Source organism: Culex quinquefasciatus, chromosome 1 (assembly GCF_015732765.1).
Source record: "Culex quinquefasciatus strain JHB chromosome 1, VPISU_Cqui_1.0_pri_paternal, whole genome shotgun sequence".
Classification (NCBI taxonomy): domain Eukaryota; kingdom Metazoa; phylum Arthropoda; class Insecta; order Diptera; family Culicidae; genus Culex; species Culex quinquefasciatus.
The window spans coordinates 25,823,457-26,080,778 of record NC_051861.1 but is presented as its reverse complement, the minus strand read 5'-3'; the positions used below and the strand labels follow the sequence as shown (position 1 = coordinate 26,080,778).

General features: G+C 37.5%; 4 protein-coding genes across 4 annotated transcripts; 3 read left to right on the top strand and 1 right to left on the bottom strand.

Moving 5' to 3' along the window:
• The first annotated feature begins 18,878 nt into the window (after positions 1–18,878).
• On the top strand, positions 18,879–53,123 carry LOC6047623 (synaptic vesicle glycoprotein 2B). The gene is made up of 11 exons (XM_001864623.2): positions 18,879–19,324; positions 24,173–24,370; positions 25,371–25,533; positions 31,200–31,384; positions 41,997–42,181; positions 42,254–42,447; positions 45,605–45,815; positions 46,070–46,181; positions 46,412–46,571; positions 50,332–50,459; positions 53,000–53,123. The coding sequence occupies exons 1-11, from the start codon at positions 19,228–19,230 to the stop codon at positions 53,053–53,055; spliced, it is 1,689 nt and encodes a 562-aa protein (XP_001864658.2). The 5' UTR covers positions 18,879–19,227; the 3' UTR covers positions 53,056–53,123.
• A 6,170-nt stretch (positions 53,124–59,293) lies between these two features.
• LOC6047624 (tachykinin-like peptides receptor 86C) lies at positions 59,294–254,692 on the bottom strand. The gene is made up of 10 exons (XM_038248917.1): positions 253,599–254,692; positions 225,225–225,988; positions 209,123–209,268; positions 193,813–194,026; positions 170,567–170,701; positions 160,908–160,988; positions 139,722–139,872; positions 76,893–77,089; positions 76,595–76,728; positions 59,294–60,620 (listed from the first exon to the last, which is right to left on the bottom strand). The coding sequence occupies exons 2-10, from the start codon at positions 225,416–225,418 to the stop codon at positions 60,154–60,156; spliced, it is 1,719 nt and encodes a 572-aa protein (XP_038104845.1). The 5' UTR covers positions 225,419–225,988; positions 253,599–254,692; the 3' UTR covers positions 59,294–60,153.
• On the top strand, positions 173,122–185,149 carry LOC6039374 (phenoloxidase 2). Its single transcript, XM_038248916.1, is given in 5 exon segments — positions 173,122–173,455; positions 181,008–181,984; positions 182,045–182,190; positions 184,563–184,786; positions 184,789–185,149. Coding segments are annotated over 5 exon segments (1,893 nt in total). The 5' UTR covers positions 173,122–173,160; the 3' UTR covers positions 185,040–185,149.
• On the top strand, positions 190,844–193,157 carry LOC6039348 (protein scarlet). The gene is made up of 4 exons (XM_001848914.2): positions 190,844–191,300; positions 191,357–192,231; positions 192,287–192,857; positions 192,917–193,157. The coding sequence occupies exons 1-4, from the start codon at positions 190,850–190,852 to the stop codon at positions 193,087–193,089; spliced, it is 2,070 nt and encodes a 689-aa protein (XP_001848966.2). The 5' UTR covers positions 190,844–190,849; the 3' UTR covers positions 193,090–193,157.
• Positions 254,693–257,322: the final 2,630 nt, after the last annotated feature.

The following is a 257,322-nucleotide window of genomic DNA, read 5'->3' as shown; positions in this document are numbered from 1 at the left end:
GAGTGAGTCATTTTTAAGGCTGCATAGGAAAAAGTTCAGGTAAATAAACTGCTATTGTATTATAGTGGCGTAAATTTAACAGTATAATTTATGTACTATTTTCAAGAAATACCTTCTTTAAATACTGAAATTTCCATAATTTGAAATAAAGGTGTCAAACGAAACGATTTTTCTTAAGACTTTCATAGCAATTAATTATCTAAGAATACACATAGATTTTTTACTAAACATTTAGACAGAGTCTACTCCTACTTTGATTCCAGGTCCTGTACCCGGCCCACCGACTCAAATTCACCAGCTTTGCTTTTCAGTTGTAATTCCTAATTTCTCCAAATTTGGTGTCCCATATTGATTCGACCCCGAAGAAATTTCCAGCTCTGCTTTTCAGTTAAAACTCTTGTTTTCCCCAAATTTAATCCCATATTGATTCGAACCCGAAGAAATTTTCCACCGATCCAATTTTCATTGCAAGGATTTCAAAAGAGCTATCCGAAAAACAACTGACTGCATCCGACAGATGCCGAAACATCAATTCTCCTCAACCTTCTCGCTTCAATCAATCCTCCTTCATCTTCTTCTGCAAAACGAAATCGAAGTGGTAATTGCAGCCAAGTTCGATCCGGATTATGGAGCCGTGCTGTACATTTGAAATTTTGCGATTCAGATAACCACGCCCACAATAGAGCACATCGGCGCTGTCGTGCTCTCTTGTCGCACTTCCGAGAAAAACGCGTTGTAATGTTTGACCTTGAATAACCAAGATTAGAGCACGCAATGTAAACAACAACCAACACGTTTTGGTAGATGGACCATACTGTGCATTGTCCCGAAGTTGAGTTGAATTTGGTTGCCGAAGTCCTAAGTTTTAAGTACAAATCTGGAGTTTTATTTTGAAAAGGTCCTATAAACCAAATTTTATTTTTTTTGCTTTTTGGGTGTTTTTAAATACCCAAAAAGCAAAAATTGAAAATTTGGTTTATAGGACCTTTTCAAAACAAAACTCCAGAAATGCTTACGGCAGTCGAGCTCGCACTTGTGTCAAACGCGTTCTGACCTGAAATCCCTATGGTAAGTTGTTGCACTTGAGCAATTCTCTACCAAAACCGGAAATGGATTTTATTAGTATTTTTTTATTTGGCTCAAACTTTGTGGGGGTCTTCCCTATGACCAAAGAAGCTATTTTGTGTCATTGGTTCACCCATACAAGTCTCCATACAATTTTGGCTGCTGTCCATACAAAAATGGTATGTAAATATTCAAACAGCTGTATCTTTTGAGTGAATTTTCTGCTCAATTTGGTGTCTTCGGCAAAGTTGTAGGTATTGTTGAGGACTATTGAGAAAAAAAAGGTACACGGAAAAAAAAAATTGCAAATTTTTTGATCAACTTTTTTGAGCATGAGCATGAGCATGGTTGACTGACAATGAGCTGCTACTACGTTATTGACAGATCAGCTGAAGTTAAACAATGAATCAAAAATGATCTGAAGATCCCTACTTTATTAGTCAATACCGGCGCCCTCCCAAGAAGCCTGCAGTTCAACGAAAGGGAGGAAACTTATTTTTTAATCAACTTTTTTTTCACAAAAACTCAATTTCCCAAAATACGTATTTTTTGATTTTCGAGATTTTTTCAATATGTTTTAGGGAATCAAAATCCGCAACTTTTGAGCCATAAAGAAGCATGGTCAAAAAATCTGTCGCCGAGTTATGATTTTTTGAAAAAATAGTGATTGTTGGAAAAAATTGAAATTTCAAGCAAATACAAATTTGACGTTATTTTTTAATGCAAAATTGAATTTGCAATTCAAAACTACTTAACTACTTCGATTTTTAAAAATAGTGACCATGAGTGACCATTTCTGAAAATATTTTTTCTGAAAAGTTCAGAAAGTTTGCTATAAAATTGTCTACGAGACATTGTAGATTGGACCTCGGGTTGCTGAGATAGAACTGCTTTAAGAAAAAGAAACAAGAAAATTGAAGTTTTCTAAGTCTCACCAAAACAACCCACTCAGCAAGTAATGGTCCGATTTTCAATGTTAAAACATGAAACATTCGTGATATCTTCCGATCGATTCGAAAAAAATATTTTGAAAAAAATAAATCAAGACCAACATTTTAAAAAAGCCAAACATTGAATATTACGCCCCTATAAAATGCTAGTCTTAATTTAAAAAAAATCAAAATATTTATTTCGAAAAGATCGGAAATTGCATAACTGTTTCATGTTTTAACATTGAAAATTGGAACATTACTTGTTGAGATATCAACATTAGAAAATGGTGGGTTGTTTTGGTGAGATTTAGAAAACTTCAATTTTCGTGTTTCTTTTTCTTAAAGCGGTTCTATCTCAGCAACCCGAGGTCCAATCTTCAATGTTTCTAAGACAATTTTATAGCAAATTTTCTGAACTTTAAAAAAAATCAGAAATAGTCACTAATGATCACTATTTAAAAAAATCTTAAGCTGCAAATATTTCGCTAAAATCAAACTTTCGGTGGCTATATCTTGAAAACGTCAAATTTGTATTTGCATAAGATTTCGATTTTTTCCAAAAATCACTATTTTTTCAAAAATTCATATCTCAGCGACAAATTTTTTGACCATGTTTCTCTATAGCTCAAAAGTTGCGGAATTTGATCACCTAAAACATATCAGAAAATCTCGAAAATAAAAAAATACATATTTTAGGAAATTGAGTTTTATTGAAAAAAAAAGTTGATTAAAAAATCTGCAATCTTTTTTCCGTGTACCTATTTTTTTCTCAATAGTCCTCAACAATACCTACAACTTTGATCAGAAAATTCACTCAAAAGTTACAGCTGTTTGAATATTTACATACCATTTTTGTATGGACAGCAGCCAACATTGTATGGAGACTTGTATGGGTGAACCAATGACACAAAATAGTTTCTTTGGTCATAGGGAAGGCCCCCACAAAGTTTGAGCCAAATAAAAAAAAACAAAAAATAAAAATGGTTGAAATCGGCCGATTTCGTAGAGAGTTGCTCACTTACATAAATTTTCAGGATTTGTCTTCTTTTGTAGTAAGAGTGACAACAATGCACGATTTTTCTTGTCTTTGTTCAATATCTCAGGAATTGAATCGAATTTTGAGGATCTGTTAAGATTAAATGGCGAGGCATTGATAGCTGCACAAAATGGCGTTCTTAAATCAATTTGGCCCAAAATGCACGTGCGACAAGTTAGCACGACAGCGACGACATCTGCAGCGTGCAGCTGCAAATTGCATTGGCACGATGATGACGACGGCGATAAGCAGCTTTCTTACTGATTTTGCTCTTCCGAATGACGAAACGACACCGTCTTGATTGCATCTCGGAGTTAATTATAATCATTTCACCTGCATGCAAAATCGGATGGTTGTTTGAATCGAAGGAAGGCTGTTTCGGGAGATCATGTTGAAGTAGACCTTTTCAAAAATAATTTAATTTTACTCTTGAGCAATTCCATACTAAATAGTATAGCCTTAATCATCACCTTTGTTTAACCCTTACAGTCCGAACGTCTGATGCGAGATACCGAAAAAACATTAAAAATGCTGTATCTTTGGCATCTTTTGACCAAATAAGTTCGTTCACCCCTCAAAAGAACCGGACAAATCTCTATTTTCAGAATCTACAAAGAAATCCGGAATCGGTCACTTGGCCACGGAGATATTCCGGAACCTAGTGGGGTAGGTTTTTGTCCGGGTATGCAACCCAATCTACAAATCATGATTATTATCATAAATTCTTCAAAAAAACCATCCCAATTTGCTCCAAGACCTGTTCTGGACATATAAGGCATATTCCTTTGATCCCGAACCATCGGATATGAATTGGCCACCCTTCCGGAACCGACTACACAGGAACGGATGTCGAATTCTACATCAAGTCTAATATGGCTTCCGACATGTCAAACGGCACTAAATTTGGCTCAGGAAATCAAATTAGACATCCTCAGTACGTTCTGGTGCCATTTGGCCACCCTTCCACCAACCCGGAATATCCGTAACATGGTTCCGGTGGACCAATTTCGGTAATTTCACGAGCACACTTTCCGACATGTCAAACAACACTGATTTTGGCTCAGGAACTCAAATTTGACATCCTCATTACGAGCTGGTGCCATTTGGCCACCCTGCCACCAATCCGGAATATCCGTAACATGATTCCGGTGGACCAATTTCGGTAATTTCACGAGCACACTTTCCGACATGTCAAACAACACTGATTTTGGCTCAGGAACTCAAATTTGACATCCTCATTACGATCTGGTGCCATTTGGCCAGCCTGCCATCAACCCGGAATATCCGTAACATGGTTCCGGTGGATCAATTTCGGTAATTTCACAAGTACACTTTCCGACATGTCAAACAACACTGATTTTTGCTCAGGAACTCAAATTTGACATCCTCATTACGATTTGGTGCCATTTGGCCACTCTGCCACCAAACCGGAATACGTAACGGTGGACCAATTTCGTAATTTCACGAGCACACGACATGTCAAACAACACTGATTTTGCTCAGAAACTCAAATTTGACATCCTCATTACGATCTGGTGCCATTTGCACCCTGCCACCAATCCGGAATATCCGTAACATGATTCCGGTGGACCAATTTCGGTAATTTCACGAGCACACTTTCCGACATGTCAAACAACACTGATTTTGCTCAGGAACTCAAATTTGACATCCTCATTACGATCTGGTGCCATTTGCCACCCTGCCACCAACCCGGAATATCCGTAACATGATTCCGGTGGACCATTTCAGTAATTTCACGAGCACACTTTCCGACATGTCAAACAACACTGATATTTACTCAGGAACTCAAATTTGACATCCTCATTACGATCTGGTGCCATTTGCCACCCTGTCACCAACCGGAATATCCGTAACATGGTTCCGATGGACCAATTTCGGTAATTTCACAAGGGTACTTTCCGATATGTCAAACAACACTGTTTTTGCTCAGGAACTCAAATTTGACATCCTCATTACGATCTGGTGCCATTTGGCCACCCTGCCATCAACCCGGAATATCCGGAAAAAATGGTTCCGGTGGACCAATTTCGGTGATTGACAAATCGGAAAGTATCCGTAAGTTGGTCCATTAGAACCTTGTTACGGACAATCCGGGTTGGTGGCAGGGTGGCCAAATGGCACCAAATGTAATGAGGATGTCAAATTTGAGTTCCTGAGCAAATATCAGTGTTGTTTGACGTACTGAGGATGTCAAATTTGAGTTTCTGGGCAAAATTCAGTGTTGTTTGACATATCGGAAGATACACTTGTGAAATTACCGCAATTGGTCCATCGGAACCATGTTACGGATATTCCGGTTGGTGGCAGGTGGCCAAATGGCACCAGATCGTAATGAGGATGTCAAATTTGAGTTCCTGAGCAAATATCAGTGTTGTTTGACAAGTCGGAAAATGTACTTGTAAAATTACCAAAATTGGTCCATCGGAACCATGTTACGGATATTCCGGGTTGATGGCAGGGTGGCCAAATGGCACCAGATCGTAATGAGGATGTCAAATTTGAGTTCCTGAGCAAAAATCAGTGTTGTTTGACATGTCGGAAAGTGTGCTCGTGAAATTACCGAAATTGGTCCATCAGAACCATGTTACGGATATTCGGGTTGGTGGCAGGTGGCCAAATGGCACCAGATTGTAATGAGGATGTCAAATTTGAGTTCCTGAGTAAAAATCAGTGTTGTTTGACATGTCGGGAAGTGTGCTCGTGAAATTACCGAAATTGGTCCATCGGAACCATGTTACGGATATTCGGGTTGGTGGCAGGGTGGCCAAATGGCACCAGATCGTTATGTGGATGTCAAATTTGAGTTCCTGAGCAAAAATCAGTGTTGTTTGGTTTGTCGGAAAGTGTACTTGTAAAATTACCGAAATTGGTCCATCGGAACCATGTTACGGATATTCCGGGTTGATGGCAGGGTGGCCAAATGGCATCAGAACGTACTGAGGATGTTAAATTTGAGTTTCTGGGCAAAAATCAGTGTTGTTTGACATATCGGAAGGTACACTTGTGAAATTACCGCAAATGGTCCATCGGAACCATGTTACGGATATTCCGGGTTGGTGGCAGGGTGGCCAAAATGGCACCAGATCGTAATGAGGATATCAAATTTGAGTTCCTGAGCCAAAATCAGTGTTGTTTGACAAGTCGGAAAGTGTGCTCGTGAAATTACCGAAATTGGTCCACCGGAACCATGTTACGGATATTCCGGGTTGGTGGCAGGGTGGCCAAATGGCACCAGATCGTAATGAGGATGTCAAATTTGAGTTCCTGAGCAAATATCAGTGTTGTTTGACATGTCGGAAAGTGTACTTGTAAAATTACCGAAATTGGTCCATCGGAACCATGTTACGGATATTCCGGGTTGATGGCAGGGTGGCCAAATGGCATCAGAACGTACTGAGGATGTCAAATTTGAGTTTCTGGGCAAAAATCAATGTTGTTTGACATATCGGAAGGTACACTTGTGAAATTACCGCAAATGGTCCATCGGAACCATGTTACGGATATTCCGGTTGGTGGCAGGGTGGCCAAAATGGCACCAGATCGTAATGAGGATGTCAAATTTGAGTTCCTGAGCCAAAATCAGTGTTGTTTGACATGTCGGAAAGTGTGCTCGTGAAATTACCGAAATTGGTCCACCGGAATCATGTTACGGATATTCCGGGTTGGTGGCAGGGTGGCCAAATGGCACCAGATCGTAATGAGGATGTCAAATTTGAGTTCCTGAGCAAAAATCAGTGTTGTTTGACATGTCGGAAAGTATGCTCGTAAAATTACCGAAATTGGTCCACCGGAACCATGTTACGGATATTCCGGGTTGATGGCAGGCTGGCCAAATGGCACCAGATCGTAATGAGGATGTCAAATTTGAGTTCCTGAGCCAAAATCAGTGTTGTTTGACATGTCGGAAAGTGTGCTCGTGAAATTACCGAAATTGGTCCACCGGAACCATGTTACGGATATTCCGGGTTGGTGAAAGGGTGGCCAAATGGCACCAGATCGTAATGAGGATGTCAAATTTGAGTTCCTGAGTAAAAATCAGTGTTGTTTGACATGTCGGAAAGTGTGCTCGTGAAATTACTGAAATTGGTCCACCGGAATCATGTTACGGATATTCCGGGTTGGTGGCAGGGTAGCCAAATGGCACCAGAACGTACTGAGGATGTCTAATTTGATTTCCTGAGCCAAATTTAGTGCCGTTTGACATGTCGGAAGCTATATTAGACTTGATGTAGAATTCGACATCCGTTCCTGTGTAGTCGGTTCCGGAAGGGTGGCCAATTCATATCCGATGGTCCGGGATCAAAGGAATATGCCTTATATGTCCAGAACAGGTCTTGGAGCAAATTGGGATGGTTTTTTGAAGAATTTATGATAATAATCATGATTTGTAGATTGGGTTGCATACCCGGACAAAACCTACCCCACTAGGTTCCGGAATATCTCCGTGGCCAAGTGACCGATTCCGGATTTCTTTGTAGATTCTGAAAATAGAGATTTGTCCGGTTCTTTTGAGGGGTGAACGAACTTATTTGGTCAAAAGAGGCCAAAGATACAGCATTTTTAAGGTTTTTTCGGTATCTCGCATCAGACGTTCGGACTGTAAGGGTTAACAAATACATCAGTTTGACAACTGATTTTTCTGTTTGAGCGAGTATTCGAATAAATTGACATTCCAAGTATAGCGAAGTTTGAATCGGCGAAACCCATCCGAAATGTTCAAAATATATGTTTTTAAGCTGAGTTTCATAAGTTTTCTCCTTTTTTTTAGATTTTCAAAATCATACCTCGCCAGAAATAATGAGCACGAGCACTTAATCAAACTTCTTATGATTGCATGAAGCTGAATTTCGCAAATTTGAATAAAAATAACATCCAGAAACGTGTTGATACCTTAAATTGAAAAAAAAATGACACATAACAGCAAATAACAAAAATATTTTGTCACCAAACAACTTATGTGTAACTTGGACGTGCGAAAAAAAGCAACATCCACATAAAACACGACGACTGTCGACATATTTTGTGGATGCTCCTCTTGCGGCAGTGACTGATCCTTCATTCATAAACATTTGCTCGTTCACTACCATCGTGGTATCGCACCATCACCAGGATCCAACGACGACAATGACGGGGCCTCTGTTGTGGTAGTGACGTTCCCCCAACTAAGTCCCAGTTTTATTGCGGTTGTTACTTTTTCCCGCGAGGCGACCGTGCTGACACATTCGTAGCTTGGGCCGGGATGAAATGTTGACTGTGCCTGGTCTGTAGCAGAAAAGCAAGATTTTCAACAGCAAAAACGTGGCTCTTTGTTGACCATGTGGCCCGGATGTGGCTTATTCAGCACGTCAACACGTGGCGATGCCCTTTTTCTGGGGGTTTTTGTTTTTCGCGCTGCTGGGCAATTCTGGAGCAACATTTGAAAGCGGCGTCCCAATTAAACGCGTGTAATGAAAGACCGCAAGAGCAATGTCGTACCGTCCCTTTCAAATGTTGCTCCAGAATTCTAGCTTATGCAAATCAAGGTTTCCGGTTTTTCTGACCTCTTGTGAATAATCTGAAGATTTTTTACTGGCCCTTGTTTAATCTTGATGGGAGGGAAACGTCGAGAGTAGTAGGATTCACTTTGATTAAAATTTTAACTCTCAATTTAAATTCCTATAGGTTCAAATTAGAGAACCTGGAGCTTATTAGAGAACGGTCATCTCAAACCAAAAGTACCAATCGAAGCACCAGCCACGGCGTGTTTTCTAGAACAAACTTATCAGGAAAAAAATGTTCAAATGTGTCTTATAGGAAATTTTCTCAGCTTTCCAATGCTTCTAAGAGCGAAATGTTTCATCGGGAAATTTCTGAGATATCTCTATTTTAAGTTTTTTGGTTTTAAATTCCTTTATTATTTATTTGAAATTCTATACTACCAGTTCAAAAAACTTATCAAATGATGTGTTTCATGTGTCATTTACTCATCAAAATGTGCAAAATAAGACAAGAAACAACTTTGTAGAAGGTTGTAAACCGCTATACATTTTGAAAATTATGTTTTAACCGAATTTTTGAATATGTGGGATTTATTCAGAAATTAAAATCATAAAACAGTGTAAAAATATTTTTTTTTACAAGAATCATTAGATAATTACATATTTTTTTGTGTACAAATATAACGTGTCTGCTCTGATTTAGCATGTTCAACCGAAACTTTGGCAGGTTTGTGATTGTTAATGGTATTATTGAATTTTAATGAATAAATTTGACATTTTCTTAAGCAAACATTAACCAGGAACATAAATACAAATATGATTTAAAATCGAAAATGTACTACATATTACTGTTGCATGCTTCAAAAGTCATATTTTCATGAGTATAAAATAAAGATAAAATTTTATAAAATGTTTTCTGTTGAACATGCACTTAAAAGTAGTAATAATACTCGAGTCTTTCAATTCAGAATGATGAAAACACCGCCACAAACTATTTTTTTAAATGTTATTTTAACAAAAAAAAACCAACAGAAACTTTCTTTCGAAACTATTTAAACAAAAATCACGAAATATTTTTTTTTAAATATGAGATTGAAGATGACAGTCTTATGAACTTATAAAATATCGGTAAATCTTTGATCATTAAATACAAAAAAACTAAAACAATCATTTCATACTAATGAAAAGTATTTCTCCTAAAGCTTGCAACGGTAGTTTGCAGTTAAATTTCGAGTATTAAACATGTTTTGTATCTATGCAGCTGGTTAATGTTTGATTAAGGAAACATGATATTTATCCATAAAAATCTTTTAATATCCTATCAATCTCAAACCTGTAAAAAATTCGGTTGCAGCAGCTAATTCCAAGCTGTATCAGAGCAGACCGGTGTTATTTGTACACAGCAATTATGTAACAATCTATTTGTTCTTGTGAAAATAATATTTTATGCAGTGTAATGATTTTAATTCCTGAATAAATCCCACATATTCAAAAATTCGGTTAAAACTTTATTTTCGATATGTTTAGCGGTTTGCAACCTTCTACAAAGTTGTTTCTTGTCTTATTTTGCACATTTTGATGAGTAAATGACACATGAAACACATCATTTGACAAGTTTCCTGAACTGTTATTTCAAAGTTTCCAATAAATGATTAAGGATGTTAAAACAAATAACTTAAAATAGAGATATCTCAGAAATTTCCCGATGAAACATTTCGCTCTTAGAAGCATTGGAAAGCTGAGAAAATTTCCTATAAGACACATTTGAAAGTAGCGATGACTATTTTTTCTCCTTAAGGTTGCCCAGAAAACACGCCGTGCCAGAACTGTCAAAAGGTGGTACCAATCGATCAAAATCACCAAAAACCTAATTTTTCAACATTTTTTTATTTTAAAACCGCTGTATCTTTACAAGGTTTGGACATAGAGCAATCCCAAGTAACATTTTTTCAGAAGTTCTACAAAAGCTCTTCAAGATAGCTACAGCATAGCAGTTTGGACCGCGATAGGATAAAACTCTCTTCAAGTACTCTTCCAAACTCCTGAGATGTTTTGTAGAGAATTTTATCCTACCGCGGTCCAAACTGCTATGTTGTAGCTATCTTGAAGAGCTCTTGTAGAACTCCTGGAAAAAAATGTTACTTGAGTATTGTAACATTTTAGGCTATTTCCTCAAAAAAATTTAACGAAAAAAAAATCGTAACATCACCATTAAATATAACTTTCAAACTTAAACATTGAAATTCTCATAGAAGTGGCGTGTATTTTTATTGCAGTGTATTTTTTTTCAGAAAGCCCGTCCAATTTCCTACATGTTTGTCTTTGACCACTTTTTGATACGATGCAACGGCTTCGAGATACAGTACAATTGGCCCCATCTACACAAAAATGGCTTATATAGGTCTAGAAAGTTTCATTGAAATCAACGAGGGTAGGGTACAAAAATACCAGAAAAATTACCGATTTGAGGTGGAATTGCTCTACATTAGTTTTGGTGTTAATGGCAGCCTTCCCAGTCAACTCAATAGAAATTCTGGAACGGAACCCAATTCGAATCGTTTACGTATTCCGTTTCAAACGTTACAACCGGTACATACACGGAATCGGTTGTTGCGTTTGAAACGGAATACCTAATGCATTCCGTTTCAGAATTCCGATTGAGTTAACTGGGTTGGAGAGAAAATGTGTTTTTTCGTTAATTTACTGTGACACCCTAAAATCGAACTTTTATACATACACTCAACCCCCGGTGGTTGGTCACTTTTTCGTTGGACACTTTTTTAGTTTGTACCCCGTTGGTTGGTCAAAGTCAAACTAAAAAGTGACGAACTGTCACTTTTTACACGGCGCTCACGTACACTTTCAAAACAAACGTTTAATAGTGTGTGTGAGCTCCGTGTAAAGAGGGTGTCAAACTAAAAACTGACCCCGTTCGTTTGACAACAATTGTTGTCAAACCATCGAGGTTTCAGTGTAAATCGTTAAGAGCGAGTTTTTCACCAATGTGTAACAGGTCGTATCGAGGTGCTCCGATTTGGATGAAACTTTCAGCGTTTGTTTGTCTCTACATGAGATGAAGGCAGAGCAATCCACTTTAACGACCCTCGGGTCTTTTGTGGGCTCTGTTGCAAGTTTCTGCTCATTTCTAGGCATCCGAGGGTTATGTGTGGTGAGTCACCCAAAACCTCTTTTACGCAAATGAACCGACGTTTTATTTCCCCATCCGATAGAAGGCCAGGAGGATAAGGCGGGAATCGAACCCGCGCCCTATCGCATCTTAGGGATCGGCCGCCGAAGCCGCTAACGAGGCCTAAATTTGATGTAAAAAATAATTATAAAACATTTTTGAAAAAAGAAATTAATTTTATTTACCCTGCGATCAATGCGTCAAATTCTGTATCAGGTAGGCGAAAACCTGTTTTACCCCTAATCCAACAAATTGTTAAAAAATATTTCAATTCATTCTAAATGGCATTTTTTCCAATCAAATTTACAACTCCAATACTTTTAACTAACGTGAAATTTTCCGAGGATTCCGAATATGACAAAATTGAGACAAAAGTGCCGCTATGGAGGCCTACAGGGCAAAAACTAACGTTGTAAAAAGGTTGTTATAGAAAAATCGAAAAACTATGAGAAAAACCGCGATTGGCCAAAAAGTTATTACCGTAGGCTTATAGTCCATGAAAATCCCTAACTTTTGACCCATGGGAGTATGGGTGTTGGATGCTGTTGCAAACAGATATTAAGGTTTTAAAAGAAACAATGTTTAACAGTAATTTGCAAAAGCTATGAAAAAAGTTAAACCAATCCTAAATGTCTATAGCTCATTTTGAAGTGCTTCAAAAGACCTTTCGTATGCATCTAAGAGAGTTGAAAATGATGAAGTTTTACTGAAATGCGAGCAATTTTAAGATTTTTTCTGTTTTTTTGACCTCAAATTTCAATGCCCGTTTTACCCCATTTCCCTTTGTCGTAGAGTGCTCATATTTGGCATGAGTTCATCTCATGTATAGTTTAACAAACGCTGAAAGTTTCATCCAAATCGGAGCACCTCGATACGACCTCTAGAACAAACCTAGCAATATTTACAAATACTGCCTCTTAAGGGAGGTCCGTTATCAAATCCACTCTTATGGCTCGAAGAATGAGCCTGATTGGTTGAAACTACGATTTATGAGAGCCAGTTTATCACGGTATAGGAAATAGACAAAAAAAAGTTCAAATTCGAACGCATTAACCGGATTTTTATGTGTTTTGGCCATTGAAACTGGCTTTTAAATTTGAGCTCATTTGGTTAAGAGTCAAAGGGTCCGGTTGTGAACTCAAACTAGAGAAGAAATTTTAGTTTTTATTATTTTTGATTATTTTTTAATTCAAATTTTGAAATTTTCTAAACTTCTAGAAAAAAATATATTTTTTAAATGAGGGAACCATGAGCACTATGGAAAAAAACTGAAAAATTGCTAAATTAACACAAAAATAGTGTATAGTGCAGATTATTTAAAGTTTGGTAGAGTACTTTTTAAACCCCCTCTAAGGGGTGAGATTGGGTCAAATTTCAAACGATTGTCATCTAAGGTAGTGTTCATCAAAATCCACCATATTTTGGGAAAATGTTAGTAATCTATTTAAGAACAAATCTACGTTGAAAGATTCTAGATGTTATTTAAATTGTTTTTGTTATTAAGACATTACGAGATGTATATCGTTGTTTGACCCATAGTCACCCCCACTGACGGTACCTTTGGTCCAAATGGATGATGTTCGAATCAAAAAGTGTTTTCAGCTGACATGGAATGGCCCATAAGGTATTTATTGTGGAACATAGGATAGTATCCTATTAGAATACATGCAGTTATGTTGGATCTACCTTGATGAAAGTCATGTTAACGATTCTTTCGCGGATCAAATGAAACAAGTACCATCAAAAAGGACATTTTTATTCTATCCAGCTGTTAGAAATTGGAATCCTGAACTATACCTCTTAATGCTATTGGTGTTACTTACCAGAATTCAACTCTCAAGTTTCGAGAAATTTTGAGAACGTCTGACCGATTTTCGGTTCACAAAATTCTGATATTTTCTCTCATTATGGCTGCGTTTAAGATTGCTTGTCATTTTTGCCAATTTATGAAAATTTATGAATAATTTCCGCCACACTAGGTTAACTGATGAACCGTGAACCAATTTGCATACCACTAATTACTAGATGAACTGTTGCTAAATGCAAATGAATTCGATTGTCCGCTGGCCAGTCATAACCTCTTCACATCAAAAGCGACAATCGGAAGCCAATTATGGGATCGATTATTCATAAATGGCTTTACATCAAGCAGGAAACCAATCAACAATTTCCATTTCAAACCCATTAGCCAGCAATTATACGGCCAAAGCGCCCGGTTCTATGCAACCCAACTCTCACACAAAACCACCAACCCAACCGGCAGCAGTTGACAGTTGTTCTTAGTTGCCCTAGAGGGAAACTTTGGAACCGCACATCGAGCACGGTGGTGTTGACAATTAGTGATGCTGGCCACGGCCACGTTCTTCCACTCCACGTTGGCGCACATCATCAGCCATTTGGGGCTGTTGTCTGTCAACAAAGACGACGTCGACGACTGCGAAGATGTGAGGTTGATGGTGATTGTTATGGCTCAAATATCCACATCCCAAGTTTGGGCAAGGTTACCAATGTTGATCCAGTTCTTGTTTCGAAGCAAGTATCCCTACTTGAACGGTTCAAACAAGCTCCGCTCACCAAACGTTGTACTGGATTCTGCTTAAATGTGCACCCGTTAGCGTTGTTGACGTCGTTATCAGCAGCAGCATCAGGGGTGGTGACATTACCCACACACCATATAACGATTAATGGTGGAAAGTGCTCTAGTCAGTAAAGAAAGTTTAAAATAATGGAAAAAAAATTAAAAACGGAAAATTCACAAATTTTTGTGTAAACATTCACCAAATGTGTCTGTCTAAAGACCATTGTAATATTCTGAAAAATAACCCTGTAAAGTTACTAAACAGATGTATTTATAATCATGATTGAACAGATAAGTTGATTAAAATTAGCTTTTACCGAATGTTAAAAAAATATATTGCTCAAATGTACAGTTTTCTTAATTTTTACTAGTAAAATTAACAGAGCCTACTATTGGAAAACGTAGTTTTTTCGTCGGCCTACACCCAAAGACAAAATCCATGCGGATAGTAAAGTAACGAGAGGAAAGTACTATTTGGCGAGAGTAAAGACCTCTCGCGCTACAACAACAACAAATCGTGTTCAATCGGTATCGACACTTTTTTTAAGGGTGTTTTTAATTTTGGAAAATGAACCCACGAGTAATGTACTCTCGGTAATTTCGGGATTTATCCTCTCTGTCCGTTCACAGTACCATTTTACTACACAGAAAAAAATAATGTAAATTTGGAAGCTGTAATTTTGGAAGGTTGAATATTACCTCTTTTATGATGTAATTTTACCTCAATTTAGACTGAAAAAATTACATTACACCAGAAAAGTGGTAAAATTACACATTTCCAGAGGTAAAATTACACTTTTTTTCTGACATAAAAGATGTACCCCTTCCCAGATGTAATATTACCATGATTTTTTTTCTGTGTACCGAACCATGCTCTTAATCCTCTCGTATACCGGTGCCCAATTCTGGGTGTATATTTGAAAAAATATATAACCTATTCGCTCTACACCATTCCCTTAGCCTTGGCGTTCTCGTTTGCGAGATTCCTACTCGAAACTAAGTGTCCGAAAGCTTGATTGTTGAGGCAATTGCAAACCTCTTTTTACTCCTAAGCTTCCATTTACCCCGGTATTCAAACTGACGACCTTTGGATTGTAAGTCCAACTGCCGAGACAGGACCCAGGAAGACGACTCCTAAGCCTGGACTGAGCTAACGACCCTAACCTTTAGAAAAATCCCATCGGGACCTTCTGGGATCGAACCCAGGCTGACTGGGTAAGAGGCAACCACGCTTACCCCTACACCACGGGTCCCGGTGGCCCATATTTTAATTTTGCTCGAGATTGGAGAGTTTTGGGTTGCACTCAAAAAATCCACACGTTGATGTTACGTGAAAAACTATGTGTTTTTTTTCCACTATACTTTTCACGTAACTTCTACGAGGTGGTCCTAGTAGAAACGGAATTTGCTTGGCCAGAGCATTTCACATTGATTCTACGTGTTTCACACGTAAATGCTAAATGTATAAGCTGGTGAACTCTTAATGAACGTTTTAGTAATCGTTTTGAGAATCTTCTAGTACTAATGAGGTTAAGAGCTTTTTTCTAATGTTAAAAATGAAAAATAATGTAATGCAGTTTTTATTTTCAAATCAATGTTTTATTGAATTGAGTGCATAATTGGCAAAGGGAGCGCGTAATCGTACAAAATATTCGGAGTGAAAAGTGATTTTTTGTGATTTTTAAAACCCTTCCTATATCATTGTTTATCGGAAGGCACGGCGTCGGGTGGATTGTGTTTAAATTTATCGATTAAGGTTTTATTTTTTTGCGGTGAAAAGGCCATTTCTATGTAAGGATCGAAAGACGCACTGACAATTTGGATCGTAGAGTTAATAGTGGAGCAAAATAACTGTGTGATTTTGTGTGTTAATGAACATGAGCATGAGCATGAGCATAGTTGACTGCCAATGAGCTGCTACTCCGTTATTGACAGATCAGCTGAAGTTAAACAATGAATCAAAAATGATCAGTGGGAGCCAACCATCCGTTCACTGTTTAACCTCTGAAGATCCCTACTTTATTAGTCAATACCGGCGCCCTCCCAAGAAGCCTGCAGTTCAACGAAAGGGAGGAATGTTAGTCCGATAGTTGAAGTTGCAGACTCATCAAGCACATAGTTTTTTGCTATATACTTGTTGATACCGCTTGAGACCGTTGAATCCACAGCATCTCCTTCAAGCATCACGTGATTAAATTTTTTTTTGGGTTAGTAGGATAAGGTATTGGCTTTTCGATGCCTCCCGAGCTACGACGCTATGGGGAGGACTTTCATAACAGACCTGTCGGCGAGCCTTCCGAGCAACGATGCTATGGGAAGGTCTTTCTGGTTAACACACAAAATCACTCACACACAGTTATTTCGCTCCACTTTTAACTCGACTATCCAAATTGTCAGTGCGTCTTTCAATCATTATATAGAAATGGCTTTTTCACAGCAAAAAAAAATAAAACCTTATTCGAAAAATTTAAGCACAATCCACCCGACGCCGTGCCTTCCGATCAACGATGATATAGGAAGGGCTTTGAAAATCACAAAACAATTAATTAAGTTTACAAAAGCACAAAAAACACCAATTACTCGACGAAAAAGACAAAAATAATTCAGTAAGGCAAGCGCGTGGCCTCACCGCCCGCAATCGACTGAAGTACTAAACACAATTAACACCCAGTTACTTTGGAACACAATTAATACGACAAACTCAACCGGCGGCGTGCCCTCCGATCAGCGATGATAAAGGAAGGACTGATATTATTATTACTAGCAAGAAACACACACAATTCACGACAAAAGGCACACAAAAAAAATCACTTTTCACTCCGAATATTTTTTACGACCACGCGCTTCCTTTACAAATTATGCACTAACCCCATACGAACAGCGACACAGAAACACACCAAAAAATTAACCTGAATAATCACGACTTCGCGTCCCCACTTCCAGCGCACCACTGTGTGATTTTGTGTGTTAACCAGAAAAACCTTCCCATAGCATCGTTGCTCGGAAGGCTCGCCGACGGGTCTGTTATGAAAGTCCTCCCCATAGCGTCGTAGCTTGCGAGGCATCGAAAAGCCAATACCTTATCCTACTAACCCAAAAAAAAATTTAATCACGTGATGCTTGAAGGAGATGCTGTGGATTCAACGGTCTCAAGCGGTATCAACAAGTAAATAGCAAAAAACTATGTGCTTGATGAGTCTGCAACTTCAACTATCGGACTAACATTCCTCCCTTTCGTTGAACTGCAGGCTTCTTGGGAGGGCGCCGGTATTGACTAATAAAGTAGGGATCTTCAGAGGTTAAACAGTGAACGGATGGTTGACTCCAACTGATAATTTTTGATTCATTGTTTAACTTCAGCTGATCTGTCAATAACGGAGTAGCAGCTCATTGGCAGTCAACCATGCTCATGCTCAAATCAATGTTTTATTGAATTCTTCTTTTATTAATATTTAATACTTCAAATTCACGATCTCACGATACTCCGTGTCGAAGTTGAGCCACCAGTTTGAACCGAAGTTGACCGTAACGTGATTGGTCCGGTGGGGTCAGCGGCTGAACTGACCGCTGGTCCGACTGGTCATGGTGCTCATTCTGGCCGAAATTTCATGCCTCTCGCCGGTAAACCGGTAACACGCAGAAGACTATTTGTTTACCAGCCCCAATTTTTGGTGGGTTTAAGCACCACGGTAACATCGGACACTAAGATTAGAACTGGCCAGAAATCCGGTGGCCGCCGGAAAAGAAAATGCTTGTTTCCAGGAGTAACATTCTGCAAAAAAAATATAAACTAGAACTTAAATAAATCAAACTAAACTTACCGTCTGTTTCATTTTAAATTAAATTTGGCGAGCATAACTTCAGCAGCAAATTTCGCCGTTCGCCATCAATTTTCATACTAAAATAATCACGTAGAAATTCGACAGAATGGCGCACTCGAGTCTCGTTGAAGTTACATTTCAACACACATTAAAGCTACATGAAAGAACCTAGTGGAAAAATACCACAAGGGCTTTCACGTAACTTCAACGTGAAGTTTTGTTTTTGCCAGAACGCTTTCACATTATTTTTACGTGTGTCACGTAAAACCAGCCTAGCGAGGGGAAAATCGGGGTTACTTGATTTTTTACGTAGCATCAACGTGTAGATTTTTTTGAGTGTGCGAAATGTACTAGTACAAGTTTTGGATGAAATAATTACTTGAAACTGTGATTTTACAGTAGAGGGTCCAACATAGGAAAGGGGTACACTAATCTATAATATACAATATGCAATTTTTGAAATTTAATTTTGGATTCATATATGAAACGTCCCAATTAAAAAAGACAAAGAGTACTATTTTCGTTTGATAAAATTTCATTTCGCGCCACGGAAACCTAACGTTGCTTTAAATCTCTGTAATCTGGCATGACACTGCTAAAGCGAATATTCCACCGTCTCTATTAGTATTTACCGTTCCCCTCCACCTTAATCCAACCACTAAGCTTCTTCTCGCCATCAACATCAGCTGTTTTTTTGGTGTAAACAAGCCATAAAACATCCGGCACTCAGCGCAAAACGGGCAGCTTCCAATCTCCACGGGGTGTAAGCTCGCACAAATTTTCCACTCACTAGACTGCTTCCCAACGTGATACGAAGAGTACTTCCCAGTCATCAATTTGGCAGCTGTACAGCTTCCCTCGGTTCAGGAAGTCGCAGGTCCAGCAACAGTGAACGAGTTCGCGCGCCGCGATGCATCGACAGCCATCCCGTCAAGTGCACTTTCATCAAGGGTTATTTTTCAGTTGAGGGAGAGAGAGCGTCAAATGAGGTGAAATTTCGCAGTGTTGGGCGGAATATTAATTACTGGGAAAAAGGAAAATTCAACCCCTCGTTTGGGTGAAAACGGTGCAATTTTAGGAAAGTGCTGCAGAATTACACAGTGTTGAACGATGAAAATGAAGGGTATTCAAAAGCAGCAGAAGCAGCAACAGCATCAGGAACATGGAATAGGTCAGGTTAAACAGCAGGAGCACGTGGTAGATACCGGTAAGAGGTCCAGTGTCATTGAAGCATTGAATTTGGAAAATTGAATTTTGAATCCACGCTTTGATGGTAGGAAATTTAAATCCATTGGTCGGTAATGGGCTGATGATTAACAACTTAAGCTTGGCTATGACCTTTCACCTTATTGTACTGAAAACATGATTAATTTGATTCCTGACCATCATTTAATCCAATTGCACAAATAATTGAGAGCATGCCTAGTTACCACAATGGAAACATCATCCCACGTACTTAAAATCTGGGAAAGGAAAACGATACACTTGTGGTTGTTTATAATTTAGACCATTTTTAAATAAATTCGTATGAGAGCCCTCATTTAGAAAATTTAATGTGAATTGTAACTTGTTATCTCTCACTTCTGGTCGTCATTGTGCTTTATTAAAAAGCACAACCGAATTAATTCTAAGTTATCAGTGTTTGTAAACCATTTATTTGTTTTTTTATTTGTTAAATAAAATTCAAGCTCGTTTTTTCCCCGAAACGACAAAAAAAAATGTGTTCAGTTTTAAGGCACATAATAACTGGTTAGGTGGCCTATGTCATGTTGCACTGGAACGCCCAACGCATGCCCAACTCACACGGACGCCTAAGCCTTCCGAAAAAAAATGAGAACGGTAAATTCAACACGCTGGTTCTCGGGCATAACTCAACCAATCGGGACGAATCTTTCTTCCAGTCATTTGTAAGAATGTCTAACCTAATTTAAACCTAATTTCAACAAATTTGTTTTTTTTTTGTTACCGAAAACATCGTTCCATTTTTTTTCAAATCAATTTTTTACTGTAGCAAAAAAGAGTTGGAACAATATTTTTGATCAAAAAAAAATCAGATTCAATCAAATTGACGAATACCGTAAACCGGGTAAAATTGATAACTGGAGTGACACTGGACACTGGAGTGAGATTTTTTGTTTTGCTAGATGAGCAATATGAATTTAATACAACCAGAATGGTATGAAATAGTCAAGAAGTAGTTTTAACAATATTTTAAATGTTCCAAAAGTTTAGAATTATAAATACACTGAAACCCCGATGGTTAGAAACAAACTGTTTTCAAACAAACGGGGTTACTTTTTAGTTTGACACCCCTTTTACACGGAGTTCACACATAGTATTAAACATTTGTTATGATAATTTGTTTGAGCTCCGTGTAAAAAGTGACAGTCTGTCACTTTTTAGTTTGCCTTGGCTTGGACCTACCAACGGGGTACAAAGGGACCATCCATAAACCTCGTGGACAATTTTAGGGGGAGGGGTGATTCGGTGAATATAAATAATATAAAAAATGAGTATTAGTCTCGATTGTAAGAAAATACTTTTCATAATTTCATATTGTTTTGTTGAATTTAAGATAACTGTGACTCCGAGTTTATCAGAAATTTTGTCCGGTTTTCGTCATTTTTCCATTTTTGCGCGTGGTGCGACGAAAAATCCAGTTTTTATTTTTTTTTTTGTTAAATCGTATCTAAGAAAATTGAAAACATAACTTCACCATTTTTTATATGTTATGCAAAATTTTCCGAGGAATCAGGTAAAAATATTTTCAGACTCTTTGGTCCCGAGACCTTCAAACCAGCATTTTTTTCATACGACCTTTTCAAATGTTAAGCTAAATTTTTGAAACTCTTAAATAGCCAAACTTATTGAAGAATTCGACGACGTTTTTTCCGCTCGGTTCACTGTTGTCCCAGCGGTGTTCGGAATGTTTGAGCAGTTTTTTGGGAAAAATTGCGTTTATAATGAAAAATCAAGTATTTTCATCAAAGTGTGGTATTGCAAAGTGTGGCAATTTCGCTAACGATCATAATGCGTGGTGATTTGTAGCGATTAATTGTGACTGGTATTTTATTTAAACGATTTTTCTAAAAAGATGATCGATATTTTGAATAACTTGAGTTAAATTTTGCAAAAGTTAAAAGTAATGATGAAATGTTATGTAAAAGTGTTTAAACTTTACTTTTCTTTCCGTTTGACCAAAATATTGACCAATGCATTTTGGTGATTTTTTGGAATTTTTTGGAAAATTCGAATAACTGGCAATGTTTTGAAAAAATTATTGTAATTATGCTGTAATATGACTCTAATAGTTAGTTCTATCAATAAAACTCACATAAGGAGCATTATCAATCAAATAAATCTTATTTAAATCAATTTTTCAAAAGATCTTTTTGGTTAATTTGAGGAAAAAACATGAAAAATTAACTCAGTCCCTATGATTTATACATCATTCGATTCGTTTATGCGATTGCCACACTTTACAATAACTTTCATCGACGTTAAAAAATATTTGAAGGAAATAAAAATCAAAAACTGCAAAAAAATAATATTTCCAAGCACGCTGTCATTCCGAACATCCTTGCGAAGTGCTTCTACTCGCCACCAGGATGCGTGCACGTTTCTGTCGAATCTCTCAATAGGCAATCAAACGTCAAAATTACCCCCCACTAGATGGCGCTCAAACTTGGGGTGGTGTTTTCATTATAACCTACAGTGAGTAAATTGGTTTGAAATTTGAAATTGTTTTATTTCATCATAAAATCGACATTAATAGCAAATTATACCATTTTCAGGTAAGAAATAAATAGCTTAGTTGATATAAACGAAAATATTTTTGTGATGGTCGATTTTACCTGTTCATTATCTGATTCAAAATAAGGGAATGTTTTAATCAACCAAAACCTAACTAATCAATTGAGAATGTAGATTATTCAAGTGGACAAATATTTTTAAAGTCACTTCTACCATAAAAGCAAAGATCTGCTTGAAAATTGATAATTGGATTGATTTTCAAAATTAGCAATCTAACCTCATTCTCGCGTTTTCAATCCGGATCTCAGAATTTTCAATGAAAAAGGCAACTTAGCAAAAAAATCAAAAAGTCAATCGATAGAACGTTTTATTTCTTACCTCCTGTTAACTTTATTTTATTCCAAAAGATCAATTTTCTTTTAAAAAATCTTAGAATAGTTTTCACTCCCCTTTGCACTTATCGCGCAAAACCGTGAACGTAACCTTGCACCAAAGTTAGGCTGTAATTATAGGCAATAAAACGTCAAAATTACCCCCCACTAGAGGGCGCTGAAACTTGGGGTGATGTTTTCATTATATCCTACTGCGAGTAAATTGGTTTGAAATTTGAAATTGTTTTATTTCATCATAAAATTGAGATTAATAGCAAATTATACAATATCCAGGTAAGAAATAAATAGCTTAATTGATATAAACGAAAATATTTTTGTGATGGCCGATTTTACCTGTTCATTATCTGATTCAAAATAAGGGAATGTTGTAATCAACCAAAACCTAACTAATCAATTGAGAATGTAGATTATTCAAGTAGACACATATTAACTTTATTTTATTCCAAAAGATCAATGTTCTTTTAAAATACCTTCAAATAGTTTTCACTCCCCTTTGCACTTATCGCGCAAAAACGTAAACGTAACCTTGCACCAAAGTTCTTCTACTCGAATGTAGGTGGCGAATAGAGTTTTGAGCTTTGGTTTTGGGGGCCTATAGGCAAGGTTACGTTCAAATTTCAAACCAATTTACTCGCTGTAGAATATAATGAAAACATCATCCCAAATTTCAGCGCCCTCTAGTGGGGGGTAATTTTGACGATTGATTGCCTATCACCTTTCTTTTGGGTCTAAGACAACTAAAATCGAATTGAATGGCGCGAGGTATGATTTTTTTGAAAAAAGTGGTTTTTGCGAAAAATGACGAAAATGGCATTTTTTGGAGCACCCTAACACGGCGTAGGTCACCGTAATGGCCAAACAAAAAAAATATAGCTTTAATTATTTTGGCCAAGAAATCCCCAGACTTTTTTTTTCTAATTTTGAGTCCGATCGGAGAACTTTTTTTTTTCGAATCATGCTGTTTTCGTGGGGAATTGCTGTATTATTAAGTCTACAGAAACGTATTTAATGCATGAGTGCGACAGAATTCTGCCGAAAACAGAACAACTCTTTTTCTCTGCTGAATTAACCGTCATTTTTGGCCGAGGATTTGGTAAAATAACTCAAGTAATACAATTTCGTATTTTTTTTTGCCGAGCGATACTTTTTTTTAACGTATACAGAGTGAAAACAATGCTGTAATTAATTATTTCAATAAGCATCCACGCTTGAACCTTTTTTTCATTTTTTCCTGAAAACGTTATCATGCGATACGGCGAAACAATGCAACGGCCGTTTCATTGCGCGTTGATCCGCCGAGATGGAAGCCGTGATAAATCCAGTGTGCAAATTAATGACGGCATGAGCTTTAGCTTCGCTATGGTGGCAACGGAAGCTGCTCATGAAAGTGGATGCCACAGAAAAAAAGAAAAAATTGGCTTGCGTTGCGAAAAACCGGATGTCGGCACCGTTTGACGAAACTCAATACTTTCGCACGGAAAGTCGGATGTGACAATTTTTTAATAAGCAAGAAGAAACTGTTAGGAAATTAAGAATTTTCATTTTAATTCTACTTTAAAATTGAATTTCCGTGCAGAACGCGAAACAACTCATTTGCATCGTTGGTGCTCAAGCTTGGTAGCAAACTTTGGTTAAGCTTTTGAACTAGTTTCATTAGCAACTTATTATGCTTTTTGTCGGTTCGGAATCGCAGGTCTCTTTCAAGTGGTTCTGCGTCGGAGAAAGAATGCATAACGTTATAGCGAAACTTTCAAAACTAATTATGAAAATATGGTTTTATCTTGATGATTCGTGGCATTAGCACCAACTTAAACCGATTGTAGATTAAGGATGGTGCACTCGAATAGATACAAAGTTGTGCATTCTTATCATGTAGATCTTAATTCTCCTTAATTTTCATCTACACCCAGGCCCCGCTGACTTTGAAACCGCGATTGCGGCCACCGGTTATGGAAGGTTCAACTACCTGCTTCTGCTGGTAGCCATGCCCTGCTGTATCGGAACGGTCTTTGAGACGACCACGATGTCGTACGTGCTGCCCAGTGCCGAGTGTGACCTCCGGCTGTCTCTGGTAGACAAGGGCACCCTGAATGCGGTCACCTACGGGGGTAAGTTTGGATGATTGCATCAATCTGGTGGGAACGAAGTGTAAAGGGATTCGATTTAGTTTTCTTTCGGAAATCATTTTTGATTGAAATCTGTACAGTGGCATCTCATTTTAGTGTGTATTTTTTTGCAAGTTTTTTTTTGTTATAAGTTATAAGCACTTAAGTGTTATTTACGCAATTTTGCATTTTGGATAGCACCCGTTAAATGTGAGGAAGGCGCCAACCACCTAAGGGTGGATTAAGTAAAGTTTTTTTTATTAAAACTTTGTGCATCAAGATAAATTTGTTTGAAATTTATCCAGATCTTGAAGCTATGAAAAATGCACAGTGCAACTAGAGTTATACCTTTCATTTAAAGACGCATCACTCCCGTTTCTCTCGTGGGTCAACGCATTCCCAGGGCCATCAACGCCAAGTCGCTAGCTCAACTAGCGCTAGGTTGCGCTAGTTGAGCTAGCGAGCAAAGAAATAACAAACTCACAGCAGTGCATGCTGTTATCTCGCCGCCAGCATGGCAAAGCATTAGCTACATTTCTTTTCCTCTCCGTTCACTTCTTTCGCTATCAGCAGCATATCAGAAGAGGACGGCACGCCATCACACCCCACGCCAGGGCAGATGGTTTTGACGACCTAGATTGCTCGAACCCATGAATAGCTCTGGCGGCCATCATCATCCTCCTTAGCACATATCTTCCACCCATCGTCGAGGTCAGTTTTTCGCTCTAATAATGGTGCACAACTGCAGGCCATAAACCACAGCAAATAGCTGCAGTTGAATTTATGAATTGCTCAGCTTGGAGAATGACGTTTAATTAAATAGTGGTTTCAACTTTAATCTGCTGAATTTCTCAAAGGAAACTTTCCATTCGCTCTTAATCCGATTGCACAAGTTCCAAGAACCGACCTCTTAAATTTATGCAACCGCTGAACAAACAGAGCGTTCCTCAGAAACGTTCTTCAGTTTTCACCATTTCCTCTTCTGTCTCTTTCCCTCCCGCAGGAATGATCACTTCGGCCTTCCTATGGGGCTTCCTGTCGGACACGTACGGCCGGAAGCGGCTGCTGGTGTACGGTTTCCTGCTGGATGCCACCTTCAACGTGCTGTGCGCCACCAGCCAGTCCGTGGTGGCCATCATGATTTTCAAATTTATGGGCGGATTTATGTGAGTATTTTCCCCTAGTGGGGATGAGGAACCGAATGAGCTTCAATATGCTTCCGCGTCAGTTTGAGGCTTGGCTTTGGTGAGGCTGTGACAAATTGAGGTGCCAATTTGGAACAAAATCGATCATTTTTTTGCGAAATGCTGTGCCGTTTTATTGGTAAGGACCATATTGATTTTGATCCCGAATTGGGCTCAATAGGAGCTGGCCATTGAATTTCGAATCCTGTAAATCTGGAGTTTTTTTTGAAAAGGTCCTATAAACCAAATTTTCATTTTTTGCTTTTTGGGTGTTTTTGAATACCCCTGACTCAAGGCGGTTCTAAAAACACCCAAAAAGCAAAAATTTAAAATTTGGTTTATAGGTCCTTTTCAAAAAAAACTCCAGAAATGTTGTTTGATAATTGCGATTGTGAGGGCATTTAAGCCTTTAATACGAATATTTCTTAAAGTGAGTGGCTTGTGGGCCATACAAACTTTGAAGATAAAAATCAGGCCTGTTTCTGGAATTTGAGCCTGTGTGTTCATTTTTTTATACCTACAGCGTTGTTGATTTGATTTATTGTTTTCAAACATTGACAAATTAACAAAACTGGTTTACAACTCATACGCTGAGCTCAAAAAGTTCCTTTAAGGTTTTCCGAAAATGCATTTCTGGAGTTTTTTTTTGAAAAGGACCAATAAACCAAATTTCCAGTTTTTGCTTTTTGGGTGTTTTTCAATACCCTTGACTCAAGGCGTTTTCAAAAACACCCAAAAAGCAAAAACTGGAAATTTGGTTTATTGGTCCTTTTCAAAAAAACTCCAGATTTTGGTGATTTCGCGCCAAGAGGCACATCACTCGAAATTGACTTTCTCTGATCAAATTAAAATTTGGTGGAGCATGTTTCCATGAATTCTAATGCAATGGCGCATTACAAATGTTAATAAATGGTAAGAAGAGTGCTAGGCGTCATCTAACCACGGTTACGACACGACTGTCATCCAAATACAAAGCGAGTGAAGTCAAAATCGAACCAATATCGAACCAAGTTTTTAGCACGTGGCATTTGAAAAGGTCGTATGCGCATCGGACATAAGTTACATAAATAATAACTTTTTTCAGTTTTTTTTCTTTAGAAAGATTTATGTTTAATCTCAAATTTTATCAAGGGGAACAGCATATAATTTCATCGAGAAACTAATGCTGGCATATCAGCACTTTGGTGTTCAGTTACAGCTAGTTTAAAGCATTTTAGGCAGAAATTTAGTTAGTATTCTGAAAGCGTAATTCATTTTAATACAACGGACAGGAAATATCAAACAAATTTTATTTTGTTTCAAGGAAACTGCAGCTATTCAGTTTTTAGTTCAGTTCAGTGTGTTGTGTTGTCTTTATTGGATGGCCAAGTAGAATTTTTTTTATTGATCTAATAAATGTTAAATGTAAAAAAATAACGTTATGCTTGTAACTATCTCGCATATATATGCAAAAAATTAAATACCGAGGTAGAAACTAACAAAATACATAATAATTTGAAAAAAAATAAGGTATTTATTTCATACGACCTTTTCAAAAACCATACGTAAACAATATTGACAGCGCCTCTGGTGGGGACTTCAGGAAACTGCATGCCAGTCAGATCCCTGCATATAACCTAAGGCACTCTCCAGGATCCCTTATAAAATAAAATTTGGTGGTGCTATTGATACTATCAAAACATGTAAGAATCTTGAATTTCAGCAAATTGGACCATCTCATCTTTTTGGCACCAAATTTTTGCAATTTACGTCATGGACATTTTCAAAAAAACCTCTATTTTCAGTTTGTTGCATTTTTTAAGTTCAAAGGTTATGTCGCCCCTCCCATCAAATATAGTCCAAAAATCAGGGGCATAAAAATATTTTTTCAAAAAAATTCGAAATTTTAATGAAAATAGAAGTCAAATCATCTGAAAACAATCTTAAATGCCTTTTTCTGAATTAATAATCATAATTAACATGTTTGGGCTGGAATAAAAATATTTTGATTTTTTATGGAATTCCTAAGCACAGCATCGAAAAAACAGGCAAAAAGGTGTTCTTCACTCTTGGTTCTAATTTATGGTTCTGAAGTCAGAGTCCATAAATAGTAAAATTAAAATTAAAACATTATCACGATAATACATATATGCATCTACAAACAACACAATGAAAACCATTTTTTGATTGATACATTCTGGATCAAGATTTGATCGTTTTTCAAAAACAAACATGGCCACCAAATGGCCGACCGGTCATGGTGCCTTTTAAAGCCATAGCATAATGAATGAATGAAGTAATAAACAAACAAGTTGCTTCGTTAACAAGTCAGTGCTCGAAAAGGATTTCTGAGAAGAATCAAATTGTCAAGTCTGTTATTGTTGTGATCCACTGTTCGCCATTCAATTTAATTCGGAGAAAACAAGCAATTTGTGCGAATCATAAACAAAGTGTGCAAAACAGAACCCCGAAATTCACCTGGAATCGATCCCAGCGATTAATAAAGAAAGACATCTCCTCCAAAAGTCGTACTTTGTGTAAACTACAGTTGAGAAGTTATCACCAAGAATGGGCTTTTCCGATTTGAGATTAGCTAATCCGACCGAAAGAACACTTCAATAGCAAAAAGTGACAGCCCACATACGAAGTAGAATCCTCCTCAGATTGTCCAAGCGTCCAAGTCAGATGTGTGTTGAATTATTGCCAGTTTATTCGAAACTGAAACTGGAAAATCGCTGCCCTTTGGCATATTCAGTGACGTACTGAATCAATGGTCGTTGAATCAATATTGACAAGCTTTACCTAAATAGTGAGGAAGAATTTCACTGATCTCTTCAATGGGTTTGGTGACTCACCCACCGCTAGTTGTTGTAGTGGGAGGAGCGTCATGTGTGTGTGGTAATTAATTACCGAGTATCTGTTGCTCCCAGAGGGAGCAGGGGGTTCTGGGTGTCACCGAAAAATCGGTGACTAGGTGACCGAGCGGGATTCGATCCCTGATCGTCTGCTTGAAAGGCAGATCGCTCAATCATTTGACTAAGTACCCGGGGTTTTGGTGATTTGGGGAAGGCAAAATAAAAGCGAAAGCGTTATAGGAAAATGTCTAAAAGTATGAAACTAGTTAATTATAACTTTACACAGAAAAAAAATGATGGTAATATTCATCAGGAAATGGTGACAGATTTTGTGGCTTAAAAAAAATATGAATTTTACCCCAGAAAATGATGAATTTTTATCAGTTTTTGATGAATATTCATCAGGTTCACATTTTTACACATTTTTTTATGGAATATTAGTCAAAAAAAGAGGTATCGAATATCCCTTTTAAACCATTTTTAAAATCTATAAATTGCAAAGGAAAGCAAAAAGCTCATATTTTAAGAGATTTAGAGATTTTTTAAAAATATTTATTGTATCAATGTGTAGGACAAAATACATTTTCAGCCATTTTTCTAACTAAAATTTTCTTCTTTTGATGTCAATTTAAAAATGTTATATATTTTGTTTTGTCCAAAATTATGCTTTGATTTACTTTGTTGCGAAAAATGAATGAGAAAATTACTCAGAAATCAAAACAGTGAATCAATTTTAAATTAGGGGAAGAGGGGGTAGAATGCGCCCCCTAAGGGAAAACTGTAACTACGATGCTAAATTTTTTCCAACATGGTTTTGCAATGTTAAGCTTCTAATTTCTATGTTTTTGTCCCCTGAAAATTCTTCACAATTGCGAGAAAAGCTGGAGGTGCATTTTGCCCCGGGGGTGCATATTACCCCCTCTTCCCCTACTTCTTTATGTATATAGGTAGTTCAATAGTGTGTAATTCTTCTTATAATTGATTAATGCAAATTGAAGCACTAGACTAAAGAAACTAGAAAAATATAGTAACAGTTAGGGGAGAGTGGGGAGACTTGATCCCCTTTTTTTGTATCGCACATAACTCTGTCAATTTCTCACAAAACTATGATCTTTTTGCATGAATTGAAAGCTTAAACATTCGACTATGTTTGGCTGCTAAGAGTATTTCATCAGAAAAACTCTTTGAATCATGCCAAGCGTTTCAAACAAAAATTTTAAACCGGCATTTTCAAAATGTTGGGGGTAATTTGATCCCCCTTGCAACATTTTGAAGAAATCTTAAGCAAAATTTTTCTTATTCATCCAAACTTTTAATTTTCTATACGTTACAGCAATGTCACATTAAACATGTACGTTTGTGTTCAAAATATAACAAGTTTAGCATGCAAAATATTTAAAAACTTAAAATTTTCTTTTTGAGACAAAAATTAGGCATGTTTACAAAAGCTGGTAATTTTTGTTTACAAAACTTTTGAAAAATGGCACAAACTGCAGTAAGTTATGTACAACTATACTAAAGGAAACTATGTACGAAAACCCAGCCCAATTATTTAATCTTGAGGCTGATTCCAGTGACTGTAAAATGCAGGGATCAAGTCTCCCTAAACGCACTTTTTTAAATAATTGATTGTAAAAATAGTATGACTATAAATTTAACATCAAATGCAAAAGGGTTTTGGAGTTGATATGTTTATCAAACAATTCTTGCATAAAAAATATTTTTTTGGATAATGTTTGAGTGTTTTCTATACTTATCAAAACAAAGAAAAAAGATCTCTTGGAAGTTTTTTGCAGCACTTTTTAGAAAAATGTGTGTTACTCAATCTTAACATTTTTTCATTTTTCTTTGTTTTCTACAATGAGTTTTACTCAATTTCGCACAACTTTCTAGAACAAAGCTAATTGTTTTACCCACATGCTGACGAGATACAGGCTTGGGATCAAGTCTCTCCACTCTCCCTCCCGTAAACCCTATTTTGAAGGAAAAGGGTTAAACCCTAATTGATCTACAGTATAACTTCAGGAATCGGTCATCAAAAAATCAAATATAATAATCTAAATTTCTTTTGATTTACACTTTCAAACCTCATTAGGCTGGTACAAATTTTATTTAAAGTTTTTTTTCGCTAAAATTTTTGTTTTCGTCAAATTTTACATTTTTTGAAAACTTTTATTGCAAAACAACTGAACTAGTGTAAAATACATTTTAAAACACTTTTTCCATGCAAATGTTGAAACTATGGCATGTTATTTTAATATTTATATTTTTTTATTTTTTTGCCCCCCCCCCCCCTCGACTCCGCCCAGAGCCGAGGGACAAAAACTTTTAAAAATATTTGCATCGGCCTTACTAAAAAAACAATTGACTATTTTACTCGACGCACTTGTTCGCCACTGCCTCAACCCGGAAACGTCCCTTAGCCTTCTGTTTTGCATTCTAATTGAAGAAACCAGCTCGCGACGGTTGAAGTGGTGATATGCACATCCGTCATTCACACAGAGCTATTTTCCGCGGTCTGCTGATGGAAATGAACTGCCCAAGAGCGGTGGACGAACCTGAGTCGTTCCACAAGTGCAGGGTATTAGAGCCAAATTTGGACTATAGCAACGAAATGTTAAAAGTTCAATTGATTATACCTCGCTTAATTTTTTAAAAGGTCCTACGAACATAGGAATGCCATGGCGCAATAATTGTTTAAGAAAAGTAATCTAGATAATATATAATGTGCCCAATTGCCCTGTCCCAAAACTCTTTCCCAAATGCATCGCATTTTCACTGCTCACACACGCTACAACTTTTCCATTTTCACAGCATTTGCGGCCCGTTCGCGGTTCTGATGGCGTATCTGTCCGAGTTCCACAGCCTGCAGCACCGGTCCCGGGTCATGATGACGGTCGGGATTTTCTACAGCATCGCGAACGTGCTGCTGCCCTCGCTGGCCTGGGCCATCATTCCGCAGGCCGGCTGGGACTTTACGCTGCTCGACGGCAAGCTGGGTGAGTCGCCAAGAGAATTTTAGTGCTTTCATGTTGAATTAGTCTCCGGACGAGCCCCGGAATTGTGGTGCCAACTCTGTCGGAATGCCAGATAGCGTGACTTCCGGGGGAAGCTACTCTCAAACAAGTACTTTACTTACTGCCCGTAATTGAAAATTCGGCTATTATGCCAAATCAAGTATTCCGAGAAAAACGCGTTTTAGTGTTTGACACAAAATCTCCGTCAAGGTAATTTTCCATAAGAGTGGCATATTAGCCGTTTGGTTTTTCGCATCGGCAGCCAAGTCTAGACACTATTTCAGTAAAATTCAAGTTCCAGAAGATGCGTTGGAACGTCCTCTACTACCTGGTGCTAATATCTCGTTTTTGCCGAAAGTGGATATTAGCCGTTTTTTCAATGGTGGGCAGCTTACAGTTACTTGACTCCCAAAGGACCATTGTGTTTTTGCCTACTAGATTCATCTAGCAGACTTTATGTAGGTATCGTTGTGAACGGAGTTAAACAATGCAATTTTTTTTTTTGAATTAAATATACTTTATTGAATCTTTCTTATAATAATTACATTTGGTTTACATAATAAGTGGTCAGCTGCGGCTCTTCAGCTTTAGTTTGCTTTTCGTGATTTAAACACTGTTCATTTTTATAACTTTAAAAGTATATGATTTATCATTTTTGTAACACTAGGTACAATGAGGAAAAAAATGTTAAGAAAACATAACCTAACCTAAAACTAACTTAAACTTACAATAAACTAAACCAATCCTTGAATCAAGGGGTATTCAGAAATAGCACATTTTTCCCTGAATTTCAAACATTTTTCTTGAATCTTCTGATCCAACACTTTAACTTCTGCTAATTCATGAACCTCACTTGATCTTGTCCAGCCAGGAACATTCAAAACCATTTTGAGTACCTTGTTTTGGACACGCTGGAGCTTCAATTTATGAGTTCTAGCGCAACACTCCCAAACAGGTACTGCATACTCAATAACGGGGTAAATTATTTGTTTGTAAACTGCTAACTTATTTTTCAAAGATAGCTTTGATTTTCTGTTAATTAAAGGATACAAACACCTGATGAGAATGCTGCACTTGTTCAATATTTTGTCTACATGCTGCCGAAACAATAGTTTCGAGTCAAGTATGAGACCTAAATAGACAACTTCCTTTGACCAGGGTATTGAAACATCATTCATTTTAATCAAAACATCATCCTTTGGGACAAATCGGGCCGATTTGGAAAGTGGAAAATGATGGTTTGAGTTTTGGCTGCATTTATGCGAATTTTCCAGTCGCCAAAGTATTCGGAAAGAACGTCAAGACCCTTCTGAAGGCCAACTAAATATCTGGTTATTTTACCCTTATAAATAACGGCAGTGTCATCAGCAAAAAGTGACAACACACCATTACCAGGAAGAGTAGGCAAATCAGATGTAAAAATATTGTACAGAAGTGGGCCAAGAATACTTCCTTGGGGAACCCCAGCATCAATGTTGAATAATCCAGAAGCAATCCCATTCAGAAAAACCTTGAACGATCTCTCCGAAAGATAGTGCTGGATAATTTTGATAAGATACATTGGAAAACCGTATAAATACAGTTTATGTATCAAACCATCATGCCAAACATTGTCAAAAGCCTTCTCAACATCCAACAAAGCCATAGCAGTTGATTTAGACTCAAGCTTGTTCTGCTTGATGATTTTACTCTCGTAAGCTGATGAGCAGTATTATGTCCCTTTCGGAAGCCAAACTGCTCGTTCAAAATTATATTATTATCGTTGGTAAAATCCAAAAGCCTTGAATAGATGACCTTCTCAAAGAGTTTGGACAGACTACTCAAAAGACTAATGGGACGATAACTTGTTGGCGATGTTGGATCTTTTGAGGCTTCAAAATTGGTATGACTTTGCCCAGCTTCCAATTGGTGGGGAAGTAACCAAGTTGCAAACATTTATTGAAAATATTGGCTAGATGTTGAAAGAACTGATCACTCTGTTTTTTCAACACCAGATTAAAAATGTTATCAAAGCCAGGAGCTTTCATATTTTTCATTTGTTTTACTGCAACTTTGACTTCCTCACCAGAAACATGGGAATCTGCAGGAAATTCAAAGGTAGAGTCATTGATTGTTGAAATACTATTGGCAACTGATGTTTCTTTACGGCTGGTCATGGAAGCGCCAAGATTATGTGAACTAACAAAATGAAGCCCAAGTGCATTTGCCTTTTCCTCGGATGTAATCAAAGGAGAATCCTCAACAATAAGAGGAGGAATAGGCTTTGGTTTGTTTTTAAGAACTTTTGAAAGTTTCCAAAATGGTTTTGAATAATTCCCAAGCTGGCTTACATGTTTTGAAAATTCTTGATTTCTGATATTGTCAAGTCGGTCTTGTATGATTTTGTTCAAATTGTTCACTGAAATCTTTTGTCATAGTCCCCAGTCCGTTGATATTGTCTCCTATAAACATTCCTAAGTCTAATCAAGTGTTTAGTATCTACGTCAATATCAGTTACCTTAAAATTAACAGGAACCTCCCGAACGTTGGCAGCCTCTGCTTGGTTGATAGCCTGCTGGATCACCTCCAGCGAACGATCAATATCGGCAGAAGTTTCGGGTGTTGATCATAGTCGATGTTGCTGTCTACCACTTGCTGAAACTGCTGCCAGTCAACGTTGTGGTAATCTTTCCGGGTTGGTTGCCGCTGCGGAGTAACGGAAGCTCCAACCTCCACAACCACCGGATAGTGATCAGAACTCAACTCTTCAAACACCTCAGGATGAGCCACGTTCTCAGCCATATTGGTAATGAAGAAGTCGATGATTGAGTGATTCCCAGACCGAGCCACCCTCGTTGGACGATCCGGACTCACAACGTTGTAGTATCCGTTTTGCAGATCGTTGTGCAGAATCACCCGTTCCGATTCCTCCTGCTGTTGCCCCAAACTTCATGCTTCGCGTTGAGGTCACCAGCGATGATGTACTTTGCGCTCCGCCGTGTCAGCTTCTGGATATCGCTCTTCAGTTTTGCTGCTGAACCATCTCTGGAATTCACCTGACGTGGGCAGTATGCAGCAATGAAGAGTACTGGGCCAACCGAAGTGGGAATTTCCACCCCAACGGCCTCGATGATGTCCAGCTTGAAGTGTGGCAGCCGGCGTGGCTTGAGATCACGATGAACAGCGACAAGCACACCTCCTCCTCCAGAGGTGGTCCTGTCGAGCTGCGTCGCGATCTTGTAGTTTTGCAGATAAACTTTTTCACCGGGCTTCAGATGAGTTTCCGTGATGGCAGCTACGTCGATCTCCTTCTCGCGAAGAAAATCCACCAGCTCTAAATTCTTCCTCCTAATGGAGCAAGCGTTCCAATTCAGCAGCTTGAGGGACCTACGATCCATACTGGATGACGAACGAGGTCAGCACTTCAATCTGCTGGGTCTTGGTTTTGCATCCACGCAGTGCAGCGGACATCTGTTTGAAAATATTGAGGAGTTCGGTTGAGGTGTAAAGATCATTACCATTTTCCTCAACTGCTGGTTCTGGGTTGGTCTTGGCTCCTGGCTGAAGCCCGGTGGTGGCGGTCTCGGCTCCTGGCTGGAACCCGGCCGTGGATGATTCATCTCAGCTCTCTTCCTGGGATCCAACGGCAACGGTGCCAAGTTCGGGACCTGGCGTCGCGGTTGAAGAGGTGGAAAATTTTGCTCCACCAGGGCTGGAGGAGTTCTACGACGCTGAGGCTGATTCTTCGTCGATGCTTGCTGCCGAATTTTCACGAACTCAGCTCTCTTGGGGCACTTTCGGTCGGTTGACGAGTGCTCACCGTTGCAGTTGAGGCACTTCACCAGCGAATCTTGGATGCACTGGGATGTGATGTGCGCATCGGTACCACATTTGGCGCAACGACGCTTCAGGTGGCAGTTCTTACCTCCGTGCCCGAAACCCAGGCAGTTGAAGCATTGTGTGACGTCACGATGCACTGGTCGGTATCGCTCCCACGACACGATAATGTTGAAAACCGCTCGAATTGCCTTCAGCTCAGGAAGCGTCGTCGATCCCTTAGCCAAATGCAGCAGGTAGAGCTGGTCACGGTACTTGATGTCTTTGTTGCGTCTCATTTTGTGCACGGCCAACACATCCAGTTTCAAAACTTTTAGCTCGGCAGCTAATTCCTCCACTGGCATGTCGTACAGACCTCTGACGACGATTTTGTACGGCTTATCCATGACGACATCATGGGTAAAGTACTGCCTCGTTTTCGGTCAAGTAATCCTTGACCAGTTGATAGTGCTGCCTGGATTGCACCAGCACCTTAAATCCGTCCTGACACAGACGAATGTTGCCTTGGACTTTCCCAGACTTGATGAGTTCAACCAGCCCCGCTCGAAAGTCGATCGTTGCTGCTGATTGCCGCACATAAAAAGGAGGCAGTTTCTCCTTTCGCTGTTTCACTTCATTCTCCTTGCTTCCGCTACCTGGTCCTCGTCAGGCAGTCCAGCAAACTTGTTGTTCTTCAATAGCTGCTCCTCGTGCGACGAAGAGTTCTCCTCCTCCTCATCCATCGGTACAGTACCGTCGCTCTTTTTCGTCTTTTTGCTGTTCGATGTCACTTCCAAAAGCACCTTCCTTTTGGAAATCCCCGTTTTTGGCCATCAGTTGAGGCCTCAACCTTCCTTTTGGAAATTCCCACTTTTTTGCCTGCTTGAGCTGCAGGTAGGGCAATATTGCCGGCGTTTTGCGCCGGGACGCGACGAGTCATGTTGATTCAGACAACCTTCACCAACGAATGCTCGGATAACAATGAGTTAAACAATGCATTTTAAATTACGAGTTAGATTTACACGTAAGCAAATCATCCAGCCATCAACTTAATTTCATCATTAATCCTGCCACTGCTAGTTGGGATAAATTTAGACGCAGAGCCAATGACTCTATTTATTATGGAAAGCCATTTCGGTCAAGTGCATGTTACACCGAATTTGGTAAGAGAGCTAAGCGAATTTCAAATGGAAAATACCTACCAATTTCGGCTATGCACCCTACTTCAGTAATAAATCACCCAACTTTTTTTTATGAGCTGAGTGGAAGGTAAATCTTTCTCAGTTTTCCTAAGGGGAACACCCTTGAAGAGTATTGAGGCAACCAATTTCTAAACGGATAAAGTGGCAATTTTTACCCAACATATGTTAATATTTTTAACCGTTGTCGTGATAAGGTCCAGCTTGTGATGATACAGTACCTTTTCTTTACTAAGTATTCGAATCCAGAAGGGAAAGGATCACCAATTGTGTTGGTCCGAGCTGGGATTTGAACCCCGATCTACTGCTTACGAGGCGGGAGCATTACCAATAGGCTAAGTGACTCGGTCATCAAATTTTTACCGAACGGAAAAGGAAACTAGGTACAAAATTGTTTTTTTTTTATAATAAAAAAAATTAATTTTCAATTATTCAAAAACTGAAATATCAATCTTCAATCTTATGAAACAAAATATTGCCACGCGTGGCTTTGTTAAGTTTCGAGGAAAACACCCTTCAGTGTTAGACTTAACCAAGCAAAAACAATAGAGCCTTTAATAAGAGTTCTCATCCTCAAAAAACAAAGTGCTACTAAGAACGGATAATAAAAGCTCTGGCTGGACCACCCTTAATGATCGTCATCTCCGCCAGAAAGGACCAATAAATTTCATTTATGGCACCTGCATATCATCCCACACAATCCATTCTCTGGGTCGTCAACGGTACCAGATTTCCGCGCCGAAAATTGGAGGAAGTACCAAGCTCGCAATAAAACCATTGAAACAGGCCCCCGGTAGAACCCTTGGTGCCAGCCACACAAAAGAAGAGAGGGCATAAAATTGCATCCACTCGATTTCCTTCACTTGGTTTCACTCGGCAACCTCGACGATTTGATTGCTGTCATGACAACCGCCCATGCTATTCATTGCAGGAAATTAGTGAGGGAAACAAAATTTAAATTGCAACTCATAGTTGAAAACTGGATGCCTCAAACATTAAAATTATCTCTTTTATGTAAACAAATCAGGACTTTTTTAAAAGTTCAAAAAAACAAATTTTGATTCTTTTGTTGTTTTTTAAAGTGCTTTTGATACTGCGTTATGTTTATTTTTAATTTTATTGAATGTTTTTACTTTTTTGTCAAATATATAATTTAGTCGTTTATTCAACAATGTAAAGTGACCTTGTCGTGCTAATTTCTCGCACGTCGTTTTTTGACGTTGCGAGAAAAACGCGTTTTTATGTTTAACCTCGAATAAACAATAAAATAAAGCACGCAATGCAAACAATAACAAACACACGTTTTGCTTGGTTGACCATTAGGGTGATAATAACAAAAATCGACCTCAGTGATACCTCCTGATATGATTCCTCAGACAAAAATAAGTAACTGTAAGTAACTTTTCACACAAAACATTGCTTAATCCACCTTTAGGTGGTTGGTGCCTTCCTCACCAGGGATGCCACTTGGTTTTTTAAAATGTCTGTAAAAAAGTCTGTGTATGTCTGTGCATTTGTCTAAAATTCAAATATATCAATTCACAGTCATTGAAATCCATCAGAAATTGCGTTTTTAAGCATTTGAAGACTAACGAAATAAGTTTCGACAAAAAAGATTACTAAATATTAATTTAATGAAGTTTTTTAAAAGTCTGTTCACCTCAAATAATGTCTGACACAAGCACAAAAGTCTGTGAAACACAGACAAATCTGTGTATCTGGCATCCCTATTCCTCACATTCATTTAGTGAATATCTTCATTCAGAATTGCATCATTCCCCCTTAACATGTTTAACAAATTAAGCTCCATTACTCATTTCTTTTGATAGGGTTTTCAGATCTTCAATCTTTTTGGCTCATCGGTAAGGTTTTTTGATAACCCATCCAACAATAGTTCGTATGATAAATCCGAACAACGTTTTCATCAAAGTATCTGAGATCCAGCCTCTGATAAGTGTTATATTTACACTTAAGTGCTCATAACTTTTGATAGGGTTGTCATATCTTCAATGTTTTGGACGCATTGGAAAGGTATTTTGATTACCCATCTATCGATGGGTCGCATGACAGAGCCGGACATCATTTTAATCGGAATATCGACGAAGCTAAGCTCACCAGCAACATCAACGAGTTCAAGAGGCACTGCAAGACTTTCGTTTTACGAAGACCACTGGAGTAGGTACCCACGATTGTACTGTGAGGAAGAGCATGTTATGACGGCCGGCCATCTTCATTACCGGTACAAATCGCATGGGATTTACCTTGGGCCGCATATGAAAAAGTTTGATCAAAAGTAACGCGAATCTGGGCGCGGTTTTAACCCTATGTGCTCATATGTATGTGAGTTAACAAATGATCTCAAATCCCTAAATAGGAGAAAAGGAAGCAGCAGCAAGTGACATAAAAGACTCAACATAGGAATTGCATGAGTGCCTTGAGGTGATGTAATGAGAGAAACGGATGGGCATACACGGAAGTCGAGTAAGATTTAAGGATACTCTCAAGCACTGGAATAGAATTATCGAAAGATATCTGCTCGTAAACCTTCCATACTACAAATAATGTGTATGGGCAAGAGGTGGGCCATCCAAGGAAAAAAAAAATAAAAATAAATAAATATATATCTGTGAAATGTGTATAAATATCACATAAGTGCTAATAACTTCTGATGATTTTAAATACCTTTCTAAAAATGTATAACATGACGAATTTTCTTACAAAAACCACCCTTTTTACAATCTTCCGGACTTTTGTTAAAATCGTTTTTTTAGTATAACTTTTGAAGTACTTTACAAAACTTCATAATATTAACTCTTATAAGATCCCAAGACGGATCGAATGAGGCCAAAACGGTCCAAATCGGTTCAGCCAGTCCAGAGTTAATCGAGTGCATATTTTTCGGTGCACGGACTCACATCCAGACACACGCACAGACATTTGCTCAGAATTTGATTCTGTGTCGATAGGTATACGTGAAGGTGGGTCTACTTGGTCGAATATAGAAGTTCATTTTTCGAGTAATGTTATAGCCTTTTCTCAGTAAGGTGAGGAAGGCAAAACGTGTTCTTTAAATCGCTAATAACTCGCTTAAATCACTGATCCGACACATTTAACGTCACCTTTTGGTGGAATTGTGAAATGCTTGCTCTTCCTCATACATTTTTTCAAATTTCCTCATACAAACTCCTACGAGAAAATGCGACCCTTCCCGAGCATGGGTAAATAACAAGGGAAATGCGTAATAATACCTTTCTCTGGTATCAATACCAAATTTTGGTATTCCTGGACCCTATAAAATTTGTCTTAAGGATTATGCAAGAGCAAAATGTGGTATCATACCAATTTAAGGTATTGTTTTGATATTGCAAAATTGCAGAATTTGTCAATGATCGAACACCACATTTTGGTATTCTTTTGGTATTACAGTATTTTATCAAATTCCTCTGAAACTATGGAAAATTTGACCAATTTTGACAAAATAATTAATTTTGCGCCAAAATCATGTCTCAAAGCGAATGCTTTCATTCAAAACCGGAAATTTCAAACTTTATTTTAAACATTTTTGATTTACCCCCTACAGAAATGACTTGAAATTGTGGAAATTTTTCTAAGTCAGGATGGCACATTTTGGTATTATTTTGGTATTTAAGTGTTTTATCACATTCCTCTGAAACTATGGGAAAATTTTGACCAATTTTGACAAAATCATTAATTTTGCGCCAAAATCATGTCTCAAAGCGAATGCTTTCATTCAAAACCGGAAATTTCAAACTTGATTTTAAACATTTTTGATATACACCCTACAGAAATGACTTGAAATTGTGGAAAATTTTCTAAGTCAGGATGGCACATTTTGGTATTATTTGAATATTGAAAGGTTTCATCAATTTTCTCTGAAACTATGGAAAATTTGTTGAAAAAATTTACGAGTTAATTAATTTTGCGCTAAAATGACTTGAAACCCAAAATGTTAAAGATGATTTTAAAATTACTGTGATATACCCACTAATATTTTTCAAAAACGTTGAAATATCTCTAAGTCGGGATAACCAAAAACTTTAAAACTAGTCAATCGACAGATTAATGAATTTTGTGAATTTCAATTCAGTTTCATTTAATAATACTTATTTTTCAATCTTGTTATTTTTCAGAAGCTTCAAGAACTTCAAGCACAGGCCGTTCATCAATGACAAATGCATTCGGTGGTGAAGAATATCACTAATAACAACATGGAATCATCTGGTGAGTAGATTTGGCTGTTGCATATGAATAATTTCCGTTTTTCACTAACTGCAACTGCTGCACTAAAAATGGTATGAAATAATAAATTTTGGTATTACTTGTTCAAATACCAGCGACCATAATGTGCTCTTGGTTGCCCAGTAATAGATGGTAAATGCCATGAAATCATACCAAAATCATGTATGTGAAAGACCACAGAAATACCAAAATATGATTTTCCCAGGGCGGAATACTAAAAATAAACCATGGCAATACCAAGTTTTGGTATTCAAGCAATGTTCAAAATCCAGAAGACCTCAACTTGGTATTGAAATGGTATTATTTTGAGGTATTATTTTACCCTTGGAATAACATTTTGTATTATTGTTCCACACATACAAGATTTTGTATGATTTCATGGTATTTTACCATCTATTACTGGGCAACCAAGGGCACATTTTGGTCGCTGTTATTTGCCCAAGTAATACCAAAATTTGGTATTCCCGTGTTATTTACCCCTGCTCGGGTTATACCTTAGTCGATTTGGCTCAAAATTTGCACAGTTACTTATTTTTACCTAAAGAATCGAATCGGGAGGTATCTTATAAGATTTTCCCAATTATTCAGTTTTCCTTGTCACCCTTTTGGTAGTTTTGTGCATTGTGCCGAAGCTTAGTTGATTTTTTGCCGGAGTTCCGAGTTATAATTACAAATGTTTACGGTAGTCGACCATGTACCGGTATTTTAAATTTCTTTCGTATGCAGAGTGACAACAATCTTCAGAGTTTTCCGGTTTGCGGCTTGCGGTCCGGTGCGTCAAGATAGCTCGACAACGACGAAAAAAAAAACTTGAAAATAATGAAATTATCATATAAAATTTAAACCAACGAAACAACCAGTTTCCTCTCAATACGGAAATCTACAAGCAATTCAGACATTGCTCCTAACTCTCTCAAAAAAAAAAAAAACAAAATAAATAAAAATAAAAATAAAATAAAATAAAGGTTGCATGACCCAAAGGAGAAGTGGCTGCCCATTTTATTGAAACATTTTGGTGCATTTCTGTTGGGCCTCCCTTCTGGGGGAAAGGGCCGGGTTGAGTCGGAAAAAGGTCCCGAACAAAAAAGAAAGCTGCAATGCATCAGCTCAGTTTGAGGAGAACAAAAAATAGGGATATGAAATTGAAGCAGAGGCCATTTTATTGGATGCAATTTGAGAATTTTCCGGCTGAAGAAGTTGGGAGAAAATCGTTTAATTAAGGTTTTATTTCAACAGGGTATTAGTTTGAGGCTTCCACATAACGATGGGGTGCTTGAATACATTATTTCTAAACGAGATTCATTTTTTTTTTTTCAAAATGCTCTTTTTTATTTTTCCAGCAATCCACTCGTGGCAAATCTTTTTGGCCGTTTGCTGTCTGCCCAGTCTGCTCAGTGGAGCCTGCTGCATGTTCTTTCCGGAGAGTCCCAAGTTCCTGATGGCCAAGGGTCGCAACGACCAGGCCATGGCCGTCTTCCGGACGCTGTATGCACTCAACACAGGGCGCTCCCGTGGGGATTATCCGGTAAGGTGGATTCGTTTTTTTTTTTTTTTCGTTCAATATTTGTATTGACCCCGATGTACTGGCCATCAACAGATCAAAGAGCTAGTGGACGAAACCGCGATCAGTAGTGATGAAACTATTCAAAAGGATCGAAAGGAGGTGCCCCAAAAAGCACCAACAATTTCCGGATTGCGCAGCTTCCAGGAACAGATGAAGTCCATGTTTGGCAAAACTCATTTGAAGAATTCTTTGATGGCGTACAGCATTCAGTTTGGAATTTTGTTTGGGTAAGCATCTGGTAGTCGTTTTTCAGTGAAGGTCGCATGATTTTTTTACAGTGAAGAAACGAAAAATCGTAGAGGCAGACATTGTTTGTAATTTTGCTTAAGGGGTTACATACATGTTAATCGGCAAAAATGTCATAGGTCGGTGTGAGCACACAATTTAACATTTTTTCAAAATCTGTTTTCAGGGCATTAAAATATACATTTTCATCTACTAACAAAAAAAAATTTAAGACATTTGGTTGTATCATTGCTGAGATATAGCTATTTGAAGTTAGCAGTTTCAGAAAACGGGTGCCACGATATCTCAACATTGCTTCGACCAAATCGGCTCAAAATTTTGGTGAAGACTCGTTAAACCGGTCCCGTGTGCATGATGAAGGCCGATTTTCAAAAAGCTTATTTAAAAAAAAAGATAAAAATAGTTTTCTGTTTTTCATATAAAAAATTGTCAGTTTTTGATTTTTGTATTTTTTGAAAATTCAAAATTTTAAAATCGAGCTTCGTCATGCACACGGGATATGTCTTGGGAGTCTTCACCCAAAATTTCAGCCAAGTCCATCCCATCTCGAGATATCGTGGCACCCGTAAATCAACTTGGAGTTCAAAAAAACGATCAGAAAGTTAGACAGTTGAGCAATTCTCTACGAAATCGGTCTTTTTTCTTCAATTTTAATTTTGGTATTTTTTAATCCGACTGAAACTTTTTTGATGCCTTCGGTATTCCCAAAGAAGCCATTTTGCATCATTAGTTTGTCCATATAATTTTCCATACAAATTTCGAAGATGTCCATACAAAAATGATGTATGAAAATTCAAAAATCTGTACCTTTTGAAGGATTTTTTTGATCGATTTGGTGTCTTCGGCAAAGTTGTAGGTATGGATATGGACTACACTGGAAAAAAATAATACACGGTAAAAAAAATTTGGTGATTTTTTATTTAACTTTTTATCACTAAAATTTGTTTTACAAAAAAACACTATTTTTATTTTTTTTATTTTTTGATATATTTTAGAGGACATAAAATGCCAACTTTTCAGAAATCTCCAGGTTGTGCATAAAATCATTGACCGAGTTATAAATTTTTTTATCAATACTGATTTTTTCAAAAAATCGAAATTTTGGTCGTAAAAATTTTTCAACTTCATTTTTCGATGTAAAATCAAATTTGCAATCTAAAAGTACATTAGTGAAATTTTGATAAAGTGCACCGTTTTCAAGTTATAGCCATATTTAAAATGACTTTTTGAACATAGTCGCAGTTTTTATTTTTTAAATTAGTGCACATGTTTGCCCAGTTTTGAAAAAAAATATTTTTGAAAAGCTGAGAAAATTCTCTATATTTTGCTTCTTGGGACTTTGTTGATACGACCTTTAGTTGCTGAGATATTGCAATGCATAGGTTTAAAAACAGGAAAATTGAAAAGACTTAGAAAACATCAATTTTCCTGTTTTTAAACCTTTGCATGGCAATTTCTCAGCAACTAAGGGTCGTATCAACAAAGTCCGAAGAAGCAAAATATAGAGAATTTTCTCAGCTTTTCAAAAATATTTTTTTCATCACTGGGTTAACATGTGCACTAGTTTTATGTAAAATTAGACGCCCGATTTGATGGCGTAATCAGAATTCCGAAAAAACGTATTTTTCATCGAAAAAAACACTAAAAAAGTTTTAAAAATTCTCCCATTTTCCGTTACTCGACTGTAAAAAATTTTGGAACATGTCATTTTATGGGAAATTTAATGTACTTTTCGAATCTACATTGTCCCAGAAGGGTAATTTTTCAAGAAAAATTTTTCATTTTAAAATTTCGTGTTTTTTAACTTGCAGGGTTATTTTTAGAGTGTAACAATGTTCTGCAAAGTTGTAGAGCAGAATTACAAAAATTTTGATATATAGACATAAGGTTTTTATAAACATCACAAGTTATCGCGATTTTACGAAAAAAGTTTTGAAAAAGTTACTTTTTGCGTTTCTCTTTGTTTCGTCGTCCGTGTCTGTCGCGGGTGACCATGAACGGCCATGATCGATGACGACCAACTTTTTTAAAACTTTTTTTCGTAAAATCGTGATAACTCGTGATGTTTATAAGTAAACCCCTTATGTATATATATCAAAATTTTTGTAATTGTCTGCTCTACAACTTTGTAGAACATTGTTACACTCTAAAAAATAACCCTGCAAAGTTAGAAAAAACACGAAATTTTAAAATGAAAAATTTTGTTCTAAATGAAAAAATGACCCTTCTGGGACAATGTAGATTCGAAAAGTACATTAAATTTCCCATAAAATGACATGTTCAAAAATTTTTACAGTCGAGTAACGGAAAATGGGAGAATTTTTAAAACTTTTTTAGTGTTTTTTTCGATGAAAAATACGTTTTTTCGGAATTCTGATTACGCCATCAAATCGGGCGTCTAATTTTACATAAAAGTCCCTTTGACACCAAATTTCTATCTCATCACCGTTTCAGGCTGCAAATTATTGAAAAACACCTCTTTTTTCGCATGTGCAAAAATGGAAGGGGTCGTACCGCCCCTCCGTCACGAGATATCAAAAAACGGACCTCGGATTCGTGATCAGGGACAAAAGTTACCCCTTAGGACAAAGTTTCACGCAAATCGAAGAGGGGTCGGGGCAACTGCTGTGTGAGTTGGCGGAGAATTACCCTGATACATTTGACGTTTTAGAATTTGCGATTGAAAATAATTTCCAGAGTGTTTTTTTAAAGGTCCTATAAGCATATGAAACACAATAGCTTATAGAACCTTTTCAAAAAATCTCTAGATGTGTACAGTAGTCTAACCAAACCTATCGATTAAATATATTTTAACAGCTGTGTAAAATCTAATTGATGATGATTATGATGAAGCTCAGTCTTACAGGTCATGGAAACTGCTTGTACTCCATAGCCAATTCATCAAACCACAACTTAAATCAACAGCTGCCATGGCATCCTTTGATTCCTTTACAATACTCTAAACAGCTCTACATTCAATTAAGAGTTCATTTGCTAGCACACGTGAGCCGGTGTCCGTTCCAAACCGTACATGAATGCAACCCAGCCTATTTGTACCTTGATGCTCTGCTGCCGATAGTCCTGGATTAAATGCGACCAACTTGCTCTTCTCTTCCCTTCTCCCACTCCCTCCGTCAGCTTAAACACCTTCCGGTTGTGGGTTCCCCAGCTGTTCACCATCATCCAGGAGTACGAACTGGATCCGAAGACCTTCACCACCGACGGCTCCCTGTGCGACATGCTGGCCTACAAGGTGAACAAGTCGGCCGTCCTGCAGGAGCTGGAGCGCCCGTACGTTGCCGTGGCCCCTTCCAGCCCGCTGGATACGGAGGAACTGGTCTGCCAACCGGTAAGGGACATCGGATGGGTCATGTTGTGCATAAGGTTGGGATGAAAGTAATAAGAAGGGAAACCAAGTTACCTAGGATTCTAGTTAACCATAAGTACTTAATCGTAGAACAAAGCTAGCTTTATTAATACTCTGGAAATATTATATTATATGTTGCCAAAAGGAACCAACCATACTAGTGCTTCTAGTTGGCCTTTGACCACACTACGTTCAGTTCGCATGACCTCATCCCATCTCTCTATTTTAACACACAGACAACACAGGGGGACATCTATCTGAATCCATTAATCATTGGATGCGTCGGAGTTGCAGCCTACCTAGTCACAACGGTCCTGATTAACGCCATTGGCAATCGGAATTTGTTGGGTAAGTGACCACAGGAGTAGTTACCGTAGGACCTCGATGGTTTACATCACCTGGAATAATATAAACCTGACAAACAGGGTGACAAGTAAAGGTTACGCAACCAGTCTTAAAATTTCACTCTAGATGAGCTCTTGACGTTGACAGAGCAGTTTAAATATTGTCCATTTCCCCTCTCTTTCTCTCTTCGTACTCCAAACAATGACCATAATCAACCGCCGGGGCCATCCCAGTGTACGGTCTGTTCACGTCCGGCTGTTGCGGTTTGCTGCTGTACTGGAGCAAGAGTTCGACCGTCGTGCTGGTGCTGTCGGCGACGTACATCACCATCGCAAGCATCTCGTCAACGGGGCTGGTCGGTTCTGTTGTGGCCATGTTTCCCACGTCAATGCGGTATGTTGGCACTCTCGAACACCCACACGATCACACACATTCACAGATAAACAAAATTAATTTTGTATTTCTAGATTAAATTTTCTACATTGAAGACCCATTACACTTATGGTACGTTCGTTTGAGGGCTAGTTCCGCACTGAGTGTCGCACTCAGAGCTGTCAAAGTGATTTTTTAAGAAACTCGCGCTGGTTTCGCACGAGTTTTTGCCACCATCTTGGAACTGAAATTTTAGTGCCACACTCGATTTTTTTTTTCAATTTCATACGAGTTCCACGCACACTAACAAATGACGGCTCTTCCAACGAACGTACCAATAGATTATTTTGAAAATTTACCCTAAATTTCATAAACAAGAGCGACATTGATAAAATAACATGCTTAACAAACGTAAAAACCACTGAAATAGTTTTCAAAAAAAACTCGTTTTTGAACATGTTGTATAAATGAACGACTCATGCTGAAGTAATCCTATGTTTGCAACTTTGCAACAACTTACTTTTCCTGTCCTTCTGGCATGGCCTACTTTTTATCGTCCAAAAAAAGTGCTCATTGTGCAACGCATTTCAGTTGCGAGCGTCGTCAAGCGCAAAAAAAAAACAATGCTGAAAGTTCAACTTTTCAAAACGTTCATCAAGGGCCTTGAAAACTTGTGGCAAGCAAACATTTTTATAATTATAGACTACTGGGTCAAAACAGCGGGTGAGATGTAGGGACGCCAAAATAATTCATGATGAACATTTATACAGGCTTTATTTTATTTTTGCTTTTAGGGGGTTTTTGAAACCGCCTTTAGTCAGGGGAACGTTTTTAAAACCACCCAAAACAAAAACTGAAAATTTTGTTTATTGGACCTTTTAATAAAACTCAAGATTTGAAAAAAAAACTCCTATTTGAATACGATTTAATTGGCAAAAAAAAAATTATTGAAAATACACTCAACCCCCGGTGGTTGATCATTTTTTCGTTTGACACTTTTTTAGTTTGTACGCTGTTGGTTGGTCAAAGTCAAACTAAAAAGCGACGAACTGTCACTTTTTACACGGTGCTTACGCACACTATCAAAACAACCGTTTGGTAGTAAGTGTAAGCTCTGTGTTAAGAGGGTGTCAAACTAAAAAGTGACCCCGTTCGTTTGACAACAGTTGGTGTCAAACCATCGGGGTTTGAGTGGTTCACTATTAAGTCAAATAAGAGCAATAAAAGAAGACCACAAGTGCTTTTTCATTAAATAATGTTATAATTTCTGTGTGTAGATAGGGTAAATCTACCCTTTCTCAACCTATTTCTATTATCGGCCTATCAGCACTTTGATCTTGAATTACAGCTTTTATAATGTGTTTTTGACTGTACCAAATTAATAAATAGCTCAAATAAAAGTGAGCAAGCAACTCTCCATTGTTGATGTATCGGAAAATGTTGTTTTAATAACGGAAAACTGCAAAAGTGATGAGAATTTGTCAAACGGCTTAGACTGATTTAAATTTTTCATTCAGATTTTGTCAACATTGCTTGGAAAAGGGTATTTTAAGAATCGCACTGTGTTATTGTTTGATTCAAAATTAAACTTCAAAAACTTTAATTAACCCACCTGGTTAATTGGTGGTTGGTGCCTTCCTTTCATTTATAGAGTGATTCCAATTCCTCTAAAGTGTCCACATTGTTTATGGATCTCCGCTAACGTGATCGCAGCACCTAAGAGGTCCTAATAAAAATAAGTGATGAGTAAAAAACAGACTACCTACGGACTTTTTGTCAAGACTATACAGACTCCGCCTTTGAGGAAAATGGCATCCCTCTACACGGCTTTTTCGTGGCGATCAGACCCGACCATTTGAGGTTATGTAAATTCAGACCATTTTTTAAACTGCTTGTAATTTTTGATAGATAAGTCAGATCTTGAAAATTCTTAATCCACAAGAAAGGTCATTCCAGAACCTTTCTAAAAATATATAATATGGCAGATTTTCATGCAAAACCACCCTTTTTGCAAATTGTGTAATTTATATGCAGCAGTTTTTTAAGCATGACTGAATAATTTTTGATGAAAAGTTGTGAAGTTACGTGTTTCAAACGAATAGTTTTTGGCAGAAATTTAAAAATCTTGATAGAACGCGGTGCTGATGGTGCTGGAGAAGGGCGGTTGAATCAAGGACATGGCTCGTTCCGGGTCGGTTGGGGAACTGGTATGGAACGCGGTAGCTGTCGAGAATTCCTCAAAGACCAGGATGGTGGGTTCGACCGGGAAGTGCAAAATTATCGGTCCTCGATCACCGGTCCCTGTCAAGGTAAACATCCAACGAACAAAAGGGAATCGGAGCCGAGGGCCATGGATTAGTTTACTGGCACCGATAATGTGGAACGCAGTTGTAGCAAGGAGGTTCAGTTGCCGCAGCGACAGAAGCTTGGAAAAATCCTACAAAAGAAGGACGACGGAGCGGATAACGAGTGGAGCGGTGACAAGCGGAAGCAGCTCAAGCGGGAACCGGCCTTTTTGAGCGGGTACCAGCCCCCGTTTGACGGAGACGATTGAAGATAAGCTGGTTTTGAAGAATTTGTTGACTGGTGAGCTCGTTCTTTTTATAAGACCACAATTCTTTCATTTATTCTGACATACATACACATCATTCAAGACAAAACCGGTAAGGTGTTTACAAGGAGCAGCCATGGCTGACTGGTTACGGTGTTCGCTTTGCGAATGATCCTGGGTTCGATGCCCATCTGCTCCCAACGAGAAAGTTTAAGACTTAGAAATACTTGAAATTCTTTAATATGAACGAAAAAATCAAAGTCGCTCGGGTGGGGTTCGATCCCCCGTCCTTTGTATTGGTAAGCAAAACTGCTAATCACTACGCCATCACGGCTGCTTGGTGAGCTATGACTGGAATAAGGAATACTGTTACTACTAGCTATATACGCGCTGGGCCTTTGTCCACTTGGCAAGGGTTCGGAAGTTCTAAATAACGTTTGAATCCGATTGATGCAAACGTTCTTCAGGGCGGGGCTTGTCGATTCAAGCTGAGGTACCTCGCGCACGGCTAGCCTGCGTAGAAATGGGTCACCGAAGCTCGGCAGAGCTAACACCATCAAAATGCCTATGCGAGTTATTTGCATGTGTAGAATGTAAAACATTCTAAAATACATGGAAACAACTCAATTTGTAAGAAGCGACCGCGTGGTTCCGTTTGATTGGTTGCACACACACACACACATACACACAGCAGTTTTTTAAGCATGACTATTGATGTACTTTACTAAATCGAAAAAAATCAATAGTGACTTATGGGCATTTTGTAACCTTTTCCAAATATCGTGCTTGCCATTTCATTAGGGCACATAACTTTTTTGACCAAGATTGTGTCCCTTTCATACCTTACGTAAACTGTCATTTGAGTGAAAGGAATACACTAATGTTTACAAAAGTTATGTGCCCTTTTGAAATGTTAGGCTTCATATGTGGAATGACTGTACCAAATGTTGTGTTTCCACTGAATAAATTAGATACCGTAAACTGGGGTCAATCGGGACACATGGGGCGAATTGGGACAGCAGTTTTAACCATGTTGGAGCATAATATTTTGATTTTTCTGGTTGTTTGGATAGAGCAGACTCAGACCAACAAAATGTGTAAATCCATTTCCAAATTTAAAAGCTTTAAGTGCTCTAAAAACGGCTGTCCCTATTCAGACTGTAGTCCCGATTCACCCCAGATTACGGTATTAATTGATATTAAAGCATATTCTATCCCAATCTAACGCAGAACGATGGTCGTTTCACTCACGATGATGTTTGGCCGGACGGGATCCATCATCGGCAACGTGCTGTTCCCGCACCTGATGGCGCTGGGATGCTGGCCGCCGTTCCTCATGATCGGAAGCATCCACATAGGTGGGTTTTGTTTGTATGAAGTGCACAATCATGAATAACACTACTCGACAAAACAAAACTTGTGTCAAGGGATTGACGATATCTCATCGGTTCCTCAGAGAAAAGGCATCCCCGAATCCGATGCAATCGACAGAATTTGATTTTATGTCCACGCGGACTGACGAGAAGCTGGTAAATTTTTTAACATAAAAAAATCGAACAATTTAAAAAAAACTTGCGTCTCCTCCCAACTATATGAGCCATCTACAAAAATATGGAGGCGCCTGGTGCATAGCCATTTCCTTTAAGCACAACGGAAACAACCAATACAAATGTATAAAAAGTTGTCAAGTTCGGGGGTCCACAGCTAGCATTTTTGTACGATTATAAAAATAAATATTAAAAGTTTAAAATTAAAATATTTGAAAACCTTTTTTAAATATATTTGTTTACTAAAATTTTATGTTTCTCAAAGGTCTATGGGTACTTCGGGATGTCCATGGTCATCCAAGGACTCCCTGGAGTTAAGATCTACGAGTCTACCGCCGTAACAAGCAAGAGGTCGTCGGATTTTGACCCCGGATCATGTGCGTATAGCACCAGTGGATATGGTAGACTACTATATGAATGTAATGGGATGTACATGGTCATTCAAGGACTCCCTGGAGTTAAGATCTATGAGTCTACCGCCGTAACAAGCAAGAGGTCGTCGGATTTTGACCCCGGATTATGTGCGTATAGCATCAGTGGATATGGTAGACTACTATATGAATGTAATGGGATGTACATGGTCATTCAAGGACTCCCTGGAGTTAAGATCTATGAGTCTACCGCCGTAACAAGCAAGAGGTCGTCGGATTTGGATATGGTAGACTACTATATGAATGTAATGGGATGTACATGGTCATCCAAGGACTCCCTGGAGTTAAGATCTATGAGTCTACCGCCGTAACAAGCAAGAGGTCGTCGGATTTGGATATGGTAGACTACTATATGAATGTAATGGGATGTACATGGTCATCCAAGGACTCCCTGGATTTAAGATCTATGAGTCTACCGCCGTAACAAGCAAGAGGTCGTCGGATTTTGACCCCGGATTATGTGCGTATAGCATCAGTGGATATGGTAGACTACTATATGAATGTAATGGGATGTACATGGTCATCCAAGGACTCCCTGGAGTTAAGATCTATGAGTCTACCGCCGTAACAAGCAAGAGGTCGTCGGATTTGGATATGGTAGACTACTATATGAATGTAATGGGATGTACATGGTCATCCAAGGACTCCCTGGAGTTAAGATCTATGAGTCTACCGCCGTAACAAGCAAGAGGTCGTCGGATTTTGACCCCGAATCATGTGCGTATAGCATCAGTGGATATGGTAGACTACTATATGAATGTAATGGGATGTACATGGTCATCCAAGGACTCCCTGGAGTTAAGATCTACGAGTCTACCGCCGTAACAAGCAAGAGGTCGTCGGATTTTGACCCCGGATTATGTGCGTATAGCATCAGTGGATATGGTAGACTACTATATGAATGTAATGGGATGTACATGGTCATCCAAGGACTCCCTGGAGTTAAGATCTACAATCGATGTAAAGTTATCGAAATATTTAAGTTTGAACGATGAACAAAAGTCCTTGCTTACCACTTTAGCTAAACGGCGACCTTTTTTTTGTTACGGCGGTAGACTCGTAGATCTTAACTCCAGGGAGCCCAACACATTTATATAGTAGTCTACCATATCCACTGATGCTATACGCACATGATCCGGGGTCAAAAGCCGATGACCTCTTGTTTGTTACGGCGGTAGACTCGTAGATCTTAACTCCAGGGAGTCCTTGAATGACCATGTACATCCCATTACATTCATATAGTAGTCTACCATATCCACTGGTGCTATACGCACATGATCCGGGGTCAAAATCCGACGACCTCTTGCTTGTTACGGCGGTAGACTCGTAGATCTTAACTCCAGGGAGTCCTTGGATGTCCATGGACATCCCGAAGTACCCATAGACCTTTGAGAAACATAAAATTTTAGTAAACAAATATATTTAAAAAAAAGGTTTTTCAAATATTTTAATTTTAAACTTTTAATATTTATTTTTATAATCGTACAAAAATGCTAGCTGTGGACCCCTGAACTTGACAACTTTTTTATACATTTGTATTGGTTGTTTCGTTGTGCTTAAAGGAAATGGCTACGCACCAGGCGCCTCCATATTTTTGTAGATGGCTCATATAGTTGGGAGGAGACGCAAGTTTTTTAATTGTTCGATTTTTTTATGTTAAAAATTTACCAGCTTCTCGTCAGTCCGCGTGGACATAAAATCAAATTCTGACGATTGCATCGGATTCGGGGATGCCTTTTCTCTGAGGAACCGATGAGATATCGTCAATCCCTTGACACAAGTTTTGTTTTGTCGAGTAGTGTAATGATCTGAAATTAATTTCAATTGAATACCAGTGTATTCAACTCTATGTTGGCATGTCTTCCAGGCTGGATCTACAATAATAATATTTTTCAATTTCAACATTTTTTTTTCTTTCAGTGGTAGCACTTATATCAACAACTCTGCCACGGACAGTGAAAAAGCCTCTGCAGTAGTTTTTACTTAATTTTTATGACTGAGTGAGTTTCTATTTAAAATTTCTAATAAAATTCTAAATATTCATTACTAAACAACTACTGTATTTATCTAGTTGAATCAGTGTAGGTACGTCTTACAGCTGTAGTCTGAAATACGTAATACAATCTAATCCAACCCAGCTGCTGCTTCCCTATCATTAAAGAGCATAACAGCTCCTGTTTCGTCTTCAATTTAGATCTTCTTCCCACATCCAATTTTGGAGGCCCTTCCGGGTGAGCAAGTGAAAAGTATCAAGGCGATGAACGCTGACATGTTTGTATCACATTTCCAGGGAGGGGAATCTCGAAGCCTGTTCGAACCTGGCTATTTACTGGGTACATTTCATAGGGAGTGCCGAAATTAAGACACACGGGACGGCCATTCAGTTCTGAGTGAACTTGAAACAAAATGAGCATGAAATATGCTAATTAACAGGCTACCTTTGCACGTGGGGTGCCCTGCCTTTACGGGTTTTCAAGTCCGCTCGCAGAAGGATATTTGCAAAATAAGGGACCAGCACCGTTCGGTTCCTGTGTGCGCCTCACTGGAGAGGTTATTAAGCTTAATTGAGTTCTTACAAAGGAACGAACGGTTGCGAAACACTTGGCTCTCGAAAGGAGACATCTTGGTATACTGCTACTGGACTTGATGGATGCAATGTTTCGAGCTTGTTTAGAACTATAATGCTTAGAAATTTTATTGATAGTACAAGAATTAAATCTGAGTAGTAATTAATTTTATGATGCTACTTTAATTCTCTTACTTTTAAATACTTTGTTTTATTTCACAGACCAGTTCATCACTGTTAACGTTTGAAAAAAATCGTGTTTGCTATATATATAGCGGAATTAAAAGGAACAACTCGTCTCTTTATATTCACAGTAATGCATTCTGCTAAAACACTCAACCAAACCACAATTATCAAGAATAATTTGTATGACATTTATTTTTATGTTTTCAATCAAATAAATCTTATCACAAATATTCAATTTTAGGAATCACAGACCAGGAAAAGTCGTAAATCTTTAAGATAAAGGACTGATCTTATTGAAGATTGATATTTTAAAGTTTCTTTGAACGGTGCAAAACTGTAAAAATGTATCAAGCAAATTAGAAATTAAGTATAGCATGCTGTGCCAGATTTCAGGCAATTGGATACACTTAATGCCACCAATCCCTATGTAATTCGGTCTTGTTTATTTAAACCAAATTAAGCTTTCTGCATCATTTGAGACCGTGTTTAATCCACGTGGAAAATTTTGGTTGGTTGAATATTACCTCTTTTTTGAGTAATTATACCTAAAAACTGTATAAAAAGGTGAATTTGATGAAAATTGACGAGTTCCGGATGTAATATTGCACATTTTTTAAACACAAAATCTGCCATATTAATTTCTGTGGTTTACCTGTTGGAAGCGGAAGATCATGGGTTCGATTCCCATCTGCTCCAACCTTCCATCGGATGGGGAAGTAAAACGTCGGTCCCGGCTTTGGTTGCCATTCCAAGTGTGGGAGTCGTCTCCCTGCTTAAAGACAAACAACACACCAAACCAAGCCTGCTCTGGTGGAATCGCTGTCGGCGGTTGGACTCGCAATCCAAAAGTCGTCTGTTCGAACCCTGGAGTGGAAGGTTCCTTGGAATAGAAAGTGGTTTGGGTGCTCTCGCTAAACCTTGTAATAGAGACCACAAAAGACCTGGGAGTCGTTAAAGTGGATGATTTGTTTTATGAGTTTTAGATTAACCTGAGGTGAAATATTGGAAACATTGCCAAAAAAAACTTTGAACTCCAGTTAAGCTTCGTGGCACCAAAATCACTGTGCAATGCCGACAAACATTTATGCACCATTATTAGCTCGCATTCTGGTGCTAAAATTGCTCTGAGCAGCAGCACCATAATATTCAGTTAAACTTCAGCTGGGAAGTTTTCCCAGCACGAACCTTGTTATTTTAACCGCTGGATAGAGCAAGAATCAGTGTATCAGCAGTTTAGTTTTACGAGTTTGAAATACGAGCCTGTTGATGTTGGCAAGCACAAACTTTGGTGGGGATCGTAGAGGTAATGACAGACAATTTTGGGTCATATTATTGCTATTGCTTTACCTTAAGCAAGCTGAGACTGAAGATCCAAAACATTCTTTAGTCCATCGCAATTTCACATTTTTATTAAATCAAAATCCAAACTGAGGGTTGATTAGTTCTAAAAAGGCAGTTTTATTTGGATTTCTTTCATGAGAAAATCGTATACAAACTTGATTTTCAGTTTTGTTCAGCAAACTTTTATTCCAAAATATCTCTCTCTTTTTTATTTGGAAGAATTGGCATGATGTGTTGATTCCACTTGTTTTTCACATTTTTTTTATCATTTTCCACAAAATAACTCTATTTTTCACTACAACTACGTCTACGTTAAAATATTTTTCCGTTTTTTTCAGTTGCTGCACGCGCTCATAGAATTCTGACACATAATAACGTTGCTGTCGTCTACTATCACCTTAGCACGGTGCTCAAAATACCGTTATTATGAAAAAAAATATGCACTCCGAGATTTTGGGGTCTATCGATTCCTTACACCATAGCGCACCTCTGTGCAAAAAATAAAAACATTCGCTTCATATGACTGTCAAGTATCTCTGGGCCAAGTTTCAGAAGGTTTGCTGATGTAGTTCTCGAGATACAGCCATTTTAAAATGTTATTTCCGATTTTTTCAAAGAAAATCCATGAGGTCAATTTAATTTCAGCATTTTAAAGAATATGCATTTCGAGATAATGATGTTTTTTGACTTAAATTTTAAAATGTTAAATAACATTTTAAAATGGCTGTATCTAGAGAACTACATCAGCAAACCTTCTGAAACTTGGCCCAGAGTTACTTGACAGTCATATGAAGCAAAAAAACTAACTTAATCCACCTATGTGGTTGATGCCTTCCTCACTTTTTACCAACAATGGGTAATATGAGTGGTTTGGACACATATTTCAGCTATTTTTTTTAGGTCCAGAAAAATAAGTACACAGATATAACTTAAGTTGTCATAACTTGAGACAGGGTTGCCAGATTTTCAATTATGTGGACTCGTTGGAAAGGTCTCTTGATTATCTAACCAACGATGGGTCGGATGATGGTTCCGGACATCGTTTACATGCATATAATTGAGATCCGGATATATGTGAAAACACATTTTTATACATAACTTTTGAACTACTTATCGAAACTTCAAACAATTCAATAGCGATGTATGGGACCCTAAACCAAGTCGAATGCAACTGGTTCGATCAAAATCGGTTCAGCCAGTGCTGAGAAAACTTGGGAAGATTTTTGAACACATACATACATACACACACACACACACACATACACACACACACACACAGACATTTGTTCAGTTTTCGATTCTGAGTCGATATGTATATATGAAGGTGGGTCTTCGAGCTTTTAATAAAAAGTTCATTTCTAGAGCAGGATTATAGCCTTACCTCAGTGAGGAAGGCAACATCATTATCTCGAAATGCATATTCTTTAAAATGCTGAAATTAAATTGATTTCATGGATTTTCTTTGAAAAAATCGGAAATAACATTTTAAAATGGCTGTATCTCGAGAACTACATCAGCAAACCTTCTGAAACTTGGCCCAGAGATACTTGACAGTCATATGAAGCAAAAAACATCATTATCTCGAAATGCATATTCGTTAAAATGCTGAAATTGTATTGATTTTATGGATTTTCTTTGAAAAAATCGGAAATAACATTTTAAAATGGCTGTATCTTGAGAACTACATCAGCAAACCTTCTGAAACTTGGCCCAGAGATACTTGACAGTCATATGAAGCAAAAAACACCTTTTTCTCGAAATGCATATTCTTTAAAGTGCTGAAATTGTATTGATTGTTTTGGTTTTCTTATTAAAATCGAATGTAACATCTTAAAAGGGCTGTATCTCGAAAACTACATCAGCGAATGTTTTTATTTTTTGCACAGAGATGCGCTATGGTGTAAGGAATCGATAGACCCCAAAATCTCGGAGTGCATATTTTTTTATAATAACGGTATTTTGAGCACCGTGCTTAGCGTAACATATAAAAAACTCTTGTGTTTTAATCGCCTGTTGCAAACATGCTATAAATATTTCACAATATTCAACACAGTCACCAGAAACCCCATGCTTCCGTGGGGTCGATTTATATGTATATGCACACTTTGTTTGAACATGCAATCAGGAGTTTTTGCCGGTTCGGCTTGATTCAAAATAAAATAAAAATACATTGCGCCTTTATTCGTTATTTTTAACGGCAGTCAAACTTAATCCATGTTTGTGTTTGGCTTGCTCGTTTTCCATTGACGATTTTGTTCAATGCTAACAATCAACAACCTTGGTAAACCTTTAGTTATCGGGAATTGGTTTGTTTTGATTAAGCTGCACTGTTTATTCGTTTTAATAAGATCAAATTGAACTTCAACTTATCACATGATTTTCTGAATACATTACATATTGATATTATTTCGAACAGCATTTCAGGCTTATTTTAAAACCTAACTAACAATGATTTTAATTTTCAAACGTATTTTCAAAGAAGCCATCATACGTAATGTTGAGAGCTGAAAAGAATTATATTTGTAAAACATGTAACGTCGCAAGTTTTTGTCAATAGTGCTTTTAGCTAAGAACAAGATTGTCCGTTCGACGCAGTGGTGAACGCAGAACGCTGTGCCAGTTCGATGTAAGTCGAACAATCTACAGGAGTTGCTTTGTTCAATGGTCAAAGACTGGCAGGCTATGATGACAGGCGCAAAATTTTGCGTTTGCGTCCAGGCCTGACGGACAATCTTGTTATTACCTTTAAAGAATAGTTTCGATTAGAGAGCCTGGAGCTTATTAGAGAACGGTCATCTCAAACCAAAAGTACCAATCGAAGCACGAGAACTGTCAAACGTAGGTACCAAGCGAGCATAAAACAAAGGATTTTGCTCAATTGGTACCTCCGTTTGACAGTTCTCGTGCTTTGATTGGTACTTTTGGTTTGAGATGACCGTTCTCTAATAAGCTCCAGGCTCTCTAGTTTCGATGACAATAATTGATTTTTTAGGAAACTGCGTGACTCTGATAGTCAAGCCTGATCTACAACGGAAATCGCAGAATGTTGCGTCTATCACTCTTTCCTCCTATTTGCTTTGTTACTTCGGTGTCAGGCAGGAATCGCATCAAAAGATGGTCGATGGTGGACTGACATCTGGATCAGCTGATGATTGTTTTCGCAAAAGTTTGCGTAAGTTTGATCGTAGATCAGATTTTTTTTTCAAATTTAAACAGCAATCAAACTTTTATATTTTTCTATTCAACTAAACCCTTTTTTTCATTTATGGCCATGGCATACATTTTTTGAAGTTTATTTCCCTCGACACTGACCAAAGTCGAGAGGGGGAAAAACATAAAAAGTATAAAATATTAAATTCCGAAAAAAAGTTCTGCACAAAATTCCTAAAATCAGTTGATATTTTTCATTCGAATTCTAGACCATGCATTTCAGCAACTAATTTTAACTGTTCTTAGTGTAAAATTGTCCAACGAAACAATTTTTTTTTTAATAATCCTGTTTAAATATTTTTTTCGTAATAAAAGTAAGCTAACTTTTAAAACTTTTTGGAAACTACTTCTTGAGGTTCTTCAAGATATATGAAATGATTCCATATCATTTTGTTTGTTTTGAAAAATCATCCTATTTAGGCCGATGCAAATATTTAAAAAAGTTTTTGTCCCTCGGCCCTGGCCGAGGTCAAGGGGGCAAAAAATTAAATAACAAGCCATAATCTTCACATTTAAATGAAAAAGTGTTTTAAAATGCATTTTACACTAGTTCAGTTGTTTTAATCATTAGTTTTCAAAAAATCTAAGATTTCATGAAAACAAAAATTGTATCGAAAAAAAAAATTTGCATCGAAAATTTTCAAAAAATCTTAAGATTTTTTAATAAACCCAAACATGCTAAAAATGATTTTAAACGCAGAAGAATGTATTTTAATTTGATTTCAGCTGGTTGCACTTGAATTTTCATTGAAATTTTGAAGTTTATTGTAAAAATTTTTTTTTGCCCCCTGATTTTTCGGGCCAATTTTGAAGGAGGGGGTGACAAAAACTTTTAAAAATATTTGTACCAGCCTTATTAGGTTTTGCTAAAAAAAAGGCTTGAAAAAGTTACTTTTCGCTTTTCTCATTGATTCGTCGTTCCCGTTTGTCGCGGGTGATGATGAACGACCATGATCGACACAACCAACTTTTTTCCGTAAAATCGCGATAACTCGTGATGATTACAACCAAACCTCTTATCTTTATTCAACATTTTTTGTAATTGTATGCTCTACAACTTCGTAGAACATTGTTACACTCTAAAAACACAAAATTTGAAAATTAAAAAAATGTTCTAAATAAAAAAGTGATCTAAACGTATAATTCCCATTAAAAATGACAGATTCCAAAAATTGTTACAGACGCCATAAAGTCGGGGTCCAATCTAACATAAAAGTCCCTTTGACCTTTTTTGGCTGCAAATTATTGGAAAACATGTCTTTTTTTGAATGTTCAAAAATTAAAGGGGTCGTTCCGCCCTCCATCACGAGATGTCAAAAAACGTATCTCGGATTTGTGATCAGGGACAAAAGTTACCCCTTTAGACAAAGTTTCAGGCAAATCGAAGAGGGTCGGGGCAATTTTTTTTCCGATTTTGTGTGAGATGATGGTAGAGAATAACTATATATATTTGTTGTTAATTGTAATTTTGCTAAAACAAAATAAAAACATTATATCACGGTGTCTTTTCATTACAGCTTTCATTTCACAAACCTTAAAGACAGCATCAGAAACTAACTTTACCATTAACTAAGGATGGATAAATATTCACAGTTTGCGTTTGTACAACCTTATCCTGCACCAAATACTTTCTAGTTAATCCTAAATCTCTACCTTCCTACAACTTACGGACTAAAAGCACCCTCTTTGTCAAGCTCTTTCTCGAGCTTTCCTCCTGCAAGCACCCTCAAACCGCCGAGGACTCAAGCTTTGCTTAGTCGTACTGCGGGTGTCAAGAGTACTCCTGGCTGTGGCTGCTAGACGAGCCGTCCTTGGCCACCTGGCCACTGCTGCCAAATTTCCCTCCAACCCCCCCTCCACCCCCGCCACTGCTCACGTGCGAGTCCTGCGAGTGTGACGAGTGATGTGACGTGGCGTGCGAGTGGTAGAACTGATTGCTGTGATTGTGACTCCTCGGCAGGAAGTTCAGCGCCTGCAGTTCGCTGCCAATATCGGTGGCCGCCGTCGATTTGGGATCGATTCCACCGCCACCACCTGCACCGGCCACCGCACTCAAGTGGTCCAGCCCGGCCGCTTTGCCGTTGTTTTCCAGCACGTTGACCACGCTGACAGTGCGGTGGCACGGCCCGTGGCTGTTGGACAGGTGGTGGTTCCGCTGGGGTGCGGCCAACCGCATCCGGTACTCCTCAGTGCTGTGGAACTGTGGCCGCCACCGGACCGACAGCGAACGTTGACGGTCTGTTTGGTGAGAGGGAGAGGGAATAATGTGAACATTAAATTAATTTTCATTTGTGCGTGTGTTATGTGGGCTTTGCCACCTAAGTGGGACTCTACAGGTCGTTCAACAAAAAATGACAAACTGAATACTAATCATAAATGGGACATAGGTCCACCACGCCAGTTGAATAAAGATCCGAAACCGGAACTATCCCAAGGAGGTGGAAATAACTTGAAAAGTTCAAGTTTACAAGTTGGTATTAAAACACCCAGATTAGCTGTTATAATAACACAAAATAATAACAGAGATTCGTTCGAAAAAAAAACCCATTCTGATATCAAACATTATTACAAGAATATTCGAAAATAGAAAAAAGAAATAAACCCGATAACTCAGTTTGGTATTGGTGAGATATGTCTTTTTGCGCTAGTAGATAACTGATTTTGTTATTGAAATCTTAGTATTAACCTGGGTGCTGTAGAGTGGTTCGAAAAACGGCCTCAATTTTTAACTGAGAAAGTGGAACCAATTTACTGTGCGCCAAATATAGAAAATATGGAGTCGATGCTGTTATATCCATCCAGGAGCTGTCTTTATTGTTTGATTCCGTTTGAAAACTTACTGGTTTAGTGAAAATCTTTTCTGTTTACTGGATCAACTTTGCTAGAATTAGCGTTTTTTTTTTTCGCTGGATTAGGAAGAGCTGCAGTATTCCAAAATTATATATTATTTCATTTCAATTAAATCAAGGGTCCTGATTTTCGGTTCATTGAATGGAAACCACTCACTCATCGCCTATCCATTCGTCGCCTATTCCAACCCGCTAGCATTCATGAGCGAATGATACTCGCAAGCAGCTAGCGAGTAGCCCGAACTGTTCACTCCGCGAACAAATACATCGTGAAAATATTTGTCTACTCCGTCACTCGACGACACTCACACACTACCATGCTCAGCGAGGAGCCATTCTCACAAAATGCCAGCGCGGCAGTCTTTTTGTCTCCATGCCCTCAGTTTGCCATCAATTTGATTTTTTCTTGGTGGAAATTTCTTTTAATGGTGTCTATAATGTTATGAAATCAAAATAAATGCACAATTTAACTGATAAAGTTGATTTTAGGCAGCCCAAATCAATGATTATAACGCAGCGCATCAGAGAAAAATGTGTTCAGTTCAGAGTGATCGGCGACGTTCGGCCTGTCTGAGCCGTTCGAAGACTGAGCCGATCAGAGAGAGAAGGAGAGTAGAAAAGAGAGTGTTCGAGAGCGAATGGTTTCAAAGTGACAAACAGTAGGAATTCATCAGGGCGTATCGCGTCGCCTGCTATTTGTGCTCGCGAATGTAGTGGTTGATTTTGAGCAATCAGGACCCTTGAATTAAATATAAAATATTTTCAAATGCTGCATAAAATCAGTAAACATTGGCTGGTAGTTTTCATATTTTGTTCAACATTTGAAAAAAAAAATAATTGTATGTTTTACATACATCAGAAATCAAACAAAATATTAACCTTTAGATATTTACCTCATAAAAAAAAGTTTCGGTACAAAGACCCCATTTCAGGTCACCTCTGGGGTTCCGCAAGGATCCCATCTAGGACCTCTTCTTTTCATCTTGTATGTAAACGACATTTCCTTCATTCTTAAAAAAATTAACGTACTAGTATATGCAGACGACATGAAATTGTATATGGAAATAGGAAATGCCAATGACAGTCATGTATTCCAAAACGAAATTAATCTTTTCTACACATGGTGTAGTAAAAGCCTACTCCAATTGAATGTAAAGAAATGTAATTCCATTGCCTTCAGCAGAAAACATGAAACACCAAACATAACAGTATTATTAGGAAACCAACCAGTAGAAAAATGCAAAGTAGTACGTGATCTAGGTGTCATCCTAGACTCACAACTAACTTTGTAGAACACTATAACACAATAATAAACAAGGCAAAAAGTACATTAGGCTTTATAAAGCGCTTTGCATTCAACTTCCAGGACCCGTATACTATTAAATTACTCTATATAACGTATGTCAGGCCACTCTTGGAATACTGTAGTATCGTCTGGAATCCATACTATGCCGTACACCAAGCACGTATTGAATCTGTCCAAAAACAATTCTTACTGTACGCACTACGTAAACTTAACTGGACTGCATTTCCTCTCCCATCGTATGAAGCACGCTGCATGCTCATAAACATACAATCATTACAAGAACGTCGTAAATTTGCCATGCTTTCTTTCATCAACGACATTATTTCTCAACGCATACAGTCAGCAGCATTATTTTCAGTAATACTCAATAGTATTCATGAACCAAGCCGTACTCTTAGAAATTCACCACTTTTTAGAATAACTGCATACACGACAAATTATTTAAAAAATTCGCCATTAAACCAAATGATGCGCTTTTATAATGAAAATTCACAGTACATACATTTCGACATGTCTAAACCGGAACTACGAAAAAATCTGTACAATAGAAATAATATCTAGTATGTAAGAAAATTGTAAGTAGTCTACATAAGCTTGACGAATAAACAATAAATCTTCATTGCAAAAATAATGTCCTTAACAAAATTTAACAATAATTTTCAATAGTTCTAGGGTTCTAGCCATATTTTGCAAAATACAAAAAAATAAAAATTGGGTTATGGGCACTTAGAAAATTTCAGAACAAGTACAGCAATAATATTAAAAATCAACATTAAAATTTTTCACTTTCTTTCATGGCCAATTTATTTTTTTGTATTTTCGTTCCTCGGTCCTAACCTGGTAGCAGCACCTAAAAGGCCCTAATAAAAATAAATTATGAAAAAATGCATGGCCAAAATAATGTCTACGACAAAATTGCTCAAATTTTTTTCATAGTTTGGCCATATTTAGCAAAATAAAACGTAATAACCAGGGGGATGCTAAAGGCCGCCATCTTGGGTGATTGAGATTGATAACGCGCGCAAACTGTGCACAGTGAAAACTAAAATATTTTTTAATAATAATTCAATTTTTGTTATAAAAATTACTGTAGTATAAGTCAAATGACACAGTAGTTAAGTTAAACGTTTCATGTAATAAAATTACAACTTTAAATGAGATAATCGGCCCGATGTGTGCTTAATATCCCAACTTTAGTAGTTTATTTTGCAAATAAATTAATAAAAATCACCTCAAAAACATAAACTAACTTTGAAACGTACATTGCGGTAAAATTTTACAAAAAAAACAATAATTACTTTATTTTCATTTTATGCCTGCAGTAGCTTTGTTTTGGTTCCATAACGAACAGCTGTTCTTTTGTGTTGGTGCCGTAATTATCAGCTCCCTTTTGTTCTGGTGCCGAAGTTGACTTAAACTGTTATTATGTTGTTATTGCAATAACAAACCAATAACACAGAAGAAATCATGAAGGAATAACAAGATTTGTTATTTTGTGCGGAGAGGTGGAGCAGCATAATAACAAAAAATGTTATTGAACTGGTATGTCTCCATAACAAAAAAAGTCATTGTTTTGGTTTATTTGTAATTTGCAAATAAACCTGCAGTTGCTATAACTCCTCTGTACTAGTCAGGGCTGCAGAGTCGGGTACCTCCAAGCGACTTAGAATCCATACTTTGAAGAAAACTCAGACTCTGGATGCAGGATATGACGTCAACGACGACTTCAGCTCTCCAAAAATACCCGACTTCACAGATTCCGACTCCAAATAAAAGTTGCTGAAAATTTGCTGAGTCCGGTGCAGTCTCCGAGGTCTCACTCCAGCTCGAACTTCAACGTCAGCTCCGACTTCCTGGCTCTGTGAAAATAATAACAGTTTTTGTTATTCACACTTCAAAAATTCTCAATAAATAAATCAATTCCGTTAGGGAACATAACAAAATTAAAAAAATGAACTCTCAAAAATTTTAGCTTGAAACCATGTCATGGCCAAATTAATGACCCCGACGAAATTGGTCAAAATTATCCCATAGTTCTAGCCAATTTTAGCAAAGTCCCTTGGGACCATCCACAAACCACGTGGACACTTTTTTGGAAATCCCAAACTCCTCCCCCTCCCCTCGTGGACAATTGTCCATACAAAAAAACTTTTTTGTATGGAGCGTGGACAATCGGCATACTCCTCCCCCCCCTAAAGTGTCCACGTGGTTTATGGATGGTCCCCTTAGGGGGTATATCAAATAATTAAAAAAATCAGCTTTCAAAATTTCAACTTTTTAGAATAATTTTAGCTTAAGGACCCCATTTCATGGCCAAAATAATGTCCCCGACGAAATTAGACAAAATTATCCCAAAGATCTACCCGAGCAGACGGAAATAACTTGGGAAGGTCAGTTTTTGATATTGTGAGAAGATCGAAATATGTTATTGGGATGATCGGATTAGTTGTTAAAATAACAAAAATCAATAACAAAGATTTGTTCGAAGAATAACTTAAACTGTTATTATGTTGTTATTGCAATAACAAACCAATAACACAGAAGGAATCATGAAGGAATAACAATATTTGTTATTTTGTGCGGAGAGGTGGAGCAGCATAATAACAAAAGATGTTATTGAACTGGTATGTCTCCATAACAAAAAAAGTTATTGTTTTGGTTTATTTGTAATTTGCAGTTGCCATAACTCCTCTGTACTAGTCAGGGCTGCAGAGTCGAGTACCTCCAAACGACTTTGAATCCATACTTTGAAGACAACTCCGACTCTGGATGCAGGATATGACGTCAACGTCAGCTCTCCAAAAATACCCGACTTCACAGATTCCGACTCCAAGTAAAAGTTGCTGAAAATTTGCTGAATCCGATGCCGTCTCCGAGGTCTCACTCCAGCTCGAACTTCAACGTCAGCTCCGACTTCCTGGCTCTGTGAAAATAATAACAGTTTTTGTTATTCACACTTCAAAAAATTTTAATAAATAAATCGATTCCGTTAGGGAATATAACAAAATTAAAAAAAATGAACTCTCAAAAGTTAATTTCATCGGATTAATTTTAGCTTAAAACCCCATTTCATGGTGAAATCAATGACCCCGATGAAATTGGTCAAAATTATTTCATAGTTCTAGCCAATTTTAGTAAAATCCCTTAGGGGGTATATCAAATAATTAAAAAAATCAACTTTCGAAATTTCAACTTTTTAGAATAATTTTAGCTTAAGGACCCCATTTCATGGCCGAAATAATGACCCTGACGAAATTGGTCAAAATTATCCCATAGTTCTAGCCAATTTTAGATTGTGTTATGGACACTTAGAAACTTTTCCATTTGTGCGATTTATGGTAATTTTATTTCTAAGTATACCGAACGAATAACAAATTTTGTTATTAGGAGAGTTTTTGAAATGTATAACATTTCCTCTTATTATCGTTTTCAACATTTTCAATATAATATCACTTCAATACCAAATTTTGTTATTTTATCAGAAACTGTTATTATTTTTTCTTCTTGAAGTTGAACTTCAGGATAAAATAATAACACTTTTTGTTATTTTAACAGGATTTGTTATTGAAATATTATCAATTTTGTTATTACCGTCTGCCCGGGTAAACATATTTAACAAAAGAAAAAATAATAACAGATTGTGTTATGGACACTTAGAAACTTTTCCATTTGTGCGATTTATGGTAATTTTATTTCTAAGTCAGTATATCGAACGAATAACAAATTTTGTTATTAGGAGAGTTTTTGAAATGTTTAACATTTCCTCTTATTAGCGTGTTATTAAACATTTTCAATATAATATCACTTCAATAACAAATTTTGTGTTCTTCTTCTTGAAGTTGAACTTCAGGATAAAATAATAACACTTTTTGTTATTTTAACAGGATTTGTTATTAAAATATTATTAATTTTGTTATTACCGTTTGCCCGGGAAGTACCACTTCGATTAGAGACCAGAAAATAATCGTTGGATAATGTTTTTTTGATGGCAATATAATCTTCAATGTAACAGAGCAAATCCGATTCAAGTATCACTAAATTGCTCAAAGGTGCGTTTAATGGCACCGGGCAGATGGTAATAACAAAATTCAGGCCATTTGAATAACAAATACTGTTAATAACAAAAAGTGTTATGGAATATTCTTGCAATATCCATTTTTGCACAAGAGTTTAATAACAGTTTATGTTATCATAACAAAATTTGTTATTGGTCTGATATTGGTTGAAAGCCAAAACAACTTTGAAATAACATTTTTTGTCATGGAAAAGTAACTCCAACTGTTATTGATCCTTGCACTGTAACTTGGATTTTGCCCGCACTTTTCTCTCGCATTTTTGACAACAGTAATTTGAAAAACTAGGCAACCAGTCAACAACTAGTAAATGTAACATTTTCAGTCGCAGTTTCCACCAAATTTGACTTTCACACTTCGAAATGGAGCATTTCCATTCGAGCAGTTATTGCTTTTTCTACAATGTATTCCTTATGGGAGAACTGTCGAATTCGGGTGCTCCATTGCGATTGACAGCTACAAAACAAGCAAACAACAGTTTGACAAGTCGCAATAGTGCGATCGATAGTAATAATTTAGTGTGGAATCCAAGTTAGTGGGAATTGCGCAATATTGGGATGATCGGATTAGTTGTTAAAATAACAAAAAAGAATAACAAAAATTTGTTCGCAGATTAACTCAAAATGGTATGAGTCTGTTATTACAATAACAATCCAATAACAAAAAAATCATAACGGCGCATAACAAGTCTTGCTATAAATAACATAAAATGTTATTGGCTTAGTATTTTCAATTATCAAAAAATGTTATTCCCAGGTTTTTTCCGTCTGCTCGGGCAGTTGGTAATGAACAAGATTCGGCTTATTGCGTACAGATACGAATACGGACAGTCGCTGCTACACTAGGGTGTAATATGGTTGTATGGAAAAAAGTAAAGTTGATCAAATTCAATGAGCACAGTACTTTTCGATTTCTTTTGGGGTCCTAAACAACTCCCCAAAGTTTGAGAACGATTGGATAAGTCCCCATTTTGCACAAAGCGATTCAATTTCCCATATAAATTTGTATGCGGAAAACCATTTTTTTTATTTTTATATTTAAGAAATCCACGTTTCACGCTATATTAAAACCGGATTAATATTCGGTTGCTCTGGAATGTGCTCTACAACATTCCCCAAGAGAGTATGGTGCTAACTTGCTCCTATAAAAAGATACAGCGTGTTCAAAATTCGTCTAAAACGTGATTTTCGAGCAAAAAACACGTTTGAGACGAGTTTTGAACACGCTGTATCTTTTTATAGGAGCAAGTTAGCACCATACTCTCTTCGGGAAAGTTGTAGAGCACCTTCTAGGGCATCCGAATATGAATATGCCGAATATGTCGCGTAAAACGTAGATTTTTAAAATTACAATATTCAAAAAAATGGTTTTTCCCATACAAATTTATATGGAAAATTGAATCGCTTTGCGCAATGTGAGGACTTAACCAATCTTTCTCAAACTTTAAGGAGTTGTTTAGGACCCCAAAAGGAACTGAAAAATTGCTGTGCTGGAAAATCAATTTTGTTATTACACCCTACTGCTACACACTTAATGAAGCATCTCATAACAAATCGAATCGGGTTCACCGAATGTTATTGATGGCTCCCGTGCGGCAGATGGTTGGGGTGCAATCAACTAAGACACCATTATTTATCTCATCGACGGAATTGATTGGACTTTTTCGGGGTTCGGTTGGTACTCTAAATGAGATAAAGTTTTGTGATGATGATTCATGGGGGTAAAATGTAAGGGAAGCAATTTTCGACGCACACATTTTAATTACCCTGGAAATGTTCTATTTTACATAAATATCAGTCCCAAAGTCGGCTTTATTTTATGGGACAACACCGGAGGAAAATGTTTCCCGTTTAGGGCAAGATAATAAAACACCACAAGCCAGCAAAAGCTATTCAGTGTGTGGTGAATATATTCGACCCCAAATACAGTATTTTACGACGCCTGTTTCCGATTGTTATGCCCTAAATCTTGGGGGAGGCCCGGTCGATTCAGCATACCCTTTTTTTGTCCGATAGATATCTATCGGTCCCGGGAGGCAGAAATTGAGTGGGAAACCCAATTCGACTATTCGGGGGAAAGTTGGTAATTATTGACAGGAAATTCAGCCTGCCGATGAATTATTTTTTTTTTTAATTCAATTTTAATCTCTGTTTTCCATAAAGAGAATATTCATGACACTTACATGGAACAAATTCCGTTACTGGTCATCCAACAATTGACAAACAACCCTTCTCAAAGCTTCTCAGTTATGCTCCGGACACATATGTGAGATGAGAGCCCCCAAGTAAAGCCTTTTATAAAGTGCTAACCAACCGTCAACGGCGGAGTAAACACTTGGGCTAAATTTACGAAATCCGGCCGAGTTCAAAGGGATCTTTTATTCATTTCCGCACACACAAGTGTCTAATCTTCCCGGAAAGCTCGGCAGGGTCGTCGTGGGCTGCCTTCATTTTCAAGTAGGGTTCACTGCTGGGAGCAGGCTAGAACATACGCGCAACGCACAGTACCGACGGGAAAGGTGTTGAAACCCGGCGGGACCACAAGCCGGCCATTAATTAGAAAGCTGACCCCCTCGTCATGAAGTCAAAACGGTCCGGTTTTTCGGGAAGGATGAAATCCCCATGAGGGCAAGGAGGACGTTTACACGCAGCTCTATTGGACTATGAATAAGGAATATATTTTGAGGTTCGTGTTTGCGGATGAATTTCAATGTCCGTGTCCTTATCTGAGTGTCTTTGAACTTTCTAATTGAATTTGGTAGACATCACTCGTTGAATAGTGTGTACGTAAAAATTGCCTAATTATGCCTTTTAGTATTCATAACGATTCAAAAACATTTGTTTCCATCCACTTTAAATGTGATAACTAAAGTCAATAACAGAGTATTATACTATTTACAATTTACAGAAATTTCTCATCTAATTGGAATGCAGCACACCATTCATAGAGAACATTACCTTCCGTCCTGAACAATCGATACATAACAAAACGACGTACGCAACGCAACCATAGGAAAATTTAAACTGCATTTTGAGTGCGTCGTTTACGTTGCTCAGTATAAATACCTCAGTACGACGCTCTTGCTCTGGCAAATAAAACGAAAAAGCCTGGTGATTATTCAAACGAAACCATGGCTTTTGTCTAGTAACAGAATTCATGCCAACGAATGATCTGGTTACATCGACGAGCAGTAATTAGTGTATGATTCTGTTTGTTATAGCAGCTTATGTAAAGAGAATACTTAATCTCCGTATCAGCAATTAAGCTTAATTTATCAACACAGGTTTGTAAAGTATGCCACATTTAGTCGGTTACGATCAAGCCGTCAATCATTTTCAAATGCCTGAAGGAATTTTTGATTTGACGACACCTCTTCGATTTGCGTGAAACTTTGTCCAAAGGGGTAACTTTTGTCCCTGATCACAAATCCAAGGTCCATTTTTTAATATCTCGTGACGGAGGGGCAGTACGACCCCTTCCATTTTTGCACATGCGAAAAAATACACGTTTTTCAATAATTTGCATCCTGAAAAGGTGATGAAATGAACTTTTATGTATAATTGGACACCCGATTTGATGACGTACTCTAAATTCCAAAAAAAAAACGTATTTTTTATCGAAAAATAATAAAACAGAGTTTTTAAAACGCAGAGAGCAGACAATTTCGATTTTTTTTTAAATATAAACATAAGGGGTTTGCTTGTAATCACCATGAATCATCGTGATTATACGATTTTTTTTGAAAAGTTGGTTGTGTCCTGGGTGATGAATAGAGAGAATGCGTAACGTGATTTTCGAATGATCCCACTTTGTTTACATCTACAAAATAGGAGGCTGTTCAAGCACAAGCATGACTTTTTTCTTACTGGCAAATGAGCTGTTTTATAATCAGTAGTATGTGTTTTATTTTTTCTACTTTTTGACATTTATTGCTGGAAAATGGTCGCTTTTCGATCGGCTAGAAGAGATTTTTTTTAACGGGTGACGAAGAACTGCGCGAGAGTTTCATTCTGCGATGTCGCAGATAAATTCTCTGGCTGATTCCTGGAGCTCTTCCTGGTCCAGGGAAAAATATCGCTTATTCTAGCGAAGCTGATCCAACAAACAGAGAATATTTTTTACTTAACCAGGTATTCAAACGGAATCAAATAATAAAGACAGCTTCTGGATGGATCAACCGCATCGACTCCATAAACAACTTCCAATTATAATTTTAAAAAATTACGATCTCGCCTTCAACTTTCAACCATCAACTTGGTTCCACTTTGACAGCTCCAAATTGAGGCCGTTTTGCGAACCACTATTCAGCACCCAGGTTGTGTCGATCATGACAGTTCATCGTTACCCGCGACAGACACGAATGACGAAACAAAGAAAAACGCAAAAGTTTTTGCAATTCCGTCGTGAAACTACTTACTTTTCCTGTCATTCTTGAACGACGAAATAACCTTATTTTCTGAACCAAAAAAAACAGAATCGAACAGCAACACTTTTTAAAATAAATGCTGAAAAGTTCTACTTTCCAGCACTCAAATGGGTGCTGAAAAGTTGAACTTTTCAGCACTTCTTTTGAAAAGTAACACTTTTCAACATTTTTTTGATTTAAACGATTTATTGACAAAAAAAATTAAAATTTGACAAAAAATTTCACTCACTGTGTGTTTTTTGGGATTGCAAAAAATTTTGTATGGAACTCGTTCCAAAACTTGATTTTTTCAGCACTCTTCGTATTTATCCAATTCGGTGAACCTCGTTGGAAAAATGTACGACTCGTGCTGAAAAAATCCTCTTTTTGCAACTTGTTGCATAAACTACTATTTCAAAACTTTTGTTTTGTAAAATCACGATAACTCTGGATGTAGCAAACCCCTTTTGTTTACATATCAACATTTTTGTCATTGTCTGCTCTTCATCTTTCTAGAACATTGTTACACATTAAAAAATAACGCTGCAAAGTTAGCAAAAACACGAAATTTTAAAATGATAGATTTTATTCTAGATGAAAAAATTACCCTTCTGAGTTAATGTAGATTCAAAACGAATATTACACTTCCCATAAAATGACATGTTCAAAACAAATTACAGGTAAGTAACAACAAACTGCAGCTTTTTAAAACTTTTTTGTGTTTTTTTTTTCTCGATGAAGTATAGGTTTTCTGAATTTTGAATCAGCCATCACATTAGGCGTCCAATTTTACATTAAACTTCTTTTTACACCAAATTTTCATCTAATCACCTTTTCAGACTGAAAATTATTGAAAAACATGTCTTTTTTCGCATGTTCAAAAATTTAAGAAGTCGTTCCGCTCCTCCTTCTCCGGATATAAAAAAAAAACTGACCTCAGATTCGTGATCAGGGACAAAAGCTACTCCTTAAGACCAATTTTCACGCAAATCGAAGAGGGGTCAGGGAAACTGCTGAGTGAGTTTGCGGAGAATGACTCATCAATTAACTTACTGTTCAATATTGCTTAAAATGCACGTTTGAAAAGATTGCATAATACCCTCTGGCTCGATTCTTTTGGCGATAATAAGTAACTGTGCCAATTTTGAGCCAAATTGGTAGATGTTTTGGGGTCGCTTTTTACCGTTGAAGTTTATATGGGGAAAATCGCGAAAATGTATAGGGAAAAACATCGTTTCAGTATTTTTGCTGCAAGGTGGCGCAAAATTGTTCAACCCATGTAATATTTTTTCCCAGGAGTTCTACAAGAGCTCTTCAAGATAGCTACAGCATAGCAGTTTGGACCGCGGTAGGATAAAAGTCTCTTCAAGTATTCTTCCAAACTCCTGAAGAAGTTTTGAAGAGAATTTTATCCTACCGCGGTCCAAACTGATATGCTGTAGCTATCTTGAAGAGCTCTTGTAGAACTCATAGAAAAAAATATTACTTGGGAAGTGTAAGATCAAACCTCTGGCATTTTTTTGTTACGCAGCTGTATAAAATTGTTGGAAAATGTCATTAATACAACTTTCGCGTTTGCAATAACCTCGATATTTAATTTTTCATTAAGACCAAAAAAATCATGTTATGTATTAAACTTGCTGCTCATTCAAAAGTCCATCCTTTCTAGAACACCAAACAGAGAACTTGAACAATGGAGCATTTCCATTCGAGCAGTTTTTGCTTTTTTCTACAATGTATTTCTTATGGAGCGAACTGTCAAAAACTGCTCGACTGCGGGTGCTCCATTATCAGTAGGGTAGAGTAGTCATCAATGAGACACGGGGAACAATGATAAAATGGCTCTCACAAGTCGTAGTTTCAACCAATCAGGCTTATATTTGGGGGAAAGGTGTGTCTACTGGATACACGACTGCCATTATAGTGGCTTTGGTTATGGACGCTCCCTTGAAAAGTTATTCATAAATGTTTGATTCTGGGGTGTAAAAGTAAATTATGGACAAAAAATCCTTTTTCGCTCGTAGGCTGCCATTTACACCAAAACTAATATTTCTTCAAATTTCTTTCGACGTTCCATAGGGATTAAGTTGGGCTACAATGTCCTTTCATAAGATTTGGCCAAAATTTAGAATATACCCAGAATCCAGGGCTGTCTCATTGTTCCCCACTCATTTCAGTCCATGGGTAACAATGAGACACTTTGATTTTTCTTCAATAAACTTTTCAAAATCGATGGAAATCTTTCAAAACATGAATTAAAAGTGATTTTTGGCATATTTATAGAGTTTAAACTTCTTTTAACCAAAAATACCAAGTTATTTGGTATTAATATATGGATTTTACAAAATTTCAATACTTTTTAGTGTAACTTTTGTTATTAAAAGTTTCATGTTGGCAAAATTGCTCTAAAATGTTCAAGGCAAGTCACCTGCAATGGAACAATACAAAAACATGATGTTTTGCTAGAAAAATGTTGATTTTCGTAAAGTGTCTCATTGTTCCCCAGCTGTATCATTGTTCCTGCCAAGTGCGTCTACAATGAGACAGTTGAATAACTCTGGCTGTAGATGTCGGATCGATCTCATATTTTGGTCAATGTTAGAACACATTAAAAGAAAGATAATGCAACTAAAAGCTCATTAAAACATGCTAATGAAAAAATTAGAAAAATCGTTGAAAGTTGAAAACAAAAAGTGTCTCATTGATGACTACCCTACCCTATTTACCATGGCATTGTGTACTGCTTCCGATCTGTTCAGGCGTCAAATTTGATAAAGGCCAAAAATCATTTCCACCTGCTGTGAATAAGTAATGAGTCAACAATGGCTGCTTAACACCACGGGATATTTTTGTTTGATCAGAATGGGGTTGTCACACAAGTGTATATCGTAGTCAGTGTCCTAATTGTTCACGTTTAAAGCTTTTTAAATGGTTATGGCATTATTGAAATCATGATTTCAATTTCGCCCAAAATTGCCCTAATATGAGATTCTCCTAGGAAATTTAATTTCCAAAGACCACCCTTCGGCAAAGTTGTAGGGAATTGAATTTCCTACAAGGATATCACACTTGGTCAATTTTGGGCGCGACACGCACCTACTGGCAGAAAAATACTGAAGCGATGTTTTTCTGCATACATTTTTGCGATTTTCACCATATAAACATCAACGATAAAAAGCGACCCTTAAACCTCAACTGATTTAGCTCAAAATAGGCACATATACTATTTTTGCCTAAGGATTTGTTTACATCTGAGCAGTTCTCTAGGATTTCGGTCATTCGATTTTTTTTGTATTTTTTAATCCGACTGAAACTTTTTTGGTGCCTTCGGTATGCCCAAAGAAGCCATTTTGCATCATTAGTTTGTCCATATAATTTTCCATACAAATTCGGCAGCTGTCCATACAAAAATGATGTATGAAAATTCAAAATCTGTATCTTTTGAAGGAATTTTTGATCGATTTGGTGTCTTCGGCAAAGTTGTAGGTATGGATACGGACTACACTGGAAAAAATAATACACGGTAAAAAAATTTGGTGATTTTATTTAACTTTATCACTAAAACTTGATTTACAAAAAACACTATTTTTAATTTTTTTATTTTTGATATGTTTTAGAAGGCATAAAATGCCAACTTTTCAGAAATTTCAGGTTGTGCAAAAATCACTGACCGAGTTATGAATTTTTAATCAATACTGATTTTTCAAAAATCGAAATTTTGTCGTAAAAATTTTCAACTTCATTTTCGATGTAAAATCAAATTTGCAATCAAAAAGTACTTTACTGAAATTTTGATAAAGTGCACCGTTTTCAAGTTATAGCCATATTTAAGTGATTTTTTTGAAAATAGTCGCAGTTTTTCATTTTTTTAAATTAGTGCACATGTTTGCCCAGTTTTGAAAAAAATATTTTTGAAAAGCTGAGAAAATTCTCTATATTTTGCTTATTCGGACTATGTTGATACGACCTTTAGTTGCTGAGATATTGCAATGCAAAGGTTTAAAAACAGGAAAATTGATGTTTTCTAAGTTTCACCCAAACAACCCACCATTTTCTATCGTCAATATCTCAGCAACTAATGGTCCGATTTTCAATGTTAATATATGAAACATTTGTGAAATTTTCCGATCTCTTCGAAAAATATTTTGGAATTTTCAAATCAAGACTAACATTTCAAAAAGGCCAAACATTCAATATTACGCCCTTTTAAAATGTTTGTCTTGATTTGAAAATTCCAAAAATATTTTTTCGAAAAGATCGGAAAATTTCACAATTGTTTCATATATTAACATTGAAAATCGGACCATTAGTTGCTGAGATATTGACGATAGAAAATGGTGGGTTGTTTGGGTGAAACTTAGAAAACATCAATTTTCCTGTTTTTAAACCTTTGCATTGCAATATCTCAGCAACTAAAGGTCGTATCAACATAGTCCGAATAAGCAAAATATAGAGAATTTTCTCAGCTTTTCAAAAATATTTTTTTCAAAACTGGGCAAACATGTGCACTAATTTAAAAAAATGAAAAACTGCGACTATTTTCAAAAAAGTCACTTAAATATGGCTATAACTTGAAAACGGTGCACTTTATCAAAATTTTAGTAAAGTACTTTTTGATTGCAAATTTGATTTTACATCGAAAAATGAAGTTGAAAAATTTTTACGACCAAAATTTCGATTTTTTGAAAAAATCAGTATTGATTAAAAAATTCATAACTCGGTCAGTGATTTTTTGCACAACCTGGAAATTTCTGAAAAGTTGGCATTTTATGTCTTCTAAAACATATCAAAAAATAAAAAAAATTAATAATAGTGTTTTTTTGTAAATCAAGTTTTAGTGATAAAAAGTTAAATAAAAAAATCACCAAATTTTTTTTTACCGTGTATTATTTTTTCCAGTGTAGTCCGTATCCATACCTACAACTTTGCCCAAGACACCAAATCGATCAAAAAATTCCTTCAAAAGATTCAGATTTTTGAATTTTCATACATCATTTTTGTATGGACAGCTGCCGAATTTGTATGGAAAATTATATGGACAAACTAATGATGCAAAATGGCTTCTTTGGGCATACCGAAGGCACCAAAAAAGTTTCAGCCGGATTAAAAAATACAAAAATTAAAATTGAAGAAAAAAGACCGATTTCGTAGAGAATTGCTCATCTTCGATTGATTTTGGCTGCAATACCATGCGTCCGCATCAAAATTTATGAGTATTTTTGAATTTATGGAGACGCACGGTGTTTCACGAACAGAGTTTACCTATGACACCAATCGTTCACTAAAATCAATAGCTACGAATCTTTCTCAGAAATATCAGAACTCTTCCAAAAGCAAAAGAAAAAATATATGTTTTCGACGTCTAATTTCTGTGACGGAGCTGTGGTTTTCCCCAGATTGTCAGGCAAAACTTTTTCCATCACGTATTTAGTATTCGTACCCAGCAAATGGAAGCCAACGACAGTGATCAGTTTTCCCAAAAGTTGGACGCCGACAAATAACAACCACCACGTGAGAGCGTCCACTTCAGCGAAAGCCACGTAGAAAAACAGAAGAGTTTTTTTTTATTGGATACTCACAGGACCGATACCGGCCAAGCTCGGAGTTGGAGTTTTTGTTGAGCAGCACTCCTGGGGGCATTCCGTCCTTCATGCGGGAGTTGAGGAACTGCAGACAGCAGAAGCAGATAATTTCCTGGAAGTACACCCGGAACCTGCAACCGGAAATAGATACGTGGAACCGCTGTTAGTGGGATTTTGGCACGTACTTTGGTGGTTTCAACTAGTTGTACTTGGCGTGTAATTCCACGAGAATGCAAACTGACGTGGTTTTGGATTGGAAAAGTTTTCGAAATTAACACTACCAGCATACACTGACCTGCTGTTCATCCAGTAGTAGATGATTGGGTTGACCATCGCGTTTGACATGGCCAGCCAGTAGAAGCCCAGGTATAGCTGCTGCACGTAGCTGGACGACGTCATCTGGTTGTTGTGGTACGCGTACACGAAGAACAGGTGATAGGGCAGCCAGCAGATGGCGAAGATGGTCACCACGATGATGAACATGCGCACAACCTGGGGAAGAGGAGAAGGGATATATCAATGAGTATTAAACATAAATTATCTCATTTAAATCAAAAATCAAGAAGTCAGCTATTTTAAAGCTAAAAAATATCGAATTTCAATTTAAACTCAATGAAACCTGATTGATGTTTCTGTGAGAGCAGTTCATTATTTATTTTGTTACTCTTTGGTGTTTTATTCCTTATTTTTTCAAGCATTTATTATTTCGTTCTTCTTTATGGTTTCATTCAGAGCAAACCCTAAAAAATATATATATTTTGGAAGTAGAAATTCAGAGTTATGTTTGAGAGAAAAGTGATGTTCAGAGTACTTTTAGAGCTGAGCAATTCTCTAAGAAATCAGTTTTTTTTTTAGAATTTTAATTAGTGTATTTTTTAATCCAACTGAAACTTTTTTGGTGCTTTCCATATGCCCAAAGAAGCCATTTTGCATCATTAGTTTGTCCATATAATATTCCTTACAAATGTGGCAGCTGTCCATACAAAAATGATGTATGAAAATTAAAAAATCTGTATCTTTTGAAGGATTTTTATTATCCATTTGGTGCCTTCGGCAAAAAAATAATACACGGTAAAATTTTTTTTGCTGATTTTGTATTTAACTTTTTGTCACTAAAACTTGATTTGCATAAAAACACTATTTTTTATATGTTTTAAAGGACATCAAATGCCAACTTTTCAGAAATTTCCAGGTTGTGCAAAAAATCTTTGACCGAGTTATGAAATTTTCAATCAATACTGATTTTTTCAAAAAAATTAAATAAATATTCCAATCTTTTCGAAAACAATATTCAAAATTTTTAAATCAGGACTAACATTTCGAAAGGGCCAAAAATTCAATATTACGCCCTTTTAAAACATTTGTCTTGGTTTAAAAAATTTCACGGCGGTTTCATATTTTAACATTGTAAATCGGACCATTAGTTGCTGAGATATCGACTTTTGAAAATGGTGGTTTGTTTAGGTGAGACTTAGAATGCATAAATTTTCCTGTTTTTAATCACTTGCATGGAAATATCTCAGCAACGTATCATCAAAGTTCAAAAAAGCTAAATATAGAGAATTTTCTCAGCTTTTCCAATAGTTTGTTTCAAGAGTGGGCACTAATTTAAAAAAAAAAAAAAAAAACAAAAAACTGCGACTATTTTCAAAAAAACTACCCAAAAATGGCTACAACTTGAAAACTGTGCACTTTATCAAAATTTCACTGAAGTACTCTTTGATTGCAAATTTGATTTTACATAAAAAATGAAAAAAATGTGTTTTTTGCAAATCCAGTTTCAGTGGCAAATAATAATAAATAAAAATTTTACCGTGTATACCTACAACTTTGCCGAAGACACCAAATCGATCAAAGATTTCCTTCAAAGGATACAGATTTTTGAATTTTCTTACATCATTTTTGTATGGAAAGCTGCCAAATTTGTATAGAAAATTATATGGACCAACTAATTATGCAAAATGGCTTCTTTGGGCATACCAAAGGTACCAAAAAAGTTTCAGTCGGATAGAAAAATACAAAAAAAAATCGAATGACCGAAATCTGAGAGAACTGCTCAGCTCTAAAAAACCAAGGGGTTTCTAGCATCGTGTCAGACTGGTCACTAATCCGGAATTACTTGGAATTTGAGCAAGTAATTCTGTAATTCCGGATTTACTGAGTAATTCCAGAGTAATCCTGGTAATTCCTGATAATCCCAGTAATCCTGGTAATTCCATAATTCTTTTTTGTGAAAACATACTTCAGAAAATAATAAAATATTGAAAAATAACTGTTAAAAAGATAATTTCGATAAACCTTTTATGATTCTATTTATTGCCTATTAATTTTCATGTAAGAATCCAAAGTTATAGCTAGTACGGAATCATTCGGATTTTCAGTAAGTAATTCAGTAATTCCAGAATTACTCCGCAATTCTGCAGTAATTCCTGTAATTCTGGAATTACCTAGTAATTCCGTAGTAATTCGAGTAATTCCATAGTTTGGTAATTTGGTTTTTCCCATCAATTCAAGTAAATCGGCAGAATGAATTTTGCTTTTCCTTGATGCCTTTTATGGTTGTAAGAAGTACAGAGCGGATTCGGAATGTCCGCAAATTTGGATGCTCTCTAATTCAAATGTCAAAATCAGTTGTCAAACTGATGTTGATATTTACCCCATTATTCGACGATTTCCAAGTAGGGCGTCCAATTTTCCCAGGTTTTGAGTTTGAGCATGAGCATGAGCATGAGCATGGTTGACTGCCAATGAGCTGCTACTCCGTTATTGACAGATCAGCTGAAGTTAAACAATGAATCAAAAATGATCAGTGGGAGCCAACCATCCGTTCACTGTTTAACCTCTGAAGATCTCTAGTTTATAAGTCAATACCGGCGCTCTCCCAAGAAGCCTGCAGTTCAACGAAAGGGAGGAATGTTAGTCCGATAGTTGAAGTTGCAGACTCATCAAGCACATAGTTTTTCGATATATACTTGTTGATACCGCTTGAGACCGTTGAATCCACAGCATCTCCTTCAAGCATCACGTGATTATTTTTTTTTTTTGGGTTAGTAGGATAAGGTATTGGCTTTTCGATGCCTCCCGAGCTACGATGCTATGGGGAGGACTTTCATATCAAACCCGTCGGCGAGCCTTCCGAGCAACGATGCTATGGGAAGGTCTTTCTGGTTAACACACAAAGTCACTCACACACGGTTATTTTGCTCCACTATTATCTCAACGATCCAAATTGTCAGTGCGTCTTTCATTCATTATATAGAAATGGCTTTTTCACCGCGAAAAAATAAAACCTTATTCGAAAAATTTAAACACAATCCACCCGACGCCGTGCCTTCCGATCAACGATGATATAGGAAGGGCTTTGAAAATCACAAATGAAATCACTTTTCACTCCGAATATTTTTTACGACCACGCGCTCCCTTTGTCAATTATGCACTCCAATTTTCCCAGGTTTTGAGTTTCCCGGAAAACTGGAATAATATTTATTTATTCCCGGGAAATTTTTGAAAACGTCATAAAATCTAAGTTTTCTTTATATTTGTTATGTTTTTAAAATCATACTTTAAGCTAAATACTATTAATAATAGGAGAGCACTTTCAGATAGTTTTAAAGATTTTTTTTGTTCTTTGTTGTGCTTTGAATTTCAAATGCACTCAAATGTCAAAATCAGTTGTAAAACAGATGTTGATATTTACTCAATTATTCGATGATTTTCAATCAGGACGTCCAATTTTCCCAGGTTTTGAGTTTCCCGGGAAACGGGAAAAATATTTATTTATTCCCGGGAAATTTTTGAAAACGTCATAAAATCTAAGTTTTCTTTATATTTGTTATGTTTTTAAAATCATACTTTAAGCTAAATACTATTAATAATAGTCCTAAGTTTTCTTTATATTTGTTATGTTTTTAAAATCATACTTTAAGCTAAATACTATTAATAATAGGAGAGCACTTTCAGATAGTTTTAAAGATTTTTTTTGTTCTTTGTTGTGCTTTGAATTTCAAATGCACTCAAATGTCAAAATCAGTTGTAAAACAGATGTTGATATTTACCCAATTATTCGATGATTTTCAATCAGGACGTCCAATTTTCCCAGGTTTTGAGTTTCCCGGGAAACGGGAAAAATATTTATTTATTCCCGGGAAGATTTTGAAAAAGTCATAAAATCTATGTTTTCTTTATATTTGTTATGTTTTCAAGCTTTAAATTTATAGAATTAGCTCAATACTAATAATATCAATCTAAACAAGAATAGCAGTTTTAAGATAGCTTAAACAAATTTTTGCTGTTCTCTGTTGTGCTTTGAATTTTATATGCACCACATTTCTAATTCAAATTACACGGAACAAAATCCGGTTTGCGGAATCGCAAACTTTGCTTCCGATTTGCTCTAAAAATCGCAAATCTCGGTTTCCACCCGTCAGCAGGAAACATTGCTTCCAGTATCGCAAACGGCGATTTTCGATATCGCAAACGTAACGCAGTAACGCCTACCCGCCAAAAGCACGCAGCACGCAGCCACTTCAGTATTTACCTTTTTGAATTGACCGTTAAATCTCAAATTTTCTAACCCTAATAATAAGAAGAAGACTTTAAGAACAAAAACATTCCTTTTTATTTCATGATTTTGAAAACAAATCTCATCCGTTTCGTACTTCGAATTCGTTAATTATTGCCATTGATCTGCACGATGTGGCCTCCTGGTTGCTGGACAGAGAAGAAAAACACCCAACGTTTTGAGTTCTCTTTCGAATATGACCGACATTGACCGTAAAGTGGTCGCCGGTCTTGTCCGGTTCCAGCCAATTACGATTGTCCTATCTGAAGATAGTTCGAAAAGAGTCAAAGCTGGCGCCGGGAGTTTCTATTCTGGAGCTGACCTGTTACGGTGACGAGGTCGGTTCTCGGTTGATATGGACTGTAGCTTTACGCCCCGGCGATGTGGCGTGTATTGAATCCGAGTTTGACGAGAGCGCCACCGTGATCGTAATAAGGAATCCTGACGAACTCGAACACGAATGTACCGCTGCAGATCAATCTGATAAAAGTGTCGGAGGGTGTTCAAGGGTATATCCGTACTGAAGCGAGCCGTAAAGCCTATCTCAAGGCTGTTTTGAAAAAGGAGATGACGTGCATTTTAAAGGTGAACAAGTTTAGGAACAAAGTAGCTGCTCCGAATCTAATTCCGGTCCGAATCCAGCGTCATTTGACCAAGTACCACACTGGTAGTGACCCAAGACCCGAGTAATGACGTCCACTGCTTTGGTTAAAAATCGATGATCTTCTCTTTGACCACCTCCAGAATATCCGCCGACCAGAATATTCCACCGACTTGATCTGCAGCGGTTCATCCGTGCTCGAGACTGTCAGGAACTTCCCCACAAACAGCGTCACGTGCAGTTGTCGCTGCTGGTCAATCGTCGATTTTTTCTTCTGCGGCTTCTCATCCTTTTTGTTGCCTTCTCGAGTTTGCGCACCTGGAAGTAGAAGTTCATGTTAATCCTGAAGTATTTTTAGCAAACACAGATAATACTCACTCGTTGTGTCACATCTGTCCTGTAAGCCCAGTACATGCAATATTGTCATCTGAAAGAAGCAAAATAAAATTTAGTTGTATTAAATACAAATAATTGTTTAATCTTGTTTAGATAAAGAGGGACCAACCACAAATAACGTGGGAATAAGAATCAGGTTTTTTTTTCTAATTCTCAAATTCTTTAAATCCGATCTTTAGTTCTAAAATTCTTTAAAAAATGTTGAATTATTCATTCTAAAATTCTAAAATTCTAAAATTCTAAAATTCTAAAATTCTAAAATTCTAAAATTCTAAAATTCTAAAATTCTAAAATTCTAAAATTCTAAAATTCTAAAATTCTAAAATTCTAAAATTCTAAAATTCTAAAATTTAAAATTTAAAATTCTAAAATTTAAAATTCTAAAATTTAAAATTTAAAATTCTAAAATTCTAAAATTCTAAAATTCTAAAATTTAAAATTCTAAAATTCTAAAATTCTAAGATTCTAAAACTCTAAAATTTAAAACTCTAAAACTCTAAAATTCTAAAATTCTAAAATTCTAAAATTTAAAATTCTAAAATCCTAAAATTCTAAAATTTAAAATTCTAAGATTCTAAAATTTAAAATTCTAAAATTTAAAATTCTAAACTTCTAAAATTCTAAAATTTAAAATTTAAAATTCTAAAATTTAAAATTTAAAATTCTAAAATTCTAAAATTCTAAAATTTAAAATTTAAAATTCTAAAATTCTAAAATTTAAAATTTAAAATTTAAAATTTAAAATTTAAAATTCTAAAATTCTAAAATTCTAAAATTCTAAAATTCTAAAATTCTAAAATTCTAAAATTCTAAAATTCTAAAATTCTAAAATTCTAAAATTCTAAAATTCTAAAATTCTAAAATTCTAAGATTCTAAAACTCTAAAATTCTAAAACTCTAAAACTCTAAAATTCTAAAATTCTAAAATTCTAAAATCCTAAAATTCTAAAATTCTAAGATTCTAAAATTCTAAAATTCTAAAATTCTAAAATTCTAAAATTCTAAAATTCTAAAATTCTAAAATTCTAAAATTCTAAAATTCTAAAATTTAAAATTCTAAAATTCTAAAATTCTAAAATTTTAAAATTTAAAATTCTAAAATTTAAAATTCTAAAATTCTAAAATTCTAAAATTTAAAATTCTAAAATTTAAAATTTTAAAATTTAAAATTTAAAATTCTAAAATTTAAAATTTAAAATTCTAAAATTTAAAATTTAAAATTTAAAATTCTAAAATTTAAAATTTAAAATTCTAAAATTTAAAATTTAAAATTTAAAATTTAAAATTCTAAAATTCTAAAATTCTAAAATTCTAAAATTTAAAATTCTAAAATTTAAAATTCTAAAATTTAAAATTTAAAATTTAAAATTTAAAATTTAAAATTCTAAAATTCTAAAATTTAAAATTTAAAATTCTAAAATTTAAAATTCTAAAATTTAAAATTTAAAATTTAAATTTTAAAATTTAAAATTCTAAAATTCTAAAATTCTAAAATTTAAAATTTAAAATTCTAAAATTCTAAAATTCTAAAATTTAAAATTTAAAATTTAAAATTCTAAAATTCTAAAATTTAAAAAATTTAAAATTCTAAAATTTAAAATTTAAAATTTAAAATTTAAAATTTAAAATTCTAAAATTCTAAAATTTTAAAATTCTAAAATTTAAAATTTAAAATTTAAAATTCTAAAATTCTAAAATTTAAAATTTAAAATTCTAAAATTCTAAAATTTAAAATTCTAAAATTTAAAATTCTAAAATTCTAAAATTTAAAATTCTAAAATTCTAAAATTCTAAAATTCTAAAATTCTAAAATTTAAAATTCTAAAATTCTAAAATTCTAAAATTCTAAAATTCTAAAATTCTAAAATTCTAAAATTTAAAATTCTAAAATTTAAAATTTAAAATTTAAAATTTAAAATTCTAAAATTCTAAAATTCTAAAATTTAAAATTCTAAAATTTAAAAATTTAAAATTCTAAAATTTAAAATTTAAAATTTAAAATTCTAAAATTCAAAATTCTAAAATTCTAAAATTTAAAATTCTAAAATTCTAAAATTCTAAAATTTAAAATTTAAAATTCTAAAATTTAAAATTCTAAAATTCTAAAATTTAAAATTTAAAATTCTAAAATTCTAAAATTCTAAAATTCTAAAATTCTAAAATTCTAAAATTTAAAATTCTAAAATTTAAAATTCTAAAATTTAAAATTTAAAATTTAAAATTCTAAAATTTAAAATTCTAAAATTCTAAAATTCTAAAATTTAAAATTTAAAATTCTAAAATTCTAAAATTCTAAAATTTAAAATTTAAAATTCTAAAATTTAAAATCTAAAATTCTAAAATTCTAAAATTCTAAAATTCTAAAATTCTAAAATTTAAAATTCTAAAATTCTAAAATTCTAAAATTTAAAATTTAAAATTTAAAATTCTAAAATTCTAAAATTTAAAATTTAAAATTTAAAATTTAAAATTCTAAAATTCTAAAATTTAAAATTTAAAATTCTAAAATTCTAAAATTCTAAAATTCTAAAATTCTAAAATTCTAAAATTCTAAAATTTAAAATTCTAAAATTCTAAAATTCTAAAATTCTAAAATTTTTAAATTTTAAATTTAAAATTCTCAAATTTAAAATCCTATAATTTAAAATTTAAAATTTAAAATTCTAAAATTCTAAAATTCTAAAATTTAAAATTCTAAAATTTAAAATTTAAAATTTAAAATTTAAAATTTAAAATTTAAAATTTAAAATTCTAAAATTCTAAAATTCTAAAATTTAAAATTTAAAATTTAAAATTTAAAATTCTAAAATTCTAAAATTTAAAATTTAAAATTCTAAAATTTAAAATTCTAAAATTTAAAATTCTAAAATTTAAAATTTAAAATTCTAAAATTCTAAAATTCTAAAATTCTAAAATTCTAAAATTCTAAAATTTAAAATTTAAAATTTAAAATTCTAAAATTTAAAATTTAAAATTTAAAATTTAAAATTTAAAATTTAAAATTCTAAAATTCTAAAATTTAAAATTCTAAAATTTAAAATTTAAAATTCTAAAATTCTAAAATTCTAAAATTCTAATTTAAAATTCTAAAATTTAAAATTCTAAAATTCTAAAATTCTAAAATTTAAAATTCTAAAATTCTAAAATTCTAAAATTTAAAATTCTAAAATTTAAAATTTAAAATTCTAAAATTTAAAATTCTAAAATTTAAAATTCTAAAATTTAAAATTCTAAAATTCTAAAATTCTAAAATTTAAAATTTAAAATTCTAAAATTCTAAAATTTAAAATTTAAAATTTAAAATTTAAAATTCTAAAATTTAAAATTTAAAAATTTAAAATTCTAAAATTCTAAAATTCTAAAATTTAAAATTCTAAAATTTAAAATTCTAAAATTTAAAATTTAAAATTTAAAATTTAAAATTTAAAATTCTAAAATTCTAAAATTTAAAATTTAAAATTCTAAAATTTAAAATTCTAAAATTCTAAAATTTAAAATTCTAAAATTTAAAATTCTAAAATTCTAAAATTCTAAAATTCTAAAATTTAAAATTTGAAATTTAAAATTTAAAATTCTAAAATTTAAAATTCTAAAATTTAAAATTTAAAATTCTAAAATTCTAAAATTCTAAAATTCTAAAATTCTAAAATTCTAAAATTCTAAAATTCTAAAATTCTAAAATTCTAAAATTCTAAAATTCTAAAATTCTAAAATTCTAAAATTCTAAAATTCTAAAATTCTAAAATTCTTAAACTCTAAAATTCAAAATTCTAAAATTCGATTTTTTGCTTTATTACTTTTGTACTTTTGTACTTTTGTACTTTTGTACTTTTGTACTTTTGTACTTTTGTAATTTTGTACTTTTGTACTTTTTTACTTTTGTACTTTTGTACTTTTGTACTTTTGTACTTTTGTACTTTTGTACTTTTGTACTTTGTACTTTGTACTTTGTACTTTGTACTTTTGTTCTTTGTACTTTGTACTTTTGTACTTTTGTACTTTTTACTTTTTTGTACTTTGTACTTTGTACTCTTTGTACTTTTGTACTTTTGTACTTTGTACTTTGTACTTTGTACTTTGTACTTTTGTACTTTGTACTTTTGTACTTTTTGTACTTTGTACTTCTTTGTACTTTGTACTTTTGTACTTTTGTACTTTTGTACTTTTGTACTTTGTACTTTTGTACTTTGTACTTTCTTTGTACTTTTGTACTTTTTGTACTTTTGTACTTTGTACTTTGTACTTTGTACTTTGTACTTTGTACTCTTTGTACTTTTGTACTTTGTACTTTGTACTTTGTACTTTGTACTTTGTACTTTGTACTTTGTACTTTTGTACTTTTGTACTTTTGTACTTTTGTACTTTTGTACTTTTGTACTTTTGTACTTTTGTACTTTTGTACTTTTGTACTTTTGTACTTTTGTACTTTTGTACTTTTGTACTTTTGTACTTTTGTACTTTGTACTTTGTACTTTTGTACTTTGTACTTTGTACTTTTGTACTTTGTACTTTTGTACTTTTGTACTTTTGTACTTTTGTACTTTTGTACTTTTGTACTTTTGTACTTTTGTACTTTTGTACTTTTGTACTTTTGTACTTTTGTACTTTTGTACTTTTGTACTTTTGTACTTTTTTACTTTTTTTAATTTTTGTTTTTGAAATATTTTTGTAAATATTTTGTTGATATTTGAATTTCTTTCTCATACATACTTTTGTATTCACGAGCCACGTTTACGTATCCGTGCTCTGAACAAAATTGATTTCTGGAGTTTTAATTAAAGCAGAGCATGAGCATGAGAGATCACCCATGGTTGCCCCTCCGTTGCTGAACAGAACCGTAATATCCTTTCAGCACTACTGATCATAGGCTTTGATTTCTGGAGTTTTAATTAAAAGGTCCAAAGTCTTTTTTTTTCTTTGGGTGTTTTCGAATACCCCTGTCTCAAAACGGTTTCAAAAACATCCAGAAAACAAAAACAAAAGTTCATTGAACCTTTTGAAAAACACAAAAATTATCTCCAGATCTGATCTCGTAATTGCATTCAATGGAAATATCTTGAAAGCTTCTTAAATTATAATCATTATTCATGGTTTGTATTAGAATTTTTAAAATGGCTTTTAATTCACTTTTAGATACTTGCGGTACCAAATTCTGACAGAAGGTTAAGTTAAGTTAGGTTCTGTTAAGAAAATATGGGATTACGGAATATGAGAATGATCACCAGACAAACCTAGAACAAATTTGCGACGAAGGAATGGTTTCGCCTTGCCATTCATAGTGTTTAAGTACGGGTCTCACAAATGATACGGAATGGGCATTTCATTGCGGGTACTTTTTCGCTGATCCGGTCCTCCAGCCTAGTCAACTTCAGAAGGGTTGTTTTCATGTCCAACTCGCCGTCATTCTTCACGAAAGTATCCCTCACTGCTCGGGCAACTTCCGTGAAGCGGATACTGTCACCGCAAATTGAACCAAATGCTTCCGGGTGATCGCACTCATCTTGTTTCGATCCTCAACCTCGGTCACCTTCTTTAGCTGATCTCCCATCTTGTTCACAACATTACCTGATTGAAACCTTGGAACGTACCTGCTGGACGTTGTTGTAACTCCACGGAACCGACAATCTTGACATCCTCCAAACGACCAACAGGCAGTCCGTGCATCGATTCTGACGATGAAATTGAAGCGAACTGGACCAGAAAAACTTTAGATTCCGTTAGCACTTTAGTAAGGTTATGTCGGCACTCCCATACTTACCATTGTCGTTTCTTAGTTGCTGTTGATTTACTTGATCCGTTTTATTTCGCCGGAGCATCAAGGTCCGTGAATCAACGGCGGCCTCGGTCGGTGGTGACGGTGCTTTACGGCCCAGTTGGCAAAATGGTCCGGGTCCGGTCTTGCTGGCAAAAACTCGTGACTGATCCGCGAGGTGACTTTGTTTTTGTTTGTTTTTTTTTTTTAACTTTTCCCGAGAATCACAGCAACAGCTGTTTCTGACAGCTAGCGTAACGCACTGGCTGCGGCGGGCAGGACAGAGAATCGCGCCGGCAACATGATGTTTTCGATATCGCAATCATTCTGTTTCAGATGCGAAAGCATTTTTTTCAATATCGAAAACATTTTCGATGATTTCGAAAACAATCAATGTTTCCGATTTCATCGCAAAGTTTTTTCGGATGCGCTGACCGGATTTTGTTCCGTGTAAATAAGTATTTTATAAATATTTATTTTTAAATTATTTCTATATGACATGACAAAAACAGCTTAAAAATTGGTTTAATGTATAAAAAAAATGACAACAAATAAAATGGTACCAATTTATGTAAAATTTTAGAAAAGTTTAAACATATTAATTGTAATACTAATGTTATTTCCAGGCCAAATTAAGATTTTTGTTGAATTCCGGGAATTCCCCGTACAAAATATAAAAATCCCGGGAATTTTGTGCACTACTGCCAAGCACGTGGTTTTGTGCGTTTGACAACTGTCATTCGATCCAATCACAGCGCCATTTTTCTTCTATTTAGTATTGTATTGTAAAATTGTCATATGTTTCCTTTATTTTTGCCTGCTGAATCTGAATCTGCCCGCAGAGTTAGTTAAACAAAAATGTCAAAAACAGATTTTGATTTTTCAAAGGGTTGGTCCGTACATCAATCAGCTTTAAAAAGCTGTCAAAATGACGTGACTTTTTCAGCAACGTTTCTGTTAGAATTAATAGTAAGAATCCGAGAATTTGCAAAAAAACCCTTATATTAACATTCTTACAGTTTTTCCTTCAAAAACTTTTTTGTGTGTAGTGGGACAATCGCCAGCGCCCACCCCAGAAAGTTTCCAAGTGGTCCTTACATGCAAAAATAAAAAATGAATCAAAAGCTTAAAGAAATTCAAATTTGATTTGTTATATTAATGACAAAGCTAATATTCTTGCGTTCAATGCTTTGCCCACATAAATGCATCCTACCTGGTCATCCATTTTCAATTATGCAAATCAAATAATGATCTGCTGTTCAAATGCTTTATGACCGACTAAGTAAACTCAACTCGAATCAAATTGTTGACGGTTTCAATATTCATGTTTTTGCTGATAAATATTTGCTCATTAAGCAATAAGCATTCCCCCGAGCAAAGGTCAACACACCATATTGGACAGTATCGTGGCTACTGCTGTGTCGACGGTATTGTGGTTGTTAGTGCGTCCATCCCGGGAATTCCCGGGACAAAAATCCCGGGATTTTTCCAAAACCGGGAATTCCCGAATCCCGGGATTTTCTATAATTTGTCCCGGGAATTCCCGAAATTGAAAAAATATCATATTTTGGTCTGGAAATTCAGATTTGGTGGTGAAAATAGTAGAACAGTTGAATACTCAGTAATCAATAAAATTAATTAAAATTTGTATTCAGCAAATCTCAGCATTAAATTGGCTTTTTTAGGAAAAAATATTATAATTTTAATTGACAGGTCCGCAAAATGCCTGGTGCTTTAAAAAAATTTCTCTTTTATTTTATTTTTTTTAAGGCTGGATATATTTACGTACCTATATTTTCGATTTTAAATTTGAAAGAAAAACAATCTCATATCAAATTATTTACAATCAAATACCGGCATCTAGGGCAAATAAGTACAAATGTAACAAATAAAGACAGCTATTAAAGCAAAAAATAATTGCATGACGTTTTAGATGACTTCGGTTAAAACAGGAACAGAACAAAACAATTTGTACTTCCTAATGTATTGCTCTAAAATCTCATGTACCTATTTAGACTGTAATTCTGATTTTCCCTCGGTTGGCGGTAGTAACTTGAAGATAATTTGTAAAATATGTTTTATATAAAACAATGAATTCAATATTTATCTGAAATTATACATTGACTAATATCATTTTATTTATTTTCGTTTTTTGTTTTTTAGACTTATAAATTTTTTTAGCCGGGACCGTGGTGTAGGGGTAAGCGTGATTGCCTCTCACCCAGTCGGCCTGGGTTCGATCCCAGACGGTCCCGCACGGAAAAGAGTTCTATCCATAATTTAACAATTCAAATTAGCTGGCTTCAAATTGATGAAACAGTGATTTTTTTGGTTGAATCAGCTAAAATTACAGCTAAATTTACCAACCTGGGATTGGTGAAATAGCTAACCCTGATTGCTGATTTGCTTTCCTAAACTGACAGCCCAAATCAAAATGACAGGAGAGATTTTACCAAAAATAATGGTGTTTCAGCACAATTTTGCGTAATTTTACCGAAAAATTTGCTGGAACCGGCAGCATGGATTTTTTGACAGGTCACCAGTTCGAGACCAAAACAAAGCCTCGTCTTGTATCGTGTTCGATCCTGTTTGAGCCGCTCAGTTCGCGAAGTTTTTTGATGGTTATGTGTGCTGTTTGAGTGCAAGTGCAAGTGCAAAAGGTGATAGAATGTGTTGTGTGAGTGAATAAATCAAAAGCCTGGAAGGTTTTCTGCGGATCGACACCTGAAGGTAAGTTTCAGTAGATAAGGTGAGAAGTTTTTTGTGTTGAGGGAAAGTGGTTAGAAGTTGAGCCTCTCGTTATTGTTTGGATGATGCGTAGGTAAAAACATGTACTTAACATAAAGGGGGAGCATCCCTAAACCACGTGAACACTTTGGCAGGGGAAAGGGGAGGCTGGCGATAGAGCTTTATGACGTTTCGCGTACACACACTAGCGCACCATTTGATTTTGCTGGCCGGACAAAATTTAACCTCAATCTTTTTCGTGTACGTACACGCAATACATGCGCACGTAGATAACTCTATTGTCCACAGTATACTTTTTTGTATGGACATCTGTCCACCTGGAGGGGCGGCGGGTACAGAATGTCCAGACATAGATTGGCCAATGTTTGACAGCTCCGAACAAATAGGGTACCTAATGCCTTTTAAGCACATCCATAAATATAGTTAAATATTGTTAGAAATGAAGTTAAATTAAGTTCAATTAAGTTAAATTAAGTGAAATTAAGTGAAATTAAGTGAAATTAAGTGAAATTAAGTGAAATTAAGTGAAATTAAGTTTAATCAATTTAAGTTTAGTTAAATTAAGTTACATTTGGTAAAATTTTAATAAAAATTTAGAATTCAGTTAAAATCAGTTAAATTCATAAAATTTAGTTAAAATTAGTTAAATTTAGTTGAAATTAGTAAAATTTCGTTAAAATTGATTAAATTTAGTTAAAATTAGTAAAATAAAGTAAAATTTTGATAAGTTTAAATAAATTTTGTTGAATTAAGATGAATGAAAAAAAAAGTTAAATTAAGCAAAATTTAGTTAAATTAACATACATTCAGTTGAAATTAGTTATTTTTTGTGTGATTTAGTTGAATTTGCCCAAATTTGGTTAAATTAAGTTGTGTTAAGTTAAATTTAGTAAAATTAAAAAAATAAGCAAAATTTTCTAAAATTAAGCAAAATTAAGCAAAATTAAGCAAAATTAAGCAAATTTAAGTAAAATTAAGCAAAATTAAATAAAATTAAGCATAATTAAGTAAAATTATGTAAAATTAAGTAAAATTAAGTAAAATAAAGTAAATTTATGTAAAATTAAGTAAAATAAAGTTAAATTAAGTAAAATTGACTTCAAATTATGTTAAATTAAGCTAATATATGTCAAATTAATTTCAATCAAGTTTAATTAAGTAAAATTAAATTAAATCAGTTAAATTGAGCTTAATTTAGTTGAAAATGGTTATATTTAGAAAAATGTAGATGAATTTAGGTAAATTTAGTAGAATATAGGTAAATGTAAGTACATTTATTCAAATGTTATTACATTTGGTAGAATTCAGTTGAATTTAATGTAATTTTGTAGAATTTAGTTAAATTTAAAGTTATTTGGTAAAATTCAGTTAAATTGAGTTTAATTAAGTTAAGTTTACTTAAATTAAGTTAAAATAAGTTTAATTAAGTTAAATTAGGTTAAACTAAGTTAGATTAAGTTAAATTCAATTGAATTAAGTTAAATTAAGTTAAATTAAATTAAATCAAGTTAAATTGAGTTAAATTAAGTTAAATTATGTTAAATTGAGTTAAATAAAGTTAAATTAAATTAAGTTAACTTTAATTAAGCTAAAATAAGTTTGATTAAGTTAAACTAAATTAAGTTAAATTTAGTTTCATTAAGTTATATAAGCTAAATTGAGTTAAGTGGAGTTAAATTAAGTTAAATTTAGTAAAATTGAGTTAAATTAAGTTAAATTATGTTGAATTAAGTTAAATTAAGTTAAATTAAGCTACATTAAGTTAAATTGAGTTAAATTAAGTTAAATAAAGTTAAATAAAGTTAAATTAAGTTAAATTAAGTTAAATTAAGTTAAATTAAGTTAAATTAGGTTAAATTAAGTTAAATTAAGTTAAATTAAGTTGAATTATGTGACATTAAGTTAAATTAAGTTAAATTATGTTAAATTAAGTTAAATTAAGTTAAATTAGGTTAAACTAAGTTAGATTAAGTTAAATTCAATTGAATTAAGTTAAATTAAGTAAAATTGAGTTAAATTAAGTTTCATTAAGTTATATTAAGCTAAATTGAGTTAAATTGAGTTAAATTAAGTTAAATTTAGTAAAATTGAGTTGAATTCAGTTAAATTAAGTTGAATTAAGCTAAATTATGTTGAATTAAGTTAAATTTAGTTAAATTAAGCTAAATTAAGGTAAATTAAGTTAAATAATGTTAAATAAAGTCAAATAAAGTTAAATAATGTTAAATTAAGTAAAATAAAGTTGAATCAAGTTAAATTACGTTAAGTTAAGTTTAATTATGTTAAATTAAGTTAAATTAAGTTAAATTAAGTTAAATTAAGTTAAATTAAGTTAAGTTGAGTTAAATCAAGTTAAGTTAAATTAAGTTAAATTATGTTAAAGTATGTTAAATTAAGTTAAATTTAGTTAAATTATGTTAAATTAAGTTGGATACAGTAAAGTTATTTTGTTTAAGTGAAAGTAATTTGATTTTATATTTAAACTTTATTGAATGCAAAACATAGTTTAAATTTAACATGAATTTACTATAATTTAACCAAAATAACTTTTTGTAAGTTTTTTTTTGTATTTTTTTATTTTTGTATTTTTGTATTTTTGTATTTTTGTATTTTTGTATTTTTGTATTTTTGTATTTTTGTATTTTTGTATTTTTGTATTTTTGTATTTTTGTATTTTTGTATTTTTGTATTTTTGTATTTTTGTATTTTTGTATTTTTGTATTTTTGTATTTTTGTATTTTTGTATTTTTGTATTTTTGTATTTTTGTATTTTTGTATATTTGTATTTTTGTATTTTTGTGTTTCATTTTTTTTTTATTTGTCAATAGAATATCGCAACAAAGCCGTACAATTAGGATGATCAACTATAACATAGTTTAAAAGCCTGGAAACTATTGAAACATCCAAAAAACTTGCTGGACTACCAAAAAACGTACCAAGAATAGCGGAAAATCATGCTACACCAGCAAATTTTTTTTTGAAAATAAAAAACAACTTTACATTCAGCAAGGGATTTTTAAAAATGATTTAGAAATTACCAGTTAAAACAGTCGAAAAATTATCTGGACTTACCGGAAATCGAAGCAAGAACAAAAAAGAAACGAGCTAAATCAGCCAAAAGGCTGGGTGAATAATGCGTGTTTTTCAGGCAGCAACGGAAGCTTTTGAAAGAAAACTTGTAGAAATAGTGGAAAAATTAGCTATTCCAACCAAAACACCTACCAAGAATAGTGGCAAAGTTAGCTAAACTAGCTAAAAAGATGTGTGAAAATACCTAGCTTCGCAGCCATCAATGGAAAATTTTGAGAATGATTCCAAAAAAACTGGTTGAAACAGCCTAAAAACTCGCTGGGCTAACTATAAAACTTCCTAGAATACCATAAAATCTAGCTAAAATAGCTAACAGACCTTCTCAAAACATACAGCTTTTGAGACTGACAGCATTTTTCCAGCTTGTAAATTAGTAAAATTTACTAAAAATTTAGCTAGATTTATCATTTTTAGGACCTGGATCCAGCTGTCAAACCCAGGACTTTTTTTTAGGATTTCCAGCTAAAAAAAATGGTGGTTGAAAAAACAACCAATTTTTTTAGGGTTTTTAACCGAAATTTAGTAAGATTCACGATAAACCTTCTTTCCGTGCGGTGGCATTTTTTCGAGACGAGATTTGTCTGATCACGCCTTCCGTCGGAAGGGAAGTAAATGTTGGTCCCGGACTAACCTAAAAAAGGTTAGGTCGTTAGCTCAGTCCAGGTGTAGGAGTCGTCTCCCTGGGTCCTGTCTCGGTGGAGTCGCTGGTAGGCAGTTGGACTAACAATCCAAAGGTCGTCAGTTCGAATCCCGGGGTGGATGGAAGCTAAGGTGTAAAAAGAGGTTTGCAATTGCCTCAACAATCAAGCCTTCGAACACCTAGTTTCGAGTAGGAATCTCGCAATCGAGAACGCCAAGGCAATGCTGTAGAGCGAATAATTTGATTTTTTGAAATTTTTTTACGCTGTTTTAGTCATGTCATATAAAAATATATATAGAAGAAATAAAAATATAAAAGAATTTCAGAGTTTTTTGCCTTCCTCACCTTACTGAGGAAAGGCTATAAAATCACTCGAAAAATGAACTTCTTAATTCGACCTCGTAGACCCACCTTCACGTATACCTATCGACTCAGAATCATGTTCTGAGCAAATGTCTGTGTGGATGTGTGTAGGTGGGTGGACAAAAAAATTGTCACTCGATTATCTCCGGACTGGATGAACGGTTTTGGACCGTATTAGTCTCATTCGATCCGTCTTGGAGTCCCATAGGTCTCTATTTAAAATCAGCAAGTTTAGTTAAGTACTTCAAAAGTTATGCTAAAAAAACGATTTTGGCGAATGTCCGGAAGATTGTAAAAAGGGTGGTTTTTGCAAGAAACCCTATCATGTTATACATTTTCAGAAAGGTATTAAAAAGACCTTTCCAATGAGCCCAAAACATTGAAGATCTGACAACCCTATCAAAAGTTATTAGCACTTAAGTGTTATTTATACACTTTTTGGAGGCCGGATCTCAGATATTTCAGTAAAAATTATGTCCGGGTCCATCATGCGACCCATCGTTAGTTAGATATTCAAAATACCTTTCAAATGAGCCTTAAACATCAAGGATCTGACAACGATATAAAAAGTTATTAGCACTTAAGTGTTATTTATACACTTTTCGGAGGCCGGATCTCAGATATTTCAGTAAAAATGATGTCCGGATCCATCATGCGACCCATCGTTAGTTAGATAAATGAAAGACCTTTCAAATGAGCCTTAAACATCAAGGATCTGACAACCCTATCAAAAGTTATTAGCACCTAAGTGTTATTTATACACTTTTTGGAGGCCGGATCTAAGATATTTCAGTAAAAATGATGTCCGGATCCATCATGTGACCCATCGTTAGTTAGATAATTGAAAGACCTTTCAAATGAGCCTAAAACATCAAGGATCTGACAACCCTATCAAAAGTTATTAGCACTTAAGTGTTATTTATACACTTTTCGGAGTAGTCAGTAAAAATGATGTCCGGATCCATCATGCGACCCATCGTTAGTTAGATAATTGAAAGACCTTTCAAATGAGCCTAAAACATCAAGGATCTGACAACCCTATCAAAAGTTATTGGCAATTAATTGTTATTTATATACTTTCTGGAGGCCGGATCTGAGATATTGTGATAAAAGTATTGTCTGAATCTTCCATCTTCCATGAAGGTCTGCGAACCCTATCAAAAGAAATCAGTGATAAAATTGATTTGTTAAACATGTTAAGGGAATGTTGCTATTTTTACTGAATGTATTGACTTAATGAATGTGAGGAAGGCACCAACCACCTAAAGGTGGAATTAAAAATATTAGTGGGTTTAAAATCCTAAACACGCAAAAAAAAATCTTTTAGGCTATTTTAAAACTGTCGTCTTTGTTTAGATTGATGTGAGGATTATCACCAGTTGATATTATTAAGCTAATTCTATGATTTTAAGCTTCAAAACATAACAAATGTAATGAAACGTAGATTTTATTACTGATTCAAAAATTTCCCGGGATCCCGGGAATTCCCGGGATTCCAAAAATATTTTTCCCGTTTCCCGGGAAATTCAAAACCCGGGAAAATTGGACGCCCTAGTGGTTGTTAACACTTGCAAACTACATTTCTGTCAAATTAAGTTGTGGAAAGAATAATACAAAAGGTTGGATGTACAAATTAAAGTGCTTTAAATTTTTATTAGCAAAAATATCAATACAAGAAAGAAATACAGTCACAATACCAATATTGCTTCATCTGTAAATTATTTTGTTCGGTCCCTTCAAAAAGCATGCTACAGCTTTGAACCACAAAATCTAAACCTAAACCTTTTTTAACGCGTGCTGACGTGGGAATTTTTAATTGAATCGCGTAAAACTCACAATTTCTCCCTGTCACCCGCATAATCGAAAAGGTACCGTACCGGTTTTCCTTGGCATCAGAAAAAAAATCCAGTGTTCGATGAAATAATAATTAAAATTAGGGAAAGTACAGCCCCGGCGGTGGTTGTGAGGTGTACGATATTGATCGGTTTAAAAAAGGTTGTTTATTTTTGGCCATGACCTTAACCAAACCCATTGGAAACCAGCATCATCAGCCACCGAAAAAAGTCTATGCAATTAAGTGTTTTTTTTTTTCGTTTTGTTCTTCAATCGTACCGGCAAAGAGACCAACTCAAAAAAAATCAGAACTGGGGGTCTACTGGAATATCTTCCACTGAATATGCACTCAAAAGCATTACTCTTTATTCTAAAATAATTGGATGAATGAATGAATGGACGAATGATGGAACGATAAATAGTTTTCGTACAGATAAGTGAGTTTCATCTTTAAACAGTGCATAAATATTGCTTAGGCGGTCATAACTTGCCAGATTTGGGGTGAATCGGGATACATGAGGACCAGATTCAGAGCAACAAAATATGTACTAGACTGGCTCGTCATTATATGGAAAATTTACAAAATAATCAAATCAGACCAAAAAAAATTTTAATGCCTTTTTGGTCGCAAAACAATCCCTTGAAATTTGGGAGCGATTGTTTGCGTCCACACTTTGCGTTTCAATTTTGTATGGGAATTAGTATGGAAAAATCTGCATTTGTTCATTCTTTCATTTGATTTTTATCATTTTTATTTTCCACAAAATTTTTCAAACCAACACAATAGTTTTAAAATTGAGAAAAATTTCTAAAACTTTCCCGACGAGAGTATGGTGCTAACTTGCTCCTGTCAAAAGATACAGCGTCCTCAAAACTGGTCCAAAACGTGTTTTTGCTCGGAAATCACGTTTTAGACCAGTTTTGAGGACGCTGTATCTTTTGACAGGAGCAAGTTAGCACCATACTCAGGCCTGCAAAATGTTTCCAACCCAGCGTACACATGAAGCAAACCAAAATGTCAGTTCACTGCTAGCATGTGACTGTAAGCACGGGTATGAATCTTCAAGAAATTTCAATATGGCGACTTGTATCAGAAGAAATTGAGGCATTTTCGCTAGTTCTCACTGTTCTGTGTTCTGCGTGCACATCCGCAAATATCGGCCACACACATACTAACACAAAGCGCCACCAAGAGGCAAAAGGTAGTTACGAATATTTTTGGCACTTTTGTTCAAAAATATGCGGTTTTGCAAAAACATATAACAAAACCAACTTTTAAGTGTAGTTCGACTATCAAATTTGTAATTCGTTGCTGATTTGTTGGGATTTTTTTAAAAAATAAATAGTTTTTTGCAGCACCCCTTTTGGGCGGACATTTCTGTTGTCACCTTTTGGTTTCTGGATTTGCCATGGATAATTTCACAGTGTAATAAACAGGGCAGCTACCACCACGCGGCGCCAACCTGATACAGGTTTTTCAGACGAGTTTCAATCCCGTGCTGTAAACCTACTGTGTCCGTTCAACCACTGCCGCCTGACTCGTGCCGGTCGGCTGCTGGAGAATGAGAGACGTGAAAAAATGAGCTACACTCACTCAATTCGTGTCGTATGACTGACTCGTAAAATCCTCTCTAAACACTATTTTGACTATTTTTAAACAATTGAATGGTTCTAGACTGTGCAAAACACTTAAAACAACCATAACTTATATTCAAAATTACATTTCCACGCACAAATACCAACTTTTTGTGTAAAAACTTGTTTCTTTATGTGTGTGCATGCAACGTCGAATGAGCGTTGGTCGACTACTGCCTCGCATTGCAGTTGCTCAGTGAGCTAGGGCACTCACGACTGAGTCGGGTTTGCTTATGTCACGGTTTTGCGGTTCAGTGAATGGATCTGAAAAAAATCGTGTATGCGTCGCCGATTTTCGCGTCAGGACCCCTGACATTTTCAGCTCTGACCATACTCTCGTCGGGAAAGTTTTAGAAATTTTTCTCAATTTTAAAACTATTGTGTTGGTTTGAAAAAAATTGTGGAAAATAAAAATAATAAAAATCAAAATGTAAAAAAGAAAGATTTTCCATACTTATTCCCATACAAAATTGATATCCAATGCGCAAAGTGAGGACGCAACCAAACGCTCCAAAATTTTGGGGAGATGTTTAGGAGGCTTTTCAAATTTTAAAATTCGTGTTTAACTGATCTGAACCAGAATGTTTGTAAATAGAAATATTCTATCGGTGCAAGTGTGTTTTTCTAAATTTTCCTTTTTTTATTTCGGTACGGATTTTTAACTGAATTGGCCTATTTGGTGGATTGGTTTTAACAGATTTGTAGAGAAATCTCTTACCTTTAAAACTATTTTAAGGGTTTGAAAATCCATTTAGATGTTAAGAGGATTATACAATTTATCTAATAACGGCAATAAACTTCTAACTATGTCTAACTAACTAGGGAAGACATTCGTAGAACTCTAGTAATATTTAATATGAAGTTGTCAAACTTTGCTGAATTTTCTGTCGTGCTGAATTCAGTAGTCATTCTACTAAATTGGAAGTTTGATGTGTATGTTTTAAAGAGTTCGTCGAAATTGAAAAGTTGAAAAGTACGATATGATGATGCCTGAGGTTAAAATGGGTCCGGCCTAAGGTCAGTCTGGCTTTTTTTGTTGCATTTATTCCGAGAAGGTTTTTGTTTCTCGTCTTAACAAGACAGTATGGTGCGGCGAAAGCGGAGGCAACGGAGCCTAAATTGGATTGACGGTTTTTTGTGGGTTTTCGGGGCAGATCACAACGTTTCTGGAATTGGAATTTGCATTTCAACCATCTTGATTCGGAAACTGATAAAAACAGGAAAATATTCTCTTTCTGGGTTTATGTTCCAATTGATGCAATCTCTAGAAATTTCTACCTTTTTATTCACAATCCTCCTCCTCGGACATCAATTTGAAAATTCACGGTGAATAATTTTGCATTCGATATCAAAGCGCCCAGTTCTCCGAACCTGTTATGAAGTGCTAAGCTAACCAAAGCCTTGCGCAACAACACCTTCAAAAGTTAGCTTCTCCCCGAAAAGTGCTTGGTCAACAAACACTTGTAGATTGGATTCGGGGACAACGATTTTTTTTCAACTCCCCAAAAAAAAAAGAGCTCGTCCGTTTCGTTTTTTTTTTTCATGTCGTCGTTTCCGATAAAATCATGGACCTTGGATTTAGATACACATTTGGGAAAGGTAGCTAGTGAAAATTAAGGTCACAAAATTGAATTAAGGATAGATGCATGAAATGCCTTTCCTTTCCACGAAAGGGATGCCTTTGAGAATCCTTTAGATTTCGATGTTTTCGAAAAAAGTTTGAAGTCAATGTTGATGTTTTGACGAAAGAAAATTACACTTTTCTTTTATAATATTTATTAATGAAGTATAAGTATCTTGACATTTCATAAAGTAAATTCAAGATAAAATCCTCGTAGAAGACAATTACTCTCAAATTAACTTTCGATGCGACATTTTTTTTACTCTAATTTTCCAACGTATTAGATTTTTTTTTAAATCACCGATCAAGTTCCAATCAACCTTATCAGCGTCTAGACCCACCTTTGACTTGAATTTGCATTTTTCGACGAAGGACCCTCGGATTTTTTTTCTTCCGGCCATCCTTTCCGGGGCACTTTGGTCTTTCGCTCAAGGACATAAATTATGCCGGCAAACAGGTTTGATTTGATAAGGAAGGTACAGCTAACACACAAGCAACGGAGGCGTGTTTAGAAGAAAGAAGAAAAAACGCCAACAAATATACCTTTTCGGGAAAATAATGAAAAAAGGGGAGACACAACGTACTCCTTTATAAGTGTATTATGGTGGATTAGGAAGATTTGATTCAATTAGGGAGGAAGATGCACGAAAAATGAGTCAATTTGCGTTCTTTATCTGGGGAGTGGATTCAAAGTTAATCATGCAAAAGACAATATTGTGGCTTGGAAAGTCTTGCAATATCAATAGCAGATTACCATCAACTGGGGTGATTCGGGACTACTGTCTGAGTAGGAACAGAAGTTTTTAGAGCAAACTTTTAAATTTGTAAACAACAGATATCCGAAACCAATTCACCCCAGAGAACGGTACTAGATTTAACAAATGCTTAAGAAGCTTAACATATAATCGACAAAAGTTATGGAATCTCAAGAATAATTCACAAGCTAACTATCTGTATTTCAACACTTCACTTCAAATTTTGACGAATGTTTGAAGATGATGTCGTTCAGATATATGTGGTGTATTTCCGTTACACTGCTGTAGCGGACCATAAACTCGGGTGAGATTGTTTTTGTTATTGTTATTATAGTTGTAAATTAAAGATTGTTATTTAGTTGTAAAATTATAGAACCATTACCATATTCAATACACAAAGCACAAAATAAAACCACAATCTGGAGTTCCCCTCAGGAACATAAACAGAATTTACTTATTCCAAAATTGAACGGCGCAAAACAAAAATTAAGTGTTTCTCTGACTGCAATCTTCAACCTCTTTCCAGAAAGATTATTTTACCCTCACATTTTCTCGGGCTCGAAGAACCCATGGAAATTCGGCAAAATATCTCAACTTCTGCCACAAATGTAATGATGCTCCGCAGCCACAGATTACGACGGCAGATGATGCTGCTTTAAACTCTTTAAGCCTCAGTTATTTGATGGCTAGAGATGTTCACCAAAATTTTCATTCAAAAGTTTAAAAAATATTTGTTCAAAATAAACTTCGAAAAAGGATAAACAGGATTTAAACCCAAAAAAATATGTTATGTGAAAATGACACCTCTAATCCATGAACCCCGGTAAAAGAAAAAGTGCACGCTAAGTGCGAAATATCCAACTTCATCAACCCGAGGAATTTTCCGAGAACTCAGAACTTTTGCTGTGCCCTGGGAGAGCAGTGTTTCCAGCTTGGCTCAATTCGACGTGAGCGTGCTATCTTGCCATTGGCCGCTCTTTGACGTTTAGAGACAAACACGTTTTAATGTTTGAACAAAAACTAGAGCACGCAATGTAAACAATAACAACAACGCACTTGGTTGAACTTGGTTGCCAAGTCCCGAGTCATGATTACAAATGTTAACAGTGCGGGTGACAAATCGTACTTGCAGCAAGTTTTGGGGCGTGTCAAGATAGCTCGTTCAAACTTCTTTCCTGAGAAGAGTGCCAAAATTACACGAAGTTTATCCGGTTTTTGTTAAATATTTCAGGATTGAATTCGAATTTTGGGAATCTGTGAAAGTCAAAAAGTGAGGCATCGGAAGCTGCACAAAATTGCGTCCTTAACTCGCTTGAAATCGCTTGAAATCGACGTGCAACAAGATAGCACGGTCACGACGAATTCTTGTTCAAATATTACCTCTCATGCTAAAAAACACGTGTGAGGATGAACATTTTCCCGACAAACTTGGGCGCGTTTGCTGGTGGTTACAACTTTGTCGTTCTTAAACCGAGTTCGTTGAAGGTGTAAGGAAAATAAGGTACTTAAAGCAATGATTCAATTCGGAGTGTTTCGATCGTCCGTTGCCAGAAATAAAAATTACCAAAACAATTTCACCAACACAGTTTGATAAATTGAGTTTAAAAAAAACAATGTCACTTCGCATCGCATAGAGATGGTGCTTTTAGCGGATTGTAGACTGAAATTTGTCTTTTATATGTAATGATTATCCAGCCCCACCGCACACCTGGGCCGAAGAAAGGGATTTGGAAGATGGGAAGTGTAGATGCTACACTTTTTAAGGGATAAATAGAATTCTTCACGGTTTCCATAAGAGTTGAATTTTAGGACATTTTTAGATGGAAAAACTGATTTTCAGGGTTATGAAGAATCATACATTTCTGTTTCTCTTCAATCAATCGCATTTTTGTTCACATCGTTTATCGTATTTTCAACAGAATCATTAGTATTGTTTGGTTTCGTATTACTTTTTGACTACAACCTCCTTCAACCATCAATTTTCCAGTATTATTTCATACACACACAAGCACAAGCACAAGCACGATCTGCCCATTTTAAAATCCTTTTAGTACGATGTAACCACTCACACCCCCTAACAACGTTTCACCTGTTTTGCTAATCGGGATCATCCCCAGCTGTTGTTTACCGGTATGCTCGTAAAGTGCACAACAAAAGGTTCGTTTTTCGGCGGCAGTGAGCGAGTGTTTGTTTGTCTGCTGAAATTTTCACGTTTGGTGCGTGTGCTTTAGGCTCACGTGTGGCTTCAAATAGCTCTTAAAAAAACATTCCAAATATTACGAACAAGCACCCATTTAGGCTCACCTTGTTTGCCCCGAGCGTTGTGCTGAATTAAAACAAATTTCGAGAACATTTCAATTCTATTACATTGTTAACCCCTTTTGAGGGTCGTTGAAAAAAAAATAACTTTTTAGCGCGATACCATGTTGACTCAAAAAATTATGGGATGAAAACATTTCTTTTTTTTAACAAAAAAAATCAAAATATTCGCTCTACAACATTGCAAAGTGGTTTTTGTGAAAATTGACGAAAATGTCCATTTTTCGGACCACCCTAACACGGCGTAGGTCACCCTAATGGCCAAACAAAAAATACGGGTCTAATTATTTTGGCCAAGGAACCCCCAGAAAAATTTTGAGCCAAATCGAAGCACTTTTATTTTTTTTCTTTAACTTTCATATGGAACTGCTGTATTGTATATTGAAAGACTCTCAATAGCATTGATGTCAATATTTGAAAACCACCTAATAGTTTTCAAGCTCATATTTTCAGTTTCCTACCTTTTTTTAAATTCCAAATTAAATGATTTTTTAAACAAAATGAAGTAACTTTTCTTTGTACTGATCGTACATTAAAGTATAACTCGAATATAAATTTTAGTATTTCAAATTGCTTTTATTATTATCAAAAATCTACCTAATAGCTGAGAGATTTTGGAAAAAATAAATCCTTTTGCTCGAATGAACTTCAACGTTTACAGACTTTATCGATCAAATCAGAATGTAGAATAGAGTTAACAGAATATTTTCTCTAAATAAAATATCAGCATTAGTTCAATTTTGGCACAAATAAACGTAATTTTCAAAGAAAATGACATTTTCCCAAAGTCTCCTCGATTTAAGTTTGGATGCCATTCAATCATTCGAACCTTTAGGTTTAAGTAGAAATGTTGACATAGAGACCGCCAAGACCTATGGTTTTGAAGGGCTTCTTTTCGTTTTTAATTTTTTTTCAAATAATTTATATAATTCCAATGTGAAATAGCTTTAAAAATAATATATTTTTGAAATATCTTTTCATCCCTATTTTGAAAAAGAGCAAAAGAACCGTTCAAAAGAGCGGCTCTTTTTAATGAGCGAACGAAAATGAGCGGCTCCTAAAAAAGAGCGGTTATTAACATCAGTTTCAAAAATGTCACTATGCTACAAGTACAAAATGCTTTATGTATACTACATTCGGTATACACTATTCGGTATATCACAGTCTGTGTTCCAAAAATTCATTTCCAAGTGCATACAACATGTTATAAAATGTATTCTACATAGTTCTTAACAGTAGGGGAGTTTGGGGAAATATGAACAGTGCAAGTGGTTAGGAAACCTCCCTCAAAATCTTTTTTTTTTTTCAAATATTAAGAGAAAACGGTAATGAGAGCAACTAGAAAATTATACATCATAATCATACACAGAAAATTTCTTGAAAATTAAGGTTAAGGTTCCTGGGTGCCCATTCGATGAAAAGTTTTTGCTGGGAAAACGACACTTTTTACACTATTTGCCCTAAAAATTCAAAGTTTAACCGAATAACATTCTATGCGAGATGTTATATGATATATGTACGTCCACATTTTGTAATTTGACCAGCATTTTAGTGTGTCCACATTACCCTCAGAAAAAATGTGAAGGTAAGTTCCAGAGTTTTTTTTTTTAAAAAAAAGGTCCAATAAATAAAATTGTCGTTTTTTGCTTATTAGGAGTTTTTTTTTAACTGATTTGCACCATTAAAATCACTCAAACGGCAAAAAATAAAATATATTAATTGGATCTTTTCAAAATCAAACTCTGAGTTTAGCATTAAATAAAATTTATCGAAATAAATGAGTTTTCGATCTCCAAAATCCTTTTATGCAATTAATAATCTTAAAAAAAATCTGATGTAGCCTGTGAATGAGTTTTTCTCTTAGAGTGTCCAAATTACCCCACACTCTCCTAACTCAAGCTAAACAATGTTAATGGGCCAGAGCCAAAATGTAAAAAAAGAGTCTGTCCTGCTCGTTCCTAATGTAAACATCCACTGACGTAAGCAGGGCAGGCTGTTTGTTTACACATTGGTTTTAGCCCATTTACATTGTTTTGCTTGAAGTATGTTGTTGCCCCCAGTAATTTTGAAAAATATGAAGTAAGGATAATTATGCTAACTATAAAGTTCAATGGAATTTCATACATGCTTTTCAAATACTAAGTATTTTATCGTGATGGCAATATGGCGCCGCCTTCCTGTTTCACCTTAAACAATTTCACAAGATGGTTGGCAGTGTAGCCAATTCAAAGAAAAAACGAATTTTTAGAATGACAACAAACATATGAACAGTAAGTATGCACTCACATGTGACAAATCCGTTCTCACCAAATAGACTGTGTCAAACGGCATCCAAACTATGAGCTATTGACCAAAATGCGAACTATTTAGGACCAACAAGAAGAGTTTTTTGAAATGTGAAAAGTTTTGTAAAGTTTTTGCGAAAATGAATATTTTTCGGATCACCCTAATGGTCAAACAAAAAATACGAGTCTAATTAGTTTGGCCAGTCCAATTTTGAGCCCGATCCGAGCGTTTTTGTTTTTGGCCGTGGAATTGCTACAGATGTAATATCACCATGTTTTTTTTAAACTGCGCTGCGTGTATACCGTGGTACGGATTTTGCCGTGGGACTTTATGTTGGTGGCAATGGCGGTGGTCTGATGACCGTGGCGGTTTAACGGTTAAGGTTATTACTATTTCCCTACGCGGCCCGACAAAGATAACGTTGATTTGTGATTTGGCGTTGTGTTGGCAGATTTTGGGATTATATCTAGATCATTTTTATATTTCTAATGATTTTTAAATTTAATATCATTTGATGTTACAATCTTTTTTCTCTACAACATTCTATAGGTAGAACAGTTTTTCCGCCCATCTAATAAAGTCATATTTACATACAGTTTATGTTGCAATAAATAGCAGCCCCACTCGAGAGGTGAATTTATTCGCCGTCAATAACTGTGATTTATGACCATCATTCAAATCATGGCAAACGTATCTGGTTTTGTGGGGCAATCACATTTCTACATTTTATACGTTCACTGCACTTGACCGTAAAAACTTCGCTTTGTGCAATTTTATATGCACTCACTTTCCTCCATTTGGGGCAATAAATCCACACCTCAAGTGAGAACATTCAAACCGTTCCAAAAATATCAGTTTTACCATTGCGACGCGTTCCTCGCATGAGCTTTTGTTTGCGTCACAAGTTGCCATCCCTTCAGGTATCAACGTGTCCAAAATAGAAGAAACTTTTTGAGACAAACATTTCAAAGTGGCTTAACTGAAACATCAAGCCTCGGTCAAAGTCTTTGGTAGAGAAAAAAACAGTTCAATTATTTTCATTATTTTTAAAGCCGGATTAATTTTAGTCCCTTTCCAAATGTATGTTCAGCCCGTCTACGTTGTGTAACAGCGCTTCCTGCTAATTATTCAGCGTAACGAACGTGAGGACCGAAAGTTTCAATCCGACTAATTCTTGGAGAGCACCCGGAACGACGGCATTGCCCTCCGGGTCATCAATTTCAGTCAATTGGCCCGAATTCCAGCGAGGACAAGAAATCAGGATCTTGCGGGTGTAGCAGAGAGACCTGGAGTTAATTTATCGCAACCGTGCTTTTCTTGATTAATTCCGAACTTTTGGCTTTTGCTAATCAATGGAAACGCGTTGAGGGACTGCTCAAGGCGACAACTCGGACTTACCAATCCAGCAGCAATTCGATTTATTTCGATTTGATTTGAGTGTACTATTTGCGTAATTGGTTTGTCTTGGGATAAACTATCGAATGAAGCAGCCCTTCAGTACAGCAACAAAATTGCTAAAAACGCTTCGACAGCTCTCCAGAATTTCAAGCACTTTGAACCTTCGTCAGGTGAGATGAATTATTCAGACCAATCAGGGCGTAATTTCCGAATCCCATCCCATCAATTGCCAAAAACCATTCTCCGCAGGAACACCAACAAAAAACCTGACTCCTTACCAGGAAGCGGCGATCGCACGAGGTCGCCCTCACTGCTTGCCCCTGAAATTAATCTGCTAATTTGCTGAATAAATGGCCAGGTAAATTCCGAGAACCGAAGCTAATTTTCGCCTATCGCGATTGCAGCCAGCACGCGACCCTGTTGGACTTTTCATTTTTTGAGAATCACCACAGTCTGGCGTAAGCGACAAAGTGCTGACAGTTGATTGTTGATTGTTGATTGTTGATTGTTGATTGTTGATTGTTGATTGTTGATTGTTGATTGTTGATTGTTGATTGTTGATTGTTGATTGTTGATTGTTGATTGTTGATTGTTGATTGTTGATTGTTGATTGTTGATTGTTGATTGTTGATTGTTGATTGTTGATTGTGTATTGTTGATTGTTGATTGTTGATTGTTGATTGTTGATTGTTGATTGTTGATTGTTGATTGTTGATTGTTGATTGTTGATTGTTGATTGTTGATTGTTGATTGTTGATTGTTGATTCTTGATTGTTGATTGTTGATTGTTGATTGTTGATTGTTGATTGTTGATTGTTGATTGTTGATTGTTGATTGTTGATTGTTGATTGTTGATTGTTGATTGTTGATTGTTGATTGTTGATTGTTGATTGTGTATTGTTGATTGTTGATTGTTGATTGTTGATTGTGTATTGTTGATTGTTGATTGTTGATTGTTGATTGTTGATTGTTGATTGTTGATTGTTGATTGTTGATTGTTGATTGTTGATTGTTGATTGTTGATTGTTGATTGTTGATTGTTGATTGTTGATTGTTGATTGTTGATTGTTGATTGTTGATTGTTGATTGTTGATTGTTGATTGTTGATTGTTGATTGTTGATTGTTGATTGTTGATTGTTGATTGTTGATTGTTGATTGTTGATTGTTGATTGTTGATTGTTGATTGTTGATTGTTGATTGTTGATTGTTGATTGTTGATTGTTGATTGTTGATTGTTGAATGTTGAATGTTGATTGTTGATTGTTGATGGCACGACTTTTTAAAACTTCTTATAACTTTTTCTGTTTACATTGGCATTTCCTTCGCTCTGCCAGATTGTTTCCCAAAAAAATCTCCGCGAATGATACGCATGCCGAAACAGTGATAAAAGCTCAACATCCATAATTGAATTCACAAATTTAGCCACGTCTACGGTTCCTCACCCCGGCTTCCTCAAGTCGCGTAAAAATGCTCGTAAAACTTTATTAATTCACTTTCATTTAACCATTGTCGCGTAGTAAAATTGAATTTCTCTCAAGGTACTTAGAACAAAGAAAGAGTTTTTCGTGAAACGATCAACTTTAAAGTAAAAGAAAACTTAATTAAACATTGAATTTCATCAACTTAAACAATTTTCCACTGGCTGTTCTATGCAATTTTATCAATGCCAGTTTGTTCACCGTCTCGTGCCGTCTGTAGCCTGGCATGAAAAACTTTAAACCTCAGTATTCATTTTTCGGCGAATGGCTTTTCGGCTTTTCTTGGCCTACGACTCGATTTTCTCGCTGAGCTTTCTAGCTTTTCTGCGGTTGGGTTTTTGCGAAAAAAAGGCTTATGTATATGTTTTGCTTTACTTGGCTTCTCTTACTTTTGCACTCTACGGCTTCAAACTCGTACGAAGTGACAATTTGTGATGCTCTGGGGAGCCATTTTGGGATGCAATTTGGAAACAATTTGGCATTCGGCTTGGTTGAGACTAAATTTCGTAACCTAGACAGCATTTTTAGCAGTTCGATTCGTTTCGCAAAAAACACATGATTAAAGCAATTGATTTCCTTTGAAGCCACATCTTACAATTTTTGCAAAATAACCTCAAACAATTCGATCGCTGGTAAAAAGACAGAAAAAACAACGGTAATATCATATGTCAGCCCCATATCAAGCAGCACGTTACGCAGGCAGGTTGTTGACATGATAAATTTAACTGCTCTTTGTGAGTGTTTGCACTGTCATCGACAGGTTAAGTGTGGAGACAAGTTAAACGAGTTAAACAGAAGTCATTCGCACGTGCTTGCCATCAATGCATTGCCTCCACAGAGGAAGCTGTGGAATTTTTCGATTTCATGGAAAAGCTTTCCTCAAATTACTGTAACAAGTAGAAATCTAGCTACGTGTAAAAGGCCTTAGTGTAAATTAAATATTGCATTATTTTATGCAATTTCATGTGATTTTACACCCTGAAATATGTAGCCCATCAGTATGGGAAACCTACTTGACCGAAATGTCAAGCTCATATATGCGTTTATCCTTACAGTTTTTTATAGGTCTGATGGCCGAGCGGGCTAAGGCGCCAGTCCTTAATGTTGGTGCTGGGTTTGAATCCCATCGGCTGCAGCTTTTTTTGTGTTTGCAAGAATTGTACATGCAGTGTGTAATATTAAGTGTTTATTTTGACGAAGGTGATGTGCATGCTTTTGCATGCGATTTTACCATCGGATTTTTTGCTGTGTGGTGTAGGGGTAAGCGTGGTTGCCTCTCACCCAGTCAGCTTGGGTCCGGTTAAAATTGAAATGAAACAATCGAAATCGTGAACCCAAATAAACAAATAAATACATTATTGAAACTAGCAAATTCCTTGTCGGATACTATTCAACAGTCGATCAATACGGGGATACAATTATGTATGTAACATTGTAGCAATGCACCCGTCTTCTCAATTGAAAAAAAAGGTGCAGTGGTAATCCTACAGGCATAACCATCATGACGAAGAACTTCGGACACAAAAGTAAATGAAATTTTTAGAGTTTTTAATATTTGCGTTTCTTGGCCACAAAATCAATCAAGAAAAAGTTATTTCGTAAGATCTATTTATTTTTGCTCAAAGATGGTAACGTCATGATTCGAAATCCGGACACTTAGTAGCATATCATTTTTGTTACAGCTGGCAAAAAATCATGTTATAAGTTGGAAATGTCGAAACATCATCAGGATGTAGTATAAACAGTCAGTTTCAAGAAAATGCATGCAAAATATGTCTTTTCTAACAATTTTTCATCAGAATTTTAAAATTAAAATGACTTGTTGTGCTTCGAATGCCGGACACTGATAAAAGCTGATTCGAATTCCGGACACTTTTGCTTCGAATTCCGGACACTCGATTTTACTTATGAATCGCACAAATTTGGACTGAAATGTTAGTGAATGGCATTCTTTAGGTCTCAAATAAGCTGTTAACATCAAAACAATCGATAGTTTATGTAAAAATTTGCTAGAATTTAAGGAAATCGAAACCATAAATTTCTACTTTGCCTTCCCGGTGCTTCGAACGCCTATGAAATATTTCAAGCGAAATGTTTCGCATTTTTGGTAAACTTATAATTTTATTTTATTTGACTGTTTTGGCATTAACTACAGCGTTCAAACAAACTTTAAATGAAAGTTGATGTTGGAATTCATCAAATAAAACAGTTTTGACATTCATAATGCGAACTTATATCCAAATAATTGATAAAACAGGATGAAGTGTCCGGGTTTCGAAGCGTCCGGAAATTCGAATCATGACGTTATTTTGACGTTTGATAACAATTAAAACTTTCAAACGCTTCTTCAGCTAATCGTAATAGCAAAATTTTCGAGCCAGTTTATATGAAATCATTTCATCAATTCTCTGTTAAACTTTCGGCATTGAACAATTTTCAAGAAATATTTTGCAAAAAATAAAATTTATTACAAAGAGTCATTCTGAACCATGTGTTAAAGACACAACACACAAACCCTAGAGCTTGATACCCATATTGCCCCAACTCTTATGGTTGTGCAAATGTCCCCTTATCGGAATATCCCCGGGGCCTCCGGCCACTATAGGTGGTGGCCATTACTGCCCAAATGTCAAATTGCATGTCCAGTATCAAAATCCCTAAAGTTTGATACCCATATTGCCCCAAATATTATGGTTCCGCAAATGTTCCCTTATTGGAACATCCCCCGGGGCCTCCGGCCACTCCAGGTGGTGGCCACATTACTGCCAAAATGTCAAATTGCATGTCCAGTATCAAAATCCCTAAAGTTTGATACCCATATTGCCACAACTCGTATGGTTCTGTAAATGTCCCCTTAGGCCCCGGGGGAACCTTCTTTGAGGGCACCGGCCACTTCAGGTTTTGGCCACCACTGGCTGAACGAAATCTTCGAACGAATTGGGGGAAGCTTCCTGACTGACCCGGCTGTGCATCCATGGGCCGTGACCAATTACACGAGTTCGTAGTAGATTCGTTGTACTAACCCATACAACAGGGCTACAACAATTTTCACACAGTCTACTAGGTTAAGCGATTTTACTCCCCTGCCTAAAAGTTGCCTCCGCTGGCGGTTTTGCTCGTCCCCGGGTGTATCTGTAGTTGGTCGCAGTCTTTGATGGCCTTTTCAGGTGACGATTTTAGATACATCAATCGAACATCCGTGGAAGGGAAACTCGACGCATCGAACCCAATCAGCGTGTACCATGAAACGGGAGTGTGTGTGTATGTGTGTGTGAACGCGCATTTGGCAATTTTCTTGAATCTGCTATCCTACGGCATTTGGTGTGTCATTCTACGGCATTCGCACACAAATTGCCCTCTTCGGTGCTGCTCTCCGATTCTCTCTCTCTCTCTCTAGAAAATAAAGGTAATTTTTCAGAAGAAATCCTTCTCCGGAAGAGAGAATTTGCGTTGCTAGGGCTCTCTCTCTCCCTGCTGCTGCTGCTTCACCCGTCTGCGGCTCAGATATGAGCCGAGGCCGACCCGACTTGTTCAGCATCTCGGTGGCAACTAAGTGGAGTGGAAAGGGTAGAACGCATTTTTATACTTCTACTTCGCTATTACTTCCCCTCTTTTCCCCTCTTTTTGTCACTGCGCGCGCCCTCGTACATACACACGTATTTGCTTTCGCATCGAAGGGTAAATCTGCTGATGTGGTTGTATTCATCTGGATCCGAACGAAACGACACCAACACGGTGATTCTTGTTTTGCGTTTGGCGCATCGGCCAACAATTTGGCAGCGCAGCAGGCTCAGATTTTTGGACTGCACGCGCTTACACTCACACACACACATATGTAATCGCTCGTAAATTTCGAGGTGATTCTGATTCCGAGGCTGGATTTAATTTCATTTCCGTTTTGCGTAACCGTGCAGCAAACTTAACAGAGGAGCAGCTACATTTTGATACCTTTATTGCCCCAACTCTTATGGTTCCGCAAATGTCCCCTCAACGGAACACCCCCGAGGGCTCCGGTCACTCCGGATTGCGGTCACTACAAATTTCATGTCCAGTATCAAAAATCCTGAAGTTTGATACTGCCAAAATGTCAAATTTCATGTCCAGTATCAAAATCCCTAAAGTTTGATACCCATATTGCCTCTACTCTTATGGTTCCGCAAATTTCTCCTTATCGGAACATCCCCGGGGCCTTCGGCCACTCCCGGTGGTGGCCACTAATGCCAAAATGTCAAATTTCATGTCCAGTATCAAAATCCCTAAAGTTTGATACCCATATTGCCCCCACTCTTATGGTTCCGCAAATGTCCCCTTATCGGAACATCCCCGGGGCCTCTGGCCACTCTAGGTGGTGGTCACTACTGCCAAGCGCTTGGTGGCGCTTGCGAGAGGAGCTGAGCTCCTCTCGCTTCGGTGGTAGACCACCGACTGAAGCCAGCCTTCAGATTTCCCATGGTTTTGTAGGGAAGCGGGAAGGCTAGTTCCTGAAAACGCCACCTGGTGGCGCTCGCGAGAGGAGCTGAGCTCCTCTCGTTTCGGTGGTAGACCACCGACTGAAGCCTGCCTTCAAATTTCCCGTGGTTTTGTAGGGAAGAGAGAAGGCTGGCGCTCGCGAGAAGAGCTGAGCTCCTCTCGCTTCGGTGGTAGACCACCGACTGAAGCCAGCCTTCAGATTTCCCATGGTTTTGTAGGGAAGCGGGAAGGCTAGTTCCTGAAAACGCCACCTGGTGGCGCTCGCGAGAGGAGCTGAGCTCCTCTCGTTTCGGTGGTAGACCACCGACTGAAGCCTGCCTTCAAATTTCCCGTGGTTTTGTAGGGAAGAGAGAAGGCTGGCGCTCGCGAGAAGAGCTGAGCTCCTCTCGCTTCGGTGGTAGACCACCGACTAAACTAATGCTGTGGAGGGAGTGGCGTTTATATTTATATCAAAACCGTCGGCCGCGCTGCTTCTGTGATTTTCCCCTCTACTTGGGGAAGGTGTTTCAGTTTCATTTCGCTTCGCGAAATTTTGGATTGCTACCCTGTATAGAGCCCTAAGACGAAGTTCTTCGTCAAAAAAACCCTTAACAGATCGAGGATTGAACCACCAACTTCTTGGTTTTTGATCCGACACGCTACCACCGCGCCATGGACGCTTGACGAAAAGTGAGTGAAAGAGCACCAACATATGCTTCTCTTTAGAGTGTTGCTCGGGGACGGGCCAGCATTATATGTGTTGGTGAGAACTGCAGATCGCTGAAATGTTTACAAGTGGGCAAAAATGATCTAGGGCTTGCTGCATAAAATGTTATAAAATGTGACATTTTCTGCAGCAAATCCACTGTTGCAGATTTTGAGATATATTTTCCTTTGGGTGCATATTGCAACAACCCGTATGTTTCGGTTAATGTTACCCTGGGCCCAAGAGGAACCTGCTTTGAGGGCACCGGCCACTCCAGGTTTTAGCCACCACTGCCGAAATGGCCATTATCATGTTCAATATCAAAAACCATGAATTTTGATACCCATATTGCCACAACTCGTATGGTTCTGTAAAAGGCCCTCCGGGCCCCGGGGGAACCTTCTTTGAGGGCACCGGCCACTCCAGGTTTTAGCCACCACTGCCGAAATGGCCATTTTCATGTTCAGTATCAAAAACCATGAATTTTGATACCCATATTGCCACAACTCGTATGGTTCTGTAAAAGGCCCTCCGGGCCCCGGGGGAACCTTCTTTGAGGGCACCGGCCACTCTAGGTTTTGGCCACCACTGTCGAAATGGCCATTTTCATGTTCAGTATCAAAAACCATGAATTTTGATACCCATATTGCCACAACTCGTATGGTTCTGTAAAAGGCCCTCCGGGCCCCGGGGGAACCTTCTTTGAGGGCACCGGCCACTCTAGGTTTTGGCCACCACTGTCGAAATGGCCATTTTCATGTTCAGTATCAAAAACCATGAATTTTGATACCCATATTGCCACAACTCGTATGGTTCTGTAAAAGGCCCTCCGGGCCCCGGGGGAACCTTCTTTGAGGGCACCGGCCACTCTAGGTTTTGGCCACCACTGTCGAAATGGCCATTTTCATGTTCAGTATCAAAAACCATGAATTTTGATACCCATATTGCCACAACTCGTATGGTTCTGTAAAAGGCCCTCCGGGCCCCGGGGGAACCTTCTTTGAGGGCACCGGCCACTCCAGGTTTTAGCCACCACTGTCGAAATGGCCATTTTCATGTTCAGTATCAAAAACCATGAATTTTGATACCCATATTGCCACAACTCGTATGGTTCTGTAAAAGGCCCTCCGGGCCCCGGGGGAACCTTCTTTGAGGGCACCGGCCACTCTAGGTTTTGGCCACCACTGTCGAAATGGCCATTTTCATGTTCAGTATCAAAAACCATAAATTTTGATACCCATATTGCCACAACTCGTATGGTTCTATAAATGTCCCCCCAGGCCCCGGGGGAACCTTCTTTGAGGGCACCGGCCACTCCAGGTTTTGGCCACCACTGGCGTAAACAAAATCTTTGAACGAATTGGGGGAAGCTTCTTGACTGACCCGGCTGTGCATCCCGGGGCCGTGACCAATTACACGAGCTCGTAGTAGATTCGTTGTACTAACCCATACAACAGGGCTACAACCATTTTCACACAGTCTACTAGGTTAAACGATTTTACTCCACTGCCTAAAAGTTGCCTCCGCTGGCGGTTTTGCTCGTCCCCGGGTGTATCTGTAGTTGGTCGCAGTCTTTGATGGCCTTTTCAGGTGACGAATTTAGATACATCAATCGAACATCCGTGGAAGGGAAACTCGACGCATCGAACCCAATCAGCGTGTACCATGAAACGGGAGTGTGTATGTATGGTGTGTCATTCTACGGCATTCGCACACAATTTGCCCTCTTCGGTGCTGCTCTCCGATTCTCTCTCTCTCTAGAAAATAAAGGTAATTTTTCAGAAGAAATCCTTCTCCGGAAGAGAGAATTTGGGGCTCTCTCTCCTGCTGCTGCTGCTTCAAGCGTCTGCGGCTCAGATAGTTATTATGAGCCGACCCGACTTGTTCAGCATCTCGGTGGCAACTAAGTGGAGTGGAAAGGGTAGAACGCATTTTTATACTTCTACTTCGCTATTACTTCCCCTCTTTTCAGAAGCACGCAAGATTTTTTCCTCATTTTGCCGTTCCTACTGCATTCTCTCTGCCTTCCTACTGCATTCGCCACCAAGATTTTATCGTTCCGCGATATGCCAAAACAAAAATCTATAAATATAGGTCGATTTGTCATTTTCGCAATCATTTCACTCTCGACTTTCAAAGAGGAAGGGACGACGCGTCAGCAAATGAGGAAAGGTGAAGGCGAGAAACAGACACGGTAGTCTCGAGCTGGGCCGCAGTTCCAGGTCGGACGAGTCAACCAAACCGGGAATACCTGACGGCGGAGATGCTTGAGCTGAGGATAAAGTTGAAGCGTTCAACGTCGTTTCGATGGGGCTTTTTCTGAGCCAGTGTTTTTTGAAGGCTGTTGCCAGCAATCGGCGACGGCTCCATATTTTCGAAAAAGTTATTCTGACTTGTGCATTTTTGCAGCAGGCGATTTTTCCCTCTCCGTGCTCACACACACACACACACACACACACACACACACAAGCGCGTATGACATTCTACCACACAGAAACAGTGGTTTCATGCTAACTCTGTGGTGAAATGATTTTTATTCGATCTTTTTTTAAAATTTTAGGGGACATTCTTAGAGGGAAATTTTGAAGGAACAACTATTTCGTGAGATATTTGGTGGCCCTGAAAAGGGCCGTTTGTTTATCAAATCTTCCGCGAGGTGTAGTACTTCATTCGGGCCGTTTCTCCGGTCAACGTTGAGGAAGATGTCCATGGCTTTGGTCTGGGTCAACCTGCATCAGCACCACGTTCCTAAGTGCTACTTGCGGCGGGGCTTTTGCTTCTTGTCCGTTACACTTGCGATGGTGGAGGAGCTGCTCTTCTTCTTTCCCGATGGTCTACAGTGGCGATTCGTTCCGAAGTTCCGATCCTTCGGGGTGATGGCGGCCAGATTCGTTTCGTCAACCAGCGGACGGGCCGCGGGCTTGGCCGGTTTCCTCTCTCCTTCGGAACCTTGGCCTGTGGTTTGCTTCTCCTGCGGTGCAGCGGTTGTTCTTCGTTGTTTGTCCGTTAGGCTGCCTAGGGAAATTTTCGCCTTCTGCGCCCTCTTCTGCTGCAGCTGATGTGGCCTCGACGACGATCCAAAAATTATGAGCTGAAGTGGGGCGCAGCAGGCTGAGATTTTTGGACTGCACGCGCTTACACTCACACACACACATATGTAATCGCTCGTAAATTTCGAGGTGATTCTGATAGAGTTATCTAAGCCCGCTCTCACGCACACTAGCACGCCATTTGTTTTGCTGGACTGTACAAAATTTAACCTCAATCTTTTTCGTGTACGTACACGCAATACATACGCACGTAGATAACTCTATACCGAGGCTGGATTTAATTTCATTTCCGTTTTGCGTAACCGTGCAGCAACATTACAGAGGAGCAGCTACATTTTGATACCTTTATTGCCCCAACTCTTATGGTTCCGCCAATTTCAAATTTCATGTCCAGTATCAAAAACCCTGAAGTTTGATACCCATATTGCCCCAACTCTTATGGTTTCGCAAATGTCCCTTCATCGGAACACCCCCTAGGGCTCCGGTCACTCCGGATTGCGGCCACTACAAATTTCATGTCCAGTATCAAAAACCCTGAAGTTTGATACTTATATTGCCCCAACTCTTATGGTTCCGCAAATGTCCCCTTATCGGAACATCCCCGGGGCCTCCGGCCACTCTAGGTTGCGGCCATTACTGCCAAAATGTCAAATTTCATGTCCAGTATCAAAATCCCTTAAGTTTGATACCCATATTGCCCCAACTCTTATGGTTCCGCAAATGTTCCCTTATCGGAACATCCCCGGGGCCTCCAGGTGGTGGCCACTACTGCCAAGCGCTTGGTGGCGCTTGCGAGAGGAGCTGAGCTCCTCGCTTCGGTGGTAGACCACCGACTGAAGCCAGCTTTCAAATTTCCCGTGGTTTTGTAGGGAAGAGAAGGCTGGCGCTCGCGAGAAGAGCTGAGCTCCTCTCGCTTCGGTGGTAGACCACCGACTAAACTAATGCTGTGGAGGGGGTGGCGTTTATATTTATATCAAAACCGTCGGCCGCGTTGCTTCTGTGATTTTCCCCTCTGCTTGGGGAAGGCGTTTCATTTTTCGGTTTCATTTGGAAATTTTGGATTGCTACCCTGTATAGAGCCCTAAGACGAAGTTCTTCGTCAAAAACGATGTCGTTTCCTCTGCTAAGTGTCCCCATTCCAGTTAACAGCAGAATTAACTTTGAAACGTGACTGGCAAGTGGAAACTGCACTTCTTGCTTTTCACCAGTATGATCATGAGGGTACTCGATTGCGCTGGCCAGTGAATGTTTTAATCAGTGATTCCCAAAGCAGAAACAATCTCCAACTATACGATAGTGATTGACCATTGGTGACTTTTGGTTTGCAAAAAAATCGGATTCAACATTTAAAAACTCTATACAATGTTGACACTTGATGTCACAAAACAAAGTTGGTTCGGCTTTGGCACAAGTGGCAATTGTGGCAAGATAATCGTTCAAAAGAGATTTTTAAGGATCAATATATAAGACATTAAAAAACGTTTTTCTGGTAACGTCAAAAGACGCGTGCGACAAGATAGAACATTTGCGTAGGTATACTAGAAAATCTGGACGTGTAGTTATTTGTATAAGAATACAACAATATTTCTAGATAACATCTCCTCTACAGTACAATGTACAACTTGAAGTAACATTCCAGCCTTTCTGACGATATTGAACTTTTACTGTGAGCATGATCGAACGATTTTCTTACGGGGTGAAACGCAAACAACATTGTTGACAGTAAATAATGCATTATTTACATTCGGGCGAAGCAAACATCCAGGCGGACACAACGACCCAGGGAGCAAACAGTCAGCTTGAACTAGCAAACTAAAGCTATGATAAATGTATCCACTTTGGCAGTGGTTTATCAACCGCTTGCCAGCCAGCTCAGAGTTTGAGACCTGTATTTTTTATTACGTACCACGCGTCAGCGATAAATTAGATTCAGAACAACACATTAAATTAAACGAAATAAAGGTTGACGAAGTGCAAGTTATTTAAAAAAATGTTTTAAATTATTTGAACGCAATTTCTGTCCAAAATTAAATATATTTTTTTTATTCGTTGCAACCCTGTTATAGTTTAAATTGCAGAACGAAAATGAAAAACTTTTGCATTGCAGCAAATTTTGCGCTGCAAGCCTCACAATGCAAGCAAAGCTGTGTATGCAGAAAACGGTAAACAACTGAGGTTGTAGCTGCAACATAAACGAACTATGCTTGGGTGTTGTGAGAAAGTTTGGATCACAACCAGCAAGCATTCGCCATTTCGTCGCCGTCGTGCTAACTTGTCGTACGTGCATTTTGGGCCACATTGAGTTAAGAACGCCATTTTGTGCAGCTCACAATGCCTCACATTTTGACCTTCACAGATACCCAAAATTCTAAAAATAAAAATATTTCTTTTGAAATGTTCAGAAAATTTGCTATAAAATTGTCTGAGAGATATTAAAGATTGGACCTCGGGTTGCTGAGATAGAGCCGCGTTAAGAAAAAGAAACAGGAAAATTGAAGTTTTCTAAATCTCACCAAAACAACCCACCATTTTCTAATGACCATATCTCAGCAGCTAATGGTCCGATTTTCAATGTTAATACATGAAAAATTCGTGAAATTTTCCGATGTTTTCGAATTTTTTTTTTAAATCAAGACTAGCATTTAAAATGGGGGTAATATTCAATGTTTGGCCCTTTTCAAATATTAGTCTTGATTTAAAATTTTCAAATTATTTTTTTCGAAAAGATCGGAATATTTCACGAATGTTTCTTATATTAACATTGACAATCGGACCATAAGTTGCTGAGATATCGTCATTAGAAAATGGTGGGTTATTTTGGTGAGATTAAGAAAACTTCAATTTTCGTGTTTCTTTTTTTTTAAAGCGGCTCTATCTCAGAAACCCGAGGTCTAATCTTCAATGTCTCTTAGACAGTTTTATAGCAAATTTTCTGAACTTTTCAAAAACAAATATTCTTAGAAATGGTCACTTATGGTCACTATTCTTAAAAATTGAAAAACTGCAAATATTTCGCTAAAATCAAACTTTCGGTGGCTATATCTTGAAAACGGAGCCCTTTATCAGAAAATCTGCAAAGTACTTTTCGATTGCAAATTCAATTTTGCATTAAAAAGTAATGTCAAACTTGTTTTTGCATAAAACTTAGATTTTTTCCAAAAATCACTATTTTTTTCAAAAATTCATAACTCGGCGGCCATGTTTCTCTATGGCTCAAAAGTTGCGGATTTTTGTCCCCTAAAACATATCAAAAAATCTCGAAAATCAAAAAATACGTATTTTGGGAAATTGAGATGAAAAAAAAGTTGATAAAAAAGGTGCAGTGGTAATGCTACAGGCATAACCATCATGACGAAGAACTTCGGACACAAATGTTAATGATTTTTTTTATAGTTTTATTATTTGCGTTTCTTGGCCACAAAATCAATCACGAAACGGTTATTTCTTAAGATCTATTTATTTCTGCTCTAAGATCTTATGGTATTTCTGCTCTAAGATCTTATGGTATTTTGACGTTGGATAAAGTCTAAAGTTTTGAAACGCTTCACAGCTAATCGTAATGTCAAGATTTTCGTGCCAGTTGATTTGAAATCATTTCTTCAATTAAACTTTTGGCATTGAACAATTTTTTAGAAATATTTTGAAATAATTGAAAGCCATTATCAGGACTCCAATTCATTACAAAGAGCCAGTCTGAACCATGTGTTAAAGATTTTCTTTGCGTCACAACAAATTTGAATCACATTAAACGATTTATTCCCACACATTACAAGACTTTTTTCTCGTTTTGACGTTTCTACGGCGTTCTCTCTGCCTTCCTACGGCATTCGCCACCTAGATTTCTTCGTTCCACGAAATCCCAAAACGAAAATCTATTTCATTTGCGTACTCAAATCACTCTCGACAGTCTACGAGGAAGGGACGACACAGCGGCAACAAAGATAGCTGAAGGCGGAGAAGCATCGTGGCGAAGGGGCAGACCGAACCTGCAAGGGTTCAATGTTGTTCGCAAGGCTCTTGCCAGCCATCGGCGACAGCCAAGTAAATTTCAACAGCAAGCATTAAAAAGCCCTTTTTAGGGCTCAAATTGATTACGAAAGAGTTATTCTCAATTTCAATAATTTCGCAATTATCGATTTATTACCCCCAGCGATTTATTACTCATATTGCCAAAAAGTTCAAGATGGTATGTCAGAGACATAACCGAAAGACATAGGACCAAACATTTTGAATGAGTTTTTGGATTGCTAGTGAAATCTGGGATAAGATTATTGTATTTTGTTTCATAGATTTGTCGGCAAAATTGTCCTAAATGTTCCTTCAATGTGAACTTTCCATGAGGGCACCGGCAACTCCAGGTTGTAGCCACTACTGTCGAAATGGCCATTTGCAGGTTCAATATCAAAGCAATGAATTTTGATACCCACACCCAACCGGCGGTCGCATGATTGTGATACATGGCGGCATGAAAGTATATCAGAATCTGCATGAAATCTGTCCTCATGCATTTTTTGCGATATAGGGGTATGACATTTTTGCCCGTTACCGACAATTATCGACATTACCGAAGGCATTTTGTTTGTATTTTACAAAAAAAAAAACCCTTAACAGATCGAGGATTGAACCACCAACTTCTTGGTTTTTGATCCGACACGCTACCACCGCGCCATGGACGCTTGACGAAAAGTGAGTGAAAGAGCACCAACATATGCTTCTCTTTAGAGTGTTGCTCGGGGACGGGCCAGCATTATATGTGTTGGTGAGAACTGCAGATCGCTGAAATGTTTACAAGCGGGCTGCATAAAATGTTATAAAATGTGACATTTTCTGCAGCAAATCCACTGTTGCAGATTTTGAGATATATTTTTCCTTTGGGTGCATATTGCAACAACCCGTATGTTTCGGTTAATGTTACCCTGGGCCCAAGAGGAACCTGCTTTGAGGGCACCGGCCACTCCAGGTTTTAGCCACCACTGCCGAAATGGCCATTATCATGTTCAGTATCAAAAACCATGAATTTTGATACCCATATTGCCAAAACTCATATTGTTCTGTAAAAGGCCCTCCGGGCCCCGGGCCACTCCAGGTTTTAGCCACCACTGCCGAAATGGCCATTTTCATGTTCAGTATCAAAAACCATTAATTTTGATACCCATATTGCCACAACTCGTATGGTTCTGTAAATGTCCCCCCAGGCCCCGGGGGAACCTGCTTTGAGATCACCGGCCACTCCAGGTTTTGGCCACCACTGTCGAAATGGCCATTTTCATGTTCAGTATCAAAAATAATAAATTTTGATACCCATATTGCCAAAAGTCGTATGGTTCTGTAAAAGGCCCTCCGGGCCCCGGGGGAACCTTCTTTGAGGGCACCGGCCACTCTAGGTTTTGGCCACCACTGTCGAAATGGCCATTTTCATGTTCAGTATCAAAAACCATAAATTTTGATACCCATATTGCCACAACTCGTATGGTTCTATAAATGTCCCCCCAGGCCCCGGGGGAACCTTCTTTGAGGGCACCGGCCACTCCAGGTTTTGACCACCACTGGCGTAAACAAAATCTTTGAACGAATTGGGGGAAGCTTCCTGACTGACTCGGCTGTGCATCCCGGGGCCGTGACCAATTACACGAGCTCGTAGTAGATTCGTTGTACTAACCCATACAACAGGGCTACAACAATTTTCACACAGTCTACTAGGTTAAACGATTTTACTCCACTGCCTAAAAGTTGCCTCCGCTGGCGGTTTTGCTCGTCCCCGGGTGTATCTGTAGTTGGTCGCAGTCTTTGATGGCCTTTTCAGGTGACGAATTTAGATACATCAATCGAACATCCGTGGAAGGGAAACTCGACGCATCGAACCCAATCAGCGTGTACCATGAAACGGGAGTGTGTATGTATGGTGTGTCATTCTACGGCATTCGCACACAATTTGCCCTCTTCGGTGCTGCTCTCCGATTCTCTCTCTCTCTAGAAAATAAAGGTAATTTTTCAGAAGAAATCCTTCTCCGGAAGAGAGAATTTGGGGCTCTCTCTCCCTGCTGCTGCTGCTTCAAGCGTCTGCGGCTCAGATAGTTATTATGAGCTGACCCGACTTGTTCAGCATCTCGGTGGCAACTAAGTGGAGTGGAAAGGGTAGAACGCATTTTTATACTTCTACTTCGCTATTACTTCCCCTCTTTTCACAAGCACGCAAGATTTTTTCCTCATTTTGCCCTTCCTACTGCATTCGCCACCAAGATTTGATCGTTCCGCGATATGCCAAAACAAAAATCTATAAATATAGGTCGATTTGTCATTTTCGCAATCATTTCACTCTCGACTTTCAACGAGGAAGGGACGACGCGTCAGCAAATGAGGAAAGGTGAAGGCGAGAAACAGACACGGTAGTCTCGAGCTGGGCCGCAGTTCCCGGTCGGACGAGTCAACCAAACCGGGAATACCTGACGGCGGAGATGCTTGAGCTGAGGATAAAGTTGAAGCGTTCAACGTCGTTTCGATGGGGCTTTTTCTGAGCCAGTGTTTTTTGAAGGCTGTTGCCAGCAATCGGCGACGGCTCCAAATTTTCGAAAAAGTTATTCTGACTTGTGCATTTTTGCAGCAGGCGATTTTCCCTCTCCGTGCTCACACACACACACACACACACACACACACACACACACACACACACACACACACAGCGCGTATGACATTCTACCACACAGAAACAGTGGTTTCATGCTAACTCTGTGGTGAAATGATTTTTATTCGATCTTTTTTAAATTTTTAGGGAACATTCTTAGAGGGAAATTTTGAAGGAACAACTCTTTCGTGAGATATTTGGTGGCCCTGAAAAGGGCCGTTTGTTTATCAAATCTTCCGCGAGGTGTAGTGCTTCATTCGGGCCGCTTCTCCGGTCAACGTTGAGGAAGATGTCCATGGCTTTGGTCTGGGTCAACCTGCATCAGCACCACGTTCCTAAGTGCTACTTGCGGCGGGGCTTTTGCTTCTTGTCCGTTACACTTGCGATGGTTGAGGAGCTGCTCATCTTCTTTCCCGATGGTCTGCAGTGGCGATTCGTTCCGAAGTTCCGATCCTTCGGGGTGATGGCGGCCAGATTCGTTTCGTCAACCAGCGGACGGGCCGCGGGCTTGGCCGGTTTCCTCTCTCCTTCGGAACCTTGGCCTGTGGTTTGCTTCTCCTGCGGTGCTGCGGTTGTTCTTCGTTGTTTGTCCGTTGGGCTGCCTAGGAAATTTTCGCCTTCTGCGCCCTCTTCTGCTGCAGCTGATGTGGCCTCGACGACGATCCAAAAATTATGAGCTGAAGTGGGGCGCAGCAGGCTGAGATTTTTGGACTGCACGCGCTTACACTCACACACACACATATGTAATCGCTCGTAAATTTCGAGGTGATTCTGATAGAGTTATCTAAGCCTGCTCTCACGCACACTAGCACGCCATTTGTTTTGCTGGCCGGTACAAAATTTAACCTCAATCTTTTTCGTGTACGTACACGCAATACATGCGCACGTAGATAACTCTATAGAGTTATCTAAGCCCGCTCTCACGCACACTAGCACGCCATTTGTTTTGCTGGACTGTACAAAATTTAACCTCAATCTTTTTCGTGTACGTACACGCAATACATACGCACGTAGATAACTCTATTCCGAGGCTGGATTTAATTTGATTTCCGTTTTGCGTAACCGTGCAGCAACATCACAGAGGAGCAGCTACATTTTGATACCTTTATTGCCCCAACTCTTATGGTTCCGCCAATTTCAAATTTCATGTCCAGTATCAAAAACCCTGAAGTTTGATACCCATATTGCCCCAACTCTTATGGTTCCGCAAATGTCCCCTCATCGGAACACCCCCGAGGGCTCCGGTCACTCCGGATTGCGGCCACTACAAATTTCATGTCCAGTATCAAAAACCCTGAAGTTTGATACTTATATTGCCCCAACTCTTATGGTTCCGCAAATGTCCCCTTATCGGAACATCCCCGGGGCCTACGGCCACTCCAGGTGGTGGCCACTACTGCCAAAATGTCAAATTTCATGTCCAGTATCAAAAACCCTGAAGTTTGATACTTATATTGCCCCAACTTTTATGGTTCCGCAAATGTCCCCTTATCGGAACATCCCCGGGGCCTCCGGCCACTCTAGGTTGCGGCCATTACTGCCAAAATGTCAAATTTCATGTCCAGTATCAAAATCCCTTAAGTTTGATACCCATATTGCCCCAACTCTTATGGTTCCGCAAATGTTCCCTTATCGGAACATCCCCGGGGCCTCAGGTGGTGGCCACTACTGCCAAGCGCTTGGTGGCGCTTGCGAGAGGAGCTGAGCTCCTCTCGCTTCGGTGGTAGACCACCGACTGAAGCCAGCCTTCCGATTTCCCATGGTTTTGTAGGGAAGCGGGAAGGCTAGTTCCTGAAGACCCCACCTAGTGGCGCTTGCGAGAGGAGCTGAGCTCCTCTCGCTTCGGTGGTAGGCCACCGACTGAAGCCAGCTTTCAAATTTCCCGTGGTTTTGTAGGGAAGAGAGAAGGCTGGCGCTCGCGAGAAGAGCTGAGCTCCTCTCGCTTCGGTGGTAGACCACCGACTAAACTAATGCTGTGGAGGGGGTGGCGTTTATATTTATATCAAAACCGTCGGCCGCGCTGCTTCTGTGATTTTCCCCTCTGCTTGGGGAAGGCGTTTCATTTTTCGGTTTCATTTGGAAATTTTGGATTGCTACCCTGTATAGAGCCCTAAGACGAAGTTCTTCGTCAAAAATCTGCAATTTTTTTCCGTGTACCTATTTTTTTTTCAAAAGTCCTCAGCAATACCTACAACTTTGCCGAAGACACCAAATTGATCAGAAAATTCACTCAAAAGTTACAGCTGTTTGAATATTTACATACCATTTTTGTATGGACAGCAGCCAAAATTGTATGGAGACTTGTATGGGTGAACCAATGACGCAAAATAGCTTATTTGGTCATAGGGAAGGCCCCCACAAAGTTTAAGTCAAATAAAAAAATACAAAAAATAAAAATGGTCGAAATCGGCCGATTTCGTAGAGAGTTGCTCATATGAAAGAAGTTTCAATCTTGTCGTGCTACCTTGTCACTCCCTGAAAATTTAGGTAAGTGCGACAATTGGTCAAAGGGATTTCGGGTCAGGATGCGTTTGACGCACGTACAGGTGAGACTACCGTAAACATTTGTAATTATAACTCGGGACTCCGGCAACCAAATACAACCAAACTTAGGGGCAATGCACAGAATGGCCAACCAAACAAAATGTGTTTTTTATTGTTTACATTGCATTGTTTAAATCGTTTTTGTTAATTCAAGGTCAAACATTAAAACGCGTTTTTCTCGGAACGTTGAAATGGCGGGTGCGACATGATAGCACGACAGCGGCAATTTATGGATGGTGGTTTCAGTTTTACGTTTCAAAAGGGAGCGTTTGTAACATTTGAAATTCTGTTTACCAACAACATGTCTTAGCAGACATGAAATGGTAAGAAAATGATTTTTTTTTTGCTGTAAAATATTACCACAATTTACGATTAAAATGTAATTTTTTATGTGAATTTTCTCAATGAATGTGCAAAATATACTACAATTAAATAAAAAAAAGCACCAAATTCCTGAATTCTAGGAATTTTGGCTCCTTTCCTTATTTAGTAATTGGGTTTTTTTGATTACTTAATAAGAAAAGGAGGCAAAATTCCTAGAATTTAGGAACTTGATACTTTTTTTTATTTCAGTGTACTTTTAAAGCTCGTGTCGCGCCAGGCTTTCTGTTTCACCTAAAATAGTTATCGGCTTTAACGAAAAGCCAATAACTGTCAACATCAAAGCAATGAATTTGCATTTTTTCGGCGGAATTTCCCCCTAAAGCAACAGATGATGACAAGCAGGCTGACTCTCGAGCGTCAAGCTGGCAAATCAATATCGGCGAAAGATGAAATTTTCCACCAAAAACCCTATTTCGGCCACATCAAGCAATTTGGACATCAGCCCAGGGGACGGAAGGCTCTCTGGTGGTACTTGCGGAAGATAAACATGAGTTTAAACAAAGGCTGCCTGGCGACGGATGTTTGTCAAAAAGCTACACTTTTTTTTTTAATTATTTAAACAGTATGCATACATACGATAGAGTGGGGGTTTACGTTTTGAACATTGTAAAGCAAATTCCCTGAGGCTCAATCTAGATGAATGAAATTTGAATAGAACTGTAGCATGGACATAATATTTGGATGCCATTTTGCATCATAAGTGTTTTCATCCAAATTTGCTAACTAGTCAAAACATATATAAACACTACGATTCGATAAGTCAAAGGTCTTGCCATCGTTTCTCTTTTCCGGCACCATTGTCTTTTTTAATGTTTTATTTTTTTTGAAACTGAACTAAGACTAAAAGATCCCTCAGCCATATCGGACCCTTCACTTTCAGTCCAATCACTGTTCCTTGCTTACTTTCACAAATTTGATATTCCTTAAAGAAGACAATCCAGATTATGAACTAAAGATGAAACGCTTTATTTGTTCCGAGAATGCAAATGTAAACCTCCTCTCTATTTATGAATTTGACTTCCGGCAAACTCTTACAGTAGGGTGTGTAGAAATGTCCGACCGAACTCAGGCAGTGCTTGTGAGTTTGTGGTGATTGTGATGAGGATATGTGATTGGGGAATTTGATGAAGTGATTCAATCACCTGTTTCTCCCCCCTTATTCTACTCATGGGTACGATCAGGGCTTCGTCGGAAACGGACAGAAATGGGGATTTGGAGCGTTTATATCACTTTATTAACAAGTATAAGAGAAGTTGCCAATGTAGAGAGATTTATGGGTGTATTTCGATGGAAAGCTTGGATTCATGCTTTCATTATATTGAGAACGGAACAGATAAATTGGGGATTTATACTCTCTCGGGCGTTTTACTTACTTGTTTGTGGGGAGAATAGATAAAGATGCTTCTATTATAATAATTTGTGATTTGACTGTACTACAGCTTACTCTCGTTAAACATCAATATTGAAAAACACCTTCCCGGGCAAACGGTAATAGCCAAATGTTAAAAAAACGGTAATAACCAAATACTGTAAAAATTACAGCAAATGTTAAGGAATCTTTTTAAAATTCAACTTTTGCAAAAGAGTTTAATAACAGTTAATGCTATCATAAAAAATATCATTGGCCTAGTATTAATTGAAAGCCAAAACAACTCTGAAATAACATTTTTTATTATGAAATAATAACCCCAACTGTTATTAGGATGATAGGATTAATAATGAAAATTTGTTCGAAGAATAACTAAAAATGTTATTAGTCTGTTATTACAATAACAATCCAATAACAAAAAAAATCATAACGATGGATAACAAATCCTGTTACAAATAACATAAAATGTTATTGGCCTAGTATTTTCAAATATCAAAAAAAAAAGTTATTCCCAAGTTATTTCCATCTGCTCGGGTCATCATAAAGCGAATCGTGTTGCGATTTCGTTTAATTTGCTTCTATTTTTACTCTCAAACCAATTTTTTCATCGAATTCAAGTGATTCATCACTATTTTATCGCCAGCCTAGGTCACCCGCCCATAACAAAGCCAGTACATACTTTGTATGAATATTGATTTTCCATCAGTTCAATAAATGGTGCTCAATGTCGACAAGTGACTGGTATGTGAAAGTGGAAAATTATCGTCACATGATTCGTGCACGACATTTTCCCTTGGTGTGGACTGAAAGGATAAGTTCATGCCTGAAGTGAATCGAAATTATCAAATTAATATTTGGGCAGTATAAACGTAATTCAAGCCTCAAGGTTTTAAATACTTTATTCACTGTAAAAATATTAATATTAAAGGCCCTTTCACGATCTTAGTAAAAACAAATGGCTAAGGGATTATTTTAGTTTTTTTTCTACCGGTTTTTTAATTGCGAATAAGTTTATGAATGCAACATAGTTATCCAATGTATCTGGTTTGATTTTATTGTTTAATCCAAACACCAAATTCTACGAAACAAAACGTTCATTTTCTTAACAAAGAAGATTTTTTTTTGTATTTAAATTTTTCTTGCAAAAGTTCAAATACGTCAAATCAAAAAACCAAAAGTTCCACACTTCCTCCCAGAACCAGTATACCTGTACCAATAATCCAAAAATCTCAATCCATCGTCAACCACACTTTATCAGTGGGTCGTCGACAATTTTTCACCCAACTTTTTCGCCAAACTTTCACGCCAGATTCTACGAACAAAAAAAAAGCTTTGTCATAATAAAGCAAGACTTTCTCTTCTCGAATTTCCCAACTGTTTGCTCGCCACTAAGCTGACGACGGCAACGACGACGCACAGTGGAGCCTCTCGGAACAATTATTTAAGGGAAATTCTGGGCAGCTGAATTAAAAAAAATACATTTATTTATCCATAAAATAGAATATATGTAAGAACATGAGGGTGGGTGGTTTTGTTCTATAAATATTTTTCACAAGTAGCTTAGGATTTCATTTTTTTTAGTAAATCTTAACACTGGAACGCCCAATCTAAACGGACGCCGTTAAATTATCTACTTTTAAATACAAAATTTGGTTAAAAACTGGCTGAGCTATGCAAGATTTAAGAAAAAATAATGTTTGCGTATTTTGAAGTTTCACCTGCTAGGAATATAAAAAATGTCTGCACTCTCATTGCCACTCCAAACTTGAGAAAGTGTTTTTGAAGGCACGAGAAAAAATTAGAAAAATACTAACACTTATTAAATTAAACATTTTTTTTATTTTTGACACACCTGGCCCCACTGTGCGACGGGTGAAAATATCCATTATTTGCCGATGGCTATCGTCGAACGAAATTAAATTATCTGCTTCCAACTTTCACCGTGAATCTTCTCCGGAGATTGATTTTTTTTTTCACGGTCGCTCAAACAAACGATATACGGGCGTGAACCCTCGTTAGGGGTTATTCATCGGAGCGTTTCGGTTTCCCATAAAGCGGTCATATTTGTTTATCATCTGTGTTTTTGAGTTAATGCTATACACGAAAAACGCAATAGCAATATTTGTGAGTTTTAAAAAAGGGAATTGGGACAAGTGGATCACTTCCCTTGATTGAAGTTAAACTGAAATGGACAAATAAGAGCAATAATAAAAAATGCAAATGTGTTAACCAATTGTTAAAACATAGATAAATAAATTGTTCGCTCTACAGCATTGCCTTGGCGTTCTCAATTGCGATATACCTAGTATTGCATACCTGGAGTTTTATCCTACCGCGGTCCAAACTGCTATGTTGTAGCTATCTTGAAGAGCTCTTGTAGAACTCCTGGAAAAAAATGTTACTTGGGTTGTTAGTCCAACTGCCTACCAGCGACTCCACCGAGGCAGGACCCAGGAAGACGACTCCTACAACTGGATTGTGCTAACGACCTACCCGAGCAGACGGAAATCACGTGGGAATAACATTTTGTGATATTTGAAAATACTAGGCCAATAACATTTTATGTTATTTATCACAAGTTTTGTTATTCGCCGTTATGATTTTTTTGTTATTGGATTGTTATTGTAATAACAGACTAATAACATTTTTAGTTATTCTTCGAACAAATCTTTGTTATTATTTCTTGTTATTTTAAAAACTAATCCGATCATCCCAATAACAGTTGTAGTTATTCTTCCATAACAAAAAATGTTATTTCAAAGTTGTTTTGGATTTCAACCAATATCAGACCAATAATAAATTTTGTTATGATAACATAAAATGTTATTAAACTCTTGTGCAGAAATGGATTTTTCAAGAATATTCCATAACACTTTTTGTTATTTTAACAGTATTTGTTATTGAAATGACATGAATTTTGTTATTACCGTCTGCCCAGAAAACCATTTACTTCTCCGTCCGACGGAAGGCGTGATCAGACAAATCTCGTATCAAAGAATGCCGCCGGGACCTTTTGGGATCGAACCCAGGCCGACTGGGTGAGAGGCAACCACGCTTACCCCTACACCGCGGTTCCCGGCAGGCAGTAGAAGCTGAATATATTATTGACATGAATGTAGATTTAAAAATTTTCTTCATTGTTCAGCTTTCAAAACTTCTTTGTTATTTTGGTTTTTGAAATATCTTCTGATGAAAACAGGTGCGTGAACATTACGTGGCATGCAACGTTGTTAAAATAATTCGGCTCAAAGTCAACGACAACGATTGTTTTCTATCCTCGAAACTGGCCCAAATAAACGGCACGTGCGCCTATTGAGAGGTCAATTTTGATTGCCGAGTTTTCCGGACGGTGATTGTGCGAACTACGTGAAAGTCGATGGGCGGTGCCTGGTCCAAGTTCGTTAGACAACCAGCTCTTGTTTGCATTTCGCTTCATTTAACTATGTATTGTGTATACGAGAATAAAAATAAGTTATGATCTATAACATAATGTCATATCCATACAATTTGTGTGGATTAAATACAAATATCCTAATTAAATTTGAAAAAGAAAGAAAAAACAATTTGAAAGATCTTCAATATTAAACATGTTAAACTTTCGTGCTTTTGAGACACCTTTGAGAGAAAAAAACAGTCAAAAATTAAATTATAACTTTTTTGAGTCTTCCCCCGAAGCCTCTCGCATCGATCAATTCATCAACCACTCCCACTCTGGGCAATTTCAGCGGCTGTGATTTGCTCGGTTAGACTCTTTTTTTCTGGTTAAATTTCCCACCTTGTGCCCGCCAGAGTGTGGAAATTGATTGACAGATTCTGCGTCACTTTCGGCTGCGAGAGATTATGCAAATAATGGAAATGTAAAAAAAAAGCACCAAAAAAATAACACTCCATGATTGATATGCTCGCTGGGTGGTTGACTGGCTGGCTTCATCATTGTTGTTCAATTTGAATACAAACGAGTTCGATGAAATCTGCAAAGTGAACGTCAACAGCCGAAGGTAATGGGCATCTGTCAATGTGTATCATTAATAATCGACGGGAGAGAATTGGAAAGTAAAAGTGCTTCAAAGGAAAGAAGTACCTGAAGAGGGTTGGCTCCATTTTGAATTCTCTGAAAAATGTCACATTAATTATACTTCTTTGCAACGATATCGTTAACCAACCAAAACCAATTAACTTAATTTCACCTTCCTATTTGCAAAACACTTTAACATTCCGAACCAAAGTTTAACCCTAATTAACAATTCGAACCCTGAAAAACACCCCTTGGGTTCGAAACATTATTCAAGAATCGATCCTTCTAGGGAATTCTCCATAACCCCTAACCCTAGCCATCAATAATAATTATCATTCGGAGCCAACGACAAATGGCCCCCACCAACTCTGGCGGGTAACCAGGAGACACGATGGAGGGGGTGTTGGAAAGAGTTGAAAAAACGGGTCCGACATTCAAAGAATCGCGCTGCAAAACAACAGATCAAATTAGGTGGAAATTATGGAGCAAAACGAGGTGGAAACTTCCCAGAAGAGATATTTTTCCAGCGATTTTTGCAGGTGTCTATTGGTTTGAGTGCAAAACGTAAAAATAACACAATGTTTGGCTGAAAAAGAGCAATTCTAAGTAATGTTACTGAACTGAAATTGCAATACGAGGTTATTCACGTTTTAGCATTATTGGCTTAAATTAGACATGCTAGGAAGACATATATTGCCGGTAATATCTGCATGTTGAGTTACAACGGCAATATGAGAACAGAAAATTTCCTTTTTAATCTAAAAAGCCATGCGTCTCCATCAAAACGAATGGATCTCACATAAAATAAAGGGGATTGTCATATAAAATAAAGGGGCAATACGGTTTATGTAACCAAAAAAAAATAAGTAAAAAATAAGTAGCTTAAAAACATATATTAATATTGTCGAAAAGCCAAAACGTAGCTCGACTTTAGACAGCTGCCAAAATGACAAGATTTGTTGACAAAGTTTTCTTAATGGGTAATTCTTCACCAGTTGCAGTTGCCCCGAACCCTCTTAAATTGTCGTTAAACTTTTGGACCCTGATTCGATATGTCGCGACCGTAGGGCGGTACGACCCCTTTCATTTTTCTGGATTTTTACTAAGACACGTTTTTCAGTGATTTGTAACTCGAAAGCAGGAAGAGCTAGAAATTTGATGTTGATGGCATTCTCAAAATTAAAAAAAAACTAACTTAATCCACCTATGTGGTTGATGCCTTCCTCACTTTTTACCAAAAATGGGTATATGAGTGGTTTCATCATTTTTTTAGATCCAGAAAAAAAGAATACAATGTATAACTTATGTGGTCATAACTCGAGACAGGGTTGCCAGATCTTCAATGTTTTGTACTCTTTGGAAAGGCCTTTCAATTACCTTACCAACGATGGGTCAGATGATGGATCCGGACATAGTTTACATACATTTAAGTGAGATCCGGCATCAAAAAAGTACACATATATCACTTAAGTGGTCATAACTCGAGACAGGGTTGCCAGATCTTCAATGTTTTGTACTCATTGGAAAGTCCTTTCAATTACCTTACCAACGATGGGTCGGATGATGGATCCGGACATAGTTTACATACATTTATGTGAGATCCGGCTTCAAAAAAGTACACATATATCACCTAAGTTGTCATAACTCGAGACAGGGTTGCCAGATCTTCAATGTTTTGTACTCATTGGAAAGGCCTTTCAATTACCTTACCAACGTTGGGTCAGATTATGGATCCGGACATAGTTTACATACATTTAAGTGAGATCCGGCATCAAAAAAGTACACATATATCACTTAAGTGGTCATAACTCGAGACAGGGTTGCCAGATCTTCAATGTTTTGTACTCATTGGAAAGGCCTTTCAATTACCTTACCAACGTTGGGTCAGATTATGGATCCGGACATAGTTTACATACATTTAAGTGAGATCCGGCATCAAAAAAGTACACATATATCACTTAAGTGGTCATAACTCGAGACAGGGTTGCCAGATCTTCAATGTTTTGTACTCATTGGAAAGGCCTTTCAATTACCTTACCAACGATGGGTCAGATGATGGATCCGGACATAGTTTACATACATTTAAGTGAGATCCGGCATCAAAAAAGTACACATATATCACTTAAGTGGTCATAACTCGAGACAGGGTTGCCAGATCTTCAATGTTTTGTACTCATTGGAAAGGCCTTTCAATTACCTTACCAACGTTGGGTCAGATTATGGATCCGGACATAGTTTACATACATTTAAGTGAGATCCGGCATCAAAAAATTACACATATATCACTTATGTGGTCATAACTCGAGACAGGGTTGCCAGATCTTCAATGTTTTGTACTCTTTGGAAAGGCCTTTCAATTACCTTACCAACGATGGGTCAGATGATGGATCCGGACATAGTTTACATACATTTAAGTGAGATCCGGCATCAAAAAAGTACACATATATCACTTAAGTGGTCATAACTCGAGACAGGGTTGCCAGATCTTCAATGTTTTGTACTCATTGGAAAGTCCTTTCAATTACCTTACCAACGATGGGTCGGATGATGGATCCGGACATAGTTTACATACATTTATGTGAGATCCGGCTTCAAAAAAGTACACATATATCACCTAAGTTGTCATAACTCGAGACAGGGTTGCCAGATCTTCAATGTTTTGTACTCATTGGAAAGGCCTTTCAATTACCTTACCAACGTTGGGTCAGATTATGGATCCGGACATAGTTTACATACATTTAAGTGAGATCCGGCATCAAAAAAGTACACATATATCACTTAAGTGGTCATAACTCGAGACAGGGTTGCCAGATCTTCAATGTTTTGTACTCATTGGAAAGGTCTTTCAATTACCTAACCAACAATGGGTCGGATGATGGATCCGGACATAGTTTACATACATTTAAGTGAGATCCGGCTTCAAAAAAGTACACATATATCACCTAAGTTGTCATAACTCGAGATAGGGTTGCCAGATCTTCAATGTTTTGTACTCATTGGAAAGGCCTTTCAATTACCTTACCAACGTTGGGTCAGATGATGGATCCGGACATAGTTTACATACATTTAAGTGAGATCTGGCATCAAAAAAGTACGCATATATCACTTAAGTGGTCATAACTCGAGACAGGGTTGCCAGATCTTCAATGTTTTGTACTCATTGGAAAGGCCTTTCAATTATCTTACCAACGATGGGTCGGATGATGGATCCGAACATAGTTTACATACATTTAAGTGAGATCCGGCTTCAAAAAAGTACATAAATATCACCTAAGTTGTCATAACTCGAGACAAGGTTGCCAGATCTTCAATGTTTTGTACTCATTGAAAAGACCTTTCAATTACCTTACCAACGATGGGTCAGATGATGGATCCGGACATAGTTTACATACATTTAAGTGAGATCTGGCATCAAAAAAGTACACATATATCACCTAAGTTGTCATAACTCGAGACAGGGTTGCCAGATCTTCAATGTTTTGTACTCATTGGAAAGGCCTTTCAATTACCTTACCAACGATGGGTCGGATGATGGATCCGGACATAGTTTACATACATTTATGTGAGATCCGGCTTCAAAAAAGTACATAAATATCACCTAAGTTGTCATAACTCGAGACAGGGTTGCCAGATCTTCAATGTTTTGTACTCATTGAAAAGACCTTTCAATTACCTTACCAACGATGGGTCAGATGATGGATCCGGACATAGTTTACATACATTTAAGTGAGATCCGGCATCAAAAAAGTACACATATATCACCTAAGTTGTCATAACTCGAGACAGGGTTGCCAGATCTTCAATGTTTTGTACTCATTGGAAAGGCCTTTCAATTACCTTACCAACGTTGGGTCAGATGATGGATCCGGACATAGTTTACATACATTTAAGTGAGATCTGGCATCAAAAAAGTACACATATATCACTTAAGTGGTCATAACTCGAGACAGGGTTGCCAGATCTTCAATGTTTTGTACTCATTGGAAAGGTCTTTCAATTACCTAACCAACGATGGGTCGGATGATGGATCCGGACATAGTTTACATACATTTAAGTGAGATCCGGCTTTAAAAAAGTACATAAATATCACTTAAGTGGTCATAACTCGAGACAGGGTTCCCAGATCTTCAATATTTTGTACTCATTGGAAAGGCCTTTCAATTACCTTACCAACTATGGGTCGGATGATGGATCCGGACATAGTTTACATACATTTAAGTGAGATCCGGCTTCAAAAAAGTACATAAATATCACTTAAGTGGTCATAACTCGAGACAGGGTTGCCAGATCTTCAATGTTTTGTACTCATTGGAAAGGCCTTTCAATTACCTAACCAACGATGGGTCGGATGATGGATCCCGACATCGTTTACATGCATATAATTGAGATCCGGGTATTTGTGAAAACACATTTTTATACATAACTTTTGAACTACTTATCGAAACTTCAAACAATTCAACAGCGATGTATGGGACCCTAAACCAAGTCGAATGCAACTGGTTCGATCAAAATCGGTTCAGCCAGTGCTGAGAAAACTCAGTGAGAATTTTGGTCACATACATACATACACACACACATACACACACACATACACACATACAGACATTTGTTCAGTTTTCGATTCTGAGTAGATATGTATACATGAAGGTGGGTCTAGGAGCTTTTAATAGAAAGTTCATTTTTAGAGCAGGATTATAGCCTTACCTCAGTGAGGAAGGCAAAACAAGGGAGGGGAATTTAACGTACTTTTCGAATCTGAAATAAACCAGAAGGGTAAGTATTGTAATTACGTGTTTTTTGTAACTTTGCAGGGGTTAATGTTGATACATAAACATAAGGGGTTTCTATGTATTTTTCACGAGTTGTCAGAATTTTACAAAAAAGTTTTTTGAAAGAGTAATGATTTTGACCATTTATGACAAGTTTTTAGAATTCTGAACCCCTAAAACTCGATCGTACGCTTTTGAAAGTATTTTTTCGGAAAGTTCAGCTTATTTTGCATAAGAATGACTATTTGGACGATTAATGTGAAAAACGGTATATTTTCACTAACATTTCAAAAGAGCCACACATTCAATATTACGCCCTCTTGAAATGCTAGTCTTGCTTCATTTTTTAAAATATTGTTTTCGAAAAGATCGGAAAATATTAAGAATGTATTTTGTCATTTTTGAGTCCTTCAACGATTTTTGGATTTCCTAAACCCCGCACGAACTTATAGTTTGTGTTCCAGGGTACAACTTTGCCGAAGATATTTTTTCAAAAATTCAACCATCATACCTACAACTTTGCCGAAGACACCAAATTAATCACAAAATTCCTTCAAAAGTACCAGGGGACCAGTGTAGCGATTTTGAGCGCTCATCCGCTCATGAGCGAGCATTTTTCGCTCATTCGTGAGGAGGAGCGCGACGCGAGCTAGCTCACGTTTGCTCGTGCTCGTGTTTGCTCATTTATTTTATGAGCGAAAATGCTCATTGCTCGCGCTCATTTTTGCTCATTGAGCAAAATGAGCGGTATTTTTTACCTGTAACGGGTAAACGATAATAACTTTTTTTTCAGCATAGCTTCGATGTTGTTTTTTAATGGCAGCTTGAATAGACTAATCTTAATAATATTGGCTGAAGTTATTTGTCATATTTTTTTGTTTTAAAACTTGTTTTGGAGTCAGAGTTAAGGGGTTAAGGTGTCACATTAAAATCTGTACACAGAAAAAAAATCATAAAAATATTACATCTGGGAAGTACGTCTATTATGTTAAAAAAATGTGTAATTTTACATCTGAAAATGTGTAATTTTGCCACTTTTCTGGTGTAATGCAACTTTTTCAGTCTAAATCGAGGTAAAATTATAACATTCAAGAGGAAATATTCAACCTTACAAAATTACAACTTCCAAATGTACACTTTTTTATTGTGTAATAATAATTCGATTAATAAAAAAAAGTTGATAATAGAAAGACACGTGAAAGTGAACTATTTAATAAAGCTGAAAAGTATCTTTTTGCAATTCCGTCGTGAAACTACTTACTTTTCCTATCATTCTTGAACGACGAAACAGCCTACTTTTCTGTACCAAAAATAACAGAATTGAATAGTAAACCATTTCAAAACAAATGCTGAAAAGTTCTACTTTTCAGCACTGAAATGAATGCTGAAAAGTTGAACTTTTCAACACTTGTTAGGAAAAGTTATACTTTTCAACATTTTTTTGATTTGAACGATTCATTGACTCAATCCATGTACATTTGTCCTATAATTCTGTCCAAAGGGTGTTTTCGGAATTGCAAAAAACGTTGTATGGAACTCGTTGCAAAACTTGATTTTTCATCACTCGTCGTATTTATCTAACTCGGTGAACCTCGTTAGATAAATGTACGACTCGTGCTGAAAAATTCCCCTTTTTGCATCTTGTTGCATAAACTACTATTTAAGGAATACAAATATGTTGTCTTGGTAATACGTTTAGTCATGTTTTAATTCCTGGGCACCTCATCTTGTTTAGTCAATTATTTGTAAATAATTTTGCATAATAACTGTCAAATCTGTGTCTTAGATAATTTTCATATCAATTATCTTATTAATATGCTGGAGTCGATCCAAATAAATAAATGAGAAATGAGCGTGCTCACAAGTCAAAACATGTTTTAATATAAAAAATCGATTACCATCCTAAACGAAACTATTGGCACTACGCCCCCCGGGGCATGGCCTTCCTCTAACGTGGGATTTCTGCTCCAGCGCCTCTGACGAGACAGGAGAAACCGGGACCGACGTTTTACTTCACCATCCGATAGAAGCTCAGTGGATAAGGCGGGAATCGAACCCGCGTCTCATAGCATCATCGGGATCGGCAGCCGAAGCCGCTACCCTATTTACAGCTTATTTAAGACCTAAAAATTCCGTTCCTTGACAGTTTACTCTAAATTTGAAAGTGAAATAAGCTAAAAAGAGTGTCTGGGATTTTTAGAAAATTAAGACACTTTACTTGCGTGTCAGCCATTTTTCATTTATTGGGAAATTAATCAAAACTAGTTTTCTAAATTATCAAACTCTGAATAAAATATATAGGCTGACAACATTAAAGTTTCATTAATTTACCATTACCACATTGATCACACAAAAATCTGGGGTAGAAAAGTATCCACCGCGATCAATTTTTGACAGTTCGACGCCAACGAATAATTTGATGAATTTACCGCGGTTAACCAAAATTAAATTACCAATGCAACTTTGATGAGTTCATGTCCCTTTTTCGCGATGAAATTATCTTCAAAAGTGGCAATCCAATTGGCCTATGCCAGATTCATAAACAATACTAAACATCTACCTGATTTGCTGATGAGCTGATGATCAGCGCGAGCGCATACGTTGAGCATGAGCGAGCTACCTGTTAAGTCCTCATGCTCATAAATGAGCGAGCACGGCTTCTGGCGCGCTCGCTCATTCACAACCCTGCAGGGGACACACAACGGTAAATGCAACGCACTCTAATTCGACCACGTTCGAACAATGCTCATTTTACGACCGTTTCCAGGTAGTTCCTTTCCAACAAGTAAGAAAAAAAGAATCTATTTTGGGAATGCCGCACCCAAATATAAAATAGAGTTACTAAAATAAACTGGTTTTTGTTCAAACCAAAACCACAACTTGATTGATATGAAAATTGGACGACACCAACTTTTATCACCCGTCCTCGATCGATAATCCACTTATCGTTTGTCGTGCTACATTTGGTTATAAAAGCATACCGTCAACAATATCGAGCCTATTGATGTGTACGGTCACTTTGTGAAAAGGTGGCATCTACTGGAGAAGGATTGAACGGGGTAAAATGTAACTTTTAACAAATCGACGGTGTTGCGCTATCTTGTCACACGTCGCTTTTTGACGTTCCGAGAAAACACGTTCTAATGTTTCGCATTGAATAAACAAAAATAGAGCACGCAATATAAACAACAACCAACACGTTTTGTTTGGTTCACCATTCTGTGCATTGTTCCGAAGTTTGGTTGATTTTGGTTGCCGAAGTCCCGAGTTATAATTAGAAATGAATACGCTAGTCGGGCATGTACGTGTGCCAAACGCGTTCTGACCAAAATTTCCTTTCGTCAGTTGTGGCACTTGCAGCAATTTTCAGGGTGTGTCAAGTCAGCACAACAAGATTGAAACTTCTTTTATATAAAGAGAATTTTACAGAATCTCAGGATTGTAATCGAATTTTATGGATCTGCCCCATCATACCCCAACCTCCCACAACGACAATTGCGAGGCAGGTGAACGAGGCCCAACTCAGAAAAGGACTCTTAAAAAACGTGCATCAGATGCAATCAAGCCGAAACCTTTTTGTCGCGGTTTTTGGGCGGCCATACCCACGCGTGTCTACGTGGGGTTATTTTCGGCAGTAAACATCAAACGTCCAAAGTGCTTCTGCTGGGGGGTAAGTTAATTTATCCGGGCTCAGGCAGAGCAAAAAAAAAATAAAAAAAGTCCTTTTTTGCGTACTTACCTTCTTTTTAGACTTCATCGATTCGAGTTGACGTTCAGTGTGCTCACCAATTGAGCGGCTTCCCCACAGCTCACGACCCATTAGTGAGTAGCACACGATCATGATCAGCATCGGGATGCCGTAGGTAAGGATCAAGAATACCAGGTTGTAGCTGGAAGAGAATGATGGTTTTTTAAAATGTGTTTTTATTAAGGCAAAATGATGGACGTGTCAGTAAAAATATTAAAAAAAACTTCATCACTTGAGCTATGTTGTCACACGTATTTTTGGACACAATTTTTAAAAATAGGGATACCAAATTACACAGCTTCAAATGTGATGGGTCACACGAAGAGTAATATTAGATACACAAACACAAAAAGATAAAATCAATAGCCACCCCACCATATCGATTTTACGTGGTGTACGCCTGCAAGCACCAACCATTCTTCCCGAGTGGGATATCTGTGACACATTTCGTCACTCCACTGAGTAAAACAACTTTCCACCACACGACAAACAGGGAAAGCTCCCAACAAATGTTAGGCTACGGAGCTTTGGGAAAGAGAGCTTGTAAATATACTTATTCTGCTACTTTAACCTTAGGACTTCACCTCGCCATGTCGAAACTTTGGGTAATACGTGCGCCGCAACTTTGTCGTTCGTGATTTTCGGCTAAGTAACAAAAGTTTGCCCCTTGGATATAAGTAGGAAGCAACAAAAAGTGTCTAATTTCCAAGGTAATCAATTTTCATGCCCTTAAGGCAAGCAGCAGCCTCCTGATCTCGCTAGGATTAGTGAAAAATAAAAACAAAGGTATACACGGTAGATCAAGGGCCTTATTTCAGATTTACAAATCGCAATGCTGCTAACACAGACAAACAGAGCAGATGCTAAAGTTTTAATCCATGGCATCCGCTGACAGTCAGTGATGTCAAAGCTTATCTATTGTCAGTTTTTCTTCCAACCAGTGGCGATATTATCTAGTAATCCTTGCAGCTGTCGCGGCGACAGTGTCGCGTCACCAGTAGAGCTCTACCAGAGCGATGTGCTGCCCCTGTTCGCATAAATGTCCGATGTTCATTTTCATCACTTTTGAGTTATTGATACAGTTTGATTAAAACGAAAGAAAGATGCAGTACTTTATAGTTTAAAAACTGAAGTTAATCAAGTTTTTCCGCGAAAACTTATGTAAAGTAAAGTAGGGTAGGGTAGTCATCAATGAGACACTTTTGGTTTTCAAATTTCAAAGATTTTTCTCATTTTTTCATCAGCATGTTTTAATGAGCTTTTTTTGCATTTTCTTTCTTTTAATATGTTCTAACATTGACCAAAATATGAGATCGAGCCGACATCTACAGCCAGAGTTATTCAACTGTCTCATTGTAGACGCACTTGGCAGGAACAATGATACAGCTGGGGAACAATGAGACACTCTACGAAAATCAATAATTTTCTAGTAAAACATCATGTTTTTGTATTGTTCCATTACAGGTGACTTGCCTTTAACATTTTAGAGCAATTTTGCCAACATGAAACTTTAATTAACAAAATTTATACTAAAAAGTATTTAAATTTTGTAAAATCCATATATTTATACCAAATAACTTTGTATGTCTGGTTAAATGAAGTTAAAACTATATAAATATGCCAAAAATCACTTTCAATTCATGTTTTGAAAGATTTATATGGATTTTGAAATGTTAAATGAAGAAAAATCAAAGTGTCTCATTGTTACCCATGGGCTAAAATGAGTGGGGAACAATGAGACAGCCCTGGATTCTGGGTATATTCTAAATTTTGGCCAAACCTAATGAAATGACATTGTAGCCCAACTCAATCCCTGTGGAACGTCGAAAGAAATTTGAAGAAATATTAGTATTGGTGTTAGTTGCAGCCTACGAGCGAAAAAGTAATTTTTGTCCATAATTTACTTTTACATCCCAGAATCAAACATTTATGAATTACTTTTCAAGGGAGCGTCCATAACCAAAGCCACTATAATGGCAGACGTGTATCCAGTAGACACACCTTTCCCCCAAATATGAGCCTGATTGGTTGAAACTACGACTTGTGAGAGCCATTTTATCATTGTTCCCCGTGTCTCATTGATGACTACTCTACCCAATGTTTTTTCATGTAAAAGAGTACTGGGCCACATTTTCGGGTGGATTCAGTGGTTATTTCTTAACTTAGTTTCAATATTTTAATGTTAACCGTTAATATTCCATATAGGAGTCACATTGATAGGATTTAAAGTTTTCCAACTGGTAAGGTTTGTGTCAAGCTAATTATTTTTAAAATATGTACTGGGGTAGGCCACAAGGTCCATGCAAAGTTTTTTTCAATAGTGTTTAAAATAAAGTGGCGATGAAAATTGTTATTTTGAACTTCGGGGTGACTTTGATAGTTTGTCATGCTAAAAATCTAAATTCAAACTTCAAACAATTCTATAGCAATGCCGTATGGGACCATAAACTGAGTCGAGGATATTTTGGAACCATTTTCAGATTATTTTTTTCTGAATCCTATAATATTTTTTCTTCTTGGTTGCAACAACTTGTCCAGATCGGCGCAGCATAAAGAATGGCAGGTCTGAAAATTTGTTTATAAATTAACAGTTAAATCTGGAGACAATGTCTAGAATTGCAGTTTATAAGTGGATACAAACATTTAATATATTTGTTCAATTTAACCAGTATACTTTCAATGTGATCCTTGCTTTTTGTCAAAAGCATGCCCAAGATATTTCACTTGATCCTATCAATTGCCTTATTTATCTTAATAATGTTTTTGGTTAAAAAAAACAGCCCTTTATGAGAGTGAGTTCAATTAGTTGGGTGGTGACGCGCGGTCAATTATGTGGCATTGTGGTGAAAAGAAAAGAATTTTATTTCGTGTTTCATCCTGGTTGGCTTGCCCACAAGCAGAAGAAAATCAGTTCAATTAGTTGGGTGGTGACGCGCGGTCAATTATGTGGCATTGTGTGTGAAAAGAAAAGAATTTTATTTCGTGTTTCATCCTGATTGGCTTGCTCAAGTCCTTCCTACATCATCGTTGATCGGGAGGCACGACGTCGTGTGAATTGTTGCATTAAAATAAGTTTAAGTATTACTGTAAATGACTGTAAAATAGTCCTTCCTATATCATCAATGTCGTCTGGGTAATCGTGATGAAAAATTACATTTATTCAGTATTTAAATACCTGTGCGCGAGTGTTTTGGTGTGCTAATTAGAAAGACCTTCCCATAGCATCGTTGCTCGGAAGGCTCGCCGACGGGTTTGTTATGAAAGTCCTCCCCATAGCATCGTAGCTCGGGAGGCATCGAAAAGCCAATACCTTATCCTACTAACCCAAAAAAATAATCACGTGATGCTTGAAGGAGATGCTGTGGATTCAACGGTCTCAAGCGGTATCAACAAGTATATAGCGAAAAACTATGTGCTTGATGAGTCTGCAACTTCAACTATCGGACTAACATTCCTCCCTTTTGTTGAACTGCAGGCTTCTTGGGAGGGCGCCGGTATTGACTAATAAAGTCGGGGTCTTCAGGGGTTAAACAGTGAACGGATGGTTGGCTCTCACTGATCATTTTTGATTCATTGTTTAACTTCAGCTGATCTGTCAATAACGGAGTAGCAGCTCATTGGCAGTCAACCATGCTCATGCTCATGCTCATGCTCATGCAAAAAAAAACAGCCCTTTATGAGAGATAATAAGAAGTTGAATTTTGAGTAATATTCCATTCTTTCAAACATTTTTTTTTTAATTTCAAGGCTTTTTGAAATCTTTTTTTTTTTTTTTTTGATAACAAAAAGGTTTCAACATAGGGTATATGGCCCTATTTTGGACCTACTATGCAGAGCGTCAACATATTTCGCATTGTTTTCAGGAACGGTCTAACTAATTTGGCTCGTAACAGGAAAGTTTTGTGCCTTAATTTATGCTTAACAAAGTGTACTATTGAAATTTGGAAATGGGTAATTCTCCGCCAACTCACACAGCAGTTGCCCCGACCCCTCTTCGATTTGCGTGAAACTTTGTCCTAAGGGGTAACTTTTGTCCCTGATCACGAATCCGAGGTCCGTTTTTTGATATCTCGTGACGGAGGGGCGGTACGACCCCTTCCATTTTTGAACATGCGAAAAAAGAGGTGTTTTTCAATAATTTGCAGCCTAAAACGGTGATGAGATAGAAATTTTGTGTCAAAGGGACTTTTATGTAAAATTAGACGCCCGATTTGATGGCGTACTCAGAATTCGAAAAACGTATTTTCATCGAAAAAAACACTAAAAAAGTTTTAAAAATCCTCCCATTTTCCGTTACTCGACTGTAACAAATTTTGGAACATGTCATTTTATGGGAAATTTAATGTACTTTTCGAATCTACATTGTCCCAGAAGGGTCATTTTGTCATTTAGAACAAAATTTTTCATTTTAAAATTTCGTGTTTTTTCTAACTTTGCAGGGTTATTTTTTAGAGTGTTTTAATGTTCTACAAAGTTGTAGAGCAGACAATTACAAAATTTTGATATATAGACATAAGGGGTTTGCTTATAAAAATCACGAGTTATCGCGATTTTACGAAAAAAAGTTTTGAAAAAGTTGGTCGTCATCGATCATGGCCGTTCATGGTCACCCGCGACAGACACGGACGACGAAACAAAGAGAAACGCAAAAGTAACTTTTTCAAAACTTTTTCGTAAAATCGCGATAACTTGTGATGTTTATAAGCAAACCCCTCTATATATCAAAATTTTTGTAATTGTCTGCTCTACAACTTTGTAGAACATTAAAACACTCTAAAAATAACCCTGCAAAGTTAGAAAACACGAAATTTTAAAATGAAAATTTTGTTCTAAATGAAAAATGACCCTTCTGGGACAATGTAGATTCGAAAAGTACATTAAATTTCCCATAAAATGACATGTTCCAAAATTTTACAGTCGAGTAACGGAAAATGGGAGGATTTTAAAACTTTTTAGTGTTTTTCGATGAAAAACCGAATTCTGAGTACGCCATCAAATCGGGCGTCTAATTTTACATAAAAGTCCCTTTGACACCAAATTATCTCATCACCGTTTCAGGCTGCAAATGAAAAACACCTCTTTCGCATGTTCAAAAATGGAAGGGGTCGTACCGCCCCTCCGTCACGAGATATCAAAAAACGGACCTCGGATTCGTGATCAGGGACAAAAGTTACCCCTTAGGACAAAGTTTCACGCAAATCGAAGAGGGGTCGGGGCAACTTTTCCCGATTTCGTGTGAGTTGGTAGAGAATTACCCAAATAATTTAACCATTTCATTGTAATAAGCATTTCAAGTAATACATTTTTTGGATGTTTTTTGGACTTATTGAATGTATTTTGGAGACATCGCTGTACCTATTTTGGACCTACACTCTGATTGGTTGAAATTTGGACAACTCGAATTGCGGCGTGCGGCGGCAACACGCACACTTACAGAAACTCGGTTTGATAAACCAAAGGGCCTATCCACGATTATAATTCAAAGCCAATTTTATTTATAATTCGTAAATTGATCGAGAACTGATCGAAAATTGATTTCTTTATAACTAGCGCTTAGGATCTTTTCAAAACTAACCCAAGATTTTTTAAATTTAATTCATACGACTTTTTCAAAAACCACTCGTAAGCAATGTTGACAGCTTCTGTCACGGTGACAGCTGACGATTAAATGAACTAGACCCTTTAAGTTTTTCAATCGTTTTCCCTTCAATTCCAACAGGGTACCCAGTTTGCATTTTTTGAAGCAACAATTAAAAATATATGAAGCTAAATTGGTGATAATGATGTTACGACAAAAATAAATCAACATCAGTTTAAATTTTGGGATACTTTGCAATCGGTCCTAACAATCATCTAAATCTCTATCATCGATTTGCAATTTTATGGTTTAAAAAACATATTTTCGTTGTTGCTGTTAATCATTTGCTTTTTAAAACTTAGATTTCTTTCAAATAATTACAGTAAAGAAATTCAATTCAAAATATTCAATTAAAAATTATCAATCAATTTCAATGAAATATCGAAATAAATTGATAAACTAAACTGGCAACACCTTGTTATACATGTGTTGGTGATAGCCTTGAACCGACGGCAAAGTAGGTCCAAAAACTGATCCAACGCGACTGATTTGAAAAAATATTATGAATTGAGTTTTTTTCGATAATAGAATAGTTTTTTCAATGGTTTAGTGATAAAAAACATAAAAGAATTGAATAAACAACAGTTACATGGCTCGGAAACCGGACAAAAATGCTTGGTGTCAGTGCAAAACAGAAAAAAATCATCAAGGTGTCGCAAGCCAAATCTGATAAGCAACGAGGCTGGAATTTTTGGACCTAATCTATGTGCTAGGAAAATGGTAGGAAATACGAATGGCATTGGAGAAAGTGGCTGAAAAAGCGGAAATAATCAGAAATGTTAACAAAACGATCCTGCTTACACTTTCTGTTGTTTGGATTCAGTGAATTCGTACTTTAAAAACCTGAACTACCTCGATTAATAAAAATAGGTCCAAAATAGGTACTAGGTCCAAAATAGGGTCATATACCCTATAACGGATATGCTCGTATCATCAGGAAGAAATGATTGCTGACAATCAGGCAAATCAGGTTTAAAAATGAGTGCAATCCCTCAAATATATTTCACGATATAAATTGGAAAATTAAACCATTCCAATTTTGCAATCAAACCTTTGTGCCAAACACTGTCAAATGCATTCACAATATTTAGCAGAGCAGTGCCAGTAGAATAGCCATTAGATTTGTTGCTTCAAATTTAATTTGAAGCTCTCTTGGTGGCCCTGTTGGTTGTCACATCAAATCAAATCAAAATCAAATTAAAATTGAAACTCTCAACAACTGATGCCCATGAAGAAATCGAATTTGATCATCAGCAATAATTTAGTTTTTATTATTGTGCGTCATCATTCTGTAAGAAATTACTTTCGAATAATTTAATAATAGATGAACGCAAACCAATGGGCCAATTGCTTAGGCCTGATGAATTTACAAAGCTAACCTACAATCATAATCATTTTTGCAAGATAGAACAAGAGAGCACATGGGTATCGATTTGTTGACAATTTTGTCCAATCTACTCAAAGTTGTTCAACCATATTCTGAAATTCTATTGAAATTATATCTTCAATAGGACTTAAAACGTTTAAGTTGGAATTATGAGCACTCTCAAACAGCTGAACAAGATTTTGAGCTTTCTGCTTATTAGTTAATAGAATATTATCACCATCTTTTATACAAGGGATTGGTTTTGACGTTTCATACCTTTGAAAATTTATACAAAAAATTTGAAACAATGTTTAATTTAATCATATCATTTTATTTATTTCCACGTTTAAGCATACTTGTATGTAGTTACTATTCTAAGCTAAGATTTTACTACCTTTCAACAGCTGATTAATTCAAAGTAGGGAACAGAGTTTGCGAGTGCTTCAAGTAAATCTAATGAAGGAAAAATGTTACAAAATAACCTTCGAAATAGCTAATAGGTGGAGGATAGTTAGAGGAAAGGATATTCGACATCTCTTGCCAACAATTCTATCCTAATGAATCTAGCTAGAGGGTGTCCCTTATGTATTTCGTTGTATTAATATCTCGCTAAAGGGAGAAGAAAGAATTTATCTCTTTAGACTTAAAGATTTTTCGGAAGCCAGTTCAACTCATATTTCTATAAAAAAAAAGAAATATCAAAGCAAACATGATCAAAAGGCTAAAACTGTTGTCAGTTAACATATTTACGATCTTCTACACCTTTTTCAAGTGACAAAAAATCACAGCAAAGATAATCGAAAATAACACCTTTTCACGAAACTGATAGGTTCTCTTAACGTGAAGACTTCCATCATTGTCATGATTTTTCCGTCAAAGATATAAATTTTGCGTCGCATTCAATATTTTGACAAAATTCCTTCAACAAGTTGTTTAGAATAGTGCCCTACACATGCTGATTCCTTTTGGTAACGATTATCCCATTCCTTGTTAAGTTATGGAAATCGTCATTAATCAATGATTGCCAGCTAGGACGTCAATGACTGTGCCACAAAAGTATATAAATTTTGAAGCAAAATTGATTTAGATCAAAAATTCCTTCAGTGGCTTCAAGAAGGCAACAACCGGCACATGCTGATTCCTTTTGGTGCTGAAATTTGTTAAATAGAATTTAATACACAATTTCTTATAGTGATGATTAATTTTCTTCGAAAATGATCAACGGCTTCACCTTAAAACGAAAGGTGACATCCGTGTGATGAAGATGCGAGAAGGACGAACTGAAATGAAAAATTAATCTCGAAGGAAAAGTTTCGTCCTAGCCAACTCTATAGCACTACCAACGAGATGGTTTTCTGCGATAATTTTCCTAATTTTATACTTCCAAGAAAAGGTGAAGGTTGATGGCAGGATCGAATATTGTCTGAAAGCGGTTCAGAAATCCATTTTAAATATTAATTTACAAACCTTGCTAATTAACTTGAAATTAAGATTGATTCGATTCGGAAATTGGGCTTTCCAACAGGAAAAAATGAAAAATGATATTTTTACTAAATGTGAAGCAGTGATTTTTTAGGCGCTACAGTATATCGGCATTTAAATATTTTTTAATCGTTTTAAAAGAGTGCTTTTTAAAAAATATCATTTAAATTTATTGTGATGATGAGATATTAGAAGCAATCTTTGGTTCTAATAAATATAGAATGTAATTTCTTTGCTAATTCAATATAATTCCAAAATTAAAGTTCTTCCAATTATTATTGCATCAATTTCAAACATAAAAACATGTCGAACAAAAAAGTAACGACAACCCGCTCCACCGAACTGGAAAACGATTTAATATGCAAATCGTTCGCATTGTCAATGTTTTCCGCTTCAAAGCAAAGGGACGCTCGCTGTTTTTGCTCATCAACAAAAAAAAATGTATCAAAATCATCTCTTGTCAAATGAAACACGCAGGATGCGGAAAAGACTCGCGCGTCCCTCATCAGCAGGGCACCCACCACCGTTTTGACGGACGGGACAAAAATGAAAAATGATCGCACATGGCCCCGAAAAAGGGGCTCCCAGAGTAGGAGCCGTTTGCTTTCCTACGTGGGATCTCCGCGCTTCCGTCTAATGCAATAAAATTAAGTGACACTGCTAAAAAAATCACATAACAAAATTAAAAAGCAACAAACAATTTTTAAAATCAATTCCCAAAATAAAGTGTGTGTGTATGTGTAACATGAGAATTGACCAATAATTAAAAAAATTTCTTAAATGTCTAACAATATTTACCGGAAGTGTAGATTTCCCAAGCGAGGAGGTGGTTTGTTAGGAGCTAGGAAAAAGAGCGGAAAACGGCCCATCAAAAATGTTTCGTCGATAGAATTTTAGGTGGCTCATTAACTGCTTTCGTCATCAATTTTCGGTTGTACGAGCCGAAATTAATAAGGTCGTTAAATATACTGCCGGCAAACGGACACCGGCTCAGTGGGCCATCCTCCTTCAGGGCAAGCGAACCGTCGGCCGGAAATGGACCCGGCGTGAGGGCGAAGGGTAATTGAATTATTTATGATCTTTTTTTTCTGACGGAGTAAGTGTGATGGTTATAGTTTGTGCGATTGTTTGTTTGTGTTTTGAATGAAGTAATTTCTTTGCTTTCTGGTCATGAGAAACACAAGAGTTTTTCATCTTCCATTACATGGCTTAGATGTATGGGTCGATTGGACAAAACTCGCCAGAATTTTTATGTTAGTAAGTCTGTACAGAGCTCTAGAAAGCTCAAAACTTCAATGCAATTCATACTAAATTAATCTCAAGAAGTCGTTAGAACTTGATCTTTCTGAAAACATCTCTCTTATGCAATGTTCATGCTAAACTCAAATAGTTCCCCAGCATTCCTCTTGGCCGACACCAAGTTGCAAAACGCCCCAGGAATCCCGCTTCCCGTTACATAGTTAAACTCATCGACCGTGTAAAGTGTTGTTGACTAATGAATAGTTTATGACCGACATCAGAATGTCAGATTTCCACGCTCTCGGGCACGTCTTTGTGGAAACTGGGAGCTGCTAACTGTGCAGACTACTTCGCCTGAATATTCTATTCAGTTGCTACAAGAACGCAACATCCGTCCATCTTTGTGCTAACCACAGACTTGTCAGACGTTAAATCTCAAAGCTGTCTGACTTGAAGTTGTCATTTTAAAATAGTCTGCGGTTAAATAACGTCATGATTCGAAATCCGGACACTTAGTACCATAATATTTTTGTTATAGCTGGCAAAAAATCATGTAATGAGTTGGAAATGTAGAAATATCATCAGGATTTAGTATAAACAGTCAGTTTTAAGAGAATGCATGCAAAATATGTCTTTTCTAACAATTTTTCATTAGAATTTGAAAATTAAAATGACTTGTTGTGCTTCGAATCCCGGACACTGTTAAAAGCTGATTCGAAATCCGGACACTTTTGCTTCGAATTCCGGACACTCGATTTTGTTTATGAATCTCACAAATTTGGACTGAAATGTTAGTGAATGGCATTCTTTAGGTCACAAATAAGCTGTTAACATCAAAACAATCGATAGTTTATATAAAAATTTGCTATAATTTAAGGAAATCAAAAACATAAATTTCTGCTTTGCCTTCCCGGTGCTTCGGACGCCTATGAAATATTTCCGTTGAAATGTTTCACATTTTTGGTAAACTTATAATTTTATTTTATTTAATTTTTTTGGCATTAACTACAGCGTTCAAACAAATTTTAAATGAAAGTTGATGTTAGAATTCATCAAATAAGACAGTTTTGACATTCATAATGCGAACTTATATCCAAATAAATGATAAAACAAGTTGAAGTGTCCGGGTTTCGAAGCGTCCGGGAATTCGAATCATGACGTTACATGCAAAGCAACGCAAAATTTAGTTCTACATAGTTTAGTTCGATCATTTTTAACTCCGTCTCATTATGTTAAATTCGTCTGTGAACAAAACTGCTTGGGCATGAGGAGAGATAACGACTGTGATTACGACCTCGACGACCAGCGTAAGGCACAGAGATGCTCGTCTAATAGACTGCGATAAACCATGGCTTCCGGCTTCCGGCAAAGTGTTCAAATTTCCGCTGAAAGTTTCTCCCTTTTAGTTTGTCTTAAAGCTAATCGAGGGTTAACAGCACGGCAATGACCAACTTGTAGTCACGGACTTCAAGTCAGGCTCTGCTACTGCTGTCGTTGTTGCTGTGTGTAATGAATAAAATTAATTAAACTTGTCGCGGGGATGCGCTCTGCACGCTCCCTCAACGTCGATGGATGGTTGTAAGCTTTTTGACGAGCTGGTCGGTACAAAACTCGCCTCCTTAAGTAGGATAAATCCTAGTTAATCCTTCACTCTTCTCATCTCTGAACCTCAGTCTCCGGACGAGCTTTGAAGGTAAAATGTGCAAAATAATGGCACTCATCTAGGTGCTGGACTCATCGAGCTTAGTACCTTAAACAAGTAAGACAAACATTTGTACGTGACAAAGCACTGATTCGCTATTTTTTCGTATTTGTACTTGGTCTGATGAATGGCTTCCCCAGAATAGGATGAGGAATAAATGATAACAATCATAGAATTAGCCCTCTCTCTGACCATTTGTTCCAGTCTGAGTAGCTTTTTATCTGTGTTTATCAATTTGTTGCCCCTATTTCAAAACAGTAGCACTGGTGAACTGAAGTGCCACCCGGAATTCAAACTTGACCACACTTTCCTATTCACGATTAAAAGCTCAAAAATTCCGACAGATGGCGCAAAGCATTCAAATTTTCGCTGTTCGGTTACATAGGAATGCAAACTTAAAATTGATTTTACAGCTTTTAGAACAACTTTTGAGAAAAAATTCAAGCAGTACGGGTGTAAACTTTTTGCCCTCTATCAATTCACGCAATAAAAATAATTTTGAAAAAATAATATTGTTTAAAATGATAGAGCATCAAAAGTTAACAAAGTATCAGCTCGAATTTTTGCTCAAAAGTTGTTCTCAACGCTGGAATTTAGCAAAACAGAATTCGCATACATAACCTCAAAGGGCGAAAATTTCAATCGACATTCTTCGCTCTGTTCTGCTACTCAACACTAGGTGTCGCATGTCGTTTGGCAATTGCCGTTCAAGAGCCAAACGACATGCGACACCTAGTGTTGAGTAGCAGAGCAGAAGCAAAGAAATGTCGATTGAAATGCTTTCTGTTTTGCTGCTTCCAGCGTTGAAACAACTTTGAGCAAAATTCGAGCTGATACTTTGTTAACTTTGATGCTCTATCATTTTAAACAATATTATTTTTCAAAATTATTTTTTCAATTTTTTTATTGCGTTAATTTATAGAGGGCAAAGAGTTAACAATCGTACTACTTGAATTTTTCTCAAAAGTTGTCTATTCTGTAAATTCAATTTTAAGTTTGCATTCCTATGTAACCGAACAGCCAAAATTTGAATCGTCATTCTTCGATGCTTTGCGCCACCTGTCGGAATTTTTGAGCTTTTGATCGCGAATCTTCCTTCTCACCCTCAGCGTTCAGCGATTGTCAAACAGACGATTTGACAGTTGCGCATCTGCAGTTGCTGAGAAACTTTCTGGAACAATTTGCATTATTTAATGGGAAATGAGGCAACAAATTGCGTTAAACTTCCAAATTAGGCTTTTTTGAGACATTTCGTAACATTTCTATTCCAACTCTTATCCGCCGTTTTCACATGTTGTTCCAGCATTCTTCACAGCAAGGAAGCAGCTGATGTGACAAAACGTCAAACTCGAATTCTGACAATCGCCGAAGAAGAGTCAAAAATTATCGACAAATTTGTTCCTAGTGGCACGTCAGTTCATCACTGAAGGTAGTCTATGCAACGGGTTGCAAAAAGAAGATTTTTCAGCACTAGTTGAACATTTAATTACCGAGGTTTATTGATATTTCGTATAAAAATTATTTATTGATCATCTAAACTTGACATGTTTCAATGTAATGTTCCCTAGGTTGTCTTCCTATAGCGTGAATAAGCCCAAGGTCCGATGCAAAACTCTATAGCTCTGTTCCCGAAAATAGCAAGAATCAATTTGTCCCAGTGACTTTCCGAACAATTTCGTGTAGCCGGCCCAAACTTAATTAAAACTATGGATGGAGTTTAGGACAAACTTGAGGTCCCCTCGGGGTTGTACCAATAAGTTAGCTTGTGAGGCAAACTCTGTTGAGCCATGATGAAGTGTTTGTTCATTTGAGAATTTGTCTGAAGTTTGATTCCTGCTGGATTATATATAGTGGCGCAAAACTAATGAAAATATGTGTTATCAAATATCCTAAAATTTAAATAACATATTGTTAAAAAAAAATAGAAAAGATAGCACATTAAACTGCTAGGGCCCTCGCATATACCAACCACTTAATAATTTGAAAAGAATGGTCCTTTTCACCACCGTCAGTAAGCCTCTCAAATAAGCAGCGTTGCGCATGAATCCTCTAATTGGCTCTCAGCATCGAAGTTCTTCTACTAAACAGACCTCATACGATGATGAGCACTTCCTGCAACAATTTTGCACATTTTGAGTACAGTGCTTCGCTTCTCGTTAATTAGGTACAAAAGTATAGCATTCAATCAATTAGTTTTCTATGGCAGGAAGAATTTCATAGAATGGAATGAAATGTTCAGTTTGAATCAAGGGGTTTTCAGCACCGTGTCAGACTGGCCACTAATTCGGAATTTCTTGGAGTTTGAGCAAGTAATTCTGTAACACCGGAATTAATCGGTTATTGTAATTTCTGATAATTCCAGTTATTTAACTGTTAATTTCATTATTTTTTTGTAAAATAAAAAAAATAAATAAAAATGAATGTTGAAAAATTATCTCGATAAACCATTCATAAACCAATTATTGCCTATTAATTTTCATCTAAAGATTTTCCGGAACCTTACAAAAGTGGTGGCTTAATTCAGTAGTTCCAGAATTGCTCAGCAATTTTGCAGTATTTCTTGTAATTCCGGAATTACATAGTAATTTCGTAGTAATTCATGTAAGTCCTTAGTTACTTAGTAGTTCGTGTATTTGTAGGACCTTTTTTGTCAAGAGGGGCCAAGAAGGTTTTTGCCTTCCTCACTGAGGTAAGGCTATAATCCTGCTCTAAAAATGAACTTTTTATTAAAAGCTCGAAGACCCACCTTCATGTATACAAATCGACTCAGAAACGAAAACTGAACAAATGTCTGTGTGTGTGTGTGTATGTGTGTGTGTGTGTATGTGTGTGTGTGTGTATGTATGTATGTGTTCAAAAATCTTGCCAAGTTTGCTCAGCACTGGCTGAACCGATTTTGATCGAACCAGTTGCAATCGACTTGGTTTAGGGTCCCATACATCGCTATTGAATTGTTTGAAGTTTCGATAAGTGGTTCAAAAGTTATGTATAAAAATGTGTTTTCACATATAACCGGATCTCAATTATATGCATGTAAACGATGTCCGGATCCATCATCCAACCCATCGTTGGTTAGGTAATCAAGAGACCTTTCCAACGAGTCCACAACATTGAAGATCTGGCAACTCTGTCTCGAGTTATCACCACTTAAGTGATATTTATGTACTTTTTTGAAGCCGGATCTCACTTAAATGTATGTAAAGCATGTCCGGATCCATCATCCGACCCATCATTGGTAAGGTAATCAAGAGACTTTTCCAACGAGTCCTTAACATCGAGGATCTGGCAACCCTGCCTCGAGTTATGACCACTTAAGTGATATTTATGTACTTTTTTGAAGCCGGATCTCACTTAAATGTATGTAAACGATGTCCGGAACCATAATCCGACACATTGTTGGTTAGGTAATCAAGAGACTTTTCCAATGAGTCCACATAATTGAAGATCTGGCAACCCTGTCTCGAGTTACAACCACTTAAGTGATATTTATGTACTTTTTTGAAGCCGGATCTCACTTAAATGTATGTAAACGATGTCCGGATCCATCATCCGACCCATCGTTGGTTAAGTAATCAATAGACCTTTCCAACGAGTCCACAACATCGAACATCTGGCAACCCTGTCTCGAGTTATGACCACTTAAGTGATATTTATGTACTTTTTTGAAGCCGGATCTCACTTAAATGCATGTAAACGATATCCGGATCCATCATCCGACCCATCATTGGTAAGGTAATCAAGAGACTTTTCCAACGAGTCCTTAACATCGAGGATCTGGCAACCCTGCCTCGAGTTATGACCACTTAAGTGATATTTATGTACTTTTTTGAAGCCGGATCTCACTTAAATGCATGTAAACGATGTCCGGATCCATCATCCGACCCATCATTGATTAGGTAATCGAGAGACCTTTCCAACGAGTCCACAACGTTGAAGATTTGGCAACCCTGTCTCGAGTTATGACCACTTAAGTGATATTTATGTACTTTTTTGAAGCCGGATCTCACTTAAATGTATGTAAACGATGTCCGGAACCATTATCCTACACATTGTTGGTTAGGTAATCAAGAGACTTTTCCAATGAGTCCACATAATTGAAGATCTGGCAACCCTGTCTCGAGATATGGCCACTTAAGTGATATTTATGTACTTTTTTGAAGCCGGATCTCACTTAAATGTATGTAAACTATGTCCGGCTCCACTATTTGACCCGACGTTGGTTAGGTTATCAAAATACCTTTCCAACGAGTCTAAAACATTGAAAATCTGGCAACCCTGTCTCGAGATATGGCCACTTAAGTGATATTGATGTACTTTTTTGAAGCCGGATCTCACTTAAATGTATGTAAACTATGTCCGGATCCACCATCCGACCCATTGTTGGTTAGGTTATCAAAAGACCTTTCCAACGAGTGCAAAACATTGAAGATCTGGCAACCCTGTCTCGAGATATGGCCACTTAAGTGATATCGATGTACTTTTTGAAAGCCGGATCTAAAAAATAGATGAAACTTGTGTACAGCCATTGTTGTGAGGAAGGCTCCAACCACATAGGTGGATTAAGTTAGTTTTTTTTAATTGATTTAAAAATGCGGTCGTACAAATAGTAATTTTACTCGGAAAAATAAGCTTTTTCGTGGTGAACAATAATCACCATTGATTTAAATTGCCGAAATAATAAATGAAGGGACTGAAAGCAATCCGTCTACCACTCCATTTTAACTTTAAAAAAAATCCTCATAACGGACACAGATTGACGTATCGAATCAATGATTTGCCTTCACGTTCAGCAAAACTTGATTGTCTAATCTAATCTAATCTAATTGAACACAAGCGCAGCCAGTCCGAAGAAAGCATCCTGGAAGAACTTGTGGTTAGATTACGCCCCAAGTTCTTTCTTGTCAATATTAATTATTGCAGTACACTTGAGTAACCCCGAAGATGAATTGCAAAAATTAAAGCGGCCAGGCCTACTGCGTTGCATTATCCGCAGAGACAGATTCTGTGAACGGAGCACATTTCACAGAATCAACAGGGGAGGAAGGATGCGTGGACATACCGTACCAAACGCTCCGGATCAGTTGTGGTTGGGTGTGTTAGTGTAAATTTGGCAAATAATTATATTTTTATGGGGTGAGGGCGAGAGGGGGGGGGAGAAAATTGGGTTTGGAGGAAGGGAAGGGTTATAGGGATATATCATTTGATTAATAGAATATAATATCGTATTTATAAGGGAAAAATCATCTGGTAAATAATGATTAATGAAAAGGAATGATCTCACCAAATAAGGATTCTACAGCAATTTCGCAATTCTTCTGAGACTTCTGGACTTGATCAGCTAATGACGGACGGTAAATTCTAGATGCTGGAAAAGCATCTGGGACAGGAACGATGGCATCTTCATAATTGCAACCAACTGATGAACTGGTGATCCTGCCGTTCTTGCTTTTTCAACTTGGTCAAGCATATTTGGCAATCACTGGTACTTGCCATCACCAAAAATGTGGACCGAATCTTCGTAGTTTAACACGAAGAGAAGTAAATCGTTTTAAGTGAAATAATCGGGAAACGCAAGAGCTGTCACAATTTTTAAGCACCGTAAATTTTTCACATCCGATCTCGCGCACGGCTACTTCGATCTCCTCACGTTCAGCAAAACTTGATTGTGTTGTCAAACTCATTTCTGTTCATTCTGTTCCATTTGTGTCGGGAACTTTTTGACGACCTGGAGACGTTATTGGAATCGATTAATTCCAAAATTCCGGAGTCGGAGTCGTTGAATCTATAGAAATAGGTCATTCTCTGCCAACTAACATTAAACCGGGCGTCCACAAAAGTTACCCCTTAGAACAAAGTTTCACCCAAATCGAAGAGGAGTCGGGCAGCTGTTGTGTGAGTTGGCGGAGAATTACCCATGAATCTTACTACCCAATCTACAATTTTCAGGAAAAAAATCCACCAAAACAATAAGCAATTTTGAAGCAAAAGCACGTTTCAAGAAACTGTGATCTCGACCTCAGATGGCAAATGGTTTGCTTTTCTCCGCGAGATGAGGGCGGTCGTCATTTTTTACGCCTTATCAAATTCAACGCACAACTACTGCCGTTCTACGCATGATTGTCCCATGTTCAATAAAGTGCATCTGAGAAAAACACGATTAAAATTTTTCGATCGATTTCTGTGTTTCTACGCATAATTGTCCCGCGAGTCCCTATTCGCCCTATATGTCCCTAATCACCTCGGTTAACACTTTATCACCCTTATTTGTAATCCTCTTGAAGGTAAACAGGTAAACAAGATCAAATGCTTCGTAAAACTCATGATTTCGTGTTAGAAAATACTTGGTGGGACAATTATGCGTAGAAGTTCAACGATGGGACAAACAGACTTGGTGTTGTTTTCAATGATTTTCTGAACAAAGTACTAGATTTTATGTGTTTTCTGAAAGTATACGTAAAACTAAGTTTTAATATGAAAAGTCAATCTCGTAGAATTATACAACCCTTGCTGCATTCAGTAATTACATTTTCTCTCTAGAAATTTGTTGCACTGCCAACGGGTCAACGGGTCCACATGAAACGCCGTTCAATGAAAGCAGCCTTCATTTGATGTTCTAATCCTAATTTTCCTTTATGGCACCATGACAGCATGCTTTAGAAATGGATGAGGGTCGGAAGCAGGTGAAATGAAAAAAAAAATGTTGATTTCCCATCAGTTTGAAACAAAAATGAGAGGAAAGCCATCCAGTAGATGTCAGCATTTGATGTGGGGTGTAAAATTGCCCGTTTATAGCAACAAGTATGAAATTGTACCGACAGATGGCGTCATTGAACATCATGCCTTCCTGGAACTTCTCTACAATCGAAGTTGTCTCGTGGTAAGTGACTGATCTGCAAAGCAGGTTCAATCTAACTTTTCCCAGCACCCGTTACCCGTCTATCAAAATTGGAAGCCTTTTCTGGTGTGGTTTTCTTCGAAAATATAACTCAAAGTTTAGCTTGATATGATAACCAGAGCGCAAGCAATAAATCCCTGGTCGTACTTAAATGTTGTGGTTAACCGCAGAAATAGCAACAGAAGTTTCCGCCAAAATTTATCGAACCAAAAAACTTTGACGGAAATGGACCATGGAAATGGAACAGCCATGTCTAGTACTACATTATTCAAACACAGAAATAACATTGGAACACTAAATTTGATACCAGTTCATGGAACATTTCAATTACGCTCCTGTCAAATCAAATCAACTTTAAGGAAACCATGGATATCGCCATCAAGTCTTTCAGAAATTCCGGCGGCATCAAGTTATTGCCGTTTCGAAGAAAAGTGAATCGCCGTCGAGAATATTTCACTTTCGTTCAGGTGCACGGATAACTGAAGAATGAAGATAATTTTCTTTAACTTTAATGGCAAAACAATAGTAAACTAAGACTGCTTTCTTGACTAAACTCAATATTAGTCGTGTTGAAAATAAGCAAGAATGTATAGAATCAAATATGGCAAAAAATTAAAAAAAAACCATGCTGTTTGAGTACAGATTATTCGATAGTTGTTTAATATAGCTTGATTAAATTGAAATGTTCGGTCTTTTTTGGCTGCATTATCAAGAACCAAATGGGAATCATGATATGCTCTTAAAATGACGCATTGAATCCATACTAATATTTGCATCCATTACTGAGTAATTGCAATAAATTAATTCCAAATAATTCGAAATGAATTATATTGTTCTCGATCAGTATTTATTAAAAATAAAGCTGAAATGAACAGTCACTTAAATCAAATCACTGTGAAGTAATGAAATAAAAAACGAACTCCGAAACGTTAAGAACCATTGGCATCTCCTTTAACATGAAATACGTTTTTAGATTATGAATAAAAATCATCATTCAAATGTTAACAAACCTCTGATGATTCATCTCGATTTCTTTTATTTTACGTTGCAAACCGTGGAATGAGCATTGATAACCCAAAATTCTTGAATAAATCTAAAATTCTTCTTTAAAAAAAAAGTGATCCAGCGACAGAACACGAATAGAAAAAAAAATCAATCTCCAACTGTGACGTAACAACTGCCTCAGCCGCTGCCGTAAGGGATAATAAACGTCGACAAAGTTGATCCTTTTGATGGCGAGGCTGAGCGAGAAAGTAAAAAGCCACATCTCTAATAGGCTTTCAGTGCAAAATTTACGGCCGTCCAGTACCAGATAAGGCTAAATTGAACTCAAAAGAGCTGCCGGGAAATTTAACGAGATTTTTAAACAATTGAAATCAGTATAACTTCAAGAAACTGTAATTTATTTGTGCAAATAGAACAAAAAATAGACGTAGATAATATCTAATGTATTATATTCTTTTAACATTTTTTTTATCATTTGATTTCAATATCAACGAAACTCTCACATTTTCCCTTTCACTTGAGCTTGTCTTTTTATTTAAATATGGTTAACTTTGATAATCCACAGCAGATTGATCTTCTTAATCAATGTTGATAAATAGTTTGGTCATCGAAACCCTAAGAGATAAAAAATAATGCACAAACAGACATTCAATCTCCAAATCAATCCAATATCGTCATGTTGTTCTCGACACCCACGAAAAACTTTTTTATAGCATCCGCCATTACGGTCATACGTCAAAATCGACTGCTGTTATTGTTTTCGCTGTGTCACCCAGCTCCATTTAGATGATTAGTATTATTGGAGTTTTCCTTTTGCCCCACAAAAACAATGCCTAGAACAGCTTTCGCCAATTCGTTTCGATTTCCCTTATTTTGCTGTTCCCTTTCCTTGGAAAAACATCATCCGGATAGATATTGAACCGGGAGCGGAGGGGCGTGCAGCAGCTGCTCGAAACCGTTTGGTCAACCCCGAGAAAGAATCCACTTCTGACCGTTTGTACGAACAAGTCGGAACGATAGCAATATTACAGTGGAATCTCGGTGGTTTGACACTATCCCATCTAAACTTGAACTCTCAATCTGGAAAACTGTCACTTCATACATTACTCTCACGATATTTACGAATGGGGATTTGCTGTACACTTGTCAATGGATGTCAGTAGCTTGGTTATCATTGAATTCCAGTAGACTTTTGTTTGGTGTAAGATATAAGATGAGATAGAACTTGAAAAAGTGTTATGCTGATTATCAGTGTTCGTACCAGCTTGTCATATTAAAGATAACTCATCTCGCTCGACTTTACTCGCTGTCAAACCGTCGGGATTTTACTGTCCCCCTTGAGCCACCCACGCTACGGCAAGAGGCTCGATCGAGCAAGGGCCAAAACGATAATCACTTTCTGCAAACGGCAAGCTAATCTGGCTTTTATTAAGTCATCGCAGGAGATGTGGTCATACAAAACCCCTTGGAAACAGCTGTTAGTATAAGGAGCCGCCTTGAACAAGTGGTTTGAGGCAGAATAATAGACGCTGTCCTAAGACCGGAGGAACGGTTCAAGGAAGGAAAGATTTTTTAATAACCTAGAAAGTTAGAGAAAAGTCAACTTTCTACTTCCCAGAGTACCCGCAGCTGTTGCAACAGATGGGGGTGAGGTTGGTTTCTTGAATAACCTAAAAGTCGAGAAAACTCAATTCTAGGCAATTATGCTTGCAATCATTTTGCAAAACTTTTAGCTGAATAAGCTGAGTTGAAAAGTTTATATCAGAGTGGTAAGGGTTCCGAAACCATTTTGATAAAACCAAAAAAAAATAAAAAACATAAAAATATCTTCTCACATCAACCGGACTTACATGTAATCGGCCATCGAGGTGGGGTAGCGTCCGTCCGGCCACAGCATGTAACAAACGGTTCTCGTTCTTCCGTTGTGGTACCTGTCACGGGGAGGGAAAAAATAGGTTTCGTCAGTCTCAAAGTATATGATCTCACAATCGGTAAGCTAAACGACAGCCGACCCTAACAAGGATAAGACATCAAAGCCATCAACGAGTGATGTAGATAATGTAGCTGAATACACGGGAAAGTGTTCGATCGGAACGGAACGAAACGGATTCGGCGAAGCAAATCGAGTGTATGTTGGGAATGTTTTGAAGTGTAATCGATTTAAGGATGTATTTGGATAAGTGGAATACTCATGATATGAGAGGTGTTTTATAAACGGATCAAATTTGAGGTTTTATTCATTGAGAGACATAATTGCTTGGATTTGAGTGAAAACAAGCATGAAATGTTAAATGATTATTGTCGATAATTCCCTATGACTGTACAAGCCAATTTGAGTCATTGGTTTACCCATACAAAGCTTTATACAATTTTGGCTGCTATCTTGTGACATCGACCATTTAGAACTTTCCGAGATAGTCTTTACTATCGCTGAAAAACGCTCCAAGTTTCACTATTTAAAAGGTACAGTAAATAATATAAAGAAAAATCAGAAAAGCACGTGTCACAAGTGTGCACCAAATTCCCACGCAATCTAAAATAAGCATAAATCAATGGTTGATCAATATATTTTCAATAACAAAAGATTACATTGTGTATCTACTTAAATTTGTGAAACCAACGCAAAATTTTGCATTTACCAACAATTTGTAAGACGTTTCACAGATAGCAAGACGATTTTGAAGAGAAATTGGACAATGTCACACGTGTGTATTGCAATATAGGCGTATTTCCAAAATTGGATTAAAGCATTTTCTGGAGTTTGTTTAGTAAAATGTCATCATTAACTAATTTTTGACTTAAATAGTCATGTCAAAAGATAACCACAACAGACGATCTTTTGGAGGAATTTTGTGATCGGTTTGGAGTCTTCGGCAAGTTATTGATAAGTGCCTGGGTGCTGAATAGTGGTTCGCAAAACGGCATCAATTTTGAACTGTCAAAGTGGAACCAATTTACTGTTCGCCAAAAGTAGAGAGTATTGTTATCGATCATTAAAATATTTTTTTTTTTTTTGCAAGAATCAAAAATGTGAGGCTTTTAAGGACCTGGAGTTGAAGTCATAAGAAATCATAAGAAAGTTGAAGGCGAGATCGTCATTTTTTATAATTATGAATGGAAATGTTTATAGAGTCGAAGCGGTTGTATTCATCCAGAAGCTGTCTTTATTGTTTGATTCCGTTTGAAAACCTACTGGTTTAGTGAAAATTTTCAGTTTGTTGGATCAGCCTCGCTAGAATTAGCGATGTTTTTTCGCTGGACCAGGAAGAGCTGCAGGATTCTAAAATCAGCCAAGGGATTTATCTACGACATCGCAGAATGACACTCTCGCCGTATTTCTTCGTAACCCGTTAAAAAGAAAAACCTCTCCAAACCGATCGAAACTTGAAAACACACACAATTTTCAGCAAAAACTTCTCATTATAAAACAGCTCATTTACCAGTAAGAAAAAAACTAACTTAATCCACCTATGTGGTTGATGCCTTCCTCACTTTTTACCAACATTTGGTGATATGATGGGTTTGGACACAAATTCCATCTATGTGTCAATAAAAAAATTACACAAATGTCACTTAAGTGGTCAAAACTTGAAACTGAGCGTTGCCAGATCTTCAATGTTTTGGACTCATGGGAAAAACTCATTACCTAACCAACGATGAGTCGGATGATGGATCCGGACATAGTTTACATATATTTAAGTGAGTTCCGGCTTCAAAAATGTACATAAATAACACTTAAGTGGTCATAACATGAGACAGGGTTGCCAGATCTTCAATGTTTTGGACTCATTGGAAAGGTCTTTCGATTACTTAAACAACGATGGATCGGATGATGGATCCGGACATAGTTTACATACATTTAAGTGAGATCCGGCTTTAAGAAAGTACATAAATATCACTTAAGTGGTCATATCTCGAGACAGGGTTGCCAGATCTTCAATGTTTTGAACTCATTGGAAAGGTCTTTTGATTACCTAACTAACGATGAGTTGGATGATGGATCCGGACATAGTTTACATATATTTAAGTGAGTTCCGGCTTCAAAAATGTACATAAATATCACTTAAGTGGTCATAACATGAGACAGGGTTGCCAGATCTTCAATGTCTTGGACTCATTGGAAAGGTCTTTTGATTACCTAACCAACGATGGGTCGGATGATAGATCCGGACATAGTTTACATACATTTAAGTGAGATCCGGCTTCAAAAAAGTACATAAATATCACTTAAGTGGTCATAACCTGAGACAGGGTTACCAGATCTTCAATGTCTTGGACTCATTGGAAAGGTCTTTTGATTACCTAACCAACGATGGGTTGGATGATGGATCCGGACATAGTTTACATACATTTAAGTGAGATCCGGCTTCAGAAAAGTACATAAATATCACTTAAGTGGTCATAACCTGAGACAGGGTTGCCAGATCTTCAATGTCTTGGACTCATTGGAAAGGTCTTTTGATTACCTAACCAACGATGGGTTGGATGATAGATCCGGACATAGTTTTCATATAGATAAGTGAGATCCGGCATCAAAATTCCAGCACCTGATTCGCAACTCTGACACTTTTTTATACGTAACTTTTGAACTACTTATCGGATCTTCAAACAATTCAATAGTGCACTATGGGGCACCAAAACGAATCGAATGCAACTTGTTTGACTCAAATCGGATCAGCCAGTGCCGAGAAAACTTGGCAAGAATTTTGAGCACCAAAGTGAATACGCACACACATACACACACACACACAGACATTTGTTCAGTTTTCGATTCTGAGTCGATAGGTATACATGAATATAGGTCTACGAGCTGTTTTTCAAAAGTTCATTTTTCGAGCAGGATTATAGCCTTACCTCAGTGAGGAAGGCAAAATGGTGCTTGTGCTTGAACAGCCTCCTACTTTGTAGATGTAAATAAAGTGGGATCATTCGAAAATCACGTTACGCATTGTTTCTATTCAACACCCAGATAAGTACGATTCAGAATAAATGGCCGATTTGTCAACGAGGGGGGGGGGGAGAGATTTTAAAAAAAGTGTCCACGTGTTTTATGGATGGGATGGATAGCCCCAAAGGCTATTAAATCACTTTTGACACCAAATTTCCTAATCATAACCTTTTCTTCCAACAGTTTTGACAAAGAACTTTGTCCTAAGGTTTCTATACGTGGTATCAATCCAAAATTTTCGCGAAGCGAAAACGTTACGTGACAAATTCCCCTCTCGGCAAATTTCCCCTCTTTTTGGTGCACGCTGGTTAGATGAACGAACGTTTCCCAATCAGTCAATCGAGAGACGTGAGATTGATGTATCTAAAATCACCCCCACTCCACCTCATAATTTTCGGATCGTCGACGAGCCAACAAAACTCGGCTCGGTCGGTCCCGAAAATTCATTCTATTGCTGGACGTCGACGAGAACACATCAGAAGCAGATGGCCTGGTGGCCCGGTAGCAGACGGCCTGGAGTTCCGGGAGCAGAAGGTTTGGAGGCAAGGACCAGCTAAGACATGACAGTCGCGGGAGTCGATCATTGGAACTGGCCACCACCTGGACTGGAGTGGCCGGAGGCCCCGCGGATGTTCTGATGGGGGGACATTTTCCGGACCGTAAGAGTTGGGGCAATATGGGTATCAAACTTTATGGTTTTTGATACCGGACATGAAATTTGACATTTCGGCAGTAGTGGCCACAATCCGGAGTGGCCGGAGGCCCCACGGATGTTCCGATGAGGGGACATTTGCCGGACCGTAAGGGTTGGGGCAATATGGGTATCAAACTTTATGGTTTTTGATACCGGACATGAAATTTGACATATTGGCATTAGTGGCCACAATCCGGAGTGGCCGGAGGCCCCGCGGATGTTCCGATGGGGGGACATTTGCCGGACCGTAAGAGTTGGGCCAATATGGGTATCAAACTTTATGGTTTTTGATACTGGACATGAAATTTGGCATTTCGGCAGTAGCGGCCACAATCCGGAGTGACGGAGGCCCCGCGGATGTTCCGATGGGGGGACATTTGCCGGACCGTAAGAGTTGGGCCAATATAGGTATCAAACTTTATGGTTTTTGATACTGGACATGAAATTTGGCATTTCGGCAGTAGCGGCCACAATCCGGAGAAGCCGGAGGCCCCGCGGATGTTCCGATGGGGGATCATTTGCTGGACCGTAAGGGTTGGAATTTTGGGTATCAAACTTTATGATTTTTGATACCGGACATGAAATTTGACATATTGGCATTAGTGACCACAATCCGGAGTGGCCGAAGGCCCCGCGGATGTTCCGATGGGGGGACATTTGCCAAACCGTAAGAGTTGGGCCAATATGGGTATCAAACTTTATGGTTTTTGATACTGGACATGAAATTTGGCATTATGGCAGTAGTGGCCACAATCTGGAGTGGCCGGAGGCCCCGCGGATGTTCCGATGGGGGGACATTTGCTGGACCGTAAGAGTTGGGGGAATTTGGGTATCAAACTTTATGGTTTTTGATACCGGACATGAAATTTGACATTTTGGCAGTAATGGCCACAATCCGGAGTGGCCGGAGGCCCCGCGGATGTTCCGATGGGGGGACATTTGCCGAGCCGTAAGAGTTGGGGCAATATGGGTATCAAACTTTATGGTTTTTGATACTGGACATGAAATTTGACATTTCGGCAGTAGTGGCCACAATCCGGAGTGGCCAGAGGCCCCGCGGATGTTCCGATGTTGGGACATTTGCCGAAACGTAAGAGTTGGGGCAATATGGGTATCAAACTTTATGGTTTTTGATACTGAACATAAAAAGTTGAATTTGGCCATTATCTGAAATTAAGCAGTTAAAATATATTGCTTATTAGGCAGGAAGTAATAAATAGATTACTGCGATGCACATTGTTTTGTGCCACTGCGAAAATCTGTTTCTGGAAATTTAGAATAACTATCTCGTAATCATTAAAAGCCCTGTAAAGGGTAGTTTTTAATGTCTGCTGTTCAAATATCCTTTACTGCCGCCGATTGCTTGCCTTGCAAAAACATTGCCGCATATTGGTAACTTTCGAGTTGTGAAGGAAAGTAAATTGATTTCACTTCGATTTCTATTTCAGCTCCACTTGCAATTTCCGTCCCCTTAGTTCAATAGGACGATTATTATAAGGGGGGAACTTGGACCGGACATTCTAATCGAAAATTTCAACATTCATCTTGCAAAGTTCTTTGTCATACTGGTCATGTGTAACATAACCACCTGCACCTTTTTTAAGCAAGTACTTATTCGGCTGATAACAAATGGAAAGAAAGAGTCGTAGTTGTAGTCATTGTGAATGCGGGAATGAGAGAGAAGAAGAGAATCTCAAACGAGAAAGAGACCTGCAAAAAAGTTCGGTGAGAATTAATATATAATATATAGCGGAATTAAAAAGAACAACTTTGGAACAACTAGTCTCTTTGAATTCACAGAGAATTAAAAGTTTGATATTTTTGCATTCATGGTCACGAGAAATCGAAAAATGGTACTTAGATTCGTGTTTCGGAACCGACATAATTTCTTAGAGCACCAATTCGACGTCGTCGTGCTATTTTGTCGCACCCGCCATTTTGACGTTCCGAGAAAAACGCGTTTTTATGTTTGACCTTGAATAAACAAAAACGAGAGCACGCAATGTAAACAATAAAAAACACGTTTTGTTTGGTTGACCATACTGTGTATTGCCCCTAAGTTTAGTTGTATTTGGTTGCCGGAGTCCCGAGTTATAATTACAAATGTTTACGGTAGTCTCACTTGTACGTGCGTCAAACGCGTTCTGACCTGAAATCCCTTTGGCCTTTTGTCGCACTTACATCATCGAATTTTGGGGATCTGTGAAGGTCAAAAGATGTGGCATTGTGAGATGCACAAAATGGCGTTCTTAACTCAATTTGGCCCAAAATGCACGTACGACAAGTTAGCACGACGGCGACGAATTGAAGGAATAACATAGCATAGGCGGAAGCCCAAATATGAGTTTTATATTTTATCCATCTTTAACCAATTTTGCAAATGTGCGCAAAACCTACAACTTGGCACGATGGTAAATTGAATGCTTTTTTTTTTTGCTCTCTTTATGCATACAGAAAGGGGAAAAGATGGTTATTCAATTTCCGACTTAAGAGTCAATATGTGCCGAAACGTTCAAGAATATCCTCCATGCTTTGCGGAAAGGGTTTATGCCAAAACTACGTAACCATAGCTTTCTCCGAGCTTGCTCAGAATTCAAACAAACCAAACGTATGAAGATACGAGATGAGATACGTAATTTCTGAACAAACCAAAAACTGTATCCAGTTTCGATACCCGACCTATAAAGCCGGAACCGGAAACCCAAACAAGAGATACAATCACATTATGCTCACTCTGAAAACAAGGAAATTCTTCGCAAAACAAACCAGCGCAACATCTGAGTCGAGTTTGTCCGGAGTTTTCTTTTTCTTTCTTGTGTTTTCACTGGCACAATCCCATTTTGCGGGTGAAAAATCAATTTTCATACCGCATTTCATCTGGCAGGCGATAACAAAAAAAATCAAACGACGGACGGTGAATTTTAATCAAAAAACCGCGTCACAGCCCCCATCACTCCCGTCACGCCGTTGCGTTTTACGTTTCGACACGAGATTCAGGTAGCGCAAGTTCGTTAATTAACGGTGCCTGGCTGGCAGCTGCTGTACGCGGAATAAATTGATACGCTCAAATAAATTTGCGCGATTTATGTGCACGCTCACTGCAAGATATTGGACACATTTTTAAGTGATATTTGGTGTGACGCTGTTTTATGCCGTTCTATGCAACAATGTCCCACGTTTGAAAACATTCAACTCGTCGTATTCATGATGACTCGCCCCGTGTGCATTTTGGGTAAAATTGAGCTAAAAACGTTATTTTGTGCAGTACCTTTTGTTTTTTAAAGATCCCCAAAATTCGATTTCATCCCTGAAATATTCAACAAAGCCGTCCAAAGTGGTAACTCTTCATAATAAAGTAGTGTGACAACTGTACAGTAGGATTTTAGTCAGAGGACTTTTTATCACATGTAAATGCCCAACTACTGCACAAACATTAAATGTTTGTTTTTTATTTGAAGCTCTGGAATCCGGCAACCAACTTCAACAAAACTTCGGGACAATGCACAGAATGGTTAGCCAAACAAAACATGTTTGTTTTTGTTTACATTACGTGCTCTTGGTTTAGGTTATTCAAGGTCAATAACGAAAACTTAAGAGCGAGTCCACGAGCAAAGCGTACCCGTCTCGCATCGACCTCACCAATCTGCCTGAATTTTTCAGGGGTTGTTTGTACATATAAAACTAGCATCCGGCCAAAATATGAGCACTCTAGGTCAACGGGAAGTGGGGCAAATCGGGACACAAAGTTTGATGGTTCAAAAACGTCAAAAATGTTTAAAAGGCTATAATTTAGGCAAAATTAATTTAATTTAAAATTTCAAAATGCATCTGAAAGGGCTGGAAAAATGCAACAAAATGCAGGGAGAAGCATCTCAACTGGTAAAATCTAAAGGGAGTTATTGGCATTTTAGTGAAAAAATAGCATAATTTTCAAATTCAAATAAAAAAGTGTTCCATCCAGATATCAACTCGGTTCGACCTGCAGCTTGTAGGGGACATCTGGGACTACCATCTGAGACTGAGAACGCTTTGGGTATGGCAGTTTAACATATTAAAGAGACACTTTTACTTTTAGTGAATTTTTTGATTGTAAATTTTTGCTCGGGGGACCCCTTAGATCCCATTTTCTAGTGATAATTTTTTCGTGTTCCTGAGACAATTTCACAATAGAAACATGCACAAAAATGTTTATTTTCATCCATTTTAAAAGTTAAAATATAATCTTCGATTCACATCTAATGAAAATCAAGTTCGTTTCCATGGATACTAGATGTCACCAGAAAAAGGCAGCTTCTTATTTTTTTAACTTTAATTTTTTGAAGGGTTAGGCAGATTGGTGAGGACCAAACGACGTCCCATACAAAGGGGTATGCCCTGTTCGTGAACTCGCTCTTAAGTATTCCTCGGAACTTCAAAAAGCGACGTGCGACAAGATAGCACGATCACGTCAAACTGAGAAAAACGCGGTTGAGACTTTTACACATTGTTGCTGAATTTATACAAATAAATGTCCAAGGTTTACAGTTTTGCCCTGTATGTCCCTATACTCCAGATTTATTTTTAGGGACCTACATAGGGAAATGAAATGTTCTGGGAGAAATTTCAAACACCCAAAGTCATTTAAATATAAGGTTGAAAAACTTGTAGTTTTTTTTTTTTTTTTGGTGCTGCAACTTTTTTGTACCGAACAAGCACAAACATAACAAAAACTACCAGATTATTTTCAACGACAGTTTTACAATACTTGTGATTGTTATAAGTCTCATTTTTTTGCCAAAATAATTTTAAATTGATTCCAACCTTGCTCTTGCATGATCTTGTTGCTCGACTGGAACCCCGATTTGACAGTTCGATTGGAACCCTGAGAGTGACATTTCGCCTCTCCGTATAGGCTCTCTATTTATTTTGCTTCGCTGTTATAGTTTTTGCACGCAAATAATATTATAAGCAAGTTTTTTGGAATATCAACTAAAAATAGACTATTTAGTGGCAATCAGTCATGATTGACCAAAACAAAATTAGACAATTATGCGGGCAGTATACGAAAGGGTAGAATAAAACCCCTCCGCAAAATCGGCAGATTATTTTGCGAAAAAATTTGTTTCCACCGTTTAAAGAAAATCACTTTGAGACTTAGCCAATTCTAGCAATGCAGACACCAAAATAAACGGCTTAAGTGCTTTTTTTTCATCAGCTTTTTGTCTTGAGAAATTCATCAGGCATAGCTGTGCACAATAATCAGCTTTATCAATGTTAAAACATAATAAAAAAACGTGATTCTGAATCAACTAAATTGAGCAGCTCAATCCGTTTATCTCACATGTCCAAAGAATTTTCAAATTTATCTTGATTAACATCTAAATTGCAAATCTGGTGATTTCCCCAGAGTTCAAGAAAAAAAACCCAAATCTGAAAATTACACCATTTGCAAGCATTGTACTCTCGAGCATCATCAACTTGGGGGCGTTATCATTTGGATGGGTGAACGAAAGAAAAGATGCAATGAGTTAGGTAAATATGAAATTTCCTAATTATTTTATAACTTCAAAAGTCAAATATGGAACAAGAAAAAGTCAGATGTACAGTCCCAGATTACGAATTCTGTGAAATTTACTAAAACACTCACTCTCTAATACATGAATCGGATAAATATCAATAGTCTCTCAGAGTTCCGCCCACCTGGACACAAAGATCAAGTAAGCGGAAATATCTCTGAACACTCAAGGGTTATTCAGCTGCGAAGAAAAGAAATAGAAGGAAATGCATGTATTTCCAGCGAGCACCTTATGAAAAGGATTTTCACCTGAAATTGTCGCCAAATATTAGTGCTTTTCCCCTAATCCTTCGGAAGCGAACAGCAATCTTACCGTTTCGTCATCACAGTCGAGTACATGAGGCAGGGCGCGGCCAGGACGCAGCTGAGGGCCCAGATGATGAGCAGGAAGAGGCGCGCCTTCTTCCGGGACGTCCGATGCCGCAGTGGGTGCACGATGGCAATATAACTGCAAAGAAAAGAGAGCAACACAAACCAAGATTATGAAAAATGTGACTACCTCCATTCAGGCTTGATGCGAGGCAGCCGACGACCTAAATTTCTCACAAAACGACAAAAGGATTATTGTTATTTTCTTCGAATAAAAGGTAGGTACTCGGTGGAAAATGCAGCATCTCTTGATGCTACCGGACTTGACAGGAAAACCTCTTCTTCCTGATGGCACATTCGCTAGGTTGTTCTCTCCTCTGGCTTGTTTATTGCTATACAGCTGGAACAATTCGTCAGAAAAGTTGCTGCCTTTGTGAAGGGAAAAAAACACCCAATGGATGAACGTTGAGCAAAACGACGAACAACGTTTGTCTTTTGGAAATAGCTTGGCGGGACAGCTAAAGACGAAATTTGTCAAATGACGTCCAATGAATGTTTTATAGAGAAGAGAAAATTTGCTCCTTTCGTTCTGCGTCTTGAGATGCACAGCTGCTGGTTGGTTAGTTATTCGGAGAAACTTCCAGGAATGAAATTGACGTTTGTGGAAATTATGTTTGAGGTTTTTACGGCACAAGCATCGAAACCAATTTGATCGCCCGAAGGAAATCAATTCTTGTCGGGGATGTGTTTCGTTTATTGGACTGAAGAGAAAATAAAAACAAATTGTAATTTCGCTATAATTCTTTTTTTGCGTTATGCAATTCGTTCTTTTGTTCTTTTGTTCTTTTGTTCTTTTGTTCTTTTGTTCTTTTGTTCTTTTGTTCTTTTGTTCTTTTGTTCTTTTGTTCTTTTGTTCTTTTGTTCTTTTGTTCTTTTGTTCTTTTGTTCTTTTGTTCTTTTGTTCTTTTGTTCTTTTGTTCTTTTGTTCTTTTGTTCTTTTGTTCTTTTGTTCTTTTGTTCTTTTGTTCTTTTGTTCTTTTGTTCTTTTGTTCTTTTGTTCTTTTGTTCTTTTGTTCTTTTGTTCTTTTGTTCTTTTGTTCTTTTGTTCTTTTGTTCTTTTGTTCTTTTGTTCTTTTGTTCTTTTGTTCTTTTGTTCTTTTGTTCTTTTGTTCTTTTGTTCTTTTGTTCTTTTGTTCTTTTGTTCTTTTGTTCTTTTGTTCTTTTGTTCTTTTGTTCTTTTGTTCTTTTGTTCTTTTGTTCTTTTGTTCTTTTGTTCTTTTGTTCTTTTGTTCTTTTGTTCTTTTGTTCTTTTGTTCTTTTGTTCTTTTGTTCTTTTGTTCTTTTGTTCTTTTGTTCTTTTGTTCTTTTGTTCTTTTGTTCTTTTGTTCTTTTGTTCTTTTGTTCTTTTGTTCTTTTGTTCTTTTGTTCTTTTGTTCTTTTGTTCTTTTGTTCTTTTGTTCTTTTGTTCTTTTGTTCTTTTGTTCTTTTGTTCTTTTGTTCTTTTGTTCTTTTGTTCTTTTGTTCTTTTGTTCTTTTGTTCTTTTGTTCTTTTGTTCTTTTGTTCTTTTGTTCTTTTGTTCTTTTGTTCTTTTGTTCTTTTGTTCTTTTGTTCTTTTGTTCTTTTGTTCTTTTGTTCTTTTGTTCTTTTGTTCTTTTGTTCTTTTGTTCTTTTGTTCTTTTGTTCTTTTGTTCTTTTGTTCTTTTGTTCTTTTGTTCTTTTGTTCTTTTGTTCTTTTGTTCTTTTGTTCTTTTGTTCTTTTGTTCTTTTGTTCTTTTGTTCTTTTGTTCTTTTGTTCTTTTGTTCTTTTGTTCTTTTGTTCTTTTGTTCTTTTGTTCTTTTACTCTATGAAAAAAGCTGACTCATTACAATCTTAAAGTTCAACCACAAACTCATTTTCAAGGTTGCAGACCGACAAAACTGTGCACAAAATTTGCCATTGACCCCGTGCTACAAGCCCACGAGGCAGAAGCAAAGTTGTTACGTGAAAGTTTTTATCTCACTCTGAGAACACCCACACAGACACAGTGCCGAAAAAAACTGAACCAACCGAAAACAGAACGATTAAACATCGTATAAATAAATCACAAGTTCAAACGGTGCCCATGCTGAGTGTCGAGTTCATGTTGCGGTTTTTCTACTTGAAAAAAAAAATGCTTCCTGGTATAGAAAGATTCAACCTAGGGGTGTTCTTTAACTTACTTGGAGAGTGCTATAAAATTGCTAACAGCCATTATAGCAAATGTGACATTTGTGAGTTTTAATGAATTTGTAGAAATTTATCTCTTGCTGGTTAGAACGCATTTCACGCACAATTTCACTCTGAGTACTTTTAATTGGACAAAAGTTTGTGCAGGTCATTATCACTGATGGCTGCGGTTTCGGCCGGTCCGCTCGAGGATAAGGCAGTGACCTCTTTCTCTGCTCTACGGCCAAAACGCATGACGCAACTGATAATGGCCATGGCCTGGGATAACACGACCCGGCTCGAACGTTATGACTTTGCTATAAAAAGTGCCCGCAGGTCATCCACAAACCGTTAGTTCTCGTTGAACCGTGTCAGTGTCCAAGTGTCCGTGAATTTTCCCTACTGCCCCATCATGATACACAAAAAGAACCTGCTGCTGCTGTACGACCGTCCCCGGGAGCCCATCTTCATGGGCAAGGGCAAAGCTATCTTTGACGTTCCGGACAACTACCTCACAGACCGGTACCGCCCGATCGGTCCGGAGATCCAGAACCGGTTCGGCGATCAGGCCGAAGAGCGCATCCCCGTTCGGAGCATTGCCCTGCCAGATCTGCGCATCCCGATGTCCTTGGGTCGGCAGGAACAATTTTCGCTGTTTATTCCACGTCACCGAAAGATTGCCGCCCGGCTGATCGATATCTTCATGGGTAAGCACCGTCTAATACGGGCTCAATAGTGCCTAATTTTCTACTTCCGCAAGATTGCTTCCGAGAAAGTCCCGGCATTTCTTCGTAGTCTTTGAAGCTTCATTAATGAGGACCACGCAGCAATAAATTATAAACAGCTCAATTTTGGTCTGAGATTGGGGAGGGGAGGATGTTCCGTTTTCATGGAAATCTCCTTTTTCAAAAGATGAGCATCGACTTTTGGTGGGGGAGTTTCCATCGCAACAATCGTGGTGCCCTTTTACGGCGCGGTTCGGCGAGAGTGATTTCAATAGCAATCCAATTTGCGAAACGGGCTGGTCATTAGAAATAACAAGTTGCTGTTGACACCACCAGCAGGGGAGGTACTGAGTTAAAAGAAGAATACAATGTAACATTTTGGACATACAATATTCGATCCACTCTCATTATGTCCTGTTTCCTGATAAATAATAAAAGCATGATTTTGTTTTGTCAAACAACTAGAATTTTCTATATCAACATTTTTTTCTTTCAAATTCACGTTTAACGTTCAACGACTAATAGACTAATATGTTACATTTTCCAACGATAGTACGTGATAAAATACAAATATCGTTCCGAAAGCAATCTTTTCTCTTAAATGCTTAAATGCATTTTTATTTTTATTTTAATACACTGTTTTCTTTCAAATGTTGAAGCCATGGCTGGTAGTTTCAATTTTTAAACTTTTAATAGTAGTTTATGCAACAAGTTGCAAAAAGAGGATTTTTTCAGCACGAGTCGTACATTTATCCAACGAGGTTCACCGAGTTGGATAAATACGAAGAGTGCTGAAAAAATCAAGTTTTGCAACGAGTTCCATACAACATTTTTTGCAATTCCAAAAAACACACACTGAATGAAATTTTATGTCAAATTTTCATATATTTTGTCAATAAATCGTTTAAATCAAAAAAATGTTGAAAAGTGTTACTCTTCGAAACAAGTGCTGAAAAGTTCATTTTTTCAGCACCCATTTGAGTGCTGAAAAGTAACACTTTTCAGCATTTATTTTGAAAAGTGTTGCTATTCGATTCTGTTATTTTTGGTACAGAAAAGTAGGCTATTTCGTCGTTCAAGAATAACAGGAAAAGTAAGTAGTTTCACGACGGAATTGCAAAAATTAAATTAGAAGTTGAGCTTGCCAAGCAAAACCCTCAATTTGAACGAACTCAATTTTAACAAACTCTGATTTGACACTATATCATTAAACCCGGGACTTAAGAAATGTTCAATGTTGTTGTTCTACAAAGATAGCAAAAGCCTGCATAATTATTTTTCCTTTTCTCACTGCCCTCTAATAGTTTTCTTGCGAAGCTTTTCCTACAGTTCACAGGAATAAAAATGACGCTTTCACTCCAAACACTACCGCTGGAAAGATATGGCCGACTTCCTGAAAGTTTGCTTTGTACTTATTGAATTCAATTTCTCTTGCCGGTCAATTTCATAAAATAACAGTAATTTAATATTTTGATGTTTTTCATTTTGAAACAAATTGCATTCTGCATAAGTGTTAAGCTTTCTATCCACAATTCCATGAAAAAAAAATCTGTGCCAATTTAGTTTGTTACCATTTCCTTCAGTATAAAGAAAAACATAGGTTTGATATAATTGGATTTTTTTTATTCTTAGTTTGCTATGCATTCAGGAAATCCCAAATCACACGTGAACAAAATAAAAAATGCTTGTGTTTGAATAAAATAATACATAAAAAACACATTTTGACGAATTTTATTCTTTTCAGTGAGTGATTTTAAATAGTAACAGTAAATTGAGCTTCGGCTTACACAGAACATCTATTTTTTACTCAAAAAAAAATCAAACCATCCACATTAACGACCCCCGGGTCTTTTGTGGTCTCTATTGCAAGTTTCTGCTCGAACCTAGGAGTCCGAAGGCTTGAATGGGGAGAGCACCCAAACCTCTTTTACTCCAAGGAACCTTCCACCCCAGTGTTTGAACTGACGACCTTTGGATTGTGAGTCCAACCGCCGCCAGCGATTCCACCGGAGTAGGCTTGGTTTGGTGTGTGTTTGTACTTATGGCATGGAGATGGCTCCTACATCTGGAATGACTTAACAGCCTAACAACAACCAAGGCTGGGACCGACATTTTACTTCCTCATCCGATGGAAGGTTGCAGCAGATGGGAATCGAACCCAGAATCATCCGCTTACAAAGCGGACAGCGTAACCATTCGGCCACGCACTGCCTATTTTTTACTCACAGTTTGTTAACTTGGTTACGTTTTCATTTCTTTTGAAATTTGCTTCCAGTTACGTGATCAGATTTTTTATTCCACCCAAATTCCTAACCTGCAAAGTTCAACTGCGGGCCATCGTGTAAGATTAATCTTTGAAGCAAAATTCCGCCCTGTTGTGCAAACAGACCCAAATGCCAGTCATAAGTAATCCTCTCAAAAGACTTTCTCGAACCAATCCATCCGCTGCACAGGTAAATATACACCTCTCTAACGTTAAGGAAATTGGTTATGGTCTCGTTTCAACAAAATTCCAACATTTCAAAAAGCTAGCTGTATACTAGCGTCAAAAAAAACTATATACTAGCGTGGTTCACGGATATATGAAAACGACAAAAGTGTTCAATTTCGTTTGCATCAATCGGAATTTTAAAGCACTATGACCCCAGAAGCGAGCCGGAAAATTTGAGCTCATTTGGATAAGGTCCAGTTTTGATTTGAAGTTAGTGTGGAACATTAATCAAACCCCTGTCAAATTTTCCTATTCTAAGGTTTCTTAAAGGTTTTGATCCGGAAAACAACTATGTGGAACATTGCAAAGTGCTAGGAATTGCTCAGGAAAAGATACAGGATGTTTTTTGAAGTTTACTTTTTTCGGCCAAATTTCAAAATATCTGGAGTTTTTTTTTTTTTTTAAATGTCCAATAAACCAAATTTCCAGTTTTTGGTTCAGGCAAAAACTTAAAATTTGGTTTATTGGACACTTTCAAAAAATATTCCAGATATGCTCAAAAAATTAACCTGTTTCTTTTCGGGATCAATGTTCTACAATTTTTTTCCCGGATCAAAACCTATAAGAAAACTATTACATGATAAAATTTTATCGGGTTGAGGAAAACTTTCAAGAAGAAAAGTTAAAAAGTGAGAAATAAATCTATTAAATTTATTGAAATTCCATTCTAACTTCAGATCTAAACTGGAGCAACTAAACCTTAACCAAATCAGCTCAAATTTTCAGGGTAGCTTTTAGGGTCATAGTACTTCAAAATTCCGGTTGATGCAAACGAAATTGAACACTTTTGTCTTTTTTCATATATCCGTGAACCACGCTACTGTATACCTACTAGTGCAGCAAAGCTTATCCGATGTTGGATTTGTCTGCTCTGAAAAGTGCATTCCAGAACTGAAGCCGTGCGTTACCCGGTTCTTCTTCATTTTTTTTATCAACCTTGCAAAGTTCTACACAAATATCTGCAAGTAGATATTGCACGTGATTCTGCGTCGTACTCTGATGATGTTTTGGTAGAGATATTTTTTTTATCTCTCGTCAACTTTTGAGGATGCAAACTTGTTTGAGTTTCATCCACTTTCGCCAATTTTTTGGCAACTTTTTACTCGATGTTCACCCACGTCAGGGCAATACTGGAAAGGTGCATAGCTGAAATTTTGCATAATGTAGATTCCTCGTATGTTTCAATTTTGGGTAATCATAAATCGGACATATTTCATTCCCATATTGTGCGTATTCCCGAAAAAGCCACGCGGCATACCAGCCTTGAAACGACGCGCCGCACTTTCGGCAAATGCGCGCTGTCAAATCCTATACTGCGCGTTTTGTTTTTGTTGATCTTCTTCTTCAAATTGCATGGCAATGTTGCCGGGTATGTTTTTAATGCACCAAAAGTGGAGAAAATCGTTGACAACAGTGTCTGAGGCACATTCTGAAATGCCACGCGGCGTGTACCTTCGAGAGAAACGGACAATATTAACCCATCCGAGTGGAAAACAGTCCTCACCCATCCAAGTTGATAACCGTCCTCATACTGTGAGTTAAAAATTACAGTTACCAGATTAAAAGAAAAAAGCTCGCGATCGGAGAAGGTTTGCCCATCCAAAATCAAAACAAAATTGTCAATGTTGAGAGCGGAGCCCAAGATTTTGAGTCAGTACGAGTAGTAAAAAAAGTCTTACATAGACGCAGTCGTGCTATTTTGTCGCACTCGTCATCTCGACGTACCGAGAAAAACGCGTTTAATGTTTGACCTTGAATTAAAACAATCACGTTTTGTTTGGCTGACCGTTCTGAGCATTGTCCCAAAGTTGAATTTGGTTGCCGAAGTCCCGAGTAAGGATTGTCGCACTCAGGGGAGTGTGGGGAGACTTGATCCCCTTTTTTTGTATCGCACATAACTCTGTCAATTTCTCGCAAAACTACGATCTTTTTGCATGAATTGAAAGCTTAAACATTCAACTATGTTTGGCTGATAAGGGTATTTCATTACAAAAACTGTTCGAATCATGCCAAGCGTTTTAAAAAAATATTTTAAACCGGTATTTTCAAAATGTTGGGGGTAATTTGATCCCCCTTTCAACATTTTGAAGAAATCTTAAGGAAAATGTTTTTTATTCATCCAAACTTTTAATTTTCTATAAGTTACAGCAATTTTACATTAAACCTGTACGTTTGTGTTCAAAATATAACAAGTTTAGCAGGCAAAAAATTTAAAAACCTCAAATTTTCTTTTTTGGACCAAAATTGAGCATGTTTACAAAAGCTGGTAATTTTTGTTTACAAAACTTTTGAAAAATGGTTCAAACTGCAGGAAGTTATGCACAACTATACTAAAGGAAACTATGTACGAAAACCCAGCTAATTACTTGATCTTGAGGCTGATTCCAGTGACTGTAAAAATGCACGGATCAAGTCTCCCTAAACGCACTTTTTTAAACAATTGATTGTAAAAATAGTATGACGATAACTTTAACGTCAAATACGTAAGGGTTTTTTAGTTGATATGTTTATCAAACAATTCATGTATAAACAATATTTTTTGAATAGTTTTTGAGTGTTTTCTATTCTTATCAAAACAAAGAAAAAAGATCTCTTGGAAGTCTTCCCAGTCACGGCGTTCTCATAGGATTCTTACAGAAATCTAGCAGAGCGAAAATATTCTTACAAGAACGGTGCCATCATCCTGCCAGAACTTTGCTAGAATTCTCAAAGAATTCTAGCTCAAATGCAATAACCGGTTCTAGCAGGAGCTGGCGAAATTAATCGGTTCTGTCAGAATCCTGCTAGAATTTTACTAGAACTGTTCTGACAGGCCTCCTGTTAGAATTCAGTAAGAATTTTGCTAGAATGAGTTGGAAAAAATCTGCTAGAATCCTGCTAGAATTTTGCCAGAATTATTGATCTGGGAAAAAAGTTAATAAATTTTGAGTTACTTTTTATTTAATCAACACAATTTTTATTCTCGCTTTACAAAATTATTACACAGTGAAAATCAGATGCAATGCGATGAGTCTTCCTTGGATAAATATTCACTACTGGCTTCGGTCAGTTCCGAGCGTTCCGAGTGCGTGGCCATTCATCATCCGGAGAATCGACCAACATATACGCATGCGATGCTTGCGACCGAGCTTACGACATAATCGCGAACGACGGCATTTCTGTATGTATTCATATTCAACGGAGAATTCACGGATTTCAGCCATCTTTGAAGATCTCTGCAAAAACAAAGAAAAGAACATAAGATTTAACGGAATTGTCTGTTGAATCCTATGAAGATTTGTACGGCTTGCCAAAACAGAATCATGTGACTTTTTCTTTATTTTTTTTTTTAATTTTGTGTGCACCGACTTACCAGATTCACGAAACACCTTTCCTCTTGTCAATTCTTAAAAAAAAGAAAGATCGTCGGAAAACATGCGGTTTTGGCGAAAATCTTGTTCGCCACCAACCGGATGGCGAAAAAATGTTCTGTCAGAACATTCCAGTAAAGTTCTAGCAGAATTCTTACAGATTTCGCCCTGCTAGAACATTCTAATACATTTCTAACAAAATTATGACAGACCTGCTAGAATCATTCTAGCAGGATTCTAGCAGAACCATTTCTGCCAGAAAATCTCGTGACCGGGTTGGAGCACTTTTTAGAAAAATGTGTGTAACTCTATCTAAACATTTTTAATTTTTTTTTCTTTGTTTTCTACAATGAGTTTTAGCCAATTTCGCCCAACTTTCTAGAACAAAGCTAATTGTTTTACCCACATGCTGACGAGATACAGGCTTGGGATCAAGTGTCCCCGGGGATCAAGTCTCCCCACTCTCCCCTACATCAATTTTCAGGGTGGTGTGTCAAGATAGCACGACAGGATTTAAATTTCTTTCATATGAAAAGTGAAAACAATGCAGTATTTTTGGTTTTATTGAATATTTCAGGATTTAAATTGAATTTGTGAGATCTGTGACGATCAAAAGTTGAAGTATTTTGACTGCTTTTTAGACTTTTTATCTTACTTGCCGTTGGCTGAATTTGATAATCCTCTAATATCCTATTCCAACTGCAACGAAAAGAAACCCCTGACAGGCAGCTCATATTTCACGCAATTTTCCACCGTCACTTTTGCCAAATCTCAGAGCGTGGAGCAATCAGCATCACGTCACACAAAATGGGTTTTCTGGGATCTAATAGTTCTAGTTCGCAAACAAGCTCTGGATAAAGTTGGATCGCGACACGTGGAAATCTGGAGCAACATTTAAAAAATGCGGATAAGCATTTTTAAAGCCAGAACTATTTTTTTAAGCAGTAACTGGGAATTTACAAAATTGTTCTGGCTGTCAAAATGCTCATGCGCTTTTTTCAAATGTTTCTCCCGAAATGTGACTTCATCGGAACGAGCCCGAATTGCGCCGCAAAAATTGTGCTGACACGTGGAAGTAGCGAGGAAAATTTTATTTCCAACGACTGCACGAATCACACCAAATCGATGTGCTTCTTTTGAAAAACATAGGTATGGTTTCATGTTTTCCTGCGAGGAAGAAAAAATGATTGCAAATATCATATCGTTTTATTTTTACATTTAATGGGAAGCTTATTAAGGCCTTAAAGCCTAATGACGTCTTGAACTTATGTTACTTTATACATTAAAACTGGATGAGATAAGTTAATATGCAAATAAAGATGAAAAAAGATGCCATCACATCTAATTACAGCGTGAACCAATCAGCTTAATTTGGTGGTTAAGAATCCTCAGCCAGGTTCCGTGTTTATAACGAAGGCCTTATCAAGTTAAAAAAATATAGTTACGAAATGGTAATTACCGTCTTCAATACATAGAAAAAAATGGTAATATTCATCTGGAAATGGTGACAGATTTTGTGTCAAAAAAATTATTAATTTTACCTTAGAAAATGATGAATTTTCATCAGTTTTTGATGAATATTCTTCAGGTTCATATTTTACACATTTTTTATGTAATATTACTCAAAAAAAGTGGTAATATGCAACCTACCAAATTTTCAACATTCAAAAATTCAACTTTTTTTTCTGTGTAGGTATGCGCAACATTGACGACCTGCAGAGCTGTGCCGTGTTTGCGCGGGACCGCATCAATCCGTACCTCTTCAACTATGCCCTGTCGGTGGCACTGCTGCACCGTCGGGACACCAAGAACCTGGACATACCGTCGATCGTGGAGGTCTTCCCGGACAAGTACATTGACTCGAAGGTGTTTGAGCAGGTCCGCGAGGAAGCCACCGTTGTGCCCGAAGGTATGCGAATGCCGATCGTCATCCCGAAGGATTTTACGGCGTCGGACCTGGATGAGGAGCACCGGCTGTGGTACTTCCGGGAGGATATCGGCGTAAATCTGCACCACTGGCACTGGCATCTGGTGTATCCGTTCGATGCCTCGAACCGAGCCATCGTGGACAAGGACCGTCGCGGAGAACTGTTTTACTACATGCACTCGCAGCTGATCGCGCGCTACAACTTCGAACGGCTGTGCAACCGACTTCAGCGCGTGAAGCGATTGAACAACCTCCGTGAACCCATCGCCGAGGGCTACTTCCCCAAGCTGGACTCGCTGGTCGCCAGCAGAACTTGGCCCGGTCGTGTGGACAATGCCGTCATCAAGGATCTGAACCGTGAGCTGGACCAAATCAAGCAAGACGTGGCCGACGTAGAGCGTTGGATTGACCGTATCTACGAGGCCGTCCACCAGGGCTTCGTCGTGGACGAGTCCGGCAATCGGATCTTCCTGGACGAGGAAAAGGGCATCGACGTCTTGGGCAACATCATCGAATCGTCGATTCTATCACCAAATCGCCAACTGTACGGAGACATGCACAACGCTGGCCACGTGTTCTTGTCGTACACGCACGATCCGGACCACCGCCACCTGGAGTCTTTCGGGGTGATGGGTGACGTGGCCACGGCCATGCGCGATCCAGTGTTCTACCGGTGGCACGCGTACATTGACGACATCTTCCAGGAGCACAAGATTAAGCTGGCGCCGTACAGCAAGCAACAGGTACGACGTACGAATGTCATTATTGCGCCAACACATCCATTGATCGTCATTTCTTTACAGCTGACGTTCGAAGGAATTTCGGTGACGGGAATTGCCGTCAAGTCGGAAGGTGCTCCGGATAACGTGATGCACACATTCTGGCAGCAGTCGGATGTGGACCTGTCCCGCGGCATGGACTTTGTCCCGAGGGGAAACGTTTACGCCAGGTGAGTTTTGATTTGACTGGGATTAATGAGAAATTTATGCATCGCTGTCTGTTTGAGTGCATTTAATTATGAACGCAACCCCATAAATTGGTTGGACATGCAAAATACTTAATTACGTCCAGATTATTTACATACCAGGTAAAGGACTCAAAAGTCGTTAAGGATTAATCTACTTTTTTTACGTTGTACCTACTTGGGGCACGCTCATTTGATGCATAATTCTGCTTCAAAACTTTGCTATCTTTAACTAATTTCTTCGGTAGCGCATTTCAGTCTGATGGAAATGGAAATTAAACCTCACTACTAAGTTACAGTTGGATCGAATTATATCAAATACATGTATTACAGTTCCAAAGTAAAGGTGCTATAAATTGCCAATCAGTCGTGATGAATTGGCTTTCTGTGACATCACCTATAAATCCAATCAGCAGAAATATAATTATCGAAAACACCATGCGTAAAATTAACAACAAGAATTATGCGGCGTGGCCAAGCTGAAACATAATTCAACTGGACCATATTATTCAACTGATATTTTTTAAATTAGTTAAACTTTTTCCATTTCCTCTATATTATATATGCTAACAAAAAAAAGTTTATTTATATTTCAGGTGAAATTTTAGCAGTTAAAGGATACACGCTGATGAACCAATTAGTAGAAACACGTTAATTAGACCATGTCCACCAGCATCCCACATAACTGCTGTTTAATGACCAAGTTGATGCAAATTTACCACCACAAACTAGTGGCCACATGAAATAAATCAAATTCTAATTAATGCGGTGAGACAGTGTAACACCGAGGATGATTCATCCTACTGAGGCAAACATCCCGCTCTGGAACCGGAAATTAACCCCACGTGTACTGCCGTTCTACGCATAATTGTCCCATGTTCAAAAAAGTGCAACTGAGAAAAACGCGATTGAAATTTTTTTACCGATTTCTGTGTTTCTACGCATAATTGTCCCGTGGGTTCCTATTCGCCCTATGTGTCCCTAATCGCCCCAGTTAGCAGTTTATCACCCTTAATTGTGATTCTGTTGCTATAAAACAGATAAACAAGGCATAATGGTTAGTAAAACTAATGATTCCGTGTAAGAAAATACTTGGTGGGACAATTATGCGTAGAAGTACAACGATGGGACAAACAGACTTGGTGTTGTTTTCAATGAGTTTCCGAACAAAGTACCAGATTTTATGTGTTTTTCTTAAAGTACACATCAAACTAAACTTAAAAATGTCATAAAGTCAAAATCGTCCAAAACTGACATGGGACAATTATGCGTAGAACGGCAGTGTAGGTTTGCGAAAGTGGGTGAGAAACAGCCTAAATGGTTCCAGATGGCGCTGAACAGTGTAAATATCGAATGTTTTCCCAAATGTGTAGCAGAACCTGAAGCGTAAATGCAAATTTGATCTGGTTTTAGTAGCAACGCCGAACGGCTTGTTAAATTAATTATATAAGGACAATTGAACACTGGCATTGGGAACACGCATAGGGACAAACTCGGGGAATTAAGGCTTAACGCTTTTTTGTGCGTTCTGGAATGCTTGTTGTGCATTGGACAAATCGATTGGAGAGATGCCAATTTACAGAGCTGGCAAAACATCTGTTGCATTTGCTGGATGACCTTTTTTGTCGAGCGTGAGAGCAGAAAAAAGGGACCATGTCACGATCTGTTAGCAACAGATTATTCAAATTGGAGCCAATTGGGTATGCGGGGACAGAACCGATGGGATGGAAATCAAATTGTCAAAATCTACATTTCCAATTGAATTACAAGTTCTGCTGCACACTGTTGGCTTTAAGATCTGGCGGGGGATAAGCTCAAATGTTATATTGTTAAACAAGGACACCGTTTTAATGAATTGGACACCTTTTGAGGACCCGAAGTTGGAGTTGCACTTTACTGGAGATGGGTTATATTTAAATTCAATAGTCATTTCGAAATGCTTATTTCATTTCCTTCCCTCTACATTTACAAATCCATTGAAAAACAATTCAAATATGAACAGGTAGTTCGACAAATGTCAGTTCCCATATTAGAGTTATTTACAAGCAATGAATAGATTTAATTTTTTGGAATCGTCCACTTTACACTCGTTCAAAGTACGTGCTCAACGTTATGGAGTGCTGTACTAGCTATCCTAGAAGTCATAGGAACTTAATTGAAAAAGTTTTGTCCTCCCCCGTCCTAGTTTTCATCTACGGGAACGACAAACACCATAAAATTAATGAAAACTGTATTCCAACTTCAAGAATGCACTTCAAATGGAAATTTTCGCATCAATTTCCAATTATAGCACGCTCCGTTACCATACTTGACACCATTTCTCAACGATTGTTATATCTTTTCCCCTTCTCTGACAGGTTCACTCACCTTCAGCACGCTCCATTTATTTTCACCATTCAAATCGACAACGACTCCGACGCCCAACGAATGGGCTTCGTGCGCATCTTTATGGCGCCGAAGAACGACGAACGTGGCCAGCCGATGCTGTTCCGCGACCAGCGACTGTTTATGGTCAAAACGAACGTTTGATCTGACCTGAGTCCACCTGATTCGTTCCGGAGCGGCGTTCCAGAGGCTTCCCAACCGAGCTGTTCGTGATGGTATCCGACTACGAGGAGGATCGCGTCGTGCAGGATCTGGTCGGAACGTGCAACGATGCCGCGTCCTACTGTGGCGTGCGCGATCGACTCTACCCGGACAAGAAGGCGATGGGCTATCCGTTTGACCGGTTGGCACGCACCGGGGTGGACCGGCTGGCGACGTTCCTGACGCCAAACATGGCCGTCCAGGCGGTGAACGTCATCCATATCGACAAAACGGTTCAGCGGACCTAGGATTTTGGAGATGTCCTATTTCAAAATTTTATAACAAATCTTTCGGAAAATGATTTTTATGGCACATTGTTATTCTATATTCAAGCAAATATATCAAATTTATATTCAACTATGCAATTAGATATGGGTCATTCCATCTGAAGCGGAATAGCATTTGAAAATTACCCTCTCCGATCCTGCTCAAATTTGGCAGGGCTGTTGATACTATCAAAACAAGCAAGAATCCCGAATTTCATCCAAATCGGACCACCCCCTCCATTTTTGTACCTCCCCAAAAATCGACTTTTGGCGATTTTTGCCCAAACCTCCTAGTTTCAAACGACGATAACTCAGGAACCACAAATCTTAGAGGGTCAGTATTAAACTTATTTTTGAAGGAAATTGGACGTAGAATCCATTTCCGTGATCAAAATTTTGATTAATTTATTTTTTCTACCTGTATTGCGCAATTGAAAACTTTAAACGGCCGTATCTCAAAACACCCCAACTTATTTTTTTTATTTGACCTCACCATCGTGTTCCCTGGTCAATTTTACATAAGAATCACTTATCGACAGAAATGAATATGTTTCGTTCCAGAGATATCGATTTTTAAAGTTTTGTGTTTTCGAGATTACCTACATCAGCTTCATTCACCGCATCTGCTAGAAGCACACAGGCGGGCTGATCAATAACTGCTACCTGGCAATTTATTGAAATAATATTTCATCATAAATAATCTTTATCAAATTGGGCAAAAATGACTGTATAACACTGTAGGAAACTGGAGTTGAATCACGAATGTTTATCTGCTCAAAAAAATGAATGAAGTGAATTTCTGTGCGAACCCACAGGACTGAGCAATAACGACACACAGTAAAGGGCAGAATTGGATTCCGACGGAGCGAGCAGGAAAATGCAATCAAGCTTGTTAGTAATACTGAACAATAAGTGCACGATACATTACTGAGTAAAAAATATGAACTAAAATTAATAAAATTTGTTGACACGTTGTACTCTAGTGAAGGACGATCACAAGGAGTAGGAAAAGGATTTCTGGAAAGTATAAAACTGAAAATTTAAGAAAATCACAAAGTTTGATTTGCTGCAAAGCGGCTTATTCCCCAAATTTAGTTGCGATGATTTCGACACCGTCTGAACAACATTTTTTTTCTACTATCATTCTTGGATTCTTTTAATCAAATGGAGCTGGCTCATAATATAAAAATTGATTAAATATGATCAATCTTTTAAACCATAGATCGGATTTGCCAAATTATGCTAAAGTGCCAATAATAGACTATAATAATAATAATGATAACAACTAATAACTGTAACTTGGATTTTGCCCGCAGTTTTCTCTCGCACTTTTGACAACAAGAATTCACAAAACTAGGCAACCGCTCGTTGTTTATTTACATTTCCAGTCGCAGTTTCCACCAAACTGGACTTTCGCACCTCAAAATTGCGAGTGACAGCTGGAAAACAAGCGATTAACCACGGGTCGCTTGATCATTTTTGAGGAAATTCAAAACTTCCCAAGCCAGTCTGACAAGTCGCAATAGTGCGATCATTAGCAATAATTTAGTGCGAAGTCCAAGTTAGTGGGAATTGCGCAATAAAGCAGGCTTTGAGGTTTTTGCTGAATGGCACTATTTTGCTACCGCCCATGATAAAGGCCCTAGGCTTCATCCATAAAGTACGTCACGCTAAAATCAGCCAAAATTTAGCCCCCTTTGTCACGCTTTCCTTATACTTATAACACGCAATGTCACACTTTCTCAGACTTTATACTTTATGGATGACGCCCTAGTCATGGCCTCGAAGGTACTCTAAAACGGTTAGCCACACGTAAAAAACGGTGCATGCAAAATAACCCAATAAATATTCCTTTCACAAAAATAGATTGATCAAGGTAGGGGAACAGCATCTAATTTCAGCGTTCCTCTAATGTTGCCATATCAGCGCTTTGGCATTCAATTACAGCTGATTAAAAGCGTTTTCAACTGAAACCGAGTGATAAATAGCTCAATGAGAAGTGAACAAGCAAGTTTCTATCAAAAGATTTGCAAAAGTTGTTGTTTAAATAGTGAAAATGAGCAAATTTGACGAAACTAGGAGCGAGGACTTAACCTGCCAAACATACTAGAATTTCCCCTATGAGCCAGTTGAATAAATATTTGCGTAAAATTATAAAAATATAAATTAAATTAATCATCTCCCAGAATACCAGGTAGCAGTTATTGATCAGCCCGCCTGTGTACTTCTAGCAGATGCGGCGAATGAAGCTGTTGTAGGTAATCTCGAAAACACAAAACTTTAAAATTCGATATCTCTGGAACGAAACATATTCATTTCTGTCGATAAGTGATTCTTATGTAAAATTGACCAGGGAACACGATGGTGAGGTCAAATAAAAAAAATAAGTTGGGGTGTTTCGAGATACGGCCATTTAAAGTTTTCAATTGCGCAATACAGGTAGAAAAAATAAATTAATCAAAATTTTGATCACGGAAATGGATTCTACGTCCAATTTCCTTCAAAAATAAGTTTAATACCGACCCTCTAAGATTTGTGGTTCCTGAGTTATCGTCGTTTGAAACTAGGAGGTTTGGTCAAAAATCGCCAAAAAGTCGATTTTGGGGAGGTACAAAAATGGAGGGGGTGGTCCGATTTGGATGAAATTCGGGATTCTTGCTTGTTTTGATAGTATCAACAGCCCTGCCAAATTTAAGCAGGATCGGAGAGGGTAATTTTCAAATTTGCACTTTTTCGTGCACAGTTGAGATGGAATGACCCATATGATATTATCACAATCGGCTCCTGGGTGGGCATAATACAAAGAAAATCCCTGATCCAAGCTAACTAAAGAAAATATCAAAAAAATATACAATTCAATTCAACTATTTTTTAGACGAATGATTAAAACCCGCATGCACCACCTGCACAATCCGTTATTAAAGGTTTTTTTTCAATTCCGGTTCTGTTAGCTGACCTATACAATCTACCCCGCAAGCCAAAATGTCATGCTGACACTTACAATTTTCCACAGTGTTCGATTTAACTAATGTTGCGTAAATTTGCAAGCTGCTTAGCCGGAATAATTACGTTTGCAAAATGGTTTGCTGATTGATTTCGAAACTCACTTTGCACTCACACCCACAACAACATCGAATCCATTAAATCTGACATCATCAAAATAACTCGGAGGCTGCCCCAGAAGCCAATGGGCCATTTCCGGTGGTCGTGTTAGAGCTCACGTAATTAACGATGTGTGAAATGTGGGGCTTTGGTTTGCGTTTGGTAGCGTACGGTACCGTCAAACCCCTTTATCCCGATGATGATGATGATGACGATGGTTTCGATATTATCATTCCACTGTTTGCCATGCAAATATCAACTGCAAATGATAGCTTGTTACCAGGAGCAGTTCTTGAGCTAGTGTTGGAAGAGGATTTCACATTAGCAATTTGTAATAAATCTTTGTCAACTCAAACAAAATTGGAAGAAGTTGTCCAGAGTCCTCTTTGATTGTCGTGAATCCATACATTGTTGTATGGTCCCTGATTTCGATGTCTTGAGTCGAATGGGTAGTAGGGTAGAGTAGTCATCAATGAGACACGGGGAACAATGATAAAATGGCTCTCACAAGTCGTAGTTTCAACCAATCAGGCTCATATTTGGGGGAAAGGTGTGTCTACTGGATACACGTCTGTCATATTAGTGGCTTTGGTTATGGACGCTCCCTTGAAAAGCAATTCATAAATGTTTGATTCTGGGGTGTAAAAGTAAATTATGGACAAAAAAAACTTTTTCGCTCGTAGGCTGCCATTTACACCAAAACTAATATTTCTTAAAATTTCTTTCGACGTTCTAAAGGGATTAAGTTGGGCTACAATGTCCTTTCATTAGATTTGGCCAAAATTTAGAATAAACTCAGAATCCAGGGCTGTCTCATTGTTCCCCACTCATTTCAGCCCATGGGTAACAATGAGACACTTTGATTTTTCTTCAATAAACTTTTCAAAATCGATGGAAATCTTTCAAAACATGAATTGAAAGTGAATTTTGGCATATTTATAAAGTTTTAACTTCATTTAACGATCTCATATTTTGGTCAATGTTAGAACACATTAAAAGAAAGAAAATGCAACAAAAAGCTCATTAAAACATGCTGATGAAAAAATGAGAAAAATCTTTGAAAATGAAAAACCAAAAGTGTCTCATTGATGACTACCCTACCCTACGAATCCATTAAAATTTTCTTTTTCGAATATTTAGGAAAAGCCCCTTTTGTACTTAACATTTGATCTATAGTATGCATATAATATTCAAATCATTACATTAAAAAAAAACAACTGGGTTCAATGGGAAATCAAACAAAAGCGATTACGACCGAATTGGTTTAAATCGGTTCAGCAAATTGAGAGCAAACTGAGATGATTTTTCACCAAACGCCAAAGTGTCCGAAACTATTTGTAATTCGTAGAAAAAACTCTCAGTCGGATACATTTAATTTTGCTAAAGTTACAGCCATTTAAAACATACTCAAAAAATAAAAAAAAACAAACCAAAAAGACTCCTAAGACTATTTATTGCTTTTTTTAAATCGAAATAAATTAATTAAAATCGATCTCATTAAGCCTGTTCTCCAAATTATTTTCCAATTCCGGAAACGTCTTGTTACAAAAATCGTCCTTTACAAAAAAAGATCAACCTGTTTTGGCCAAAGTTCACAGAATAAAATGCTTGTTTTAACTGCGGAAGCCGCAGTGGCTGCTAACGAGACCCGTTTCCGGTGCGGGAAGCCGCTTTGAAACGATTAGAAAGGCAAATGTTCTGCTGGATGGAAAGACTGGCTGTTACACCACAGCCAGTTTTGGAATATTGATGAGCGCTTAGCGGGAATTTTGTCTTTCGAGAGCATCGTGATTGGATTTTCCAGCTGTCGATTTTACGACGCATAATTTCGCCTTTAAAGCTGTGCTTTTTGGAAGTGCGGTAATTGAAAATATGTGAAGCTCAGTGGTTTTATGACTGGCGATTTCGATTCCAATAACATTACACTAACCCGTTCCAGTGCCCAAATCTGCTTCCCGGCTTTACGCACTCGCGTCATGTTTGCGTACTTCATTTTACAAATTAACAACACCTTTCTGCCATGTACGTGAGGAATTTACGAGTCGCCTATATTGCACGCTAGGGTTACCAACGCCGTTCAACTTTTCCGGGAAGTCAAAGGAGCCCACTGCACTGCCAACCCTACTGCGTTGAATCGTTGAATTCTTGTACGGATTCTCCCTTCATTCCTTTACTCACCGCAACCTTCTTCTACATCACTAGGCTTATCGCCAAGGAGCTCGAAAAATATGCTGCCATCAGACGTTGGGGATATCGGATTACAGGGCCTTTTTGGGAGCCGTCCAGCCGATGATGTTGTTCACGCACTTCATCAACGAGCCCCTCCTAATTTGTTAAGGTGCATTTCTGGCTTAGAAGGAAAGTGTGCTGCGTCGTCCCGTTGGCGGCTTGTGGTGGGAACCGAATGAAACCACATTTTTGCTGTTGGCTCAGAGACAGGTGGATTCTGCATTTGGACTTTCTCCTTATTTCACAAAACATTGCTGTTATCAACAACTCTGAGTTCCTCAATCTGTCTGCAGAACTTTTACAGCCAGTTGGATGCATCCACTTGTCTGTGCAGTCCCAAAGGTATCGATTACCTTAGGTTATGAATGAGCCGGTGCACCTCGGTGACGACAGCACACAACAGTCCGTGTTCGATCGTCGAGTAGTTCGGTAGCGTCTGGATTATGCAACAACGCTGAACAATGTCCGCGGCCTGCATCGCACTGACCAGCATGGTCAAGACCACTAGCGCAACGCCGCTCGGAAGTGGCAACAAGAAGAAGACCTCTTCCGCGTCGGTCAACAGTACGACGGAAAGCTTCGAGTCGCAACCGGTGCTGCCACCGGTGTCTTGCGTGTCTCCCGGATCGGGAACGGCAACTCATCCCATGGGCGGTTCGCGCTGTTACCAGTCTTCGCTGAGGAGCTACAATAAGTGGTCACCAACGGAGCAAGGGGCGACGCTGGTTTGGCGCGATTTGTGCGTCTACGCGACGGGCCAGAGTGGCGGTGGGCTGTCCGACCGAGGACCGATCAAACGGATCATCAACAACGTGAGTGGAGCGGTTACACCAGGCACGTTGATCGCGCTGATGGGTTCCAGCGGAGCGGGCAAGAGTACGATGATGTCGGCGCTGGCCTACCGGACGCAACGTGAGAAGCCTTACACAATTTATGATTTCAGACATGACTGAAAATTTTTCTTGCAGCGGGAACCATCGTGCAGGGGGATATCCTGGTCAACGGACAACCAATTGGGCCATACATGTACCGGTTGTCCGGGTTCGTGCACCAGGACGATCTGTTCGTAGGATCGCTGACGGTTAGCGAGCACATGTACTTCATGGCAAAGCTCAAGCTCGATCGTGGTGTGAGTAAAGCTTCCGTTGAACGACTTATTCAGGAACTGCTGGAGCGAACCGGTCTAGCCAAGTGTGCCGATACCCGAATCGGTGAAGTTGGTGAGGGTAAGATGCTATCCGGTGGCGAGAAGAAACGTTTGGCGTTCGCAACGGAACTGCTGACCAAGCCAACCATTCTATTTTGCGACGAACCGACCACCGGACTCGATTCGTTCTCCGCGCAAAATCTGGTTTCTACGCTGCAGTTGCTGGCGAAGCGTGGAACGGCCATCATCTGTACTATCCACCAGCCGTCCAGTCAGCTGTTCTCCATGTTCGACCAAGTGATGCTGCTTGCCGACGGCCGTGTAGCCTACGCCGGAAAGCCCAACGATGCGCTGGGATTCTTCGAACAGCACGGCTATAGCTGTCCGTCGAACTACAATCCAGCCGAGTTCCTCATAGGAGTGCTTGCTACTGCCCCCGGTTACGAGAAGGCTTCCCAACGATCGGCCCATCGACTGTGCGATCTGTTCGCCGTTAGCGAAGCGGCCGGTCAGCGAGATGTTCTGATCAATCTGGAAATGCATATGGCGGAAACGGGCGACTTCAAAGTAACCGAAGAGTCACATCTATCCAGAAGGCCACGCTGGCTGCACACGTTGTATTGGTTAACGTACCGTTCATTCCTGACGGTTGTTCGTGATCCCACAGTGCAATATCTGAGACTGCTGCAAAAGATTGTAGGTATTCCTTAACTCAAATCATCCATCGACCTCTAACACAATTTCTTCCCAGGGAATCGCCCTCATGGCAGGACTGTGCTTCTCCGGTGCCATCAACCTGGACCAGCTCGGCGTTCAAGCGATCCAGGGCATCCTGTTCATCTTCGTATCGGAGAACACCTTCTCGCCGATGTACTCTGTGCTGTCCGTCTTCCCGGAGACTTTCCCGTTGTTTATGCGCGAAACCAAATCCGGCCTGTACCACACCTCCCAGTACTACGTGGCCAACATGCTCGCCATGCTGCCCGGGCTGATTGCCGAACCGTTGATCTTTGTCATCGTCGCGTACTGGCTCGCCCAGCTGCGTCCAACGTTCACCGCCTTCCTCGTGACGGTCATCGCGTCAACCCTGGTCATGAACGTTTCCACCGCGTGCGGTTGCTTCTTCTCCGCCGCGTTCAACTCCCTCCCGCTGGCGATGGCCTACCTGGTCCCGTTCGATTACATCCTGATGATCACCTCCGGTGTGTTCATCCAGATCGGCTCGATGCCGGTATCGATCAGCTGGATGCCGTACATCTCGTGGATGCTGTACGCCAACGAGGCGATGTCGATCGCACAGTGGGAGGGCGTTACCAACATCAGTGAGTTACAACGTTCAAATTAATGGCACCATAACTTGACGTACTCTTCTCACTTTCAGCCTGCTCAACCGAAGACCCAAACCTGCCATGCATGCGCACCGGCACGGAAGTGCTCACCCATTACAGCTTCAACGAGTCGCACTTGGCGCGCAACATCTGGGCCATGGTCGCTATCTACTTTGTGTTCCACGTGCTAGGATGTTTCTTTTTGTGGCGCAAAACCCGTCACTGAGGATTAGCTTTTTGTGTTATTTAAGCAGTTTTTTAAGTAGATTTAGAAAATAAATACATCCTCAACTTTATGTTTTCGAAAATTTGAAAACAAAAATCGGAATCAACAATTTGTTTAACCTGAAGACCACTAAAGTCTCAATTTGACGTGATTGTGCTATCTTGTCACACTCGCTTTTTGGCACTCCGAGAAAAATGTGTTTGAGCGTTTGACCTTGAATAAACAACAAGAAACACGTTTTGTTTGGCTGACCGTTCTGTGCATTGGCACGAAGATTTGTTGAATTTGGTTGTCGGAGTTAAAATTAAAAGTGTTTACAGTAGTCGGGCACGCACGTGTGTCAAACGCGTTCTGACAAAAAAAAACCCCTTTGGCCAGTTGTCACACTTGCAGCAATTTTCAGGGTGTGTCAAGATAGCACGATCAATCAAATCAAATGTTCATCATTCCGGTACAAGAATAGAACTCACAACCTCGGGGTTGGAAACCCAGCACGTCGCTAGTCGAAACCCATCCCCTCCCCAGATTCTCTTTTTCCTTACGGCGACGGTAGCTCGGCTTCATAAGAAGAGTTTCCTCTCATGATTGAAATCGAATTTTGGGATATGCAAAACATTGGCGTTCATAACTCAATTTGGCTCAACATTCATACGCGACAAGATAGCACGATCTCGACGAACTGTAAAAAAAATAGTAAACAAAAAGAACAAACTTCATACGCACCGATCGAGTGAGATGGCGACCAGCGTGAAGACGGACGACGCCACCGACATGTTGGCCATAAAGTTGTTGATGGTGCAGTAGACGGCCCCGAACGGCCAGTCCGAGTTGAGCATGAAGATAAAGTTGAACGAACAGTTGAGCGACGACATCAGCAGGTCGGCCACGCTCAGATTCAGCAGGAAGTAGTTCGTGACGGTGCGCATCCGGCGGTGAGCTGCAACGGAAGAAGATGAAAAGTTTGAGCGGAAATGATATCAAACCCAAGTTTTATCCACTTTGTTTAGTAGCTGGAAACGTGTGAATGATGATGATAAGGTTGGTTGTGGTATTGAAAACGGCGAAGTTGTGAGGAAAACTTGGAAAAGTAAATGATGATGGATATGAGTTACTCCAGGCTAATTTAAACTTTGCGTAGGCGTCTTAATATTCTGCGTTGGTTCGCCAGTTTAAGTTGATAAAAGAGAAGCGAAAAAAATAATTCATAACTTTCTCAAAGATGACAAATTAAATTCTGCTAAAATTTCAACATCTTCCAACCTCTCAACAAAACCCTCACCAGAAAATCCACCTTTTTGACTAGATGTTACTCTAAACGAACCTACAAAACGCCCACGGCTCAAACCCCTAATGCGGAAAAAAATCTCATCGCTTGCGTCGTCAAATTCCGGCACGGTCTTTTATCTTTAATACATTTTTAGCGGATGGTGAAATAAAGCTTTTTGTATCAAGCAATTTACGGTCCTTAATTAAATCTCTGAAAGGGCTGAAGTTATTTCTGAAACTTTTCCTCGATATGGGTTTTCCCGGAAACTATATCCGACGTTCCGGAGATGAAATTCGACGTGACAACTTACCAAGTGGTGGAATGTTTCATTTCAGCTGCGTACAGCATATGTCTGCACGAGAGTGTTATATTTCAGATTTTCAAGAACTCGTCAGTAGATAATAAACGCTTTTCACGCTTTTCGGACACCATTATTTCGGTAGTCTATATATAAAGGGCTTCCGGTGAAAATATCGAATTGCTGCTGGTTTCCTTTTCTCGCTGACTGATTTTTGATAAAGTTTTCTTTGACGTCAATTTTGACTTCCCACACAGTGACGCAGTTGAATTTTTGATTTAAAGGGTGGCTGTTTATCAAGCCCAGTCTCATCACCAGATCCAATGTCACCCCTGCTGACGGTAATTTCAAAACTGACTTTTTGACAAAGAACTTTGTCCTAAGGTTTCTATACGTGGTGTCAATCCAAAATTTTCGCGAAGCGAAAACGTTACGTGACGAATTCCCCTCTCGGCAAATTTCCCCTCTTTTTGGTGCACGCTGGTTGGATGAACGAACGTTTCCCAATCAGTCGATCGAGAGACGTGAGATTGATGTATCTAAAATCTCCCCCACTCCACCTCATAATTTTCGGATCGTCGACGAGCCAACAAAACTCGGCTCGGTCGGTCCCGAAAATTCATTCTATTGCTGGACGACGACGAGGACACATCAGAAGCAGATGGCCTGGTGGCCCGGTAGCAGACGGCCTGGAGGTCCGGGAGCAGATGGCTTGGAAGCAAGGACCAGCTAAGACATGCCGGTCGCGTGAGTCGATCATTGGAACTGGCCACCACCTGGAGTGGCCGGAGGCCCCGCGGATGTTCCGATGGGGGGACATTTGCCGAACCGTAAGAGTTGGGGCAATATGGGTATCAAACTTTATGGTTTTTGATACTGGGCATGAAATTTGACATTTTGGCAGTAGTGGCCACCACCTGGAGTGGCCGGAGGCCCCGGGGATGTTCCGATAAGGGGACATTTGCCGGACCGTAAGAGTTGGTGTAATATGGGTACCAAACTTTATGGTTTTTGATACTGGGCATGAAATTTGACATTTCGGCAGTAGCGGCCACAATCCGGAGTGGCCGGAGGCCCCGGGGATGTTCCGATAAGGGGACATTTGCGGAACCATAAGAGTTGGGGCAATATGGGTATCAAACTTTAGGGATTTTGATACTGGACATGAAATTTGACATTTTGGCAGTAGTGGCCACCACCTGGAGTGGCCGGAGGCCCCGCGGATGTTCCGATGGGGGGACATTTGCCGGACCGTAAGAGTTGGGGCAATATGGGTATCAAACTTTATGGTTTTTGATACTGGATATGAAATTTGACATTTCGGCAGTAGTGGTCACAATCCGGAGTGGCCGGAGGCCCCGCGGATGTTCCGATGGGGGGACATTTGCCGGACCGTAAGAGTTGGGGCAATATGGGTATCAAACTTTAGGATTTTGATACTGGACATGAAATTTGACATTTTGGCAGTAGTGAGTGGCCGGAGGCCCCGGGATGTTCCGATAGGGGACATTTGCCGGACCGTAAGAGTTGGTGTAATATGGGTACCAAACTTTATGGTTTTTGATACTGGGCATGAAATTTGACATTTCGGCAGTAGCGGCCACAATCCGGAGTGGCCGGAGGCCCCGGGGATGTTCCGATAAGGGGACATTTGCGGAACCATAAGAGTTGGGGCAATATGGGTATCAAACTTTAGGGATTTTGATACTGGACATGAAATTTGACATTTTGGCAGTAGTGGCCACCACCTGGAGTGGCCGGAGGCCCCGCGGATGTTCCGATGGGGGGACATTTGCCGGACCGTAAGAGTTGGGGCAATATGGGTATCAAACTTTAGGGATTTTGATACTGGACATGAAATTTGACATTTTGGCAGTAGTGGCCACCACCTGGAGTGGCCGGAGGCCCCGGGGATGTTCCGATAAGGGGACATTTGCCGGACCGTAAGAGTTGGTGTAATATGGGTACCAAACTTTATGGTTTTTGATACTGGGCATGAAATTTGACATTTCGGCAGTAGCGGCCACAATCCGGAGTGGCCGGAGGCCCCGGGGATGTTCCGATAAGGGGACATTTGCGGAACCATAAGAGTTGGGGCAATATGGGTATCAAACTTTAGGGATTTTGATACTGGACATGAAATTTGACATTTTGGCAGTAGTGGCCACCACCTGGAGTGGCCGGAGGCCCCGCGGATGTTCCGATGGGGGGACATTTGCCGGACCGTAAGAGTTGGGGCAATATGGGTATCAAACTTTAGGGATTTTGATACCGGACATGAAATTCGACATTTTGGCAGTAGTGGCCACAATCCGGAGTGGCCGGAGGCCCCGCGGATGTTCCGATGGGGGGACATTTGCCGGACCGTAAGAGTTGGGGCAATATGGGTATCAAACTTTATGGTTTTTGATACTGGGCATGAAATTTGACATTTCGGCAGTAGCGGCCACAATCCGGAGTGGCCGGAGGCCCCGGGGATGTTCCGATAAGGGGACATTTGCCGGACCGTAAGAGTTGGGGCAATATGGGTATCAAACTTTATGGTTTTTGATACCGGACATGAAATTTGACATTTCGGCAGTAGTGACCACAATCCGGAGTGGCCGGAGGCCCCGGGGATGTTCCGATAAGGGGACATTTGCGGAACCATAAGAGTTGGGGCAATATGGGTATCAAACTTTAGGGATTTTGATACTGGACATGAAATTTGATATTTTGGCAGTAGTGGCCACCACCTGGAGTGGCCGGAGGCCCCGCGGATGTTCCGATGGGGGGACATTTGCCGGACCGTAAGAGTTGGGGCAATATGGGTATCAAACTTTATGGTTTTTGATACCGGACATGAAAATTGACATTTCGGCAGTAGTGACCACAATCCGGAGTGGCCGGAGGCCCCGGGGATGTTCCGATAAGGGGACATTTGCGGAACCATAAGAGTTGGGGCAATATGGGTATCAAACTTTAGGGATTTTGATACTGGACATGAAATTTGACATTTTGGCAGTAGTGGCCACCACCTGGAGTGGCCGGAGGCCCCGCGGATGTTCCGATGGGGGGACATTTGCCGGACCGTAAGAGTTGGGGCAATATGGGTATCAAACTTTATGGTTTTTGATACTGGGCATGAAATTTTACATTTCGGCAATAGTGGCCACAATCCGGAGTGGCCGGAGGCCCCGCGGATGTTCCGATGGGGGGACATTTGCCGGACCGTAAGAGTTGGGGCAATATAGGTATCAAACTTAATGGTTTCTGATACTGGACATGAAATTTGACATTTCGGCAGTAGCGACCACAATCCGGAGTGGCCGGAGGCCCCGGGGATGTTCCGATAAGGGGACATTTGCGGAACCATAAGAGTTGGGGCAATATTAGGGTGGTCCAAATCCGGACTTTTTTGGGGCTACCCCCTGAAATCCAAGATTGACCCATCACTAGGCTAAATTCCAAATTTGAGCTCATTCAGACAACGGGAACCCCTCCCTCTAATCGCTTAAAGTTTGTATGGGAAAAATCGTCAAAATGTATGGAGAAAAGCAACTGTTTTACTTTTTTACCTGTGGAAGGCGCCATAATCATCCGATTCTTACCATTTCTCAAATGTAGAACCTTCATTAAATTTAGAACAACTTTCCCGAAGACACCATATTTTTAGGATTTTTTTCCCGCAAAGTTATTAGTTCCCAAAGCTGACCATTTTTGCGCGGCCAGCTGTAAGGGGCTACCTAACAACGATGTTTATTTCCAATTCGTTCACGAACGTGCTTTCTCTCAGGTTCAAATTCTCTCACGAGCTTGCTCGCACGAGCTTGCTGCTCTGACATAATATAAGAATTTATATGTTAAATACCTATATCTCAAATCAAACCTGCTATTTTAGTTGCAAATTATAATAAACATGCCAGGAACGCAGCGCAGTGGACGGCAAACGAAAACGACGACGACGACAAAAGTCCAAGCAGAGAAACAGCGCACGCGCTTGTAGGCAAACAAGCAGGCAAGCAGGCGAGCAAGCTCGTGAGAGAATTTGAACCTGAGAGAGAGCACGTGCTTGTACGAATTGGAAATAAACATCGTTGTTAGGTAGCCCCTTACAGCTGGCCGCGCAAAAATGGCCAGTTTTGGGCGCTAATAACTTTGCGGGAAAAAATCCTAAAAATATGGTGTCTTCGGGAAAGTTGTTCTAAATTTACTGAAGGTTCTACATTTGAGAAATGGTAAGAATCGGATGATTATGGCGCCTTCCACAGGTAAAAAAGTAAAACAGTTGCTTTTCTCCATACATTTTGACGATTTTTCCCATACAAACTTTAAGCGATTGGAGGGAGGGGTTCCCGTGGTCAGAATCAGCTCAAATTTGGAATTTAGCCTAGTGACGGGTCAATCTTTGATTTCAGGGGGTAGCCCCAAAAAAGTCCGGATTTGGACCACCCTAGGCAATATGGGTATCAAACTTTATGGTTTTTGATACCGGACATTAAATTTGACATTTTGGCAGTAGTGGCCACCACCTGGAGTGGCCGGAGGCCCCGCGGATGTTCCGATGGGGGGACATTTGCCGGACCGTAAGAGTTGGGGCAATATGGGTATCAAACTTTAGGGATTTTGATACTGGACATGAAATTTGACATTTTGGCAGTAGTGGCCACCACCTGGAGTGGCCGGAGGCCCCGCGGATGTTCCGATGGGGGGACATTTGCCGGACCGTAAGAGTTGGGGCAATATGGGTATCAAACTTTATGGTTTTTGATACCGGACATGAAATTTGACATTTCGGCAGTAGTGACCACAATCCGGAGTGGCCGGAGGCCCCGGGGATGTTCCGATAAGGGGACATTTGCGGAACCATAAGAGTTGGGGCAATATGGGTATCAAACTTTAGGGATTTTGATACTGGACATGAAATTTGACATTTTGGCAGTAGTGGCCACCACCTGGAGTGGCCGGAGGCCCCGCGGATGTTCCGATGGGGGGACATTTGCCGGACCGTAAGAGTTGGGGCAATATGGGTATCAAACTTTATGGTTTTTGATACTGGGCATGAAATTTTACATTTCGGCAATAGTGGCCACAATCCGGAGTGGCCGGAGGCCCCGCGGATGTTCCGATGGGGGGACATTTGCCGGACCGTAAGAGTTGGGGCAATATGGGTATCAAACTTTATGGTTTCTGATACCGGAAATGAAATTTGACATTTCGGCATTAGTGACCACAATCCGGAGTGGCCGGAGGCCCCGGGGATGTTCCGATAAGGGGACATTTGCGGAACCATAAGAGTTGGGGCAATATGGGTATCAAACCTTAGGGATTTTGATACTGGACATGAAATTTGACATTTTGGCAGTAGTGGCCACCACCTGGAGTGGCCGGAGGCCCCGCGGATGTTCCGATGGGGGGACATTTGCCGGACCGTAAGAGTTGGGGCAATATGGGTATCAAACTTTATGGTTTTTGATACTGGATATGAAATTTGACATTTCGGCAGTAGTGGTCACAATCCGGAGTGGCCGGAGGCCCCGCGGATGTTCCGATGGGGGACATTTGCCGGACCGTAAGAGTTGGGGCAATATGGGTATCAAACTTTAGGGATTTTGATACTGGACATGAAATTTGACATTTTGGCAGTAGTGGCCACCACCTGGAGTGGCCGGAGGCCCCGCGGATGTTCCGATGGGGGGACATTTGCCGGACCGTAAGAGTTGGGGCAATATGGGTATCAAACTTTATGGTTTTTGATACTGGACATGAAATTTGACATTTCGGCAGTAGTGGCCACAATCCGGAGTGGCCGGAGGCCCGGGGATGTTCCGATAAGGGGACATTTGCGGAACCATAAGAGTTGGGGCAATATGGGTATCAAACTTTAGGGATTTTGATACTGGACATGAAATTTGACATTTTGGCAGTAGTGGCCACCACCTGGAGTGGCCGGAGGCCCCGCGGATGTTCCGATGGGGGGACATTTGCCGGACCGTAAGAGTTGGGGCAATATGGGTATCAAACTTTATGGTTTTTGATACTGGGCATGAAATTTTACATTTCGGCAGTAGTGGCCACAATCCGGAGTGGCCGGAGGCCCCGCGGATGTTCCGATGGGGGACATTTGCCGGACCGTAAGAGTTGGGGCAATATAGGTATCAAACTTAATGGTTTCTGATACCGGACATGAAATTTGACATTTCGGCAATAGTGACCACAATCCGAGTGGCCGGAGGCCCCGGGATGTTCCGATAAGGGGACATTTGCGGAACCATAAGAGTTGGGGCAATATGGGTATCAAACTTTAGGGATTTTGATACTGGACATGAAATTTGACATTTTGGCAGTAGTGGCCACCACCTGAGTGTCCGGAGGCCCCGGGATGTTCCGATGGGGGACATTTGCCGGACCGTAAGAGTTGGGGCAATATGGGTATCAAACTTTTGGTTTTTGATACTGGGCATGAAATTTTACATTTCGGCAGTAGTGGCCACAATCCGGAGTGGCCGGAGGCCCCGCGGATGTTCCGATGGGGGGACATTTGCCGGACCGTAAGAGTTGGGGCAATATAGGTATCAAACTTAATGGTTTCTGATACCGGACATGAAATTTGACATTTCGGCAGTAGCGACCACAATCCGGAGTGGCCGGAGGCCCCGGGGATGTTCCGATAAGGGGACATTTGCGGAACCATAAGAGTTGGGGCAATATGGGTATCAAACTTTATGGTATTTGATACTGAACATGAAATTTGACATTTCGGCAGTAGTGGCCACAATCCGGAGTGGCCGGAGGCCCCGCAGATGTTTCGATGGGGGGACATTTTCTGGACCGTAAGAGTTGGGGCAATATGGGTATCAAACTTTATGGTTTTTGATACCGGACATTAAATTTGACATTTTGGCAGTAGTGGCCACAATCCGGAGTGGCCGGAGACCCCGCGGATGTTCCGATGGGGGGACATTTGCTGGACCGTAAGAGTTGGGGCAATATGGGTATCAAACCTAATGGTTTTTGATACCGGACATGAAATTTGACATTTTGGCAGTAGTGGCCACAATCCGAAGTGGCCGGAGGCCCCGGGATGTTCCGATGAGGGGACATTTGCCGGACCGTAAGAGTTGGGGCAATATGGGTATCAAACTTAATGATTTTTGATACTGGACATAAAAAGTTGCATTTGGCCATTATCTGAAATTAAGCAGTTAAAATATTCTAATGCTAAGCAGTTAAAATATATTGCTTATTAGGCAGGAAGTAATAAATAGACTACTGCAATGCACATTTTTTTGTGCCTCTGTGAAAATCTGTTTCTGGAAATTTAGAATAACTATCTCGTAATCATTAAGAGCCCTGTAAAGGGTAGTTTTTAATGTCTGTTGTTCAAATTTCCTTTACTGCCGCCGATTGCTTGCAACAGCCTTGCAAAAACATTCCCGCATCTTGGTAACTTTCGAGTGGTGAAGGAAAGTAAATTGATTTCACTTCGATTTCTATTTCAGCTCCACTTGCAATTTCCGTCCCCTTAGTTCGATAGGACGGTTATTATAAGGGGGGAATTTGGACCGGACATTCTAATCGAAAATTTCAACAATCATCTTGCAAAGTTCTTTGTCATACTGGTCATGTGTAACATAACCACCTGCACCTTTTTTTGGGCATCAAACTTTGCATGAACTGTTAAAATTAATTTGCACAAAAATATAAAAGTGTGCATTTTTTGATTAAAAAAAGTGCGCATTATTACATTTTTATCAAAAAACTGTAAGGGTCCTAATTCTTTTGAAAAAATCTATAGCAATCAGCAGGATACCGAAAACCAATTTTCTCAAGCAGCAGTTGAAACGGAGTTCATTTTGCGACTGTTTTCTTTACGTTTTATCAATACCCTAGTGTAGGCGGAAACGGCTCGTCGGTAAACAATTTTAATGAAAAAAACTTATTTATTATCAATTTTGAACTCCTACTTCACTTTATTCCGTGCTTCTGGCCTGCACAGGTGAAGTCATCAAAGAGCGAAACAAATTGTGGAATCGACCGTATCTCTGGTTGAGCAGGGAGAAGCAAATTGATGGATTTGCTGAAATCAAAGAATTTTGATGCGTATAACCTGATGATCAAAAACGTATGATTGCCAAAATACAATGAAAAGCCAAGAATAAAAATGCATTCAGAAATATTAAAAATGATATTTTTTTTCTCGTGAAAATTCTGCAAACAAAATAAACTCAAAGATTTTTTCCGTCCATCACGGGATTCGAGCCAGCGAACTCTGGCGAATTGGTCCAGTCATGTGGACTGTTAAATTACAAAACTTAGTTGAAACATCTTGATTTTTTGTCAAGTTATTGAATGATCATTGATGATTTATTGCATTTGTTTGTATTTATTATATTGATTTACAGTCCAGCCTCAATTGTTACATTACCAAATATATTTTTCTATATCATCATCTTGAGATTCATCATTTCCAAATCACTTTAGATCACTTTTGGGGTCATATTTGAGCTCTACCTTAAATGCCAATCGTTAGAAAATTGACCCAATCTCACTCCTTAGAGGGGATGACATTGAGTCAAATCTAGTTCGGTGAATGCGGAATTCCGGTCCCAGTCGAGGATTTTGTCCAGATGTTCAAATATGTCAATCGGCATGTCAAAACGCTTGGACATGGATTTATAAATTCAATGAAAATACAAGAAAGTCAGTTACTGGTCATTCGGCCAGTTCCGGTGAATCCGGAATTAAGGTCCCAGTCGAGGGTTTTTTTCCTAAATATTTATATATTTTAAGCGGCATGTCAAAACACTTGTAAATAGTTTTATAAATTCAATAAAATGTCAAAAACTCAGTAGTTGGTCATCCGGCCACTTAGACCAGTCCGGTGAATACGGAATTCTGGTTCCGTCCTAGTCGAGGATTTTCCCAAATGTTTATATATTGCAACCGGTATGTCAAAACGCTTGGAAATGGTTTTATAAATTCAATAAAAATGTCAGAAACTCAGTAGTTGATCATCTGGTCACTTTGCCCTGTTCCAGTGATTCCGGAATGACGGTCATAGGCTTATATTATTCTAAATATTCAAATATGTTGAGCGGCATTTAAGAACACTTGTAAGTTGTTGCTTATATTTTTTAAAGTGTTTGTTTTGAACGTTTCCAAAAACTGTCGGATTAAACTGTGACAAAAAAATACTTTTCCAACAAATTTAAAAAAATGTAATTTTGAGTTATATCAGCTTAGAACAATGCAATGTGAATTTCCCTTTGAAATTCTGGCTTGCTATTCAAATTATACATTTTTGAAACGGCGACTTGGACCGAAATTTCAGATTCACTGGATTTATATAATTTGGCCGGATGACCAGATACAGAGTTCCTGACATTTTCAATAAACATATAAATCCATTAACAAATGTTTTGAAATGCTGCTTGACAATTTCGAAATAGCAACGGATGGGACCGGCTACATTCAAGCCTTTGAACTCGATGTTCGAGCAGAAACTTGCAATAGAAACCACAAAAGGCCTGTGGGTTGTTGAAGCGGATTGTTTTATTTTGGGACTGAAAATTTTGGCCAGGTTACCATATATCGAGTTTCTGACATTTTTATTGAATTTATACCATTTCCAAGTGTTTTGACATATCGCTTGACATATTTGAACATTTGAAAAAAAGTCGGCTGGGACCGGAATTCCGAATTCACCGGATCTGGCCAAAGTGGATAATTGACTAACTTCTGACATTTTTATTGAATTTATAAAACCATTTCCAAGTGTTTTGACATGCTGCTTGACATATTCGAATATTTGGGAAACATTCTCGACTGGGACTGGAATTTCGGATTCACCAGAACTGTTCAGAGTGGTTAGTTGACCAACTACTAGAGAGGCCTTAGGTTCGAAATGATCTTAACCTATTCTCAAACTATAAATGGGTACGTACCATGACATTCTTGCATGAGCTAAAGCTAAAGAACGAATGAGCGACCGCTCAGAAAAAATGAGCGGCGGTTCATTTTGTGAACCGGTTCTTTTCAAAGAACCGTCAAATCAAAGAGCGAGTCAAAGTTTTCTTGTTGTATGCTTTGCTGGCAATTTACATCAAATCACTTTTCAATGTTATTGTTGCAAAAGTGTAGTTTACGATGCAAATTCATTTTTTTTTTTACTATTTTGATAAAAAGTTGTTTCAAGAGCGAATTGCGCAATGTATCCAAGAATATTACGGGCTTCATTTTCGCGCCTGCCTGCAGATTCCATTATTCAGCTTTTGTAGACTGAATAATAGACAAGAAAAACATCAACTTCCAAGAATCCATTTCCGGAAAGTGTTCCTTGGCAGAGTCCCGAATATATGACACAACGAAACCAGTTCAAGCACGCCCATATCTAAGTTACGCATGAGCCAATGCCACCAATAAAGGACGTGTCTAAAACAATACCTTTTCAGCTGTCATCACTTGACAGCTTTCGTGACAAATATAAGGTTTGGGAAGCCCTATGGTTACCCCAATTCACCAACAAATATTAATTCGTCGTTTTTTCCTGTTTGAACATAAAACTTTCTTAGCTAGATTATACTTTTTCAAAGCTTAAGGCTTAAACCATAAATCTAATCTTTTTTTAGGATAGAAATGTTATTAGAACCCAGAATAAAAACTAACTTAATCCACCTATGTGGTTGATGCCTTCCTCACTTTTTACCAAAAATGGGTAATATGAGTGGTTTGGACACACATTTCAGCATTTTTTTAGATCCAGAAAAAAAGAACACAGATATAACTTATGTGGTAATAACTCGAGACAGGGTTGCCAGATCTTCAATGTTTTGGACTCTTTGAAAAGCCCTTTCAATTGCCTAACCAACGATGGGTCGGATGATGGATCCGGACATCGTTTACATGCATTTAAGTGAGATCCGGCTTCAAAAAAGTACATAAATTTCACTGAAGTGGTAATAACTCGAGACAGGGTTGCCAGATCTTCAATGTTTTTGACTCATTGGAAAGCCTTTTCAATAACCTAACCAACGATGGGTCGGATGATGGATCCGGACATCGTTTACATACATTTAAGTGAGATCTGGCTTCAAAAAAGTACATAAATATCACTTATGTGGTAATAACTCGAGACAGGGTTGCCAGATCTTCAATATTTTGGACTCATTGGAAAGCCCTTTAAATTGCCTAACCTACGATGGGTCGGATGATGGATCCGGACATCGTTTACATACATTTAAGTGGGATCCGGCTTCAAAAAAGTGCATAAATATCACTTATGTGGTAATAACTCGAGACAGGGTTGCCAGATCTGCAATGTTTTGGACTCATTGAAAAGGCCTTTCAATTGCCTAACCAACGATGGGTCGGATGATGGATCCGGACATAGTTTACATACATTTAAGTGAGATCCGGCTTCAAAAAAGTACATAAATATCACTTATGTGGTAATAACTCGAGACAGGGTTGCCAGATCATCAATGTTTTGGACTCATTGGAAAGCCCTTTCAATTACCTAACCAACGATGGGTCGGATGATGGATCCGGACATAGTTTACATACATTTAAGTGAGATCCGGCTTCAAAAAAGTACATAAATATCACTTATGTGATAATAACTCGAGGCAGGGTTGCCAGATCTTCAATGTTTTGTACTCATTGGAAAGGCCTTTCAATTATCTAACCAACGATGGGTCGGATGATGGATCAGGACATCGTTTACATACATTTAAGTGAGATCCGGCTTCAAAAAAGTACATAAATATCACTTATGTGATAATAACTCGAGACAGGGTTGCCAGATCATCAATGTTTTGGACTCATTGGAAAGCCCTTTCAATTACCTAACCAACGATGGGTCGGATGATGGATCAGGACATCGTTTACACACATTTAAGTGAGATCCGGCTTCAAAAAAGTGCATAAATATCACTTATGTGGTAATAACTCGAGACAGGGTTGCCAGATCTTCAATGTTTTGGACTCATTGGAAAGGCCTTTCAATTACCTAACCAACGATGGGTCGAATGATGGATCCGGACATCGTTTACATGCATATAATTGAGATCCGGATATTTATGAAAACACATACATAACTTTTGAACTACTTATCGAAACTTCAAACAATTCAATAGCGATGTATGGGACCCTAAACCAAGTCGAATGCAACTGGTTTGGTCAAAATCGGTTCAGCCAGTGCTGAGAAAACTCAGTGAGAATTTTGGTCACATACATACATACACACACACATGCACACACACATACACACACACAGACATTTGTTCAGTTTTCGATTCTGAGTCGATATGTATACATGAAGGTGGGTCTAGGAGCTTTTAATCAAAAGTTCATTTTCAGAGCAGGATTATAGCCTTACCTCAGTGAGGAAGGCAAAATGCCATAATTTATCCAGAAGATCCTTCATCATTTATACCAAAGAATAAAAATAGCCAATACTTTTTTTCTCCCGAAACCTTTTTCATCAATAATTCCAAAAAATCAAATTATAATCAATACTTTTGAAGACCCAATCGGTCTGCTAATTTTTCACATAAAATTGTGTTTTATGAGAGTTATTGAAAATAACTCATTGTGTACCAATAAAACAACAAAACAAACAGACAAAAACGCGACGCGAGCATTACCCTTTAGACTATCTTTTATTTGCTTTTATTCAAAAAAGGAAAGGTCAACAAAAGATTCGATGCAGCGACATAAATGAAATTCCGAAAGCAATTGAACTTCCGGGAAGTTTCTCTCCGCTGGAAATTGACGACTAAAAGCATTTCAATTTTCCAATCTGCATTGCCGTGTCGTGATAATTAAAAATATCTCATGGAAATGAAAATGGTACGCAAGTTCAACTAAGCAATTTCAGTTTAAGTTATTTTGAGTTCTAAATATTTCCCGTCTATATTTATTCCCGTTTAAAGAAACTAAACTTTTGTGACAGGTCACTTTCTGCAAAAAATAATAATGATTTTAGGATTGAATTTTAAATATAAGTTTGAATTAACAAAAAAAAATCAACTGTGGTTTTTGATGATCCACCAAGAAATTAAGCCTTTCATGAAAACTTCCCTCTGACGTCATGATTTCGATGAAAAGAATTAACCGAATCAGACCTTCTGATTATATTTTTCCCTATGAATTCAAAGAAGGCTATTTGAAATGACTCGTTTTCTCCGAAAATATGTTGCAATTAATTCATGATAAATTTTTCTGCGAAGTAGTATTTTTTAGTTTTAATTATGATGCGGAATGAATTATATTTCCAAAAAATGGCAATTTAAATTTGACGTTATAAAAATTCTCTGAAATGCTCTCGAAAGTATGAACGTGGATTTTTTTCGAAAGCTAGTAAACAGGTGTTTTTTTTTAAATAAAATAACTCGGTATATGCAATTACTCTGTAATAGCAGACAATCAACCCGATTTTAGTATGTTTTATTGAACGTTTCAAAATGATTTATACCTCTTTGTTTTACAAAGCGTTTGTCATACAAACCATTTCAAAAATAAATAAGCCGAGAAACTTTTAAAAGCCAAATCAGTTCATTCCTTTGAATCCACTTGTGGCAAAGTCGCAGTAACAAACGATGTCATTAGCCGGTTTTATCTTACTAAGTTACTGTTTCAGGCACATTTGAAGTAGAAGAGCAAAAACATACAAATCGTACTGCATAAATTGCATCCATGCCATCCATGCCAGACCTTTAAGTGAGAAACCCACTCACTAACGCCCGCTAGCATCATTGCCAGTGTGCGGTTCAATGGATTTTTTCTTCTTTGCTGCCAACCATAGGGTAAATGTTAAAATAATGTTCATAATTTTAAAATTCAAATTGAAAAGTTGCAATCGATTACCATTTTCTACCCCCAACACGGTGAATGCTTGAGAGTATTAGTGAGTTTTATCTTTCTGGATCAGAAGTATTAAAGGCATTATAGACTTTGTGCAATATCTTGCGATATAGAGGTATGGCATTTTTGCCCGTTACCGACAATTACTGCTGTTTGCTAGTATTGTGAAAACAAAACAAGTTCAAACGAGGCTTGAACCGGCAACCTCTTGGTTGGTAATCTAATACGTTACTACTGCGCCGTGGAGCGCTCGATGTTTCTCGAGGATGCTCCAGCATATATTTGTATTGGTGAGAACTTCAGATTGCTGACATGTTTACACTAGGGCAAAAATGAGCTATGAGCTGGCTGCAAAAACTGTCATAAAATGAAACATTTTCTGCAGCAAATCCACTGTTGCAGTTTTTGATATCTATTTTTCCTTTGGGTGTACAAATCTCAAAGGAAACTAATCTTTTAATTAGAACATGATTTTTTTAGATCAATTTCACACACTGAATTCAATCGCATACAGCATTTTTTAATTTTTTTGGAGATTGCTTCGAACCCCCAAAGGTACTGAAGAAAAGCTGTGCTATAAAATTGATGTTGGTATTCCACCCTACTGTATGACATTCACTTACCGAGTACAATCCACAGGACGATGCAGTTGCCGGTGATAGCAACGAGCAGCATCGCTCCGAACACCACGCCCCAGGCCATCTTTTGCTGCCAGGGAAGTTCGTACGGGCTCTTGGTCGTCGGGAACAAACACTCGGTGATGAATTCCCTGCAAAAAAAGATGATGTGAGAATGGCATTAAAATGGAGTGGCCATGGCTGACTGGTTACGGTGTTCGCGAATGGTTCTGGGTTCGATTCCAATCTGCTTCAAACGAGAAAGTTAAGAACACCGAAATTTGAAATGATAAATATATGAACGAAACATCAAAGTCGCTCGATGCTGGTACGTCGCTTTTTGACGTTTCGAGAAAAAAGCGTTTTAATGTTTGTTTGACCATTCTGTGGATCATCCTGAAGTTTGGTTGAATTTGGTTGCTGGTTTCCCAAGTTGTAATTGAAAATGTTTACGGTAGTCTAGCTCGTTCCTGTGTCAAACGCGTTCTAACCAGAAATCCCTTTGGGCAATTGTCACACTTACATGAATTTTCAGGCTGTGTCAAGATAGCACAACAAGATTGAAACTTATTTCATAGGAAAAGTGGCAAAAATGCACGGAGCTTTTTTGGTTTTTATTGAATATCTCAGGATTGAAATTGAATTTTGGAGATCTGTGATAGTCAAAAGATGAGGCATTGTGATCAGCACAAAATGGCGTTCTAAACTCAATTTGGCCTAAAATGCACGTACAACAAGTTAGCATGACAGCGACGAAATGTTACATTACAGAACAAGGTAAAATTAATTATTCACAAATTGCACTCTAATAGTAGTTTATGCAACAAGTTGCAAAAAGAAAATTTTTTCAGCACGAGTCGTACATTTATCCAACGAGGTTCACCGAGTTGGATAAATACGAAGAGTGCTGAAAAAATCAAGTTTTGTAACGAGTTCCATACAACATTTTTTGCAATTCCAAAAAACACACACTGAGTGAAATTTTATGTCAATTTTATGTATTTTGTCAATAAATCGTTTAAATCAAAAAATGTTGAAAAATTTTACTTTTCGAAACAAGTTCTGAAAAGTTCAACTTTTCAGCACCCATTTGAGTGCTGAAAAGTAGTACTTTTCAGCATTTATTTTGAAAAGTGTTGCTATTCGATTCTGTTATTTTTTGGTACAGAAAAGTAGGCTATTTCGTCGTTCAAGAATGACAGGAAAAGTAAGTAGCACGACGGAATTGCAAAAAAAAGAATTCGAAGAAATCATCAACATGCCAATTTACGGATTCTGCTAGAATTGTATCAGAAGTGTACGCCGTGACAATCCTCAAACGATTTTCGTCAGAGGTAAATATTCATGAGTAAAAATATGTGTGCACCAGCAGCATCCCCATCATTGTCGAGTGCTCTTAATGCTGTCTGCCAAAATCTCGAGGGATTTCCCGGAAGGATTTCTCTGAAGGATTTTGGGACAGGCAAAAAATTATGCGTGAAAAGCAATTTGTCATAACATGATTACAACTTTTCTTGGTCTCTTCTTTTACAGGCTGAGAATTTATGCCGGAATTTTTTCTCGGGACACGCACACTGACTATACAGAGTAATTCATTGCCGAATCCTCTTGAGGTGCCTCGAGCACGGAGCTAAATTCAATTACATTGGCTAAGGGTAAAACGAATTTAAATTACGTTACATTCTATATCCAGCAACATATGCGTTTGGGGCAGGGTTTCATATGTTTTTCCTATGTCGATGCTATAGAACACAACTTTCTACTTTGGGATTGGTCATCTATGCACGGAACATCCAACCCCACATGACGATGTTTGAGAGAACTACGGTAAAAGCAAGTATTTCTCATGCAAAGCTGTGCTGTAACTTTTTGGTTATCCCAAAAATACACAGAAATGAATAATTTTGAATGTTACATCATTGATGACGTAACACTTAAATAAAATTGATTGCAATTTGATGTAAATTTGCAACAAATCATACGTAAAAACATGATTTTACGTGTGATATAGAATCTTATGTTTACATCAGCCGAGTTTACATGTGATTAATGATTTCCGTGTCAAGTAAATTTACACTTTTTTCTGTGTATGCTATCCCCCCATAACATAGGGGCAGGGGGCAGAATGGGCCATTCTTGGTATTAGGCTTTAGAATGGATTTAGACCAACTGTAAGGCAAGGGTCTTATAAAGGACGTCAAATAACATCACCACACCGAAAACGACGTTTGAACTCATTGTATTTTTCGCATTATGAGCAAAACTGTAAATTGATTGACAAAACCACGCAAATGTTGTTTATTTAGAGGTTCTTAAATAAGCTATCTGACAAGTTAGATTGTTTGAAAAAGTGTGTTCAATGTTTAGAATGTTACCGGGAGCTATTATGAAGGTAAACAAACAACAATGGAACCTTCAAGTCATTTAGAGGCTTGGTGGTGGAAGTGTTAAATTTAAATCCACTTGGGGGCAGAATGGACCATCCTTTTCCTGCCTTAACACTGGAACGCCCAACGCATGTCCAACTTACACGGATGCCCAAGCCATCCAAAAAAGGTGAAACGGTAAGTTCAACTCGCTGGTTCTCTGGCATTACTCAACCAATCGGGACGTTTCTTATTTCCAGTGATTTATAAGAATGTCTAGATGATCCTAAAATTTTGCAGAACTTGATTTGAACAAATCTGTATTTTCTGCGCCCGAAAACATCGTTCCACCTTTTTTAAAATAACTGCCTCCGCGGAATTTTTGGCGAATTTTTTTTACACGCGAAAAAAAAGTTGGAACGATGTTTTTGATCGCATAAATTACAGATTTGTTCAAATTAAGTTCTTCAATACGGAATCGACGTGACACCTTATAATGTGGCCCTCTTAAATCTTGCGCTTTCGTCAACGGTTCCACAGGTGTGTATCGTTCTTTTTGCGACAAGACTCCGCCTCCCGGGTCTCCTAAGTGTGAAAGTATGGCACGAGGAGAGGGCACCGAATACCTATATTTACACTTAGAATTTTTGCGTCCGCCTCGGGATTCGAACCAGCGACCTCTGGATTGTGAGTCCAGTTCTTCAAAGTTCTAGAATCATCTAGACATTCTAACAAATCACTGGAAAGAAGAATCATCTTGATTGGTTGTGTTATGCCCGAGAACCATTGAGTTGAAGTTACCGTTCCAACTTTTTTGGAGCCTTGGGCGTTAGAATGTTAAAAAACAATCAAAAGTTACGAAATTGTAGCTAACTTGATTATTTCACTCCTGGTAGCTTCACAAATCACGTTTAATGCAACATTAGTTGATTTTTTAGTTGTTTTGATGCTTGTTTGTAATAATAGTGTCTTAACATATTAACACTATTTTCAAAAATGTTTGTTTTGGTAAATGACTATTTTCATAAAAGTGGTCTAACTTCATGGAAACTATGTAAGAAAGGTCCCTAAAGACATTTCTTATCTCCTTTCAACGTTGTATTAGACAAAATGGCTTGTTTTCTAAGGTGGCCCATCCTGCCCCGCAGGGTGGCCCATTCTGCCCCGCACCCTGGAAAAGTAGTCGAAAAAACATTTTTTTAAAGTGGCTCAAAAATAGTTTTAAGCTAAAAATTTTCATCAACCAAGTATATAACATTGAAGGGAACATCCCAAAGCATAAGCCTACTACACTGAATTCATAAATTTATATGTTTTTATATGGTTTTTGGCGCATTTTACTTAGGCGGGCCATTCTGCCCCCCTGCCCCTAACAGTTTTTTTAAGGATACCATAAAACTCATTTCAGGTTTTATGAGCGTTTATGGAACTTAGAAAAAAACCAAATGACTCTAAAATGCTACTTGGGATGCTAAAATGTATTTCTTGAAAAGTTATTCCCAGTTGAGATTTTTGTTTGTGTCTAAGTGGCAATATTGTTAGGGCGAACGACGATTGATACCTATTACTTTGCAATCAATGAACCTTTGATAATATTGTCACGTCTCATTAGACACTGCTAATAAAAAAAATATGCTATTTCCTATTTCCTCCTATTTTTAAAACAAACAACCTACTTAAACAACCAATGTTTAAGAAAAGGGACATTCAGAAAATGTGATCTTTCGAAGGGATAATCCATAAACTACGTACTTTGAGGGGGGAGGGGGGGGTGAGGTATGGCGATTGTCCACGCTCCTTACAAAAAAAGATTTTTTTGTGGTTTTATCCCTTATCCCCGAATCCCACTTTCCCGAATCCCATATCCCCGAAAATCATTTCCCCGAAAATTCCACATCCCCGAAAATCATTTCCCCGAAAGTGCCACTTCCCCGAAAATCATTTTCCCGAAAATTCCACATCCCCGAAAATCATTTTCCCGAAAACTCCACATCCCCGAAAATCATTTTCCCGAAAATTCCATATCCCCGAATGTCATTTACCTGAATGGCCATTTTACCGAACTGCCGTTTTCCCGAATTTACATATACCCGAATGGTTACTTCACCAAAAAATCAATTTTTCCGAATGATGACCTAGATATAAACTAAATTGTTATTTAGGGATTTTTTTTTATAACAGTATGACGTTAATATTAAATTCTCCTACGTGTTTTGTAAGATTAAAAAAAAACAAATAACCGTAGAAGGCCATTAATAAACCACGCGGACACTTCAAGAGTGCGGGGTATTGAGATCATCCACGTTCAATAAAAAAAGATTTTTTTTGTAGCGGCCATTTTCAGCAAAGGACAATTTTCCAAAACGGTATCTACGTGGTAAGGATAGAACAGCAACGATAGCTTATGCGACGACTCGATGCGCTGGATTCAGTTTGTTCTAGATTTTGTTTAACTGAACTAATTTGTCTTTATCAATTTTGGCTGGATGAAGACTTTGAACAATTATTTTTTTATTTTTTTACGTCCAATTCGAGTTCTGCGACCAACACTTTTAATCAAATCTGAATAGTTGAGTATTGAATTACAAAAAGCATTTTTTGAATATTTCATCACCGCCATTTTAGATTTAAAATTACTAAACTGCCCATGTTCGCATAAATGTCCCATATGCAAAAACAGCAAGCTGAGAAAAACGCATTTGAAGTTTGTCCCATACATAAGGCTACGTGTTAAGTTTTCGCGAAACAACTGGATTTCTTCCAGATTCTTAGAACAAAGTACTGGATGTTATAGGCTCTTTCGAAAGAGCACACAATTTTGAATCAAACTGCATCAATAACTCGAAATCGATGAAAATGCATATGGGACATTTATGCGACCAGGGGCAGTAAATCACTTTAAAGTAGTTTAGGGGCTATACTTAAGCTCGACAGCTGATTTTGGTTGCCAAGGTCCCGAGTAACAATTACAAATTTTTGCGATACCTGCCATACCATACCATACCTGCCTGACCGGGTTCGGGGAAGTGGCGTTCGGGAAAATGGCCGTTCGGGGATATGGTCATTCGGGAAAATGATTTTCAGGGATGTGGAAAATTAGGGGAAGTGGCCATTCGGGAAAATGGTTTTTAGGGGAAGTCGCCATTCGGGGATGTGGCCGTTCGGGGAAATGGATTGTTCGGGGAAATGATTTTCGGGTAAATGACATTTCGGGAAAGTGTCTTTTCGGAGATGTGGCATTCGGGGAAATGTCTCTTCGGGAATGTGGGTTTCGGGGAAATGTCATAGATTCTTTTTTTGTATAGACAGTTGACCACGAGGGGGGGGGGGGGTCGAGATTTCCAAAAAAAGTGTCCACGTGGTTTATGGATGGTCCCAAATAAGAAAAAACTTACATACATATAAATCAAAAAAGGTTACATACATGTAAATCTACTAAAAGTCAGAGGTTGGTGTGGGCACTTAATTTCATTTAAAATCTGTTTTCAGGAAATTAAAATATACATTTTCATCTATTATCAAAACAAATTTGAAGGCATTTGGTTTTATCATTGCCGAGATAAAGCTATTTTAAGTTAGCAGTTTCAAAAAAACGGGTGCCACGATATGTTAACACTGCCTAGACCAAATCGGCTCAAAATTTTGGTGAAGACTCGTTAAACCGGTCCTGTCTGCATGACGAAGGCCGATTTTCAAAAAACTTATTTTTAAAAAAGATAGAAATATTTTTGGGTTTTTTTTAAATATAAAAAATCGCCAGTTTTTATTTTTGTATTTTTTTTAATCAAATTTTAAAATCGGGCTTCGTCATGCACACGGGATATGTCTTGAGAGTCTTCAACCCGAATTTCAGCCAATTTGGTCCTTCCCATCTCGAAATATCGTGACACCCGTACATCAACTCGGTGTTTCAAGAAAAACGCTCAGAAAGTTTGACAGTCCGCTATGCGCACGGCAAAATGTTGAGCTTAATATCGTCTCTAACTCAGTTTAATCATGTAATATCTTTATGAAACTTTCAGGAGTGATTGAAAATCATCTTTTTAGTGGATTCAATAAATTTGCTGTAATATGAAAATTTGTGATTTTCTACGGTTACATACAACTGGCCTTAAGAAACATCTCCCAACTACAATAAAGTAAGCTTCTTTCTTCAATATCGTGCATCAAAGCCAAAAATCGATACCAAATCAGCCGCATCCACCTCTTGCAAGCATTAAATAATCGGATCACATGGTCCAACGAATGTCATATAAATTCCCGAGCATAGCCACACTCCTGCCTTGCTGCACCGTTGACCTCCACTGTCCCGACACCGTGACCATCGAAGTGTGAAAAAGGTCCACTCCGAATCGACGATATACGGCGATACGACAGGACGACCCCGACCATGGTCACCTACACCCGTTCCGTGTGACACTTAGCCGGGGCCCCAGGAATGCCACCATCAGTGACTACTGAACCTGATGGATGCTTTCCGCATCCGGATCCGGATCACGGATTGAAAGGTCGCACCGATTTGGAGAGTGTGGAAATGTTTAGGATAAAATGTGACGAGTGCATTAATTACTAGCGATTCAAAAAAAATGTTACAGAATCAAAACATGAATTGAAATTCCATTTGCAGACACTAAAAGCGACCGTTTTACCCCCTCTTCCCCAAAACATTTCACTAGCGTCCCACTTGTCCTTAACTGTAGTGAAAAAGTGGCCAATACAGTGGAAGCATTCCATTTCCAGCTTTGGTGATAGGGATTTGGGGCACCAAAATGTGCTTTCAACAGCACCGAAATGATGTTGTAATCTGTCATAAAAATCAGAACGTTGCGACACTAGGGCGAGTTTCGAGGGTTTCGATTATGGAGGATTTGTGTTATCTTTGCGGCAATATTTTAACGAGGTTGCAAAGATGTTAGTTTTGAACGGTTTTGTCATAATAATTTGTGGGAAAATGATCAAGTTAATATTTTGTATGTGGATGAACATTTACAAAGTACACTCAATTCCCGATGGTTTGACACCAACTGTTGTCAAACGAACGGGGTCACTTTTTAGTTTGACACCCCTTTTACACGGAGTTCACACACACTACCAAACGTTTGTTTTGATAGTGTGCGTGAGCGCCGTGTAAAAAGTGACAGTTCGTCACTTTTTAGTTTGGCTTTGACCAACCAACGGGGTACGAACTAAAAAAGTGTCAAACGAAAAAATGACCAACCACCGGGGGTTGAGTGCAGTCTTTCATGTCAGAAAACATGTGTACCACTTTTCCGTTGTGATCCCACTTTTACTTCATTGAAGTAAAATTACATCATAAAAGAGGTAATATTAAGCCTACCTCGAAGCCTACCAATTTTACACCTTAGAAATGAGTCATCCCACATATTTGGAACGGTTTCCAGATCGGCCAATATTCAAAAAATCATAGCACATCGATAATTGAACTTAATGTTTCGCTTTTAACTTCATTTGAAAGCTGCGAACATCTGCAAATTTTAACTTTTATATGAAGTTTTTGAAGAATTACTTTGACCCTTGAAATCCACAAATTTGGAACACTTTTTTCTTACGAATGTAAACAAACTTTGGATCTCTTCAGGAGTACATATTTATTACCAAACAATGAATTCACACACTGAATCCAATGAAACTCAAGCTTAGTGATGTTTGATGCATGGTTTGATAACTTTTTTGTGAAAATATCAGTTAAATTCAGGTGTTCCACAATTGTGGGAGGCACAATAACATCCCATAATTATGAAACAGGCCATTTGGAGGCAATGTTTTGCTGCTCTGGACAAAATAGCCTTGGAATGAAGTTTTTTGTTCAAAAAGTACTATTTTTACAAGTGAAATAGCAAGATAATGTCCAAATGAAGGTTCTAAAAATAGTAAGGTCGACAGAAAAGCTACTTTTGGCATGCTATTGACAAATTATCATAAAAGTGTTCCGAATTTGTGGGTGTTCCGAATATGTGGGATGACTGTATATGCAAAAGTTTCAAAAAAGTTAAAATGCTTCGATTTGGCTGAAAATGGGAGTTTTTCTATTTCTGAGTATGTTTCGTAAAATTTCCCGAGGAATCCGTTTAAAATATTTCCAGAAATAGGCTCTTCGGTACAGACGCTGTCAAAACCGCATTTCAAATTTTCATGCGACCTTTTCAAATATATGACTAATTTGTTTTAAATCCAAACTTTGTTATCTAAAAGCCTTATCAATCATCTTCATTTGCGTCGGTTAAAATGACACCAAGTTATGATATTTTGAAAAACCACCCCATGGCGTAGGTCACCCTAATGGCCAAGAACTTCCACTCCAATTTTGAGACAAAGCGAAACATTTTTTTTAAATTTTTTGATTTTTTTTGTTCCTGTTGATGGGACCAAAACCCACCACTTTCGAGCCATACTGGCTTTTTGGAAAAAAATAGCTAAAGCCCAAAAAAATTGCTTAATTTTTTTATGTAAAATCAATATTACTTTCTATTTCGAAAGTTGCGGTTTTTTATATCCTAAAAATATTTAAATGTTGCGTTGAAAATTCTTATTTTAAATACCGGGGTGACTTTGATAGTCATAGTTTTTGTTGTTAAAATCAGGTTAAAGGTGTTCAAATTTTATTTTTACGTCAAATGTACCATCGCTAAGGTTGTTGATATAGTTTTTAACAACAAAAAAATCAAATCAACTAAGTTTATAAGCTTTTTAACAATATATATGTATTTTACGCAAAATTGCTAAAAAGTCCGAATTTCGCCTAAAATTTGTTAAAAATAGTTTTGATTATAAAATTATCGAGTAATAATGCATTTTAAAACTAAATTCGAAGCACAAATCGAAAGTTTTCACTTTTTGTATAAAATTTGTTCTATTTGCCTTCAAATTTGTAAATTTTATTTAATTATGTTTCTAAAACACACATATTTTTATTATAAACTTACTCCGTTTGCCTTTACCTAGAAGAAAAGTCCGAAGAACTCGAAAATGCATTCCGTTTTCCGATTTGAAATCGTGTTCATTGAGATAATCATGACACTTTAAGAATATGAAAATAATGCTATTCATCAAGGTTTTCTTAATTATACTAAACTAACTTTTTAAAATTTTCAAAATTTAATGAAAACTTTTTATAGAAGTACCTTTCTCTACCCCGGTCAGTATGATTCCACACAATTCCGTACATATTTTATTTGTACCCTTCATTTTGCGAAAAAAATCTCAAAACTAACAATGTCACCCTGGTTATTAAAGTCACCATCATTTTACGGTATGTACAGCTTCCAAAATTGTATGGAGACATTTTCGGGTGAAAAAAATTATAAAAATCGACTTCTTCGCTCACAAGAAAGGATCCCTCAAATTTTAAGCTTGTTTAAAAATTAAAAAAAAAACTCGGCTTGGGGGGCTGCCCATAATAAAGTGGTATTAAGATATTCTAAATTTGATTTGATGGCTTTTGCAAAGTTTTAGGTCATGCTGTGAAAATGGGATCTCAGAAAAATACCGATTCTTTATTTAATTATTTATCACAAAAAAGTCGACTTCGACAAACTTTTGATGTTTCAGTCAACCAAAAGTGCCAACGTTTGTGCCATATGGCATGGTAGACGTTTTCATTCATATTTTTTAAAAATATTTCAAAAAACATCAAGCAATCGGAAAGTATGGTTGTGAAAGTTTTGACTTAAACCAAATCTATATAAATAAAAAAAATCGACGGGTTTGTTCGAACGCGAATCAGTTCAATACGGAGCATCGGATCGAGGTGCTCTTTGTTGCGATAGGTTCATATATGTCCAAGGAAGGTTCTTACGCCAAAAAGTTACAACTTTGGTCACTCCGAAACCGATTCCGGAAAATCTGCCGATTGTATGGGAAGGGTTACGTATAATCATATTTTGATCACAGTAGGCTGCATAAGGAAAAGAGCTTGAAACGTCAACAAACGAAAAAAGGCAGAACAAAGTTTGTCGGGTAAGGCTTGTTTAGATTAAATATACATGAAAATATGTGTTCAATTATGTGAGAAAACTCTATACATTTTTTATTTCTTACACTAGGGATTAAAGTCCAAGTATATTGTTTGATAAATTAATAGCATGCTATCATAGAATAATGATATTATTATTTCATTTTGACTATAGATGGATTTGTGCTACCTTGGAGCCAAAAAAATCAGACAATGGTCATTTTTTTCTAAACATGTTGAGAGTTCCAAAGATTTCCTAAAAAATGACAAAAAAAAACTTCAAGTTCATAAAGTTGGAGAGGGAAATGAAAAAAGTGATAATTATTTAATTTGTTCATAAAACCCTTTTGAATCGTTGGCAGTAATTTACAAACAAATTACTGAAACCTAAAAAAAAACAATTGTTTACTTTAGAAAAGTTTGCTAATAAATGGCAGTTGCACCCCGAAGCTCGGAGGAAGCAATAAATTTCCTCAATCGTATGCCCAACTTGTATTAATATCCGGTGCCGAACAACAAACCAACTAGTCAGCGGTCGATTTTCCGGTTCGGTCGTACACTTGTTCACAACTGTTGCTGGCAATCCCGACCGCTTGGCAAAACCAGCTTTCTCTCTCTCTCTCTCTTTATGTTTAAACTGCCAACGGGGCTGCACTCATTGGTATACGACCGCCAAACACTACTGATGCAACCGAGCTTTGAAAACTTTATAATTGAAGCGCACAAACTTAGCCTCCTTGGCCTGGGTGAAAACCATACAGAGTTTCAATCAGAACTTTCCCTATTTGACCTGTGCTCCCCGCGCTGGAAGTGGTTTGTAGTTTTGTGCGTAATGAACCGTTTTACCCCGAAATTCTATTCAGCTGTTCAAGGTCGACATTGTTTAATGATATAGTTTTCGTTCCGTTTCCAGATTTTGGTACAAAACCCATTCAGTTTCATTGGTTGTTCGCTTTCTGAAAGTTTTCTCATTTGATGCATTGTCCAGAAAGGGGAGCTTTGTACTGATAGCTAATATTTAAAAAATAAACTAAACTATTCCTAAAGCGGCACAAACTTTTGATACTTGACTACAAAGTAAAATACACTTCAACGATTGTCACAGGGCAGTGTCCCATCGTAAAACACGAGCACAAAGATAATTCAATTCTGGCCACTTTGTAACACTCCACAGTAAGTTCGACAGTGTAGATGGGGTTCTCTTGTTCTCTCCCTAGCCAACAGACATTTCAAATATGCTGGCTGCAGCGGAACCATGCTCCAGAAGCCACAAATTGGCCACCTCATTTGGTCAGATTTGGCTTACACTTTGTTAACGTTGAGACAGGTGCAATGCAATGCCTTTGAGTGTTCCATTAGAAGTTGAATTGTTACGCTGTCACACGTCAACCAATGCAATGCTTGTGGAGAAGATTTTTTTTACTTGTACCAACTTTTACACTTAATTTGTGGTTTCAAATATCACACTTTTAAAAAAGACCTTGTTTTGTTTCAAACATATAATAAATTAAAATATTTGTCAATGTATGAAATGCACAAAAAATTGTTGAGAACAGTTTTGCATACAGCCATTCCTGAACTAATTAAGTTTTGCATCGACGATTAATGAATTAATATCCAATTAAAAAGTTATCTGGTTAACTTCAATTGGCTTAACGCATAAATCGAATACCTGAATTTAATTGCACAATACAGTATTAACGTTAGGAAACAAAACCACTAGCCAGTAAGCATTATAATTTTTTGAAGTATTCTTGAAAGTATCAACATTTATTTACAATTTAACTGCAAAAGTATTCGAAAAATGTTTTTGCAGGTCCTGAACGCGTAAACTTAAATAACCACCGGACCATCCTGCACCAACACAAAACAGGAAAAGCGTTTTCCCAACTCGATGAATATTTTAAGCTGCTGCAGGTCGCAGACATGAAGTGGGCATTTCTCATTGGAAAGAATGGACCAGAAACTCAACGCACCCGTACGGAACGTTTTTTTTCGCCTCTACGCAGTAAAACTGACAACCAATAATGAACACGAAAGTGGCCCATCATTTATGCAGATTACTCGTTGGTGAGTTTCTGGTGGTTGGTTCCGCTTCAAAGGACAATCGTTTTGCTCCGGAGACGCAAGTGGCCTTATTTCAGCGTGTCGTCCTGTTACAGTAAATAAAAAGCGAAAATTAAAAAAAAAATGTATTTAAAGCTTACATTTTTCTCTTTTTATTTAATTAAAGTCAACTTTATTGGAGAAAATGGAATAACACTGAAATGAATAAAAATATACCATTCGATGCCAAGTAGGGATCCAGCTGACTTTTCGACTCATCAAACTTGGTATTGTAAAAAAAAATACCGACAAAAATTCAACTTAATTGTAAAGAACATTAACACATGTTACCTGGTTTTCGAACAATTCCTTAACGAGCCACTTCTACCATAATTTTCTACGCTTGGAATGTAAATTGGTGATTCATCGAATTGAGCTTTCCACGTGTGTGGGTAGGACCAAACGAGGGAAAAGCGGCATATGAGCAACTCTCTACGAAATCGGCCGATTTCGACCATTTTTATTTTTTGATTTTTTTTATTTGACTCAAACTTTGTGGGGGCCTTCCCTATGATCAAATAAGCTATTTTGCGTCATTGGTTCACCCATACAAGTCTCCATACAATTTTGGCTGCTGTCCATACAAAAATGGTATGTAAATATTCAAACAGCTGTAACTTTTGAGTGAATTTTCTTATCAATTTGGTGCCTTCGGCAATGTTGTAGGTATTGTTGAGAACCATTGAGAAAAAAATAGGTACACGGAAAAAAAATTGCAGATTTTTTTATCAACATTTTTTTTACTAAAACTCAATTTCCCATAGAGAAACATGGTCAAAAAATCTGCGCCGAGTTTGAATTTTTGAAAAAATAATGATTTTTGGAAAAAATCGAAGTTTTATGCAAAAACAAGTTTAACATTACTTTTTAATGCAAAATTGAATTTGCAATCGAAAAGTACTTTACAGATTTTTTGATAAAGGGCTCCGTTTTCAAGATATAGCCACCGAAAGTTTGATTTAGCGAAATATTTGCAGTTTTTCAATTTTTAAAAATAGTGACCATGAGTGACCATTTCTAAAAATATTTTTTTTGAAAAGTTCAGAATTTGCTATAAAATTGTCTAAGAGACATTGAAGATTGGACCTCGGGTTGCTGAGATAGAGCTGCTTAAAGAAAAAGAAACACGAAAATTGAAGTTTTCTAAATCTCACCAAAACAACCCACCATTTCTAATGACGACATCTCAGCAATTAATGGTCCGATTTTCAATGTTAATGTATGAATCATTCGTGAAAGTTTCCGATCTTTTCGAAAAAAATATTTTGAAAATTTTTAAATCAAGACTAACATTTTAAAAGGGCCAAATATTGAATATTACGCCCATTTAAAATGCTAGTCTTGATTTAAAAAATTTCAAAATATTTTTTTCGAAAAGATCGGAAAATTTCACGAATGTTCCATGTATTAACATTGAAAATCGGACCATTAATTGCTGAGATATCGTCATTAAAAAATGGTGGGCTTATTGGGTGAGACTAGAGGGTGACGAGCGGGAATTCCCGGGAAATTTACCATTTTTGGACCTCTCGATTCCCGGAAAATTCGGTCGAGACTCCCGGGAAATTTATACTTATAAATATCGAAGCAAAGTTATGAAAACTAATCAGGAAAAAAACATTTAAAAGATTCAAAATTGCTTAGAACATTGAATGTCTAATGTTTGATGTTCAAGTTCGAATAAACCAATGTTTCTCTAATCTTCTTATCCAGAAAGTGTAAATTTTAACTTGTCGAAAATTCCAATAACTATAATTTAGAGAAGCCAAAAACAGGTGGACCCAAAAATTTACCTTAAAAATTATTTAGCAGTTACACCCCAAGATTTCATACTTGTTTTATTAATGTTTTATTTTCAATTTTTTTTTTTTGAATTATTTGTAAAAGAGAAAAGCTTTTTCAAGTTAAGTTCAATTTCCATATCTTCTCTTGAGCATAGCAATCCAATCTAGTTTTTTTTGTGAACATTTGGGTTTTCCTGATAACTGTAAATATTTTTTTCAATGAATATTTAATGTTGTACTAATAAATTAAAAAAAAAATCTTGTTCTGAGTCGTTGTTTATCATATAGGAAAATTCCCGATAGTGGGAAATTATATATAAGCTATATTAGTAGTTTTTTTTACAAAAATCTAATAACAAGTTTCACAATCACTCAGTGCGAATTAAGATTCGTAAATATTTTAAACTACAATTTTGAGTCTTAAAAAACTCAAGAAACGATTTTGTTTTTGCAGATTCAGAAAAAAATCAAAAGTTTTATATAGTTCCTCAAAACAATGAAGCTGTTTAAATTACCGTTTCATAGAATTAGTATGAATTAACAGTTACTGAATTCATTTAAAAGTAACAAATTTATTATTTTTCATTTTAAATTTTTGACACTGTTGGCCTAGTAAAATAAAACTCCTGGTCCGGGAATTCCCGAAATTGCCAAGTTCAACTCTCGATTCCCGGGAAATTGAAAATCTCGAGAATCGTCACCCTCTAGGTGAGACTTAGAAAACTTCAATTTTCGTGTTTCTTTTTCTTTAAGCCGCTGTATTTCAGCAACCAGAGGTCCAATCTTCAATGTCTCTTAGACAATTTTATAGCAAATTTTCTGAAGCATATAAAAAAATATTTTTAGAAATGGTCACTCATGGTCACTATTTTTAAAAAATTGAAAAACTGCAAATATTTCGCTAAAATCAAACTTTCGGTGGCTATATCTTGAAAATGGAGCCCTTTATCAAAAAACCTATAAAGTACTTTTCGATTGCAAATTCAATTTTGCATTAAAAAGTAATGTTAAACTTGTTTTTACATAAAACTTCGATTTTTTCCCAAAATCACTATTTTTTCAAAAACTCATAACTCGGCGGCAGATTTTTTGACCATGTTTCTCTATGGCTCAAAAGTTGCGGATTTTTGTCCCCTAAAACATATAAAAAATACGTATTTTGGGAAATTGAGTTTTAGTGAAAAAAAAGTTGATAAAAAAATGCAATTTTTTTTCCGTGTACCTATTTTTTTCTCAAAAGTCCTTAACAATACCTACAACTTTGCCGAAGACACCAAATTAATCAGAAAATTCACTCAAAAGTTACAGCTGTTTGAATATTTACATACCATTTTTGTATGGACAGCTGCCAAAATTGTATGGAGACTTGTATGGGTGAACCAATGACACAAAATAGCATAGCCCCCACAAAGTTTGAGCCAAATCAAAAAATACAAATATAATCCATTTCCGGTTTTGGTAGAGAATTGCTCATATGTAAATTGTGTGACAATTTACAAGCTATATTGGCTGTGTCGTTGTCACTGAACACTGTGGAACGTTTCCAATTCAGTACTGCGCCTACGAGCCCCAAGGGGGTCTTACATGCGATAAATGTAACTATTCTAGTGCTTATAAGCTGTAGAAGAAGCCGCAGTTGGCTAGTAAAGCGATGGAAAGCTTACATTCAATGTGACCTTGGATCCCATCAAATTCGCAGCAGCCCTATTTTTAGCTCATAAAAATATATAACTCATGTAAATTGTAAACTCAATTGGAAACAAATAATGTTTTTTGCCTCCGAGTCCAGTTAAGAACTGACCATACAACAGTACAAGCAAAAAATGTCAAACGAAAAATTGATCACCAATCAGGAAGTTTAGTGTGGTGAAGAACCTTACCTCAACGTTACCGGCTCGTCCTCACGTGGAACATGACTCCGGCCAAGCGTGATCATTTCGCCCAGCACGTCCAATATCTCCGTCCGGTTGAACTCGCCAATCACGGACGAATTGTACTCCGTGGACCACGGATATCGTAGGATCGTGGCCTGGGTACAGTTGACCAACCGTTCCAGCTCAACTGTATCACTCATCGTGCTTGACTGAATTACACTCTTTTTTTTCTCTCTCCTCAAACTAATCACTTCCGGCTTTCACCGGTCACACTGTTACACATGTAGAAATCACGTGGCAAATCTTGTTTCTTCTGTTTATTTTTCCGGCCACTTGTTGACAATCGGTCGTCGGTGATTCTCCCAGGAGTGCCAACAATAGAATGGATGGATGACAACCGGATTGGCAGCTATAAATACACAAACACTCCCACATACACAACAATATATTTCCACCAGAGACGAACGGAGGTCCTGGCTGCTGATTTCCGGTGGAACCAGCGACGCTGAAGTATGATTGATTCAAGCCGGTTGATTTTTCCTCCTCGCACAGTCCCTCAGGGTATCTCGACTGCGAGGACAGGAAATGGTAGCAGATTTTTTTTTTCCTCGTGTGTAGATCTACTTACAGCGACAAACCCACAGCTAGAGAGTGTTGTATTCAGGAACAACACACAAATGCCCACGCTTACACACACATACACACAGCTAAATGACTGTTGGTGAACCAGGACGATCCATGGCCTTGCACTTGGAGCGATTCCGATAAGCCTGCGAAAGGAAAAGCGGAAAAATGGCAATTTGTCAACATAAGTGGATTACATTGATGATAAGCTAAGCGAACTACCTGCCCTGTAGTTTCACGAGGAAAAGGATTATATTTTGAAATCATTTTCCACAAATAATTGAATTACAAGCAGATCACCTTTTCGCAATATCTGTTGAAAGCTCTTCCATGTAACAAGGCTAACTTCAAGGTTAGACAAATTTTTGAAATTTTGAAATTCGTCATGATGGTTGCAACTTGAAATGCAGTCCTTTTTATTTTTTCACTGATTAACCCTACTCCAACGAAACAAGTAGATGATCCCGAAAAATCTGAATTACGGTTGTAACCCAAAGACTATTCAAATATTTTACTCAGCTCCGGACAAAACCTGTACATTAAAATAAAAAAGCTAAAAACATCAAAAGTTATGATTGAGCAACTCTCTACGAAATCGGCCGATTTCGACCATTTTTATTTTTTGTATTTTTTGATTTGACTCAAACTTTGTGGGGGCCTTCCCTATGACCAAATAAGCTATTTTGTGTCATTGGTTCACCCATACAAGTCTCCATACAATTTTGGCTGCTGTACATACAAAAATGGTATGTAAATATTCAAACAGCTGTAACTTTTGAGTGAATTTTCTGATCAATTTGGTGTCTTCGGCAAAGTTGTAGGTATTGTTGAGGACAATTGAGAAAAAATAGGTACACGGAAAAAAAATTGCAGATTTTTTATCAACTTTTTTTTCACTAAAACTCAATTTCCCAAAGACGTATTTTTTGATTTTCGAGATTTTTTGATATGTTTTAGAGGACTAAAATCCGCAAATTTTGAGCTATCGAGAAACATGGTCAAAAAATCTGCCGCCAAGTTATGAATTTTTGAAAAATAGTGATTTTTGTAAAAAAAATCCAAATTTCATGCAAAAACAAATTTGAAGTTATTTTTTAATGCAAAATTGAATTTGCAATCGAAAACTACTCTACATTTTTTTTGATAAAGGGATTCGTTTTCAAGATCAAAATCAAAAAAAAAAAGAGACATTGAAGATTGGACCTCGGGTTGCTGAGATACAGCCGCTTTAAGAAAAAGAAACACGAAAATTGAAGTTTTCTAAGTCTCACCAAAAATACCCACCATTTTCTAATGACGATATCTCAGCAACTAATGGTACGATTTCCAATGTTAAAATATGAAACATTCGTGAAATTTTCCGATCTTTTCGAAAAAAATATTTTGAAAAAAAATAAATCAAGACTGACATTTTAAATGGGCGTAAAATTCATTGTTTGGCCCTTTTTTTTAGACAATTTTATAGCAAATTTTCTGAACTTTTCAAAAAAAATATTTTTAGAAATGGTCGCTCATGGTCACTATTTTTAAAAATCGAAAAACTGCACATATTTTGCTAAAATCAAACTTTCGGTGGCTATATCTTGAAAACGAAGCCCTTTATCAAAAAAAATGTAGAGTAGTTTTCGATTGCAAATTCAATTTTGCATTAAAAATAACTTCAAATTTGTTTTTGCATGAAATTTGGATTTTTTTTTCAAAAATCACTATTTTTCAAAAATTCATAACTTGGCGGCAGATTTTTTGACCATGTTTCTCGATAGCTCAAAAGTTGCGGATTTTAGTCCCCTAAAACATATCAAAAAATCTCGAAAATCAAAAAATACGTATTTTGGGAAATTGAGTTTTAGTGAAAAAAAAGTTGATAAAAAAATCTGCAATTTTTTTTTCCGTGTACCAATTTTTTTCTCAATTGTACTCAACAATACCTACAAGAAGACACCAAATTGATCAGAAAATTCACTCAAAAGTTACAGCTGTTTGAATATTTACATACCATTTTTGTATGGACAGCAGCCAAAATTGTATGGAGACTTGTATGGGTGAACCAATGACACAAAATAGCTTATTTGGTCACAGGGAAGGCCCCTACAAAGTTTGAGCCAGTGTTGGTATTATCGCGCTCTCGTGAGAAAATTTTCTCTTTCTCGAGTTCTCGCCGCGAGTCTCGAGCTGCCGAGAGAAACTCACCGATTGCCCGTGCTCTCCTCCGCTCGCGAACGGGCTTTCTCGCGAGCCAGAATTGCCCGTTCGCGAGAAGTTGAACTTGTTAGAAACGAACAAAAAAACAACACAGCGATTGAAGTTACACCTCTATAACATCGCCTGGTTCGTATTCATAAGCCTGATAAATAAATTGCTATCTTGGGACGAACGGCTAGCACAAGGCGCTCGCGAGCGCTCGCGGCGAGAGCGAGAACGCGAACGAAAATGCAAGCGCGAGCGAGAAGAGAAAAGTACTACAAGTTCTCTCCCTCGTTCGCGAGCGAGAAATGCTTTCCTTCTTCTCGCTCGAATTCCAACAATGGTTTGAGCCAAATCAAAAAATACAAATAAAATCCATTTCCGGTTTTGGTAGAGAATTGCTCGATTTTTTTATTTCAAAAATTGGCTCTAGCCCTCTTAGTCATTTTAGAAGAGGGAGGGGGGATTGGATGCGAGGAGTTGAAATATAATTGTTCACGGATGACCACTAAACTGCCGTTTAACGGCGATATAATGTATACGCCATTTTGGGCATTTTCAATTTTATTGCACAGTCTGATAAAGAATCTTAAAAACTACCTCCTGACGAAAGAATTTTTCAAAAAACTGCTCTGGGGCCCATTTTATTAGGCAAACAAACACTGATGTATACGCCAATTTACTCACCATGATGTATTTTCACATTAAGAATTAATAGAAGTCAAATTCAATACTGTTTGAATGTTGATTTGAGGTTTTGGGACCAAATCTAGACTGGCCAATATTTTATTACATTATTTCGATTTAATTCTTAAGGGGACGTCCATTAGGCGTCATCCATAAAGTACGTCACGTTCTGAGGGAAGAGGGGGGTTTTGAGCAAGTGTGACATTGCGTGTTGAAAGCATAGGGAAATCGTGACAAAGGGGGTGGAGTAAAATTTGGCTGATTTTAATGTGACGTACTTAATGGATGACACCTTATCCACAGCCACGTAGACACTTTTTTGAAAATACTAGACCAACCCACCTCCCTTGCGGACAATTGTTCATGCAGAAAATGTGTTTATGGAGCGTAGACAATCGCTAAGGGAGCGTTATTTTATTACGTAACGCAAAAATCGGATTTTAGACCCCCTCCCCCCTCGTAACAAAATTTCTATACAAATTTTAAAAATGTTGTATGGTGCGTAACATGGCCTCCGACCCCCCTCCCCCCCCCAACTGCGTTACGTAATAAAAGAACGCTCCCTTAATACCCCACCCCCTTAAAGTATCCACGTGGACAATGCATTAAGGGATCCGCTCAGCTGTCAAAATAGCTGGCATAATAAATATCAAGAAATTAAAAATGAGAGTGTGTGCAACATGGAGTTAAACTTTCTGTGAAGTTGCTGTGAAGATTACCATGGCACTTTGAAAAGTTTAACTCTATGTTGCACGCACACATTCTCACTTTCAATTTCTCGATAGCCTGCTTTGATCGAGCAATGTATATATACCACGGACGAACGGACATGACACCAGGAACAAATTTTCTTCAAATTTCTGAAGCAAACTATCACTTGCGCCATCTACACTCAAGTTGTCGAAGTAGCTTTGCACGATTACGCATGATTTCTCAAAACGTCTTATGCAATAATTAATTAAAATATTTAGCATTAGTATTGTACTAGAAACAGTTTTTTGGCATTAAGTTTGTCTTTATGATTCTATGTAATTTATCATGTTTACTAAAATTGCCGAAAAATTGATAAAAATTGTATTTTTAATATAAAATCAGAAGACCAATTCAAAAAGTGCCCATGAGTTTGCATCATCAGTTGTCTTTGTTTACGTTTAAGACCACGTGGCGCGAAGATTTTGACATAAGAGATCTCGCTTGCGCAGGTTTTCGCCAAGAAGAAGTAAAAGAAAACCTGCTTCACTTTTTGAAACTCCGTGTCATGTCCGTTCGTCCGTGTATATACATCATTGGGAATAGAGGTGGGCAAAAAATGAGCGAGCCGCTCAAAGAGCCGGTTCACTGAAAAGAGCGAACGAACCGTGGTTCAGAAAAAAAGAACCGCGGTTCTTTTTAAACTTCGGTCTTTTGAAAGAACATTTTCAAGATGGCATGATTTATGTTATAAATATAATTTATTGAATTTCCAAAAAAAAGTATTAAATTTGTTTTTGAGAATTGAAAATGCAATTTCAAATATTTCAATGCTAATAAAAATTTATCTCAAAAGTAAATGATTGTCCGTGTCTGCCTGTGTGGATTAATCGGACCGCGCACTGGACTCACAATCCAAAGGTCGCTGGTTCGAATCCCGAGGCGGACGCAAAAAAATCTAAGTGTAAATATAGGTATTCGGTGCCCTCTCCCCGTGCCATACCTTCACACTTCGGAGACCCGGGAGGCGGAGTCTTGTCGCAAAAAGAACGATACACACCTGTGGAACCGTTGACGAAACCGCAAGGTTTAAGAGGGCCACATCATAAGGTGTTACGTCGATTCCGTTTTTTTTTAAATGATTGTCCGAACAAAATGAAAAAAATAATCATTGTACAACTGTACATTGTATACTAAAGTTTAACCAGAATACGAATTTGAGCATTTCAAATTGCGTAATTTGTAAAATATTACCAAAAATCTGAACTGAATAGTTTAGAGATTTTTGAAAAAAAACCTTTTGTCCGATTAAGCTTTAGCGTTTATAGACTTTATCGATTAAATCAGAATGTAGAAAAGAGTTCACAGAATATTTTCTTCAAATAAAACATCAGAATTAGTTCAGTTCTTACAGAAATAAACGCAATTAAAAACAATTTTTCCAGCATCCTAGATTTAAGTTTGGATGCCATTCAATTACCCGAATGTTTAGGTTCGAGTAGAAATCTTGACAAAGAGACCACCAACAACTATGGTTTCCAAGGGCATCTTCTCGTTTTAAGTTTTAAATAATTTATAAAAGTCCAATGTTAAGAAACCTTTAAAATCACACTATTCATTAAAAAAAAACCTTGATACAAACTTTGAAAAGGGCACAAAACTCTTGTAAACAAGAGTGTATTCCTCTCACACCTTATGCAAACTGTCATTCGAGTGAAAGAGATACACTATTGTTTACAAAAGTTTTGTGCCCTTTTGAAATGTTAGGCTCCAAATGATGTTTGTGGTTTGAAATCGTAAAGAATAGGCAAAAGCAAGAAATTCTGTAGGGGCCACATTTTAATTGTACTTTTTAACAGTTTCAACAGAGCAGACCTTAAGTTAGTCATTTAAATTGAAAAAAAAGAACAAAAACAGAAAATCGTGTCTACAGCAAATTCACCTCAATGGCTTATACATCATATCGCCGTAAAACGGCAGTAAAGTGATAGTAAACGGGATTTTTTTGGGGAATCATGGTGACACTACTTTTTCCGATTCCTTACGTAATATTTAGTGTATATTTGCTATATTTCATCCAACTCTGTTAAGATTCAGAGGTGCTGTTAGGCGCTGAATTTTATATGAGAAAAATCCCAAAAATGAATGTAATAAAACTTTCCTTCAGAATTTTCATTCAAAAAACTTAAAAAAATTTAATAGAAATTTAAGTGCAATCAGCTGAAATCAATTTAAAATGCATTCTCTTACGTTCAGATTCATTTTCAGCATGTTTGGGTTGATTTAAAAATCTTTTGAATTTTTGAAAATTTTCGATCTTTAGTATCGCACAAAGTTTTTTTCGTTGAAATTTAGTTTTCGTCAAATCTTACATTTTTTTAAGACTTATGATTGCAAAACAACTTAACTAGTGTAAAATGCATTTTAAAACACTTTTGGAGTTAAAATAACATTAGAAAAGTGGTAATTTTAAACTATCCAGTTTTACACCTTCCAAATTTACACATTTTTTACTGTGTATATCTCATTATCGGTTATGGGATTACTGTGATCTTCCCTATCACAATATTTACCTTATCGTCATAATTAGATCCAACTGTTACCAAACAGCTTCTGGGCTTTTGGCAGAGTTATTCCTTCTCCCGGCTTGCTCATTTTTTTTTAAGAGAAGCAAAAAAAACTAAAAATCTACGCCCCCATCCGACATTGCCGGAAGGCCCCAAAAACACTTTGTTCGGGCGAGCTTTTCATTTGGCCAAGTGAGCACGAAGCAAACAAATTCTGTAGCTTTGTCGAGGCGTCAGCGTTTTTTTTTTCAAATTTGTTTTATTGTGTTTGAGAAAAAGTTTGTGTGGCTTATTTTTTGTAATTTTTGGAGCGATTACAATGCAACAAGAATCATAACTTAAAAGCACTGTTGAAATTATAAATGTAAAATGTTCTGATAATTTCAGAAATCATAAAAATAAACAGTATGAAACTTGTTACCATAGTTTGACTTCACAATGCTGATTCTAGGATGTTCATTATCCTTGTCAGTTCATCCTTCCCACTTAAAGTGTACCTTTCGAGCAACTTAACAAAGTGGAAAATTCACTATTTTTTCTAACCGTTTCCAGAAGCATCTCTGTGAATTGTTTACCCAGATCCGCAGTCGTTTCCGCTACGCTATGGAAAGCAAAATTTCTTTGAAATACAAGCATCCTTGTTGGTGGCACAATTTGTGATGCAACTTATACAAGATTTCCTCGTTCCGCTGGAAAAAAAAATCCGGTTCGTCATGTTTCCTGCTCTTCATTTGCTATGCTACGCTTTTCCGTACTGTCAGGGTTGGTAGAAAAATTGGATTTAGGAAATCTTATTAAATTTCAGCTCGGAAAGTGACCCAAGGGCAAACAAGAAAACTTGGCAAAGTTTTCGGCTCCATTTCCTAAGACGTCTTACGAAATTTGATTCAAACGAGCTTTTCCGGTGTTATTTGACCCAATTAGGCCGATGCAAATATTTAAAAAAGTTTTTGTCCCTCGGCCCTGGCTGAGGTCAAGGGGGGGGGGGCAAAAAATAAAAAAAATATAAAAATTTAAATAACAAGCCATAGTCTTCACATTTAAATGGAAAAAGTGTTTTAAAATGCATTTTACACTAGTTCAGTTGTTTTGCAATCATTAGTTTTCAAAAAATCGAAGATCTGACAAAAACAAAAATTGTATCAAAAAAAAAAGATTTTGCATCGAAAATTTTCAAAAAATCTTAAGATTTTTTAATAAACCCAAACATGCTAAAAATGATTTTAAACGCAGGAGAATGTGTTTTAATTTGATTTCAGTTGGTTGCACTTGAATTTTCATTGAAATTTCGAAGTTTATTGTAAAAATATCTTTTTTGCCCCCTGATTTTTCGGGCCAATTTTGAAGGGGGGGAGGTGACAAAAACTTTTAAAAATATTTGTACCAGCCTTAGCAGCAAATCAAAGTATTTTTCAATCGTCACAGTTTCACATTGGATGCAGAGCGTTATAAAATGTCACATAACCTTTCGATAACCAAAATCTCATTCAATATTTTTCCCAAAGCCAACACCATAAGAAAGACAAATTGAAGTCTGATATCCGATAGACAATTTTCATTTCACAAATTGAGTGGATTTCCTATGGGAGTGACTGTGAAAATAGAGATTATCAAAATAAATCATAAAAAATAATTATCTTAAGCAAAATCTCATATTTTGATCGCAAATTTGTTGGTTAGAAAAAATTAACTGACTTACTCCAAAAAAAGAGTATTTTACAATCAAATTCCCATCCCTACGGCACAAAGGATTAAGTTTCTCCAAGCCCCAAAGCTTTTAGTAAAATAAGATCGAAAGGAAGCGATTTGAAATTGGAAGTGATGACGACGACGACATCCTCATGGAAGAACTTTGCACTTCACTCCCGGGGGGTGGGCATCCAACTGGCATCCTTCGCTAAATCACTTTCTTCCCTATGCATTTTAAAGTTTTCTGGGTAAATAGGGGGAAGACTACTCTCTATCCGGGATGACGAATTGACTTGAGGGAGCGAGTTTGGATTTGCAGAAGACGTTTAATCGAAGATTTTTTAATATTTTTAACGCTAGAGATGGGACAGTAGCTGCTCGATCGAAGTGACTTTTGATATCTAGGATTGCAAAGTTTAATTGAAAATAGAGTAAGGTGAATATGAAATGCTCTCCAAACCTAATTTAAAATGTGTCGTAGCATTTTGAGAATCATGTGTAAAAAGGTTAACCCCAAAAAAACTTAAATAATTGTCGAACTATTTTTCAACTATTAAATTTGCCTTATTTAATACTAGTAATAATAAACTGAAAAAAAAATTAAGTAAGAATGTGTGAGTGTTACAAAAATATGCAATTAGCTGTGTGTAAGTTGATTTACTCAATCCGCATTTGTTTATATCGCGTCTTCTATGAAGTAATGTACCGTCATCAGGAGTGACACTGAGTCTGGGGGGTGACATTGGGTCTGAAATTTGAGAGATCGGATCAATCTCATATTTTGATTGATGTCATACATATTTTAATACATGGAAAGCTTCGGCTTATTCGTTTATGCTGTCTGCCAATTAGCTCAACAACACATAATAAAATTAAAAAAAAAAAAAAACAGATATAATTTATTGAATCCTTTTCCGTTAATACTTCTGAGTTCATCACGTTAAGTACCTGCTTACTCTCAAAAATAGATCAAATTTCCACGAAAGTGGAACCGAGAGAGTCAAAATTTTCCAACCATCATCTTCTCTTCCCCGTAGCGTACATTTTACCTTGAGTGGAAATTCCGATGTCTTATCTGTCCCTAACCCATCTACGGTGAAGAGTACTTGATCAAAACATGCATGACCAAGACCACGTGTGCCCTATATGCCTTTGTCTTATACGATGTTGTTCGTCAAAGATCAAAAGAGTTCCTACACCTATGACAAAGCTTCAAACAAACAGGGACCAGTTTTAAGAATATCGTTAACGTTTATCAGACAATGCCTTCAGGTTCCCTCTACCTTGTGTTATTTAATGCCTCGTGGAATTATGGCATGTTTTTGGAGCTCACAAGTCAATGTTTCTGAAAATTATAAAATAATAATATTTTCACATTTCAAATTTTCACAGTGCAGACAGTGCCATACAGAATGACGACGGCAATGGTTCCGACTAAAGCCATGATGGTCCCACCTGTTTGTTTTTGGACAAGCTTACATATCCCTGCAAATATGTGTCCAACTGTTGAAACAAAACAACGTTCTAGGAAAGCTTCTCGATGTTTTCCCAAGTGTTGCAGATTTTCCTATGCTAATTTGAACTGCAGCATCCCAACCGAGATTTTCTCCGCTATGCAAGTGCAGCGCAAATACAATCAACAAATATGTTTTTGTTTATAAAATGCAAACCACCGACTGTCACCGGCCGCCATAATGGCGTATTTTTATGGCATCTTTTGACAGCAGGTAATTGGTTTCACGTTTGAACTAAACTCTACCTAATGAACCTCCAGAGAGTACACAATCCATTACAACTTGTTCTCGGAACGCTAACTTACATAACTAGTTGCCCTCATCGTAACGGAACTGCAAAACTGCGTTGGCGTAGTCAACAATTCCAAAGGCATGTTTACCTGCAATACACGACTTTTCGCTTGGCTTGTGCGGGTTTAAAAGAAAACTGACAACACAAAAGGTGTACAACGTGGTACCGTGTCTCGCAGGGAATCGCTTAGACTTTTTCCCAAGATTTTCCCTTGTCTGTGGGAAACTTTTGAAAACTGTCACCACTTGGAAAGCCAATGGGCAAACGAGCTCTACGTGACTCGATTTGGAGTTGAATAGTTTTTGTTATTTTTTTTTCTCTCACGATAACGACTATTATGACATACAACTTTTATTGTATTATTTGAGAACTAGCAGGTGCCAACACATAGTTGTCACAAGTATGAACACACGGAAATACTATTTGAGGAAAATCCAACAAACGATAGTTTAATTTTCATCTTGACTTATTAAATGTCTGAAATAACTAAAACATGGGCAATTTCAACTGTTTGTCAAACTTAACTAAAATTTTTGTCTAGATGAAAATTACCCACAATTTCTCGCTGTCATTCTTGCTATAAAATTATCAACGACATAATCTTCGCCGTCTTAATCACACGAGACAAGCACAGTTTTGCTGGTGGCAATGTTTGAGCTTCTATAATGGTAAGCTATCATAAACTTTCTATTTGTCTCAACTTGTGAGCTGTGCAATGATGGGGGCGACGACGGAAACAGATACCATCCACACCAGATATGTACCCAAGTACGATCTTGTTGTTTGCCAACATAACGAGAATAAGTGCCGTGCAAATAAACTTTTCAACACACTCACTATACTAGAAGCTGCTTAATATTTCTAAGGAGATTTGCCCTACTTTTAACATTCAGTAGATCTTAAATTTGAGAAATAAAAAAAGTACTTTTCGCATGCATTAATTATAACTTGCGACTGAAATTTTATTTTACGAAGTTTTCTATTTTGAGCGTACTGAACAGAGTACATTCTCCATTTGATATATTTTCATTGGCTGCTTCAGGCAAACTTGTTTAGTTTTTAAAAAGCTTGTGCAATATATTTTGTTCAAATTTATTCATCAAGTTTGTATAATATATAATATTATAACTGAATCAGCTTGAAAACCTAAAACATTTTTTGCCCCTATTTTGGGCGTAATGCTCTTTGAATTCGGCTTTCAACGTGCCTTCATTACACCAAACTTCTGATTGGCTGGAATCTTGAAGCGTTGATGCTTTTTAGACGTACAGTTCAGTCCCAAACAGGCTAAATCGTGGCTAAGCAATTCGATAGCGGTGTGCTCTAATGTTCTAACTGAAAATTGGGCCAAAATGAGTTAATGATGCCATCTTTTAGCTAATTAAATTCCCTACAAAATGCTTCTAACAGATCTGAAAAATTCGTTTCCTACGCGGAGATATCGCCTTGCAACCATTTGTACTAACTGACATTTTCGAACGCGTCATGGATGTGCTCTCATATTTTCCATCATGGCTTGACCTTTTGAAAACACGCAAATCCATAAAAATACGATTACACTATAATATTATGGTAAATTGCCAGGTGTCCTCACTAGTTTGAGCAATATTATGGAGCACTATTTTGGAAGGCAAATAGCACAAGTGTGCACATTTGGAAGCGAGAAGGAATTATCAGTTAGGTGAAGTGTGTTAAAATGGTTTAGTGGAGTAGTTTTTTTTTGTTTGGACGACCCATTGATTAGGATTAGTGTACTTAGGTTCTGTAGGTTAGTTTAAAATGTTGTTACGTAGTTTTCTTTGTATGGAAGACCCCTGCAGTTGTACTAAGAGTGCACAACGACTTGAAGAATATTTCAAACTGGACTTTTGGGTTGAGCTAAGTGAGTAATGGGTTGGGGAAAAATGTTGTTACGTCGTTTTTTTACCTGGACGACCCCTACAGTTGTGCTAAGAGTGCACAACGATTTGAAGAATGTTTCAATTTGGACTTTTGGGTTAGGCGAAGTGGGTAATGGGTTGGGGAAAAATGTGTTTACGTCGTTTTTTATCATGGACGACCCCTTCAGTTGTGCTAGGAGTGCACAACGACTTGAAGAATATTTCAAACTGGACTTTTGGGTTGGGCTAAGTGAGTAATGGGTTGGGGAAAATTATTGTTACGTCATTTTTTTTACCTGGACGACCCCTACAGTTGTGCTAAGAGTGCACAACGATTTGAAGAATGTTTCAAATTGGACTTTTGGGTTAGGCTAAGTGGGTAATGGGTTGGGGAAAAATGTTTTTACATCGTTTTTTATCATGGACGACCCCTTCAGTTGTGCTAGGAGTGCACAACGACTTGAAGAATATTTCAAATTGGACTTTTGGGTTGGACTAAGTGAGTAATGGGTTGGGGAAAATTATTGTTACGTCGTTTTTTTTACCTGGACGACCCCTACAGTTGTGCTAAGAGTGCACAACGATTTGAAGAATGTTTCAAATTGGACTTTTGGGTTAGGCGAAGTGGGTAATGGGTTGGGGAAAAATGTTTTTACATCGTTTTTTATCATGGACGACCCCTTCAGTTGTGCTAGGAGTGCACAACGACTTGAAGAATATTTCAAACTGGACTTTTGGGTTGGGCTAAGTGAGTAATGGGTTGGGGAAAATTATTGTTACGTCGTTTTTTTTACCTGGACGACCCCTACAGTTGTGCTAAGAATGCACAACGATTTGAAGAATGTTTCAAATTGGGCTTTTGGGTTAGGCTAAGTGGGTAATGGGTTGGGGAAAATTATTGTTACGTCGTTTTTTATCATGGACGACCCCTACAGTTGTGCTAAGAGTGCACAACGACTTGAAGATTGTTTAAATTTGACTTTTAGGTTGGGTTGGTTGGTTGGTCGTTTTTTTTTTTTCGTGGACGACCCCTTCAGTTGTGCTAAGAGTGCACAACGACTTGAAGAATGTTTCAAACTGGACTTTTGGGTTGGGCTAAGTGGGCAATGGGTTTTGGAAAAATGTTGTTACGTCGTTTTTTTTGCATGAACGACCCCTGTACGTGAGCTAGGAGTGCACAACGACTTGAAAAATGTTTCAAACTGGACTTTTAGGTTGGGCTAAGTGGGTAATGGGTTGGGGAAAAATGTTGTTACGTCGTTTTTTCATGGACGACCCCTGCAGTTGTGCTAGTAGTGCACAACGACTTGAAGAATATTAAATTGGACTTTTGGGTTGGGCTAAGAGGGTAATGGGTTGGAGGAAAATGTTGTTACGTTGTTTTTTTTTGCATGGACGACCCCTGTAGGTAAGCTAGGAGTGCACAACGACATGAAGAATGTTTCAAATTGGACTTTTGAGTTGGGCTACTATACCATATTATACCATTTTAACAAAATTTAGAGTCATAGAGACGCACCTGAGAAATGGTAAAATCCGTAAAAAATACTTTGACTCAATTTCACCCCCCAGATCCAGTGTCACCCCCACTAACGGTGCGTAGTATTTTTTTTTTTTTTTTGCATAAACGAACCCTGCAGTTAAGCTGAGAGTGGACAAAGACTTAAAGAATGTTTTCAATTTGGTCTTTTGGGTTGGAACCCACTTGTTAAATGTGGCTACGTAGCTGAAACTTTGCTTACATTTTTCCTGCACAATAAAGCTCATACAAAATCCCATACAAAGTACTTAAAAAGATTAAAAAAAAACTCACGACCCACTTAGCCCAACCCAAAATCCAATTTAATATTCTTCAAGTCGCTGTGCACTCTTAGCTCAACAGAAGGGGTCGTCCATGCAAAAAAAAAAACAACGTAACAACAATTTTCCCCAACTCATTTCCCACTTAGCCCAACCCAAAAGGCAAATTTAAACATTCTACAAGTTGTTGAGCACTCCTAGCTCAACTGCAGGGGTCGTCCATGCAAAAAAACGACGTAACAACATTTTTCCCCAACCCATACCCACATAGCCCAACCCAAAAGTCCAATTTAATATTCTTCAAGTCGTTGTGCACTCTTAGCACAACTGTAGGGGTCGTCCAGGCAAAAAAAACTACGTAACAACATTTTTCCCCAACCTATTACCCACTTAGCCCAACCTAAAAGGCAAATTTTAACATTCTTCAAGTCGTTGTGCACTCTTAGCACAACTGTAGGGGTCGTCCATGCAAAAAAAAACAACGTAACAACATTTTTCCCCAACCCATTACCCACTTAGCCCAACCTAAATGGCAAATTTTAACATTCTTCAAGTCGTTGTGCACTCCTAGCTCAACTGAAGGGGTCGTCCATGCAACAAAAAACAACGTAACAACATTTTTCCCCAACCCATTACCCACTTAGCTCAACCTAAATGGCAAATTTTAACATTCTTCAAGTCGTTGAGCACTCCTAGCTTAACTGAAGGGGTCGTCCATGCAACAAAAAACGACGTAACAACATTTTTCCCCAACCCATTACCCACTTAGCCTAACCCAAAAGTCCAATTTGAAACATTCTTCAAATCGTTGTGCACTCTTAGCTCAACTGTAGGGGTCGTCCATGCAAAAAAAAACAACGTAACGACATTTTTCCCCAACCCATTACCCACTTAGCCCAACCTAAATGGCAAATTTTAACATTCTTCAAGTCGTTGTGCACTCCTAGCTCAACTGAAGGGGTCGTCCATGCAACAAAAAACGACGTAACAACATCTCCCATAGTTGATGTGCACACTTGGCACAACTTTATGGGTCGTCCATACTTTAAAATATTACGTTTTTAATTTATTTGGGGCACAATTGTTCTATTCAATACATTCATCGATTCCATTGCATGAGACACACTTGTTCCAACTGGAATTCACCATAAATCTAAATAACGGTTTGTGCCTTGGATACCATTCGTTTTTGAATGGTCGTATGATAGAATTGAAGTATAATAAACTAGCTAAAAGTTTTTACAACATCATTTTCTTATGTTTTTAGGAATACATCAACCTAGTATTCGTCATAGTTGATGTATTATGGATGGTTTTACAATTATATTCATAAAGAATATTATTTCACTAATTTTTTCATACAAAAATATTGATTTAAATGCTAATTTTTCCAAAAGGTTAATTTTCCTACCAAATTCAAACTAAAATAAGTATTTGAAAAAAGTTTTGATATAAAATGTTTTTCTTACGCTTAAATTAACCAACTCGTGAAAAAATAACATTGAAACAACTAATTTGAACTATTTTAACAATAAAATTACTTTGCACGATTTTGTACCAAAGCCCTGTGCACGTTTGTGCTAACTCATACAAATTACCTTCCAAAACACACTTGTGCCAATTGCAAGCATGATTTTTTTTCGTATTTTCTCTGCCAAAATTTTTCTAGCATTTCAAAAGTTTTTATATTTCACAATATCTTTAAGTAATGTCAGGTGCATACTTTAAAATTGTTAGAACAATTGTTTGACGAACAGTTTTCCAGAAACAGTAATTCAAAGTTTAAAAATCGATTTTCTCGCAACTACCAAAATGTCGGTTAGTATAAGAGAGCACACCGCTATCGAATTGTCAAGAATAGGTGAGGGGAAGCAAAAACACTGAGGTCCCCAGAAACACGTGAACTTTTATTTTTCCTAGTGCGTCCATCCCGGCAATTCCCGAATCCCGATTTTTTTTTATATCTTGTTCCGGAAATTTCCGAAATTGAAAAAAAATAATTTTGGTCTAAAAACTAAGATTTGGTTGTGGAAATAGAAGAACAATTGAATACTTAGAAATCGATAAGAATTTTAAAAGCATTGGCAAATTTGTGATTGGCATATTATATCAAAATATATGTGGTTTATAAGGGAAAATTATTGAAATTTTATTAACGGATCCGCAAATGCCAAACGCTTTAAATATTTTGTACTTAATTTTATTCAATTTTATTTTCAAATTTCATGCTCTAAAATATCCTGTACCAATTCAGACTGCAGTCCCGATTTCCCTCGGTTGGCGGTAGTGACTTAATAGTAGTTTATGCAACAAATTGCAAAAAGAGGATTTTTTCAGCACGAGTCGTACATTTATCCAACGAGGTTCACCGAGTTGGATAAATACGAAGAGTGCGGAAAAAATCAAGTTTTGCAACGAGTTCCATACAACATTTTTTGCAAATCCAAAAAACACACTGAGTGAAATGTTATGTCAAATTTTCATGTATTTTGTCAATAAATCGTTTAAATCAAAAAAATGTTGAAAAGTGCTACTTTTCGAAACAAATGCTGAAAAGTTCAACTATTCAGCACCCATTTGAGTGCTGAAAAGTAGAAATTTTCAGCATTTATTTTGAAAAGTGTTGCTATTCGATTCTGTTATTTTTGTTACAGAAAAGTAGGCTATTTCGTCGTTCAAGAATGACAGGAAAAGTAAGTAGTTTCACGACGGAATTCCGAAAAGATAATTTGTAAAATATGTTTTATATAAAACTACCTTGGAAACATTTCCATGTTGAGCAATTCTCTACAAAATCGGTATTTTTTTAGAATTTTAATTTTTGTATTTTTTAATCCGGCTGTAACTTTTTTGGTGCCTTTGGTATGCCCAAAGAAGCCATTTGCATCATTAGTTTGTCCATATAATTTTCCATACAAATTTGGCAACTGTACATACAAAAACGATAAAAATTCAAAAATCTGTATCTTTTTGATCTTTTTGAATTTTTTGATCGATTTGGTGTCTTGGGCAAACTTGTAGGTATGGATATGGACTACACTGGAAAAAAATAATACACGGTAAAAAAATTGGTGAGTTTTTGTTTAACTTTTTGTCACTAATACTTGATTTGCAAAAAAAACACTATTTAACATTTTTTTATATGTTTTAGAGGACATCGAGTGCCAACTTTTCAGAAATTTCCAGGTTGTGCAAAAAATCTTTGACCGAGTTATGATTTTTTTAATCAATTCTGATTGCTGAGATATCGACGTTAGAAAATGGTGGGTTGTTTGGGTGATACTTAGAAAACATCAATTTTGCTGTTTTTAAACACTTGCATGGCAATATCTCAGCAACTAAGGGTCATATCAACAAAGTTCTTAAATGCAAAATATAGAGAATTTTCTCAGCTTTTCAACAATAGTTTTTTTAAAGTGGGCAAACATGTGCACTATATTTAAAAAATGAAAAACTGCGACTATTAAAAAAAAGTTACCTAAAAATGGCTTTAACTTGAAAACGGTGCACTTTATCCAAATTTCACTCCAATACTTTTCGATTGCAAATTTGATTTTACATCGAAAAATGATGTTGAAATATTATTACGACTAATATTTCGATTATTTGAAAAAAACAAGTATTGATTAAAAAATTCATAACTCGGTCAAAGATTTTTTGCACAACCTGGAAATTTCTGAAAAGTTGGCATTTGATGTCCTCTAAATTTTCTAAAACATATAAAAAAACATATAAAAAAAATAAAAATAGTGTTTTTGCAAATCAAGTTTAAGTGACAAAAATTTAAATAAAAAATCATCAAAAAAATTTTAACGTGTATCATTTTTTCAGTGTAGTCCATATCCATACCTACAACTTTGCCGAAGACACCAAATCAATCAAAAAATTCCTTCAAAAGATACAGATTTTCGAATTTTCATGCATCATTTTTGTATGGACAGTTGCCAAATTTGTATGGAAAATTATGTGGACAAACTAATGATGCAAAATGGCTTCTTTGGGTATACCGAAGGCACCAAACAAGTTTCAGTCGGATTAAAAAATGCAAAACAATGACCGAAATCTGAGAGAACTGACAACATTGTCGAATTCAACAGCACAGCGTTACCGGATTTGCATACAGGATTTCAATCCGTGTGCTGAGCAATTCTCTACGAAATCGGTCTTTTTTCTTAAATTTTAATTTTTGTATTTTTTAATCCGGCTGAAACTTTTTTGGTGCCTTCGGTATGCCCAAAGAAGCCATTTTGCATCATTAGTTTGTTTGTCCATACAAATTCGGCAGCTGTCCATACAAAATGATGTATGAAAATTCAAAAATCTGTATCTTTTGAAGGAATTTTTGATCGATTTGTGTCTTCGGCAAAGTTGTAGGTATGGATACGGACTACACTGGAAAAAATAATACACGGTAAAAAAAAAATTTGGTGATTTTTTATTTAACTTTTTATCACTAAAACTAGATTTACAAAAAACACTATTTTTAATTTTTTTTATTTTTTGATATGTTTTAGAAGACATAAAATGCCAACTTTTCAGAAATTTCCAGGTTGTGCAAAAAATCACTGACCGAGTTATGAATTTTTTAATCAATACTGATTTTTTTCAAAAAATCGAAATTTTGGTCGTAAAAATTTTTCAACTTCATTTTTCGATGTAAAATCAAATTTGCAATCAAAAAGTACTTTACTAAAATTTTGATAAAGTGCACCGTTTTCAAGTTATAGCCATATTTAAGTGACTTTTTTGAAAATAGTCGCAGTTTTTCATTTTTTTAAATTAGTGCACATGTTTGCCCAGTTTTGAAAAAAATATTTTTGAAAAGCTGAGAAAATTCTCTATATTTTGCTTATTCGGACTATGTTGATACACATTTTAAAAGGGCGTAATATTGAATGTTTGGCCTTTGTGAAATGTTAGTCTTGATTTGAAAATTCCAAAAATATTTTTTTCGAAGAGATCGGAAAATTTCACAAATGTTTCATATATTAACATTGAAAATCGGACCATTAGTTGCTGAGATATTGACGATAGAAAATGGTGGGTTGTTTGGGTGAAACTTAGAAAACATCAATTTTCCTGTTTTTAAACCTTTGCATTGCAATATCTCAGCAACTAAAGGTCGTATCAACAAAGTCCAAATAAGCAAAATATAGAGAATTTTCTCAGCTTTTTAAAAATATTTTTTTCAAAACTGGGCAAACATGTGCACTAATTTAAAAAAATGAAAAACTGCGACTATTTTCAAAAAAGTCACTTAAATATGGCTATAACTTGAAAACGGTGCACTTTATCAAAATTTCAGTTAAGTACTTTTTGATTGCAAATTTGATTTTACATCGAAAAATGAAGTTGAAAAATTTTTACGACCAAAATTTCGATTTTTTGAAAAAATCAGTATTGATTAAAAAATTCATAACTCGGTCAGTGATTTTTTGCACAACCTGGAAATTTCTGAAAAGTTGGCATTTTATGCCTTCTAAAACATATCAAAAAATAAAAAAAATTAAAAATAGTGTTTTTTTGTAAATCAAGTTTTAGTGATAAAAAGTTAAATAAAAAAATCACCAAATTTTTTTACCGTGTATTATTTTTTCCAGTGTAGTCCGTATCCATACCTACAACTTTGCCGAAGACACCAAATCGATCAAAAATTCCTTCAAAAGATACAGATTTTTGAATTTTCATACATCATTTTTGTATGGACAGCTGCCGAATTTGTATGGAAAATTATATGGACAAACTAATGATGCAAAATGGCTTCTTTGGGCATACCGAAGGCACCAAAAAAGTTTCAGTCGGATTAAAAAATACAAAAAAAATCGAATGACCGAAATCCTAGAGAACTGCTCTGCTTTTAAATTTTGATGGGGTTTTCAAGTCTTCAATATTTTGGACTCGTTAGAAAGGTCTTTTAAATACCTTTTTAAAAATGTATAACATGACGGGGTTTCTCACAACAAAACACCCATTTTTTTAGTTACTATATGATTTCAACTGATTGAAGTAGCGTATTGAATAGGTAGTTGAATATATTCTTTTAAAGGGAGAGTCAATTTTATCTCCATTCACATCAACCTCTCATTTTTGATTTTCAGCGTTTTCTTCCTATGTGCATTGACTATTTCTTGTTCCTAATTCTTTGTTCTTATTCTGCTCTACTTTCCATTTATCTTTTTTGTGTCCTTGTGTGGGGATCATCGATCCATACGCATCCATATTGACATACTATCTTTTCATTTTTCTACTTATCTTTCTGGAAAGCTTTCTTCACACTTAATGCCAGACATTGTGAGGGGATACTGGGTAGACCAAAACTACGTCACAGGCCCCCAACAAGGTGCGAGCCCTGTTTTTCAGCTTTGTCAGACTTTTTTTTCGGAGTTATTGAAGGTTACTGTCGGAAGGAGATTCTCTTCCCTCAGGACACCGTGAGTGATTTAGCTTGCTTGCGTCCTACAACCTACAACAAAGCACTTTACTAAACTTCATAATTTTCAAAAGGGCACCCAACACAAATCAAGTGAGACCAAAACGGAACCCAAACCCTTTTTTCGAGCTTTTAGAATACCACTGTTACTATGTATAGGCATAATGAACTACTATTTCTAACACTCAAAAAAGAATTAAATCAGAAACTAAATTTCCTCCAAAAATCCGTCAGACTCAAACCAGAAGCAGTGGAAATCTTTCCCTAAACGACATCACCCTCAATGAGGGTCCCTCAGGGTGTTGATGGCAAGACGACGACACCATCGCGCACATTCACTCCCTTCTTCACCGCGTGACAGTACTATCAATGTCAGCACGCACCAGTAAGTTTGAGAATGTTTCCCTGCTTCACATGTGTGTGTGTGTGTTTGTGTTTGTGAGGATATGGGGTAGCGAACTTTTCCTTTTTTTCATTTTCCTGACTGCTGGTAAATTCGAAAATTCAAACAAGTGCCCGCGCTGTTATCGTCGTGACACGCGCGTTATTTTTCGCGCGGAAAATTCAAGCAGAAAAGGAATCAATTTCCGGTACGACGAATGCTTCCAATTTGGTGGGTGCAGCGGAAAAAACTTTTGTTTAAATGATGCCATCACAGACAAACAGAGAATGATCATGTGACATTTTTATTGAAAATCCATAATTTACCAGCAGAGCCATCTAGTCGAGAGTGCACGAAATACATGGTAGTGTATGGTGCTGTAATTTTGTGAGCACGCGCACGTGAATTGTCTGTGATGCCAGTGTGAAGTGGTGTTTAAAAAAAAGTATCAGCATGAGCTGTTCAATTATTTTAATTCATTTCAATATACCCTTACAAACTTGGGCGGAGAAATTCGGCGAACAAATTAAATTGCTTTCCCTCTCCAAAAAACTTTCATCTGGAATTCAGAGGATTTCTCCAAATACTGCTCTAGATGGTGAATTTTCTCACTTTTTTACATTGATTGATTGCCAATCAAAACGACTTTACTTTGTTGGCCGAGTACTTTGGCAACCCAAACGCTCCCCCGAAGAAACTTTTTAATAGTAGATATTTTTGAACATAAGCTTCCAGAAGTTTACTTTTCCATAAATAATTTCAACATGCCTTTGCAGTTTGTGGGTACGGTAGAATAGTCATCAATGAGACTCTCTGGGTTTTTTTACATTCAATGATTTTCTGTTTTTTTGCTAGCATTTTATTCATACAAAAATCCATGGCATTTTATGAACGATTTGGTGAATTCAGCATACATTTTTTGTTCTTGTTTTTTTCTCACAAAAAGTTGAATTCCCAAAATCCGCATTTTTAGGCTTTTGAAATTTTGTGACATATTTTAGGAGACCAAAAAGAATTTTTTAGTGTGGGCCCTAGGTAGGGCCTCAAACAAGTTTAGTCTTTAAACTTTTTTATGTAAAATCAAACTTGGACTGAATAGTACGATACATTTTAAAATCCCACCATTTTGAAGTTAAAACCACTACGATGAATCACTGACAATAGACGGTTTAGCTCGATCACCACCTTGTTTGGTTGGCAAGCCGTTTGTGGCAGCCACAGCTACAGTGGCACTGCCGTCGCAGAGGTGATTTTGACAACTCTTCCGCGCTGCTCTCAAGTGTAAACAACACAACGTGGTTGGGCGTATTCTCATTATCATCAAAATCTTCATGCATCTTTTAGTCGAGAAAATCTGTGTAGATCAAAAATAGCTTAAAATATCAAAACCAATTAATTTGAGTATCGCTTCAGATAATTGTTAGTCAATTTCAAAGCAAAAAAATAATTTATTTAAAAATAGCATCATCAAAATCAAGTTGGCTCCAGCACAAGCTGTGGTGCACTGAAGTCTACATTCAGGCTTATTCTTGCAAGAGGCAATTTACTACGAGATGGCGATACTGTATCATCCGCCATATTTTAAAACACAATTTTCAAATTATTTTGTTCCAGCTGCTACGCCTGTTGTCTGTGGTTAAATTTTGAAAACAAATCCTCAATTTTTCGATTTTGACAAGGGCACTGAATACGCATTTCCAAAAATATGTTTTCGTGTAAGCTAATTCAATATGTTATTAATTCGTCTAAGCAACATTGAAGACTATAGTCTACTCATTCCTGGGATACGGCTTCTCAAAATCAATGATATCTAAGTATCACCCAGCACTGAACTTTAATATGCCGATATCATACAAACTGATGTGCAAATATGAAATGTAAAAAAATGATTTGTGCAATTTTGTGATCTCTTCGAAAGAAATTTGTTTAGGATTTTGGGCCAAATTGAACTAAGAACGCCATTTCGTGCAGCTCACAATGTCTCACCTGTTGACCTTCACAGATCTCCAAAATTCGAATTTAATCCTGAGATATTCAACAAGAACCGACAAAACTCCGTAAATTTTTGTCACTGTTCATATGAGAGAAGTTTCAATCTTGTCGTGCTATCTTGACACAATTAGAAAATGTATGTAAGTGCGACAATTGGCCAAAGGGATTTTTGGTCAGAACGCGTTTGACACAAGTAATTATAGCAAACCAAACAAAACGTTTTTGTTATTGTTTACGTTGCGTGCTCTCGGTTTTGTTTATTCAAAGTCAAACATTAAAACGCGTTGAAAGTGGTTTTGATGCCTGTTTGTGTCCAGAAATTGGCTGTTCTGCATATCGAGCCAACCTAATATACTATATGAAGTAGGCATCAACCACCTAATGCTGGATTAAGTAGCGTTATTTATACACATTTGTTTGAATTCAGCCATTTTAAATGGCTTGGAGGCTGTTGGAAAATATATTAGGCTGGTACAAATATTTTTAAAAGTTTTTGTCACCCCCTTCAAAATTGGTCCGAAAATCAGGGGGCAAAAAAATTACAATAAATAAACTTCAAAATTTCAATGAAAATTCATGTGCAACCAACTGAAATCAAATTAAAATACATTCTCCTGCGTTTAAAATCATTTTTAGCATGTTTGGGTTTATTAAAAATCTTAAGATTTTTGAAAATTTTCGATGCAAAATCTTTTTTTTCGATACAATTTTTGTTTTTGTCAGATCTTAGATTTTTTGAAAACTAATGATTGCAAAACAACTAAACTAGTGTAAAATGCATTTTAAAACACTTTTTTCATTTAAATGTGAAGACTATGGCTTGTTATTTGAATTTTTTTATTTTTTTATTTTTTTGCCCCCCCCCCCCTTGACCTCGGCCAGGGCCGAGGGACAAAAACTTTTTTTAAATATTTGCATCGGCCTTAAGGTTTAAAACTGCGAACTTTTCGATCCAGCATGTCCTCTTTTAAAACCTGACCCTCACCATAAGCCTATCCTTGTCAAACTGGATTACGATCTAGGCGGCACCGACGTTCAGGACGATGCAGATGAAGTTTTCGATTTCGCCCAATGCACAGTGGTCCAGATCGCAAAATCAAGTGGAAAATGGATTTTCCGAAAAATGGTGACGTTTTGGAGCTTTGGTGTCTTCAGAAGAGTTGCTGCAAATGGAAAGGGGCAACTTTTGGTTTGGTTCAAAATTAGGGTGGTTCACGATTAGGGTGATTTTGAAAATCCAACCTTTCAGGAATATTTTTGGGAATTTTCTTGTCTTCTAGAAAGTTGATGGGCTTGCCAATCCAAGCAACTTTGTCGAAGACACCAAAATTTTATCTATCTACGCCTTTATGACCAAATTTATAAAAGCATCTCTTCAAAATCAGTTTTTTGAACGTGGCAATTCAGGGTTAACTTTAGATTCGGACACTTTTAGAGCTCTACAAAACAAACATTTTCATTTTTGACATGTCAATTTGGACTTAAGGGTCAAAAGTTACAGCCATTTTAAGGTAAAGATGCAAATTTAAAACTTAAATATCTCAAAATGGCGCAAGCCAATTTTGAGCACTAGGTTGCATTTGAAAGAAGAGATCTAGCATTACAAACGCTGAAAAATTCAGGGTGTTTTTCTTTAAACTTGAGATATCTTCATTTGAAAGTCTAATTTTCAAGGAAAACCATATGGGACCACCCTTACGAAATTCGAAAATTGTCCAAATATATGTTTTTCCATGTAATTTTGCTAAATCTGAATCTGCCCTCAGAATTGAGCCAAAATGTCAACAAATCGATTTTTGGTCATATTTTGGGTTTAAATGATAATTTTACATGGAAACCCAAAATATGACCAAAATCGATTTGTTGACATTTTGCTCAATTCTGAGGGCAGATTCAGATTCAGCGGGCAAAATTACATGGAAAACATATATTTGGACAATTTTCGAATTTCGTTAGGGTGGTCCCATATGGCTTTCCCTTGAAAATTAGACTTTTCAAATGAAGATATCTCAAGTTTAAAGAAAACACCCCTGAGATTTTTCAGCGTTTGTAGTGCTAGATCTTCTTTCAAATGCAACCTAGTGCTTAAAATTTGGCTTGCGCCATTTTGAGATATTTAAGTTTTAAATTTGCATCTTTTTTACCTTAAAATGGCTGTAACTTTTGACCCTTAAGTCCAAATTGACATGTCAAAAAATGAAAATGTTTGTTTTGTAGAGCTCTAAAAGTGCTCCGAATATCACCCTTCTCTAAAAGTTAACCCTGAATTGCCACGTTCAAAAAACTGATTTTTGAAGGTTTGCTCAGATGCCTTTTATAAATTTGGTCATAGAAGGCGTAGATTACGAGATAAAACCTTGGTGTCTTCGACAAAGTTGCTTGGATTGGCAAGCCCATCAACTTTTTAGAAGACAAAAAAATTCCCAAAAATATTCCTGAAAAGTTAGATTTTCAAAATCACCCTAATCGTGAACCACCCTAATTTTGAACCAAACCAAAAGTTGCCCCTTTCCATTTGCAACAACTCCTCTGAAGACACCAAAGCTCCAAAACGTCACCATTTTTCGGAAAATCCATTTTCCACTTAATTTTGCGATCTGGACCACTGTGCAATGTGACTATGATCACTTGAACGCGAGAATTTCCACCGTCGACTGGGAAACTTGTCTTGGCTCTTCCTCAGTTGATGAAGCCACTGCAAACTTCTACGGGGAGCTTAACACCATCCTACACGAGGTTGTGCCGAAGAAAATCCGACGAATGAGTCACCGATACAAGCTGCCGTGGTGGAACGATGAGCTACGAACCTTAAGGAATCGTTTACGCAAGGCGACGTCGCGTTACATGGAGTCAAGGACAGCATGGGACAAGGTAATGGTGCAAAACATCGAGGACGAGTACAACGCTAAGAATCAAGAAAACTTCCGGTCTTACATCAATAACACTCAGAGCAGTCTAAAACGCGATCCATCGAAGTTCTGGAGTTACGTGAACAGCAGGAAAAATGTGAATCGAACTCCAACGGACGTTTCCTACCGCGATGTGAGCTCTAAATCTCCAGCAGACTCAGCCAACTTCTTCGCGGACTTCAAGTCAGTGCACAGCTCCGACGAGATTCCACCTCGCGAACAGGAATTTGACAATGTGCCCAGCCACAATCTGCCGTTGCCCCTCCCAATTCTCAACGACGACGATGTGCTAAAAGCGCTCTCTGATGTGGATGCTGCTAAAGGACCTGGTCCGGATGGAATTCCACCGTCACTCGTCAAATCCTGTGCTAGCTCGCTCGCCGTTCCAGTGAAGAGGCTCTTCAACGAGTCGCTCCGGCAGGGCGCTTTCCTGCGATGTGGAAGGTTGCGTCGATCACCCGATCCACAAGTCAGGAAGCACCAAGAAAGTCGAGAACTATCGTCCGATATCGATTCTTAACTGCCTTGCCAAAGTGCTGGAGAAAGTTGTGTACGAAAGACTGTATGCGGTAGTAAGTCCAATCATTTCGGGTGATCAGCATGGATTCATGCGAAAACGATCGACAACAACCAACCTCCTTGCTTTTGTGCACCCAACAGTAAACGCCCTCGAGGCCGGCGAACAAGTAGACGCTATCTACATCGACTTTGAGAAGGCGTTCGATAAGGTACCTCATGCACTTACCATTCGGAAGCTCCGCAGGCTTGGTCTCCCGACTGGATTACTGAATGGCTTCGTTCGTACCTGACGAATCGGAAGGCCTTCGTCAACCTTCGAGTCGCTCATTCCGGCATATTTGAAATTCCTTCCGGCGTCCCACAAGGCAGTCATCTAGGTCCTCTTATTTTTATTCTGTTTGTGAACGAAATCTGCGCGTTTACCAGCTCCAGTACGCTGATGTACGCTGACGACTTGAAGATGTTCCGCAAAGTAAAGAACAACGCCGATTGCTGTGCACTGCAGTCGGACATCAACTCTCTTCTCAACTGGTGCGATTTGAATGGCATGAAGGTGCACGCGAAGAAGTGCAAGGTCGTCTCATTCAGCCGTTCTAGGGATCCCTTGCGCTTCGAGTACACAGTGGAGCGTCGTGCTCTAGATCGTGTCACATCGATCAAGGATCTAGGCGTGACGGTAGATCGTAAAATGAGGTTCAATGAACACATTGCGCTGACAACTGCAAAGGCATTTGCCATGCTGGGTTTTCTGAAGCGCAACACCGCCCACTTTGACGACCCTTTCGCTCTGAAGGTGTTGTACGTCTCGCTGGTCAGGAGTGTGCTGGAGTATGCTGCGATAGTCTGGGCGCCTTATCACGTAACGCACTCTGCACGGCTTGAACGAGTACAGCGTGCCTTTGTGAGGTTTGCTTTACGCAAGCTACCATGGACCAACCCGCAAATCCTGCCACCGTACGAGGAACGCTGCTTGCTGTTTAGGTTGCAATCTCTCGCCCAGCGTAGGATCCTGATGCAGCGCCTCTTCGTGTTCGACCTGCTACGAGGCAACATCGACTGCGACAGCATCCGCGGCAACGTACGCTTCAACGAACCGGCGCGCCAAGGACTCAGAAGTGAACGTCCTTTATTGTGGATTCCGAGGCATCTGTTTGACTACGGTTATTATAACCCGCTCGATGTTTGTCTCCGTAAATTCAACGAAGTCTGTACTTGTTTCGATTATGCTGTGACCAAATCTGTGTTTAAAATTAGAATTAGTTAGTGTTAAGATACAGCCTGAGCATTTCAGATGGAGGCGGTGAATAAAATAAATAAATAAAAAAAAATCCATTTTTAACAGTTATTTGCAAAAGCTATGAGAAAAAATCAAACCAATCCTGGATGTCTATGGCACATTTTGAAGTGCTTCAAAAGACCTTTCGAATGCATCTAAGAGAGTTAGAATTGAAGAAGTTTTACGGAAATGCGAGCATTTTTAAGATTTTCATGTTTTTTCGACCTCAAACTTCAAAGCCCGTTTTACCCCACTTCCCTTTGTCGTAGAGGGCTCATATTTGGCATGAGTTCATCTCATATATAGACAAACAAACGCTGAAAGTTTCATCCAAATCGGAGTACCTCGATACGACCTGTTACACATTTGTGAAAAACTCGCTCTTAATTTTAATCATGCAATGGGGCATTACGTTCAACCGACAACTTCTTTTTTTAGTCAATTCCAAGTACCGTTATCCGGGTTGTCATTGGGTCTGAGGGTTGGAATTGGGTCATACAAATTTCAGAATTTTTGTATGACCGAATCTCACCCCCCAGACCTAATGTCACCCCTGATGACGGTAATACATTTTGCCAAAACTTCTTCATTTTTTCAACTCAATTTAAAATGTGTTTAATTTTAATTAACACTTAAACTCCCAGGCTCCAGCAAAAAATGAGAATTTGAATGGAAATGGCCCTTTTTTGTCGTGCTTGGGAGTTAAGGTGTTGAAATGGGTGTCTTGGAAGACGCAACATGGAAGAAATGGAAAAATGACTTGTAATGTAATGTTTAATTTCATAACAGAAATATTTTGTTTTGTAAGTAACGATTACCAGTAAGGCACCAGGCCAAGGATTTAAACTTAACAATACTGTTGGATCCAAAAGCAAACATTTTAAAACATTTTTTTTTATTTTCTTGTTAAATTTAAAATAAGCTTTAAAATGCAATCAAACCTACCCTGTGCAGTTCAGAAAACTATTCCAAACATCTCAACCACATCGCCATTTACAGCTTCAATATTGCGGCACCATTATTCTTCATTTGCACTCTCTGGCACTTGTGTTTTCCAGTACAACGCGCATAACCATCCAGCCAATTTGCATCCACAATGAAATGGGTGCCGCCACCAACAGCACTCATGTTATTCCCAGAGTGAGAGAACCGTCACTTTAGTAAAAAAAAAATCTTTTCACTAAGCACTGCTAGATATATATATATATATATTTTGTAATCGAGGTTGAAGTTACGTCACTAATTTTTTTTATTTTATGCTAGCAACACGTGATTTGATATTTTTTTTCGTATTTTTCACGAAGAGAAGCAAAACGATTTTATTAGCCCATTTTTTTCTAAATTTTCTTTTATATATTTATGAGCCACAGCACAATCTGCTCGATATGTCCCATTGCCGTCGCTCGAATGGGCAAAAATATCTCCCGACGTTAGGCAACCGTAAGATTGCTACACACAAACACACAATACAGCGCGCATTCCTCGGTGTGATTTATTTGCGTCGGAATGATTTATCTTTATGAGGTGCTCCGGATGAGAGTCCCCTCAACCTCCCTCACAATTCCAGCCCTGCTCATTTATTCCACCAGCCCAGCTCAGTTCCAGCGCGCGCCTCCCAATAACGCATGCAAAAATTCCTTTGCCTAACTCCGGGGGCAACCGGAATGTGCCAAGGCGTAGCAATTTCCCAGACGCATCACTTCCACTCGACAAAGCGGGCTAATATTGTGGAATACTTAGCACTTGCGCTTCTTTCAGGATTTTTTTTTTTCTCTCCTGCCGATAGGTGGCACTGCTTAACCACATGGCGCCTACCGTTAGACACGGCGGTGCGGCTTGCTTCACTAGACTGTTCCTCGCGCCCAGATTTATGCTTTCAATTACAAAGCACCCGTTTGGATTCACTTCCGGGAGGTGGGGTGACCTCAAGGGGCGCCCTAATGTATGCAACAGGCAACTCAGGCCACCTCCAAATCCACTATCTTTGTACCATCAGACCAAACCACGACTGATGGGGACAACCGTCGCCGGCGAGAGCTGTCCAAGGACTGAAGACCCTGGCTTGAGCCTGGAACCTCAACAGTCGATAGTATAGTGCGATAAGAGGACGACGATCCCAAACCTCACCTCAATGAAGGCTCCCCTTCGCAGTTCAGTACCACCCCGAGCCGAGTCGACCCGAAGGGAACCACGTGGTGCGCAGTGCACGTGCAAGTTTGTTCGATACACGGTCAGAATGGGACGAGCAAAACAGAACAGAGCCGGAAAAGCATTGGTTGTGAATGAAAGCTGTGCTGTGACCTTCGGGTTCGTCGTCGATCTGAAAGGACCTGTTGCGGGACTGAAGGTTAACGAGTGCTTAGGGGAAGTGCTGTTCTGATGACGAAATGCACACGCGTTTCAAGGGCAATGAGGCTACCCTGCAGGAGGAGTGAGTTTTCGTGGAACAAGTTTTTGCTATTTAGTGGTGATAGGTACTACGATTATATCCTTGTGGGTGCGGCTCAAAAAGTTTCACAGCAATATTGATTATGGGAGGTGTTCCGCATTAGTTGTTGTTGTAAACACATTTATTTCTGGCAGCATTTAGTACACTCTATAATAATCCGTTGAGACAGGTAGACAGGGGCAGGGGGCAGAATGGGCCACCCTTGGTTTTTGGCTTTAGAATGGATTTAGACCAACTGTAAGGAAAGGGTTATATCCGTAGTAACAGTTCATAAACGTTTATAAACAAGCAGTCTATCCCCCTCTTACTTGACGTGAACTGTCACTTCGAGCCAAACATTTCATTAGGGCACAAAACCAAAACGTAAACATTTGGGATTATTCCACTATTCCATTCATTAGTACACTCCCTACATGCCCTCCAAGAATCAGATTGATAGCAAACAATAATTATTTCCTCTTGAAAAAATAAAAAAAAAAACAAAAGGGCACATAACAATATTCACCCCAAACCAGAAAAAAAGTTCAATTGTGCCCATTTCTTTTTCGTTAGTTTTTCGTGGTTAAGGAACTTTCTATGTTATAAAGTGAACTTTTCATACATTCTTAACACTAATTCACTTCAACACAAAGTGTGGTTTACGTTTCACCAAGGATTTCTGCAGAAAAAAACTTCGTCGAAATACAATATTTAATACGGCTCGCGGCTGCTGTTCAGTACACTTCTGAAGAATTTTTATGTTTCACATACCTTATCTACACCATTCGATCACAAAACTTCACAAATTATCAAAATTTCCGCTGGATTCCTCATTATTTCTAACTAAACAAAAGGGCCCATAAATATTATTCAAAACAACAATCGGGTGACAGCGCTTTAGTGCCCTTTCAGTTCTTTTCGAAATTCCATTAAGAAAGGGCCCATTGTGCACAACAGTTGGAAAGTTAAAAGGGCCTAATAGCGAGATTTTTTAAAGTTATGAGTTTTATTGCGAAAATTCGCAATTCGCAATTTTCAGTGTAAGAACGGGCCTTGACCGATCTTATGCACTAGGTTCCCGACGAACACGCACTGCCCTTACACCTACATCTCACCCTTGCTCTGAGTCAGTACGAGCAGCACGCTAGAACACGCTTTGAGTGTTCGTGCCAGGCATGCACACCTTCTTTTCCGGTTACGCATTTTAACTCGGCCGGGGGTGCACTATGGGGTTTCAGGCGGCCATAAATCGAAAAACCGACATACTCTAATTATTTTTTTGGTATTTTTTTTTCGAAAATAAACATTCTAACTAAGAAAAATCCGGAGTTTGAAAGTTGTAGGTTCAATATTCACTGAATTGCAGACCTTCAAAGGCGAAAATGGTAAGAAAAAACATGTTTTTTTGACAAAAATGATTATTTTTCATAGTTGTACTGTGTAGCTGTTTATGTATTTTTTCCTGCATCATTATAAATATTCAGAAAGGTAATTGATTCAACTTTTCAATAACATTTTACAAAACACACTTTTATAGGCTAAAAAAATTATAAAAATCAAAAAGATGGATTTTTATTCAAAATTTAGTTTTTCAACTTTGTTAATGGAGTACTTTTTTGTGTGCATTTGTGCGATCTGAAAATTTTGCAGCTTAAAATTTGAACCATGTCCTAACTTGTCTCAAATTTCAAAGTGCACTTATGTGCACTTTTTGAGTTATGCCATTTTGAACATTTTGATTCATGCAAGAAAATTAATGATTTCGCGTATACGCTTGGTTAAAATCACATTATTTACCTGCGGAGGCAGAAATGACGTACCTGCTATGTATGTTTTGAAATTGATTTGATATTCATGACTTTGTTGGTACCGTAAACTGGGGTGACTTTGATAGCCCGGGGTGACTTTGATAGGTTTTTCAAATGCCCGTCAAATTAATATTTAAACATTTTTGAGAATTTTGAGTATGTAAGCATTAAGGGAAAGCTTATTATCGAACATATATGCAAAAATGTGACAGTTACATTGGATGTATCAAAAATAGTGGCCAAATCAAATTTCTATCAATGTCACCCTGGCTATCAAAGTCACCCCAGTTTACGGTACTTAGGTACGTTTAATAAAATTAGAAATTCCTATTCTAAGTATTTTGCAGAAACGATTCGTCGAATATTCATATCAGTTCGTTGTTGTGTTCTTTTGAAAGTATGGATAATAATACCGTAGTGTCCCTGTACGATA

What these genes read in the sequence shown, in the direction of transcription:
- LOC6047624 (XM_038248917.1), bottom strand. Translation starts at nt 225,418, where the DNA reads ATGAGTGATACAGTTGAGCTGGAACGGTTGGTCAACTGTACCCAGGCC. An exon ending in TCGACTGTGATGACGAAACG is followed by an intron (nt 160,989 to 170,566) that starts GTAAGATTGCTG and finishes TCCCCGTGACAG; the next exon opens with GTACCACAACGGAAGAACGA. An exon ending in GCTTGGCCGGTATCGGTCCT is followed by an intron (nt 60,621 to 76,594) that starts GTGAGTATCCAA and finishes CTCACCAAACAG; the next exon opens with ACCGTCAACGTTCGCTGTCG.
- LOC6047623 (XM_001864623.2), top strand. Translation starts at nt 19,228, where the DNA reads ATGAAAATGAAGGGTATTCAAAAGCAGCAGAAGCAGCAACAGCATCAG. An exon ending in GAATGCGGTCACCTACGGGG is followed by an intron (nt 24,371 to 25,370) that starts GTAAGTTTGGAT and finishes TCCCTCCCGCAG; the next exon opens with GAATGATCACTTCGGCCTTC. An exon ending in AAATTTATGGGCGGATTTAT is followed by an intron (nt 25,534 to 31,199) that starts GTGAGTATTTTC and finishes CCATTTTCACAG; the next exon opens with CATTTGCGGCCCGTTCGCGG.
- LOC6039348 (XM_001848914.2), top strand. Translation starts at nt 190,850, where the DNA reads ATGTCCGCGGCCTGCATCGCACTGACCAGCATGGTCAAGACCACTAGC. An exon ending in GCTGGCCTACCGGACGCAAC is followed by an intron (nt 191,301 to 191,356) that starts GTGAGAAGCCTT and finishes TTTTTCTTGCAG; the next exon opens with CGGGAACCATCGTGCAGGGG. An exon ending in GGAGGGCGTTACCAACATCA is followed by an intron (nt 192,858 to 192,916) that starts GTGAGTTACAAC and finishes TCTCACTTTCAG; the next exon opens with CCTGCTCAACCGAAGACCCA.